The 288,358-nt window shown below is 41.5% G+C and overlaps 2 protein-coding genes and 1 non-coding gene across 4 annotated transcripts; 1 reads left to right on the top strand and 2 right to left on the bottom strand.

The window, feature by feature from the left end:
- Nucleotides 1–4,178: 4,178 nt before the first annotated feature.
- On the bottom strand, nucleotides 4,179–4,253 carry Trnal-caa (transfer RNA leucine (anticodon CAA)). Its single transcript has one exon. It is a non-coding gene; the product is annotated as a tRNA-Leu (tRNA).
- Nucleotides 4,254–5,771: 1,518 nt separating this feature from the next.
- On the top strand, nucleotides 5,772–141,196 carry LOC126470111 (cell cycle checkpoint protein RAD17). Of its 2 annotated transcripts, none has more exons than XM_050097715.1 (13): nucleotides 5,772–5,870; nucleotides 36,218–36,284; nucleotides 46,107–46,400; nucleotides 53,710–53,839; nucleotides 54,069–54,213; nucleotides 56,779–56,889; nucleotides 67,471–67,634; nucleotides 67,770–67,913; nucleotides 80,045–80,271; nucleotides 100,172–100,311; nucleotides 126,726–126,838; nucleotides 138,028–138,073; nucleotides 140,356–141,196. In XM_050097715.1, the coding sequence occupies exons 2-13, from the start codon at nucleotides 36,267–36,269 to the stop codon at nucleotides 140,558–140,560; spliced, it is 1,737 nt and encodes a 578-aa protein (XP_049953672.1). In that variant the 5' UTR covers nucleotides 5,772–5,870; nucleotides 36,218–36,266; the 3' UTR covers nucleotides 140,561–141,196. The 2 variants fall into 2 exon arrangements, with proteins under 2 accessions (XP_049953672.1, XP_049953673.1); XM_050097716.1 differs by lacking the exon at nucleotides 5,772–5,870 and adding an exon at nucleotides 5,910–6,094.
- A 12,328-nt stretch (nucleotides 141,197–153,524) lies between these two features.
- On the bottom strand, nucleotides 153,525–254,376 carry LOC126471596 (uncharacterized). Its single transcript, XM_050099832.1, has 4 exons — nucleotides 254,287–254,376; nucleotides 198,986–199,096; nucleotides 173,604–173,725; nucleotides 153,525–153,882 (listed from the first exon to the last, which is right to left on the bottom strand). The coding sequence occupies exons 1-3, from the start codon at nucleotides 254,369–254,371 to the stop codon at nucleotides 173,604–173,606; spliced, it is 318 nt and encodes a 105-aa protein (XP_049955789.1). The 5' UTR covers nucleotides 254,372–254,376; the 3' UTR covers nucleotides 153,525–153,882.
- Between the last annotated feature and the right edge of the window lie 33,982 nt (nucleotides 254,377–288,358).

Consider the following 288,358-nt stretch of genomic DNA (forward strand, 5'->3'; position numbering starts at 1 on the left):
GCTGGAGAATGAATGTGAGCATTATTTCATATTTCATCAGCTTTCATTCATTCAATTTCGGACTTCAACCGCTAAATCAATTACCTTTAATAATTTTCAGTATTCGATTATCACTTTAAGTTTCATTACAAATGCTCATACTTACTCACTGTCGTAATACTTGATGACGCTCAGGTCACTTTTTCCATAGGAAACTTTGAAATTAACAGTTGTTGTTGTGGTCTTCACTGCTGAGACTGGTTTGATGCAGCTCTCCATGCTACTCTATCCTGTGCAAGCTTCTTCATCTCCCAGTACCCACTGCAACCTACATCCTTCTGAATATGCTTAGTGTATTCATCTCTTGGTCTCCCTCTACGATTTTTACCCTCCACACTGCCCTCCAATGCTAAATTTGTGATCCCTTGATGCCTCAGAACATGTCCTACCAACCGGTCCCTTCTTCTCTTCAAGTTGTGTCACAAATTCCTCTTCTCCCCAATTCTATTCAATACCTCCTCATTAGTTATGTGATCTACCAATCTAATCTTCAGCATTCTTCTGTAGCACCACATTTCGAATGCTTCTATTCTCTTCTTGTCCAAACTATTTATCGTCCATGTTTCACTTCCATACATGGCTACACTCCATACAAATACTTTCAGAAACGACTTCCAGACACTTAAATCTATACTCGATGTTAAAAAATTTCTCTTCTTCAGAAACGCTTTCCTTGCCATTGCCAGTCTACATTTTATATCTTCTCTACATCGACCATCATCAGTTATTTTGCTCCCCAAATAGCAAAACTCCTTTACTACTTTAAGTGTCTTATTTCCTAATCTAATTCCCTCAGCATCACCCAATTTAATTCGACTACATTCCATTGCCCTCGTTTTGCTTTTGTTTATGGTCATCTTATATCCTCCTTTGAAGACACTGTCCATTCCATTCAACTGCCCTTCCAAGTCCTTTGCTGTCTCTGACAGAATTACAATGTCATCGGCGAACCTCAACATTTTTCTTTCTTCTCCATGGATTTTAATACCTACTCCGAATTTTTCTTTTGTTTCCTTTACTGCTTGCTCAATATACAGATTGAATAACATTGGGGAGAGGCTACAACCCTGTCTCACTCCCTTCCCAACCACTGCTTCCCTTTCATGCCCCTCGACTCTTATAACTGCCATCTGGTTTCTGTACAAATTGTAATTAGCCTTTCGCTCCCTGTATTTTAGCCCTACCACCTTCAGAATTTGAAAGAGAGTATTCCAGTCAACATTGTCAAAAGCTTTCTCTAAGTCTACAAATGCTAGAAACGTAGGTTGGCCTTTTCTTAATCTTTCTTCTAAGTTAAGTTGTAAGGTCAGTATTGCCTCACGTGTTCCAATATTTCTACAGAATCCAAACTGATCTTCCCCGATGTCGGATTCTAACAGTTTTTCCATTCGTCTGTAAAGAATTCGTGTTAGTATTTTGCTGTGACTTATTAAAAAACTGATAGTTCGGTAATTTTCACATCTGTCAACACCTGCTTTCTTTGGGATTGGAATTATTATATTCTTCTTGAAGTCTGAGGGTACTTCGCCTGTCTCATACATCTTCCTGACCAGATGGTAGAGTTTTGTCAGGACTGGCTCTCCCAAGGCCGTCAGTAGTTCTAATGGAATGTTGTCTACTCCCAGGGCCTTGTTTTGGCTCAGGTCTTTCAGTGCTCTGTCAAACCCTTCACGCAGTATCGTATCTCCCATTTCATCTTCATCTACATTCTCTTCCATTTCTATAATATTGTCCTCAAGTACATCGCCCTGGTATAGACCCTCTATATACTCCTTCCATTTTTCTGCTTTCCCTTCTTTGGTTAGAACTGGGTTTCCATCTGAGCTCATGATATTCATACAAGTGGTTCTCTTTTATCCAAAGGTCTCTTTAATTTTCCTGTAGGCAGTATCTATCTTACCCCTAGTGAGATAAGCCTCTACATCCTTACATTTGTCCTCTAGCCATCCCTGCTTAGCCATTTTGCACTTCCTGTCGATCTCATTTTATTCCTTTTTGCCTGCTGCATTTACTGCATTTTTATATTTTCTCCTTTCATCAATTAAATTCAATATATCTTCTGTTACCCAAGGATTTCTACTAGCCCTCGTCTTTTTACCTACTTGATCCTCTGCTGCCTTCACTACTCCATCCCTCAGAGCTATCCATTCTTCTTCTTCTACTGTACTTCTTTCCCCCACTGCTGTCAATTGTTCCCTTATGCTCTCCCTGAAACTCTGTACAACCTCTGGTTTAGCCAGTTTATCCAGGTCCCATCTCCTTAAATTCCAACCTTTTTGCAGTTTCTTTAATTTTAATCTGCAGTTCATAACCAATAGATTGTGGTCAGAGTCCACATCTGCCCCTGGAAATGTCTTAAATTTAAAACCCGGTTCCTAAATCTCTGTCTTACCATTATATAATCTGTCTGATACCTTTTAGTATCTCCGGGATTCTACCATGTATACAACCTTCTTTTATGATTCTTCAACCAAGTGATAGCTATGATTAAGTTATGCTCTGTGCAAAATTCTACCAGACGGCTTCCTCTTTCATTTCTTCCCCCCAATCCATATTCACCTACTATGTTTCCTTCTCTCCCTTTTCCTACACTCGAATTCCAGTCACCCATGACTATTAAATTTTCGTCTCCCTTCTCTACCTGAATAATTTCTTTTATCTCATCATACATTTGATCAATTTCTTCGTCATCTGCAGAGCTAGTTGGCATATAAACTTGTAATACTGTAGTAGGCGTGGGCTTCGTGTCTATCTTGGCCACAATAATGCGTTCACTATGCTGTTTGTAGTAGCTTACCAGCACGCCTATTTTTTTATTCATTATTAAACCTACTCCTGCATTACCTCTATTTGATTTTGTATTTATAACCCTGTATTCACCTGACCAAAAGTCTTGTTTCGCCTGCCACCGAACTTCACTGATTCCCACTATATCTAACTTTAACCTATCCATTTCCCTTTTTAAATTTTCTAACCTACCTGCCTGATTAAGGGATCTGACATTCCACGCTCCGATCTGTAGAACGGCAGTTTTCTTTCTCCTGATAACAACGTCCTCTTGAGTAGTCCCCACCCGGAGATCCAAATGGAGGACTATTTTACCTCCAGAATATTTTACCCAAGAGGACGCCATCATCATTTAACCGTACAGTAAAGCTGCATGCCCTCGGGAAAAATTACGGCTGTAGTTTCCCCTTGCTTTCAGCCGTTCGCAGTACCAGCACAGCAAGGCCGTTTTGGTTATTGTTACAAGGCCAGATCAGTCAATCATCCAGACTGCAACTACTGAAAAGGCTGCTGCCCCTCTTCAGGAACCACACGTTTGTCTGGCCTCTCAACAGATACCCCTCCATTGTGGTTGTACCTACGGTACGGCCATCTGTATCGCTGAGGCACGCAAGCCTCCCCACCAATGGCAAGGTCCATGGTTCATGGGGGGGGGAAATTAACAGGTAAAAGAAATTATAATCATAAATGCATTCTAACGCTTGCCAGGCCCAGTAGTAGCACCATGTTGCGATGGAGATGTGTAGAGCCCATGTTTCCTAATAATTGCTAAGCACTTGGTGAATGGGGGCCACGTGATACAGAGTTAAAGTGTATGGTACCTAGTGTAGAAACAGCTGGCCATGTGCTTCTGTGTTCATATGCAAAGCAAAGTGATGGGCAGTGAGTGCTACTCACGCTGTTTCATCATGCAGATGCAATGCTCTACTGTGTATATACAGTTGGAAAAACTGTTTCAAATGTATGTATGTACTCATGTTTTAATGAACAAATTTTGAGGAAACAAGTAAATAGCTGAAGGGCTTGATAGAATAACGGAACCTGGTATGAGACATCCACTGCAATAGCCGATTCCGGTCACTTTGCCTTTCAATTGTAGCACATATCTCAGCTGTTTTTCCGAAAATTTGCAATGCCTCCATTAACGAGAGGTATGTTGATGCGCTCATTCTTTCCAAAGCTTTCAAATGCCATTAAAAGTATATTGATCCATTAAAAAACGAATCTTCTTCAATATCTCACTTGATATCGGGGTGAAGAGGGTTCAACAAGCAACAAAACTATATGCTCCTGTATGCCTAAAACTTCGTGTCAGTATCTTAAACTGAAACTTCCTGGCAGATTAAAACTGTGTGCCGGACCGAGACTCGAACTCGGGACCTTTGCCTTTTGCGGGCAAGTGCTCTACCAACTGAGCTACCCAAGCATGACTCACGCCCCGTCGTCACAGCTTTACTTCGGCCAGTACCTCGTCTCCTACCTTCCAAACTTTACAGAAGCTCTCCTGGGAACCTTACAGAACTAGCACTCCTGAAAGAAAGGATATTGTGGAGACATGGCTTAGCCACAGCCTGGAGGGTGTTGCCAGAATGAGGATTCAGTATCTTAAACTGTTCATAAAATAAAATGTATGTTACTTATTATGTGGTTCACCACGTATATACGAATTTATGACTCATCTGAAAGTGCACAGGGCATTTTCAGCATTACATACCCAAGTTCATGATTATATCAGAGTGGAAGTGGGAATGATTTTCATAGAGAAGTACATAACTTAGTAAGGACCTATATCTGAAAGGTGTGTTGTATCGATCTAAAATAATCTTCAGTACATTACCTGGAGAAAGAAAGAACAACTTCAGGTTTCTTTCAGAAAGAGTTGAAAAAGCTGCTCCCAAGAAGTTAGTATGCTGTCCCCTGTGTACTGACTTCTGGTGATGTGCTATATTTATTGAAGGAATTAGATGTACTGTGTTTTTTCAAAGTTTAGAGCAAGCCCATTTTCAGAAAACCTATTATTGACTTTTCGAAAGACCTTATTTGTATCATTTTCACTTGGAGTTTCTTTTACTGGATTAATAATTACCCTTCTATCTTCAGCAAGCAGTGTCAGTTCAGCTTCCTGTCTCAGATAGGACGGGAGGTCGTACACATATATCAAGAACAGAAGGGGACCCATGATTGACCCTGTGGAACACCTAATGTAATTTCACCCCAGTTAGATGAAGTGGTAAACTTATTTAAATCACTTGACCCATATAAGGAAGCTTTTTACTTCTTGTTCTGTAGGTATAGCTTAAACCACTCATATGCTATTCCATTTATATCATAGAATTACAATTTACTTAACTTAATGCCATGGTTCACACAATCAAATGTTTTGGATAAGTCACAGAAAATTCCTATTGGTGACATTTTACTATTTAAAGACTCTATTATTTGGACAGTGAAATTGCATATCACTGTCTCAGTGTAACAGCATTTTTGAAATCCGGACTGTGATTTACTAAGTATCCCATTACTCTTGAGATGGCTAACCACTCTTGAGTACGTTACTTTCTCGAAGATTTTTGAAAGTGCTGTAAGCAAGGATACTGGCCGCTAATTATTGACATCTGTGGTGTCCTCCTTTTTGTAGAGAGGCCTGACAATGGCATTTTTAACCTTGCGTTGGTGATGCATTACATATGTGTCTCAGAACACCATCTGTAATTGCTCCACATTGCACCTCTATAAGGACTATGTGTCTTTCTTGTACCAATGTTAAAATAAAAATAACATTAGAAACCAATTAATAGAACAGTAGAAACAGCAAAGAAAAATATTTCATTTCTAATCAGAGTATAATGCTCTATGGGTATCCTTCTTATTGTTGTTCTGTGTTGCTATCTACGTACACACGTTGATATGACAAAGAGTAGCGATTTCTAGGTAGCGATGACTGTTGTTGTCCTGTATGTTAGAATACTTTGGTTATCAAGGATGTTTGTTGTTAGAAGTAGTGTGCGCGATGTTTGAATATCTTGGAAAGAATGTGAAAAAAAGTACGTAACAGCAATAGGTGTCGTTCGTAGTTAAGTAAGATTTCGTTTAGTAGTGTTTCGAAGTCTTTTGACGTTGATGTTTGACGATGTATACAATTTATTTGCGTCAATTGTATTAGTTTCTGTATATGTAGGAGACTGTCTGCTATTACGGGAAGAAGATATATACGCTTTTCATTCGTGGCTCAGAAGCTGTTGTGTGAATCCTCATTGTTGTCCTTTTGGTGAGGTAGAAGTGTCGCGTAGTAACTTAATATCTACTCAAAATATTTTGCATTTATTTGTTTTTACACCTTATTTGAATATCATTTCGTCTGTCATCTGACGTGTGTGGCCCTGTTTTTCTTTTGTCGTCCTTTTAACCTCAGTACCGCCTTGTATGGAAATAATGATATAATTTTGTGTATCCTGTACCTTACGATGCACAGACCGAATCAACTCAGAAGATAGTTCGAAGATTGTTTGATGCAGCTTTCCATGCTAGTTTGTTGTGTGCAAGGCTCTCATCTTCTTTCTCTCATTTAAAAAAAAAAAAAAAAAAAAAAAAAAAAAAAAAAAAAAAAAAAAAAAAAAAACTTGAAGCCCTTTCACACTAACTATCTAGCCAGCACATCAAGATATTAGTCGTAGATAACAGTGCTAACAGTCTGTATTCCATAGCTCAGTCTTTGCACCACAATAAAATTTTTGGCAGCCTTATTCACTTTATGTGCAGAATTATTTTGCTTTACTTAAGAACACTTTCTCACAAATTTTTAAGGTCATTCTATTTCATCTACTGCGAATGCCTTTAAAAACAGTAGGGCTCCATCAACATATTTTAGGTATACAATTTTGTCAAGTAATTACATTCATTTTGTTTAACTCACTGCGGATCATTCCTCTAGTGAATGTGTTGAATTTTTCACTGCTACAGTATATTTTGGAGTTTACATGTGAAATTGAATATCAGTGTAATTTATGCTGACACCTGGAGCTTCCAGATGTTATTCATGTGAATCAGAATCTTTCATTTATTTCTCCTATTTATAACTTACTTTGACTACAGCTAGGATGGAATGCTGTGAATGTGATAACCTCGTCATATTGTCAATTGGAAACATTTGTTCATTGCAGGCATTGTTTTCTGAGAGTTTAAGTTAGACTGCAGATCAGTCATAAATTATGCTGTATAAAAATTCTTTTTCTGTTAATTTCTATTGGTTTCAAAAATTGTTATGAATAGTACCCATTTAGTGGTTTTTTTATTTTTTCTTCCATAATAGTTCAGTTTGCACATTGCAGATTTCCTCCACTGCTTGATGATGGAACACTTTGTCCTCCCATCTTTTATATTTGATTTGGCTTTTTGCAGAGATATGGGATTTAAAGTAGGGTAACATGTTTTAAATCCCTATGAAAAGGAACAAATCCGAGACTTCACTGTAGAATCTTATAGTTGAGGAACAGTTAATTATGGCAGTATAAAACTACCTGACTTAGCAGTTGCTTAAGTTCGAGTAAACCATTTTGAAGTCTGATAATTGCTGTCACAACTCTATTCTTGAAACTTTGTTAGTAATTTGCTTATCAGTCTGCTTAAATACAGTACATTTGCCAATGTGTATGCTCATTTTGTTGGACAAATGTTGTTTAATCCTTATAATTTCATTGTAATTTATAAAATAGGTAAATACTCAGGATGATGTAGAACTGGTACCAGGATGTCATGTGGCCCAACACTGATTATGTAAGTTCAAAATGGTTCAAATGGCTCTGAGCACTGTGGGACTTAACTTCTGAGGTCATCAGTCCCCTAGAACTTAGAACTACTTAAACCTAACTAACCTAAGGACATCACACACATCCATGCCCGAGGCAGGATTCGAATCTGCGACCGTAATGGTCACGCGGTTCCAAACTGAAGCGCTTAGAACCGCACGGCCACACCGGCCAGCGATTATCTAAGTCACATGGTGTTGAAGGGATGTGTAGGTGCCAGTTACTACTATAGAATCGGCACAGCAAGACTGGTCGATGTGGAGTACTGATAGAATGACACAAGAGAGCCAGTGTTTGGACATTGCCATGACCACACCTTAAATGAAGTTGCCATACTTACTGATGTATCTATATGGACTGTCCAACGTGTCTTGAAGGAATGGTGCACCACATGAAAGCACGTAACACTGCGTAAGGACACTTTTTTTAAAGGTGCCTAACTGTCATGGAATGGAGACAAGTATCACACCTTGCAAATGATGATTGATTTCAAATCCAACACGAATTGCTGCTATCAGTGAATGCAGGTTGATTTCTACCAGTATCCGAGCAGACATTACTAAGGGAATTGCTTGCAATGGACATTTTTCATTTGGGTGCCTAGCAAAAGGTTGTTACTCACAGCAGCATATGAAGCTGCGGGATTACGGAGGTGTCCGATTCCACTCGTCTGCTTTGATGCATGATATCATCAGTATGGTGGAAATGGCTATTCTAAGCGTCTCCAATATGGTGCCTATGATGTCACTACATACACACGGCAACAAACACAAAAATACGTATAAATAAGACAATAACATCTTCCTCCTAAAATACATTCAAACTACTGGGACAACTGTGGGAAATTGGGTTTTTTTGGGAGGAGACAAGCTAAATATAACAGTAAAACAAAACACACAAAAAGACAAACAAAAAAATAATCACAAAATCTATAGGAATCTGACACTTCCCTTGACCTATATAGGTCAACCGCAGCTGACGATGCCAAAACACCAACGCCTACAGCAAAAATTACGGAAATTGCAATCAGACATTTCCCTTGACCACTGCTGAGGATACCAAAACACCAATACCTACATATAAAACTACGAAAATTGGAATCGGTCATTTTCCTTGACCTTTACAGGTCAACCACAACTATTGATACGAAAAAACCAACACCTACAACTATGAAAAACAAAACCACAACACCTCAAAAATTCAAAAGTCAAACAGTCCTACGCAAATTAAAAGACATTCAATACACAATAAATACACAGAACATTACAACAAACAGTCCCAAAAAAACAATTACTATCACCAACAGACACAAGACGACATCTACAAACACAACCAACGCAAACTCCGCGCCATAATGACGTAATACACAACACCCTTATGTCACATGTCAAAGCAGACGGGTGGAATCGGACGCTTCCGTTGACCTGAAGCTGCACGCCTTTAATATACTAAACAACACAGAAACTGGACAGGGGATAAATGGAGAGACGTAGTGTATCTGACGGTCCGTGATTTTCTCTGTTTACAAACAATACAAGGCTTTTAGTGCACAGGCAGCCCAATTAGGTCTTTTAACCTGCAGCATGTGGAGAGTGTATTTTAAGCTGGAGGTGATTTCTGTGATGTTTTGGGGTGTTCTTTGTACAATGATTTGGGCTCACTCATTCACATTACCATACCCAACAACCCGGATATTTATTTCAACGTTCTTTGTGACTTAGTGTTGTCCTTTCTTCTACATTTTCATGATCAGTATGCTGTGGACACTTTTGTCATCTTAGTTCACAACTGTGGTCACAGGGCTGCACATGTACATTTCTGGTCTGACTAACACTGGCTCATTAAATCATTTGATTTAATGCCATAGAAAATGTATGAGACTGTTTGGACCTGTGGGGTGAAACGTAGTAGTCAGCATCACCACAGTTTGATAGCTCTGTGGGATCCATCAAGTATGGCATACCGGAAGAAACTTGTGGGCTCTATTTTCACTGGACTTAGGCCATTGGCAAGGCTAGGGGTGGGGTTACATGGTAATGTTGTAAAGTCTTCTGGAATCGACTAATTTTTTGTCCATTGTGCATATTACTAAATATTTATTTTGTTGCTACAGCCACCAACACTTTTCCGTAAACTCGCATTTGGACTTTAGTGTCCGATGTTGTATACTTTTGTTTTACAGATTGTTTTCTGTTCTAACAAATCTTGCAATTAATTTTATATAGATTTTAATTTAAACAATTGGATGGTTTAGGATTCTACTTTTCCATTTCAGAATTGCTGCCTTTTATCATTTTAATGTTCCAGAGCTGGAATAATGGGACCACTTTACTAGAAACTGACACATATTATTAAAAGTCCATGTTAATTGTAAACTGTACTTTTCACCAGAAATGTGTCCCATTTTATGTTTCAGGCAAAGCAATGTTCTGGTTGAAGTATGTAGCCTTAAGGTTTAACAAAAAAGTACATCTGTAGGCGATGCATAACTTAAAGTGCTGTGTTTTAAGTGGAATGTGTCTATTCCTGCAGTCTACATAATACTATGGTAAACTCATTGAAATTGTATTCAGGAGGCATGGGATTCATGGGAAATGAGGAAATGGATGGGGTACAAAGTGGGAAGAGGGTTATGGAAGATTCTGCTGGATTTAAACAAATAACTGCATCAAGAGGGAAGAAGGGGATAGAGCACTAGGAGGGGAGGACACAGGGTAGAAGAAACAAGTAAGAGGTAGGGATATGTTTCAAGGAGGATGCTGGAATGCAGAAGAAGAGCAGAAATGTGAGTGTGAGCTTGGAGTGTAGGTAGAAGAGTACAGTGTGTGATGAGAACAGGGAAAAGGCAACAGGCGATGAACAGGGATTAAGGCAGACTGGTACCAGAGGAGCTGTGGAAATGGGTGCAATTTTGCAAAGGAGGTGGGAGCTCCTAACGTGTACAGTTAATAGAAGAGTGGGTGTTGATGATGAGACTTCTGTACTTAGTAGATTTGAGGCAGTCCTGGCTTGGCAGCAGCTCCTACATTTACTAAATGTAATTTTACATTCTGATTGCAGATTGTTTTGTACTCATTCTGATTCACTGCTGCTGGGATTTATAAAAAATATTAGTGAACCTCTGTAGCATTTTCTTTTTACTATAAAATCAATGGGCATCTATTATTCGAATGTTTGTCCCTCGTACAGATTAATGGGTAGTAGTCTAGATTGGGGCCAGTGCTGTACTTACATGTTTTGTGCAGCAATGTTGTACGTGATCGCCATGAAGTATGCTGAGAATGAAAGAAGGTGTGTCAACTGTTGATTCTATGCAGGTGATACGAGAACAATGAACAAACAGTGTTCCATAGAAAGAGACAAAGGAATATCCTGGCTTCACCAACTTGCAACCAGATTGTCAGTTTACAACCTAACCTAGACTTTGTACGATACTACATATCACACTGTCACCATAACCTTTATTCAAAGTAAATATTAAAACAATGTCAAATTTTCAAGTGAACTTAGAGAATGCTTTCAATTTCATCACTAGGAATGTGTGGCTTCTTTCCTTGCCTCTTACTGGTTTTATGAAACTGTCATCCCACTAACAACTCAAAACTGATGTGTTGCTGACTTGTGAGCAGTCGGGAGACACTTCCATGTCTTATGCTGCACCTGATCTCAACTTAAATTGGTTATTTGAATGCATTCAACACATCTACAGAGCTATTTTTGCTGTTGCTGTGACTGCCAACATTGAAGAGTGAAGATTTAATGTTGATTAGAGTATGAATTATGTTGGAGGTAATTGGCCAAACAGTTAATTTCATTCTTTTGGAAAAAGGGGCAGGGGTCGAGGAGGGAGGTGGATTGCAATGTTACATAGTGTTTTGATCAACTTACTGCACATAGAATAACAGTGGTTTACTTACAGAACCACAGTGCTCAAGTTACAGTATACAGTCGTAAATAGTCTGTTACTTGATGTAAAGAAAAACTTAACATACTCAGAACAAATACATTACAAATTACATTTCATAACATGTAACAAGGGACATAAATGAACCAAGGGTTGTAGTTCATAGTTATGATACTCCTTGGTTTCTGATTAAATGTCAAAAGTCAGGTGAACACTCCACTAAGGAGCTTTTTTTGTATGTTCTGCAGCTAAAATGGGGTACTTGAATCACACATCACTGGGGATAAATTGTTACAGAGAGAGGGAGGAGGGGGGGGGGAGGAGGGAGTGTCCTGTTGCTGTTCCCTGCCCCCCACTGACCACCTCACCTGTAAACATGGTTTATTGAGCATAACACCACCTGCTTTTTCAGCAGAGACTGAACATAGGTCATAGACAGAAGATAAGCAATCAAGAGCTCCCTTGCATTAGTCAGCACTTGGCATCCTCCTGTCGACTCTCCCATGCCACTACTCTTCTGGTGACATCCCTGTTGCTGTGGTGGGGGTATTAAATTTGGAAGCCAAATTGCTGCATTTTCTGCATGTAGAAAATCTAGGCACTGTAACATACACATTTCAGTGTCAGATTGTGTTCTGTTGCATTGCATCAGTTTTTGTGTGTGAGGATACACAGTCTATCAGAAGATTATCACTCAGTACATTTAACGTGTTTGTAGTAGCAATATTATATTCTGGGGTAGTCAAGTTTGCTGCAGAAGGCAAAATCAAAGCTAGGGAGCAGGTCAATGTGTTGTAGGCCAGTTACTGTCTTTGATACTTAATGTATTCTATAACAGATTGACATTCCAATGGGATATATATCAATTCCTCAAAACCAGTAAGAATGGTCAAAAAGTACATCAATAAATCTTTTCCATTCTGGTGCTGTTTTCTCCATACACTTACAGATGAATAGCTGTCAAACAGTATCTTCCACTGCCTAGTTTCATGTAGTGATTTGTAATGGCTGCTCGAGCACATGTTTTGATGTTAGTGTGAGAACCTGTGGCTGTGTCTTTAAAAATTAATTTGTAATTCACATTTAGGTATTTGAAATATGAGAGGCCTTATTGATTTAAAAAGTCTGAAATAGTAGTTGTGTCTGGAAAAATATGCTCTTTGACAATGCTGTATACTACAGTTTCTGTTCTGTTCAGTGAGGTACTGCCTGGAAAAAGTGTTTGTGAGAACCTCTTTTGATGCAGCCTTCTTCCCGATTTATAATCTGTCAATTTCAACAACTCCCTTTCCTTAGTGTTTAATGTTAGTGGAAACAACAATGCTGAGAAGTAGACAGGTATAAGCTTTTGTAAAATAATAAAATTGTTTTAGAAAGAAGAGTGGCACGTACTTGTTTAATATAATATCTGAAATGGCAGATATTGAGCTAAGTGATGGTGAAACTGAAACTCAACCAAAATTGGTCAACAGATGAAAGGCAATTGGGCCTGATGATGTATTTCTAAAATTTTCTGTGTGTGCAAAATAACACTCTCAGTCCCTGTTAGCAGTAGTTGACAATAGATCACTGGAATAATGAAGTGTTCCAAGTGATTGGAAAAATTTGTAGGTAATTATCATTTTCTAGAAGGATAGTCAGGCAGGTGCACATAACTACAGGCCCGTATCCTTGATATCAGTCTTTTATAGAATTATGCAACGTGTTTTATACGACTTTTTGTAAATTGAATATCATTGTTTGAATCAATATGGATTCTTCAAATGATCATGTGAAGCTCTGCTTACTTGGTTTGTACATGAGATTCAGAAGGCAGTTTATAATGGTATGTAGGTCGTTGTCATGTTTCTTGACTTCTGGGAAGTATTCAGTATAGTTTTGCTCTGCCTTTTGGTGAATAAAATAAGACTTCCATATTAGACAAGATTTTTGATCAGGTTTAGGACTTTATAACAGGTAGAACTCAACACCATGTTGTTAATAGAATGAAACAAACTTGACAACATCCTCCATACAGTCCCAATCTCTCTGCTTTCAACTTCCCTATTTTTGTAGCCCTGAGGAAAGGCGTTTGTGATCATCAATTTACTTCTCACAATGACATGCACGCCTCAATACAACCATGGTTCTAAAGGCAAATACAAACACTTTTCTAGGAAGGCATTGATAGCCTTGTCTCACATTTGGATAAATACATTAACAGTTATGGGGACTACTTTTGAAATAATGAACAGTTTACTTACTTTTTTTCCATCTGTCTCATTTTTATTTGGCTGTCATTTATTATTTAAGTACATCACATTTTAATTGATTTTGTATAGTCAGTCTCTCTCTCTCTCTCTCTCTCTCTCTCTCTCTCTCTCTCTCTCTCTCTCTCTCTCTCTCTCTCTCTCTCACACACACACACACACACACACAACAATAATTTGTATGCTCTAATGAGAAACTGAGCACAGGATAATTTTAATAAAGACTTAACAATGACTTTTGGCCATTTTAATCACATTTATTTTTGAGTTTTCAAATGTGGGTGCTGACAAGCTACTTACTGCAGTACATAAATTAGTTTATTTTTCACGTACTTCCAACATTTTAATTGGCTGTGGGGAAAGGACCCAAGAAAGTCCATTGTTTCCATTTTGTTAATCTACTGCACAGCCCTTTTTAATAGAAATTTAATTTTGTCTGTGAAATGCTTCACTCTCTTCAGAAATAGTTGAAACTGTTACTTAATTTGTGTAGTGTAACTAAGTATTGTTTTGTTGAAACATGTTGCAATATGTTGGCTTCCTTAGATACGTGTGTGAATATAAACAGAATGTCAGCTATTTATGTTTTTTTTACAATACTGGAAAACCTTCGGTCAAATGCAAGCAATGTTATTATTGAAGAACCTCACTATATAGCGGGCACATTGATTGGTAGAGAAGCAAATAAATAAGAACTGGAACACACTAACTCAGCTCAAGAGTTTTTATTTTAGGAATACTCTGTTGATGATATCAGACAGAAATGGCTTGTCTTGAGTGGTGAAACAATGTTTACCTGTGGCTGGGACGAAGAAGAAGTAAGATGTTGTAGGCAGATTTAATGGTCAAGTGTCTGTACACAGGAAAGGACAGAAAGTACGAGGTGCATTCAAGTTCTAAGGCCTCCGATTTTTTTTTTTCTCCAGACTGGAAAGAGATAGAAACATGCGCATTGTTTTAAAATGAGGCCGCATTCATTGTCAATACGTCCCAGAGATGGCAGCACCGTATGGCAGATGGAATTTTACCGCCAGCGGCGAGAATGAGAACTGTTTTAAATACTTACAATGGCGACGTTTTCCTTACTTGAACAGCGTGCAATCATTCGTTTTCTGAATTTGCGTGGTGTGAAACCAATTGAAATTCATCGACAGTTGAAGGAGACATGTGGTGATGGAGTTATGGATGTTTCGAAAGTGCGTTCATGGGTGCGACAGTTTAATGAAGGCAGAACATCGTGTGACAACAAACCGAAACAACCTCGGGCTCGCACAAGCCGGTCTGACGACATGATCGAGAAAGTAGAGAGAATTGTTCTGGGGGATCACCGAATGACCGTTGAACAGATCGCCTCCAGAGTTGGCATTTCTGTGGGTTCTGTGCACACAATCCTGCATGACGACCTGAAAATGTGAAAAGTGTCATCCAGGTGGGTGCCACAAATGCTGACAGACGACCACATGGCTGCCCGTGTGGCATGTTGCCAAGCAATGTTGACGTGCAACGACAGCATGAATGGGACTTTCTTTTCGTCGGTTGTGACAATGGATGAGACGTGGATGCCATTTTTCAATCCAGAAACAAAGCGCCAGTCAGCTCAATGGAAGCACACAGATTCACCGTCACCAAAAAAATTTCGGGTAACCGCCAGTGCTGAAAAAATGATGGTGTCCATGTTCTGGGACAGCGAGGGTGTAATCCTTACCCATTGCGTTCCAAAGGGCACTACGGTAACAGGTGCATCCTACGAAAATGTTTTGAAGAACAATTTCCTTCCTGCACTGCAACAAAAACATCCGGGAAGGGCTGCGCGTGTGCTGTTTCACCAAGACAACGCACCCGCACATCGAGCTAACGTTACACAACAGTTTCTTCGTGATAACAACTTTGAAGTGATTCCTCATGATCCCTACTCACCTGACCCGGCTCCTAGTGACTTTTGGCTTTTTCCAACAATGAAAGACACTCTCCGTGGCCCCACAGTCACCAGCTGTGCTGCTATTGCCTCAGCGATTTTCCAGTGGTCAAAACAGACTCCTAAAGAAGCCTTCGCCGCTGCCATGGAATCATGGTGTCAGCGTTGTGAAAAATGTGTACGTCTGCAGGGCGATTACGTCGAGAAGTAACGCCAGTTTCATCGATTTCGGGTGCGTAGTTAATCAGAAAAAAAATCGGAGGCCTTAGAACTTGAATGCACCTCGTAACATACAAACATGACTCTTTCCCCCATTCCAACCTGTGCTTCATGCCTAATGACCATAATCTTCGTTCCTTTAAAATTACCTAATTTACACCATGTGAATTGCCTATTTTTGATAGGCGTCTTATTTGAATTATGACCGAATGGCCTCCCAAATCAGCCATGTCATTTACAACATTATTATATTGTACGAGACTACTAACACTGTCAGGAGATATACAGTGGATGTACAAAAATATGGAAGTACCAAAAACATAACATATTACCATTCGTAATAAGGTGCAGGAAACCTCTTAGCATTCAAAACAATTTCCAGTCTCCTCAGAATGCATAAATACAGGTCCTGTGTGGTTTTCGAGGCACTCTTATACCATCATTTCTCCAAAGTAGTGGCAACTTCAGGTAATGATGATGGAGATGGTCAGTGGTTGCACACTTTTTTTTCCAAAGTAGACTGCAAAGGTTTAATAATATTCAGATCCGGTGACTGTTGTGGTGAGGGGAGATGATAGTTCATCCTCATGCTTGCAAAACCAGTCCTGGAAAATGCTGTCATCTTGAAACACAGCGTCAGGTTTGGTGAACATTGTACCATGGCATGGACTTGATCAGCCAAAATGGTCGCATAATCCTTGTCAGTAAAGTGACCTTGCAGAGTAACCATAGGGTCCATAGAATACACAATATGGTTTTCCAAATCATCACTGAAGGCCACAGATGCTCTTGGCCAGAAATTGGAAACAGTGTGAGTAAGACTCATATGACGAAATGACTTTTTTCCATTGCTCCATAGTCGTGGTTTTATGGCTTTCATGCCACATTTTCCTATTTGCAGCCATTTGCATCATTGATGACTGGTTTTGGAATTGCAGCTCGCTCTGCAGTTTCCTGCTTATGGAACTCCTTTCATGTTAGTTTGGTGCTGACAGGGTTCATGAGTGTGATATTCAGTTTTCCAGTGACTTTTGCAGCTGTCACACCCTTAGTTTTCATCACCATTCTCTTCAATCACCATATGTCACGATCGCTCAAAACACACTTTCATCCCCATTGTGATGTATCGGATGATGTTTTCTGCTTTCACTGTATGTGGTATATATATTCAGTACTGTGCCTTTTGAAATACCAAGCACTTTGGCTACAATGATTATGGAAACACCCACCATACGAAAACCAACAGTTTGCCCATGTTTGACTTCACTTGACGCTGACATAATGCTCTCACAGCTACATAGAACACTCTTCTGACCATGACTGACACATGCAATGTATTGAGCACTTCACACATGTGCCATTTGTGATTAAATACATCATGGTGTTTCCATATTTTTGTCCAACCCCTATATGTTTCAGTAGATATCCTTCAGTACAGGAGGGCTATTGGGTTTTCAAGACAGGTACTCCTTTACATGTTTCAGCACTCTTGTGTATCTTACTGCCAAAAATATTGGAAACATCCCTATAGGTTGCCTATTTTCAGAATTCTGAAACTGATAAATATTTTTGGTACATTCTGTATTTACAGTGTCATAGGCTCAATATAGTACTACACTCATATGCCTCAAATGTTATTTTTCTTCATTCACCTAAATTTCAGCATGTTCTCCCTCAGTATTTTTTCTTTGTCTTCTCATGACAATTTTGTCTGATAAGCATCCTATAGCAAAATAACTATCTGCCTTGCATTCTCTAGAGTAATATTCATAATGTCCTCATGTCCTTGAGCTAAAAAGCCTTAAAATAGCACCAGATGGTGATCATTATTTTATGGGTAAGTTTAATGAAATGGAATGACTTGTATGGGAGAAAGTATATGTAGGACACTGGCAGTGGCAATAATTCTTGGTTTGTTAACTGTTCCATGTAATAAGGATCCTGGTACTGTTGTATGGATTGAAAGGATATTTAAAGATCCTTATAAAATCCCTTCAGTTTCAAAATGAGACCACATTTTACACTAATACTGAGCAAGTGGAGCAGCAGTTAAGACATTGAAATTTGGGAGGGATGGGGTTCAGATTCGGTTCAGACATTTAGATTTAAGTTTTCCATGATTTCACTAAAGTGCATGTGACAAATGCAGGGATGTTTTGGGACCGATTTCCTTCCCCTCTTCGAGCTCCTACTCTGTCTCAAGTGTCCTCGTCATTGATGGAATCCCTGATCTTTCTGTCTACATTATTGTGCAATGTTATTAAGAATATCTGCTGTCGGAGGATGCTTGTATCATCAAAGTAAACGCAGTAATTTGGCATGTTGTGAGACTGTGATATCATCAGACCTGATGCTTGTCATCAAGTGCAGGATAATATGTCTAATAAGAGCACACTTCTTTGCAGCCAGATTTTGAGTGTGCAACTTGTGTTGTGCAGCAGCTAGACCTTTCAGATACTGCCCAGTCAAGGGTGAATCATCAGTACTATAATTTGGAGGAAACAAGTACTGTCTGAATCAACTGTTATGGGCAACAATATGTTGTTGATAGGACACAGTTAATTATCCCACATTATAGTAGTAGAGAGATGAGGCACAATGCAGCAAGTAACTCACCAGTTCAGTGTTGGTCAACAGTCTGAGAGCAAACATCCCATCCAGAAGCATTTTCTCAGACAAAAGAGACTGCTCAACACCAGTACATCTGCATAGACAAAACTAACATGAACCAAGGAATATTTTTTTTATGACAGTCATCAGACACATGATAAATTTAAGAGTAACAGCAAACTTTGGGCTAAGATAAACAGTATTCATCACTCCAATTTACCTGTTCTAACACCAGTAGAAAAAATGTGGCCTGTCCTTGTCTGGAACTCAAAAGAATGTGATCAACATCATAAGCACCATTGTGTGAAATTATTTTTTTGTGTGCATTCCACCAGTTCTGGTGGAATGAGTAATAACCTGTGAGTTCCTACACCTACCACCCACAACGGACATGCATTGGTTACTATATGTACCATCCACAGCAGACTTCCAGCGGACTTAAGTTGGGCCACAACAGCAAGCGTAGTGAGCACTGACATTCAAGCAACGTGCCCCAATTGTCCGAGGTGGCTACCAGGGGCAGCTTGGTCATCAACTGCTGTTACCAGGGACAGTCTGGTCACTGACTGCCATTATCAAATCTTCTGTGCGGATGCAACACTACGCAAGCTACACCTGCTGCAGATAATGTAGCTGTATAAGGGCTTGCAAGGGCCTCTGGGTCCTCAATTGTTACGTGTGTTAGAGATATGTAAACCGCTTTCATTGTATTCATGTTGATTTAATTCTTTGACCCAATAGATGGTATCTCTTTTATGGCCGTGTGTTTCCTTGTGTTCCTAGGTAGAACACAAGTGGCAATGTTGATACAGAGTTTCATGTGTTTTGGAGTCTGTGTTTTTTCTGCCATTTGGCTCTTCCTTGGAGGCTTTGCTCCAGTCACTTCTGCAACAACAGCAGGTGCATACAGCTGTGTTGTAACCTTTGTTGGCTATGTTGACCCAGGCTCAACTGCCAGTTGTTCACCCGTACCTGTAGCTCCCCTATGAAGAAACTGCAGAAGGCTGATGCTTATGAGAAATGGCTTTACTAACATTTTGTGACATTCTGGGTGGTTGATATGGAGGTCTCTAAGGCTCTTTTCTTATTGTGGGTACATGCTTGTATGTAACACTTATTGTGCCAATTGGCTTCTCTGCAAGAACCTGCATTACTTTCATTTGACAATATGTGTAGTTTGCTGCCCTCCTAGCACTACAAGTGTATGCATTGTGGATGCTGAATTCTGCCAGTGCCACAAATAGCTGCAGCACTGCTATCGAGCATGGAAGGCTGAGATCCATGGCCTCAGTCGTAAGTGTCAGTTCGTCACAGTGAAGTCGTAGAGTCTTATGCAGACACCGTAGTCAGATAAACAATCACTTGTTCAGCCCCAGATAAGAAGGTGTGTCAACATGCCCTTCAGTTTGAGGACTCTACGTTAGAAGAGGTTTTGAATATTGCACAATCGTTTGAGGCCTCCCTTGCCATGAGCCACCAAATAAAGTTTTGGAATAATGTCATCATTGTTGACAGCATGCAGCCCTGGTGTATGGAGTCTAGCACACTGGGGGAAGATGAAGTAGCTGCAGTACAAACAAGCCAACCAGGTTGATGTAGAAAGCAGATCATAAGCAGTGGATGCCGCTTTCTTCGTGTCCCTCTCCTTTTATACAGCATGACAAAAAGTAACATAGCAATGGTATGTTGTAAATCTCTACCCCACCAGCAGTCATGGCAGGAATCAATAGATGTCAATATTTGTTCTGTTTCATTGTTCTGTTCACCATTGTCTGCAGGCCAGAACAAACTTTTCGTTGAAATGTAGATAATGGATAAGCCATTAATCCTACAAGTCAGCATGGAGGCTACCATGTCCCTATTCAGCTAATAGATCACTAATGGATCGCTTCCCCATCACCAGTCCCCTTGTTATCTCTGCTGTTGTGGTGGATCCAGTGCTCTGGTAGATTGTACACATGATACAATATGGGTGGCCCAAACAGCCGCTGGGCCACGCATTGGATCCCCGTCAGAATTTGTATGTGTTGTGCCAGGCAAGGATCCCCAATGTTGGCACGCATTGAGTGTTGGTTGGTGAGCTGTAACAAACATCAGATTCCTGTTCTTGGCCAGTCCACAGCCGACACAGTTTACAAGTTAGTTGACCGTTTCATTATGTACTTGGTAGTTAATGATGTGAGTACTGAAAATTTGTTTGAGCTAGATGCAGTTGCTGCTTTTGGTTTTTCTATTGTGGATGCAGTGCATTTGGTGTCAGACCAAGTGCCTTATTGTGAATTCCTTGTGTTCTGAGTTTTTAGATCTCACTTTACGTTGAGCAAACTATTTCATTATACCCTCAAACACACCTACCGCCCTATCTTTTACTGGGTGCAGCCAGTTTCCAGTAGCTTTACGCAACAAGGTTGACAGAGCTGGATTGTTTGATGTCATTGAGAGGAGACATCAAAATTGTTGCTCGTGGTTACTATACCTCCTGGAATGTATCAGTATTAACGGCTAATGTTTGCAGTCACTAGTGCACCTGCCATCTTTCAAATATTTTTGGAACAGATTACGAAGGTTGTCCCTCAGTACATTAACTGTCTTGATGATATCATCATGACAGATGCTACCTCAGAGGGCCACCTACACAACCTCCTTTTTTCATTTACTGTTCTACAGGCTGTAGGCCTCAAATGTAATCTCACTAAGTCTCACTTTTTCCAGACTTCCATTATTTATTTGGGTCATGAAATTTCCCAGCAGGGCCTGTGCCCCAAGGAACAACATGTCGCCACTATTACGGCCTTTCCCCATCTGTCTGATCTGTGGGAACTTCAGGCATTCATTGGCAAAGTGGCATTCTGCCACAAGTTTCTCTTCCCAGAGCTGCTACTATCTCTCACCCCTTGCATCTGTTGCTTCAGAAAAGTGCTCTTTTTGTTTGGTCTGCAGCCTGGGAGTGTGCTTTTGTGCAGCTTAAGGATAGTCTTTGCTCTATGCCGGGGCCGGCCAGAAATTCTGCACGTGTGCGGTGCTCCTGCACATGTGCAACTTCCGGGTCACAGTGTGCACGCCACAGCCGTCAGCGTTCATGTAGTGCATGTTTCTACGCACAGATGTCGCTTTATCCACTTGCTGGGATACTCTGAACCGGCGCATTCTAGTGCTCTTTCCACAGCTTGCAATGGGAAGGTATTTTGCGTATTAAACATTTAAAATACTATCACAGTTTACTCATTGAGACATATACTTTTATGTTAACAGTTTAACCCAGTAAGACATGTAATACAATTAACAACCGTGGGCTTTTATTAAGAAAGCTTGACTGATGGCAGGTAAATACGCGTAATGTTTTTGAGCTAGTATTTAAGAAAGAGAGCACTTAGCGACTTCCAATGAACCTTATTCATGATTTCAAATAACATTAAACTAATGCAAGGTTTCCTATAACTAATTCTCGGCGCCCTCAGTTACATTCACATGATTTCTGTCTCACTGACCTCTGAACATAATGATAACCGCAGACCTCTCGATGATCACCTGTTATTTCAATACCATTATTGCTATATCTTCCATCAGTTCCGTCTGAAATCTGCATAATAACTGACAGTTAGATGAATGTTATGTTTTATCGACTTCAGCTGAGCGTAGCCCTTCACACATTTCAGAAAAACCCTAAATGTATGCATTGAAACAGTCGGTTTAATGACCAATTTTCCTCTTGCTTGTACCACATAAAAAGGGAAGTGGAGCCGCCGCCGTTCATTTAGGACACATGTCTAATAACAGATGTCACTGTCGCTCCCTGTCGCACATGTGCAGCACTTCCGCATGTCTGCACACTGTGCAGCGTTTGGCCGGCCCTGCTCTATGCCGTGTCTTGTAACATATCCACCCTTGGACCAGGAGTAATTCCTTTGTTTTCAACTGAATACGGAGACAAGCAACACAGTGGATCGCTTCCCCAACACCTGTCCCCTTGTTATCTCTGCTGTTGTGGTGGATCCAGTGCTCTGGCAGATTGTACGTGATACAATATGGGTGGCCCAAACATATGTCTTGTAACATATCCACCCTTGGACCAGGAGTAATTCCTTTGTTTTCAACTGAATACGGAGACAAGCAACACAGTGGATCGCTTCCCCAACACCTGTCCCCTTGTTATCTCTGCTGTTGTGGTGGATCCAGTGCTCTGGCAGATTGTACGTGATACAATATGGGTGGCCCAAACATATGTCTTGTAACATATCCACCCTTGGACCAGGAGTAATTCCTTTGTTTTCAACTGAATACGGAGACAAGCAACACAGTGGATCGCTTCCCCAACACCTGTCCCCTTGTTATCTCTGCTGTTGTGGTGGATCCAGTGCTCTGGCAGATTGTACGTGATACAATATGGGTGGCCCAAACAGCCGCTGGGCCAGGCATTGGATCCCCGTCAGAATTTGTATGTGTTGTGCCATCACCTCTCCCTCTTGCATGGTGTTATTCTCTTGCTGACAGAAGTATTTACTCCCTGCGCTGTGGTTCCAGCTGCTCTGTGGTGGGTGATACTCCACGTATAATATCGAGGTCACTGGGAGATCTCTTTCACAAAATTGTTAGTGCACTGCCATGCGTTTTGACGGGTTATTGATCGGGAGGTGGAACACTTTGGCATCACCTGCTGCAAATGTTCAGGTCAGCAGGTGGTGCCGCACACTTTTTTGCCGCGGTTGGTCCCTACCCAGCCTTGGGAAAGAGTGCACTTCGATTTCACTGGTCTTTTCTTTAGTCACTTTCTGGTTATTGGCAATTGACGTTTTTTCTCATTTTCCTTATGTTGTTTGTTGTCCATCTGCGACAGATGTAACTGTCAAGGCCCTGTCAGAGATATTCTCCACAGAAGGCTTGCCTTGCTCCCCAGTTTTGTACAGTGGTCCTTAGTTTGTGATCCATTCTACAAGGACTTCTGAGGCCCATGGGCAGCGGGGGTGCCCTCGTCCCAGTGACTCTCATCCGTACATTCTGGTTTGGGCAGATTCAGAACTTTTAGTGCATTTGGCTGCCACTCCCGGCACCACTACAAATGCCGTGGATCTCTCTTCAACTGTAGCATCATGGATGGCGATGCATGGGCATTCCCCCCCCCCCCCCCCCCCTTCCCCTCCCAAGGAAAGAGTTGTCTAGTATCCCCCTGGTTACTACACCTACCACCCAGAGTGAATGTAAGTCGGGCCACTACAGCAAGCTGTTGTCCACAAGTGGTGGAAGGAATTAGCTGTGTACATAATTAAGTGTATTTGGGAAAGCTTCCATCTCACCTTAATAAGGCAGCTAGCAAAGTGGCTAACATACTGGGTACCAGGTTGAGATTCATTGGGAGAGTGCTTAGAAAATGTAGTCCATCAACAAAGGAGGTGGCTTCCAAAACACTCGTTCGACCTATACTTGAGTATTGCTCATCAGTGTGGGATCTGTACCAGATCGGTTTGACGGAGGAGATAGAGAAGATCCAAAGAAGAGCGGCGCGTTTCGTCACAGGGTTATTTGGTAACCGTGATAGCGTTACGGAGATGTTTAATAAACTCAAATGGCAGACTCTGCAAGAGAGGCGCTCTGCATCGCAGTGTAGCTTGCTCGCCAGGTTTCGAGAGGGTGCGTTTCTGGATGAGGTATCGAATATATTGCTTCCCCCTACTTATACCTCCCGAGGAGATCACAAATGTAAAATTAGAGAGATTAGAGCGCGCACGGAGGCTTTCAGACAGTCGTTCTTCCCGCGAACCATACGCGACTGGAACAGGAAAGGGAGGTAATGACAGTGGCACGTAAAGTGCCCTCCGCCACACACCATTGGGTGGCTTGCGGAGTATAAATGTAGATGTAGATGTAGATTCTTAGTTACAAGGAATGGGGACTGAAATTCCCCTCTTGCTGTAATCATTTAATTTTTTCATGTGATCACCAAGATACTATTATCAGCAATTTCGTCTCCTATCCTTTGTGATATAGTGTGCTGTCAAAAACACAAGTTCTCAAATTAACGTATGAGGTCATGCACATATCCAGGGTATTATATACAAGGTGTGTGAGAAAAGTAATGAGGCTGACAGCACTGTGAGTAATCTGGCAATCCTGTGTTGTTCTACTTGTGTAGGCCAATGTGTTCATCCCTTTCAGATGCTCAGTCTGAGTTTCAGCTCCATACAGCCATTACATGATTTTTTTAGAGTGCCATAAGTGAAGTACATTTTATGTAACTGGAACAGTGGAATTCAGAGCAATGTTATGCCAAGTAGTTTTGTGTTAAACTTGGGAAATCCCCAAGTGTGATCTTTGAAAAGTTGAAACAGGCATATGGGGAACATTCCTTGTCAAGAGCACAAGTTTTTCATGGCACAAATCGTGTTTGGAAGGCCAAGAACACATTGAAGGTGAACCTTGCTCAGGGAGATCTTAAACTTCAAAAACCAAGAAAAACATTGAACGCGTGTATGTGCTTATGAGATCAGACTGACTTTTAACAATAAGGATCATGGATGACCTGTTAAATGTAAACACTTTCACTGTACATCAGATTTTGACTGGTTTTGCACATACGAAAAGTTTGTTCCAAAATGGCACTGAAAAATGCCACAAATAAGCAGAAGGACAATTGAAGAAATATGTGCATTGATCTTCTTGAGAGGACTGCCAGTGATCATGAATGGTTGAGCCACTTGATCACAGGTGATGAATCCTGAATTTTTGTGTACAGTCCTGGGACAAAGCAAGAAAGTGAGGAGTGGCACACTGAGACAACTCCTCAGACAGGAAAAAAACTTGAATGAGCAAATCAAAGATCAAAACAGTGCTTTTTTGACTGTAGGGGTTTTAAATAGTCTTTGAAAGGTTCAGCAAAAGGGTGAATCAAGCGAGCCTGGACATGGCAGACAAGTGGATGCTGCGTCATGACAGAGCACCGTGTCACACAGCCACTTCCATCACCGAATTTTTGACTTCAAAAGGCATTCCAGTTGTTCCACAGCCCCCTGTTCATGCGATCTAATTCCTTTTGACTTTAAGTTTCGCTGAAATTGAAAAATGTCTCCACAGGATGACTCTGGAGAATGTTCAAATGAAATGTGACCATCATATTGAAGGTCGTACCAGTTGAAGCCTTTCAGCACTGGTGCCAAGACTGGGAACAAAAACTCTGCTGGTGTGTAGTTTCAGAAGGGAACTACCTTGAAGAGGAAAATATTATTGTTTGAAAAAAATAAAAACTTTGGAAGATGAAAAATCGGTCTCATTAATTTTGTCACACACCCCTTATGCTTGAGGAGCAATAAGTCCCTCATTTTATCCCCTAATCCAATACTAGTTCTATATTTCAACACGAAGGAAAATATCTCAGTGTTTTTATGTACAACCATAGGGGTCTTAACCCTAGGACGCTAAGGGGGGGGGGGGTGTTTGTTGAACCCACCACTTTTTTATGTCCCCTGCTTTTGCCCAAGTAACTTTCATACTACATATTCCATTTGAGTTATTGTTTGTTGGCTATTTTGTGAAATGTTAGTGTCAATATATTTTATAGAAAATTCCTGCTTTGAAAGAAAAAATAAATAAACTTATTCTGGGTCCAACAACCCCCCCGCCCCCCTTAGGCTTCCATGCTATAGAAAATTTCCCTTAGTAAGATTTCATATTTCTCATTTCTACATCAATGCAAGTTAGTTTCTTGTTGGTTGGTATTCTTGATATTCACAACAATCGGTTTACTTTCAGAGGAAGTGATTGTTGATGTCTGTCAGCTGTTATTTATCTTGTAAACTTGCAGTGAGTTAGTGCAGTTCCCTACTGTTCACACCCAGACTTAGAAATGACTAAAAGAATACGTGACTTGTCTTTAGAAAGAGTTGTGAATGAAATTTTAGATGAAGATTCTGACTCAGGGAGTGAAAGTGAATATGAGGATGGTGTTATGTGGAGTATGATTCAGATTGGAAAGTGATGTGGATGTTAGAGAAGATGAAGATAGCACAGCTTCAGGCAGTGACCATCAGGATGTTATTGTGGCCAAGCCTGGAAGAAGGTACATAACCACACAGCCTAGAATTCCTCGGAGGCCTGTTGCTAATATAGTAAGAGAGTAGGCAGGAGTAACTTTAGCTGGTGTTTGCCATTCACCTGGAGAAGCCTTGAAGTTACTTCTTACACCTGACATCGTGGATGTTATAGTATAACATTCAAGTGAAGAGGCAGTTAGGCGAAATGTTACTTTGACTAATGAGAAAGAATTGTATGCCTTTATGGGAATCCTGATACTTATGGGGGCAAATAAGGACAATTCTGTCAGTGTACACAATCTTTGGTCAGACCTAATGGGTCAGCCAGTTTACAAGGGTATTATGGCAAGAGAATGTTTCAAGGAACTTATTGCAATCATAAGGTTTGATGACAAAAGTACCCGCCAGCTAAGAAGGGAAGCAGACAAGTTCACAGCAATCCGTGATGTTTTCAACAAATTGAATGATAGGTTTCCACTACCATATAAACCAGGGGTCCACCTCACCATTGATGAGATGCTCAGCTTGTTTAGAGGGCACTGCCCCTGCAAAGTATTTATGAAGGATAAACCGGGCAAGTATGGCATCCTTATACTCATGATGTGTGATACAGCTGACAGGTGCGTCTTGAATATAGAACCCAATGCAGGTAATTTTCAGAATTTGTCGAAAGAAGAACGGGGTTCAGCAGCTGCCGTCAAACGTCTGGTAGCACCTGTGAAAAATACTGGTCGAAATATTACTACAGGCCGATACTACACATCGGTGGATTTGGTGGAAGAGTTATACCAAGACTACAAAGTTACTACAGTAGGAACTCTCCAGTCAAACAGGAAGCATATTCCAGACATAATGAAGAACACGTCAAATCAAGAGCTATGTTCATCAATGTTCTTGTTCACAGACCCCTCAACAGGTAGGCCTCCAGTAACTTTGGTGTTCTACATAGCAAAAACTAAACCAATTAAAAACTTAGTGGTGATGTCAACAATGCACCAAGATAAAGGCACTGTTGGAGGAGAGAAGAATAAAACCGAGATAAACGCGTATTATAATTCCACTAAAGGTGGAATTGATACCATTGATCAAGTGGCGCATATGTACACCTGTAAGAGGGGCACAAAGAGATGGCCTCTATCTGTATTTTACTCTCTCATCGACGTTTGTGCCATCAACGCAACCACCATATTCATCCAGCAACATCCAAGATAGAATGAAAAGAAACACAACAAACGGAAACTTTATCTTCTGCAAGCTGGGATGGAACTAGTGAAATTGCAGGTAGAAGAAAGAAGTGTCAATGCAAGAGTGCTATCTAACCAAATTGTTCAATCAGTGGAGAATATTCTACAAAAGAAAATCAAAGAAGTGACAACAGAAGTACGTCAGCCTCCTGCAGGGAAAGGTCGGTGCCATATTTGAGCAAGAGAAGCTAAAACAAAGAAGCAGAAGTACAACAATCTAAGTAAACCAAGACAGTATTGTGGACAGTGTCATAAACATGTGTGTAACACACAATCAGAAAAAATTGTGAGGTGTCTCTCTTGCCTTGAAGTTGAGGACTCAGAGTAGTCTATTGTATATGAACACATCTGTATTTTGTATTGTAATATGTCAATTTTTTATTCACTCAATCCAATATTTATAACAATTAACAACATTTATAAACCGATGCCTTGGTTAAAATACATAAACCATTTTGAAAGTTGTAATTTTTCTTCAGTAAACTTATTTAATACCTGTGGGCTCACCGAACCCCCCCCCCCCCCCCCCCCTTTAGGCATCCAAGTTAGAAAAAAAAGGCTTGGGCATACTAGGGTTAAGAAGACACTTTTATGAACTGAAATTCTTGAGGTGGGAAATTCTTCTACATATCCATTTCTGAACAGAGCAAATTTAAATTCTTTGCTGTTGCATGTGTAGATATGTTGTGTGTCAATAAGCTGGTCTCAATGTGAAGAAAGTTAAGGGGATGTAGGTGCCATATTTGTTAACAACATCTATACTTCTCAAATTTTCCTTCATCAGCACTGTGTTTCTTGGTACATGCTTATTTCTGACACACAGTGCATGTTTTTCTAGTTAGTATGCCTAATGGCTGAGATATTCTCACCAACTCATTATGTCAATTCCCCTGCCATGTTTTGTTCCTTTTTCTAGGCACTGAAATACTCCGCACTTCAGTAGTTTTTATAGTGTCTCACTTACTACATACATAAAGAAAAACCTCACTGTGCATGCTCAGTGACTGCCTAGTATCAATCTCAAATTTCAGGGATCTCTTTACTTGTTTACAATATGGGTTCTGCAGATTTTAACACTTCATAACTCATCTCACGTTAGGCAATTTTATAGCAATCTTTACTACTTGGAAAACATCTTACAGGCATGTATTTCGAGTTTCATCAGACTTCTGGTACTGTAGAGAGGAAAAGGGTGAATTGGGCTCCACAGATGGTGACTTTAGATGCTTCGCCATCTTCATATAATCTTTCCTCTCTCAAATATTCATTAGATTTTAAGTCAGAAATCTTCAGTTAGATAATTTTCAACAAGAATGTGGAGGTTAACTAGATGCTTCGCCATCTTCCTATAATCTTTCCTCTCTCAAATATTCATTAGATTTTAAGTCAGAAATCTTCAGTTAGATAATTTTCAACAAGAATGCGGAGGTTAACGCAGTGAAGTTCAGTTTTTAATTTCCCTTTATAATATTCATTAGTTAACCAAGAAAAACACAAATGACACTCTGTTCATTGCCTGGTGCCTTGCAGGGAACTATAGATGTGTGGCAATTATTCTGTCATTGTTATTCTTGCATTTTATGTATGTATTACAAAGAAATATATTTCCTGTGTAAATATGGTCTATGAATTTTAAAGACAGTCTGTCACATGATGTTTTGGGCTTTTCGTTACTGCTTTCTGTTCAGACAGTTGGAGGAAGTGGGAAGGGGGATGTTTACCTAATACAGGGTGTGGCTTTTCATAAAAGGAACCTTGTCAGTATTATCATTCTAAATCTGTTTAATGTTCTAAACTATGTAACATTGAATGAGTAACTCTGTTTGTTATTCCATAAATTCAGTGAATTTTGGATACAGAAATCAAACCGATGAAGGATTGCTTATTGCTGTGAAAGATCGGAGTTAATAAAATGCCTTGCCATACTTGTGTGCCTTATAGGGGACTGACTACATGTGTCATGCAAGTGTGTTGAACTGAACACAAATGTTGCACTTGCCTTTTGCAACCTATTAACTCTGCTTTTGCCAAGCACTACATCAACTGTACATTCAATGAAACATGAGATAAAACAATTTTTGCCACATAACCATTATTTTGGGACTTCCTATTTTGGGTCTTCATTATTAAAGACTCAGTAGGGGTACGCATTGTGGATAACCTTATTAGCCATGATATGAGAGCTCTACCTCAGAAGAGTAACAATCCTCCATGCAAAGGGCCATGCTACGCAAGCTACGAGAAGATCCTGACACGGTGCTCCTTCCAACAGATAAGGGAAACACCACTGTGCTGTTGCTCTGTGAGATCTGTGACCAGAAGATGTATAGCTCGTTGAGTGAACCAATGTACCAGAAGATTGATAAAGACCCTAAGGGAGTGTAGAATGTATAACGTTGTCATTGTTGAATTCTTCGTCCCTTCCAGAAGAAGTTGCAAAAAGATTGAGACCTCACAGCTCTGTTCCACTAAGGTTGTATGGGCTTCCAAAGATTCACAAAGATCTTCAATTACATTCTGCTGTGAGCAATATAGGGTCTCTGAGTTAGGACTTAGACATTTTTCATGTTTACTGATACTTCATGTGGTGAAGTGTTCAAAACTCCAGTCACTTTATTAACAGACTGAAGTAACTTCAACTCACTGAGTCTGACTTATTAGTTAGCTAAGATGTCGTCTCTCTTCACTAGGGCCCCTCACATGGTGTCATTGTAACTCATAAGCAGTAAATTCAAAGCTGATATAACAGCACTATTTCATCATGCCCTTTCTTCAGCCTACTTTGTATTTATCAGTGAGTGTTTTGCACAAATTGCTGTTGTTTCCATGGGCAGTCCTCTCACCACTCTAATAGCAAACATTTTTATGGAAAACTTTGACGAGAGGGGCTAGATTTGATATAACTTAAAACTAAAAGTCTTCTGGCAATATTTAGATGATAATTTTGTAGTAAGGTCCCATGGTGAAGAAGAAATGTCAAGCTTTCTGTAGCACCTGAATTCAGTCCACGAGGACTTACAGCAGAAGTGGAGAATGGCGGCTGCCTGCCATTTCTGGATGTCTTGGTCAGTCGGAAAGTGGATGGATCATTGGGGCATTCTGTTTACCATAGGTCCACACGTACAGACATGTATTTGCAGGCATCTTGTCGCCACCACTTGTCACAAACTATAGGTATCCTTTGAATGTTGGTGCGCTGGGCCACGTTTTGTCTGATGGAGGCAGCCTAGCAAAGGCTATCTTAGCAGTAATCCAAGCACTTTCAAATTGAAACTGAATAGTTTCTTCGCGGGTCACTCCTTCTATTCTGTTGATGAGTTCCTTGAAAAATTAAGCTGATTCTTACTGTATTGTTGACTGTATTTACTTAAACTTATGGAGTGACTTTTTTCGGGTTCATTAACATTTATTTTTTATCTGTTATTACTTTTATGTTGTAATTTCATGTACTGACACATTCCATGACCTCGGGGATTTGCTCCTCAATTTGGTCCTACAGAACTTGATGTGTAAATAAAAAAAGAAAGAAAAATAAAAAAGCAGCTGGCACACCTACACTCTTTGTTAAAAACTAATGGATATTCTACAAACCAGACCAACACAGCTTTTAAGGATGAAGAAAACTGATAATTCAAAATCAAGATCAAGGGAAGAAGGAGCAGTTCAAGCCCAGGGGTTTCCTCCCATATCCCTCCAGTATTTCATCTAAATCAGGCAGAATCGTAAGGAAATATCATGTCAAAGTAATCTTCTGCCCACCTACAAGGACTTGAGCTCTTCTCAGTTTGGCAAAGGATGATCTGGTTTGTGGAATGATGGATTCTACTCAATACCTTGCCAAGTGACAAAGCCTACATTTATTGAACATGATCGCCAAACTCGCCTTTTGCAGCCCAGTAAGTCAGCCATAACTGAGTATCGTATTTCCATGGGACATTCCATGGGTTATTCAGCCAGAGAAATCTTGGCCACGATGCTATCCTTCTGGGGTTCAATTGTTAAGTCGGAGGAGTAGGAGGAAATACGTTTGTTGGAAGATCCGATTAATCATGATGGTGGCTTTCAACTGGATAAGGCATGGAACCTGGTGAGTCCTTCAGAAAGAAAATATTTTATGACTAATGGCACATAGAAGGATAGTTACTTTTATTAATTTGCCATCTGAATTTTAGCTCTGTGAACCCACATGTTGACGGAGAGCGCGCATGTAGTATCACCATTACACATGTGCCTGTGCACTATAGATGAAGATATATTCGAAGAGGACATGAAACTTGCCAGAATTCACTTGTTCAGCAGCTGCCTTCGTACATGAATTTCTGCACCTGATTTTGGAAAAGAGTTAGCGATGTGAACTAGCAATCTCCATTGCAAAATACTCACCTGAAGATGACTGAATGGTTGTCAACCGAAATGCTGTTGCAAGAAGTTGATATCATCCCGCTGCAATCCCAAAACTTCATGGAATATATATGGAGCAGCCCAAGCCACTTGGTGGTGTGGTTAGTCTTGTTATTATGATGATGACATGTGCAGCATGGTGTGCTAATTAATAGTCCAACATTCCCCCAGGGGCCTCACCATTCTTCAGTGAGTATGTGCTTGGCTACTACGGGGCCCCAGCCTTTGCAACACTACTTCCTCTTTTTGTGCTGCAAACCCATGCTTCGACTTTCTTTTACCTTCTTTGACTTTTTGTTGGATGGCCCTTTTGGTGCAGACCGTGCCTGGACTTGGTTCACAATTTTGGTCTTGATTTCTAGTTTCACTCCAAGCATTATCTTCATCTTCCATTAATGATTATATGGCCCCTGTTACTGGTTTTAGCCTGCCATCTTTTCAAAATTTTACAGAAATGCGTGTCATACAGGCAAGCTCTTCCACTGTTGTATATGCTACGCCTCTGTGTCCTTCCACCCTGGCACTGCACACTCCCCATGTTTGCCATGGTGTATGTGCCCATCGTGACTGGGGCACGGGGACTCCTGGCAATGGCCAGGTACCCATTGCTGTGGCTGGTTGGCACCTGTGGGGAGAGTCCCCATTCGAAGTGTGTGGCACCATGGTGGATAGTTCACATACAAAGTGACTTAAACTTTCTCTCACTGGTAGTCACATGGCCCAGCAGTTTCTTCAAATGAAAAGGCCTCATATGATGCAACAAAGTATGATCCCCTTGTCTTCCCTTCCCTGGCCACGCCGTGGGAGGAACACAAGACTAGATGACAAGTAATAAAATCCTCCCCCAATACAGGACCAATGGGGACACCATTTGGGCCACAAAACCTGTATTTTTCATGGAATACATTGAAAACAAATACGAGGAAGTTGAAGCCATCTCGAAGCTGAAGAGCAGTTCCCTCCTGATTAAAACATTATCTCCTGCCCAGTCACAGGTGCTTCTCTCTTGTGAAAAGTTGGCTGACATTACCATGACTGTCACTCCCCACAAGAGTCTCAATATGGTCCAGGGTGTCATCTTTCTCCATGATCTTCTTTTGCAATCTGACAATGAGCTGCAGGCCAACTTAGAGCAACAGAGGGTGCACTCCATCCATCGTGTCCATAGAGGACCAAGGGAAAATAGAGGTACTACCGGGGCCTTCATCGTGGCTGTCAAGGGTGATACGTTGCCTGATGAGGTCAAGGTGATGGTCTACCGGATTGACATGAAACCCTATGTTCCTTGTGTGAGATGTTTCAGGTGTATGAAGTTCAGAAATATGTCTTCCCGTTGCACCGCTACCCCTTTGAGTAGGGAATGTGAATGTTTGCTGCATGCGAACATTCTGTGTGCCCCTCCCCCCAGCTGTGTAAACTGCAGCGAGTTCTACTCTCCCTGCCCACAAGATTGGTCCAATTTTAAGCATTAGAAGAAAATCCAGGACTGTAAGACCCTTGACAAGCTCACATATCCAGAGGCCAGAAAAAAGTATGAGCATATTAATCCCTTGAAAATGACACAATCTGCAACATTGTTGCCTTCTCTGTTGACAGTGTTGTTTGGTATTGTTGTCCTTATATGACAGCAATTTTTTGCTGAGTGTCATCTACTGGGTACCGTACGAAATGTGCTGTCACGGGCTCTCACCCGTGACTTTCAGTTTTCACCCCCAAGACTCGTGTCATGCACTTCTGTTGCCATCGTACTGCCCACACACATGCAGAGCTTTGTCTGGACAATCAATTAATTTTTGTAGTTGAGACACTGCTTTTTGGGACTGGTCTTTGGTTCCTGGCTGACATGGCTTCCTCACCTTCGCTAACTTAAGTGAAAGTGCTGGTGACACCTCAGTACCCTTCACTGCCTCAGTAACACTAGCTTGGGTGCATATTGCTCTACCATTTTGAGGCTCTATGAAGCCCTGATTCTGTCCCATCTTGATTATGAGACTTTTGCATATGGTTCAGTGTCACCCTTAGCGTTGTGGATACGTAATCTCATTCATCATTGTTCAGTACGACTTGGACAGGACTCTTCTGAACTAGTCCTATGAAGAGCCTGCTAGTCAAGGCTGGAATCCTGCAATTACCTACAGGCAGGCTGCTGAATTATGCTATACACATTTGTAGCTTCCCTGAACGTCCCAACTACTGTGTCCTTTTCCGTGGGATGGAGCTCCACCTCCCACAACCGTGACACAGAACTGGGTTTACAATTGCTGCATGCCTCCAGTGTCTGTTTGGAACTGCAACTTGCTCCACTATCGCATCTGGTCAGGGAGACATCGCATCTGCCCTCATGGCTTGTGTCTTGACCTTGGATTTGTCTCGAAGTACCCTTTGATACAAAAGATTTCGTTGACCCCACAATTTTTCACCACCTGTTCTTGGCTATCCTTGAGAAGTATTAGGGTTTAGAAGTGTTATCCACTGATGGCTAACAGCCATTGGACAAACAGGCTTTGCACACACACATGCACGGTGCAGTGAACTCCACTCCTTGTCAAACAGCTGCAGTGCCTTAACAGCTGTATTGATGGCCATTAAACTTAACTTTTGCCATGTTCGTTCTTGCACTGGCAATAGTATCTTAATCTGCAGTGATTCCCTTAGAAGCCTTGAGGCTATAGACCAGTGCTACTGTCCTCATCCACTGGTTATGGCTATCCAGGATCACCGACCTCCATCAAATTGGACAGCCAGTAATTTTCATTTGGACCTCTGGTCATGTTGGGATTTCAGGAAATGAATGAGCTGATCGATTGGCCAAGCTGACCATGAGGATGCCAATTCTGGAAGAGGAGTCCCAGATCTGGACCTTCTGTCATTTGGACACCATCGATTGCTGGAAGTCTGGAACTCAGAATGGTGTGCCCTGATCTCCCAAAACAAACTGACAACAAGCATGTGACAGTCTTCACTGCATGATTCTCAGAGGGAACCCACCATCCTCTGTCAACTGTGCACTGGCCACACTTGGCTGACTCAGGGCTGCATTCTCTGATGTGAAGATCCCTCTCACTGCTGATGCAGAGCCCACCTTACTGTGGCCCAGTTACTCATGGACTGCCCTAATTTGACTGCTTAGAGGCAGCATCTTAATCTTCCTGACACGCTACCTCCGGTGCTAGCAAACAATGCCAAAGTGGCTGATCTGGTGCTATGTTTTGCTCTTGAACGTGGTTTCTATTGAACCCTGTAAGGTAGGGCTATTTGGCCTCATTGACTGACTGAGGGGTTGGTGAGGCACCCCTCTTTTCCCATCCTCCTCCTCCTCCTCCTCCTCCTCCTCCTCCTCACCCTCCTCACCCCCCCCCCCTCCCCCCTCCCCCGGGGTCCCTAGTTGGCCCTTGCTCGGTAGCCCAGATGGCCTCTACCCTTCCCACCTTTTTATTCTCTGTGTTCTTTTTCATTTCTTTGTTTTAATGCCTTGTATTGACTGATCTTTTGATTACTTGTCCGTGCTATTCTTTTTTCTGGGCTTTTATCTCTGTTTTTTTTTTTATTGTGTTAGTTACACTTGGGATTTACAGGATTTGCCTTTTGCTTCCTTGCTTTGACGGGTTTGCCACTTACCGGATGAAGGGACTGATGATCTTGCAGTTTAGTTGTTTTCATTCCAAACCAATCAATAGTGCAACCTGGAAAGCCCATTTCAATCTTCACCAACTCACCTGCTGAGAAGTGGCATGTGCCCAGTTGGAGTACAGTGCTCACAAATAAACAATGACCAGCTACAACCCCAAAATTTTACTGCATAATCTTCGTCATTTTGCGCTACGACTGTTGAGAATATGGTTATGTAGTCTATTGATACATGCTTCTATATTCTGTAATCTCTCCTTTTTTGTTGTGACTGGATATTTTTGGTGTATGTGGTTTACTCTCCCTCCCATCTGAGTAAAACAAATAGACCTATAAGTGAAATGTATAGATTGTGACTTTGATTTCTGCTGTTCTAATTGCATTTATTTCTTTCAGGTGTTTTGTGCATTCATGGAATATTCATAATGGGACCATCCTTTTAAACATGTGCGACAAACGAAAGGTACAGTGGAATAATTCAACAGTGACAGTGAGGTGTATTGAACAGTTTTGAGTACAAAACACAATAAAAATAAAAGAATGGTTATGTAGCTTCTTCACTGTTACTGAAATTCTGTTTTTATTTATTGTTGGTTGTGTTAAATATTCCATAGAAACTAAAATGAACAGATTTATGACTCTTAATGATGATCACAACAGAAATAAGTCAGTGTTATTGTACTAACTGATCATGTCCTCACATGGCTCACTTACTGCATAAATGCCAGACTGTACTCCAAGAATATAATTCAGTCTCATTTGTATAGACCATATTCAGTATAATTACCTCTGAAGTGAAAACAAAGATATCTCAAGTCATTACTGATAGTATGAAAGTCTTGATGTAGGCTACTGTTATATTTTTAGACATGATCAAATTACCACGTAGAGTACAGTTGTCCAATGTGAGAAGATGTTTAACTAACCTCACCAACAAGTGGTGTCTTGCTTGCCCATGTAATTGCTACGCCAACATTACTACTATTTAGTTTACAGCATTGGCAAATTCTTGCCAAATGAAATGTGAGATCTAATGGTCAAAAATGCAAAGTGCTATAATGTGCAACAGTAAATAGATTATTACTGGAAATCTTTCCTTCTAGTATCATTTAAGTGGTTGTCTTGTTGCTGGTGTTACCATAATTTTGTAGGACTTTCTTATTGGTTATTATGAAACTGATGATGACCTCTGTCAGTCACCAAGTAGGCAGTGTTTTCTTCCACCATTCGAAGTGTTTAAAAGCATTTTGACAGGACTTATTTCTACAGATTGCACTGCTTGTCTGTGACCTAACAGTCTTTGGATTAACACGATTTTGTTTACATCATTAGTACAGAGCACAATGTTATTCTTTTTGTATTTACATTATATGATTATTAATGGAGGCAGACTCCATTTGTGCTGTGAAGTGAGAGATGTTGCCAATGACTGAATATTTTGACAAAAAATACTTGTGATTCATATTTCCTTAAGACATTTCTTGGATTACACAGCTCCTGATGTTTGTTTGTGGTATCTGAAGGGCATTCCACCAACATGTGCCAAGGTGTGTATCTGTACTTGTTGCTCATGAGCAATTATGTGCTGGTTTGTGTAAACATACCTGGTTCATGTGTTTTTGCTAAGGTAATTTGGCTGGCTGAATGCCAGATAAGTTTAAGAAGCTGCATTTCTTTGCTCCATTATAGTGAAACCCATGTGAGCAAAAATGTTTTCCTGATTGGAGATTAGATAGTTTTTCTTGTATTTACCGGTCTTGTTGCTGAGCAACAAATGTGCTGTCAGCAGGATGATAAAATAGTTTATCTTCATATAAAATGTATCTAAAACAGATTCTTCAAAATGTTTTATAAAAATGTGTGCTGTACAATAGACTAAAAAATGACAGATTCGTGACTATGTTGTCATCAGTGACAATTAACAGACAATGTAAATGTGTTGAATCACAATTTGTTTAAATTTAATCATCGCTGAAGGTTATAGATGCTATTTCTCCTTATGATAATTGTGTGCTATACTATCTTTGTGGTTATGATACACTAGTGTAGCATTTTTGGGTAATGTACAAAAATGTAGAGAAATTTCCCACATCTTATCAGCTTGCTGCTATATCTTTCAGGCAGTCTTGGCTACTGAATAGACTGATTAATATTTATGTGCATTATATTAGCAAATGTTTGTTGCTCTCGTACAAAGTTGCAAAATTATTGTGCTCTGACGAACATTAGGTATGGTTGAATGAGGTTATCATGGGGTGGATTTCATGAAAGTTCAAATTTTTTTTTTTTAAACACATATTGGAAGTACGCTGCAGCAGAACAGAATTAACAGCTTAACATAGGGTGTTTGAAAATAATTAATCTGATTTAACAAGCGTATATTTTTTTACACGCATGCACCTACAACCTTAGGGTACTTTTTACAGTTAAGTTTAGGATACAAGTTTTCATTTATGTTTTAGGAGTGTTCGAGATACCCTCCACCACACACATGACAAACACCCAAATGATAGAGGGGGAGCCACATAGATGGAGTATTTCACAAGCCTCCACAAAATGGGGTCACATACCTGAGATCAGGTGGCCTGAAAGGCCAATGATACAATGTGAAATCCATATGCTCCTTATATCCAATTCATCTTTGAAGCAACTCATTATTATGAAATGCTGTTGCCAGTTTGGTGGTGGTCTGTCCTGTTGAAAAATTCATCCGAAAATGCAATTTGATGCTGTTTTATTGCCATTTAGTGTTGGCACACTTTGGACAATGGATGATTAAGGTAGGGATATAGTTGCACTGGTGAATTGCGCCCCCCCCCCCCTCCCGCCCCCACATGAACCGGTAACTTCACAAATTATGCCAAGGTAAACTTCTAGATTCAATGTGTAAGTTAATATTTACAAGTTTCTCTTCATTCATGTAGAAGATAGTCTTGTGAAATTGGATGAATCTTTTCGAAACACCAAGTGTACTGTTCTGCCTTCTCTGGTTCTATTGTGCATAAAAATTACATTTATCCTCCTGTATGTTTTTTGTAAACCTTTGTCAAGTAATGTCACAGAATAGATCTTATTGATATTCCCTTTGTTTGCAAGGGACATGCTTTCATACAGAAAATATTACCCGATTTGCATTCTTAGAATAGATTATGATAAAAACATCTTTAAAGTGCTGCCTACCTGTACTAAATAGCAAACTGTGTCACTTATACACTACACAAGGAACGCTTAATTGGCAGCACCTCTTATCTGTAAAGTATTAGCATTTTACTATGATGAGTAGTTTAACGATTCAAAATGAGTGTAAGAAAATGAATACTAACAACATTTTTGCTTCATATCACGAAATGAAGCATGAAAAACTAGAGAAAATTTACAAATGTATTTGGTGCTGATATTTTGAAATTTTGTAAAATTTATGTATCAGGATAGAGTTTGGGTATACGAAAATACAAGGCTATATGCAAATGTTCTAAAGAGAAGAAAAGTGCCTCCAAATTTGGCTCATGAGACACAAATGGTACAGGAAATGACAAGGAAGTAACAGTGTACTGTAGCTAGGCATGCCAAATGAGGGGACATTACCTAAGGAAATACAACTATTCAGTTATTTTCTCATAATGCAAACCACAAAATACTCTTGAAGGTAAGCATACTTTGTACATTATGTTTACATGTCATAGTTGTCATCATCAACATTATTTGAGCTAGTAGTGCTGAGGAAGACTGTGCGTAGCTGAGGCAAATGTCCAGGCAACCTTGGAGTCACCCAATCACTGTCCACTGGGGCCTACCCTGCCAAAGAGCCTCATTGGCTGCTCCACATAAGGCAATTATGCAATTGGACTAGGAAAATGAGAGGTCAACTCACACCAGCTGTGATTGATAAAGAGAAGAATGCAAATTTTATGACTGTAGTTTTAGATGCAGAATCCCACAGTCAATTGCTCCAAGAGACGTGTGCTGCTACATATTCTGACAATGAAATGTCACAAGAAGAATCACACACACGTTACTTCACTGATGTACCTGGAATGATGGCTGCCACATCTCACAGTATACGTGCAGTCTGGCACAGGGCACAATTGCAGCAAAGCTCTACTTCTGCATGCAGTTATAGTAGACACTTTTCCCACAAGAGCTGATTGAATGGGGGACTGGATCTTGCAAAAGGGTTAACATGGGCAGAGGATTGTGGGGGGAGGGGGGGGGGGAGAAAACTGCTCTCTTAAGAAATTGCACCTTGAAGCCCGACCCATCTGGCACCAACAAAATCTCACCATAATCTGCCACCGCCAACAGAAAGATACACAGTTCTGGCTGCGCAGTTGTCATGCTCGCTGCTCATGAGCATGCGTGCTAGTAACATGTTTACTCCACTTGCTGGCATTGTATGATGATTAAGATATGCTAGCAGCACCCAAAAGACAACGTATTCCACTGTCCATGGTGATGAAGTACAGAGATCAAAGGGAATGCAGCCACCTGAGGTCATCAGCAATAGCAAATATTTTGACAGGTGCACACCCTGTCATTTTCAAGGCAAAACTGCAAAAATTAAGTGATGTGCAAGGCAATCTAAAACCTCAGCGTGCAGAGAAATTAAGAAAACTCTCTCTCTCTCTCTCTCTCTCTCTCTCTCTCTCTCTCTCTCTCTCTCTCTCTTTCTAGCACACAACATTAATTAACAGTTGTCGATGACAGCTCCCGACTGCATTCCTGCAAGATGTTTAAACACTATATATGTTGGGAGAAACTCTAACAAGTACAAAGGTGATAATCAAACACTCTACTGACTATTCAGACACCAATGTGTAGAAGAGTTCAGTGAGCAAGGCAGGGGGAAAAAAAATCAACGTTAAGACTGAAGCTGACTCCAGGAAGGTGATAAAAGAGGCATCAGTACTTAAGTTGTCTTTTTACACAAGTGCCTCACAACAGGAGAAGCATTTGAAGGTAGTAATAAAGAAACTGCTGTTCATCATCCCCCTTGACTACATAAAAGAACAGCTTGAGAATATGGATTTTCCCATCCGGGCCATGGAGTGCATGAAATCGCCCCACACCAGCCAGTATACACCACTTACACTGGTCATTGCCATGAACACAATGGAGAACAGGAACATCTACCAACTTATGAGACTTGCTGCAGTGAAAATCACCAGAGGGCCAGGAGAGGGCCTGTAAGGTGTTTTCGTTGCCAGTGCCTCAACCACATCGCCAGAAACTACTCTGTGCCAGCTGTCTGCATTAAATGTGCTGAAAACCACCTTACCAAAGAGGGCTGACTCAGACTCGTGAAAAACCCACCAGCAAATACTGCAATGCTGCTGCGTCCAGCTACTGAACAACAATGAAAAAGAGCCACAAGGTGCCTTGACGTCTTCTATGCTGCCTGTGTCTCTTCTGGAGGGATGCAATCCCAAATGACAGAGCCCGAGTCTGCAACTGTCACTCAAGGGATGAGCAGTGAAATGCAGACCACTTCAATTACTGCATCATCACTGGCTATGCCTGCTGCAACATGGTGTCTGAGCAAACACCCAAGACATCTATCTATGGGAGTACTACCATGTATGTACATAGAAGCAAACCCCAGGCAGAACACTTACTGAAAAGTCTCTGCCATCAGAAGCAAATGTAGCAAGTATCCAAAACTGCATGTTGCCTCAACTGCCGAGACACACTGGACAGTGTGCCTCCCGCATAGATGCACCACACCACATTGCTCAACTCACCAGGCTGTTGTCACAACTGGAAAAACTTTACTCCAATGTCTTCTACTTGGTAGACCCCTTCCCGTAGCAGATACGTGTTGCAGTTCAGAGGGCTCCACCAGCATCCACCACTATGCCTTCTGCTTCCCAGTATGTCACACATTAATGGACTTACTGTGATTCTGTGGAACACCAATGGTCTCCACAGTGAAGCTGGTGAATCCTCCAGTTTTTCTAAGATGAATCATTTGGCATCTGCCTGGTGTGTGAAACTCGCCTTAAACCAAGTGTCTCTGTGTGTGCACCAAATTACACATGCAATCGAATGGTTAGACTAATGGGTGGTGTCATGGCAGTCGACATATACCATTCCATCACCACTATCAAATTACTGCACATGCCTTAACAACCCTGGAGGCAATTACAGTTGTTGGCCACATCAATGGTATGCATTTTTTCCATTGTGGTGTAAATGTTGCACAGAAGAACCCTTTATCCTGCTGACGTTACAACTCTCCTGTTGCACTGTAGCAATATTTTTCTTGCAAGAGATTTCAGTGAGAAATGGGCTATGTAAAACTCCCTAAACACCAGTGCCAGTGGATGCCACCTGGTAGTGTTGTTGAGCACCATGATGCCATCACTGTGGGGCCATACAAGCCTACTACCTACTTCTACAACAGAGGCCAGCCCTACATGCTGGACCTAGTCATCATGAGGGGCACTGGAAAACAGATCTCTGCATCCATGGGAAATGCAGTCCTCAGATCACCTGTGTGTGGTGTTTGGCTCTGATTCTGTCACTGCATGGCCACACAGTTGTGGAAACAGGTATAGAGGTTCAAACTACCTCTTCCAAACCACAGCTGCAGAAGTGACAAGAGCTGCAGTTTGTGAGGATGCAGTCGCTGAGGAGATCCCTGCAACATTTCATCACAACAATGTTACAAGTTGATCAGGTAGTGCCACTCTTTTACACCAGCACACAATGCAAATGCAACTACTCGTACAACAAACCGCTGCACAACTTCACTGCTATCATGAAAAAGTACTGTGTCTTTGGCGAGTGACAGTGCACTAGGCAGCCACACATCAAATGACTCTTCAACAGATTCCACCGTGATATTAAAGCTACAGTGAAGGAGTACTGCAACTGAGAATGGGCTAACAAATTTGGCATGCTTTGTGTAAGGCAATGAATCTGCTTGGCGAACTATGAAGATGTTCCTGCTGCATTCTTAATGGATTCCAATACTTCGGAATGGTCACTCTATCAGAAGTATGTCTGATGAAAAGGTGAATGTGTTGCCAGACAGCTTTGCTGTTAATTTCAACCCAGCTGAAGCTTCTGTGGACCTTGAACTCATCCATACAGTAACAACTAATCTCTTGTTGATAGGGAAGATGGACACAAGAATCAACATGTAACACCAGATGAGGATGAAGATTCTCTTTGCCAGGCCAGGAAGGTTTGTGGACCTGATGGAGTCACCTTCTCCTTATGCAGCTCTGGTAGATTGCTGCCATACACCTGGTGTCTGTCTTTAACCAGATTTTATGTACTGCTCACTTACAGCTGCCAAGAAACATGCTGCGATAATGGTGGTTCCTAATCTGGGCAGTAACTTCCAGGTGATTGGTAGTTACTGGCCCATCAGCTTCCTCCCAGTCCCCTCGAAAATCTTGCACAGGATTCACTTATGTAGACTATTGCAACATATTAAAGGAGAGATCTTAAAACCAAGAGAACATTCAACTGAGCAACAACTCCTTAGAGGCCCTTGATGCTCTGGAATATAAATATTTTGGAGCAGAGTTCTTGGACACCTCCAAGGCATTCAACAGCATGTTGCCCCAGTGGCCTCCTTTACAAACTCCTTGTGCAGAGGGTGTCAGTGCCACATGTCCACCTCTTCCAAAGCTACATGGCCAACTGGACAATCCATGTGTGGGCCCACGGCTTAGTCTCCGCAGCATGATGTGTCTATGCAGGGGTATCTCAAAGCTTGGTCCTTCGAGACCCTATACATGGCAGACGCCCTGGAAGCTGATTGCATACAGCTCGCACTGTATGCTGGTGACACAGTGTTCTTGCTCAGAATGTCTTCACACCATATGCAGTGTCACCTCCCAACATGCCTGTGATTACATTACTATCTGGATTGTCAAGCAGCAGCTTAGGCTCAGTGTTGTCAAGTTGTAGTGTAGTGCCTGACAATCATGCATTGTTCTATGCCCCTGGGCGTGGTGCCAGTCTACATGAGGAGCAACACTGTTCCTTAGAGCGACACACCGCGTTTTCCTGGTGTCACGCTTGACAAACATCTGATGTGGCACCAGCACATCACAGACTTGCACCATAAAGGTATCAAATTCCTCATTGCCTTGTACCTGGTGATGAACAACAGTTATACCCTACCATTGCACCTTGCCAGTACTTTGTACAAGTCTGCTGTGCTCCATGCTAGAGTATGCAGTGGTGGTCTGGGATAATGAAGGTTAAACTCACATTAAGAAGCTCCAGTGAGCCCAGAACAAGATGCTGTGCTTGGCACTGCGCACCGCACATGAATTCCCTTGGGATGTAGTGCACTAGATGGTTGGTGTCCCATGACTGAAAGAATACTTTGAGCACATTGCCTGCAACTTTTACATGAAGACATCGGTACCTATGAACAGGAAAAAATGGCGGAAAAATCCAGTGTCCAGCGTCCAACAGATGGCCATACCTTCTAAATGGTTGAGGTAGTGATCATTTGTGTGTTACAAGTTACTCTGTGGCAGCAGGCTCAGATATCATGTCCAGTTGGGTGTATGTTGGTCCTGAATGTGTGTTCGGCTTTCTGTTTACTGCAGAAACACTACATAAGGCAAGAGGAAAATACATCATTTCATTTGAGCTGTGTCATTAGACTAATGTGAATAGGATGAATTGGTACTGTAAATTACACCATTTTGCTAATCAGTTCCCCATTTCCTCCTCCCCCCCCCCCCCCCACACACACACACACACACACACACACACACACTGCACCACACCAAAAAAAAAAAAAAAAAAAAATAATAATAATAATAATAATAATGGACCATAGACTAAGTCAATAGAGCAATAGAGGAGTTTCATAACTTTGTTCCTTGGAAAATAATACATTTTTCTTTCTGAGGATAATCTAAAGGGTGCTCTGCTACATGCCATTATTTTCTATGAGTAAGCAGCTGTGTTCATATTAATGTAAATGTGAAGTCAAAGCACCTGTTTCATGCTTGTCATAGTGGAGCAATGGAAACTGTGATTGATTAAAACAACCATAATGATGAGCTTTGAAAGAGCAGTTTTCTAACAGTAAATATGTTGTGTTTTGCATATTCGCTCAAGATAGCCCATCAGTATTCACTTTCTCTTGAGATGCTTCATGAGTCATTAAAACTTGACTATTTGTTTCAGGCTTGAAAAATTCCCACCTTTACCAATAACCTCCACAAAATGACTTAGAACTTGAAACCTATGTTGTTTTCTACAGAAGTTTATGAAACATAAGAAAAACAGAATTTTATTTTGTAGTAATTATGTTTTACCTAGAACCTTCAGTACTTATTTTAAATAGCCATGTTTCTGATTCCAAATAAATCCTGGTAATAACGTGTAAATGGTTGGTATTTCAGTGATAAGAGTGAAATTTTGATGCAGGATTGGTTTTCCTTATGACCAAACCCTCCCCCCCCCCCCCCTCCCTTTCTCCTGCCCCACTCTCTCCCAGTTCATTTATACAGATTCGCTTCTACAAATGTCATCAGTTGAGGTAACAGTACAGTGCTGCCACTGTGGTTGATATCTGCCGGCTCAAATTCCAGTCTGATCACCTGACTCTAAGTTTTTTGTGATGTGCAGGAATAAGTCTATACGAGTCTCATGATGATTTTATTCATTGAGTGCCACAGTTTATTCTCTACTTTTTCTCATCAAATCTGTCTTTGCTTTTAATGAATCTTCAGTTAGGTGTCAGGTAATACTAATTTAAGAAAGAAAGGAAGAAGTGAAAAAGTTAAATTAATGGAATATATGGCTCTGATAACTGTCCTTACTGTAAAATCTAGAAACACTCTTCTGCCAATGAGCAGTTCCTGTAGTGTCCTCACCATTGGACCCTTGTCCACAACTACAGTAGTGTACTGGAAGCAAAACGAAAGTTCGTAGTTTTTATAAATTGTGAAACTGTTTACTTACACTCTATGGAAGTTTTCAATTTTATGCTAATGTGAACACTATGAAATACACTAAAATTATCATTTGGAAGTTTCCTGTATCCTGCGATATGGTGATTAGATGTTGCTGGTAAATGCCTCATTATCTAATACCTGAGCATTACTTGATTTGTTAATAAATATGACAGGCAAGGACAGTTAAATTTGTAAGGAAGACAAACCACTAATCTATATAACAGATAACACACTCATGAAAAGCTTCCAGAATATTAAGTTTAAGTGATTCTCATTCTGTTTCAGATTTATTTTCAGTTACAGAATTGTAGTGAATATTGATTTTTTTGTGAGTGAACCTTATCTTTCAGGTGAGATGGGCCACATCCGCATTTTCTGAAGATTGTGTAGACACACACCCGACGAAAAAGACTGATGAACAATCAAGTTACAGCAAGAATAATCCAGCAGAACAGTTAAAGTTACCTGAGCAGACTGGGAATAGTAGAAATTCAACCCAAAAACTGCCACTTCGAAATAAGAAAACTGAGTTTGTCACAGTTGAAAAAAGCTTTGATCCTGTATGCGAGAAAGATTTAGCATTATCAAAGAAAAGATTGGAACCTCTCCAACAATGGTTTTATGCAATAGAAATATCATCCAAGGTAATGTTATTAATAAATAAAGTGTGAGAATTGTTGGATGATAGGTATGTATGTACACTTCATTAAATGATTTTCTGTTTGCGTACTTACATGATGCCTTTTCACATTGCATTGTATCACTTATCATTGTTTTGCTGAAACGACTTTGTTACTGTATTGCCTTGTTTTATGTTCGGGGAAATATTGTGGCACTCATTTCTGTCTGCAGTTACTGTTTGCCATCAAGATATATAATTTTTCCAAAGTTTGGCTTTCATATGTAAAACTGTAATTTTCATAATAGTGCCATATCATTTAATGTTTGGGTAACCTGATAACCTTTTGTCTGTTCAGTTTCACTGTTCCACAGTATTTCTAACTTCTATGTTTACAGTTGTTGGCACCCAATTTTGGATACTTTGCTAAACTGAAGAAGACACAGTCCCTATTGATTCCTTTGGATTTTATGTGCTTCCATAGACATGAAAACTAATACAAAAAGGTCTTTAGTGCCATCAGATGTTCAATTTAGGTTAAACTGATATGCTAATAAGTTTTTATTGAGGTGGTGGTGATGGTGGTTTTTTACTCCTTGGACTATATATGGCTCACCTCACATAATAGAGCATTTCTCATGTCCATACCTCTTTCATTTATGTATAACACACATTATATTATTCTGCCAGTTTCTCTTTCACTGTGTTCCATCCATCTGGAGTTTGTTAATATTCAATTTGATTTGATTTGATTTTTTATTGATCCAGTTTTATCATATAGCACAAATTGTACAATTGATATTGGACAGGCCAAAGATAAGTTACAATAATACATAGTATTAGCAATTAAAATTAGGTACCTACTACAATTAATTTTGTTACGTATTCAGAAATTCTCTGACAGAGTAGAAACAGTGCTTTATTAGAAATGCCTTTAGTTTAGCTTTAAATATTGGATGAGTAGTATTTTTTATTTCCTCTGGTGTCTTATTGTGTAGCATTACACCAATGTTAACTATGCTCCTCTGATAGGTGGTTGTTCTGTGATATTTTTGATGTATATTTGATTCCCTTCTGGTACTATAGTTGTGTACACTTTTGTTCTGTAGCAGTTTGCCTGTTTTCAGGAGATAGTCCCTAGTGAACAAGATAGTTTCATAAATGAATAAACTTGGAACATTTAGAACACCAAGCTCAGTAAAATGGGATTTTTAAGACCACAAATTATTCTTAAAGCTCTTTTTTGCATTCTAAAAACCTTTACACTGTAAGTTGAGTATCCCCAGGAAATGATTCCATATCGGATTAGTGAGTGGAACTGTGCATAGTATGCCTGCAGTACTGTTGTTTTGCTTGTTGTAGCCTTTAAAATTCTTAGGTCATAGCACATAGATGATAGTTTTCTACACAAGTTATTTATATGTGTGTCCCATTTTAAGTCTTGCTGAATCCAAAGACCCAAGAATTTTGTGACACTTACATTTTCTAGGGGATCATTTTTTAATCGGGCTTGAATAGACATTTGATTAGTTGGAGGAATTAAATGAAAATCAACACACACACAGTTTTTTCAGTATTTATAATGAATTTGTTTTTTGTGAACCACTCAGAAAGTATTTTCATAGAACTTTCTGCTGTGGACCGCAAAGTTTCTGGACTGGATCCAGTGAGCAATATGCTGGTGTCATCGGCAAACAGTATAGTTTTTGTGTGGACTCATATATTCAACTAAGTCGTCCACATAAATCAAAAAGAGTAGTGAACCTAAGATTGAGCCCTGTGGTACACCATATTTTATTGGTAATTCCCTAGAAAGAAAGGAGTTGTTTCTTGTTTTATTCATTTTGTTGAATTCATACTGAAGTGATACTTTCTGCCTGCAGTTTTTTAGGTATGAACACAACCAGCTATGTGCTACACCTCTTACTCCTTGTCTTTCTAATTTTTCGAGCAGAATGTTATGGTCCAGAACGTCGATGGCTTTTGATAGATCTAGAAAAATATCTGCAGCTAATTTATGTTGATCAAGGGATTTTAAAATGCAGTCTAAGAATTCGAAAATTGCTGTCTGTGTAGATTTAGACTTTCTAAAACCATGTTGTTGTACTGTAAGAGGTGCATATTTATTTATGAAACTTAAAAGCCTGTCATAGAAGAGTTTTTCTAGAATTTTTGAGAAGGAACTTAACTGTGACACGGGTCGGTAGTTTGATATTTTTTCAGAAGAACCTTTTTTTAGCAGTGGTGAAACTTTTGCTATTTTAAAAATATCTGGGAATACACCAGTTTTTAAAGAGAGGTTGAAAATTTTTACCGAGGGGTTTGCTATGTGGTGAGCGCATGCTTTTAATATGAAATCAGGTACTTCATCAAGACCACTTGACATTTTATCGCTTAATGATTTAATTTTACTTATAATTTCATTGGGGTTTGTTTCATACACATACATTGAAGCAGTTGAGATCACTGACTTGCTGGAGAAACTTGGGACTGGTCCTTGACAGTGTACTTGAATGAGGTCTTCAGCTAGTGAGGTGAAGTATTCATTGAATTTTTCCACAACTGAATTTGGGTCTGTGACTTTTGAGCCTTCTAGTGTTAATGATATATTCTTTTTCTTTGGCACTGAACTACAAGTTTCTTTCTTTATAACTCTCCACGTGGATCTCATTTTGTTAGATGAGTTTCTTATCAAATTGTCATTCCACATAATTTTTGCCTCTTTGACCACTCTACCATAGATTCTTTTGTAGGCTTTTGAATAATCTGTGAATTCTTGGGTTACTCTATATTTCTTACAAGAGTACTGCAGAAATCTGTTTCTCTCACTGGAAATGTTTATGCCTTCAGTTACCCATTGCTTATTATTGTTAGGTTTTACTGTTTTTACTACTTTTGGAAATGCTACATTAAAATAGTGAAGAAAGATGCTCTGAAAACTCATGTACATGCTATCAACATTGTTCTGAGTGGCGATGCTTTCTCAGTTTTCCTTCGCCAGTAATAGATTAAAAATTCTAATGTTATCCTCAGAAAAGGTTCTTTTTTCAACTACTTTTCCGGAACTGCTACTCCTTGTTGGCATTTCTATACACAGCAGCTGTTTCTCATGATCATTATAACCCATGCTCAGTACTCTGCTTGTGAATCTGTAAGTTGTTTCTGAGATGAATATTTGGTCAATAATGGAATTTGTGCATTCTGTTAATCTTGTTGGACAGTGTATTGTGGGGATCATATTGAATGTGTTGGTCATATTTATCAAAGCATCTCTGCTGCTGCTGTCTTTTAAAAAATCAACATTGAAATCCCCACAAAGCACTATCTTCATATTTAGTGTACTGATCCTGTTCAGCAGAACCTCTAGTTTATTCATGAAGACTGACAGGTTTCCACTTGGTGCTCTATATATGTTAATAACTATGAAATTAAGCTCTGGCAGTTTGGTAATGGTAAGTTCAAAGTCTTTTTCAATTGAGTCAATATAACTTTTACTGACATCACAGAACTTTACTTGTTCTTTCACAAAGATAGCAAGCCAACATGTTTGGAAAACTCTCGGCTAAAATTACTTGCTAATGTATATCCTGAGATTGAGGTTAATTTTACTTTGTCATTTCGTAGCCAATGTTCAGTAATGCAAATTATGTCTATGTGCAGTGCATACTGGAGTAGTGCTTGCAACATGGAAATTTTATTTGTGCGTGACTGAACATTATGGTGTAGTATAGCAAAATCTGGGTACTTAGTAACTTTAGTTGAAACGGTTTCTGATTCTTTATCTAATGGCATTTCTAATACAGCACTTACTCTAAAAATTTTTCTGTATCTTTCTTGTGTGTGGGGTCTGTTCGCTGGTGGCAATCAGCAGGTGAGTTAGCTTCTGGAGCTTGTATAAGTTTTGCTTCATCCACATCTGTCCTCTTCGGTTTAAACCATTTCGTAATTTTCGTTTGGCTTACGACTTGATTGATTGTTTCTTGCCTAATCGGTGTAAACCACTTGGTAATTTGCGTCTGGCCAGTGGCACAGCTTGGAACTCATCTAAAGCACTTCTTAATCTCTATTTTTCTGTCACTTACACTTTTTTCTTCTCCCTTCTTTGAAATGCGAGTACATACTTTTTCGGCTAGTAATTTCTTTCCTGGCGTATTTAAATGAAGTCCATGGACTGTATGGAACCTTCGCTCCAATCTGTTTATGTCTACAATATTGACATTCTTAAAGTTAGTGCATATTTCAGTGATACACTCGTTTGCAACATTAATTTCACGGTTCACACATGACCAGGGTGGTAAATCATGACGATGCGGGATGTTCACAATGAGTACATTTGTGTGGGTTAAATTATTTAAACATTTCCTCATTTCTGTAATCACCTTGTGTGTCTCGTTTCTATAGACGTCGTTTGATCCTCCTATTAACATGGCGAAATCGTCTTTATTCAAACTAGCTACGTCAGTTGAGGTTGTTAGGTCCGTTATTTCACTCAATGGAGCCCCTGGCTTTATGAAACCAGATGCCTTGAAACTACATGTTCTCATCAACATTACGGAAATTTCATGGCCGTGACTATCACCTAACACACAGATTGTTTTGTGTTTCACACTTTTTGTAACTGGAGGATTTAAGATTCTTCTTCTCACCTGACTAGTGTTGTTTTTTTTCCGCACATATTCTAAATGTTCTTCAGTTTGCAGTTTCGCTGGAGATACATTTTTTAACGTAGTTTCCTTTGTTGCATTGAAGTCTGTGGTAGTGTAGGTGTGCGCACTTATTTTTGGAGTTTTTAGAATATCTCCTGACGCAGTATTTTCACTGTATGACCTACTTACAACGAGCAACGGTTTGCCTACTTTGTTTTCCAACTTTTCAACCCTTTCCGACGTGTTCACTAAATCCACGGCAGAAAGCACTTGTAAAGAGTTTTTTTGCACTAAATTTTCACTGTCTTTCACGTCTTTTACCTTCTGAGTACAACTTCCTTGAGTCATTCTCTTCCATTTTCCCGAGACCGAGTCTTCTTTCTTCATTTGCGTCTCACGTTTTTCAGATTGTAGTTTACTTATTTCCACCTTTTGAGCGTCTATTGTAAACTGTAGATGGGATATCCGTTCGTTAAGCTTCTGTATTTCAGTCTTACAACTTGCACACGTTTTCCTTTTACTACCAAAATTTACGTTTTCTTGTGGAGGCACATTGTACACTTTCAACTTGGCCGCCATCTTTGCAGTTCATCAACTTACTAAATGACTTCATGCCCAAACAAACTGCTCATCTTTATGAGATGTATGTCCTCCATTAGTGTAACTTTTAAATTAACCCAGACTTATAAGCACTACTAGAAAATGCCTTATGAAGATTTTATAGGCCACTTGCTTTATGGGTAAATTATAGTTCCTTCGGCCAATGAACCTGTATGGGTTCTGTCTTTCTGAAAACTGGTTTTGTGTGTCATTACTCAAGATGTATCCTTCTAGATATTTAACCATTGTTGCTGTTTCCAATTAGAGATTACCAAATATGTAATCAAATTGTAATGAGTGTTTTTTTAGTTATGGACAATGTATTACGTATGTTTTATGTATTGTGAAAGCAAACTAGGTGAAGTTCGTGGTCAGTGCCAAAACCGTGCTATGCTATGCAATGATAAATGTATACTACTGGCCATTAAAATAGTAACACCATGAAGATGGCATACAGCAATCATCAAATTGGCATGAAGTGTACTAAATGTGAGGATATTTACAAAGCAGATTTATTTATATACCTTGATGGTCCAGCCCCTAGATGACCAAATGGACTGTATGGATTAGGATGCAAATGATTTGCATTTGAACATAACTGTACAGTGTAGGCAGGAGAAATGCCATCAACATTATGTATATAAGGAAAGAAGACTTAGCTAGTTTATCATTCAGAAATCACACTTCATTGTTGTTCATTTGTTAAAAGATTGTGGTATGTCTTGTTTGAGAAACGTCTTCAAATACATGTCGGAATTCAGTAGTAGCAAGATTGTGGCCTTTCAAGACTGCAGTTTGCAATGTTGCTTCTCAGGTTGATGGGGTCTTGTGAATGCCGTACAGATACAGGTTTGGTGGGCTCCAAAGTTTCATTCTTGATACCATGCAGGATCACAGTAGCACCATGAGACTGTCATCTGAGAGGACACTCAGCTGTGCAGGATTGTTCAGTCATATCACATACCTTGAGTCACAGAATGAACTTGTTTGCAGCAAGACACTTATCCACGTGGACAGTGTGTTATCTGAAGCACCATGAACTGTTAGCAATACGATCACTGTTGCGCCTTCCCTTGATGTGGTAGCAGAGAGAAGTGCACAGACAGTACTTTGTCCAAGGACAAAGCTGAACACAGAAGTGCCACTATGTAATCCTTTCAGACTAGTTCTGGTTGTGCTTACAGCATTACAGTGGTCGTATTTGTGTGTGGAGTCTCAGAGGAAAACAAACACTGCCCCATTGTTTTTATCATCATATGGACCCAGCACCCAGAGTGATAGTATGGAGTGCCATTTGGACACAACACAGTTCACATAGCTGATAATTTGGACAGAATATTGTCCACACTGTCCTGACCTACCTCGATACTGAGTGTATTCAACTCTTGCCCTGCCCTGCATGTTCTGCAGACCTCCCACTCATTGGAAACTTCTAGTTTTGGGTTGCCAGGAGACTGACATGCCACCACTCTCTGACTGCTATGAGTGATGAACTCTTACATAGTGTTGAAGCAGCATCATGTACCCGTATCTGTCATCTCAGATCATTTCGACTTCATGCCCAGCTGGGTTAGAACAGTTTGTTTGTTAGAGAGGTCACAGCTCTGTGTACCGAAGTGTGCACCATGTATATCCCCAAATCACCTACAAATTTAATAGTGTATTCTTTTTACTATACTGAATACACACAATAAATAAAATTTCTGTATGTTTTCTCTCTTCCCTGGAGTTGCAGTTTTAATGGCTAGCAGTGTAGTTCTTGACTGCAGAATTTTTCAGACATGCTTCTTTTATACAATATGTCATACTTATTAAATAAAGCTTTTTCCTAAGGTCTTCCTGTGGTCACTTTTATGTTGTTAACTTTTTGCAGCAAGTTTATTTTGTGCAGATGCTCATTGATCAAGCTGATTGTCAAAATTTTGTACATGTTTCAATTTGAGAGTTAATACACAAATTTAGAACACAGTGTCAAACACACGTATTTGCTATTTCTTAGAAAACATAGCACGGTCATGTTTAAGTTTGTTTGTCTAAATGTGAAAGTCGGCAAAATAAATTTTTAGAACAATCATAATACATTTGCAGAAGAACCGAATATTGCTGCTCCTTGGGCCGGACGGTTGTGGCAAGACGGCAGCTGTGAAGGTTTTAGCAAAAGAAAAACAGATGGAAATAGTGGAATGGTCAGAACCAGACTTCATTCCAGGAGTAGATGGTAAAATTCTCTCTAGCTCTTTCTTTCTGTCTCTCACAAGTATTCTAAATGATATTTAGGGCATGTATAACATCATATTTCATCATTTGGGGGCCTTTTTTTTCTACAGTTTCTTACAAGGTGAAGAATACTGTGCTAATTAAAGTAAACATTTAGAATATAGTAGTAAGTCTCATTTTATCTTGTTCAATCATAGACTTTTGGAAAAATTATGTTGTTTCTTGTCTAGGATATACTCCACAGTTTGATGTGAATAACTTAAAGACCTTTCTTTGTCGTGCTGGAAGATATTCGAACTCAAAAAAATTGATTGTTGTTGAAGACCTTCCCCTTTCTGTGCTTAGTGCAAAGGGCGACTTAACTACTGTGATTCAGTAAGTAATATTTTCAACATACATATTAGCTTCAGTTTGGGTTTATGAAAATACACTGCTGGAAAAAAATGCAACGTCCACAAGAAGGACAAGGTCAGTTTATTGACAAGTGATGTGACAGGTAGATGGTTGTTGCGGGAGTATATAACAAATTCAGACCAAATGAAACTTGCATGTCACAGTATGGAGTGCCCAAACACTTGCATCAGTAAGCAGTGTACACCCCCTATGGTGACAATGCAGGTGTGTATTCTTGCATGTAAATGATCATAAAGGTCCCCAGGTCTTTCAGTGCTCTGTCACATCCTTCTTGCAGTATCATATCTCCCATCTCATCTTTATCTACATTATCTTCCCTTTCTATAATATTGTTTTCAAGTTCATCTCCCTTGTACAGACCCACTCTATACCCCCCTTCACCCCTCAGATTTCCCTTCTTTGTTTCATTCAGGTTTTCCATCATAACTCATGATATTCATACAGCTGCTTCTTTTTTCTCAAAAGGTCTCTTTTATTTCACTGTAGGCAGTATCTATCTTTCCCCTAGTGAAATATGCTTCTAAAACCTTACATTTGACCTCTAACCATTCCAAATTTGTTCAGTTTTAATCTACAGTTCATAACCAATTCTGTCCGTGGAAATGTCTTATAATTTAAAATCTGGTTCTGAAATACAGAGTGGCGCACATAAAACCGGCCTGAACCGGAATGCGAACACGCATGAGTAGCATTACTAGCTTGTCAGTTTCTGTGCCACCTTCCAACAGCAGTAGCATGTGAGTACTTCATACGGAAAGTAGTCGTTATAAACTGTGTACTTCATTGTCATGCCGTACTCCATTGAAGAACGTGTGTTCATTGTTGAAGAATATGTGCGGTCTGAATCCTTTAAAGTTGTTCATGACACTTTTCATGAAAAGTTTTCAGAAAGTAATATTCCTGCAAAATCAACTATTCAGGATCTAGTGAGAATGTGCTGTTCGACAGGCAGTGTTGTCAATTCAAAGAGAAATAAGGCACAGACTGTACATACACCTGAAGTTGTGGCAGACATGACGGCACACTTTGAAAGAAGTCCCTACAAGTCAAAATGACAATTATCACAGCAATGTGGAATATCTCACAGGTCATATCAACGCATCCTTCATGGCTTAAAAATGAAACCTTACTGTATGAGTGGCGTTCAGCTAATAAAAGAAGTGGATAAGGGTAAGCGTACACATTATTGTAATTGCTGGGAAATGTTGTTGTCAGACATCTTGATCCGTTCCTCCTTTTTTCGATGGATGAAGCGTGGTTTCATCTGTCGGGTTACGTTAATTCACAAAACACAAGACACTGGGCTACAGAAAATCCCCATGAAATACTGCAAAAGCTATTACACGATTTAAAAATAGGTGTATGGTGTACTGTATCTGGTAACAGAATTATCAGGCCATTGTTCTTCAACGAAACTGCCAGCACACATATTTACTTGCAACTCTACAATGAATTTTCGGCTCTGTTAACTCCAAACGGAAAATGTTGTGCATATTTCCAGCAAGATGGGGCAACTTCTCAAATGTCGGATTTGTCCTTAGCTCGTATACATACTGATTTTACAGAAGAGAGGGCCATTAGTAAGGGCTTGTGACCACCCCACTCTCCTGACTTGTCGCTATGTGACTTTTACCTCTGGGGATTTCTAAAGCCTAGAGTCTATCACAACAATCCCAGAGCACTTGACACATTAAAAAATAACATATGTGAAGAAATTTCGAACATTCCTCAAAGAGTACTGTTTTCCTTAACATGCTTCGATGTGCACAATTTTGCTTGGATGTTGGCAGAGAACATTTTGAACACAGACTTTAAATTCCTTATTAAACTAATAAAAGTAAATCTGTTACTTAAACTGTTAGTTACATAGTTATTAATGAAACTGTACAATAAAAATGTAAGAAAGCGATAATGTATGTTGATTTTCTTCATTCATATTCCTTTCAGCGCAGGGGCTGGCTTTATGTGCGCCACTCTGTATCTGTCTTACCATTATGTAATCAGTTTGAAACCTTCCGATGTAGATCAAGCATAGATGATCAGTACTCAGCACTTTGCTGCTTTGGTATCCTATAAGATAATTTCCTAGAGAAGTCGGTCTTAAAGTAAAGTTTAGTTTTTCTCATTATAAAATTCACATGGGTTGTCAGCATTGTATTTCTCTAACTGGTCTGGTTGACATTTATGAATTATATACCTAACACTCTTAACTTCATACTAATTTTCTCTCATCTTACAACTTTTGATTAAAAAAAAAAAGCCATATTTCATTGGTTTGTGCCTCATTCCTGTTGTTGATGTGTGTAATCCAATAGATGATTAAATGTGTAAAGTTATTTTGTTAATCTTGTATTTGTGTATACTGTATTTGCAGAGCTAGGTTGAGACTCATTACTGATACATTTTTCTATCAGTGTTAACATGATGACCTTCCTGTTTATGATTTTAAATAGTTTCAACTTAAGTTTAGAACAATATAGGGAAAACACACAGATGTATATGTCATCTTATTATTCTTCTTTCCAGCAATTATTCAACCACAGGAAAATGCCCACTTGTTATAATAATTTCACATACAGATCGATACTCGGTATTTAATGCCGAGGCTCAGAAGTTATTGGATATGGATGTAATAGTGTGAGTAAGCTAGAGTCTATATAAAAATTAAATAATGATACTAGTTACATTTAAAACAAATATATATTAGGGAATGCTGAGTGCTGGAAAACAAACGATATACGTCCCAGACACTGAAACAGTTTTCATATATAATGTCAAATTAGCTATTTTCTTTATATGTTTTAGTCTGTAACCATGCTTGTTGTAATTTTATAGTTCTGTAATGCTTAATACTAGTGACATAATCTTCTTTTACTGGCACTTAAAAATGAATTTTTTTTTTCATGATTGTGTTTCGTGGCTGAAAAAAAAAGTTAAGCAGGTAATTGGTTCTCAATAATGAAAAAAGATAGATGTCTTATACTGTATCTTTCGATAATACAGACTATTATGTATAGGAAAGCTATGCTATATGTTCTCTTTGAACAGATTATGAAATGAAAAAGGAACATTATTTGAAAAAAAAAAAAAAAAAGGTTAGTGTCCCACAGCACCAAAAAACATAAAATGGTTTAGGCCCTCCACAATGGTGTCAGTGTTGAGACAGGGATTATGATGTTGTCATTACAACTTTGGGTATGAAAGTTAAAAAGTCGGTCAAGAAGGCTAGGAGAGTATTCTTACTAGAAAGAGCAGATAAGCAGTTGTTAGCATGCCACGTAGTAAATGAATCGACTTCATTTACTTCCGGTATGATGTACGTGGAAGAATTGTGGGCAAATTTTAAACACATTGTAAATCACGCATTGGACAAGTATGTGCCGAAAAAGTGGGTTACGGACGGAAAAGATCCACCGTGGTTTAACAGCGCAATTCGGAGAATGCTCAGGAAGCAAAGACAGTTGCACTCGCGGTACGAGAAAGGTCGGGAAAATGAGGACAGCCAAAAGTTAGTAGAGATTCGTGCTGCTGTAAAAAGAGTGATGCGTGAAGCATACAACCACTACCACCATCATACCTTAGCAAAAGATCTTGCTGAAAGCCCAACGAAATTCTGGTCTTACATAAAATCGATAAGCGGGTCGAAGGCTTCCATCCAGTCACTCACTGATCAGTCTGACCTGCCAACGGAAGACAGCAAAATGAAAGCTGCAATTTTAAATTTAGCATTTGAGAAATCTTTCACGCAGGAGGATCGTACAAACATACCACCATTTGAGTCTTGTACAGATTCCCGTATGGAGGACATAGTGATAGACATCCCTGGGGTTGTGAAGCAGCTGAATGGGTTGAAAACAAATAATCGCCAGGTCCTGATGGGATTCCAATTTGGTTTTACAGAGAGTGCTCTACTGCATTGGCTCCTTACTTAGCTTGCATTTATCGCAAATCTCTTGCCCAATGTAAAGTCCCAAGCAACTGGAAAAAAGCGCAGGTGACGCCCGTATATAACAAGGGTAGAAGGACGGATCCTCAAAATTACAGACCAATATCCTTAACATAGGTTTGTTGCAGGATTTTCGAACATATTCTCAGTTCGAATATAATGAATTTCCTTGAGAAGGAGAAGTTGCTGTCGATGCATCAGCACGGCCTTAGAAAGCATCGCTCCTGCGAAACGCAACTCGCCCTTTTTTCACTTGATATCTTGCGAACCATGGATGAAGGGTATCAGATGGATGCTATATTCCTTGACTTCCAGAAAGCGTTTCACTCGGTGCCCCACTGCAGACTCCTAACTAAGGCATGAGCATATGGGATTGGTTCCCAAATATGTGAGTGGCTCGAAGACTTCTTAAGTAATAGAACCCAGTACGTTGTCCTTGATGGTGAGTGTTAATCAGAGGTGAGGGTATCATCTGGAGTGCCCCAGGGAAGTGTGGTAGGTCCACTGTTGTTTTCTATCTACATAAATCATCTTTTGGATAGGGTGGATAGCAATGTGCGGCTGATTGCCGATGATGCTGTGGTGTATGGGAAGGTGTTGTTGTTGAGTGACTGTAGGAGGATACAAGATGACTTGGACAGGATTTGTGATTGGTGTAAAGAATGGCAGCTAACTCTAAATATAGATAAATGTAAATTAATGCAGATGAATAGGAAAAAGAATCCTGTAATGTTTGAATACTCCATTAGTAGTGTAGCGCATGACACAGTCATGTCGATTAAATATTTGGGCGTAACATTGCAGAGCGATATGAAGTGGGACAAGCATGTAATGGCAGTTGTGGGGAAGGCAGATAGTAGTCTTCAGTTCATTGGTAGAATTTTGGGAAGACGTGGTTCATCTGTAAAGGAGACCGCTTATAAAATACTAATACGACCTATTCTTGAGTACTGCTTGAGCATTTGGGATCCCTATCAGGTCGGATTGGGGGAGGACATAGAAGCAATTTAGAGGCAGGCTGCTAGATTTGTTACTGGTAGGGTTGATCATCATGCAAGTGTTACGGAAATGCTTCAGGAACTCGGGTGGGAGTCTGTAGAGGAAAGGAGGCATTCTTTTCGTGAATCGCTACTGAGGAAATTTAGAGAACCAGCATTTGAGGCTGACTGCAGTACAATTTTACTGCCGCCAACTTACATTTCGCGGAAAGACCACAGAGATAAGATAAGAGAGATTAGGGCTCGTACAGAGGCATACAGGCAGTCATTTTCCCCTCGTTCTGTTTGGGAGTGGAACAGGGAGAGATACGAGGTACCCTCCGCCATGCACCGTATGGTGGATTGCGGAGTATGGATGTAGATGTAGATGTAGAACCCTCAGGCACTCTTGAGTGTGACGGGACATGTTCAGTGCCAACTCATTGCAGGCCTCGTGAGACATATTGTCCCACTCCTCAATGACAGCATTCCTGAGTGCTTCAGTCGTTAATGGAGGGTGCTTCTGTAGAAATCTCTTTTGAGCAAACTCCACACATGCTCTATACAATTTATATCCAGTGAGCATGTTGGCCAATCCATTCTTCAGATCCCATATCTTGTCAGTGCAGCTCGTGGTCTAGTGACTAGCGTTGCTACCTCTGGATCACAGGGTCCCGGGTTCGATTCCTGGCTGAGTTGGGGATTTTCTCTGCCCGAGGACTGGGTGTTTGTGCTGCCCTCATAATTTCATCAAAATTGGACTTTGTAAAAATTGGGACTTTGTATGGGTTCTGATGACTGTGCAGTTGAGCGCCCCACAAACCAAACATCATCATCACTGCGAGCAAGATGAGGTGGAGCATTGTTATCCTGTAGAGTGAATCCTTCCCGTACAGTCTCTGCAAAACCGCTGACTATGGGTCAGAAAATGTTGTTTTCATATACTGCACCAGTCATGTTGCCTTCAATTGGAACGAGTAGTGCATGGCAGCTATACATGATTCCTGCCCAGAATACGATTGAGCCACCGGATTGTCGGTGACACTCCACAGTCATTGAGGGATGATTGCGTTCCCCTGTTTGCCTCCATATCCGAACAGAGTTGTCGTCAGGTTGAAAGCCTATCTGCACTTCATCTGTGAACAGTGTTTTGGTTCATTGATCTCATGTCCAACGTTCATGTGCTCCAGTCCATCTTACATGAGCACCTCTGTGATGTGGATGGAGTGATGGGGTCCTGAGAGGTCTTTGGATGTACAACCCCCATCATGAAGTCTGTTGCACACAGTTTGGGTACTTATGGTAACACCTGTGGCTTCTCGAAGCTCATGGCGCAGATTAATCACTGTCTTTGTAGGGTGTCTCCATGCCGATATCATTACATACTAGCCCTGAGCTGCTGTAGTTTGGCGTGGATGGCCTTCGTGATGTCAGTCTCCTATTGAATGTGTTTGCTGGAACTTTTTCCACAGTCTGGAGACAACACTTTGATTAGTATGAACAATATTCGCAATGTCAAATTGTCTCATATTTTGTCCCATCAGTGTGATGATTTTGATATGGTCTGCTGTGGAGAGCCTGTTCAGAGGCATTGTGCTGCACTACTAGGCACACAGACAACTGTGCATTCTCAAGAACTCAGTTTTGGTGTACTGCGTTTGTTTACAAGCCATGATTGCACGGCCCCTGATGAGGCAGAATGGCAATGATGAACGTGTTTGCATTATGAACACAACCACCTTCCTACATAAACACAAAAGGAACGTCCATTGGTGGGTACTTTGGAAATATGCTTAACTTTTTTTTATGAGTGTAGGTCTGATAGCTTTACAAAACTCCGTGTCAGTTAAAGCAGGAAAGCTCTAGAGTGTATTTAACTTTTTTTTGTTGTTAAGAAAGGTGTGTATTATTTGGTTTTTCTCTTAGTTTTGTCAGTGGGTTGATGCGGAGACAGTTTTACAGAATAATATATTTCTATAATCATCAAGGAGCCATCTGTGGTATTATTACCCCTAATACCATTTTTTAAGTGACACTATAATCAATGTTTGACTGTACCAACCTTTCTCTACTAGCATATGTGTGAATTTCTTATTAACTGCCATACTGTGACATTGAGGATTCACTTGCCAGATGCTTGCTGCCCTGTGAGGCAACTTCAATTTGTTCTGCTTGCTGAAATAACAATGTAATACAGTCAAACCGCGATAGACCAAGAAAACGATATTGTTAGAGCACGGTTGTTGTTATATTGAGGTTTTGTTAATAGTGACTACTACAGTACCGTACCTTAAAAATCAGTACATACAGTGCTGTAGTACTTTTCTGATAACATTAAAAAATAATGAAATAAATTTTTTCTCTCCATTTGTGAATAGAGTATCTTACTCCTGTGTATGGAAGAATTCATTTATTTTCTTTTGTTTATTTTTTCTTAATGAATCTCTTGTAAATGTTGTGTTTATGTCCTGTAACGCAATCAATTGTTCCACTGAAATACTGGGGATTGAAGATGGTACTTGCTGAATAGTTTTCAAGTGACCTGTTAGCTCTGTCAGAGGAGGAGGACTCACATTTACCACATCGATGTTATTGTCAGAATCTTCAGCATGCGAACTACCCTTTAACTCTTCAATGATAGATTTCTCAGTGTATGCTTCAGACACCTCATCATCCACTGACACGTATTCAACTACTGATATGTGTATAGTTTTACCAGTTACTGCTGAATGCATCACAAAATCACACTGAAAATCATTCTGCATTTTTTCATTCAACATGGCGTCCTCACCAATGTCTTCACTTTTGGAAATCCTAGATTTTTTCCGGCAGTTCACACTCCTATTTGGCTCTACACTGTCCCAGGAACTAACAGTCATGTTATAAGCCTGCTTCACAGTGAAACTCTAGGGATTGTCCACCTTTCTGTCAGTGTTTGCGATCACATTTTGAACTAGACATGAACAGTATATTGCCTTGAAGTTCTCTGTTATCCCCATATCTAGTGACTGAAGGATCAAAGTACAGTTTGGGGGGAAGTAGCATAGTTATATATTCTTCAGTGCTGGCATGTTGTTATGCACACTAAAATTATCCACCAGCAATGCAATTTTCTTATTTTTCGTTGCCATCTCTTTACCAAGCGAAAGCAGCCACTCACTAAAGAGAGCAGACATCATCCGTGTTCTTCGGGTTTGCCATGTAAGTGACTAATAAAAAAAATCACATTTAGAATAATGAAAAAATACAAAATTAATCTGATAGAGTGCTGTACTGTATGTACTCAAAAGATTACAGCCGAAAGTACTGAATCAAATTATAAACTAAAGGAAGCTAAAATAAAATTTATGTATTCTTACCTGGAAAGCTTCTTTAAAAAATGTAAGCATTGGGGATTTGTTGGTTGTCTGACCACCAGTGGTGTCAAGTTGTGTGTCCCTGACACGTTGCTGCAGAGAAGGACCATTAGGCACACTTTAGATTGCTTCTATCCTTTACATGTTTCTCCTCTGAAAGCTATCATCTTCTCTGACGTCAGCTGGTAAAACCATCTTGACTCCTCTACATTGTATGTGTTTTCAGGATTTTGTTTTTCCACCAGTTTACACATGGTGCTATTTCATCAACATTCTGCATCATATAAAGAGGCAAATTTTCCTTCACCTGAAATCACTTCGAAGATGATCCCATATCCCTCTGTAAATCTCCGCAGCTATCCATTACCTGTCTTAAAATTAGAACTACCAATCATTTCATTAAAGCATCACAGTGTAGTATTGTCCACATCATCAGCATTACTTTTCACTGACCTTTTAATATAGTTGAATGTGGACTCAGAATGACAGTGTCACTTCACATTTTTCATCTGTGCAAGTTATTGACGGAGGTGACAGAAGTGACGAGTGAAAAAATTTTTTTTGTATCAAATGGGGATTGCACTATAGACCTACGTATTTTTAGTCTGTTACTTAATCCTTTCAGACCTGATTTTTTTCTGGTAGAAGGAAAATTTTTCTTTGTGTTTTAATTGTCTTAGGAATACTTTAAATGATTTGTGTGAAAGATTTAAACAAAAATATGTACTCATTTGCAGAACATACTTTGTACACCTGGCTTCATTATGTGGACTAAAATAATTAATTACAAAATATTTCTGTTGTAATAAACAGCAGAAAGCTCATTCAACAACTACCATGCAAAATAACAATATCAATATTCAATTATACTGTGGAATACAGTGAACCAATCACATTCATGTATTCTGGTTGTCACGAGCTACTGTGCACTGCTACATTGACTTGCTGATACATTCATAATGATGCCCAACAGTTGGCAGCACTTGCTCATGATGAAAGGGCTGAACATTCACAAATATGTGCCTCAGGTTTCCATTGGGAAAAATACTTCTGTTGCAGCTAAGATACAGTAAAAATTAATGTACACAATTGGAGGCAGAAAGTCTGAAGGGGTTAACCATTAGGCCACTGCATTACAACATTTCAGCTTATTTTGGCTTCATCTGCTCACAATTACACCAGGCACTTACTGTCAACTGGCCTTTGTAAATGAATGACTACTATATTCAACGTCAGTGACATAGTTTTCCTATTAAATGAAAACATGAAAACTCAAAAGACATTTTGATTATCAGTGAAGATAAAAGCTTGCATCTAGCACTGCGTAAATCGCTGTTTAGTCTACTTTTTTTTATGACTGTGATAACCTTGTTACACTACTGTGGTTTGTAAAGTTTATGCTACATTTTGCAGATATTTAGTTTTATGGCAAATCATAGCTTAAAATGTGGTCTGCCATCTTACATTGAATTAAATGATGCAGGAATTTTCCTGCCTCATTGTGTAAAAATGAGAATGATCTACACTAAGTTCCAATCATGTGGCCTTAACCACTGTTCTAGCATAGAGTTTCTGTAGGGGCTGTGAAGGAGGGCCAAGCAATAAGTTATTTGGCGTGTACCGTGGAGAAACTAATAGGAACATTGTCTATTATGGGTGACCAAATAGAGTTCCCTATTTATTGTTGCTGTGTTTCAATGTTACTAATGATTAGTTGTACGTATTTCATCAGTATTTGTTGTTTTGAGACATATCTTAGTATCACAGTCAGAATACGATATGGGTTTCTTAATGAATTTCGGAAACCTGTGTTCCAAACATTGTCATTCATTTTGTCAGCTTCCATTTTAATGCTATTTTGTTTCTTACCTAATTATATTCTATGACTTGGCCAGGGTTCTGATCATGTGAATCTTGCCTTTTGCCCTGTGTGCAATTTGTATCTGTGTCTGTCTGTTTTAGGATTTAATAAAATTCATTGGTCTGTCCTTAGTTTTGCATTCCAAGCGGGCTCTGTCCTCTGGGGAGTAGAATGAATTAGTTTCTGAAGCCCACTTTGGGTCCAGGTTTCAATGAGCTCACATTTAAAATGGAGCTGTGATTCTACATAATCCATGTCCTATGCCCTGTTTTAGAGCAAAGACAGTCCCAAAAAGTTGTCTCTCAAAATGAGGAGCTTATTGCCATTTCGTATGGTAACACTTCATCTTACATCTGTTCAGCACTAGTGGTTGCATGAGAATTGTGGACAGCTGGAGATGGAGCTGTCTCTTATATAAAGGGTGTCCACAGTTAAAGCTCCAGTTTCAAAACACTGTACAAAGAGAACCACTGCACAGATAATGTCAAAATTGAACAGCATAGCTGGCCGGGTGGGCCGAGCGGTTCTAGGCGCTACAGTCTGGAACTGCGCGACCGCTACGGTCGTAGGCTTGAATGCTTACTTGGGCATGGGTGTGTGATGTCCTTAGGTTATTTAGGTTTAAGTAGTTCTACGTTCTAGGCAACTGATGACCTCAGAAGTTAAGTCCCATGGTGCTCAGAACCATTTGAACCATTTTTGAACAGCATATTATTGACGTGGGAGAAACATTGGGGGGGGGGGGGGGGGGATGACACTGTATGTATCAGAATATGCACACCAACAGATATGCGGCACACAGCTGTTCCTCAGTTCAGACCGAGATGCCCAACATGACTCTCTTTATGAAGGTTCGCTCGCTGCTGGTAAAGCACTTTTACAAGAATGGTGATTGTTTGCCAGTAGTCCTGCAGAAGTTCCTGAAATTCGAGGTTATGAAAAAAGACATTGGTCCAATGTCTGATAAGGGTCTGGAAAAAATGATTACAGAATTCGAAAAGACAGGTTCTTTTGAAGTGCGATGTGGTAGAGGGAAGGAGGTAGATGATCTGACAGCTGCTGAAGATGTGGTCACAGCGTTGCAGGATGGGTCGAGCAGTGGTGTGCAAATGTGCAGTGTACAGGGAATTGCCCAAACATTGGACATACTTGCAAGCATGGAGCACAAACCCTATGAAACATCCTGCATTGCTGTCCGTACAAAATAACCCATGTTGAGGAGTTGCTTCCTGCTGACCTGCCAGCAAGAAAACGTTTGCTCTGGAATTTCTGCTCGCATGGAAGTGGGCAGTGAATAGCCATGGAAGATTCCATATGCAAATAAAGCCCATTTCCACTTCCAAGGATATGTCAATTTGCAGAATATGGGCAACAGAAAAATTCACACACATATCAACTGGTGTCACTTTGTTCTGCAAAAAGTGACTGTGTGGTGTGGGCTGACAGCATTGTTTATCATAGGGTCATATTTTTATATTTTTTCAAGCTCAGTTCTGTGGGTCTGTAACCTACAGTTGTCACACTTTGTCCTTCTTCCAGTTTCCCGGTGTAAAAGAGGAAGGGCAGAACAATAAAAAAATCCAACAATTGTGTTGACAGATGAAACCAAACAGGACCCATCTGTTGAGGTAATGGAGTATGAAGTCTGTTGGAGTAACCAATGAGTCCCTCCTCTGAACCCTCAGCTACCATGTACCCACAACCATAGCAGCAAGAAAAGTCAGCTATAGAAAAACTTCACTGATAAAATGGATTCCTTACTACAGTCAAACCTGAATGGATTCAGGATTCATGTGGAGGAACTGAGAGTTCTGCCATAAGGCCAACTCGTATGCCTGCGTGTGCAAGAGACTCATTTTCAACCATCTTATTGCATAGCTCCCCCATTCATACCTCCTTTTGGGGCCTAATTCAAGTAATGTAAGTAATGTGATGTTGAGATCGGTGACCCCCTACCAATGGGGTTGAACTGTTGAGATCTGTGACAACCTGCCCATGGGGTTCAGCTATTGAGAGCCTCATTTCTTCAGCAGTATTACGTCTTCTGAACACAGGACAGAGCAGAGCGCGCACACTTCAGCACTGCTACAGGGCTATTCTCTGCTGTAGGTCTCACAAATATGCTCTTCTGCCCTCGCCAGTACTGTTCAGTAGGAGGTGGTTGGCGATCTTCAATCCAGAGCTCTTAATGCTCAGAGTTACACTGCTGAGGTACTGCAATCACATGTACAACTTTTCAAAGGCATGGTTGCCTCAGACAACTACTTTACAAACGATGACTCACATTGAGCTGCTGCTGTTGATGAATTTGTTGCAAAAGATGATGTGCATCTGTGGACAGGCTAGAAATGTTTCTGAATATGAATCCTTTAGATCATAGATGGGGTACTACAAGGAGACAAACTACAACCCACCAGCCATCATCCAGGATTCTTCCTTACAAACATTGAACAGTCTTTCTTAGGAATGACATTGGCTGTCCATAGAGGTCTGGAATCATTTCATAGAGTATGTGCCACTTAGTTATGAAGTGTGCATTGCAATTAGAGATTAACGGTTTATTGCTGTGGAAGAGATTGTGTGGTTTTAACTTTTTTTAAGTTGTGTACTCTGGGAAGTTTTGTATACTAAATATCTTGTGCTTGTAAATTATTTTGTTTGCAAGGCTTTTGACATCCTGCTCAAGAGTAATGTTCTTTTATGCTGATTATGTTTAATATGTATTATGGGACTTTAGATCTTAATGAATATGATTTCTGTCTTCAATCCTCTGTATTTTCTGTGGTTCATGAACAGCCTTCCTTGAAAATTGTGCCTAGGTTCTTGTGTTCATAGATAAGTTTTTGGGACCATAGCTGGAGATGCCCAGTCTGCATTTTCATGGAAATAGCTGACAACTGCAGATGTATTAAAATTTGTTGTTAAAGGATCAATACTCTTTTTCTTTAATTATAAAATACATATGATCCTCGGTAATTTTTGGTACTAGTTAATTTCAAGACAAATAACTTGTAAGGTTTTTTTCAGTCATGTCAGTGATGAGCTAGAAGTAATTACTTGAAATTGATCAACTTACAGATTCAAAAGAATTACAGATGCATCTATAAAAAAGGCTCTGAATAGAGTAATAGGACTGAAAGGCTTACCATGTGAAAAGTATGCTTCTATTGTGTCTCACATAACAGAAATGTCTTGTGGAAATATTCGGAAAGCAATTTCTGAGCTCAAATTCTATGTACCTGGTGAGTGCACTTTTGTTGTGATTGTAACTATAAAAGTCTGTTGTTTACATGTTTGTAATGACATTGCTCACAGTGTTAATTAATTTTTTATTAAAATAATGAATAGCAAATAATGATATTCTTTATTTCATATAGAGTCAAAATTTGTTGCACCACGCAAAGGTCTGTGGAAATTTGAGAAACATTTGGGAAGAAAACCAAGTGACAGAAATGCTGATTTAGAGCTTAAAGAAGATTCAGGAATATTTCATGCTGTGGCTAGAGTACTGTATGCAAAACGTGAGTATTTTATGCAAAAAGTGTTCTAGGTGATTATGAATATTGCAGTGTACTTGGTTGATGATATCATTTAAATAATGATTAAAAACTGTGCATCAAAAACAAATCATTAGTGCGTACTTTGCTGAATTACTTCACCTTCTGTAAACCCCCAAAGACTTCCTCTATTGTCCATGAAACACACTGCTCCTGGACACTAATCCTATAAGACTGTTGTCAACCTTTCTGCCAAAACTTGAACCCTTGCAGAAGCTCCAGTACTTTCTGAAGGCCTCAACTGTAGCCCGAAACCTAAGGTCACATATGTTGGACTGGTAAAGGACTTTGTTTCCTTCACTTGTTTTCTGTAGTGGAAACATTTTTTGTCGTGCACCCCACTGACAACAGCCAACCAAAACCCCACGTAGAGCCTTGTTTAAAACTGTTCAAATTCCTTCCAACCACGATCCTCCTCCCCCTTTCCAGCCAGTCTAATCTGTCAAGAATTCCTTACTTTCAACTTGGCTTCACCTTCTTTCCCTGAATGTCTTCCCAGTGAGTATGTCACTCCTATGGAACATGCAACTATTCACAACCTGAAAACCAATCCAGACCTTATCATCCTTTCCATGGTCAAAGGCTCCATCGCTGTGGTTATGAACTGTAGTGACTTTGTTGCTGAGGGTTATCGCTAACTTTCCAACACTTCTGCATACAAACCTTATGACCAAGAACCTATCCCAGAAGTCCAATATCAGTTATAGCAGCTCCCCAAGGCCTTAGGTCCCTACAAAAACCTGACATCTGAAACCATTTCCCTCTTCACACCAGTGCCCTCCTTCCTGCCTCCCCCTACCCCAGATTCCCCCAGTTGCACTCTACCTTTCACCTACTCCCAAATTCTACAAATCCAACCCCATAGGTGCCCCTACTTGTCATCCTATTGTGGTTGCTTACTGTTCTCCCACAGAACAAACCTCTGCCTTTGTTGACAAACACTTCCAAGCAGTTGTCCATAACCTTTTAGTAACTATGGATGCATGGAACACTACCTTTCCCAGTGTGTTCCTGATACCACCTACTTTCAAATCATCCTGGTCAACCACATCCTGATCCACAATTATTTCACTTTTGAAGGCCAAATCTATAAACAAATCCGTGGTACTGCCATGGGTACTCACATGACAGCATCCTGTGCTAAGTTATTTATGGACTATCTGGAGGAATCCTTGCTATTTAGTAAGCACCTAAAACCCCTTGTCTGGTTCATATTCATTGATAACATTTTTGTGATTTGTACTCGTGGCAGGAGCAGCCTTTGTTCTTTCCTCAATAACCTGAACAGCTACTCACAAATCTGCTTCACTTTGTCCTTCCCAACTCAACAAGCCACCTTTCTAAATGTCAGTCTCCACATATAAGATGGCTCCGTAAATACATGTGTTCGTATCAGGCACACCAGCAAAAAATACCTGTACAGCTGTCACCGGTCCACGTCAAAAAGTCTCTTACTTACAGCATCACCATTTGTGGGCACCACATCTGCTGTGGAAAGCAGGAGTGTCGAAATATGCGGATAACTTTACCAGAGCCTTTACTGACAGACAATATCCCATCCAGCTCATCCATAAATAGCTCTCCCATGTCATCTCCTTCTCTGATATAAGTAAACATGTTAATCGCTCGCCAACCAGTACTCATCTGATCATCTATTATTGCTTAGTCTTGAAAGGCTCAACCACACCTTTCACCAGGGCTTCGTCTGCCTCATGTAATGCTGTGAGATGAGAGATTGCCTACCCGAAACCCTCCCAAATCACCCAAAGTAGTGTTCTGCTGCTCATCCAATCTACAGAATATCCTTATTCATCCCTATTCCTATTCTACTTCCAACCCTGCATTTCACGGGTCATTCTCTTGTGGACAACCCAGGTGCAAGACCTGCCCATACACCTGGCCACCACATTCTTCAGCAGTCCAATTACAGGTATGTCCAACCCACACCTGCCCACCACCTCCTTCAGCAGTCCAATTACAGGTATCTTCTACCCAATAAAAGGCAGGCCCACATGTAAAAGCAGAGATGTTATGTAGCAACTAGGTTGCAGTTACTGTGCAGCATCTGTGGTGTGCGTGACAGTTAACTGTCTACTTGTATGAATGACCACCACCGAACTGTGGCACACCATTAACTTGACCATCCACTTATTGAACGTGCTGTGCCCCACAACACAAATGACTTCAACGGCTGCATGACTATGTGTACGTATTGGACACTCCCTTGCAGCATGACTTTCTCTGAAGTACTCAGGTGGGAATTCTCTCCAGCATATCATGCAGTTTCATAATCTCCCTGATGTAAGCCTCCATTAACTTGTTTCCTACTGCCTCACCTTAACCTCTGCCCCCCCACCCCCACCCCTCTGCCCCCCCACCCCTCTGCCCCCCCCCACCCCTCTGTCCCCCCACCCCCCCCCCACCCCTCTGCCCACCCCACTCTGCAACGTCCATTTGAAAACATTGAATAGCAAAAAAAAGATAAGAGACACTATTAAAACATGTAAACACACCCCTGGAAAGAAAAGACAAGGTAGAATTAAGGCACCGGCAAAACAAAAAAGTCCATAACAAGAAAAAAACTGTGGCAGCTAGCGACTTTGGGTGTGAAACGTGTTGGTATTTGTTCAGCTCGTCACCAGTCTTTCGTCCAGCCTTGTCGCCAATCTTGTTGTGTCTAGGAATACTGCATACTCAGTTCGCTAGACAAACAATCAAGCAAGTCATATTAATGAGCTTTATTACAACTAATCAAATACAATACTTAACTTTGACAATTACACAGGTGAGTCACAAGCAAAGGGCGACACACGAAATAACCAGTCTTTGCAGTGACTGCTGATCTCTAACTGAAAAAAGTCTGTCCTGAACTGCTATCAAAGTTGCTATGGTTGACACTGCTATCCAAGTGGGTCACCACCAGTCAGGACTAGCACTCATGTCCAGTTCACATAGGGGCCCCTGCTGTTGCGTTGTCCTGGAAGGAGGTCAGTCAGCGTGCGATTGGCTGACTTCTTCTCACAACCTTTTCTTCTCTTTTGTTCCCGACTGGCGTGCCGGCTCTTGACTTTATGCCGTAACAAATCCAAACCTCCATATGTCATGATAATAACATTGGCCTGAATTCTTCGTCCTCATTCTCCATGGTACGGAAATCCAAATAATGTTGTAAGCATTAGCTGATGAATTTAATGGACTATGACAAAAGATGTAGACAATGTGACATGGAGGTTTGGGTCAATATGGACAGTGTGCGTGGATAGCCAAAGTAGTTAACGTGATGCATGCATTAAGCAGGAAATCTGGTATCAAATCCTGGTCCGGCACAAATTTTCACATGTCGCTATTGGGTAATAGATCTACGCCTAATACAGTAGATATCAAGGTCTTCGCAGTCAGGGAATTAATTTAGAAATATACTTGTAAGCTGAATTACCATGTTAAGTTCTAATTTATTTGCCTGTCCACTGCTTAAAACCTACCCAATTTGGTGAGTGATAGTCTTTACTCATCCATCATTTGTATTTAGTCCAGAAGTTTCCAGCATTGTATTAATTTCATGATGAAAAGTTCAGTTACTGCTTGCACTGTTTCAAAAAAATAGTTTCATTTAAGTGAGCAGAGCTGATGTTGCGTTATTATCAAAAGTCAGTTGTTTGATAAACGGTTAGCAATTATTTCCTATTGTTCCTTTTAATAAACTAGAAAAAATTTATCAATTTACCACTATTGCTAGAATAAGAAAATTTATTTTTGTTCATACAAACTCTAAAATAAGTATATAAAATAAGCACTGGTATTAAATTTCAGTGTATCAGAAAGATAATTCATGGAAGTATGCTATTATTAATCCATTAAGTTATTAGTCCTTTCCTGTACAACTTTCTTCCTCTGTACTTATTTAAATTGAACCAAAAGTGTATGAAGAAGCTTCACTTTTGGAAGCTCTCAACGTAAACGCCACATCATGATGACAGACTCATCTCCAGGATTCTAAGAAATTTGAAAATTTCTTTATCATTGAAGATTGAATTAGACAATGTATTACTCAGTTTGATAACACAGCGTAAGTGAAGAAATGTCCATGTGAAATTTTATTTAAAATAAAGATGATAAATAAACTAGATATCCTGATTTGCACAGAACAGTTGTCAGTGCACGCATAAGTGAAGTACTTCGCTAAACAAATTGTTTCTGGAAACTATTCTTTGATAAATTTTGCAGTATGGCTACTACATTAAAACTTGCTATTGTGAATCTCTTATTTATGTACCTTTAATAGGTAAATCAATAATGTTAGTGGCAGGTGACATGAAAAAATCTCAGAGCCAAATTCAATTATTTAAACTATATTAAATTGTTATTAAAGCTATCTTCATTAAGTTTTCCACCAACATATCCATCGCAAATAAATATCTAGTGTAGCCCACCTCCTCTTAATCATAAGCTGCACGTTGACCTAATATAAAAAAGACCACCACTTAAATATTATTCTCATACTCAACTGCATACTCCTCACACATTAAGATGGCCTGTATTGTGTTGACCTTTGGTACTGGAGGCATCTGCAGCGTTTGATTAACAGATGCTTGAAAGTACTGCCAGTAACTTAATGTTCAAGTCATTTGCCAATGATCTGACCTGACTGTAGATGTATAGGGGCCTCATGTTTTCATCTTAAGAGTGTGCTGACAGTTCAGCAAACTTTCTTCTTTGAAACGGGTGTTATACGGTATTAGTTAAATTTAAACAAATTCAAAAGCTATTTGTTATAAAATGTGTACTGTATGTTGCAGCCATTGATGTGACAGTACTTTGGTCAAACATTTACAATTTCATTTCTCTGCTTGCAAATGCATCTGATGCACCACTTAATTCTTATCTTGTCTGTTTTAAAGGTGCAATTGATTCAGTTCTATTAGGCCATTGCTTTGGCATTTTAGCTATACAGTTCCTAATTAATGAGGCCAGTTCTTTCCCCCATCGTGGCAGGGATTGTGGTTTCACACATCTACATCTACATACATACATACTCCGCAATCCACCATACGGTGCGTGGCGGAGGGTACCTCGTACCACAACTAGCATCTTCACTCCCTGTTCCACCCCCAAACAGAACGAGGGAAAAATGACTGCCTATATGCCTCTGTATTTGGGTAGATCACGTAACTAATGAGGAGGTATTGAATAGGATTGGGGAGAAGAGAAGTTTGTGGCACAACTTGACTAGAAGAAGGGATCGGTTGATAGGACATGTTTTGAGGCATCAAGGGATCACAAATTTAGCATTGGAGGGCAGCGTGGAGGGTAAAAATCGTAGAGGGAGACCAAGAGATGAATACACTAAGCAGATTCAGAAGGATGTAGGTTGCAGTAGGTACTGGGAGATGAAGAAGCTTGCGCAGGATAGAGTAGCATGGAGAGCTGCATCAAACCAGTCTCAGGACTGAAGACCACAACAACAACAACATATGCCTCTGTACAAGCCCTAACCTCTCTTATCTTATCTTTGTGGTCTTTCCGCGAAATGTAAGGTGGCGGCAGTAAAATCCTGGTTCTCTAAATTTCCTCAGTAGCGATTCACGAAAAGAACGCCTCCTTTCCTCCAGAGACTCCCACCCGAGTTCCTGAAGCATTTCCGTAACACTCGTGTTACGGAAATCTAGCAGCCTGCCTCTGAATTGCTTCTATGTCCTCCCTCAATCCGACCTGATAGGGATCCCAAACGCTCCAGCAGTACTCGAGAATAGGTCGTATTAGTGTTTTATAAGCAGTCTCCTTTACAGATGAACCACATCTTCCCAAAATTCTACCAATAAACCGAAGACGATTATCCGCCTTCCCCACAACTGCCATTACGTGCTTGTCCCACTTCATATCGCTCTGCAATGTTATGCCCAAATATTTAATCGACGTGACTGTGTCAAGCGCTACACTACTAATGGAGTATTCAAACATTACGAGATTCTTTTTCCTATTCATCTGCATTAATTTACATTTATCTATATTTAGAGTTAGCTGCTATTCTTTACACCAATCACAAATCCTGTCCAAGTCATCTTGTATCCTCCTACAGTCACTCAACGACGACACCTTCCTGTACACCACAGCATCATCAGCAAACAGCCACACATTGCTATCCACCCTATCCAAAAGATGATTTATGTAGATAGAAAACAACGGTGGACCTACCACGCTTCCCTGGGGCACTCCAGATGATACCCTCACCTCCGATGAACACTCACCATCGAGGACACCATACTGGGTTCTATTACTTGAGAAGTATGTTCGTAGAAAAACAAGACATTCTTAATACTTTCCACACCTAGTTTTCTGTTGTCTATGCAGATATCTTTTTTTCTGGGAGAACCTTTGGTCATGTGCTTCTTCCTGCCACTGTACTTTCATGTATGTATGTCTTACATCCTCTGTCAGTACTATCAGTTCACTGTTATCTGTAAGTCATTTCTTGCAGCAGTGTAATAGCTTTTGATATGAGTCTATCTAATATAACTCTTCTGTTGGCTCATTGAGTATGAGGATGAAAGGATTAATAAACATGCTGTTGAATCCTTTTGGAAGCCCATTCATTGTCAATCGCGAAGTCATTCTTATCTAAAATTGGCTGTCAGATATTTTACAGTCAAATAAATTGGACTTAGAGTACTGCATTGGTTAGTCCTTAAATTCTTAACCTATTTTACTGTGATGTACCCTGTGGTACACTTGTTCACTGCAGTGCACAGCCATTAATGTCACTTATTTGCCATTTTTTAACAGTCCTGAGGTTGCAAATGCATGCAGCCCACTCTAGTGGAGGCTCTCTACTGGTCCTGTACCCTGCATGCATCTGCAGCCTTGGGACTGATTGAAAATGCCAAAGAAGTGACCATTATCAGCTGTCCATTGCAGTGGACATGTGCACCACAGAAAAGAATTCTAGTTTGATCTAAGTAGCACTCAGATTAAACAGTAATGTATTGTTATTTGAGCTGGTGTAATTCCTTTAGTCCACATTGAAAATTAGTCATCAGGTCAAGGTTGATGAGAATCTGCATTACCACAGTTCTGTCAAAGATTTTTTAAAATAAAATGGGAAAGATATAAGCCTGATACGACAAGATTGGGAGACAGTTTGCAAACAGTCCTGGGTAGCTGCGTACATTATGGGAGTGTCATGTAAGCATGGATTCTTTTGTTGCACTAGTTGGGTGTTGACCTGTTGGCAGTTGATGTCAACAGTTATTTACATCCCAAGTCCTGAATAGCATATCCTGTGCCTGAACAGATATTTTTTTTATGAGCCATGTGATTTTTAAGTTATATTCAGTTATTTACATCCCAAGTGCTGAATAGTGTATCCTGTGCCTGAACAGATATTTTTTTGATGAGCCGTGTGATTTTTAAGTTATATTCTTCCTTTTTTATGTTGACACAAAGGAACCATTTTCCTTAGTAACTTCTGACACAAGGGGCCAGTGTGCTGCGCTAGTATTAGTCGCAGGAAAGGGGAATTGTGTTAAAAATTCAGTAAAGGCGCAGTTGGGCGATGAAGTCTGGGGCCGCTGGCAGTGTGTGGTAATAGTCAGCAGCCAGTAGGCCAGGCAGGGTAAACATAGCGTGGAGCTGCAGCGGCATATTGCACGTATGATTTGTTTGGAGTGGAGCAACAGCGTGGCAGGGAACTGCAGTGTTGCTTTAAGTTATTACGATGTATGAGGCGAGGCAGTAGGCCAGAGCCGGGAGTGGTGATGTGTAACTGGCTGACGTATGGGAATTTACCCCTGCCGTAGTTTCTGTCTCTCTCTGACTCTACGTCAGAAGTGAGGGGAAAAGCAGTATAAATAGTCAGATACTTTTAGCTTGAGGGCATGTGCCAGGTCAGTCGAGAGTGGGTCGGGCCTGTGCTGGTCTACACTTATAGGGAGCAGTCTGGCAGTAATGTTGTAAATATTCTGTGTAAACCTGTACTTTGTTTCTATGTACTTGTTCGGGCTGTATTCTGCCTCCGGGAACACAGCACAGGGGCGCGGCGGAATGGAAGCCGGGTACTTGGAGATTGCATGGTCTGTCTGAAGGAGGGCAGTGACAGCAGTCTGCAGCAGGTCCAGGACGGGCCACGTTCTCTTGCCACCTGGTGTACCAGGGTCCAAGCGAGGCGTACGCTGCAGGAGACGCAGCAGCACTGAAACAGCATTAGGGATGGCATCGGGTGTTGCCATATGGCAAGCACCACTAGCAACAAGTTGTGGTACGGGGTCCAGAAGGGTGCGGATTCGAGTCTGGTCCTGTCCTGGGAGCAGCAGCGGGCAGCGGCCGAGGGCCACTGGTGACCAGTACAACCACCTTTGCCCCATGGGCAGACAGAGCAGGCCAAATGGTGTGTAGGGCGGCGGGGACTGGGGACTGTAACAGTTTCCGGAATTGCGGGCAGTAGAGCGGCACAAGTCGGGTGAGCGTGGCTGACTTCCATCGTCGGGCGGCCTTGATGACCGCAACAGCAGTGTCGGCAGTCCAGGAGTGCTGAGACAGCCAGACTTGCGGTACACTGCGTGGGTGGTGTGCCTATATTACGCTTCTGTAAACTAGCTGAATAAAGGAATACTTCCGAATACTGCTGTATCACTCTGCATTGCCTCTTGACGCTATTGAACTTGCTCGGCCTCCTGACGAGAAATGGCACGGTGGGCCCCTGGCTTCAGCTCGGCCATCTGGAGTCCGAGGTTCGACCATCGATGGGCCGCAACAAATGGTATCCAAGAGCTAACTCTTGATATGCAAGTAACTATTGACAAATGATTATCTACTGATTTTTGTGGCTGTCAAACTGCCAAATTTTTGAATTTGGTCACCAAGTGCAGGTGTTGCACAGTAGCAGGTTATTACAGTCCACCTAATCTGCTGATTCTGAGTTTAACTGGCATAGATCATGGTGGATGAAAATGTTCAGAAAGACTTTCCCAAAACCCTATGGTATTTTGGAATACGGTGAATTGCTCACATTATATAGCTCTCTCTGAAGTAATTGGGCCAATTTCTTGTTTTCCCTGTGAAGTGGATTTTTCTCTATAGAAATTTTTAGGCTCTTGGATTTCTTTTACACCCTTATTAAACTCAAAAATAAGACAATCATGGAACTGTTCTTGCTTTTCCACTTCACATGTTGCCTGCTTTAGCTCATAAAGAGCTCCACCTTTCTTTAGATCTACTGAAGTAACAACTGCTAACAAGTATAATACTTAAAATAATGAATGGTAGATGAGAAAATGTAAACAATGTCTTTAAAAATGGGATGTTCTCATAATGAACAAGGTCACTAGAAGCCTAGCAATTACAACTGCCCCTATCTTTACCTGTGTGTACTGCTGTTAGTACTGTACACCTGATCTCTTCTCTCACTCCCCTCCTCCATCTCATTCCCTCCTTATCTCAGGTTATTCATACAATAGTAATACTAGAAGCAATGTGCTTACAGTGGTTCTGGAATATCTTTAACTCATTGTACAGCCAGAAGTATGGTATATGTATACATACAGGGTGTTCCACAATTCGTATTACAGGCTTTTAGGGGTTGCTGAGGGGACTTAGTAGGTGAAGTTTTGATAAGGAACTCTTGTCCAAAAATATACCAGTAGAATATGAAATAAGTTAGAACAACAGATCACTTTCATATCTCCTGATTCTTGGTATGCACACACACTATAAAGAGGGTGCCATGGTCAGTAACGGTTGTAATTATGTCAACATGTATAATTTTTGTCCAACTAAAACAACAGATGCGAGAAACTGGTACATCAACAGCTAGGATGATTGACTGGTGTTCCGTAGACACACCGCACTCTCAACTTTGATAGGACATTCTTCGTCCTTTAGGAGAGGGCATGATGACAAGTACTTGAAACAGTGTCCATTCCCTGGGCTCCTGTAAGGCACATAGTTTGGTATCCACTTTCTCCACTGTGTGTGTACCATGAAGTGGAAGATTCGAAAGTGATCACATCTTTAAGCTTATTTTACATTCAAATGGTATGTTTTCAAACATGGATTCCTTATCGAAACTTCATCTACTGAGTCCCCTCCACAAACCCTAGTAGCCTGTAATATAAAACTGTGTAACACTCTTTATACTTCATGAACTGTTTCTCGAGAACTTCTGTGTGATGCGTCATGCAGTTCAGCTCTAAGCGTGAACAGAGATGATGAGCACAAATCTTGTATTCAGTTCTCTGCTGTAAAACCAACCAAAGAGGCTTGGTCACATATAAGTTAAATGACTGAATGTATAGTATATGATGTGTGTGGTTACGACAAATACTCTTGTTCATAATTTATGCATTGTGCTTAACAAGAATACCAATGGACTTACCATGTAACCACATTATGTAAAAGCAGCTGCCTTGCTTAACTGCCACATAGAGATGCTGATTGAGTTTTGCTGTCACTTATCTCTCAGTAGCTTTGTGGTTCTTTCTGGCAATCCTCTACAGTGTTCAGCAATCCCGGTAGTTTAAAATTAATTGTCTTTTGTCTGCAATTAACTTATAATGTCTTGCCATGTTCAAGTATGCCACCATTGAATGGTGTTCCACCCTTCACTTGTGTTACAACCCGATCTGGGGCCACGTTGTTATTAGGAAGTTGAGCAAATAGCAGGGGTGAGTGATCTTGTAGAGCTCCCAGATGCTAGTGAAACATCATTCAATTTATGATTGTTTATTGATGAGAGTTTTACAGTCACCCCGTCTTCTTCCTGCTACTGCCTAGCAGTGACCATGCTGAGCCCGTGCTGCTCGGTAGTGAGAGGTCACACATCTGTGCCTGGCAAGGAATTTGCTGTGGAAGCCATCAGAGCTCAGCGCTCTGTGTGTGAAGCTGCGCTAGGCTCAGCCCCAGGAATCTGCATGCCCTGGATGTCAGTTATTGAGATGATGTGTAGGCGGAAGACCCAGCAGCAACATGAAGGACAACCCAGGTGGCAGTCCCAACATACAGATCGTAGGATGGTACTTGTACTGCCCCAGCAGCAGTGACACAGGTGCCCAGCACCTTAAGTTGAACAGGTCACAGAAGGACAGATCGATTTTTCCTGCATGGAAGACCAGCCCGGCCCCCATCCTCAGTCATGACCATTGTGACAGGCAGGGCAGTGGTTTGCAGTTTGCAGATCAGAAGTCCTCTCCATAGCTGGATGGCTATATATTTGCAGCCATGGACTCCCAAGTTGGCAGCAACTTGTAAACACTTGCTGAATTCATCAGAGAGTCCTGCAACTTAATAAAGCTAGTCTTCCATCAGTATCTATAATGCAGATGGATGGGCCTAACTCTCAGAATGAGCTTGAGAAGGGTGGAGTTTCTATAGCGCGCCCACACACACACACACACACACACACACACACACACACACACACACACACACACACACTGGTGACCGAATGTGCTCTCTTTTTCTGAGCCTGTCAATGCTCTCAGCTGCTGTAATGTTAATTTCAGGGTTTCAGAATGTTCCTTTATGTGAAGTTCACATCCTAAAAGGTATGCTTATGGTACCTCTAAGTGAAGTTACTGCATTGAGCCTTGTTACAGTAGCATGTTTGATCTGTTCTGCACTGTTGTCGAACTGCTGAATGGGGTATTCTTGGCTTCACTGTCACAGAGTCTAATGAAATCCCACAGCTTGTTAGTACTTCCACACATGTTGACACAGTTACTGCACAATTGGGTAACCAATGGATGTGCCCCACGTAGCTGTCTCCATTGGTTCTTAACAAAATTTTATACCTGAATTTAGTTACTATTCTACTGGGCAACACATGTAACACACACAATAATACATAGTTTAATACAACTTACTGTACTCGTACAATCTATCAACAATGAAAGTTAAGCCTCGCTGTTATGCTGACAAATATGCAGGACATTATGTAGTAGATTAACTTCCTTTATTGAAATAGTATATGATATTTGCCACTTATGAATGATCGATGTAACCAACCCAAAAATATTGAAATGTTTGCCCATTGTTTTGATATCTGTGTACTTTTATGAATGAGACTTTGAGGTTGACGATATTAAGTTTATTTTTCTTATTTGCAGGTGAAACCATTGGTGTTGCACAGGACAATAAAGTGAAGCATGGCTCTGAACTTCAGGGAGAACTTGAACACAAGCCTGTAGAAATATGTGACAAATACTTTCAGTTTCGCAGACAGTTTGTTAATTTAATGTTTTGCAATTATGCAAAAATATTTCACAGCATACATGATATTGCTAATGCCGCTGATTACATGAGTGAATCTGATATATTGTCATCATTGTGGTGGGTGAGTGAAAATGTATTTTTATGGATTTTATTTGTGACAATTTCATGAGTAATACAAGCATCCATTAGTTACTAGACGTAGTAAATTCTTTGGATTTTACTGATTAGAACTATCTGGAAACTCTTTTTTGGTTAAAATAATTTTTGATATTGGTCCACATCATTGTAACTACTAAAACAGCTAAATTGCTGACAGTTTGACAGACTTGCTGTGGTCATCTTCAAGGTGGTACACTGCTGTGTACTGATGAATGTCTTCCTTTATGTACTGTCATTTTCGGCTATCTGGTGGCTATCAACGTCACATATCTTGGATGTCACTGGACAGTTTGAAGAGAATTTTATGGAGGAGTGACTGTATGGTCCATGGTGTGGGTTCCTGTTGTCATGTCCTAGTTCATGAACCACGGGCAACGTATGAGTGACCAAGTAAGTGGTCCTGACAGTCAGGATACCAGTTACTTTGGAATAAGGCTGGGCATCTCGGACATATTCTGAGTCATGGTCACCTTTGTGCTCAGACGGCAAAGACTACCAAATCCACCGGTTAGTCCCTCAACCGTTAGGGGTGAAACCCAATGGGACCCGGGGCAAGTAAGGCTAGCAACCTGCTTCCTTGGTACTTTAAATATGATTCTGGCAACAGTCAGAGCAATATGCCTTGGACCGTTGGAGGTGACGGAGTCCCACCTCTAATTGACAAACCAGGGACTCCTAAGATACGACTCGGCAAATGAATGGTAACAAAATGGGGAGCTATTAATATCAATGGGGGCTACTCTGGGGAGAAGGTAGAGTTGGCAGAGGCTGCAAGTAAGATGGGGTTGGACGTTTTAGCTGTTAGTGACATTCGGGTAAGGGGTGAGAAAGAAGAGGAAGTGGGAGAATACAAGGTTTACCTGTCAGGAGTCAAAGCAGGAATAGCACAATGGGATGTAGGGCTTTACATCAGGAAAGAAATAGAATCCAGCATAGTTGCAATAAGGTACGTAAACGAACGACTGATGTGGATAGATTTGACAGTGTCTAACAAGAAAATTAGGATTGTGTCAGTATATTCACATTGTGAAGGGACAGATCAAGATAAGATGGATAGTTTTTATGACGCACTCAGTGACGTAGTTGTTAGAGTAAAGGACAAGGACAGTGTTTTGCTCATGGGTGATTTTAATGCCAGGATTGGAAATCGAACAGAAGGGTATGAAAAGGTTATGGGTAAATTTGGAGAGGATATGGAGGCCAACAGGAATGGGAAACAACTCTTGGATTTCTGTGCCAGTATGGGCTTAGTAATCACAAGTTCCTTTTTTAAACATAAGAACATTCACCAGTATACTTGGGAAGGCAGGGGAACCAGATCTGTCATTGACTATATAATAACAGATCAGGAATTTAGGAAGGCTGTGAGGGACACACGTGTATTCAGGGGATTCTTTAATGACACTGATCACTATTTAATCTGCAGTGAAATTGGTATTGTGAGGCCGAAAGTGCAGCAGGTCAGGTCCATATGTAGGAGGATAAGAGTGGAGAAACTTCAGGATAAGGAAGTACATAACAGTGATCTCAGAAAGGTGCCACTTAGTTGAATGTAGTCAATTACAGTCATTGGAAAAGGAATGGACAAGGTACAGGGACACAGTACTAGAAGTGGCTAAAGAATATCTTGAAACAGTAGTGTGTAAAGGTAGGATGAAGCAAACAGCTTGGTGGAATGACACAGTCAAGGCAGCCTGTAAAAGGAAAAAGAAGGCGTATCAAAAATGGCTACATACTAGAACTCAGGTAGACAGAGAAAGTTATGTTGAAGAAAGAAACAAAGCCAAACAGATAATTGCAGCATCCAAGAAGAAATCTTGGGAAGACTTTGGAAACAGGTTGGAGACTTTGGGTCAAGCTGCTGGAAAACCATTGTGGAGTGTAATTAGCAGTCTTCGAAAGGGAGGTAAGAAGGAAATGACAAGTATTATGGACAGGTCAGGAAAACTGCTGGTGAATCCTTTTGATACCTTGGGCAGATGGAAGGAATATTTTGAAGAGTTGCTCAATGTAGGTGAAAATACGATCAGTAATGTTTCAGATTTCGATGTACAATGGGATAGGAATGATGATGGAAATAGGATCACATTTCAGGAAGTGGAGAAAATGGTCAATATATTGCAGTGAAATAAAGCGGCTGGGGTGGATGAAATTAAGTCGGAACTTATCAAATACAGTGGAATGTCAGGCCTTAAATGGCTACACAGGATACTTAAATGGCGTAGGAGTCAGGACAGGTTCCATCAGACTGGACGAAACCAGTAATCACACCAATCTTTAAACATGGAAACAGAAAAGATTGTAACAACTACAAAGGTATCTCTTTAATCAGCGTTGTGGGTAAAATCTTCTCAGGTATTGTTGAAAGGAAAGTGCGAGTATTAGTTGAGGACAAATTGGATGAAAATCAGTGTGGGTTTAGGCCTCTTAGAGGTTGTCAGGACCAGATCTTTAGCTTACGGCAAATAATGGAAAAGTGTTATGAGTGGAACAGGGAATTGTATCTATGCTTTATAGATCTAGAAAAGGCATATGACCGGGTTCCTAGAAGGAAGTTATTGTCTGTTCTACGAGATTATGGAATAGGAGGCAAACTTTTGCAAGCAATTAAAGGTCTTTACATAGATAGTCAGGCAGCAGTTAGAGTTGACGGTAAATTGAGTTCATGGTTCAGAGTAGTCTCAGGCGTAAGACAAGGCTGCAACCTGTCTCCACTGTTGTTCATATTATTTATGGATCATATGTTGAAAACAATAAACTGGCTGGGTGAGATTAAGATATGTGAACACAAAATAAGCAGTCTCGCATATGCGGATGACTTAGTTGTGATGGCAGATTCGACTGAAAGTTTGCAAAGTAATATTTCAGAGCTAGATCAGAAATGTAAGGACTATGGTATGAAGATCAACATCTCTAAAATGAAAGTAATGGCAGTGGGAAAGAGATATAAATGGATTGAGTGCCAAATAGGAGGAACAAAGTTAGAACAGGTGGGCGGTTTCAAGTAGTTAGGATGCATATTCTCACAGGATGGCAACATAGTGAAAGAACTGGAAGTGAGGTGTAGCAAAGCTAATGCAGTGAGCGCTCGGCTATGATCTACTCTCTTCTGCAAGAAGGAAGTCAGTACTAAGACTAATTTATCTGTGCACCGTTCAATCTTTCGACAAACTTTGTTGTATGGGAGCGAAAGCTGGGTGGATTCAGGTTACCTTATCAATAAGGTTGAGGTTACGGATATGAAAGTAGCTAGGATGTTATTGCCTGTGCTAACCTGGACAACTCTAGTAGTTAATTGGTAGAATGTAGCATGTCGGCTGTCTGTTGCCTATGCCATTCTGGTAAGTGATTGGTGGGCATCTCTTATTGGTAATTGTAAGACAACAGCAAACAGGTAGCTTGTATCCAGGGGATATTGTTTTTCTACAGCAAGACATTAAGGCTGCTCAGCAGTCCTCTCACGGCCACCATCTCCCTGTCAAACCTGGGTCAGGTGGTGCAGCCAGCTGGTGAACACACGGTCCGTCAGGCTGAAATAACCAGCAGCCAGGCCAAATGTAACTTTTAGCCATTGTCCCTGTTCATGTTGTTAGGGCACTTAATTATTTCAATAGTCTCTCTTATTTTCTGTTGCTGCTACCACGGCTGCCGAACAAGCATGTGAGGTTCTTGAAAATGGATAGGATGGTCACATTTCTAGTGATGTTTTGCCACAACTGACTTTTTTTATGTCCCAGTTGTATGTAATTATCATGCTCCAAAAAGTCAGCACTAATGGGTCTCCCAGTTTCACCAATGTAGACTTCACTGCACTCACACGCACACACACACACACACACACACACACACACACACACACACACACACACACACACACACACGCACGCACGCACCTATACACCTCTCCACATGTTGTCAAGGTTGTTTAGACTACGCTGCAAAAGTTTCACGGGGAAGGCCTTGCACACCCTCCATACGCTCCCAACCTCTCCCCATGTGGTTTCCATTTTTGGAGTCCTGAAGAAAGGCATTCATGACCATAGATTTGCTTCGACAAAGAGGTGCATACCTGGGAATGATCGTGGTTTTGTAGGTAAACGAAAACATTTTTCCAGGAAGGCATTGATAATCTTGTCTCAGTGGGATAAATTTATAACATTTATGGTTATAACTTTCAAAATAAATATTTTAATTACTTTTTCCATCTGTTTCATTTTCATTCGGCTGCATGCAATAGATCTAGTTGTGTTAAACACAGGCCTTGGAACTATAACATAATTATCTAAAAAATTGTGTGCAGTGGTACACCTGATTAAAAATGTTAACTATATTTTTCCAATTTGGTAACATGAATATATTTATAGTTTTCAAACTCCTTCCATTGAAACATAACGGTTTTATCCAGAAGACACTTAAAAACAAACTAGCCTTCTTCACAGTGTGTTACCTGATTATATACCCTTCTAAAAGAATTGGCAGATCATTACACGCACCTTGATACAGAGATATGATTACCCCAGCCACTTTGAAAAGACAAACTTGTCATGTTTAAGAAGCTCCTAATGGACCATTGTTACCTGTCAAGTTCTGTAGTCCATTTCGTGGCAGTCATGACCTTTTCCTTTCATCAATGGCCCACGTGTGGGAATATTTTTGAGGATGTGTTTGATTCATTCCAAAAGATACTTTTCAACATTGGAAAATACAATTATCCACTTCTCTTACTGTTTCTATGTCATTCAAAACACTGAAACCTTACTGACTCTTTGTCTGTCATGATCTTTTAGGTGGTGGACTCGGGCAAACCAAATTGCTATAGAATCTCATTTGGATTCCTCACCTTCAAACATATGAAAGCACTTAATTTTTTACATCTTCAGCACCCAAAGTATTTATGCTATGCAAAGATAGAATATGTATGTTTCTGTGTCAGACCTTTCAGATATGATGAAGGCCTTATGATTGGAATGCTAAAACTTGCCCCAATACCTTTTCTCCATGCCCTTTGCAGACAATGTGCTGCCATATCTGAGGTGACAACAGGCCACAATTAGTGTTTAGAATGAGCTTCGTGCTCCCATACTCCCAAGAATACTTGCAAACTGCACCATACTGAACACCACTCATTCACCCACCCATCTTAAGTCTTGTAGACCTGTGTTGGAATGTGGTGTCCTATTGAAGTGTCAAGCCTCTCTTCTGAAGCGATTGTGGTGACATGCTACAGTGCATGCATGCTCACCACCTGGTTGCTTCAGTGGACAACAACAGCAGACGACACGAATCAGCCTCAAGAAAAGCAGACTGAAGTGGTGCAACCTCTCTCCACCATGCACTGCCTAAAGGCAGCCTCAGGATTTTTCTGAACAGGAACATGTGACAGAAAGAGCTCCATGATGACCACTTTCTGCGTCAATGCCAAACGACTGACATGCTCATTCCAAACGAGTTAATGTTACATAGCCGCCCTACACCTTGTGCCAAAGAAAGGTGGTATGTGATGCTGTGTGGGTACTTTCAGGCACTTAACTTCAGAACAGTGCCATATTGTTGTTGTTGTTGTTGTTATCCCCTTCTGCTTTTGCTCAATTATATCAATGATTTGTGTGGCGCAGCCATTTTCAGTGAAGTGGAATGTACAAAAGCGTGTACACAGATACCGGTTGCCACTGAAGACATAGAGAAGAAGGCTTCATTACACCGTTTGGCCTCTTTGAGAGTGCCTTAGTGGCCATTTAGCCTCCATACACTGCCCAGACATGGACATGTTTCCTTGACAATGTTCTACGTAGTATGTCGGGGTGTTTCATCTACTTGAACGTTATCCTGATTTTTTCACACAATCTTGTGGAGCACTGCCGGGCACCTCCAGGAGGTATTCTCTTGCTTCCAGGAGGCTGGTATCATTATCAACTTGGAGAAGTGTGTTTTTGATGTTCTGGAGATCAACTTCCTGGGCCACAGGCTATTGTCTGCATGCTCTCACCACCTTGACAAGAAGGTCTCGACTGGGTCCGAGCTCCCACATCCCATTACATGCAATGAACTCTGCAGGTTCCTTGGGATGGTGGATTTTTCCAGGCACCACCTAAAGGAGGCTGTGAGCATGCAAGTGTCACTCATGGCCGCACTCTAAGGCGACCACGAAAAACAGCAGTGGGACCATTCGCTTGATGGCACAAATGTTGAGCAGTTTTGAACAAACCAAGCACGATCTCTTGCAAGCTACTCTTCTAGCGCATCCCCACCTAACGGCTTCACTCGCAATTGTCGCTGACACCAGTCAGTCTGCCATAGGTGCAGTTCTGCAACTGTGCGTTGAAGGGACTTAGTAACGCTTGGCATTTTTTCAACGAAACTTATGGAGCTGCAACAGCATTGGGCCACATGTGATCATGAGCTCCTCACTGTTTATGAAACAAGTAGGTATTTCTGCCCCTCAGTGGAGGGGTGCCGTTGAACGATTTTTACTGACCACTGCTCCTTGACCATGGGTTTCTGGCACAAAGAGGGCATGCAGATCTTGCCATGCCAATTCCAGCAGCAGGCGTATATTGCGCATCTCACCACTGATGTCTGGAATATAGCTAGAATGGACAACAGTCACCCTTCATTAGCGACTGTACACCCTTACCACTCTCCCCGCTCCGCCCTTCGGAGCACATCTGTTGTACCTTCCCCCAGATTTCTGCAAAGCAGCCTTCAAACATTTGCATGGCGTAGCCTACTGTGATGTCCATGGGACTGCTGCAGTTGTGCAGGGTAGTTCTGTCTGTCGCAGAATCCAGCACTACTGCACCAATAGGGCTTGCGCTTACATCACATGCCAGTGCTCTAAAGTAGGCAGGCGTGTATGTGCCCCAATGCCCTCCTTCCACCTGTTGGACCAATCCTTCTCCCTTATACAAGGTGTTTCCATAAGAGCGTGAGAAACTGTAACAGGACATAGAGGCTGCTCCACTGTACAATTTAAGGTAGGAAACCCATGGTTCGAGAAGCCAGCTTAACGAGGTAATAGGAATAAAATCACATTCATGTGTAATTCTTTATTTACATTAGTTGCAGTTAAGTGCAGATGCCATCATTGACACAATGTACATACCATTTGTACTGTATCTTACAAAATGTTCAGAAAGTGACAGCCATCAACCTCAATGGTGGCATGACATTGGCGAACAAGATTCTGATGTACCCTGATAAATACCCCTGATGTGCCCCCCAGGGGGCTCATGGTCCTTTCATAAGGACATGCATGGCTAGCACGGGGCCCCGAGGTATTGCAGCCTTTCTTCTTTCCCGGATTACATTTCCTTTCCCCTCCCCTACTTTCCTGTCCTTGCTCCTTCCCCTACTTTCCTGTACTTGCTCCTTCCCCTACTTTCCTGTACTTGCTCCTTCCCCTACTTTCCTGTACTTGCTCCTTCCCCTCTGCCCTCTCCTCTCCCTCTCTTAGTGTCCTTGTTTGTGTTGGCCCCGCTATCCTCCTGGTTATGTTGGCTTTGCGGTTTGGTTTTTGTTGAGTAATTACCTCATCCTTTTTGGCATTCTCTGGTTTCTTTCTGGGTTTGACCTCCATTACTAAATTTCTATTCCGTAGTGTGAGCCATTTGGGGAATAGCACCTTATCTAGTGTCCCCAGCGTGTGCCCTCCTAGTTCCTTCCGTCTTTTCCTTCATATCATCGTCTGATGCTCGGGTACATAGCCAGTACAGTAGCCAACCCGTGTGGTGGGGTCGCTATGCACCCTTTTGGTTGAGCCCCCTGAAATTACAGGAACCACACTTCTGGTACCTGAGCTGTGACCTCCTCATGTAAGCCTAGGAGTGGTTGCTTGTCATCCTGGAGCATCGGAACTCCCAGCAATGGCCATCGTGCCAGACGGCCCTTGCTGTGGCTGGGTGCCACCCGTGGGGAGAGCACCTGATTGGAATGGGTGGTATCAGGGTGGATGTTATGCAAATGAAACACGTATGGGTCCAGAACTCTGGCCGTTCTTCTACGGCCGTCTCTTTGAATGTAAATGATTCTTTTAGTGCTGCTTCTTCTTCCCCTTTGGCCTTCCCTTCCATGGCTATCCCCTGGGAGGAGGGTCAGGCTCGTTGGCTCAAGGCGAAACCTTTCCCCCACTATCTGGTTTGCACCAGGACTGATGGGGATGCTTTCACCAATACCAAACCTTTATTTATTGTGGAACACATTCAAGACAAGTTTGGTAAAGTGGATTCTCTGAGCAAGATGTGGTCGGGTTCGTTGTTGGTCAGAACTGCTTCAGCTGCCCAGTCTGCGGCCCTTTGTGCCTGTGACCATCTTGGCACAATTCATGTGTCCATTACCCCCTCCCCCTCCCCTCCCCCACCACTCTTTGAATATGGTTCAAGGTGTAATTTTTCACAGGGACCTCATCCTTCAAACCGATGAAGAACTTAGGGACAATCTAGGACAGCATGGTGTTCACGTTGTTTGTCATGTTCAGAAGGGCCTGAAGGACAATCGCACTGATACTAGTGTCTTTATCCTGGCCTTTGAAGGGGATACCCTCCCTGAGAAGGTCAAGATCATGGTTTATTGATGTGACACGAATCCATACATCCCATCACCTATGAGATGTTTTAAGTGCTTGCGTTTTGGACACATGTCTTCCCGCTGTTTGCAGACCCCTATCTGTGGTGACTGTGGACATCCACTCCATGAGGGGAGTTCCTGTGCTCCCCCTCCTGTGTGTGTTAGTTGTTATGGCAATCATTCTCCACATTCACCGGATTGCCCGACTTATAAGTAGGAAAAGAAAATACAGGAGTATAAGTCCTTTGATTGTCTAACCTACACTGAGTCTCGAAAAAGTATACATGTCTTCATCCTGTGTCAATGACATCTAGCTATGCTTTAGTTACATCTTCACCCCTTCCTCCCCCTTCCTTACCCCAGTCTCGAACCCCTCTCCTCCCCCCCCCCCCCCCCTCCCCTGCTGTTCCCACACCCTCACCTCTGGGCGCCGCTCCCTCTCCCCATCCAGAGAAGTGTTCCCGGCACCTTCTGGTCTGCTGACACACAACGACCACGGAACCACAGTCTGTGGTCCCCCAGGTCACCTACTCTTTTTCTGTTACAGATTTTGCTGCAGCTGGCTCCTTTTTGCAGCATAGCCCTTCTCAATCTCAAACAGAAAAGAAGAAGAAACATAAGTCCCGGGACAAGGGGCCTCTGATGTCGCCAGTGGTCCCATCCCAACCTAGCTCTGACCTCCTCTTCATGGGTGTCACCCCCTCCTTGTCCTTGACAGATGGTGACCCAGCAGCATGACTGGCTTTAGCCTGATCACCTCCCACTTGAATCATCATTCTGTGGTTATCCAATGGAAATGTAATGGATATTACCGTCACCTTCTGGAGTTGAAATCCGTTATTTCGTTTTACTCTGCAGCTTGTGTGGTTCTACAGGAATCTCGTTTTACTGATGATCACTCACTGACCCTCCGTGCGTTCCAAGCGTTCTGTTGAAATCGGGTCAGCTCCCGGCGGGCCTCTGGTGGCATTTGTACGTTGGTCTGTATGGACGTTGTTAGCATGTGGATTCCTCTTCAAACTACATTGGAAGCGGTTGCTGTTAGGGTCCATCTGGACTCTGGGGTCACAGTTTGCAATCTTTATCTCCCTCCTGACAGGACTCTTACACCTGTCTTTCCAACGCCCCTGTATACTGCACAGGTTTTTTTTTTTCTCCCTCTTTGTCGGGTTGTATTGATGATGTCCTACGTGACATGTCTGATGCGATTGTTCGCACTGCTAGCTTTGCTATCCCATGCTCATCTGGACCATTTCACTGCTGGCAAGTCTCGCGGTGGAGTACAGCCATTGCCATTGCCATAGCCATTGCCATCTGTGATTGCCATCGAGATTTGCAACACCTTAACAGGCACCCATCCTCTGCCAATTTTATTACCTTTAAACACCTTTGCACCAAAGCCCGTTACTTAATCAAACGGAGCAAACGGGTGTGTTGGGAACGCTTTGTTTCTTCCCTTGGTTCTACTGTCCCTATGTCATGGGTATGGGTTACACTTCGCTCTTTTTAAGGTTGCCATCGGCAGTCTCCCCTCTTGGGCCTTGCTCTTCCGGATGGCCTTTGCACGGACCCTTTGATTCTCATGGGACATTTTGTGACCCATTTCGCAACAGCATCAGCATCAGCCTGCTATCCGGCTGCTTTCCTTCACCAGAAACAGCGAGCCGAAGCTTCCGCCTTATGTTTTACTACTTGTCTGTCGGAATCTTGCAACGAACATTTTACTGAATGGGAACTTCTTTTCACACTTTCTTCTTCTCATGATACAGCCCCTGGCCCAGACTCCATTCATAACCAATTGCTTCAACATCTCAGTGCTCCACAACGACATCTTCTTCTCTGTGTGCTTAACCGTATTTGGCTTCAGGGTGACTTCCCTTCTCAATGGAGGGATAGCATCATGGTTCCCATCCTTAAACCTGGTAAGAACCCCCTGTTTGTCTAAAGCTGTTGACCAATTAGTGTGGAAAACATTGTTTGCAAGTTACTTGAACGGATGGTTGCCCATTGGCTCAATTGGGTCCTCGAATCTGGGGATTTATTGTCCCCTTACCGGTGTGGCTTCCGAGAAGGACGGTCTCCGATCGATCATTTACTTCGGTTGGAATCCGCAGTTCGGCAGGCTTTTTCCCAGCGCCGCCATTTGGTTGCAGTATTTTTTGACGTTTGCAAGGCCTATGACACAGTTTGGCGCCATCGTATCTCACTTACACTTCATGGGCGGTGTCTTCAGGTCCCAATCCAGATTTTTATCTGCCAGTTCCAGTTCCATCGGTCGTTCAGGGTTCAGGGTGGTACAATTTTTAGTTCTCCACAGACCCAGGAGAATGGCATCCCACAGGGTTCCGTATTGAGTGTACTTCTTTTCCTCATTACTGGACTTGTGGCCTCCGTTGGTCCTTTGGTCACCCCTGCTGTATATGTGGATGATTTCTACATTTGGGTTGGTTCCTCTTCGATGGCCTCTGCAAAGCGGTAGCTTCAGGGTGCTATTTGGTGTGCCTCTGCATGGACGCTCTCACACGGATTTCAATTCTCTCCTTTAAAACTGTGGGTGGTCCACTTCTGTCGCCATACTACAGTCCACCCCGATCCAGAGCTCTAGGTTGATGCACATCGATTACCTGTGGTCCCACAGTTTCATTTCCTGGGTCTTCTTTTTAACAACAAGCCCACTTGGCTGCCTCATATCAGACTTCTGAAGATAGGATGTTTCTGTAAACTCTGTGTCCTTCGCTTTCTTGCTGACACCTCTTGGGGTGCGGATCATTCCACTCTTGTCCGCTTTTATCGGGTTTTAGTGCTGTCTCACTTGGACTATGGTTGTCAAGTTTATGGTTAGGCTGCTCCTTCCACAATGCACCTGCTGTATCCAGTCCACCATCGTGGTATCCATTTGGCCACCAGTTCCTTCCCTACTAGCCCTGATGATAGTCTCCTGGTTGAAGCTGGGATCTCCCATGCTCCCCCTCCCCCCTTTCTGTTCGGCAGTCCCAGCTTCTGGTTTCTTATGCAATCGCTGCTCATTCCTCTCCCAGTCATCCTTCCTATTATATCCTGTTCCCAGACCAAGGCCATCATCCACATGATTCCCGCCCTCAGACAAGTTACCGGCTGGGCTCCGCCTTGCGTCTCTTCACTGTGATTTTCAGGTTCCTTCTTTGTCCTGTCTCCCACGTTCCCTCCCCAACACCCCTCCCTTCCCCCCTCCTTGGTTAGTTCCTCGGCCCCGGATTCGGATGGACCTCCGCCGAGGTCTGAAAGATTCCGTTCCACTGATGGTGTTCCATTGTTTTTCCCGCCAAATTTTATGGGAGTTTCAGGATGCTGGTTTTTTTTTACACCGATGGTCTAAATCTGCTGATCGTGTAGTATATGCCTTCATATCCTCTGTTGGCATGGAAAATCATCTCCCGCCAACTGCATGTGGGGTGTTTACTGCAGAATTGATGGCAGTTTCCCAGGCCCTTACTTTTATTAAACAGTCCCAACTCAATTGCTTTTTGTTATGTACAGACTCAATAAGTGGCTTTCAGGCTATTGACTGGTGTTTTTCCCACCATCCTTTGGTCTCGGACATCTGTGACAGTCCTGCTGATCTTCACCATGCTGCTTGTTCCGTTGACTTCCTTTGGGTCCCTGGCCATGTGGGTATCCTAGGTAATGAGCTTGCTGATTGTGTGGCTGGAGGAGCAGTCACTAACCCCCCTTTTCTGCAACCCCCTCCTGTAGCAGATTTACGGCTTCATATCAAATCCCACTTTGCACAATCATGGGCCAACTCTCGGGAGGCTACCTCCCTGTCTAGTAAACTTCGTGCGATTAAGGTGACACCTGTCCTGTGGCGTTCTTCCTTCAGCCTCTCCTGAAAGGACTCGACCACACTGTGTCATCTCCGCATAGGCTATACCAGGCTGACCCATGGTTTTCTTTTGCTTAATGAGCCACCCCCACTTTATAGTAGTGGAGCCTTATAGTCAGTAGCCCACATTTTGGTGGAATGCACCCTTCTTTTGGCTCTGCGTAGTAAGTACAGACTTCCCTGCACTTTACCTTTAATATTGGCAGACGATTCCCGGATGGTTGAACTGGTTCTCAGTTTCCTCTGTGAAAGTGGTTTTTATTTTCGGTTCTAAGGTTTTTAATCTTCTTCTGGAATAGGGGCAGGGTAGTGAGGGTTGGGTTGTCTCCCATTGTAAGCTGTGTTTGGGGATTGATGCCTCCCGTCCCTGGCCAAGATCCTCTTTTTCTCTCCCTTTTACTCTGTTTTTATCGCATTTTAGTTTTGGTTAGTCTCCTTTTACAATATGCACTTTTACATTATAGGGGTTGAATGCTTTTGAATATCAGGTGGTCTTGCCTGTATTGCATCAGAGGTGGGATATTTCCTGCCTCTAGCATAGCCTTGGGGTTGCCCACTTGCTGACTTCTCTCCTTTTGTTTTCACCATTGACAACACGGCTGCACTTTTACATTTTATCGTTATACTCTTCTGAGACGTAACTCTGTCCGAATGGACCATCTTTGAAACAAGGGACTGATGACCTTGCTATTTGGTCTCTTCAACGCCGACCAACCCACCCCTGGTGTGTTTTGAATCATACCACAGGCAGCTAAAATTCTGGCAACTAATTCAATCTCCGTATCGACTTGGGTCTCATACACAAGTGACTTTATATACCCCAATAGGAAATAATTAAGGGGATTCAGTGAACAGCCAAGTGTGTGTTCTCCAACAACTGGTGTAGAAATACTTGCATGAACTTCACAAGTACAGGTGGCCACTCAGATGGCCAGGTAGAAGATATGACCCAGTGAGAATGTCCCAGATATTCACAACAAACCATACTTGGTGGTGTGACTCTGTTATAGCGTAAGGGTTTCCCTCATCCCACACATGGCTATTGGTGCTGTTTGAAAGACCATCATGGTCAAATAAGGGCTTGTCAATGAACAGCACGATTTGGAGCACTGACACAATGCGACTCTTGGTGCAAAGTCAGTCACAACCACTGCATGGACTCATTGAGAGTGATATGGCTGTAATTGTTGTCCCTGGAGTACTAGCAACATGCTAGTATGTGCAGCGCCCATTTCGCATGCAATACGACCAGTACTTGTAGTGGGGGTCTTCTGCAGCCCGTTCCAGCACATCCTCTTCTAAAGTGGGTGTCGTTTCTTCTTTCCAATGAACTAGTCTCTCGCATTCATCGAGCAAGAGAAATAAATGCTCATCATTACAGATGATGCCTGTTAGAAAATTGTTCCCTGTACAGCCTTTCAGCAGTGAGAGCGTTGCAATGTACTTCCACATACACAAGATGCTTGTCAGTGAGTTCAGCGAAACTGTGCAGGTACTGCTCCATTATATTGTACTGTATGTCTCTGAATAGCACTGAATGATGAATGGATATGTCATTGATCCGTACTACATTCTGTCATGGGACAATGTAAATACAACACAACAGAGCGACCTTAGGGGCAACTAAAGTAAACAAAACCTGCATCATAACTTCCTTGTAATCAGACTCATCATCCTTGTTTCTTGCAGGAAATAAAGAATGTACATGTAAATTAACAGCACAGTACATGTAAACTTCTATGCATGTTAGTTGTGAATAAGATGGAAAACAGTAATGCTAGACAATGCGGTAGACATGTTTACTTCCATATCTCCATATCCGACCTCGGGTTTCCTACCTCAAATTGTTCAGTGGAGCATTCTCTGTGTCCTGTTAAATTTTTGCACACTCTTATGGGAACGCCCTGTTTGTATGAATATCGTAGGCCCCTGCTGTCATCCAAAGGCCCGGTATCTTCTTACTATCATCGATAGGTTCACCTGGTGGCCTGAAGCAGTACCTCTGTCTGACACAACTGCAGGCAAAGTGGGGAAAGCCTTTATACACACATGGGTATCACGTTTCTGGTGCCCTGGCCACATCACCACTAACAGCAGGTGGCAGTTCACATCTTGTTTATTTAAGACTCTCGCTGCAACTTGCAGCAAGCTCATACATTTCACGACAAGCTACCACCCTGCTGCTAATGGCATGGTGGAGTGATTACACAAATCTCTAAAAGTTGTCGTCACATGCCACTCCGCATCTTGGTCTACCGCTCTGTGTACTAGGGTACCATAGGGACACATGTGCAAGGTTAGGATGTAAGGAAGTTCCCACAGGATCATGGAAAGATAAATGGAAGTGTAACAGTTTCTGTCCAGGACCTAACTATATTGTGCCAGGGTCTCCCACACAGCCAGGTTTGGCACTCCCTTAACATGATCCGAACAAACCGTACCAGAAATGGGGGCTGCTGTATACAGCTGGGGTTTTGTCAATAGCCCCGAATGAGACTGTAGAGCAACAGAGTAGACCATGGACTACATCATCCAACAGTGCTCCAAGAGAAGATACTCTAGGAAATGGACAGATGTCCAGGAAATTACAGCTGACACTGTTAACTGGATATCTGTTTTTGATGTAAAATAAAAGCTGATTGAGATGCTTCCATCTAAAACTATGTACAGTGTGAAATGGCAAAATATGTTTGAGATGCATTCTTTGAAATTGATATGCATTTTTAGCCCCGAGAGTGAAAGCTCTGGAAAATGTTTTATTTCAATGGTTACTCCAAGCTGCAGCTGTGTCATTTTCTCAAAGTGGGCCATTAATTCAAACAAAGGCTCTAGAAATTGCAAACAAGATGCAGTAATCATCTGTGTGTTCATGTTTAATTGGTTTAATCAACATGGCAGGCTGTTTACTGAATGTCTGTGGGAAGGCCAAATCTGTACATGATGATGATGATGATGATGATGATGATACTGCGTGGCAAAATAATGTTGTAGAATGCTCCATGGTACAGTATGAAGAACATGTCATATTTAATGCACCCAATTTGCCTATGCTTCAAATTTCTGGCTGACAATTCTTCTAATGTACAATTGCCATGGTGGTAAGTGACAGTACTCACTTGCACCAATGCTGAGAGGATGGAGAAACTGAAATTGTGTGTCATAGGTAAAGCTGCATTTCTATAATACAACCAATGAACATCAGCCCTTGGCTCAAGGAATAATAAAAGTGAAAAAACAAGTTTCTTCAGGTGCATTGTTCAGTTATACGTACAACACATTACTGCTTCAGATTCTGCAAAACCACTGAATTTCCTGCAGCAGCAAGTTTTATTTCAGTTGTGTGGGATGCTGTGGAATCTCAAGTCATCGAAACTGCTTTCAGAAGGGTGTCATTTTTATGTGAGTTTATTGGTCTTGTGAAATTGTTGCGGAAATGTTTTTCTAGTGTAACAAGTTTCAGTATGTGTACAGTCTCTTATGTGCGCATAAATCAATTAAAAATCCATTTGGCAAAATATTGGTAATTAGTCACCAACAGTTGTCTGCTATCAAGGAACAAAGGCCAACTATAGTTTTCAAATTGCAAGAAAAACCAATTGAAAGTTGAATAGGGTACCCCATCACATAATACAGTTACACAAGATATTTACAAAATACGTGTGGTGGGGTTCAAAATAACCATCATCTCTCAAAACTCTACAAGCCTACTTCCTAAGCGATAGTTGTTGTAGAAATGCTACTTGGGTGGAACAGAGTTCGAGTTGATAAATTGCTTTCTGTTTTAAATACAGTGAAACAACATTGTTCATTGAAACTTTTGTTTGTTATTTATTATATGGTGGATGATACTAAACATTTTTCTAACCTCACCATCTCACTCAGTGTGAAGGAATGCATATGCGGTTTTTCTAGCAAGATAATGTAAAGTGTAAGGAAAAAGCTGAATCTGTTCCTCTTTCATATTTGCACCCTATTTTCTTGTATGTAATAAAATGAAACTCCTGCAGTCATCATTATGATGTTATTTTATTATATTACAACCAGTTTAAGACTCAATTCACCACCTTCAGCCTGTACGCATAAACAGCAATGATAGCATCATCAACTTACCAACTTTACGAATACAAAAGACAGATTCAAAATGAAATAAGTATTAAAGACAATACTATATAAGTGAACTTACAGTAATTGTTTGATAAAAACCAACAGATGCATCAACTGTCAAATACCTATAATATAATTATATATAGTATACCATAGTGAATTTCTGTTCTATATGTTGTAGAAATGTATTATTTATTAATAAAATCATTAATTAAATATTCCATGATTAAAAATTGGTCAGTTAGATGACGCACTAAACTGCAAAATCCTAACGTAACCTATCGATCTACAAAAATAACTGTTGAAAATTGTAGGCATATGGAAGAAACTACACAACATGAAAAATAAGTAAACCAAAGAAATTTGCACCTATGTCCAAGTAGTCCTTCCAAAAAGATGGCATCAGCAATATCTAAGTGCCAATATAAGTAAAGCTATCAAAATGACAGTATAAAAATATCTATAGGTCATGTTGAAGTTATAAATTGCTAAAGTGAGGTGTCATATGCATAAAATGAATGCCCAAGAAAATTTCGAAAGACCAAATGTAGAAAGCCACCTATGTCATATCATACACAGAAGATACAAATCCCAAGGTGGTCATCCTCACAAACTAATACCACGGTTTTTGGTGTAGTATGATGTAAATGGTCTGGGTATGCTTTCTAGTGGGTATATTTAGTACAGGGTAACCACCTTAACATTCATCTGTCCATCCCCTAATTAGTCTTACAGCCTTAATGCCTGTGACATTTGCTGACATTATATTATACAAGTGGTTGTTTTATGCAGTTACACCTTTTTGTGACATTACTGAGTAGTATATATTGGGTCCATACATGTATTCCATGTTTTGTTTTATGGCATAAGTATTATCTTCACATATCCAGGCCATATTTGAGAGAGGATGTAGGGAGAGGTCTTTTTTGTGATTGTTGATTGCTTTGTTTGGATAGGATTAGTGGGTTACAGACACATTATTTGGTATAATATGATTTTTTGTTGGTATCAAATTTTTCATTAGAATGTTGGATACAGTAGACTTACAGGAAGCTTTTAACAGTGTTGACTGGAATACTCTCTTTCAAATTCTACTGGTTGCAGGGGTAAAATACAGGGAGCAAAAGGCTATTTACAATTTGTACAGAAACCAGATGGCAGTTGTAAGAGTCAAAGAGCACGAAAGGGAAGCAGTGGTTGAGATGTTATTCATTCTGTATATTGAGCAAGCAGTAAAGGAAACAAAAGAAAAATTTGGAGTAAGAATTACAGGGAGAAGAAATAAAAACTTTGAGGTTTGCCAATGACATTGTAATTCTGTCAGAGGCAGCAAAGGACTTAGAAGAGCAGTTGACCAGAATAGATTGTGTTTTGAAAGGAAGATATAAGATGAACATCAACAAAAGCAAAACAAGGATAATGGAATGTAGTCAAATTAAATCAGATGATGCTGAGGGCATTAGATAAGAATATGAGATGCTTAAAGTAGTAGATGAGTCTTGCTATTTGGGCAGCAAAATAACTGATAATTGTCAAAGTAGAGAGGACATAAAATGTAGACCGGTAATTGGGAGAGAAGCATTTATAAAGTAGAGAAATTTGTTAACATCAAGTATAGATTGAAATGTCAGGAAGTCCTTCCTGAAAGTATTTTTATGGAAATGAAACATGGATGATAAACAGTTTAGAACAAGAAGAGAATAGAAGCTTTTGAAATGTGGTGCTACAGAAGAATGCTGAAGATTAGATGGGTATATCACGTAACTAATGAGGTGGTACTGAATAGAATTGAGGAGAATAGAAATTTGTGTTACAACCTGGCTAGAAGAAGGGACTGGTTGGTGGGACACATTCTGGGGCGTCAGAGGATCACCAATTTAGTACTGGAGGGAAGTGTGGAGGGGTAAAACTCAAAAGGAAGACCAAGAGATGAATACATTAAGCAGATTCAGAAGGATGTAGATTGCAGTAGTTACTTGGAAGTGATGAGGCTTGCACAAGATAGAGTATCATGGAGAGCTGCAGCAAGCCAATTTTTGGACTGAAGACCATAGCAGCAGCAGCAACAACAACAACAACAACAACAACAACAACATATGATGTATGGATATTATGTGTTATGTGGATGTATATTATTAGTTAATGACATTTGTATGAGTTAGACAGTAGTTCTCATTTGATATTTGTTTTATGACACTAAACGATATATGGATACATTCAAACATGAATGTTGTTCAAACTGACTAACATCTTGTTGGGGTTTTTATATATTCAGTATATGTTATGACACTGGTGGTTTTCTATGTTTGGTCATATGATACATTCTGGACACTCACTTTATCCATATGAAATATGTGTGCTCCTCTACAGTTTGCACCTCAGCATTTTATAACTTTGACGTTATATATAAATATATTTATAGTGTCAGTTTGATAGCTTCACTTGTATTGATGCTTAGACACTGCTGATGCTGTCCTTTTTCAAGGGCCGGGATGGTTCCTTTCAAAGGGCACGGCCGACTTCCTTCCCCGTCCTTCCCTAATCCGATGAGACCGATGACCTCGCTGTCTGGTCTCCTTCCCCAAACCAACCAACCTTTTTCAAGGACTAATTGCACATAGATGCATATTTATTTGGTTTACTTATTCCTGGTGGCGTGTAGTTTCTTTCATACATCTGCCATTTTTTAGTAGAGATTGGTAAGTTACTTCAGGATTTTACAGTTCAGTGTATGATCTATCCGGTCAATTTTTAATTATAGAATATTTAATTAATGATTTTATTTTAAATAATACATTTGTACAATGTATAGAGTGAAAATTCGTTATGGCACACTATATATAATTCTATTTTAGGTACATGAAAATTGATATATCTGCTGGTAAATTCACTACCACAGTAGTGTCCTTGATTCTTATTCTGTTTTTAATCTCTCTCTGTATTTGCATATTTGGTAAGTCGAGGTGCTATAATTATCGCTTATAGATATAGGCCTGACGATGGCGTATTGAGTCGCTGAAACTGGTTGTAATTTGTACAAAAATAACATCATAACGACTGCTGCATGTGTTTCATTTTATTACATAAGTGAACGCGAAAGTCATACAGACCATCAGTCACAACAATGGACGTACCAGATTTTTTTTTTTTTGTGTTGATTTATGTGTCATGTGAATTATTATGCTGATAATAAGTGCAGAGTATTAGACAAAATTTTCACTTATATTTACTGAGTTACTCAATTGTAGACAAGAATAGGTTAGGTATCTGATAATTAGTTATAAAAAATACATCATTCAATTTTCTTGATTTAGTCATTTACTGTTTATTTCAGGAGAAACCTGTTTCGGAAGATGCTGGCTTTGTGTTGGCTGTTGGAGGAGTAATGACCTCATGTCACAATGTTGTAAAGAAATGGCAACCGTTAAAAGGTGAAGCTGGTCTGTCTGCAAAAAACATAATTTCATTGCCTGTGTAAGTTACATGAGATTTTTTTAACCTCTTTTATAATTTGTAATAAATTGTTTTGTAGTGCAGTTAAATATCACTTCTTTCTTTTGTTGTGGTGAAGCTTGACTACAGTAGTTCATGAATTATCATTTGGCCTTTGGTAGAGATACTTGTAATCTTTTTCATTAATATGGAAATGAAATTATTATTTTCCTCCCCACCACCCTCATCCAAGACAATGGAATTGTCTTACTTGTGATTATTAAATGGATAGTAGTCTATAAAGTCTTCTGTAATTATTTATTGTATTATTTTGTTTTCTGATATCCATATCATCAAGAATCTCATCACTGTCTAATCTACACTTATCACTTGACACAAGCAGGGCTGCCAACTTGTGTTGATGCTGTTATCTGAGCAGGTTTTATGATACGTTTTAACAAGGATGTCTGGAGAATATGGGAGGAAGCAGCCTGTGTGTCTCTGTCCTGTGCAAAATTAGCTCGGGAATTTTCATGGAGCAAAAACACTCCCTTGGACAGCTTCCAGAGATACTTTCTCTTGGCAGCCTCCTGTAACCTCATCAGGAGATTTAGGTAGTATGCTCCTGTAATGGTTTGCTCCTTCTCGGCATAACATTTTAGCACCACACTATGGTGTTCCTTCTCCTCCCCTCCCCCCCCCCCCCTTTTCCAAAAGAAAAAAGCCCTCAGCATCACGTTGCGTGAGGATTACCCTGACACAGCTGCACCGTTTTTGTTGCTGCCTTAGTTCGTTGGGTGTTTTGAATGAATGTGACTGGAACAAAGAGAGAAGTGACATCTGTTACTTTCAAAATGTTGTGCAAGATTTTGAAAAATGATCGATGACTGATTTTTCACTTTTTCCACTGTCACCTTGACTGCAACACACTAATCTTCAGTCACCAGGACCTCCACTTCTCTGGCGACCCCTGGTTCTTTACAGAGAGATGGTCTTCCACTTTATTAAATGTCATTCAGACTTGTTTGATCACCCTATAAGCATCTGCATCACCTAGAAACTGTATCATATAATGGTATATATATATTTTTTGTTGTAAGCTTCCACCTATTCGGCATCACTGTTTTAGTGTTCCCTTCAGATGCAGAACTATCACATGATATTCCAGTTTCTCAATGGGCTGCACCATTTTCTTTCAGCTCCTCTAGTGGCATGCTACAGCATTGTGGCACAAGGATTTCACTGTGTACAAGAACTGCAGACATGTACCTGAAAAAAAATTAATTAGACAATTTTATTTTTTTGATGTGATAATTAAATCTCCATGACTACCCTTCGTCATTTCATAATCCAAAACTTCCAAGTAAAATTACATTCTGCCAGCAGAATGTATAAATAGAGAGACCATACAAAAAGCTCTGAGGAAATCAAAGTAAATAAAACAATTAAATCAATGCTCTTGAAATAACTATAAACACAAATAAAAACAATGTGCAAATCCTATTTACAAAGATTACATTACTGCCATGAGATAATTCTCTATTGCTAGCATGCTCTCCTACTACTAGGAACTAATTCCTTGATGAACTTTGCAGTGGCTACCACCTGAACCCACTCAATTTATAAGAGTGACCAATTGTGATAATAAAACTGACAGTAAAGAAAATTGAATGGTGTTCAGTGAGATAGCTATGTGAATGTGAAGTTGCACATTAACTCAATTATAGAGTAGCTATGATTTTATTCTTAGGTGTTATTTTCTCATAACTGTGATATATATTTGAGAATAAAATTCAGTCATCAGTTTGCCATGTCCCGAGAGGGAGTGAGATTGACACGAATTGGATTTAGGGGTCTTACCTCGATCGATCTTCTTGAAGAGTAGAAGTAGGCGTGGGTAGCTTCTGCAACTCCGACAGCTAGAAGGAGCAAGTTAATGCTAAGGTGCAGGATACGGAACTCAGTGAGTAGTGATTACTGCTGCAGGGTAGAATTCATAAGATTACTTATAGTTTGATAACTGAGAATCCCTACTGGCACTATCTGGCACTACTTTCTGTCAGTTGAATCTCTTACTCTGGAATCTATCTCTCTGGTTGCTGCGGAGCCGAGGCTAGTGAATCGTACTAAGTTCCCACTTCTGCCGTAGAACGACATGGAGCTTGCGTCGTTACACTCAGCAGATCTCGACTGACAATAGGGTCCTCCTGGCCCATTATTTATACTACCTTCATGCGTCACATAAAGCTTCTAGCATGTTCTATACCTCCTCCCTGCAGGCTGACCATGTACTTGGTGTATTTCTATCATCATGTGATGTGAGAAAGCTACTGTGATCCCTGTTATGCATTCGGCTACAGCGTCCAGCTAGTCACATAACGCTATTTGTCTCTTGGCACTGCTTCGTCGCGCTGGCCCATATCGTCGACAAATACTGTCGCAATGCTTCCGTACTGGAGTGTATGCCTAGCTGCATCTCCCACTGAATAAGTCCTAATACATTTAATTTGTACTTGTCGCTGATTGAAATTCTCAACACCTCCCTCCTCCAGGGGAAATTTTATAAGCTCTGTCCTCGGAGGTTATAAAATTTCTGTTTTCTCTCTTTCAGTGCCAGCAGAACATTTCTCTTGTATTTATTAGTTCTAGACATTTGTACGATATATACGTCCTTCAAAATACATGGTGTCTTTTAACACACAAAATTCATATTACAACATTGGAAATTAGAATTTGTCTTTTACATTCATCACTCTTTATATAATACATGAATTACTCTTTTTAAATACATATCAATTAAATTTTTCTTCATACTGTTTTTGCTGATTTTTCTTTTTCATAGTACCTTTTATTTTTACAATCAACATTATCTTTTATCTGTTCGCATTCTTGGGGATTCCACCATGGGGGTGGGAGCCCTTGACATTATGGACAAGGTTGGTGACTGTCTTCTCTCCTTGCTTTAGGTGGTCTATGAAACTAATAGTGGTTAATTCATCTTCTGCATCCGGTTCAAGTTTTGATGCACGTGTGTTCTTACATTTTATAACCTCCTGTTTTGGGCTCCTACTATTAACAGTGTTCGTTATGCAAATATTTGCACAATACCTTCCACTCAGTGTGCACAGCTGTTGCCTACACTTATGACAGCGCTTACAGTATATGCATAAACAACAGGTAATACGAATTATAACTAGTGTTACAGGTCCTGTATACCCCCACAGGGAATACGTACTCATTGACCATCCTCGAAAGGTGGTTCGCTGTTGAGACTCAATTTCATCCTGCAGCTCGTCTATCTTATGTCCGGCTGCTTTTGACTCGTCTAAGTGACGTACCATATGCTCTAATGGTAACATTACTGGTATGTCTGATATTTTCTGCTTCTCCTCGTCTACTATACAACAATCAACATATATACTTGAAGGGGGGCTATATCCCTTTCACTAGTATTAGTACGAATTATTCTTTCTGACTGTAATGTTATCTGTGCACCATAGCCCTTACATTTACTCTTAAAACATAACTTTCCAGTTCCTTTGATTATAAGATCTGAGGGTGGCGAGTCATTACATAGGATCATCAACCCTTCTTCGTTTGTGACTACGAATAACCATTCGTTTCCCCGTATCTGCGTCCAGATACTTTCGTTCAATATGATATATTTTTGATTGCAATCTTTCGCTATCTTGTTGAAGGGTTGAAGCAGTCTGGCTCCACACCTCTCATGATTGTAAGTCGACATTAATACAAAGTTATGCTTACATATCTGGTGCTTTTTGGTTATTGTCTTACATATTAGTTGGTCTCCTCCCGTTTGTGCGTACTGTCTTTTTGCTTCGTCGATCACGAGAAACTCTTTCTCTGGGGTGATTTATGTAAATAACCTCTTACTATTATCATGTACTGCAGGTAAAGACCATATTTTATATAGAGAGTACTCACTGCTATCCACTAGTGGAACATTAAAGACGTAACTTAAAGTATTGCCGGCTAAGAATACATCTAGGTCTATTACGCATAATAACTGATACCCATGGTCTTCAGTGAGTTTGATTGGAAACTTCTTGTCTCTTAATTCATTTTTAATTAGCCCTAAATATTTTACTACTTGAATGGGATTTATCAAGTGTGGTTCCAACAAACCTTTCTGGGCATTTCCTATTGCCGATATAAACAGGTCGTATTCCCTTTCTAATTCATTAAATATGGTTGTCAACTGCACCAATTGTTCCATAATTGTTACCAAATTCAACGCTACTGTATTTTCCTATACGTGCTATTCTTGAACTCTTCTATATTTTTGCTCAATTTATGTATTCCATTCTAGATAATCTCTTTGTTTTTAGTTATCGCATTTATGGTTTGATTAAACCCCATAATTGATGCCCTTACTATGGTAACTTGTTCTTTGGATAGCCTTCACAATTCTCTCTGTTGTTCCTCTAGAACATCTATCTTGGCCCTGAAAAATGATACGTCCTCGTCTAATGTGCCAAATAACACTTTACGTGTTTCACCTCTGAAATTCATAATACCTCTTTTTGTATGTTTTGATTCATGTCAGGCTAATTGATCTATTAACTTCCTTACCACCTCTATCTTCCCGCTATGTCAGCTTATGGTTTGGTTTGCATGCTCACATTCTACTGTACTCAGTCTCGCCTTTTGTAATTTCGTTATGCAATTTGCCACTGCCCTGGTGAGTGCCTGATTCGTGCTTTCAAATTTAGCATGCCATGCCTTTAGGTTGAAGTAACTCACTATTCTCCATGTCGTGCCGTAAAGGTGTACAGTTCCTTGATTGTCGTAGTAGATACCAGGTGTTGAATGGAATTTCTGCACCCGCACTTCCTTTGTAAGTATCTCGTCTTCCGTTACTTCGGCCACTGCGATGCTTCCGATTATCAATACTCTCCACATTATGTGTGCAGCCATCATCTGTAATTAAAAGAATTCTTTTAGTCTGTTGGCATGTACTTTTATGCACTTCTTCTCTTTTATTCTTATTACCACATTTGGTGCTTTTACATCTATGACAGTGAATGGTCCTCTCCATTGACTATCGAGTTTCCTTGACGCTTTTGTCAAATAAGAGTACTTGATTGTGCTTTCTGAATACTTTTTGGTTTTGTGTCTTATCGTATTGTTCTTTGCTTTATTCTTTGCGTCGCTGTGTGTTAACCCTGGCCTCTTGATGCAATGCCTGCATCCTTTGCCACACTTCTGTTGCATAGTCAATGTAATTATACACTACATTTTCGGTTTTTTTCTGCAGTATTCCCGGAATGTTGCATTTTCTTCCAAAAAAAATTCAAACTGTGAGTATCCCATTCTACTGTGTGCTAACGCGTTGAATACAAAGGTCACAAATGGGTAGCTAAGTATCCCAATCTGCCTGATCCTTAGCTGTGAAATTTCTTAGTATTTCTGTTAGCGTACGAGGTGTACGTCCTAGAGCCCGATTCGTTTGAGGGTGGTAGCTTGTTGTTTGTACTCTCTCAGTCTTTAACAGTTTGCATACCCTTTTCATTGGCTCACTTAAAAAGTTACGTCCCATGTCGCTTAATAAGGATGTTGGTATACCAAATTTCAAAATTACACTTTCCACTAATTTGCATCTTGCCATTCTATTGGTTCTGCTTAGACAAACTTCATTAGGGAATCTTGAAATGCCAGGATGTATCGGTTTCCTGAATTTGATTGTGTCATTGGCCCTACTATGTCAGTGGCACAATTCTCGAAAATAAACTCTGGCGTCGGAGTTATTTCCAACGGTTGTTTAGTCTTTGCTTGTGTAATTTTATTTTTCTGATAACTTTTGCAGGAACATATGAATTTTTCAATATCGGCCTTCATCCCAGGCCACCTGCGGTATTGTTTCACTCATTCATATGTTCAACCCATTCCTTGATGTCCCCCTACTGGTGACTCGTGCATTTGTTTTAAGATATTTAATTTTTCTTCTTGGCTTAAAGTGATCTCCATGTCACTCGGTGGCAGTGCAGTTTGTGCTGTTTCTTCTATGCCTTGGGTGTCCTCTAACGTCTCTCTGGTCGTAATGTGTGCTTCTCCCGGGCTTTCGTCTTCTCTCTCTGTCTTTCCTTCTCGTACACTCCTAATTTGTGATAATGTGTCTGCCACCTTATTGTGTTTTCCCTCTTTGTACAATATTTGGTAATCATATTCTTCTAGTTTTAATCGGAACTTCATTAATCTGAACTTCATTAATCTGGATGATGGGTCTGATACACTGCCTAGCCATACAAGAGGCTTATGGTCAGTCACAATTTTAAATTGTCTACCAAATACATATGGCCTGAAATACTTTACAGCCCATACAATCGCAAGTAATTCTCTTTCTACTGTGCTGTAATTCTGTTCTGCTTTATTTAGCATTTGTGAGGTGAAAGCTACTGGTAGATCCTTCCCTATTTGTCCTTGACTTATACAAGCTACGACTGTATGATTGCTGGCGTCCGTAGTTATTATAAATTCTTTATCAAAATCCGGGTACTGTAATATCAGTGGGCGAATCAATTTCTCTTTTAACTTCTGGAATGCCTCCTCTTGGCTGGATCCCCACTTGAATGGAATTTCTTTCTTTAATAGATCATGTAGTGGTTTTGCCATTTTACTAAAATTCTTTATAAAACATCTGTAATACCCAATGAGTCCCAAAAAAGATTTTAACTGCTTTGTTGTTTTGGGTTGCTGACAATTCTTTATGGCTTTTATCTTTGTAGGATCTGGTTGTAGTCCAGATTCGGTTAGGACGTGCCCCAGAAAAGTTACCTCATTTCTTAGGAATTCACATTTGTCGACTTGGAACTTCAAATTTCCTTGTCTTAGCTGCTCAAATACTTTTTCTAGGTGTGCATTATGTTCTTCTAACAAGGCACCCACCACTACTATATCATCAAGATAGATGAAAACTTGGTTGCCTTGTACTCCACTGAGTAACATATTCATTAACCTCTGGAATGTTGATGGCGCGGTTTTTAGTCCCATGGCCATTTTATTGTATTCATAATGGCCTCTGGGTGTGCTAAAGGCGGTTTTCTCTCGATCTTCTTCATCTATCAGCACTTGATAGTATCCTTTTGCTAGATCTAGCGTGGAAAAATAGTTTGTTTTCCCAAGCTGTCTAGTATTTCGTCAATTCTGGGAAGGGGGTAGACCACATTTAACGAAATTTCATTCAATTTCATTCAATTTACAATTCGCCATTTCTGCCGACCACTGGCATCTGGCTTCTTAGGCAATAATAGTATTGGAAAATTCCAAGAACTAGTACTAGGGGATATTATTCCATCAGCTAACATTCTGTTTATTTCTTTTTGTAATGCTTCTTGCTGCGCCTGCGGTATTCTGTACAGTCTTTTGGTTTATCACCATTCCTTTTGCTTCCAATATTAATGGTATCTTATCTTTAACTACTGTCGTATGAGTTAACACATCTCCCGGTAAGTAAAATACATCCTTATAAGCCACACACATCCATTCGAGAGCCTGCTCTTCCTCACTTTTTAAATGTGTTATTCGCATGTTTTCCCTTAACATGCTGAGCCTTGACTGAGTTACGTTTTTTGTTCTTGCGGATGCTTGTCTAATTCTATAACTACTCGGAGGTGGCATTTCCCCTGCAGACACATCCGGCGTCTCGAAGTTTATCTCTTCTTCGCCAGTGTTTACCACACTGGTAATACAAGTTCCCTCATGGACCGTTACTATGGCTTCGGAGATAATCACGCCCTGCCTCACTTCCTATTGCGGAATTATTGCTTCCTTGACCACTTACTTTTGATGCTCGCACTTTTATGATTTATTCTTCTCTGGCACCGATCGTGATTTTGTTTGCTGCTAGCCCCTGCAGGCTTCATTCCTCGTATTTCGAATATGGTACTGGTTGCCCCTTTCTGGCTGTTAGTACCCATTTTTCTCGGGTAAACCTATGTTCTTCCAGATTAAAACTGTGTGCCGGACCGAGACTCGAACTCGGGACCTTTGCCTTTCGCGGGCAAGTGCTCTACCAACGGAGCTACCCAAGCACGACTCATGCCCTGTCCTCACGTCAGTATCTCGCCTCCTACGGGGCGTGAGTCATGCTTGGGTAGCTCAGTTGGTAGAGCACTTGCCCGCGAAAGGCAAAGGTCCCGAGTTAAAGTCTCGGTCCGGCACACAGTTTTAATCTGCCAGGAAGTTTCATATCAGCGCACACTCCGCTGCAGAGTGAAAATCTCATTCTATGTTCTTCCGTTTTTTCTTTCCCCTTTTGTCTTTTGATCCCTAAATCTCCAGCTGGTTTCTGCTGACTATCTACCTTCCATTGTAGTTCTTCCATCTGCTTGTTGGCAGCATCTAATTCATTCTCTACGCAATACACTTTCGTTTTCAAGTGACGGTTTTCCTCTTTTATTCTAGCATTTTCCCGTTTTGTATCCTCACACTTCTTGTGTTCCATATCTAATTGTACTTTCAACATGTGACATTTTTTCCAATGCAGTCTACTGCACATATTATGCCTGTTGCAATGTAATGGGACTGCTGCATTATGTTCGCGGTTCATTTCCCGGCTGTTGCCCAATGACTTTCGTTACAATCGCTGGCGTAATGCCCTGTACGATGGCATGTGAAGCAAGTTACCAGTTTCACTCTATTACATGGAGGAGAATGTCCAGTTTGGTTACATTTCAAGGACCTTACAGGCAATGGACATTTTCCACGTGACCCATTCCTGTGGAATTTGCTAACATCTATTCTTTCTATTGGTAACCTAACTCTCATTGGTAGCGATTGATCATGTTTTATTTGACTAAATTTACTTACTTGTACGCGGCATTCTCCCGCTACGTGTCCCAGTTTTCGACAGTTGTAACATCCTTTCTTCCCTGTCTGATTCGTATACCCTGTATGCCGGTATTTTGCCTTCTCGGATTGAATTGCGCTTTCCTCAGTTGATGCCAAATCTACTGCTTCAGACAGCATTATTTTCTCTCTCTGAGCCCGTACTATCGTTTTTATCCCATCATGAAATAAACCTTGTATAAAGACTGCTCCACCCAATTTCCTGATTGAGGCACAACTGCCTGGAATTTCTGCAGCCGTAATTACTCTTCACATGGCCTTGCTGAAATAGAATTGCATGGAGTCTACCCGGGCTCCCCATTGAACCGCACTCTCATTTTTATTTTGGCGGCTATTAAATGTTTTGCATGCAAAATAGTGTAGTGTCCGTTTGTTAGCACACTTTTCGGTGAGGGTCTCTTTCACTTCTTGCCAGGTTTCAGTATGGTCCCTTACAATAAGCTTATTACGGACTGATCCTGTTATTTGTCCTATAATGTACTTAACGAATAGTCTCTTAGAATTAGGTTCTACCAGTTCGTAGGCATTACCACAATTATCTAAAAATTCTGGGAGTTGTTCTCGGTCTCCGTCAAACTTCCATGGTACTAACGTAGTTGCTTCACTATAGCTCAAGTATAATAGATCACCATCACTGTTGATGGTTGTTTCGGCGGGTGCAGTCATTTTCACTAACATCTTATTTTATTATGCTGCATGCTGTGTTGTTGTGAACCTGTGGCTGTGCTGATGCCATGCTGGTGGTTTGCGAGCCTCCTTCTCGTGTCGACTGTTGCTGTCTGGAATGGTGGGCCTCTCACCCACAGTTGTAGTCGATGTTGCCTCGGGAACAGTGGGCCTCTGCCCACGGTCGCTGTCGCTGATACCTCGGGAACTGTGGGCGTCTGCCCATGGCTGCTGCTGCTGTCACGTCTCAAACTGTGGACCTGCTGGCCCACGTCTGTAACCGCTCTCCGTCCCAAGCCTCTCATTCTTTGTTACTCCTTTCCCTTGCACCTATTCCTGTACCCTGAGTTTCTATGTCCCTTTAGATGAGCACCTAGTTAAACCCCACACTTGGCACCAAATTTTCTTCTGCCCCTGTTGTGTCTCGAGAGGGAGTGAGATTGACATGAATTGGATTCAGGAGTCTTACCTCGATAGATCTTCTCGAAGAGTAGAAGTAGGTGCAGGCAGCTTCTGCAACTCCAACAGCTAGAAGGAGCAAGCTAATGCTAAGGTGCAGGATACGGAACTCGGTGAGGAGTGATTATTGCTGCAGGGTAGAATTCATAAGAGCCCTTATAGTTTGATAACTGAGAATCACTACTGGCACTATCTTGCACTACTTTCTGTCAGTTGAATCTCTTACTCTGGTATCTATCTCCCTGGTTGATGCAGAACCAAGGCTAGCAAATCGTACTAAGTTCCCACTTCTGCTGTAGAACGACACAGAGCTTGCGTCGTTATACTCAGCAGATCTTGATTGACTATAGGGTCCTCCTGACGCCTTATTTATACTACCTTCGTGCATCACGGAAAGCTTCTAGAATGTTCTATGCCTCCTCCCTGGAGTCTGACCACGTACTTCATATATTTCCATTGTCATGTGATGTGAGAAAGCTACTTTTATCCCTGTTATGCATTCGGCTACAGCATCCAGATAGTCATGTAATGCTATTTGTCTCCTGGCACCGCTTCATTGGCACTGGCCCGTATCATTGACAGATACTGTCACAATGCTTCCGTACCGGAGTGTACACCTAGCTGCCTCTCATGTTGAATAAGTCCTAATACATTTAATTTGTACTTGTCGCTGATTGAGATTCGCAACAAGTTGCACAAGGGAAAGGAAGTTGCTAATGACTGAATTTTGTTCTGAAATGTAGATTATCTTCCAGTTTTTCATGTTACAAAGTCAACACATCATGAGTTTTCAGAAAATAAGCTATAGCAAGTGTTCCTGAAAATATTCCTCTAATTTTACTAGAGTAGAAACTGGTCAGGTTGATTTCAAGGTTGTAGGATCTGCATCACCCACCTCATTACTAAGGCGTATGACACAACTGCTCGTGAGAAAAGCCACTACAGCATATTGCAACACCTTGCATGGCATGTCGAGGAAACTAGAAGAATGTTGCTAGATTGTTACTGTTATGTCAGTTTACCCTTTTTTGAAGAAGTTAGTTTGAACCTGCTTACACAGACTAGAGTAAGACTGTGTCTCCACCAGTTGTTGATTTCTCCCAGTGACTGCACAGATAAGACCTTGAAACTGCTGGTCAGTCACCTCTTTGATTTTAGAAATGGTTCAGTCCCCCTCCCCACTCAATGATGATAGTAATGATGGAAATAACCAAATGAAAACAATGGATTCAGTCAGTTCTAGTTTTAAGTATCACTCACATTATTATTAGCAACAGGAAAATTTTACAAAAATTGTAAAATGAAATTGGCATTTTTTAGTGAAATAACATGAAATCAGCAGTTTTGTGAAATATTACAAAATTTGGCGTTTTTCTGTATAAAAGAAATTTATAAATGGGTAGATGACAGTTTGTTAAATTTTGTAACTGACAGTTATTGAATATTGAAATTTGTTTTTGACTTCGTTTTTTCCCCAAGGCAAAGGTTTGTGTATAATCATAAAATGACAGTTAATTTCCCATGTAACAAAGTGCGGTGTTGATGTGAAACAAAAATATCCCACTTCTGCCTCACCCCATTCCAGTAACCGTTTTAATCATTGACATCACATTTCCTGAAACTTTTGCACAACAAACAGTACGAAATACGATGTGTTTTGTAGAGATCTTTAATCCTGTGCATCAGTTATGCTCTATGCTGTCATAGTACGCAAGTATAAATAAGAAAACTGCCAATTCGGCACTTTAGTTTTGGTTGTAAACATCACAGTATTTAGAATGAGATTTTCACTCTGCAGCGGAGTGTGCGCTGATATGAAACTTCCTGGCAGATTAAAACTGTGTGCCCGACCGAGACTCGAACTCGGGACCTTTGCCTTTCGCGGGCAAGTGCTCTACCATCTGAGCTACCGAAGCACGACTCATGCCCGGTACTCACAGCTTTACTTCTGCCAGTATCCGTCTCCTACCTTCCAAACTTTACAGAAGCTCTCCTGCGAACCTGGAGAACTAGCACTCCTGAAAGAAAGGATACTGCGGAGACATGGCTTAGCCACAGCCTGGGAAATGTTTCCAGAATGAGATTTTCACTCTGCAGCGGAGTGTGCGCTGATATGAAACTTCCTGGCAGATTAAAACTGTGTGCCCGACGGAGACTCGAACTCGGGACCTTTGCCTTTCGCGGGCAAGTGCTCTACCATCTGAGCTACCGAAGCATGACTCACACCCGGTACTCACAGCTTTACTTCTGCCAGTATCCGTCTCCTACCATCCAAACTTTACAGAAGCTCTCCTGCGAACCTGGAGAACTAGCACTCCTGAAAGAAAGGATACTGCGGAGACATGGCTTAGCCACAGCCTGGGGGATGTTTCCAGAATGAGATTTTCACTCTGCAGCGGAGTGTGCGCTGATATGAAACTTCCTGGCAGATTAAACCTGTGTGCTCGACCGAGACTCGAACTCGGGACCTTTGCCTTTCGCGGGCAAGTGCTCTACCATCTGAGCTACCGAAGCACGACTCACGCGCGGTACTCACAGCTTTACTTCTGCCAGTATCCGTCTCCTACCTTCCAAACTTTACAGAAGCTCTCCTGCGAACCTGGAGAACTAGCACTCCTGAAAGAAAGGATACTGCGGAGACATGGCTTAGCCACAGCCTGGGGGATGTTTCTAGAATGAGATTTTCACTCTGCAGCGGAGTGTGCGCTGATATGAAACTTCCTGGCAGATTAAAACTGTGTGCTCGACCGAGACTCGAACTCGGGACCTTTGCCTTTCGCGGGCAAGTGCTCTACCATCTGAGCTACTGAAGCACAACTCATGCCCGGTACTCACAGCTTTACTTCTGCCAGTATCCGTCTCCTACCTTCCAAACTTTACAGAAGCTCTCCTGCGAACCTGGAGAACTAGCACTCCTGAAAGAAAGGCTACTGCGGAGACATGGCTTAGCCACAGCCTGGGGGATGTTTCCAGAATGAGATTTTCACTCTGCAGCGGAGTGTGCGCTGATATGAAACTTCCTGGCAGATTAAAACTGTGTGCTCGACCGAGACTCGAACTCGGGACCTTTGCCTTTCGCGGGCAAGTGCTCTACCATCTGAGCTACTGAAGCACAACTCATGCCCAGTACTCACAGCTTTACTTCTGCCAGTATCCGTTGTGATCCAAATTACAGATTTAAATGCTGCTAGAAACAATCAGTTTTAAATTGAACAAAGCACATATTACGGATATGTTCTGCCATAAATTATTCTCCTATTCTACTTACTAGCTTATGTAACATTGTCATTTGGAAATGAGAGTGGTCAGTGAAGTACCATATCACTGCCATGTCTCACACTGAACTCTTGTGCTAAAAGAGCTGTCTCTGACCACCATATAGCTGTCCAGGTGTAAGTTTTCTGTGGTTTTCTTGAATCAATCAAGGCAAATGCTGGAGAGAATTTGATGACCAGTATTATATGTGAAAGCTTAGCTTTTATTGCTGAAAAATATCATAGTAGTCGTATTTCACAAAGCAAGAATACATATTGTCGCACCATATTCTTCCGAATTTGAAGTCCACTGCCAGGCCACTCAGAGCGCTACTACAGACTCTGTTTCCATATTGTAGCATGGGCATCGCACTGAAGATAATTTGGCATTCTGTGTTCACAAACTACCATACTTTATTTGGCGGATTTCGTGTTTATACTTTCATAATACCAAAATATGCACTGAACACATTGCCACACATGAAAGATCTTTCCAAAAAATTTTTGGCTGGCAGTTCCTCTAAGTTCTATGCCAGTGTAGGAAACCTTTTTAGGACCAAAGGATTGATAAATTTTAGAGCTCCAAACAAATGTATATTGTCACCTAACACAGAAAAAAATGCACTTTCACCTGGGGTGTAGTGGATTATCACCCAGAAAATAGTGTACTTTCACCCAAAAAAAGTGTAGTTATAACTGGGAAATGTCCACATATACACCCTGTCAGAAATGTAATGGCTGCATTACAAATTACTGGGTATACTAACCAGAAGTCGTAGTTTTGTGTGCCCAGTAACACTCCATACCATAATACCAGGTGCTGGCCTGTATCACAATGATCAGTGCAGTCTGGCAATGTTAGTTCTTCTCGAAGCCTCTGTAAATGGGTTGTCCGTCATGATGCTACACAGAAAACTGGGCCTTGTGTGGAAAGGTTTGGTGCCACTCCTGTGTTCAATATCATCTTTGGGTGCCCCGAAGTTGGCGCACCCATATTCTGCCAGATCAAGGGAAGTCGCAATGATGGTTGCCATGCTGACAATCCGTTGTGCTCCAGATTTGATCACACACTCTCATCTTGTTACAAATGAGCCCATTTTCTGATTTGAGGTATGTGATGTGATGGTATGATCCTGCATGTCTGAGTGAACAATGTGTGGTTCTCCCATGTACTAGTAACACACATCCACTGAGAAAATGCATGTCACTGAGTGTGGTGGTCCTGAACCCATTGATTCCATATTTGCAGGACAGTCCTGAGATTCTGACTAGTGCAAGCAGCTTTATGATATAACAATAAACCACAATCTTTATGATCCTTCTGCTGTCAAATTATGACCTTTTGATATCGAAGTATGTAGGACAGTTCATGCCATTTTGACATTTGTTGCATGCCACCCTTCAGGTGTAGCAATTTCAATGACCAGCACTGGATTTGTAACATTGCTCTCTCAAAGAACAAAGCTTGTGCCATGTTGTTACACCAACTTGGTGTATAAAAAAGTTATTGTTTGTTTGAAGCTTGTTGTGGTCTTCGGATTTTTCATAGAATGCAGGCTTTCATGGCCAGTATTTGCATTATTGCTGATGTTTGTTTTAAGGGATTTAGGTCATGGTCCGAGGCACAATTCTCCACCTAACATTCATCTTCCAGTGCTCTAGACATCAACAGAGGCTTTAAAAGCTTAAGAAAAATTAGTCACTATCAAGCTCAGCAAACTGAACTTGTCACGAACCGGCTCTACTGTGCAGGAAAAGTTAACTCCATAAGGACACCGTTACGGTGTGGCTAATGGCTGTAAAGTAATTTAGTAGAGCTGGCCATGATGTCTCCTTTGTTGATGCTGCTGTGTCTGCGTTGTCCTTGTGGCTTCTTGTTGTCTAGGCGATGATTCCTTGGCTGCTTTGGGTCCAAGAAAAAGGTGCGGGTTTTTTAATTATTACTGGACTATCGAAAAATGACGCAGTATTCCACGGTTTCTTTGTATCAAACACATTTATTGCAAGAACTATATGCACAACTACACTCAACCGCGGCCAACACACAAGTGGCCGAAAGCCCGTAGTAGACCAAAGATCACGGTCATAAGCTACAAAGAACATACAATTCCAATATCGATTATTGATCGCAACACCTAACATAGTATTATCTTAAGCAAAAGCTTTTATAACACGACTTTAGTGAATAATAAAATAAAGTGACGTCTATTAGTGTATCATAAAATAAAATGACGTCTATTCGTCAGTTCCATTACAATAGCCCCCCAAGAATTTTGTAAGTATGAACATGCGAACAAAATTCTGACAACAGAATAATGGAACTGCCAAGAATATGTTTTTAAATAAATTAAAATTTTTAATAGGACTGTTTCCTTTGAGTTATGCTAACACTGAAATTGTTATACTTAGTAAAGGAAAACATACAATTTTTTAACTTTAGGGTAAATGAAATACGAAAGAAGATTCACAATTTTCACTTAGAAGAGTCCATAGTGTTTTAGCACTTCACATGAGACCATTGAAAAACTGTAACTTTTAACTGCAGGCTTGTTTTATTTTCTTTAAGTGCCCACTTTTCACACTACTCACAGTCTGTCCCACATTGACCATCTGCACATTGGTGACGTCTGTTAAAAGGTCTGATTCCTGCTTGTCCTGCAGTGCGTCTGTTTTCAAAGCTTAGCTCTTTGTATTGCTTTGTTGTCTATAATGCCATGTTATCTAAAAATCACATACAGAGATTACCTTTTGGTTACATAATGTTTATATGTAAGTACGTGGTTAGGATACATAGTTAACCTTCTGGTAATGTTTATCTAGTGGGAGAAGTTTACAGTATCTGTCTGAGTAATACTACACAGATATGAACTGGTCAAAAAAGATTCTTTAAATACTAATAAATTCTATAAACATGTAATACAAATGCATTAACATATTGGGTGTAAAATATCCAATCACAGAGACATTACTCCAAGGATAAAAAAGTTCAATTGTTTGTTCCGAGGGTTCATATTCACAGTAAAAGTGCAAAGGTAGAATCATGGATGAAAGTTTTGGAATGGTATGTATATATCAAAATTAAAAAATATTACTGCCTTTGCATTTGCAGTGGTTGAGAGAGAAATATACAGTAATTCATGTGGTTTACTGAAAATGATTATCTCCTTGTAGAGGTGGACATTTCAAGCACTTAAGTGTGTAGTAATTAGGACTCTGCCTTTAAGAGTAACAAATTTAAAAAACTTAATTGTTGCAAGACAGATTTAGTGCAGATTAGTGGCTTGCATTTTAAATGGCATCTCAACAAGTGTGGTGTGAGAGTTACACAAACTAAAAGTACACAAATTATTAAACTTCAATCAAATTGCATAAACATACAGAAATATCAAAAACTAACGTGGCTAGCATATTACACAGAAAATTCATTGCAAACACTTCATACAGTGAATACATATTAGACAAATAATAAACATTTTCAAGGGCACAAAACTGTGTCAAACTCAGACAATTTTTTTATATACAAAATTTCTAGTGAAAAACTTTTGTTTGTGTCACCTTTTAACTTTCTCAGACTAGTCTTATCCCTTTTTGACACAACTACCAGTGGGTTATTATAAGCACTGATACTCCTTTCAATAATGCCACACACTTCCATCTTATGTAATTCTTTCTCAACTGCTGTACGTTTTGCTATGGGCACACCATATGGTTTTATGAAAAATGGGTCATGTGGTCTTACTAGCAAAGTACATTCGTAACCCCTAACTTTCCCTGGAATATTGCTAAAGACATCACTGTATTCCCATAACAAAGACTCTAGTTCCTGTTTTTGCTCATCATTTAGACCGCTAGCTTCTGAAATCTTAGTGTTTACCAGAGTGTTGAAATCTACTTCACTTAAATCTAGCTCCGTTATGTGTTTGTCAACATATCTTTTCTCCTTTACAAGATTTATAGTGTTAAATTTATCATTACACAAAACTGTATTTGATCTGACAAATTTGGTGGAGATACACCCCCCATTTGGTGTTGTTATGATAAGTTTTTGTCTTCCCCAGTCAAATCTTGCATCTACACTCCGAATCCATGACATCCCGAGAATACAGTCCTCACCGAGGCCTGGTATAACTAGGCATCCATGTGTAAATGTGACTCCCTCAATTGTAAAAGATAACAAAGTTTGTCTTTTCACAGTTTTACTATGTTTTCCTGTAGCCCCTCTTATTTTCACCCCAATGACTGGCATTTCAATGTAATCTTTCTCGCACTTCAGCTTTTTGCTTAGAATTTCAGATATTCCTGACACCTGACTCCCTGTGTCTATAAGGCACTTGCCTTCCCAGGTACCAACTTTTGCTCTAATGAACGGACTACCTATGTCACCACCTTTTTCAGGCTGAACGTATTCATACAATAAATCATTTTGAATTTCACTGAAACAATGACTTTCTGACTTACAAGTACCTATATTACTGTCACCTTTATTATCTACGGTCATTACATTAACACACACATCATTAGCACTGTCACTTGCATTTATAATTTCCTCAATCCAAATATTTTCACCCATATAACATTGTTCACCACTAAGGTATTTATCCTTCAGTTGCTCAACAATAATATGTTTAGTGTTTTTCCACCAATCAGGATATAAAATTTGAGACATATTAAGAATCATTTTTCTAAAATTGCTATCATTTTTAATTGCATCACTATTTAGCCACATATTATAAAGAAATAATTCACCTTTGTTCATTGTACATGGTAGCCTACTTGCACAGTCAGTTTCACTGTTCAGGGAATCTTTATCAACTGCCCAGGTTCCTTCATAAGATGTTGGATTACAGAGGCTATTGGTTGTGACACTGGCATTAACACCACTTAAACTGTTAATAACACTTTTGGGTACATCTACAACATGCATATCAGTATCTCCCACAACACCTAATGCTTCCATTTCCTCTTTCAAGCAAACAAAATATTTTTCACCATCATCATGTATCATTAAATCTTCATTTCCCCACATACTACAATCATCAACCTCTCTCTCCCGAAAACTTAAAACGTTGCTTTCACACCCAGGTGTTTTTAATTCTTTGCCCGTTAAATCAGTGTCGACAATTTGCTTACGTGGTTCCCTCATCAGTGCATCAATTCCTAGATTATTTAAATTGTTAATCTGCAGGTCCTCTGACAAACTATAAGCTTCTGCCCATTCATAAAATTCAACTAAGTTAAATATCTTCTCTGGCTCTTTATTACAATCAATGTGTTCATTCTTAACAGGTACTGTGTTTAGAGGGTAGTACACATTCATAAGATAACTACTTATTACTTGAGACGTATCTCTTGGTGCAATGTAGTCACTGTTATTGGTCCTTCTATTATCTATGCTTTTTGCCCCTACCTTGTGGACCGACAATGGAGCGTACACTAGTTTTTTGCTTCAGGACTTCCCATAGCATTGTGACCCCTGGTGTCACTATGTTCACGCCAATTCCTGTTTTCAGAATTCCTGTAATTACTTCTGTTCCAATTGTTCCCAGATTGTCCTCTCGAATGGAAATTATAGTTTTCCCTTGCATGGAAATTGTTATTAATATTGTGACTATTTTGTTCCCTATGATGAACACTATGGTTGTTGGGCCTACTGTTTTCCCTCCTGTTAAAATTAGTGTTTCCCCAACTATGATCCCCACCTCTTTGTGCGTGATTGAAATAGTTTTTTGGTTTCCCCACTTTGTCTATAATCCTGTCAAGCTTGTCTACATAGTTAAGAAATTGTTCAGTGTTGTCATCTGGTCCATACACTAGGTCTCATTGCACATCTGTTGGCAACCTTCTCTTCAAAGGATCTATCTGTGTGAGCTCATTGAAGGGTTTACTCAAATGTACAAGTTTCTTCAGTTGATTCTTACAAAACTGTTTCATAGTCCCCTGTGTTTCTCTATAATTTGGCCCATTTAGGAACTCGCTCTTTATCCTGGCTTGTTCAGTTTCAGACCAGAACCGTTTTAAGAACTCAATTTCAAATTCTGCAAAAGACATGTCCATAGAAAAATTTTGATTGGCCCATGACAAAGATTCTCCCTCCAAAAATTTTTTAACAAACTTAATTTTGAAACTTTCACTCATATTGGGCAAAAAGTTGTCTCTACAACTCTGCAGAAAGTCAACAGGATGCAAACTACACTCATTAGAAAAGTTTTTAACTGGAATATTGGATAATAAGGTACATGTGTTCGTAGAAAAATTTTTGTTAGCTACATCATTGCTAAATATTTCAAACTTTTGGTTTAACTCTGATACTGTACTTTTTAATTCACTAACATCTGTCTTAGTTTCAATCTCATGGAGTTTTACTGTGTTACTGACTGTTTTCACTTTATCATTCACAACATTTAGTTTAGAGTCTACTCTACTTTCAAGATCTACTGCCATAGCTTTTACATTTACACAAACTGTATCTATTTGATTATTAACATTAACAAAACATTTTGCATTTTCCTCTCTGTCTGTGACCAGTTCATTTTTTACAGACTGAATTTTGTTACTCAGACTAGAATTTACTTCTCCCACTTTAGATTCTACCACTAAAATCTTTGTTTCTGCCTTGCTAAGTTTCTTGTATATCTTTAAAATATCGTTGCGAAGTTTATTACCCCAAACTAAGACATTATCAAATTTTTTGTTCATAGTTCCCTCTAGACGCAACACTTTCTGATTTATAACCCGAAAATTGTCCGCGACCGACTGATTCATGCTTTGCAATTGTTCTTCATTAGCTTGTAAGCGGGCTGCAACAGTCTGATTCATGCTTTGCAATTGTTCTTCATTAGCTTGTAAGCGGGCTGCAACAGTCTGATTCATGCTTTGCAATTGTTCTTCATTAGCTTGTAAGCGGGCTGCAACAGTCTGATTCATGCTTTGCAATTGTTCTTCATTAGCTTGTAAGCGGGCTGCAACAGTCTGATTCATGCTTTGCAATTGTTCTTCATTAGCTTGTAAGCGGGCTGCAACAGTCTGATTCATGCTTTGCAATTGTTCTTCATTAGCTTGTAAGCGGGCTGCAACAGTCTGATTAAAAACTAACGATTGATTCATCATTTGTAACAGTAATTTAATGTCCGACATCTCACGTTCTGAGGAATTAAGGCTCTGATCCGTTTCATTGACTGACTCGTCTCCCGTTTTTATCGGTATGTCTACGTCCCCAAAGACTAACAAATTTTCACACTCCTGTTCAGATTCCGCACCACTTTTCTCTTTCACAATGGTCATCTTCGTGAAATTTCACACACACAAAATAATAAAAGGAAGAAAAAAAAACAGCACTAAACAAATGTACTTATCTTTTCAGTCTTGGTCCTCACGCGTGTGGTCAGTCCACTTTACTGCTTCGTACCACGTGGTCATTAGACTTCTGCACAACAGATTTCGTCAATCCAGTACATATAAATGTCTAGATCCCAGCAACGAGCCCCCAGTTGTCACGAACCAGCTCTACTGTGCAGGAAAAGTTAACTCCATAAGGACACCGTTACGGTGTGGCTAATGGCTGTAAAGTAATTTAGTAGAGCTGGCCATGATGTCTCCTTTGTTGATGCTGCTGTGTCTGCGTTGTCCTTGTGGCTTCTTGTTGTCTAGGCGATGATTCCTTGGCTGCTTTGGGTCCAAGAAAAAGGTGCGGGTTTTTTAATTATTACTGGACTATCGAAAAATGACGCAGTATTCCACGGTTTCTTTGTATCAAACACATTTATTGCAAGAACTATATGCACAACTACACTCAACCGCGGCCAACACACAAGTGGCCGAAAGCCCGTAGTAAACCAAAGATCACGGTCATAAGCTACAAAGAACATACAATTCCAATATCGATTATTGATCGCAACACCTAACTTAGTATTATCTTAAGCAAAAGCTTTTATAACACGACTTTAGTGAATAATAAAATAAAGTGACATCTATTAGTGTATCATAAAATAAAATGACGTCTATTCGTCAGTTCCATTACAAACTGTTTACATATATATCCACACAACTGCCATTCGCAACATCATCAGACCCCTGCCTAAGAGTGCGGAGTTGTGCCAATGTAATGGAGCTTATAGTGGGGAGGATCTGGTACCACTTGTTTCGTTTAGCACTAAGGTCCACAATTTGTCCAATTTCAATCCTTCTTATTTTCTGGTAAAATTGTTTCTGTGCATTAGAATTTCTATGACCACTGTGTACGTCTTAGTGTTGTAAAGATTAAATGTTGCTAACACCATAGTGTCAGATAAATGAATTCGGTGGTTCCTTGGTCCCAGTGCATGATATGCTACTGCTGATATATCCATCTTGCCCAGGCAACAGTTGCTTTCATGTTCCTTAGGGTGGGTGTTAATGTTCTTTTTGTGGTTCCTATGTACACTTGACTGCAAGTGCAAGGGATTTTATATACCGCTGCTGTGGCAAGTGGCAGACGTAGGTCCTTTACAGTGTTCAAATATTCTTGCACCCTTCCTGTTGGTTTAAGGTGTGTGAATATTTGGACGCTGCAGTGGACCTACAGCTGCCATGTGCCACAGTGTAGTATTTAAAATCCCATGCACTTTTGGTCAAATGTACATAGGAGCCACAAAAAGAACATTAACACCCACCCTAAGGAACACGAAAGCAACTGTTGCCTGGGCAAGATGTATAAATCAGCAGTAGCATATCGTGCAGTGGGACCAGAGAACCACCAAATTCTTTTCTCTGACACCATGGTGTTAGCAACATTTGGTGCTTACTACACTAAGATGTACAGGGAGTCCATAGAAATTCAGAGGCAAGGAAACAATTTTAACAGGAAAGGATGAGGATTGATATTAGGTAATTTGTGGGTTTCAATGCTAAGTACGACAAACAGCACCAATTCTTCCACACTATAAGCTCCACAGTATACGTTGACATAACCTCGCAATCTTAGGCAATGGTCTGCTGATGTCACAAATGGACTGTTGTGTGAATTCATATAAACAGTTTGGATTGTTAAGCTTGTATGAGACTGTAACTGCTTTATGAATTGTTAGTCTTTTTAGATGTGTTGCTGGTAATCACTTCAGTTCTGTACTTAGTATTATCAGCAAGCTGGGGTACAGCATGTGTTCTGATATTATATGGAACCCCAGAGTTACTGTAAGGATTTGTATAAAATACATTTAGTGCCATTGACCTTTCATCTCATAATGGAGGGAAAATCATATTACTGTAATAAGAGTAAGAGTTTCTCCACCATAACAACCTTGAGCAATGTTGTACCCATCTCTGCTTCATGTATGCGTGATAAGAAATATGTAGATCATGTAGTATCTTGTTGGACAGTATGCAGATAAACATAACAGATGGTGACACAGAACATCATTTACTGTGTTTAGTCCCAGTCTACATGAACTACCTGTCCATTATTCTTCCATAAATTTATTTGCTTGAGAGTGATAGGTGTTCAGCAGAAAAGTGTTTTTTTTTTTTAAATTATCTCTGTTTCTGCAAATGGTACTACAAATGTAGGTACTACAAATGTAAAGTCTTAATCCTACAGTAAAATGTTCTCCCCATTATGTCTGACTACATTCGAAGCCACTAGTTAGACATGCCTTTTATGGTGCAATATTGGGTTTAATCAACTATTTTCTCATTGTAGAATCATTAGAAAAAGTATATTCCAATGTGTAGAATATACAGTCCATTTACTGGAATTGCTATGAGTTGTCAAGTGGTCATTTGAATGTGGCCTTAATTTTTTGGTACACGTTGCCTAATGTTGAACACTTAGTAATTATCCTAATATGTAAACTCTATTCATTGAAAGCAACATCTATCAGTCATGTATTATAATTGTGCAGTAACAAGTGTCATTCTTTCATGAGAAGCTTCAACTACCCCTTTCTTACTTGCAGTGGAGAGTCTATCTTGTGCATGTTGTAATATGCAAAGTGGCAAATGAAAGTCTCAATTTGTCCTAAAAATTTATCAGTGGTTTATCGTTTCACATAGGTTTAAAGGATTTTATCTAATTACATCACTAAAGAGCTTTGGTATCTTAAAATGGTTTACTGGATACATACGAGGGCTATCCACAAAGTACATTACGTTTTGGAATTAAAAATAAATAAAGTATTGGAAAATTTTTTAATTATATACAGATGAAAACCACGCTTAAATATTACTTTTCTACATAGTTGCCATTTAAATTAAGGCACTTATCGTAGCGATGGACGAGCTTGGAAATTCCTTCATCGTAAAATTCGGCCACCTGCGCCTTCAACCACGTGGTTACCTCTTCTTGAAGCTGTGCGTTGTCATCAAAACGCTGCATAGCCAACCACTTCTTCATTGCTGGGAATAAGTGGAAGTCGCTCGGTGCCACGTTGGGACTGTACGGCGGATGAGGAAACAACTCCCACTTAAAAGATTCGAGAACTTCACGAGTGGCATTTGCCATGTGGGCCCGGGCGTTGTCGTGAATCAGCAAGATCTTTGAGCCCAACTTTCCCCTGCGCTTGTTTTGTATTGCTCTTCTGAGGTTGTGCAGAGTTTGGCAATACCTTTGAGAGTTTATTGTAGTGCCTCTTTCCAGGAAATCCACAACAATCACACCTTTTCTGTCCCAAAAGAGGTAACCACGTGGTTGAAGGCGCAGGCGGCCGAATTTTACGACGAAGGAGTTTCCAAGCTCGTCCATCGCTACAATAAGTGCCTTAATTTAAATGGCTACTATGTAGAAAAGTAATATTTAAGTGTGGTTTTCATCTTTATATAATAAAAAAATTTTCCAATAATTTATTTATTTTTAATTCCAAAATGTAATGTACTTTGTGGATAGCCCTCGTATTATTTATAAACATGTTGCCTATAATATATTAGCCTGGTTTTCTTTCTAGATTTGTATCACTGCAAATGTATGTCACAGTTTTGACTGTCACTGTAAATGAATGAAAGTGCATATAGATGGTAGGTGACGAAAACCTCATAGCTCTATTTTGTTAAATTTTGCAGGCAAAGTAAAAACAGTTTACTAAAAAAAATATAAAGTGATACAGAAAGTTGCTACATTTGTAACTGTATAGTAGAAACCTAGTTATTGACAAATTAGAGAAATCCATGCACTTTCAAATCTCTCTTTGAATATAGAATTGCTGGTTACTGGAATATGAAACTTCGCAGACAAATGGAGTTACGAGGTTTCCATTGCCTACCATCAATGTGCTGAAAGAGGAAACTGCATTAGTTTTGCAAACAAATTTTTTCTCTCATTGTGTTTATCTGTTGCAATGATTCTGTTTGCAACCGGGCAATATGATGACTGTGACATACTTTATATAGTCTGACAAGGAGACCATCAGAGTTTTTAATCACGAACTTTGATGAGTCTTAGGTATGTCCTAGAGGGACCTGTTCTGGGTACCTGGCTAACAGCTTTTCGTGTGACAGCTCTGGTTACTCAGGAAATTGATGCTGAAGTTTTAAATGTACCTCCTGTACCTGTAACTTCAGTAATGTTTCAAGCAAGTGATCATAGTGCAGCAGTTAAAGTTTATGACCACCATGCTGGTGACGTGGCTTCAAATCCTGCCTGTGTACTTTATTTATTTATTTATATATTCATTCAATTTTTTTTATTAATTTTATTTCATCATGCAGATTGTCATTAAATGGTATTTTTCATCCAAAGTTATTAAAAAGTAGTCATTTTCACCATAATAGTTTCGTTAATAAATCAGTCATTACAGCAGACATTCTTTGAATGTGTGTTCTGTTTGTTATAGAATAGAGTACAGAGTTGTCTTACTCACTATCGCTTTCATCGCTTGCTGTGCTAGAACAGAATTCTGGATGGTATTTGTCACAGAAGCAACTTGCAGGCCCATGGATTTTTCAGAAGCAATACTAGAAGACACAGTTTGTTTAAACTCAAAAATAGTACCTCTCCGATCAGCTGTGATGCGAACCATGCCTATCTGACCATTCCTATGAAAGCAGGTGCACTAAATTGATGCAGAATTTAAGAACATATTTGTATTCTATGATGCTTTAGTAAGTCAGGAGCATTTTGAATTTCTTTCTTTTTTCCATTTTTTTTGTGAAAATTTTAATCTGTCTGTAAAAATAAACATCACAGTGTTGACAAAGTGGAGTACATTTGGGTGGGATAATATTTATGGTACAGGTGCATACATACAATTCATCTATAAAAATTTGATCACAAACTGTCTGATCACTCTGCACTCTCCACATGTCAATGATGTAAGGAAATTTCTCATGTCACATGTACGGAAGAATGACGGATGTTAAAAACTCTTCATGGAAAGCTCTTTCATGAACTTCCCTGATTTGTTACAGGTCACAATAACTGTTTTAGTTAATTTTTGAGTCAACTAGTCAACTCATTTTTGAACAATCTGAATAAATTTTCCTGGTGGTTCTTGCCTACATAAGAAAATGTAAGGAAATATATTTCCTGATGCAGTTATATTATACTGTGAAGGGATCATTAATTTTGTTCAAATCAGTGTTCACTTCATGTTCCACAAGGTATCTATTGTACGTGAATTGCTACTAGCAACTGATATTATCAGTATTAATTGCGTAAGAAAGATAAAAATTAGGGGTTAGTACTTTCGTCTGTATCTGGAATCCTTCCATGGTTGCTAATACATTGTCCATCATTGAGATATCTTTGGAGCTTTCTAAATATATGGAGTTTTACTAGGAATCACAAATGGAACACACATTTGAAGAAAGTGTGCTGTAATTATTGATTTATTAATGAAATTACTACAGTGAAAATGACCAATTTTTAATAAATTTTAATGACGTACCATTAAATGATACTCTGTATGATGATGAAATTGAAATAAATAAATAAATAAGTAAAGGGTTTGAATCCTTACTGACAATGTGGTAGTCATGAGCCTTAGCCCATGAACTGCACTCACTTGTTGGGAACATAATTAACATTATTGATATAAGATGTTCACTTAAAACTTTAACATGGATTTTCTCGGAAACTGGGGGTCTAGAGTGGCCTTGTGATTAATTGAATGTTGAACTATAAACTTGTTTTCTTACATTATTTCTCGGAAAGTAATTACCATATGTAGTAAAAAAATCCATTGATTTTCGCATAGAAATAAAGTTTCTCTTAATATTTTTTGTGATCATTTGTACTTTTTTCAGGCTTTGGAATATAAGGAAAACTCAACTCTTGTTTGCAAATCTGTCTGAGGTGATACTGTGTACTGAAATTATCCCGTACATGATGAAATTTTTTCAGTATTGTTCTATGAAAGGTAAGTTTACAGTTAAAGATAATGTGTGTGTGTGTGTGTGTGTGTGTGTGTGTGTGTGTGTGTGTGTGTGTGTGTGTGTGTGTGTGTGTGTAAAAAATGTTATTAGATAGTAACATAATGATGATTTTTACCCGCACACCCACCTTCTCCATGCTCTCCAAAATCCACAAACCCGACAATCATGGACATGCCATTGTAGCTGGCTCTTGTGTTCCCACTGAAGTAATTTCGCTACTATTGACCAACACATCTAACCAATTGCGTGAAACCTAGCATCCCACATAAAAAATACTAACCACTTCCTTCACCGGCTTTCCATCATCCTCACCCTTTTACCTCCTGGATCCCTACATGTCACTGTTGATGCGCTCTACACTAACATCCCTAGTGCCCATGGCCTTGCCGCTATCAAACACTACCTCTCCTGACGTCCTGTAGATTCGAAACCTACCACCTCATTCCTTATACACCCCATAACTACTCCTTTGACAGGAAGGTTTAGAAATGAGCCTGCAGCACCGCAATGGACACTCACATGGCACCCTCATTGCCAACCTGTTTATGGACTATCTAGACAAGACCTTCCTGTTCTCCCAAAACTCCTAACCTGTTGTCTGGTTTCCTTCACAACCTCAACACCTGTTCTCCCATCCACTTCACCTTGTCCTCCCCAACCCAATGCACCACCTTCCTGGGTGTTGACCTCCACCTCTCTGATGACTCCATCCATAACTCTGTCCACATTAAACCTACTATAGTCCATGACAGCATTGATGGCCTTTGGGCCAGGGATGCACAGTAGGCAGCTGCGCAGCTAGGCAATGAGCACTCAGTCAGTTTCCTCATTCCATACTGTATGAACTCCTGTCATATTTGAGTGATATGTCACATTTTACAAATGCAAATTTCAATTGAAAGATTTCTGTGGTATTCTGTGTGTTTTATCATAATGATTGAAACACCTGGAAGGTGGCAAATGTTTCACCAACAGCCAAGGCACCTTATTTTTTAGATGTACTGATTCTTTGTATGTGATGCAGTTTTCAGATGATCATTTCGTGAGGTATATGTGGGGAAAGTAGTATGTTGTCCGACTCTTCCCAGAAAGTGCCCTCTCGAAGTTTCAGTAATAAAGCTCTCCTTGTAGTGTCCTCTCTTGTAGTGTCTGCTGCTGAAGTTTGTTGGACTCTCTGTAATATTCTTGCACTGACTAAATGATCCCGTGATGAAACGTGTTGCTATCTGCTGCATCTTCTGTTGTGTTGGCAGAAGAGCCAACACCGTGTTACTAGTGGAGGCCGAAATACATGCGTTTTAGCTCGTGCAGGCTGGCGTGAGGAGGGAAGGACTATACTGACGTGAGGTCTGGAACATGACAAGGAATTAGAATTCAGAAAGCGGGCGTAATTAGTTTGATACTTAACCTTAATCCATTAATGATGAATGTCGCTCTTGACGGTACATGATTCACAATATTATCTGTCCAGAATACATTCGTAGTAACTGAATATGGCGCCTTGCTAGGTCGTAGCAAATGACGTAGCTGAAGGCTATGCTAAACTGTCGTCTCTGCAAATGAGAGCGTATGTAGACAGTGACCCATCGCTAGCAAAGTCGGCTGTACCACTGGGGCGAGTGCTTGGGAATCTCTGTAGACTAGACCTACCATGTGGCGGCACTCGGTCTGCAATCACTGATAGTGACGACACGCGGGTCCGACGTATACTAACGGACCGCGGCCGATTTAAAGGCTACCACCTAGCAAGTGTGGTGTCTGGCGGTGACACCACATCTTCTTATCTCTTCTAGCAGTATTACCTGGCAAAGGTCCCAGATTGATGAACAATGCCCAAGAATTAGACAAACAAGTGCCTTGTAATCCACTTCTGTAGTCAATGAATTAAATTTCCTTAAGATTCTTCCTACAAATCTGTGTGGCATTTGCTTTTATTATTTGTTTTATGTATTCATTCCACTTAAGGTCCTAGATATTTTACGGTAATTACTGTTTCCAGCAATTTCTCATCAATAATGTAGTTGTGTAGAAGTGGATTTCTTTTCCTGTATATGTGCAATATCGTACATTTATTTACATTCAGGATCAACTGCCAGTCCCTGCACCATTTATCAAACCTCTGTAGGTCCTGCAAATCATTACTGTTTTTTGGCATTGCTACCTTCTCACAGACAACTGCATTATCTGTGAACAGCCTTAAAGAGTGGTCAGTGCAACAGAATGTCAATCCTAAGGGCCCAGGCTTGATTCACGGCTGCGTCGGAGATTTTCTCCGCTCAGGGACTGGGTGTTGTGTTGTTCTAATCATCATCGTTTCATCCCCATCGACGCGCAAGTCGCTGAAGTGGCGTCAAATCGAAAGATTTGCACCTGGCGAACGATCTACACCGTCAGATGGCCCTAGTCACACGACATCATCATTATCATCAGCCTTAAAGAGCTTCTGACGCATTGTACTCTATGATTTACATATGTTGTGAACAGCAATGGTACCATCAAACTTTGTTGGGGTACTTGCAAAGTTACCCTTACATCTGTTGATTTTGTTCCTTTAAGAGCAACATGTTGAGTTCTGTCTACAAGTAAGTCTTGAATCCAGTCGCAAATCTGGAGCAGACTTGGTAAGCTCGAATCTTTCCTTCTTCTTCTTCTTCTTCTTCTTCTTCTTCTTCTTCTTCTTCTTTCATAACTGTATTAAATGCCTTCCTGAAGTCAAGGAACAGGGCATCAACCTGAGTGCTGATGTCTACTGTGCCATGGTTTTGATGGATGAATAGAGCAGTCTGAGTTTTGCAGGATCTCCATTTGCTGACTCCATGCTGATTTTTATAGAGGTGATTTTTGTTCTCCAAAATGCCACAGTGCCTGAGCATAACACATGATGTCAACAATATAAGCCTGTAATTATGCCAGACTATTTTGTAGTTAGGCAACATTAGATTAGATTTTATGTTTTTAACTGTAAAGAAATTTTGAAAAATTCTTTAAAATTTTTTTGAAAATGAATGAAAATTCTTCAAGGCCACTTTAGGTGTATACAGGTTTCTTTATTGTGCAGCACAACCGGTTTCACAGTTTGTAGGTGCGTCTTTAGTTGATAATCACTTTTCACTTCATAAGGCTAGAGAGAGTGTATGACATCCCAACGTTCAAGTTGTAAACCAATTCATGAGTTCGTGTTAGTACTTCTCAATGATCTATTCTACCTTGTGACTGTCACAGCTGCCCATTGTAATGGATACAGTACAAGATGGACTTTCAATAGCCTGGTACAAGAACCTGTCACCTGATGACCACATTAAACTTTCATAGCTCAGTTACCACAGTCTTAGCACAGTTTTATTATTGATCTATATTAACTATGGCTTTATCTACCTGGCAGAGACTTTGTATGTGCTTACTGCACTCCTGTTTTAATAGGACTAAATTTAATGAGGAGTCAGCTTATTAGGCAATGAGTCTGTTATAACACTGCTTTGGTACTTGTTGGAGCATGAGTTTTGACTCTCTTGACGTTCATCAGACAGTGTATAAGTTTCACGTTCAGCCATTTCATGATCATGCAGTTAATTGGTTTACAACTTGAACATTGGCACATTGTAAATTCTCTGTAGCGTTATGAAGTGAAAAGCAATTATTATCTGAAGATGCTCCTATAATAGTGTGGAACCAAGTGTGTTGCCTAATAAAGGACTCTGTATACAGCTAATGTGTCCTTAAAGAATTTTCATTCATTTTCAAATTTTTAAAGAGTTTTAAGATTATTTTGGAGAATTTTTGGAAATTTCTTCACAGTAACAGTCTATAAATTGTCCATGTGTCGCGCAACCCTTCTTGAAGACAGGAATGACATGCACACACACACACACACACAAAGAATTGCCATTAGAAAACCTAAATCTTGGAGCAGATCAGGAGAATGCCCGAAACTTTCAAATTGATGCACACTCTGGTGCAGATTGAAAATTCATTCTGGAATCAATCGCCTAGGCTCTGGTGAAGTCGTGTCTCCACAAGATCCATCCTTCCAGTAGTGCAGTCTTGCATGGTATGCAGGGCAACTTCTGTGAAGTTTGGAAAGTAGGAAATAATGTACTGGTGGAAGTAAAGCTGTGATAGCAGGTTGAGTCTTGCTTGGATAGCTCGATAGGTGGAGCACTTACCTGCGAAAGACAAAGGCCACAGGTTTAACTCTCTATCTGGCACACAGTTTTAATTTGCCAAGGAGTTTGAAATATGAACACACTGTGGTGCAGAGTGAAAAATCCATTCTGGAAACAATTTCCCTTAATTTTTAGCCGTACTCGTCTCAACCTATTGTACTAAGAACGCTCAATACTAAGATATTGAGCATCCAAGACAAATCCTATCATGATACTTACTTCATTATTAAAAACAAGTACAAGTTACTACAGATATCTATTTTGCTAGTCCACGTCATGTGACACGTCATAAGTAGTGTAAAAATCACATAATTTGATTGACACACTGTGGAAACTTATGTACTTACATGCACACATAACAAATATATTCATATTTGACCTAGAAACAGATATAATTACATCACTGTCATAACATTGTTAACATGGATCTGTTGCATAGTTTTCTAAGATCTTGGCATGGAAAATGTGTTTAACTAAGCCTTTGACGTTGCAAGGAAGCCTGGTACTGGAAGGAGAATAATGTCTATTCTGTTTCAGTATTTTAGTGTGGAAGGATAATAAGCTCAGAAAAAGAATATTTGGTTTGTCAATTCAAGGAAGTTTTAATAAAATATTAACTGAATTTTCCATCAGTGCTTGTCAGAACGTGACAGCAATATCAAAAATGAAATCCTGTCATGATCTGTAAAATATTATTTCTGCATAACCTAAAAATTCAATACTTTAATGTGTAAATACTGTCTCATTGTATGCATTTCTGTATCCATATAATTAATAACTCCATATCATTAATAACTGTGCAAGGCTCATTTCACACTAGAAATGCTGATACTTGCATGTACCTAGGATTGCAGCTGGACCATTAACAACTGTGTATCTTTCCCTTTGATTATCCTGTGTCAGCAATTTGTTGTTACTACTACTGTACCTATTCTTTGAAGTGCTGGAAATTTTATAATGGATCGACAAAAATAAAATAGCTTTCCACAATTTATCATTTATAATTTTAAAAAGTCTACATTTGTTGGTTGCCTTTACTGGCTACCATCACATAATGAGCACAAATATTATTATTTTTATGTACATTTGTTGCAGACAGTTTTCTTACATGCAGGACACTTTACAAATGATTTGTTTCCTTCAGTTAGACTTGACAATGCAATTTGTTCGCTTTTCTTGCCTCTCAAGAACGTCTTTGGCTGTGACAGAGGTTGCTGCATACTTCTCAGCAAGCTCCTCCACCTGCTGCAGTATGAAATCACTGTGCTTCAACTTTTTCTCATTTAAAGCATTGTACAATACCCAGGCATTTATCCCAGCCAAATTCAGCAAGTTTTAAAATGTGTGAACAGGCCTATGTCTCGAGGGTGCTTTGATGGAGTATTTGTGAGTTGTTTGGTCGACCATGTCCCCTCCATATTTAGAGCTGTTAGAAAACATAACTGTATCTGGCTTCTTTTTCAAACCATCTTCAATTTTAATGTAAGGATGCATAGTGCTGAGAATCAGGACATTTTTGTTGCTCTTTCCCTGGTAAACGGTCAGTGTGGTAGCATTCTTCTTCAACAATACTGTGCTGTATAATACTTCTTTTGCCTTCTTGATACAGACTGGAATTTTCCTGCAAGATCGATTTATGATGCTTACTAGACTTGTAGCATTTGCCGAGAGAGAGCCAAGTAGGTGAAAAAATTGTCACATGGGACATTTCTTCCTTTATTGAGTTAAGGTTGCATCAACATTTTCAGAACATTATCGCCAAGATGCTAATCACTCGACCTAGTGTCATCCTTTCCTAGATAAGGGAAAGCATTCACAATATATTTGGAGTCTTTATCTACTGCTGTCCAATGCTTTTGCCCATATTTGTCTGGTTTTGAGGCCATGAACTGTGTGAATCTGCAGTGGAACTTTGAAGGAAACCGACGTTTGTCGATTGTTATATATGGATTCGGTAAGTAGCTACATTGTGTGTTCACAATGAAGTCTTAGCATATTTCTGATACCACAGCAAACGTATGTTCTTCTGTTGTTCTGATATTATGGATCAAATGTCAAATATGAAATAACGCATAATCTCTCTGGATCTGTCAAAAGCCATTGTTGACTTCACAAAATTAATTCCCAACTTCATTGACCACAATGTGTCTAGTTCAAAGCTCTTCACTTCTGTAGCACCATGGATGTACAATACAGCTATAAAAGCTTTCAGTTCTTCAGTGTTCATAGTCCAATCATCTGAACCCATTACAATGTGTCTCAGAATTTTGTCATCGGGCAATGAGATAGAATGGAGTATTGTGATTGTTAACCAAACTCAATGTACCATTAAGCATGAAGCTACATGAAAACTGCGATTGTTATAGAGGCTGCAGCAGAGGGGTCAGAACTGACCCATCCGCGGTTCTAGGTGAATCTTCATATTCCCTTTTTAATGTTTACCACAAATTTAAAATTAAGTATAACCGGTAATTACCTTATTTCATAAAAAGTCATAGACTTTCAGCACTGAAGGCAATAATGCAATAGAGCAACAAACAAAAGAATTAAGAAGTGCTGTGGTTCTAGTATTAATCTTTGGTTGCAAAATTCAGTTGTCACCTTGTAAGCTGACAGACCTGTGAACAGTCATTCACAAATTGAAAAATAATTTGAAGTATTTGTTAAATGAACGCCATACATCATCATGGGAGTGGATTTCCAGATTTATATAGTCTGTTGTCGTTGTCAGAATCACCATCATCATCTGCAACAGCATGAGCATCAGACTAGCTGTTCTTTAGTTTTCATGTTTCATTTTGTAGATCAGGAAACTTACATCACTCAGTAATCGATAATTACCTAGCAAGAGATTGCAATCAAATATGCTGACTTACACAGAACTGTACAGACTTAAATCTGGGTGCTAACTGACCAGATGAGCAAACTGATTAACAGTTACTATGTTGGGTGACAGAGAAAAATGGGGATTTTGAGACAAGCAATAAAAATAGAAAAAAATCATCTAAAAATTGGTAGTAATTGAACCACTAAAACTTGTCTTTTAAGAGACAGTAATGAAAATTTTCAGTGTTTGAGAATTATGTTTTGTAGATGGCATCTTCCTGTGTGTATACATTCTTCCAATCAGCTCTTGAGTTCCTCATTGAGTGCTGAAATATTGCAGCTGGGATACCATGAGTTTCATCTTGAATTCTTTGTTTCAATCCATCCAGTGTTCTTGGCTGAGTCACATAGACCCTATTCTTAAGGTAGCCCACAAGAAAAAATCACAACTAGACAATTTTAATAATCTTGTGGGCCAGATAATGCCAACAAATCTTGAAATTACATGGTTACCGGACCATTCCCACACAGCTGAAATTCAATACCTTGCAGTGTGCGATGTCACACCGTCTCGTTGAAATCAAGTTATGTGAAGTTGTGGAATATTTTTCACTGTAGGTTCATCAAAAAGTTGCAACATCTGATCTTACCAAACCAAAGTGACCGTCACTGTGATCCACTCATTATTTTCGAAAAAGTAAGGTCTGATGACTTTGTGTGATAAAACTACTCTCCATACTGTTACCTTACTGACTTGTAAAGAGCATTCATGAACTTCATTAGGGTTGCTGTCTGCCCACTAACTGTAGTTCTGCTTATTCACGTAACCTGTGAAATGAAAATGGCCCTCATCCGACATCCAGAATTATTGTACTGCTGCCAATGTACATTTTGCGTAAGAATCAAGAAGCTTCCTTACTTATCTTGCATTTATTGCAAGTGACTGGAAAAAAGCACAGGTGACCCCTGTATGTAAGAAGGGTAAAAGAACAGACCTTCACAATTACAGACCAATAGCTTTACCGTCAGTTTGCTGCAGAATTCTTGAGCATATTATAAGATAAAATATAGTAAATTTCCTTGAGAGGGAAAAGCTTCTGTCCAATAACCAGCACAGTTTTAGAATGCATTGCTCATGTAAAACTCAGCTTACCATCTCCTTACATGATGACCTATGAACTGTGGACAAAGGGCAACAGGCAGATTCCATATTCCTAGATTTCCAGAAAGCATTTGATGCACTGCCCCATTGCAGACTGTGAACAAAGGTTTTAGCTTATGGAATAGGTTGTAGGAAAAACAGTGATGTAATGTTTGAATACAACGTTAGCAGTGTACTGCATGACACAGTCATGTCAATTAAATATCCAGGTATAACATTGTACTGAGCGTGTAAGGAGGGTAGTGGGAAAGGTGAATGGTCGACTTCAGTTTATTGGGAGAATTTTAGGAGAGTGTGGTCAATATGTAAACAAGATCGTGTATAGGACACTACTTTGCCTCATTCTAGAGCACTGCTCGATTGTTTGGGATCCCCACGAGGCTGGATTAAAAGACGACATCGAAACAATTCAAAGGCAGACTGCCTTGGTACGTTCAATCAACATGTGAGTATCAGAAAGATGCTTCATGAACTCAAGTGGGAATCCCTTGAGGAAGATGATGTTCTTTTCATGGAAAAGTATTGAGAAAATTTAGAGACCCGGCATTTGAAACTGACTGCAGAATTAGTCTACTGCCACCAACATACTTTTACATAAGGACAACAAAGATCAGAAAAATTAGGGCTCATACAGAGGCATATAGATAACCGTTTTTCTCTCACTCTTTTTGCTAGTGGAAAAGGAAAGGAAGTGACCAGTAACACTACAAGGTGCCTGCCACCCACCATACTTATTATGGTGGCTTGTGGTGTATGTATGTAGATGTAGATTTAGATGTAGATGTAGATGTAGGAGGAGCTCCACAGCTTGTCCAAAAATACGTTGTCTTTATTTATGTTTGTCATAATTTCTGACAGAATGCTAATCACAACAGTGAATCATTTTTGGCCAGTTGTTTCATGATCTCCAGTTTGTACGGATGCAATTTTAAATCAAAATGGAGAATTTGGCAAATGCTATCTTGGGGCATTCCACTCGTAGCTACTTGCTTACAAACTGAATATTGTGGGCTCTGTAAGACTGAAACACATACAACTTTGATGTTGTGTGCAGTGCAAGCACTTCTTGGTCATCCTATCAGTTTCTTTTTTCTCTTCACAATTTTTAATCAAAGCTTTTTTTGCATTTTCAAGAGAACTCGACTGTGACACACAAGTTGGAAAAATGTCGGGAGTCCCTCTACGCACTTTTCATGGTATCATTGTTTTTGTTAAACATTTTATGGCAAAAGTGTATTCTTGACCATTCCACAAATTGATGATTCTGAATGGTGAGATTGTTTACAGCTCAAGGTCCCTGTGCACCAGTGCTGCCAACTGTATATGGCTGCCACCATGGCTGTTTTTCTACATCATCCTACATGTGTAATCATTGAAGGCTCATCTCTGGCTGCCTTGGAAATAATACTGATTGGGACAAAACATTTTGTATTCGTGGATTGGTAGCTATGGACTACCTGTGGCCCGGTGCATGACATCCGTCTGTATGCAACAGACATTACTACACGTTAAAATATAAACCTGTTACAGTTTAGATATTAACATAAAAGATAGTAAAAGTAGATAATACATGAACACATTAGATAGAGAAGTTTTTGATTAACAGTTAGTGTGATCTCCTTAAAGGGTATAAACTGTGGTTTTATTTTATGGGCCAGATTTTTAACTAGAAAAATTTCACATTTATGGAAACAGAAAAATTAAGACTATGTTGTTGATGATACTGTGGCAACTCCTTTCCTTGCCTCCATGGTAGCAGCAGATGACGGGCTCATAGACTGGAAACCAGCCCTCCAGCACACTCGGTGGTCACTTCCACCAGAGGGAGAACTTAGATGGCCACACTTTCTGGATGCTAGGCACACTGAACTGTTGCTCCACCAGTCTCTTGTTTCACTCCGACAAGGCAACATCCCCGGTCGTGCTCTTAGCAGCTTGCCCGCGCAATGTCATGTGGCCCGCATTGCCGTCTGCCGCATTTTGCTGGGGTGTGCGTGAACTGCAGAATTATTATGCCACGCTCATCATAGTCATCGTCCTGTCGTGGTCCATTCAATAAGAGGAGTGCTACCACGTTTTTTCCACACTGCCTTCCAGAGCTGCATCTTCTCGAGGTGATGCTACTGACTACAGGAGTACAAAGCCCAATTCTGGCTGCCTGGTCCCCCAATTGGAATACTGTGTGCAGTGCAGTGCAAATAGTGCTGTGAAGTGCAGTGCACACCGAGACTACCAGGCTGATTTATTACTATGCTATCCGTGACCATTTTGGCACCTCTTTTCCGCCAAGCACACCATTGAAGCGGTCTTCCCATGCCACTGTATGGTGCCGAGCAAAGGTTGTGAGCCACTCGTGGTCCTCCCAGTCCAGATGTCCTCAATTAAGAGGTATTAGATAATTTCAAATTTACTGTAGTCGTTAGCTTTTGGGTTAATATGTTAAACCAACCAGCGGCTCTTCCAGCACACCCCATCATGATTAGTTTTTTTAACTAGCACACTGCTTAGGAATGTGTGCCCCTCAGGTGTGTGGAAAGGTACATAAACAGTCCCTTCAACACAATGGGATGGCAACCTGTTTTTGAGCACCTTTCAGAACCAGTTTCATAAGGTATCATTTTGTGATAACTTATCGGCTCGTAAGATGAATATTGATATGTCCTCTGAGAGTGTGAAAGCAAATTCCTTGGTCATTTCATGTGGTAAAGCTCAACAGTGTTGATAACGTGAGCCTTAGGCAAGTTTATCAGTGTAGGCATAAAATCCTAATCTTTCTGCAGCACTGAGACCATCATTGATCTGACGGGACACCATCCAGCGATTTGGGTATGGAATACACTGGGGAAGCCATAGATCACATAACTTTTTATATGCTTGGCACCTTTCTGTGAATTGTGCACACTATGATATTAGTAAATGACTTCTGGATGTTCAGTGTAAAGCAATTTGAATTGCAGCAGTATATGTTCATTCATGATGTCTTTGTTTTTATTTTATTTTATTATTATTTTTTTTTTTTCAGTGCCAAAATGTAGCCATGGATTCTACACACATGATCACCATCATTTGTAAGTAATCTTATCAAATGTGTGAAAAATTGTTTGTCCAGTTAGTGTTTGTTGTGTGCTGCTGTATTTTTAAAGAAAGTCTCTTTTAAAAGTCAGTATTGTGAAAAGGATAGATTGCTATTCACCATATAGTGGAGCTGTTGAGTTGCAGACAGGCACAACAAAAAGACTGCTAAACAGGTAAGCTTTCAGCCAAAATGTCTTCTTCTGAATTAGACAATGTACACACATACATTCACACAAATGCAACTCACAAACATATCACCACTGTCTCTGGATGCCAAGGTCAAAGTGGTCATGTGTGTGAGTTGTGTTTGCATGAATGCCTGTGTGTATGTTGTCTAATTTAAGACGAGGCTTTGGCTGAAAGCTTACTTGTTTAGCAGTCTTTTTGCTGTGCCTGTCTGGAAGTCATCTCCATCATATGGCGAGTAGCAATCTATCCTTTTCATAATATTGTCATTATTCCAACCTGGATTTTCCATGGTTCATTTTCTTTTTTTAAAAGATGATTTGTAGACCTGCAGCTGATGTATCATTTGTGTGTTTTCTGCTATAGTTTGTGATGATGTTCACCTTCTTTATTTCTTCGTTGATCGTCCTTGGTGTCAATGTACTGGCTGAAACAATATGGCATGGAAGTGCAGTAATGTCTACTGTAAATGATGTAGCCAACAGGTGCACATTTGCATTTCTCAGTTGCTTATTTTCATTTTTCACAACCCCCCATATAAACATTTATATGGCCAGTGCACTATTGTTTAACTTTCGATAAGCCTCATTAATAGGTTGCAGGCAAACATCCACCTACTGCTACCATAGTTTACTACTGAACATCTACGAGCAGTAAAAACCTAACCAGAAAGTTCACAGTTCTTGAAAAATAGAAAGGTACTGGACTGACTGTCTCTTGACCAAAATCCGTGCCCTTATATATCCTCACAATAATAGGTACTGGACTTACACATTGTTTGAAGTTAAATTTACTGAAATTACAATTAAAACTCAACTCATTAAATTAACAGAATACACCGAAAATTGGTTCTTTTTAACAGTTTCTCCTACTGCAAGGATTAACCCGAATTATTTGTTTAAATCATGAAATTAACATATATAGTTATGCAAACAATACTTTTGATGAAACTTTTAATTTCTTTGGAATTAATTAAGGGCTGGCTTTGCTAACATTTTTGAATAGAGCCAAATAGATCCTTTAAGAATACAATAAGTTGTGCCCCCAAATGTTTATAATTAGTACAGAATTTATATTTGTTTATACATAACAGTAGAATTTAAGTTATGAAACAATTACTGATTTCACCCTGCAGTGAAAGATACTAACTAGGAATAGTCAAAATAAATTAGAAAATCAATTACATACATAAAACTAAGCACAAAATTAGATCTGGTGTTATATTCTTCAAAAGTGAGAGCCAACCTTTCTCTTTTATGCAAATGCAGATTATACTCACGTATGTTAATGGTAAGTAGTTAAAATTGAAAAAACGAATTTAAGTGGGCAGATGGCAGAAAAAGAGGAGAAATAAAAATATCCCAGCTTGCTTCATCACGAGTTCTAATTACCATTGCCTTTAAATGACATTAATGTATTTTCTTTGTGAGCTTTACTATATGCATTCTTGTAGCAATGTCTCTTAGGCTACGGCCACAGTGTACGTGCCTCGCTTGACGCCTAATATGTCGGGACTCACCACGTGAATCACTTTGCTAAACTTAGGAGACCAACTGCACTGAGCACTAGGAGACAAAGCTAGTCACTTCCATGTCAGTAGATGAAAAGTCATGTTGGTTTGCTGGGATGCCACATTGTGGCTTCAAAGATTATAATACCTGAATGAGATTTTCACTCTGCAGCGGAGTGTGCACTGATATGAAATTTCCTGGGCAGTTAAAACTGTGTGCCGGACTGAGACTCAAACTCTGGACCTTTGCGAGCACTTGCCTGCAAAAGGCAAAGGTCCCAAGTTCGAGTCTCGGTCCGGCACACAGTTTTAATCTGCCAGGAAGTTTCATATCAGTGCACACTCCGCTGCAGAGTGAAAATCTCATTCTGGAAACATCCCCCAGACTGTCGCTAAGCCATGTCTCCGCAATATCCTTTATTTCAGGAGTGCTAGTTCTGCAAGGTTTGCAGAAGAGCTTCTGTGATAGATTTTGTCGGTAACATTCTATTAGTGGCCTAACTGTAGCAGTATATAGAGTTATTTGTATGCTGTAAAATTATATCAATTGTGTATAACATATTTTTCATTCATTTTTAGTGTTCTACAAATGGAGCAATGGAAGAATGAGTATGAATTGCAACATACTTACAAGAGTGTTCAGAGGATGGACAGTGCAGGTCACAAAATACAGAATGCAAGAAATTTTTCTCTGGTAACCAATACAGAAGCAGAAAGGAAACAGTCGGAAGAACCAGAGGCAGAGGAAGATGAAGTCATAATTGAAGAAGTTCATTCAGACTGAGTTGCAGCATTTCAGTGGCTCCTTCCTTTCATTTCAGTGGCTCGCTCCTTTTAGTGCAGAACTGTATTACTAAGTATGAAAGAAGTGTAATAATGTAAAATGCTCGATAAAGATAGCATAGTCACACGTACAGGAACCACTAATATATTCCATGGTTAACTGATAAACTGCATCATGTTGTGGAGACGGATCGTTAAAACAAATGCTATTAAATTCTCAGCATTGAAACAACTCTATATATGACATCTGAATCAAGAATAAGCTACAGTTCAGTATCAGATTAGAACTAGTATTTGCTATTAAAAAACCTGAATCAGCATGTACTTTCTATTCGTATGTTATTATTTTTCATCATTTTGATGCTATCGTTACATAAAAATAATTTTTACTTCTGTCTGCCCACAATTAAAAGAGGCAGGCTGAGCATTGCACAGGTGTCTATCTAGTATTCCTCTTTATTTTTATTCAAGTTGATCAGTATAACTTATGTTTCCATTTAAAAATCATGATATTAACATTGTCAGTCTATCTTGGTGTATGTGATATGATCTTGCTGTCAGTCTGTCGTGATATGTGTATATGATATGTAAAGTAGGATTTTTGACATCCAGTTTATATTCTGTTCATTAAACAATACTTTATTTATTTAAAAACTGGCCTTTCATTACGCAGAGTTCTTAAAAATATGCCGATATAACATACAGAAAAAAATTTGTAGTTTTTTGTTTTAAACAGAGACTGCAGTTATGAAGTGTGTATCTTGTAAAACTAATTATATATTACACCTTACAGCATATATCTGAATTTGTTTATGTACAGTATTACCAATATTTTCATCATAGATATCAATGGTAATCTTTACTAAGAAGACACAAAACTAACAGAAAAATATATCGTGTAGAATTATGTTGAAATGTCGCCAAAACTGGCAATTATTTGCAATGGTTACTCTAAACTGCTTAAACATACAAACTTCCAAAAAGATTTGTGTGTGTGTGTGTGTGTCATGTTCTTGTTTATGTGCCTTTCTGTGACTCAAAACCTCTACTTTTCAGTGATTTGCTACTTTTACTCCTTGAATTATGTGCATTCCAGCAAGACCTTCCACACCTGACCTATTTTTATCCCAATGGATTTGTGTTATGCAATGATTGATTCACCTTACAAAAAGTCACAAATAAGACGATTAAACAGTACTTAATGGAAATTCATGGTCGTTGAATTAAGTCTTCAGTTGTTTGTCATGGCTCAAGAGTATGGCACAGTGGTTAAGAAATAAAAAATAAAAAAAAAATAAAACTGAACCCTGATTTCTGACATACTATGGAACACTATTATCAGGGTTGCCACAAGTTCTGGAAATGAGGGAATTTCAAACATGTCAAGGAAATCAGGGAAATTTGAAGGGGGAAAAAAACTGGAAAAATCTTGTTTTTTAATCTTTACGATGAGTTGCTGCCTATCCTCATTAGTGTTGAGTCTCAGAGTATTCGTGCAAGTTATCTGTTGCATGGATTGATCATGACAGCTTAGGTTAGATTAGATTAAGTTTTTGTTCCATAGACCCAAAAAATGATATGATTCTCATGTGTGTGGAACATGTCGCAAAGTATAACATAAACAACATAAAACATTTGAATATAGTACTTACTACCTTATCATTTGTCAGGAGATTGTCAAAATAGGTGAATACATTACAGTAAACTGGAACTGCTAATACTTACAGAATTAGTACAATTAATGAAACATTGTTATGCACTTTTAATACCCTTATCATACACAAAATATTCAACCTTGACTGCTGTGACTAAGTGTTGTCAACACTGAAATCTAACAGACATTTTTACTTAAGCTGGTCTAACAGTCCCTGTTAAGATATTCATCTATAGAGTAGGAAGAGTTGCCTATCCAAAAATCTTTCAAACTCTGTTTAAACTGTTCTTTATCTGAAACCAAGTTTTTAATGGTTGCTGGCAGTTTATTGAAAACATGTATTCCTGAATATTGAATCTCTTTTTGGACCAAGGCAAGTGATTTTAGGTCTTCATGTAGATTGTTCCTATTCCTGGTATCAGTACTATGTATTGAACTATTGGTTGGCAACAGAGATACAGTATATTACTTGCAACAAATTTCATTAAGGAATAAATGTTCTGATAAGCAGTGGTTGGAATACAAAGTTCATTGAACTGGTTTCTACATGATGGTCTTGAATTTACACCACAAACAATTTTTGTTACATGCTTTTTCATGCAAAAACTTTTGCTCGGTTTGTTTAGTTACTGCAGAATATGATCCCATATGAAATAATAGAATGAAAGTAAGCAAAGTATGCAAGTTTTTTTATACCTCCTACACCTGACATCATTCTCACTGCAAAGGCAGACTTTTTTAGGCACTTCAGCAATTCTGTGGTATGCTGTTCCCAACTGAATTCACTATAGAGTTGTAATCCCAGAAATTTAATGCTGTAAACTGTCTACCTCTTCGATCTGCATGTCTTCATATGCTATACAAATGCTGGAAAGATATTTCTTACCGGTTCTGAACTGCACGTTGTGGGTCTTTTCAAACTTTAATGGCAGTGAATTAGCTTTAAACCATTTATTAATGTCGGTGAAAATTTAATTGTCAGCTATTTCTAAATCTGTACTTGACTTGCTACTTATTTCAGTGTTTGTATCATCTGCAAACAAAACAAACTTAGCCTTTAATTTATTATCTAATGAATTAAGTACATTCTCACTGTAAGTGTAAATGGCTTTCTCTATATCAGAACCATTAAGAAATCCAAACTGTGACGTGGACAAGGTATTATTTGCAGTCAGATGCTTAAGGAGACACTTGAACACAACATTTCCAAATATTTTTGAAAAAGCCGGCAAAGGTGAAATTGGTCAGTAGTTTCATGGTATCTCTTTATCCCCTTTCTTGTAGAAAGGCTTAACTTCAGCATATTTTAGCCAGTCTGGAAATGTTCCGCTGATAAGAGACTGAGTGCACAAATAACTTAAGATAAACAACTGGCATGAGCACTCTTTGATTAACTTTGTTGATGTGTTATCATAGCCACAAGAATACTTAGATTTTAAGGATTTTATGATGGATACTACTTGTTTGGCACACATGAGTGTAGTTTCCATTTTACTGAAGTTCTTTTGAAGGACTGGTCTCAGATACTCCATTGCACCGTTCACTGAATGTGATAATCCCAAGCTGTCAGTAATAGAAATAAAGTACTTGTTTAAGAGGTTTGCAACACTACATGCACTTGTTACCAATGTCTCATTTATTTTTAGAGCACTCTGTCCCTCTTCTCTTTTGGCTCCACCTGTCTCAGACTTCACTATAACCCATACAGTTTTTATTTATTTATTTATTTTTTTGTTGCCTGCTGTGATTATCTTTTTTTCATAATAAAGTTACTTCAATTTCTGGGTTACTTGCTTCAATACTTTGCAGTATTCTTTGTAATGTATTACAAAGCTAACATCAGAGCTGTTCCTAGATAGTAGATACAGTCCCCTTCTCATCCCACATGATATCCTTATTCCTTGTGTAGTCCATGGTGTTATTTTTTGACTTCTGTGTGATTTGTTTTTTTATGTTTAGGGGAAAACAGTTTTCAAAAGTAGAACTAACTTTATTAATGAATGCTTTGTATTTTCCATTTCGCTCCGCAGTATTGTAAACATCTTTGCAGTTAATGTCTTTGAACAATTTTCTGATTTCTCAATTTTTAAATGATTTATTACCGTCCTATACTCAGATTTAATAGATTGTTTTATCCTGACAAGTTCCAACATTTAACACAAGATGCTGTATGTCATGAACATATAGCCCATTTACTATTGGTTTTGTGATATGACTTTTTTCCCTCTACAAAGATATTATCAATAGTAATCTCAGAGCATTTACATGTCCTGGTTGCAAAGTTCACAGTAGGAACTAAATTGAATGACAATGTTACTGCTTGCAAAAATTTTTCACTGACAGAGCTTTTCAGTAAATCCTCGTTAAAATCACCAGCAACACTATTTCCTTGTTTTTTACTGTGAGATGGGACAATAGAGCTTCCAGGTTAAAATTTCCCGAAGGTGATCTTTATGTACTTACTGTTATAAAGGACTTATTATGAAATACTACTTCTGTTGCACAAGCTTCTAAGTCCAGCTGTGAGCAAAATTTATTAATATCAGTGTTATTGAAAACAACACAGTTTCTGACAAATGTGGCAACTCCTCCGTTCTCCATATTTTCTGTACAGAAGTAAGAAGCTAACTTGAATTCGGTGACATTTAACATATATTTACCAGAGGCTGTCTGCATGAATTGTGTACATTAAAATTTGCTTTATGACTGTCTGTTTTATCAATGTGAATGTCATTTTCAGCCTGTCTTTAAACATCTTTTCTTTCTGCCCTCCCTACCCCCAAAAAACTGCTGTTCTGTCACGTGTAACAACTGGTACTTTACCACATGTGATTGTGCCCCCATTAAGTTATTTGCTATTAGCCCAGACAGTTTTCCCTTCCCTTCGTGTTGAGGTGAAGGCCATGCCTAGTATAGTCCCACCTACTGATAGTCAACAGGAACCACACTGATATGGGATCCCATACCTGATCCAAGCAGCCTTTCAGCATCTAAATTAACTCACCTAAAAGGAGAGTTTAAATGAGGCCAATCATGATGCCTCATGACAGACAAAAGTCCACACCAGTATGTCTCATTGCTGAAGCTACCTTTACCAGGTCACTCTAAACTGAATAATTAGGGTTCCTCTCTGTGTTGTTGCCCGCCCCACCCACCATTACCACGGTGTCTTCCTTTGTGAAATCTTTGTAAAGTGAACCTACATCCTCTATCATCTGACCCAGACTTGCTCTAGGTTTAAAAAAAAAAAAAAAAAAAAAGAAAAGAAAAAAGCTTGTGGTGTGCTAATCTGACCCTAGTTCATGCCGTAACAGTTGGCCAACACCTCTACCTAACAACAAAAATTTTTTCTTCTTCACAACTTTTTCTGACTTCTTACTTCTCAAACACTGTGAAAGTTTATTGTGTCCTGTCTATTCCTACATCTGCCTGTGTCTCATCAATTTCCAACTGTAACAACGGATCAAATCTGTTTTCCACATTCACAACAACACTTTCTGAGAAGTCCTATTCCTACTTCTTCTATGACCTGTTGTCACTTCCCACCTCTTTTTTCCCTTTTCCCCTCTCAACCAATCTCGTTTCATCAACACGGTGTCTGTGACATGTGAATAGCTGGTCACATGAGTAGACTTCCATGACAGGCCAAAACAGCTGGCCATTTCTGTGGGTATCTAATGGATCGGGCTTGCCAATCTGAAGCCCATCGTTTCCCACTAATGGACAGGCCTTGCACATCAGATCTAGTCTCACAGATCTGCCTGAAAACCAAGTCTGTCTGTGTGTGGCAATGCGGCTGATTTTTGGGGTTTATCCATGAAACCGTGACTCTGGTGCTCTTCGGCAGGCCAGAGGCCGTGGGCGGTGGATTTCAGGAATTGTGACTGTCTCACCGTAAGTACATTGTACAGTGTGACATTTTATAGACAGTTTATTTATTCCTTTACATTTTGGCACTTTGAAAGTTGTTTATATATTAAAAAGTATGGGTGAAAAGAAGAAGAAAATTGTGGCAGTCACAGTCAGTCTGTACACTATGCTCTTGTGTATTTCTTGAAAGAAAAACCGCTCAAAACCTGTAAAATAAGACATAACACAGTAGCTAATACCTGACAATAACAAACATAGTATAACCAACGTTTTATTGGGGGTCACCTACTGTGTTTGTTTACACAACTCTTCCCTGCTTTATACACTTCTTTCAAGAGGCCTGCTTTTTTCTGAAATCAGTGAAGGTATTACAAATATGTCCTGCGACTCCAACAAAATGCGTATTTTTGTCACCAAATGTGTGGTTTTTTTTTTAATTGAAATAAAATTACGTCAGTGATTTTAACGAAACATATATACCATCTGGCTTGCTTTTTCCGCAAACAGTTCATTAGGAAAGATGTGGATTTTAGTACTGAAGAATTTTGCTCACACGTTTAGAAATACAGAAGTCCTTACATTTTTTGTCAACTTACGTTTTTACTTACCTTTGAGATCTCAAAATTTGTCAGGAAAAAAATGGTAAAACTTGTCTGGAAATCATGGACATATCAGGGAATTTCACTCAGGGCAACTTGTGACAACTCTGACTATGAAAGTTTTGTCTACTGGATGTGGGGAAACAGCACCATGGGTAGAATGGAGTCTGTGGAGAACTGTAGCTTGTTCTGCCACCAGGGATATGTACGAAATAAATTAAATGCGCTAAAATGAAAGTAATGGATCAGTGGGTATGAAATCCATGAAGATACAATGACCTGGAATTATATGAGTGCTAACCATTCAGACTGTTTGTGCTAATCAGGAAATCTGGGTTTGAATCCCAGTCTGGCACAAGTTACCAAGTGTCACCACTTGTTCATTACATTGCACATTTATTGATTTTTCTCTGCATTAATCCATTCATTTCATTTCAGTACACTTAGTTCATTTCATGGTAGTTGATTGTTGATCTCTATTCAAATGAAGTGAGGTTCAAATCTCTTTGTGCCCATTTTTATTCATGGTATCTTTTCTTTCCTTTGTTAAGTTCAGAGAAATGCCAGATGTTTTCATCCAGTGATTACCTGCTTTGCTTTTGTCCATCTTTGTTTGTAATGGCCGTAATGTTCACAATGTGTTAAACTCATAACTTTGTTACTTCTTTCAGTACTCAGCACTGAATCTCACTTGCAAAAATGACATATTTGAAAGTATCACTGTATGAAGAAGCAAAACATCAATTTGGTGTATCACCAATATTGAATTTGAGAAAAGTGGCAATGTATTCAATTTAGGAAATGGTGAACTGAAGTTTCTTTGGTGTGAAAGACATAAAAGATTGCTTTCACCCCTTTGTGTGTGTCAACAATATGGACATGTTTTTGTTTGATACAGTGACTGGACAAGTGCCACTTGTAAGACAAAAGTATAACTCCTTGGTTTTGGCAATGTTCTTTATATGGAACCCAGCATATGCATTGTTTATGTTGTGGTTTTCAGTCCGAAGACTGGTTTGATGCAGCTCTTCAAGCTATTGTATCCCGTGTAAGCATGATCATCTCTGAACAACTACTGCAACTTACATCATGATCTACCCATCTAATCTTCCATACAAGACTGCTCTCCAGGCAAATACTATCTATATTGCATGTCAACAAATTTATCTTGTTAAGAAAGGCTCTTAGATATATATATATATATATATATATATATATATATATATATATATATATATATATATATATATATATATATATATATATATATTATATCCCCTCTAACTGAACCATCATCAGTTATTTTACTATCCAAATAGCAAAACTCATCTGCTACTTCTAGTGTCTCGTTTCCTAATATAATTCCCTCAGCATCACTGGATTTAATTTGACTATGTTGAATTGCCCATATTTCAATGTTATTGGTGTTCATCTTATATCCTCCTTTGTAGTGTCTGTCCATTCCGTTCAAATGCTCTTACAAGTCCGTTGCTGTCTCTAAAAAAAATTAGAACCAACTTCAAAGTTTTTATTTCTTCTCCCTTTACTTTAATTCCTTCTCCAGATTGTTGTGTGGTTTCCTGTACTTCCTGCTCAGTGTACAAATTGGAAAACATCATGGATAGGCTACAACCCTGTTTCATTACCTTCTCAACAACTACTGCCTTTTCATACCCCGCGGCTCTTGTAACTGCTGTCCGGTTTTAGTACAAGTTGGAAATAGCCTTTCAGTCCCTGTATTTTAGCCCTGCTACCTTCATAATTACAAAGAGAGTACTCCAGTCAGCATTGTCAAAAGTTTTCCGTAAGTCTACAAATGCCATAACCATGGATTTCTCTGTCCTTAACCTATCCTCTAAAGTAAATCGAAGAGTCAGTATTGCCTTGCATTTTCGTATTCTTCTCCAGAATACAGATTGAGCTCGTAGGGGTCGGCTTCTAACAGTTTTTCCATTCTTCTGTAAGAAATTTGTGTTAGTATTTTGCAACCACGACTTATTAAACTTTATAGTTCAGTAGTACTCACTCCTGTCAGCACCTGATTTCTTTGAAGTTGGAATTATTATGTTGTTCTTGTAGTCTGAGGGTATTTCACCTGTCACATACATCTTGAACACCAGATGGAAGAGTTTTGTCATGGCTGGCTCTTCCAAGGCTATCAGTAGTTCTGACGGAATGCTGTGTACTCCTGGGGCTTCGTTTTGCCTTAAGTCTTCCAGTGCTCTGTCACATTCTTCTCACAGTATCATATCTTGCTTCTCAACTTCATCTGCATCATCTTCTCTTTCTATAATACTGTCTTCAAGTTTACCTCCCTTGTACAGACCCACTCTATACTCCTTTCGCCTTTCTCTTCTTTGTTTAGTTCTGGTTTTCCTTGATATTCATACAGCTGCTTCTCTTTTCTCTAAAGGTCTCTTTTATTTCCCTTTAGGCAATATCTGTCTTTCCTCTGGTGAAATATGCTTCTAAATCCTTACATTGACCTCTAGCCATTCCTGCTTGGTCATTTTGTACTTCTTGTCAATCTCATTTTTGGGCATTTGTATTCCCTTCTGCCCACTTCAGTCGCTGCCTTTATGTTTTCTCCTTTCATTAGTTAAATTCAATGTCACATGTGTTAGCGAAGGATTTCTGCTAGGCCTAGTCCTTTTACCTATTTGATCATCTACTGCCTTCACTATTTCCATCTCTTTAAGCTACCCATTCATCTTCATTCCTTTTGCCTGCCCTAGTCACCCATTGCTTAATGCTTCCTCAGAAACTCTCAACAACCTCTGGTTCTTTCAGCTTATCCAGGTCCCATCTCCGTAACTGCCCTCCTTTTTTTGCAATTTCTTCAGTTTTAATGTACAGTTCATAAACAATAAACTTTGACCAGAGTCCACATCTGCCTCTGGAAATGTTCTACAGTTTAAAATCTGGTTCCAAAATATCTGTCTCACCATTATATAATCAACCTGAAACCTTCTGGTGACTCCAGGCCCCTTCCATGTATACAACCTCCTTCAATGATTCGAGAATGAAATTTTTACTCTGCAACGGAGTGTGCACTGGTATGAAACTTCCTGGCAGATCAAAACTGTGTGCTGGACCAAGACTCGAACTCGGGACCTTTGCCTTTCGTGGGCAGGTGCTTTACCAACTGAGCTACCCAAGCACAACTCACAACCCGTCCTCACAATTCTAATTCTGCCAGTACCTCATCTCATACCTTCCAAACTTCACAGAAGCTCTCCTGCCTTTCAGAATTTCATTCTGGAAACATCCCCCAGGCTGTGGCAAAGACATGTCTGCACAATATCCTTTCTTCCAGGAGGACTAGTTCTGCAAGGTTCGCAGGAGAGCTTCTGTGACGTTGGGAAGGTAGGAGATGAGGTACTGGCAGAATTAGAGTTGTGAAGACGGGTTGTGAGTCGTGCTTGGGTAGCTCAGTTGGTAGTGCACTTGCCCGCGAAAGGCAAAGGTCCCAATTTGAGTCTCAGTCTGGCACACAGTTTTGATGTGCCAGGAAGTTTCTTTAATGATTCTTAAACCAAATGTTAGTGATGATTAAATTATTCTCTGTGCAAAATTCTACCAGGCACCTTCATCTTTCATTCCTTTCACTCAGTCCATATTCACCTACTATTTTTCCTTCTCTTCTTTTTCCTACTATGGAATTCCAGTCCTCCATCACAATCAAATTTTTGTCTCCCTTAACTATATGAATAATTTCTTTTATCTTGTCATACATTTCTTCGATCTCTTCATCATCCACAAAGCTAGTTGGCATATAAACATGTACTACTGTGGTGGGTGTGAACTTTGGCTACAATAATGTGTTGACTATGCTGTTTGCAGCAGCGTATCCTCATTCCTATTTTCTTATTTACTATTAGACCCACTCCTGTATTACCCCTACTTGATTTCATATTTATAACCCTGTACTCACCTGTCCAGCAGTCCTGTTCGTCCTGCCGCTGAACTTCGCTAATCTCCACTATATCTAACTGCAACCTATCCCTTTCCTTTCTTAAATTTTGTAACCTACCTGCCCAATCAAGGGATATGACATTCCAATCTTCTCAACCGGTAGATTTCCAATTGTGTTCTTCCTGACGAAATCCTTCTGCGTAGTCCCCGACAGGAGATCCGCATGTAGGACTATTTTACCTCTGGAAAATTTTAGTAAATAGGATGCCATCATCATTTAACCACACAGTAGAGCTGCATGCCATCAGAAAAAATGCTGACTGTAATTTCCCCTTGCTTTCAGCCATTCGCTGTACGAGCCTAGCAAGGGCATTTTGGTACATGTTTATCTTGCCTTTCAGCAGATGCCTCTCCATTGTGGTTGCACTTACGGTACAGCTAGCTGTGTGTGTAGACACACACAAGCCATCCCACCATGACAAGGCCTATGTTTCATTGGGGGAGGGATAGGGGAGGGGGCAAGTAATGTATGAATCCCAATTTGTTTCAAAAAGGTAGTGACGTCCCATCTTCTTAGACTTACTCCAGCTTTTTCTTCCAGAACACAATCTGTTTGGAAACTGCAGTAACTATCTCTTGAATATGTTTGGGAATTTTTGCTTTCCACAGCTATAGTTTGTAGTTTTAGCCGATCTAGTTGGACTGTTAATAGGAAGCTACTGCTGGGCTCTTTAGCTTCTGTTCACAGCTACTGTCCTCCAGAAGCTGATTGGTACAGACACTGCAAACAGATAGAACCTGTTAACAAGGGTGGGCTTCGGGCAACTGGTCACCTATCTAAAAGCCTCAGTGCTGTTAACAACAACCTTTTAAGGAGGGGTAAAGAACATCTAACTAGACAAGCATACATTTCCTTTCGTGTGGTATCAAAGATTCGGTGCTGGCGTGGTGATAATCTGAGATTGATTATCATGCCATGATGCAATAGTTCAGTTATATGTACATTCCATGGGTCATAATTGTGATACCCTGCTGTGATGTGGAATGAGTCACTTTAATGATTTAGTACAATTGCCATTGAAAATTATATCAACTAGCTGACCATTCACATGATTGTCTTAATCTACTTTGCTACTTTTATCACCTTTACCTCCACTTAACTATGCCAAGCAGATATGATTTCACTTTATGCTTGAAGTTAATTTTATCTTTTAAATTCTGTACGTCCTGGAATAAGCGCTCAGATTTTTATGGCTGAACGTCTCGCTATTTTCAATGCCACATGCAGACTGAATGAATGATGGTGTAAATCATTTCTCCTTTTAGTTTAACATGCAAGAATGTTACTGTTTTTGAATTTTGCTTGATTGTTGTCAACAAACTTTGTGAGTGACTAAATATGGTGTGACCTGGAACCCCGGGTGAGGGGACACTTACTGGACGTCTGGTAAGTCCCCCCTGACCCGGGGTTCTGGGTGGCTTTTCTGAATTGTACTCCTTTCCCTAAACCTCTCCAGTCCTTTTCCTTCATCCCTCTTCTTTCTGCTTCAGCTCTTCTACCAGAAGAAGAATCCACGGGCTCTGAAAGCTTGTAAAAGTTAAACCTTTGTGTGTGTGTGTGTGTGTGTGTGTGTGTGTGTGTGTGAAGTTTTAGAGTGGAACCTCATGTTAGCCTATTTACACATTTCGGAACACAAAACACTTTTTTTCTCAATGATGAGTTAGTGAAGAATATGGTACTACTGACATCAGTCAGTGAAAATATGAAAAACTCACTTTGATATTTTCATCTCCAAAATCTGTTACCTGTAGTGCAAAGTTGCAGATAAGATAATCTGTAATATGTGACTTCCAGTTCAAATTCTTATCCATATAAACACGTAAGGATTTAGAATATTGTGTTCATTTATTGATTGAATCTCATGCATTATTTCTAATGGTGTGCTCATGTCTTGTGCAGTACAGAGTTGCATGTGTTGTTTCATCTGAATTCAGTGACAGTCCGTTTGCAGATAAGTACTGAATAATTTTCATGGATTTATTTTTTTTTTTATGTTTTCAAGTGGTTAATTTTTCCATTAGGGCTGATTATAACACTTACTTCATCAGCAAGAGAGCCATTTCTGCTTCTTGGATATATGACAGCAGATCATTTATTTATAAGAAGAACAAGAGAAGACTCCATACCAATTCCTGTGGTATATTTGCAGTCATTATTTCTCATTGTAAAGATGCCGTCTGTTTTATGAGCTCCTTGATTGTCTTAATGCAACTCTCTTCCCCCTTTTAGTTGTGATGGAAACCAGTCCTCAGTATGTTTAATATAGCACATCTTCCAGCTGGGTGGCATTGAATTTGTAATTCATATGGTTATTCTTTGTAACATGGATGTCGTGTTTATGGTACACAAAAGGTCCTACACAAAGACTGTTTTTTGTTTTCCCATTGTCTCTGATAACCATGCTAGAAATCCTCTGGTGGTGCTATTGTTCTGCTTAATGAATGCCACTTTTTATGTGGCGAAAAGTTTCATTAGTTTCAATTTTTGAGTAATGAAAACACTTGTTAAGTATGTATGCGAGTTTTAGTTGACTGTTTAATAATGACGGTCAGTGTGGAAGAACCAGAAGATGTTTTACATAATTCAATTTTGAATTGAATTTTATTTATGTTTCTGACTATATTGGCATAATACCAATTTAATAAAGTCTCAGGTCAGCACTATAGTTTGTGATGTTATGCAATACCTGTTCTATTAAGGTGCCTCCTATGATCTTTAAAGATCAATAACTGAGTTGCTTTGCACTGCTATAGGCAAATTCATAAAGGATATATCCTGTTGGTTCTACACATAAAACACAACATGGAAAGAATGAAATAGCATTATAGAGTATAAATAAATCTATTTATTAAATTTACATAGCTTCTCTAGCAACAAAATCTTGCCAGGTTTTTCAGTTACATTATGGTACACACACATCTAAACATAGCTGACCATGTTCGTAGATTAAACATGCTGTGTAATAACCATAAAATGGAAAGAAATGTTCAAATTTTTAGTGTTCATTTTTTTTATAAAGTGAGAGAGAAAGAAAAGGACCAATATAGCTGTTAGAGATTTGGAATTATTGAAATCTTCTTTTGGAAAAGAAATTCATTTCTGGTTCTCTGTCTCAGACTGAGTTTATTTGTATTAAGTAGAACAGCTGTCTGTTTATTCCCTGTATTATCTTCCATTTATGTCTTGGAAGGTGTGGTTGCACCAATCCTTGAACAGCTGACAACCTGTGGAAGAAAATATAGTTTGAGATGGGCACTCTTCAACGTACATACTAATGCTTATTCTAGAATTGTGTGGTTTTTCGTAATGAGCTTTGCTTTTATTTTCTGTCCTTTTTCCTGCAGGGAAAAAAATTCAACCGCATAAACATCAAGGTCAGTTTATCACAAGTGATGTGGCAAGTAGTTTATCGTTTTAGGAATATGTGATAAAAAATTCAGACCAGATGAAACACATGTCACATTAAAGGATGCACAAAAAGTCACATCAATACAAAGTTCAATACAGGTGAGTTTGCTTGCATGCAAACAATCATAAAGGTGCTGCGTGGCATCCTGCGAGAGAATGTCCCAAGCATCTTGCACCTTATGTTGCAATTTGACAATGGTTCTTGCAGATCCTTGACAATGAGTACATTCGTGCTTCATCATGACCCACAGGTATTCAGTTGCCGAGAGATACGGTGACCTCACTGGCCAGGGCAGTTGTTGTACATCATGAAGACCATGTTGCATCACAGCATCTGTGTGTGGATATGCAATGTCCTGCTAAAAAAGCACATCACCTTCCTGTCGAATAAATGGCAGCAGCAATGGTATAATAGCCTGAGCAATGTAATGGGCACTGGTTACTTTAACCTACAGAAACACCAAATGCAACCACAAGTTGTAACTGTTACCCCCCCCCCTTCCACCAGTCCATGAATCCTAGAATTCGACCTATATGTTGTGGGTGAATGCACTCTGGAACAGACAGCTTACCAGGTCTACACCGTCCACGTGTATGTCCATCACTCACTGACAGAGAGAACCTGCTCTCATCGCTGAAGACAAGAGGTTGCTACTCCACTCTCTAGTCAACTCTTTCACGACATCAGAGAAGCCGTGATTGGTGGTGTCTTGGTGTTGGTGATTAGCTGGTCTGAGGCATTTGTGATTGTAATCCTGTTGCAAGCGGACAGTTCCCAATGGTCCCAAATAACACAAGAAGTGCTACGTATGCCCTTATTTTGTCCCTGGATGATCTGTCAACCATCACGCTCACACAATGTGTCAATATTGATGTGCGTCTGTACTATGCCAACATCCAGAACCTCTTCTACAGATGTGGGCATGTTTCACAGATCACTGTTGAAACTAGCGGTACACAACCAATAGGTTGTGCTCAACATGTGAAGCCAACTGTCAACATGTCCCTCCAGCATCTGGCAGATCCACATTGTGGCACTATTCAAATGGCTGAAGCTGTTCAACAGGAGTACATACTTGGTGGGACAGGGTTGTACCGCAGAATGAGTGTTGCTCACATTGCTCAATTCTAAACTCTGCACAGTTATTGCTTGCAGAATCGAAACAGAGGACGCACAGACAGGCCTCCTCAGCTATTTCTGATTACCAAAGTCCATAAAAAATCAATCACTAACACTAAAACTCCTCAATATGCTCATATTATACCCTGGTGCCACTGAAACAGTATTTGAGTATGATGCCTTTTTTCCAGCAGTGAATACTGCATGAACAAAAAATGGCACACAGCAGTCATAGTTGCACTTACATAATTTAATTATATGCTTGTATGTTCCACAAGTATTTTATTTATTTCCTGACACATTTCAGCCACTGGCCATCTTCAAATGAACATGGAATAGATCGATACAAACTAGCTCTTCTGATGACATACTTTGTTGTCATTCTGTAATTTTGAAGTAGGGTGGTGGCTGAAATATGTCAGAAAACTAATAAAATATTCATGGTCCAGAGAACCACATATACTGCGGTGACAAAAGCCATGGGATAGCTTAATTCACATATACAGATGGTGGTAGTATTGCATATACAAGGTATAAAAGGGCAATGAATTGGGAGAACTGTAATTTGTACTCACCTGATTCATGCGAAAAGGTTTCTGATGTGGTTATGGCAACACAGTGAGGATTAACAGACTTTGAATGTGGAGTGGTACATGGAGCTAGATGCATGAGACATTCCATTTTGGAAATCGGTGGGGAATTCAGTATTCCCATATTCACAGTGTCAAGAGAGTGCTGAGAATACCACATTTCAGGCATCACCTCTTATCACGGACAATGCTGTGGCCAATGGCCTTTACTCAACAACCGAGAGCAGTGGCACTTGTCTAGAGTTGTCAGTGCTAACAGACAAGCAACACTGCGTGAAATAAGCATGGAAATTAATGTGGGAGGTATGATGAACATATCTGTTATGACAGTGTGGTAAAATTTGATGTTAATTGGCTATGGCAGCAGATGACTGATACGAGTGCCTTTGCTAACAGGACAACATTACCTGCAGGGCTTTTCCTGGGCTCATGAATATATCGGTTGGACCCAAGCCCACTGGAAAACTGTGCTCTGGTCAGATTAGTCCCAGTTTCAATTGGTAAGAACTGATCACCCAACGTTAATCCCATTGAACATTTGTGGGACATAATCGAGAGGTCAGTTTGTGTATGAAATCCTGCACCAGTGACTCGTGAAGTCCGTGCCATGTCAAGTTGCTGCATACGCTGGGCAAAAGGAGGCCCAGTATGATATTAGGATTTATCCAATGACTTTTGTAACTTCAGTGTAATTAAATTACACACATCTGCCTGGTGTACTTTCATAGAAATATTTGTATATGGCCGGCCGGTGTGGCCGTGCGGTTAAAGGCGCTTCAGTCTGGAACCGCGTGACCGCTACGGTCGCAGGTTCGAATCCTGCCTCGGGCATGGATGTGTGTGATGTCCTTAGGTTAGTTAGGTTTAATTAGTTCTAAGTTCTAGGCGACTGATGACCTCAGAAGTTAAGTCGCATAGTGCTCAGAGCCATTTGTATATGAAATGTTTACAGTGAAGGTAGAGCTCTCATTCTATAACAGAAAGCAAAATAAAAACAAGACATATGGGAAAAAAAAGTAAATTGTTTGTTATTTCAACAGTAATTGACATAACTGTTAATACATTCATCCCACTCAGAGACAAGATAGTCATTGCCTTCATGCAATAATGTTTATAGTTACCTACATAATTGTGACTTATCCAGGAGTGCACCTCTTCATCTGAAACAAATCAATGGCCACGAATGTCTTACATATTTTTGGAGCCCTGAAGAAAGACATTGATAATCATCAATGTTCTGCGGGTGAGTAGGTGCGCGCATGCCTAAGTTGCTGTACGCAACTGCAAACATTTTCCTGTGAAGACATTGACCATTTTGTCTCCCATTGGGATCAATGTGTTAACATTTATGGCGATTACTTTTGAAATAATAAACAGTTTATGTACTTTTTCCCATTTGTCTCATTTCCATTTGACTGCCCCTTATAACTTCCTGTTAAGAGAGAGTTATGTCAGAATGATTCTGTAAATTAAAAGACAAGATGAAAACATTTTTAATACAGTAAATTATTTTGTTGGGTAGAGTAGGATGGCATATTTAATGTCTCAAATTTGTGTAGAGTATATGCACTAATGTTTATGAAAACAGAGAAGAATACATATGGCTGACACAAACAGGAATTACAGAACTGTTCATGATCCTCAACTTTGTAAATGCAGTACTGCGTGAATGTCCTGCCTGCCACAATCAGATTGTCTGAAAGACATAGGGAGGGAACGAAAATTCGCCATAAACAATATGTGGTTCAGATACTGTAAGTTCCTTTTTCCCAGTTGGATAACTGATTAGGGACAAGCAAGCTACCAAAGTTAAATCTAATTTAAACACTTTCTCGAGACCACTGAACCACACAAGATTATCATTATCATTATACCAGAGAAAACGGAAGAGAACACGAGGTAGCAAACATAACCTATGGTCGCTGTGTTATTAGTTTTTGGAGCTAATATTCACCATACAACATACAACTCTATCTTGTTAGAGCCACAATGCAAAATTCTGCACTGCGCGGGGTAGCTGTGCGTTCTGAGGCGTCCTGTCATGGTTCGTGCAGCTACCCCCCGTCGGAGGTTCGAGTCCTCCCTCGGGCATGGGTGTGTATGTTGTCCTTAGCATAAGTTAGTTTAAGTCAGATTAAGTAGTGTGTAAGCTTAGGGACCAATGATCTCAGCAGTTTGGTCCCATAAGATCTTACCACAAATTACCCGAAACGTTGCTATCCAGTGAGGATTATTTTGCATGGCCAGTGCACTGTTGTTGAAGGAGTATGCAAAATGGCGCAGGGAAGGAAGAATTTAAGTGTCTCAACTGTATGGAACCGTGACATGCATGGCGATCATGGACTTTACATGGAATTGCATCTCCATCTCTCCTTAGCACTGGTCCAAAATTTTCCTTGTATGTCAGCTGCCAGTTTTCAGTGGCTTCTCATCACCATTAAGGGGGAAATTTATAAGCAGAGCACTAATTACCGACATAGAGCATCATCTCAAGAGGTGACACAGCTAGCATTTCCACTACGCGTTTAAGACCTAATGGTTATTTTCTTTTTTCCTTCCAAAAACAAAAATAGTCTAGTGGCAAAGCGTGAGCTTTGTGGTACAGAGAGCATGGGATAAAATCATGTTCACTCCACAACTTTTTCACTATAATTTTTAACTGAGCATTCACTTCTCACAGATGTTGGAGTGGTCACGACAGACATGTTTTTCGGATTCCACATTAAACTGCAGATCTCCTTTTTCTGATTAGGTAACTGGAGAAGGTTTAGCATTTGCAGTGGTGTCCTACAAGAGGCCTACTGGGTACACCAGAGTAGTGGGACAAGCTATGTTCTGGTGCATTTTGTTAGTGTGAGTTGCCTACATCATGTGCAGATATGCACTCAGGGGCAAACCTATTGTTCTCTTTTGATTAACAGGTACTTAACCTATTGTTCTCCTTGATTGACAGGTCCTTAATCTATTGTTCTGTTAAGTGGTTTTCCATGTCACTGCACTTAACCTATTGCTCCCAACCCCTCACACACCCCTCCCCTCTCAGGAAACCTCCCCTTGCTGCTACAGGTACACTTTCAGGTCTGAGTTATTGGAATACCCCCTGTCACTACTATCAGTTTGACTGACTGCTTAATTAAATTGATCAATTAATTTACCTCTCTGGTGGGAAAGTACCACACCCCCCTCCCACACCCCTCTGGCGGGAAATTCAAATTCCTTCAGGACAATGCAACATACCAAGACTACCTCCACTAACCTAAGAAAATCATGGGAAGATAAGTCACTTGCGCTACCTCCACTAACCTAAGTCATCCGACCGTCACCTTCTCCTAGGAACTGGCGCCAAGTTTGAATTTTGGCAGTAAAGAAAGGTCACTTGGGCTATCTCTACTTACCTAAGAAAATGGCAGTGGGTTACCCCCACTAAACTAGGTCACCTGGCTGCCACCTCTTCATAGGGATAGGTGGGGAGAGTACTCGACATGCACTTGACATATGTCTGTATTATTTTGCATGCACTATTTTATTTAAACAATTACAGGCACCACCACCATCCAGTGTGGTCAACATGGGGTCCAGACTCCAACTGACCTAGTACACAGTACTGCCACCAGACAGTGCTGTCATCCCTCCAGTGATGTAACCTAAGGTGGTGGTCTGGAGGGGGAAAATGGCGCGAAAATGACTCAGCCTGCGCTAGGCTGCTGGAGAGAGTAAGGAAAGAGTGTACTTTATTTATTTTGAAACAATGTATTTAGGGATGAAGTATATTTATCTCACTGACACAAAACACATGCTCCGACATGCTTGGGGTCACATCACACAGCCCACAGGCCTGTAAATTACTCCTAAATAACGCTCTGGAGACACGCAAACAACTCCTAAATTACCCAAATAATTTCAGTACAGACATACAAACTCCTAAATAATGCAGTACACAGATATGCAGACACGAAATCAACTCGTAAACTATCCAAATAGTGCATAGCGCAGCTGACAGACCTGCTCGCAAAATAATGCAACAGACACCGCCCACCACACCCTGTCCACTGGACCTCAGACACTCCCAGAAGTCAAGATGCACCGACAGCCCCTGCGAAGTGGCGCAGTTGCCAGCTGCCAAGCCATGCACAGGTGTCCATTTGAATCTATCAAGCATTAGATGGTGACATACCTTTCATACTTGGTACTTGAGAAATTCTTCTCGAAATAATGTGTTCACCTCAGCACCACTGCTGATGCAACTGGACGGTAGTGAAGACCTATTTGCGATCCATAAATCTCATGTCGCTGCTGACGGCATGTGAAAGTTTACCATTCCTGGCATGATGATCCATAGCTACAGTGCAGGTCCAGTGGGAGCACCATTTGCAATTGTTTTCTGCAGATGAGACTTTCAGTGGTAAAATTATTTTGCACAGATCGCTACATTGCGCTGACAGTTAAACCCACAAAAGTTGCCTATGGATTGTCAAATACATACAAGACTCACAAGAATATTGGAAGTCAGGAACATATTTACCAGTGTAACTACAATTAAATATTACGATTGCTGCTACAGTCTGACACCGATCGATGTACAGGTACTGTCTCCTCTTGACGGCTGTGGTTCTGGAACTAATCTCAGTATCTATAGCGAACATGATTTTCCATGTAAAAAATCTCTCTCATACCCTCGCGGTTATCAATGTGCTGAATGTATATGTCCCTCACAATAGGACACACACTCATCTTCTCCATTCATGCCACAACATAAGCCACAGTAACTTTACAGTGCAATATATACACATTTTACACAAACAGTGAGTTACCATTTATATCTGTACAGCACCCAAAAAAATTATGGTATGCATACACTGACACTGGCTATATGTCTCGATTCTCCTCAGTCCTAGGAAATTATCTGACAAAGTCCTACAATCAGCGCTTCTGGAAAGTACTGTATCCAGCCAAGATTCTCTCAAACGTGTTATGAAGGACAGGCATCAGGCACTGTGTGTGACAATGAATACCGCACCCACAGACGTAATACTTGAAAAGACATCACCGATGCTGGTTGGTGTACTGTAATCATCATCACTATCGATAGAACAACAAGGAAAACTGTGAATTCGTTCTTCCTCATGCTCCTAATGCGGCACCCTGTCTTTCATGTGTTACCCTTCCTGCTTTCAACATACACAAACGTTCTCACCGCTATGTATAGACTCCTATATCTCAGCACAAAGGACGTCTTGTGAATGAATGGGGGATTATGATTGGCTTCTATCGAATTTACCCACCGAATTACTGATTCCAATGGTGTGGAAGCAGAGTCTGCCTTTTATTTTTCTTTCCAGAGATGAGACTTGCAGTGTCAAAAACTAGTTTACACTTATCGCCATATTGCACCAACAACTAAACCTCGCAAGGTGCCCTACATATTGTCAAATACGGAAGGACTTTTACTCAGTTACACTGCTCTCCTACTGAGGACAGGAGCTTGAATATTAGAGCCTGAAACCGATCTCCAACCCAGCAATATATCGCCGCATACCTTGTTGATGTAGTAAACATACAATTCATATCCTATGCCATACAAAAATCCCCCCTTTTACATCATTTGTACATATACCGAGAAGACAGACAGCACTGTAGTTATACTCGCGACACAAGATATCTCCTTGTGAGGTTTGTGGTATCCACTCCCAACAGGTTACGAGAGAGCCGTCAGCGGGCTGAAGTCACTCTCAGAAATGTTCTACAAATTCGAGCTCTTTCCCCCTCAACACAAACACGTTACTGTTTATGGTCCGGACCTGCTTCCCTGCTTGCTTTTTTCTACACCCATCCCCAGACTCTGGGATTACAAGAACAAATATATTTTCACATGATTTGGACACAGCAGTATCCTACCAATCACTCGCGCAACATAATTTCAAAGATGCAGACTGGGAATTATTTCTCAACAAACCACAAACTTTAGCTAGGTGGAGCGTGCTCTAGACCATTGAGTAACTAGAAACTTATCCCGTCTGCGAAGACCTTTATGTGAGAACACGAAACAAATAGAGGAAATAGACATTTCCATTCATGAATACCGTTGTCGGCGATGTAACAGATTCCAAATCATCCCTATAATTTACAAAGTCAACTAAGGTGTTTCGCATATCTAGAGAAGCAGCAAACGTGTTATGTTACAGGAGGGATGACAGCACCCTCTGGTGGCAGTACTGTGTACTAGGTTAGTTTGACTCTAGATCTCGTGGTGGGTATGGCTCATGAGATAAACATTTCTGATTTCCGGGCTGCTTCAACCTGTTTAAATACAATCAGGGAATTGCACGGAAAAGGACGGAAAAGGAAATTTTACTTTAAACGTGAAGAGGAGAAGTCAATAATAGGCAATACTACAGAAAAACTCATAGCTGACGTGAAGGCAAAGCTTCTTGTTAATTATCTCCAAAAATGCTGCATATAAAGCCAGCAAGTGAGGTTTCATGCAAGAACTGCATGCCTACCGCACTTTTATCATTTCAAGCGAAATAAGTTGTCACTTGTGGAGTGGATGAATGCTATGACACATTCCTACACAACATTGCCACTGGTAAGTGTTAGTCGATTACTGCTTCCGCAGTGTTATATTTGTCTTCAGGAACCTCAAGGCAAATTAGGACCGAAAATTTAAAGAAAAGGACTGTTTACTTGCACAAAATCCTATAAATAACATGGCAATACCTGGAAAAATGGGAGAGAATAATTATCTATATTACATCCGAAATGTCGTCCAAGTTGCAGAAAGTACATTGACAGAAAAAAAAACGCAACACCAAAAACTGTATAGTAATGAAATTTGGGGAATACAATCGTATAGGTAACATATTTAAGTGATTAACACAGGTTAAGATAAGCCATTGGAAATGTGAAATGCTCGTACATTAATAACCGGTGCAACCTCCAAAAAGTTGAACAAAAGCATGCAAACGCACATGCATTGTGTTGTATAGGTGCTGGATGTGGGTCGGAGTTCAATGCCTGTTGCACTTGGTTGGCATTACCGAGAGGGAAGACCATCGTATTGGGCATATGGCTCTGGCACATCGTACTGCACCTGCAATAGTAATCTGAGCACCAGTTGACACCACAGTGACACAACGGGACTGTTACAAATCGGTTACTTTCAGGACAGCTTCGAGACTGACGTCCTGTAACGTGCATTCCACTGATCCCAAACCACCGCCATTTGCGACTTCAGTAGTATGAAGTGAGAGCTGATGGGTGGAGGTCTGTTGTGTTTTCTGATGAAAGCTGGATCTGCCTAAGTCGCAGTGACGGCCGTGTTGGTTAGAATGAGGCCAGTTGAGGGCCTACAACCAACCTGTCAGCATGCTAGAAACACTGGACCTGCACCTGAAGTTACGGTCTGAGGTGCGATTTTGTACGACAGCAGGAGCACTTTCGTGGTTATCCCATGCATCCTGACTGCAAGTCTGTACATAAGTCTGGCGATTCGATCTGTTGTGCTGCCATTCATGAACAGCATTCCAGGGGGTGTTTTCCGGCGGTATAACGATGGCCCACATATCCCTGTTGTAATCCAACACGCTCTACAGTGTGTGACATGTTGCCTTGGCCTTCTCGATCACCAGATATGTCTCCAATCGAGCACATATGTGATATCATTGGACGACAACTCAAGCGTTATCCACAAATAGAATTAACCGTCGCTGTAAAACCACGTCCAATCTCAAAGGTAACTAACGCTCACAACCGGTACAGCGTGTATTTGTAGCAAACCTGATTTGCATCCTCATAGTGGCGTTACTAGCACCACTCTTATGCAACTGTGGCGAAACTTGAATAGACATCATATTTTAGATGAAGAAACGTGCCTACCAGGTTTCGTTTATGTCACACAACTCCTTTTTGATATTGCGATTTTTCCCTCAGTGTAATTTATTGATTTTGCTGGACGCTTGCCCTGGACGTAACGCCTCACACTTTAGGAGGAGGACGAAAAGACAGTTAATATAATTTGGATTCCACATGTTCCTAATATGGTAGTTTCTCAATAAATAAATTTTCCGGCAGTTTAAAGCATTAATCAAAAAAATGTCGGACAATACAATTTCCGATAGACTTTTGTCATTTCAGGTTTATCAATGGAACAGTATTGTTAAAAGTTCAGTCACAGCCACTGATCTACGGTATTTCCGAAGCGGAGCAAAAACTTGATAGTGGCACCCCCGCCGGCCGGAGAGGCCGTGCGGTTCTAGGCGCTACAGTCTGGAGCCGAGCGACCGCTACGGTCGCAGGTTCGAATTCTTCCTCGGGCATGGATGTGTGTGATGTCCTTAGGTTAGTTAGGTTTAATTAGTTCTAAGTTCTAGGCGACTGATGACCTCAGCAGTTAACTCGCATAGTGCTCAGAGCCATTTTTTTTGGCATCCCCCTCCCCCCCCCCCCCCTCCCCCACAAACCCACTAGCTTTTGATATAGGAGGCCAAAAATAAAAACAAAAGCGATTTTTCAAAAAATATGTTCATTTTGTAGCAAACATCTTTCTGAAGAGTTTGGTATATAAAAAATACATGTTCGAGGAAATATAAGACATGTTATTTGGTCTTGAGTGTGCCAAAGTGCAGTGCCATGCCTCTTCACACAGCATTCTTTTATCGCACGTCACTGTATTTTGCTCTGCGTAATTCAAACATGACTGTTTTGTAGTGGAATCCATCAAACTTATATTCAGGACAGTGGAAATTAAAATGTCCTGTCGTGCCTCTCCTGCTCCCAGTCGGCTTGTTTGACGTCCTACCCCCCCTTAAAAAACTCTCAATTAATACTGTGTGGGATTATTTGTGACTGGAAAAATAAGAACTCATCAGAAAATTTGGGCTCTTTCTTGCCTATTAGCTAATAACTTCCTCTTTCGTGTGACATAAAATTAAATATAGGAAACTTGAAACCAGTAAAGACAAGCAAGACACTACATGTTTCTTCAATCCTTAGGTCCTGGCATTTTTTCTCTCTAATCTTGCTACAGCTTTACATGGCGTGCTTTCCTTTCCGCGAAAGAATCTATTACCCTATCCAAGTTCGTCAAACGTTTTGCTGCATAAAAATCGAAATGTTGCCTAATACAGAAAAAGCTGTTAATGCGAATGGTACTCAGCCTGGCGTGGTTTCTCGATTTGATTACGTCTATTTTGTCATTCCCTTTAATGTCGTAACAATTGTAACGCCCCAAATAAGCGAAACTATTTTGGCACAAATGGTCATTTTCATGAGTCACATTTACATAAATAGCACGATAGAATATAATTCACAAAGTACCATTATCAAATACCTAGTAGGCCTACTACGAGCAAAAGGTTTTATGTTAGGAAATAGTTTCATATTTCATTCACATGCTCCAGTTTCTCTAGCATGAGATCGAAAAGTAATACTTAGAAATTTTTATATAAATTTCGAATCGTCATATCCTTCCATATGATTTGTGTGATGTTCCCGTCTCTTCTCTTTCCTCGTTCTAACAAACAATCTTGTTATCGTTAATTCTGTATCCCTGCCATTGTGAAAGCTTTATCCCCTGTTAACTTCACTAATCCTACCAGATCCATCGGTTCAGTTATGCCGCGTTTATTCTCCGGTTAGGCGTTATTATGTGTTCGTACAACGCGTTTTCCGCGCTATTTCGAGCAAAGAGCTTCAAGCGGCTGCTAACCAGGGGACTGTACAACTGGCCTTTAGTAATGTAGCGATCTGGCAAAAGTTTTCTGTCAGTTTCATTTACTTTCATACAAGTATTCTTACTTGTATTTGTTGTATTCTTGCAAGTGTTTCTTACTTGTTATTTCTGTTAGTAGCTTATTTCCACTCTGGTAGTCTGAATCTACGGATTTCGATAGTAATTATAAAAATGCTGATCATTTCCTCAACCAGTCAACCACATAAACAAACAGCGATTGGTATTCACACGTTCGGCTCAGGTCCTATAGCCCCATCTCCTTTTGTCTGCGGGTTTCCCCTGGCAGAGGCATCATTTACACTATGCACGCATTCAAAAGTCAACCTATGATTCGTTCAGAAATCAATTTAGAATGTCTTCAAAAGCCAACTGGGATGCGTTTCAAAATCATATGAATAATCGTTAGATCAACGTGCGCTGGATGCTAGGCGCTTTTTCAAACAAGTTTTTTTCTTCAAGAATATGAATATGGCGCCCCCTGAAATTGCCGCCCGGGGCAGATACCCTGCCCCCCCCCCAATCCCCCCTACATCCGGGCCTGTTCAATCATTTGTCAGTTTTCATCACCATATTTTACGAATTTGATCAAGTATGCCCGGAACGCAGCACAATAGACAGAACAACAGCCACGACCATTTCTTACTACATCCCAGTTCTCTCTAAATAAAACAAGTGCACATTGCAAACTGCCTGAATGCATTATTTTTTCTTTTATCAGGTGTGCCTGGTCTAAGGGAAATGTTTGTTTTTGTCATTCAGTAGGCACTTCGCATTCAAAAATTATCGTAAGAACTGTGCTACAGGAATTGTTATAAAATATTTCATGTCAACAAATTACAGTCCCGATTGATGAAAGTTATGTGTAGTGTAACATCATACACTCCCTTGGTTTGCTATCTTCTGCTACTCAACTGTGTAAAAATTACATCTGCAACAATTCAGCTGCTGATATGAACTACAAGTTATTAAAAAAATTATTTAGGACATTTTTGTTATGGTTTACATGCCTAAAACTCGCGTGTGTGCACTTTGGACATCTTTCTACGTTCTCTCGTCACAGCTGCTAGGAAGGCTGTACAAACCGCTGTTATAAGCATTTCTTCCTGCTGCAAAAATTAGTAACTTATACAGTTTTTTATAAAAAGAATAGTTGCAGTCCACCTTAGCAGCTAAAATTTTGACAGAGCAGTTCTTTTGGTGTATTCCTCCTGAGTGAACAATTTCAGGGTAGGTTACGACATGTCGGATTTTACCATTCTCTGGTCAGTTGTCAATTAGTTGCATAACTTCATAGCAGCTCGATGTTGAAAGGTAGGTAGTGTGATCACTTGCATAGTCACTTTGTTTTTTATTTGATAGCTTAAAAAGACCTCCAACATACATACCATGACCACCCAAGGACATAAATCAACCTATATCAACAAATTGGAAATTTGGATGCGACAGTGGAAGATAAAACCGACAATGGGCAAGACCTAAGATACCGACACCTGACCAAAAGCGATTGCTCAAAGATAAGACATGGGCCAAATGTGAAATTAAAGGCTTGTAACTCGAAATACACTCTCTGATAAGAAGTATCCATACACCTATTAGTGGACATTAACATGGGACGTGTCCACACTTCGCCTTGATGATGGTTTGAACTCTATGGGCACACTTTCAAGGAGATGTCTTGATATCTTTGGAGGAATGTCAGAACATTCTTCCTCAAAAGCCAACACCAGGGAAGGTAATCATCTTGGACCCTGGGGCCTGAAGAGTAGACTTTCTGATTCATCCCAAATGTGTGCTATTACGTTCAGGTTGGGTATGTGTGTGACCAGTCCATTTCAGGAATGTTCTTGTCCACAAAACATTACCTCACAAATGCTGCTTTATGACAGGGTTCGTTTTCACGTTGATAAAATTAATCGTCTCCATACTTTTTTTACTGTATGTAGCGCATAGTGTTTTTAAAATGTGCCCATATCCTTATGGGTTTATCATTAAGTTCAATAAGAAGACCACACCCTAACCACCAAAAAAACACCCCCATACCATAACATGACTTTCTCCATACTTTGCTGTTGACTACACACATGATGGCAGATAATGTTCTCCATGCATTTGTCGAACCCAGACCTGATTGATCAGTGTATAGCATTGGGGACAATGCATCTTGGACACTGGGGTCTGAAGAGTAGACTTTCCGCCGCGCAGGACTAGCCGAGCGGTCTCAGGCGCTGCAGTCATGGACAGTGCAACTGGTCCTGGCGGAGGTTCGAGTCCTCCCTCGGACATGGGTGTGTGTGTTTGTCCTTAGGATAATTTAGGTTAAGTAGTGTGTAAGCTTAGGGACTGATGACCTTACCAGTTAAATCCCATAAGATTTCACACACATTTGAGCAGTAGACTTTCTGACTCATCCCAAATGTGTGCTATTACGTTCAGGTTGGGACGGTGGGTAGATTAGTCCATTTCAGGAATGTTCTTGTCCACAAAACATTGCTTCAGAAATGTTGCTTTATGACAGGGTACGTTTTCATGTTGATAAAATTAATCGTCTCCAAACTTTGTTTTTTACTGTATGTAGTGCACAGTGTTTGTAAAATGTGCCCATATCCTTATGGGTTTAGCATTTTCTTAAGTTAAATAAGGAGACCACATCCTAACCACGAAAAAACACCCCCATACCATAACATGACTTCCTCCATACTTCGATGTTGACTACACACGTGATGGCAGATAATGTTCTCCATCCATTTGTCGAACCCAGACCCGGTTTGCCACAGTGTATAACATGATTGATCACTCCAAATCACTCATTTCCAGTCATCCACTGTCCAGTAGCATCGCTCTTTACACCAGCTCAAGTGTCGCTTAGAAATGACACCAAAAATGTGACATATAGCTGCTCCACCACTGTACCCCATTCCTATTTAACTCTGCACACACAGTCATTTTACTATCTGGATTGCTGGTGGCGCTTTGGAATTCTAAGTGATTTCTTCTGCTGATTTCGTGCGACTTTTCACAACCACCCTCCACAATGCTCAATGACCACTGTTTATCAGTAGGTGAGGTTTGCTTGGCCTTGGTTTAGCTGTGATGGTTCCTCCACATTTCCACTTCACAATTACATCATCAGCAGTCGACCCGGGCAGTTTTATAAGGGTTGAAATATCCCTGATGGATTGGTTACTAAGATGATACCACATCTGATGTCACTAAGCTCTCCTGTTCGACCCAGTCCATACAGAATACTGTGGCCGGTGGTTGCGCAGACTGCAGGGCATGCATGGACGGCGGTAGTGGTGGGGGCTGCCGGCAGGCGCTGTTGAGGAAATGCTGAGCGCTCGAGGGGAAATGCCATTCTAAACGGAAGCCTACACTTACATTCTTTGTAAATGTTAATCGGGGCTCCCCCACGGCCATATTTGCATGGTGACCATTCAAAAAGATCTGTCGCCTTTGCTTTGGTTACTATCTAAAAATAATTCCATCGAAAATGCAGTGATTTATTCTCGCCTGTCTTGTTAACCATTTGTAACTTTCAGAGAAATGTCACAACTGGCGAATTTTGAGTAAAACCTACAGATTTCTTTCGTTGCCATGTCAAAATTTGCTTCTTTTGCCAAAATACAGCGGAGCTTACACAATCTCACTTCATTAATACGTTGTGCAGACACAATTGGGAACGAATTCTGAAACAGTGATTTATTAAGTTTATTGAGTGACGAACTAACGAAAAGTAAGATCACTACCTTATGAAAAAGCACAGCCGCACTAAAACGTGCAATGTCTTCACTTATATTGTCTCAAAATCCATAGCATTTCTCGTTTCACCAGCTATTAATGGCCCATAGAAATTACATTATTTTATCGAAAAAGTTTGTAGAATAACACGGTAGATAATGAAGTTTCACATAATAACCATACAGCAAAATATTCTCCTTCGTGTGTGCTATCATTTGCTAAAATTTCATTTCGATATCTCAAACCATTTATGAAATATGAGGACTGTAGTGGATATTTCACTCTGTTTTGTCGCTGGCGCGGCGCGCTCGCAAATGTGTGTGTTACGTCAGATCAATTTTCTCGAGACTGGTGACAGATAGAGACCTCCACCCAATCATAAAGAAAAATTCAATATGCTACCCAACTTTTGTATGCAGCAACAGATGATGAAATATGCACCGAACGGCAAGTCATAGCGACCCCTATTTTTCATTGCAAACTATTTCGAATTTCACGCAGTGTCTCACTTCCATGTAAATATCACAAATACTATAACCATTAACGAAATGATGGGCCAACATAATGACCCTGACATATAAAGCTACAAAATAAAGCAAAAATAAATTTTTTTACTGCATTGTTTCTGTGAATTCGTTTGAAAAAGTTTGCAGGACGTGCGCCTCGATTCTGTCATTGATAGGTCCAAAGGAAGCCGACAGTGTTGGCCTCCCCTTCTGAACAAACGAATGAACTCGTCCAGCGCTCTAGACGAAAATTGGTCACTGCACAATGGCCACCATATCTAGTGCGGACTCTGCTGCTTTTCTGCACTGAAGAGGCAAAGAAACTAGTACACCCGCCTAATATCTTGTAGCCCCCCCCCCCCCCCCCCCCCACGAGCACACAGAAGTGCCACAACATGACGTGGTATAGACTCGACTAATGTCTGAAGTAATGCTGGAGGGAATTGATACCATGAATCCTGCAGGGCTGTCCGTAAATCCGTAAGGGTACCTGGGGGTATATATCTCTTCTGAGCGCGCCGGCCGGTGTGGCCGAGCGGTTCTAGGCGCTTCAGTCTGGAACCGCGCGACCGCTACGGTCGCAGGTTCGAATCCTGCCTCGGGCATGGATGTGTGTGATGTCCTTAGGTTAGTTAGGTTTAGGTAGTTCTCAGTTCTAGGGGACTGATGACATCAGATGTTAAGTCCCATAGTGCTCAGAGCCGTTAGAACCATTTTTTCTCTTTTGAACAGCACTTTGCAAGGCTCCCAAATATGCTCAATAATGTTCATGCCTGTGGAGTTTGGTGGCCAGCGGACGTGTTTAAACTCAGAAGAGTGTTCTCGGAACCACTCTGTAGCAATTATAGACGTGTGGGGTGTCGCATTGTCCTGCTGGAATTGCCCAAGTCCGTCGGAAGGCACAATGGACATGAATGGATGCAGTTTATCAAACAGGATGCTTACGTACGTGTCACCTGTCAGAGTCGTGTCTAGACGTATCAGGGGTCCCATATCACTCCAACTCCACACGCCGTATACCATTACAAAGCCTCCACCAGCAAGAACAGTCCCCTGCTGACATGTAGGGTCCATGCATTCATGAGGTTGTCTCCATACCCGTACACGTCCATCCTCTCGACACAATTTGAAACGAGACTCGTCTGACTTGTGACAAGTTTACAGTCATGAATAGTCCAATGTCGGTGATGGCGGGCCCAGGCGAGGCGTCAAGCTTTGTGTCGTGCAGTCATCGAGGGTACACGAGTGGGCCTTCGGCTCTGAAAGCCCATATCGATGACGTTTCGTTGAATGCTTCGCGCGCTGACACTTGTTGATAGCCCGGCATTGAAATTTGCAGCAATTTGCGAAAGGGTTGCACTTCTGTCACGTTGAATGATTCTCTTCAGTTGTCGTTGGTCCCGTACTTGCAGGCTCTTTTTCCAGCTGCAGCGATGTCGGAGGTTTGATGTTTTACCGTATTCCTGATATTCACGGTATACTCGTGAAATGGTCGTACGGGAAAATCCCCACTTCATCGCTACCTCGGAGATGCCGTGTCCCATCGCTCGTGCGCCGACTATGACTCCGCGTTCAAACTCACTTAAATCTTGATAAGCTGTCATTGTAGCAGCGGTAACTGATCTAACAACTGCGCCAGACACTCGTCTTATATAGGGCGTTGCCAAGCGCAGCTCCATATTTTGCCTGTTTACATATCTGTGCGTTTGAATACGCACGCCTGTACCAGTTTCTTTGGCGCTTCAGTGCGTTTATAACGCAATATTCTCCGCCTTCTTTTATACTGTCGAGTTCGCTTTTCGTGACATCTAGTTGTCACTTCCGCATTACGTAGGTGTGTCTGGATACTGTTGATCAGATAGTGTACAGCAAAATACCTCTATACATTGACCGAACCTTAAACTAGATGAGGTATGTAAGTGAGACACTAAGCAAAACATATACAAGAACTGATAATGATGTTCCAAGGCAGATTTTGAGGGTGCCAATGGAAAAACGTTCTACGCACGTAAGATATTCCTCAGTCTCGTACCAGAATACACTACTGAACCACTCGCCTCCATGATCAGAACCACCAAAGAACGACGAATACTCCTTTACGTCATCAGAAATCCCGCACAATACATCAGAGTTGATTAACCTACTGCCGGCCTCAGTGGCCGTGCGGTTCTAGGCGACCGCTACCGTCGCAGGTTCGAATTCTGCCTCGGGCATGGATGTGTGTGATGTCCTTAGGTTAGTTAGGTTCAAGTAGTTCTAAGTTCTAGGGGACTGATGACCTCAGCAGTTAAGTCCCATAATGCTCAGAATCAGAACCATTTGATTAACCTACTACAACAGTAACATAAACAAGTACAAGCACTTTAATTTGAATTTACTATGTATATGTGCCTATTGAACTTAAAAGTTTGTTAACTCCAAAGTTCCAAGGGTGGCTGGATGTTTATAATTTCATTATTCTTATCGTTTTCTCTTTCGCAATCTATCATTTAGCAGTTCCGCTTGTACATCCTCCTTTCTTTTTATGACTGTTGATTTGTTTTTTATGGCAGTGGATAAGAGACTACGCGAGAAAATATAAAAAAGTCTTATTACAGTGATAGCTTTACTTTGCTGTTACATTGATTTTAATCGCTTACTACGACGCCATGCAGTTCTGTGTATTGCGGTGTATGGAAGGTCCTAATGCTGTTAACATCGAGTATAGATTTAAGTGTCAGGAAGCCGTTTCTGAAAGTATTTGTATGGAGTGTAGCCATGTATGGAAGTGAAACATGGACGATAAATAGTTTGGACAAGAAGAGAATAGAAGCTTTCGAAATGTGGTGCTACAGAAGAATGCTGAAGATTAGATGGGTAGATCACATAACGAATGCGGAGGTATTGAAGAGAATTGGGGAGAAGAGGAGTTTGTGGCACAACTTAACAAGAAGGAGGGACCGGTTGGTAGGACATGTTCTGAGGCATCAAGGGATCACAAATTTAGCATTGGAGGGCAGCGTGGAGAGTAAAAATCGTAGAGGGAGACCAAGAGATGAATACACTAAGCAGATTCAGAAGGATGTAGGTTGCAGTAAGTACTGGGAGATGAAGAAGCTTGCACAGGATAGGGTAGCATGGAGAGCTGCATCAAACCAGTCTCATGACTGAAGACCACAACAGCAATGCTGTAATAGGGATGCTGAAAATTTTTTTAGTGTTTACGGACGTTCGCGATCTCTGCATCCAGATAAGAATTTTGCAGTAGATGCTAATAGTCACAATAGTATCTTTTGACTTAATATTTGTTGTGCGAACACTTAATGGTATTTGGTATGCATGCTAGTGGAATGGTAATCCATTGTTGTATGTAGTGATAAAAGCTAAACAATAAACTTGTATTGTAACCAGTTAATTTCACTACACTGACTATGAGGCGGCACCCGTTTTATCTTGTAGCTTTCTTTCATTGGATTAAATGTGCATAACAGCTTGGGTATGAATAACAATTTACACAAATACTCGTCCTTTAAGCCTTGCAATTTAGTTGTGGTACCTGCACGACATATCTGCCAGAGGCAATGGCATGATAACTTGACTTGGTTGCTGAGAATCCCAGACACTGAGTCTCAGTGCACTGATTGACTAGACTAGATCTTGACATGCTGAACGACTAGCAGCAGCTAAAAACATGCGATATTCTTAAACTAAATGCTTTGTTTCTGTACTGGAAAAAATCTTAGTATCTCGTCTGCTTTAAGAATAAAATGCAGAAATGAAATATTGTGTAATAATTTGACATTATGCAAGTTTCCCTTAGTTCATAGTGCTCACACTGGGCAACTTCATTGGGTCACATTTGCCATGTACGTACCTAGCGCGTGTGGAAGAGAACAGAGGTGCAGCAACAGGCGGTGATGAGGCGGTGGTCGCGGCACGACTTGGCGTGAAGGAAGCTGCAGTCGGCGAACTGGCACTGGTACGGCAGCGGCTCCCCTGTACAACACACAACACCTCCTCATTTACAGACCCATTCGCATTAATCTGTCTTATAACCAACTTTCCCAAACGAGTCCCTACAAACTGCAAAGTCTTGAGCAACTGTAACTGAAAATGGCTCCCGGAACAGAATTCCGGCTCTAGCAAAGCTGCGACATCTCTCTCTCTCTCTCTCTCTCTCTTTTCCACTAGCAGTAGTACGACATGCCTAGCACATTGCGATTATTAAGAATTCTAATTCAAGCTCTCAGCTCCATATACTGCATACAAATCACAGCTCTATGTGATATCCATAATATTACAAATGTGGTTATTTCTTTAATACTTCACTGTGTATATAAGAGGGTAATTCAGGAGCCAACGACCGTCTGGCTTTAATAAATTCAAGAAAAAACATTTTAATAAAAAAGGCCACAAAATTCAAACTTACTATATTTACAAAATTGTTAAGGCTTTCGTGGTCAGTTGTTGACAAACTGCTTATTTGCTTCTGTCTCGGGTTCTTCGGCCGACGTTCGTCTGGTGATTTTACTGACGTTTCACCAGCACAAGTGGCTGGCATTGTCAAAGCTTCACCCTCCATTGCCGGTGGTGAACTGGAGCCGAGCTCGCGGCCGCAGACTGTGTGTACCTGGCGCACCAACGTCCGAGGGCTTCTCCGCGGTCATTTCCGGTGCGGTTCTCCTCTTGCTGCCTGCGACGGTCGTTCGGTGCAGTACGGGAAGCCAGGATCCGTTTACTTTAAGGCTTTCTTCTTTCTTGTTGAAGCTGTTCCCGTGTTTGTGTATTTCTACAGTTTCTCTAAACAAGCGGGTGTGGTAGTGCTTCTCTACAGCCAGAACTTCCGTGTCGGAGAATTTTATTATATGGTCGGTCTCACTCAGCGCGTGCTCTGCCACGGCCGGTTTCTCCGCCTGCCCCAACCTGCAATGTCGCTTATGTTCTTTGATCCTGGTGTTGATCGAACGTCCAGTCATTCCGACACAAACTTTTCCGCATGTGCATGGTAAGCGGTACATTTCCGACATTGCAAGTGGGTCTCTTTTATCCTTTGCCGATCTAAGACATTCTTTGGTCTTCCTTGTCGGTTTGAAAATTGTCTTTACGCCGTGTTTGTGCAATATACGGCCGTTTCTGTCCGTCACTCTGGGAATCTATGGCAGAAAGGCCGTACCCGACATTTCTTTTCCTGATTTCTTATTTCGCCGAGTGTTTGGCTCTGTTACACTTCTAATATAATTTGTGGAGTACCCATTGCTCCTCAGAACACTTTCCAGATGTTGAATTTCGCGTTTGAGGTGCTGCGGCTCACATATTCGTCCTGCTCGCGTTACGAGCGTATGAATCATGGCTCTTCTCTGGCTCGGGTGGTCGTTTGATAGTTTGTGCAGGTATCGGTCCGTGTATGTCGGTTTTCGGTACACGCTATGTCCTAGGTTTTCGTCGTCCATTGTGACCAGCACGTCTAGAAATGGTAGTTTTGTGTCCTTTTCTACTACCATGGTAAATTTTATATTGGTGTGGAGGCTGTTCAAGTGTCTTAGGAAGTCACCGAGCTGTTCTTCATCATGGCTCCACACAACGAAAGTATCATCGACGTACCTGTACCACACCTTAGGTTTACAAGTCGCCGAGTCCAGTGCCTGTGCTTCGAAATGTTCCATGAAGAAGTTAGCCACCACTGGACTAAGAGGACTACCCATGGCAACTATATTTACATAATCCCCACTTTCATCCAAGCATTTGTTGTATTTGTCCACCAGCCTTAGAAATCCCTTCTCATAGTTGTCTGCTTCTGGTCGAGTAAGCAAGCTGTTCACTGTATTCAGTGCCTTGGCATCTCTTCTAAAATGTTTCCCATCCAGGAACTCTTTGAACTTCCTGAAGAGGTGAAAATCACTAAGAGAAAGGGTCAGGCTGTTGATAGGAGATGAAAAATTTCCTGTCCTAATTGATCCGGCACGCCTCCGGTTGTAGCAGCAGCAACAAGAGAGCAGGCGTTGTCGTGAAGAACCACTATACTGCGAGAAAGCTTTTCACATCTACGATCTTCGACTGTCCGCCGGAGTTCTCTTAGGATGTCAAATTGTATCGATCGTAGTGCCTTTTGCCATCAAATCCACTAAGAGAACACGCCTGCGATTTCAAAAAATCGTCACCATGAATTTTCATTCTTGTTGACAGATTTTGTCTGAATTTTTGCCGTTTCAACGATTGAGGATACCACCCGAGTGGTTGGCGCTTGCTCTTGGGGGTGAAGCGAGTTACCCGGATCCCGTCTACAGTTACAATGTGATTAAGAAAAGTATTTCCATCTTCGTGATACCGCGTCAAAAATGTCAGTGGTGCAACCATTCTCTGTGTTTTTTGTCGGCCACTCAGTTGCTGGGGGAACCTACAGAGCAAAAATTTTGCTGTGGCCAAGGTGTTCGGATACAAATTTTACCAAGTAAATAACGAGAAATATTTAGGGAAGAATATACGGCTATCTTGCATGATTTAGTTCCTTACTTGATTCTTGTCCTCAGCTCGTGGTCTCGCGGTAACGTTCTCGCTTCTCGAGCACGGGTCCCGGCTTCGATTCCCGGCGGGGTCAGGGATTTTCACCTGCCTCGTGATGACTGGGTGTTATTGTGTCGTCCTCATCATCATCATTCATCCCCATTACGGTCGGAGGAAGGCAATGGTAAACTACCTCCACAAGGACCTTGCGTAGTATGGCGGTGCGGGTCTCCTGCATCGTTCCCCTACGCTCTGTCAAGGAGTATGGGACTTCATCATCATCACTTGATTCTTAAGATTATCTGTGGCGACTGGTGCACGTTGGGGTCGAGTTCCGCCGTGCACATTTCTTCACATCACTTTCTCACATTTATTTCGTTCCTTAATATATCACCATATACTTCCTTCACTTGCCAGTAAGTTTTCGCAGATTTCAACTTTCAGACGTTCAAAAATTGCGTAACATTATAACAAGATGTTAGGAAAATCATTTATCCTGGGACAGAAACCTGATATAAGTTTACGCTGTGCGAATGCACAATATGTCGTTATTTCCTTGATTACCTTCGTAACCGAGTTCAGTATAAATGGAACTCCCAGACTCATGTAGTGTAACGTGTAGAGCACTAGTTGGCAGAACAGGAGTGCCGCATCCAGATTGAGTCAATCCACTTCATTAACAAGTGTTGGTCTGGTTCACCAGCCAGTCCCCACATACTAGCTTTGAACACACACACAGACACACACACACACACACACACACACAAACAACAGAGTTTAAACGTTCACACCCAGACAGTACATACAACATTCCATTATTTGGCGTCATAAGGAACATCAGGCCACAAAAACCAATTCAGCAGCCACAACGATCAAAACATCATCTTTGGTGTCTGAACAGCGCTTGTGCTTCTATTGTAGTTTCTGACCGGTCTCACAAACCTTTATCAATACCGAAAGGGAAGCAATTTGCACAGATACCATCTTGTCCATTATTAAAAATGAACTATACCAAACTTATATCCTGTTCAACTTTTTACAATAAACCCTAAGATTTATTTTTACAGTCCAACTAATCAGCTAAGCTCTTTGTCGGTAGGGTATTGGTACTCGTTGAAAATCCACCCTTCTCATTGGTATTTTCAGGAGTATAAATTGGTTTCCCATGAAGAATGTGGGGAATAGTTGGTCGATCCAGACAGATCCCCGTATATTTGGACAACCCAAATACATCTGGAGCACTACAGATTCCCTAGAGGTTACCCAATAATGTGTATTTTGCTCCAGAGTCATCTAGCCTATCAACACATAATACACGTTGATGTTGGGGGCTTTCTTTGTAAGAGGTTTGTGCTATCCATGTGATCTCGGCGCTTGAAACAAGACTTCCGCTCTTCGAGACACAAAACGTTCGATCGTCATGAACAGTGGTAGTCACTGAGGCCTCAGCCGTTGGATGCTCACATTTTACAGTAGCGGTGAACTGGCGACACTGATAAGCCACAGTTCGAGAACCCTGGGTTTGCCCTGCCAATACCTAGCCATTGCTAACTGAGCCCCCTAAGCGGAAACCCTTAGAGACACTGTTATCTATGGTTTGTGATACCCTTCGTTTGGCTTCTCTGCTCAGTCACGTCCTGCAGGAGAGACCCTGCCAGTAGTCACCAACAGTAAAGCCTCCGACTTAGGGTGGCTACAATAAAGCGGAGTTACCTGATAGGACTGAGACAGATGCACTTACCAAGCAATGCAGGGGAAACTCCTGTTTCAGAGCACAGTAAAACTACTTCGTTTCGTTTAAGTGACAAGGAGGAGGTTTCCCTGGATGAATCGTTGCGTTCATCGACAGCAGTCTTATCGGTCTCACTTGCAGCCACTATTCCTCTAAATGATACTTCATCCTATGGTTCAGTGATCCACAGTGGTTCCTGACCAATAAGGGCATTCTTAGATAATGCCTTCGTGAGTTCATTTCCTGAATTCCCTTTTACTTTAGCATGTAGAAGAATGGATACGCTTCTACTTTTACAATTAAGAAAGACATGTTTCGAAATTCTCTGCTATATTCTCTGAGTATATTGTTTTAAAAAAACCTTGGGTTGAGAAGGGCAGGTTTGCTAACCCCACTAAATCCAAAATTTTCAGTCGTTTCTTATGAAATGGGGAGGGTGGAGAGAGGGCAGAAATACTCCATTCACTGTTGAAGACCATGATACCGTTCACACCAAATGTCGCTATGTTATGTGTGAATTTCGAATGGTTGATTACTCCTGAATTTGTTAATGAAAATTAGCTCCGTGATGAGTGTGCTACCTTATGTTAACCTGTAGCAGTAGGGGCAGATATCGAGCTGAATCCATGGCCCCCTATGAGAAGTCGCTGCTATATGCCAAGTGACGCTTCATCAGTTACGATACAGCTGCCGGATAAGGTTTTAAGAGCACCTAATTCCTTCATAATGCATTGAGTCTACGAATAAGTTGGGGCTAAAAGGTTTGATAACACTGTTATTTCACATTACTTTCCCATAATACCGTAAAAGTAACTGGAGATGCAAATAGAATACGCTTTCATTAAACATCTACATTACTGGCCATTAAACTTACTACACCAAGAAGAAATGCAGATGATAAACGGGTATTCATTGGACAAATATATTATACGAGAACTGACATGTGATTACATTTTCACGAAATTTGGGTGCATAGATCCTGGGGCATCAGTACCCAGAACAACCACCTCTGACCGTAATAACGGGCTTGATACGCCTGGGCATTGAGTCAAACAGAGCTTGGATGGCGTGTACAGGTACAGCTGCCCATGCAGCTTCAACACGATACCACAGTTCATCAAGAGTAGTGACTGGCGTATTGTGACGAGCCAGTTGGTCGGCCACCATTGACCAGACGTTTTCAATTGGTGAGAGATCTGGAGAATATGCTGGCCAGGCAGCAGTCGAACATTTTCTGTATCCAGAAAGGCCCGTACAGGACATGCAACATGCGGTCGTGCATTATCCTGCTGAAATGTAGGGTTTCGCAGGGATCGAATGAAGGGTAGAGACACGGGTCGTAACACATCTGAAATGTAACGTCCACTATTCAAAGTGCCGTCAATGCGAACAAGAGGTGACCGAGACGTGTAACCAATGGCACACCATACCATGACGCCGGGTGATACGCCAGTATGGCGATGACGAATACACGCCTCCAATGTGCGTTCACCGCAGTGTCTCCAAACATGGATGCTGCCATCATGATGCTGTAAACAGAACCTGGATTCATCCGAAAAAATGACGTTTTGCCATTCGTGCACCCAGGTTCGTCGTTGAGTACACCATCGCAGGCGCTCCTGTCTGTGATGCAGCGTCAACGGTAACCGCAGCCATGGTCTCCGAGCTGCTAGTCCATGCTGCTGCAAACGTCGTCGAACTGTTCGTGCAGATGGTTGTTGTCTTGCAAACGTCCCCATCTGTTGACTCAGGGATCGAGACGTGGCTGCACGATCCGTTACAGCCATGCGGATGACTGTCACCTCGACTGCTAGTGATACGAGGCCATTGGGATCCAGCACGGCGTTCCGTATTACCCTCCTGAACCCACCGATTCTATATTCTGCTAACAGTCATTGGATCTCGACCAACACGAGCAGCAATGTCGCGATACGATAAACCGCAATCGCGATAGCCTACAATCCGACCTTTATCAAAGTCGGAAACGTGATGTTACGCTTTTCTCCTCCTTACACGAGGCATCACAACGTTTCACCAGGCAACGCCGGTCAACTGCTGTTTGTATATGAGAAATCGGTTGGAAACTTTCCTCATGTCAGCACGTTGTAGGTGTAGCCACCGGCGCCAACCTTGTGTGAATGCTCTGAAAAGCTAATCATTTGCATATTACAGCATCTTCTTCCTGTCGGTTAAATTTCGTGTCTGTAGCACGTCATCTTCGTGGTGTAGCAATTTTAATGCCCAGTCGTGTATTTCCCCCAATGATCTTTTCCAACTTTTTATAAAAGTGGCAGAAACTGTCAGCGATGGCGTTCTTTGGTATCAGTCGGAAAACTGATGTCATATTTCGTTAGATATTTAAATAAATGTAATGTAGACAGTTTGGCTACTACCACCGTCATGGCTGCCTATCTTATGTGGCTCAAGCACATCTCATACAGTTTGGTGATAGTTTGTAGAAAAGATGGATGTGAACATACGTTTAGATTAAATCTGCACAGTTTCCAGTTGCGTTGTTCCTCTACAGCATTTTGCAGGTGAATCATGTCTTCAACGAGACTGCACGCAGTATTTGTCTCACCATCGTTTCGATATTTGCAGCACTGTTTAACGAACACTTCAAGAATACACAGGTGTTTGTGTGTCCCCCAGCGTCATCTGCCCTCACTCTTATGAAACACATATTGTAAGCTATTGAGTTTGATGTGCGGACTTTAAATGGCAGGGTTGAACGACGGCTGGGGAGATGTGTACGGACGAATAGACGTGCAGCTGTTGAGTAGATGACCACCCAGATGAATGAAGCAAGGGGCTACCAACAGTGTCTCCTCAACGACCGTTCAGCGAGCGCCGGCCGCTGTGGCCGAGCGGTACTAGCAGCTTCAGTCCGGAACCGCGCTGCTGCTACGGTCGCTGCTGCCTCGGGCATGGACGTGTGTGATGTCCTTAGGTTACTTAGGTTTAAGTAGTTCTAAGTCTAGGGGACTGATGACCTCAGATGCTAAGTGCCATAGAGCTTAGAGCCATTTGAACCATTCAGCGAGCGTTGCTGCACAACATGCGCCTTGTTCATACAACCGCGCTGACTGCTGTTCATCGGCGACGAGGACTGGACTTTGCACGCCAGTACCACAAGTGGACGTCCACTGAGTCGTAAATGTTGTAGGTTGCATCCCCACTTAGGCTAAAGATTTTAAATAGTTAATGAGCATTATTTGTTTATGGCAAGCTGTATGTATGCTAAAAAGTACCGTGCAGTTCGCAACCTGCGTTTAATTAACGTTCCTCTACCTGCCTAACTAGCTGAGAGAATCGATTCTCATGCCTCTGGAAGCCTAAGACATATCACCTTCAATTGAAATACGGCTAGTAAATCACTGTAGTGTACAAAATGGCTCTGAGCACTATGGGACTCAACATCTTAGGTCATAAGTCCCCTAGAACTTAGAACTACTTAAACCTAACTAACCTAAGGACATCACACAAACCCATGCCCGAGGCAGGATTCGAACCTGCGACCGTAGCAGTCCCGCGGTTCCGGACTGCAGCGCCAGAACCGCACGGCCACCGCGGCCGGCTGTAGTGTACAACTCAACCATTAGGTTAATGAATGTTTTCCTTTTTTCTACATCTACATCTACATGGATAGTCTGCAAATCTCATTTAAGTGCCTGGCAGAGAGTTCATCGAACCACCTTCAGCCGGCCGAAGTTGCCAAGCGGTTATAGGCGCTACAGCCTGGAACCGCGCGACCGCTACGGTCGCAGGTTCGAATCCTGCCTCGGGCATGGATGTGTGTGATGTCCTTAGGTTAGTTAGGTTTAAGTAGTTCTAAGTTCTAGGGGACTGATGACCTCAGAAGTTAAGTCCCATAGTGCTCAGAGCCATCTGAACCATTTTTTTAACCACCTTTACAATTCTCTATTATTCCAATTTCGTATAGCGCGCGGAAAGAATGAACACCTGTATCTTTCCGTACGAGCTGTGATTTCCCTTATTTTATCCTGGTGATCGTTCCTCCCTATGTATGTCGGCGTCAACAAAATATTTTCGCATTCGGAGGAGAAAGTTGGTGATTGGAATTTCGTGAGAAGATTCCGTCGCAACGAAAAACGCCTTTCTTTTAATGATGTCCAGCCCAAATCCTGTATAATTTCTGTGACACTCTCTCCCATATTTCACGATAATACAAAACGTGCTGCCTTTCTTTGAACTTTTTCGATGTACTCCGTCAGTCCTATCCGGTAAGGATCCCACACCGCGCAGCAGTATTCTAAAAGAGGACGGACAAGCGTAGTGTAGGCCGTCTCCTTAGTAGGTCTGTTACATTTTCTCAGTGTCCTGCCAATAAAACGCAGTCTTTGGTCAGCCTTCCCCACAACATTTTCTATGTGTTCCTTCTAATTTAAGTTGTTCGTTATTGTAATACCTAGGTATTTAGTTGAATTTATGGTTTTTATATTAGACTGATTTATCGTGTAACCGAAGTTTAACGAGTTCCTTTTAGCACTCATGTGGATGATTCATACTTTTCGTTATTTAGGGTTAACTGCCATTTTTCGCACCATTCAGATATCTTTTCTAAATTGTTTTGCAGTTTGTTTTGGTCTTCTGATGACCTTATTAGTCGATAAACGACAGCGTCATCTGCAAACAACCGAAGACGGCTGCTCAGATGTCTCCAAAATCGTTTATATAGATAAGGAACAGCAAACGGCCTGTAACACTACCTTGGGGAACGCCAGAAATCACTTCTGTTTGTAAGTAGGCTGTTTATGTTTTCTCTATGTAAGTAGGCTGTTTATGTTTTCTCTATGTAAGTAGGCTGTTTATGTTTTCTCTATGTAAGTAGGCTGTTTAGGTTTTTTATTGGTAACGCCACCTCTGTATGAAAATCACTGGCTGTGCTGTGTGCAGTCTGTGGCTGCTTTGCATTGTTGTAATACTCGCCATTGTAGTGTTAGGCAGCTGGCTGTGAACAGCACGTAGCGTTGCGCAGTTGGAGGTGAGCCGCCAGCAGTGGTGGATGTGGGGAGAGAGATGGCGGAGATTTGTAATTTGTCATGAACTGATATATATATTATGACTTGTGATGATATTAAGGTAAATACATTGTTTGTTCTCTATTAATATCTTTCATTTGCTAACTATCCCTATCAGTAGTTAGTGCCTTCAGTAGTTTGAATCTTTTATTTAGCTGGCAGTAGTGGCGTTCGCTGTATTGCAGTAGCTTGAGCAGCGAAGATTTTTGTGAGGTAAGTGATTTGTGAAAGGTATAGTTTAATGTTAGTCAGGGCCATTCTTTTGTAGGGAATTTTGAAAGTCAGATTGCGTTGCGCTAACAAAATATTGTGTGTCAGTTTAAGCACAGTCTTGTATAAATTGTTCAAAGGGGACGTTTCATGTTTTACTCGATGAGTTTCCGTCAATTACTACGAACTGTGACCTCTCTGAAAGGAAATCACAAATCCAGTCATATAACTGAGACGATATTCCATAAGCACGCATTGTCTACTAAATGTGTGAGACAGAGTAGCCTGCTGAACATTGTGAGTAATTCTGATCCTTAGCGGTAGGTATCAGTGAAGCCAAACATTTAATGTGATGATGACTGTTGTTTGAGAAACAGGACTTAGTGCTGCAATTCCTCAGATAATCAAGTTACTGTCAACCTGTTGTTAGTGTCCGTAACTGTTTGAATAAACTGTTCAGAAAGAGTTTTGCGCCAGTTGCATATCTGCAGTCATGTATTGGCCTATATTCTAGGGGAGAAGAGAGTGGAACAAAACGCCTTATAAAAGAAAGAAGAACATTCTTTTTGTGAAAGTAAGTAAATAACCAAAATCAAGGCAGTCTGAAAGTGCGTATTTTTGCAGATATGTGAAGTCGAAATTTACTGCTGGGTAACATTCAGGATTGAAAGGAGGATATAAGATGAACATCGACAAAAGCAGAACGAGGATAATGGAATGTAGTCGAATTAAATCGGGTGATGCTGAGGGAATTAGATTAGGAAATGAGACACTTAAAGTAGTAAATGAGTTTTGCTATTAGGGAACAAAATAACTGATGATGGTCGAAGTAGAGAGGATATAAAATGTAGACTGGCAATGGGAAGGAAAGCGTTTCTGAAGAAGAGAAATTTGTTAACATCGAGTATAGATTTGAATGTCAGGAAGTCGTTTGCAGTGACTGTAGCCATGTATGGAAGTGAAACGTGGACGATAAATAGTTTAGACAAGAAGAGAATAGAAGCTTTCGAAATGTGGTGCTACAGAAGAATGCTGAAGATTAGATGGGTAAATCATGTAACTCATGAGGAGGTATTGAATAGAACTGGGGAGAAGAGAAATTTGTGGCACAACTTGACTAGAAAAAGGGATCGGTTGATAGGACATATTCTGAGGCATCCAGGGATCACCAATTTAGTATTGGAGGGCAGCGTGGAGGGTAAAAATCGTGGAGATAGACCAAGAGATGAATACACTAAGCAGATTCAGAAGGATGTAGGCTGCAGTAGGTACTGGGAGATGAAGAAGCTTGCACAGGATAGAGTACCATTGACAGCTGCATCAAACCAGTCTCTGGACTGAAAACCATAACAATAACAACAACAACAACATTCAGAACCATGTTGCCCCACCCCCACACTGTAACATGCTTGGCCGGCCGCGGTGGTCTCGCGGTTAAGGCGCTCAGTCCGGAACCGCGCGAATGCTACGGTCGCAGGCTCGAATCCTGCCTCGTGCATGGATGTGTGTGATGTCCTTAGGTTAGTTAGGTTTAAGTAGTTCTGAGTTCTAGGGGACTGATGACCACAGATGTTAAGTCCCATAGTGCTCGGAGCCATTTGAACCATTTTTTTGTAACATGCTTGATTCCTCCTCGGTACGCTGCTCAGTCCTTCCCGGCTGTTCGTCAGTGACGCTACTGAGATCATCCAGTACGCAAGGACTGTTTCTGCGATGACGCACAGCAAGTTTCCACCCATACCAAGCATACTTAGTCAGTGTTTATGTTAGGAGATACCGCACGCCATTCCATTCGTGTTGTATACCATGCAAGAGGTAGTCAGCGAATACCGCGAGAGGTCGCCACCACACACACACACAACACGCCTGGTACCACTCAGTGCCGTCCAGCAGCCTCCAGATGGCGCTCACAAACCCGGACCTAGTCCTGCTTGCATGTCCCTTCCCTCAGTGTATCGTATACGCCTGCCGATAGTGTGGTCAGCCACCCTGGGGAGCTCTGTCAATCACGGACTACATTGCTTCCTACTCATACTGGCGGTCATGCAAATCCTTTTGCCGATTGGCACGAAACACCGTGCGCCATAGACACTCAGTTCCGAACCAGCAGTTAGTTCAGTTCAGTGCCTGCAGCCAGCTCGATTACAGTACCCTAAAGTCTACATTTCTGATTTAGCAGTCGCTAATTACAGAGAATTAGGATATTAACAGAGTGTCTGCAATATTACTATATCATAGACTGCCGAGAGAGAGAAAAGTTATTTAGATATCTCTGTATAAGGTTTAGGTCACCAAGTGTCGTACATCACTCTTTTACAAAGTTAAATACTATTTTCTAACATACTCTTAATAAATGTTAGTGTTTATTTCTTATCGAGTTGCCACATTTCTGTTAGAGCCACACTGTGAAACAAGTATTTAATTAAGAGGCGTACAATCAGCCACACCGGCCGTATGGCCGAGCGGTTCTAGGCGCTTCAGTCCGGAACCGCGCTGCTGCTACGGTCGCAGGTTCGAATCCACGAACAATACGAGACTGGAATAGAAGGGAGAACCGATAGAAGTACTCAAAGTACCCCCCGTCACACACCGTCAGGTGGCTTGCGGAGTATGGATGTAGATGTGATGTCCATAGGTTAGTTAGGTTTAAGTAGTTCTAAGTCTATGGGACTGATGACCTCAGATGTTAAGTTCCATACTGCTTAAAGCCATTTGAATCAGCCACCACTAAGGAACTACAACAGAGAAACACTTTTCTGCTACAGTGTATGTTTGGGCTAAATGAATAATAGTATTCAGTTACTACAATCACAACAACTAGGTTGATTCCTGCCACTTGGAGGAACGTGTACACGAAATGTGTGCTGTGTGCTCGTGGACCATCGTCTTGAAAGATGAGCCTTTCGCCAAAATGCTTAACTGTGGATCTGCAAAATACGTTAGAGCATCCTGTCACTTTACTGCATGGCGCTTAAATTACCCTGTAAACTGAGGAGAGGCGTTAGATGTCCGTACATGGTACTGGCTCAAAACATGACCCCCAGTTCCCTGCTAAACACGGGGGACTGCATGTCTGAGATATGCACGGAAAACTGGCTGCCTCCACATCCTTCTCCGATCATCAGGGGTCAGAAAATTCCTGCACTAAACGATGAAGAGAGCCCGATATCACGGTTTCAGGTCCATTCCACGTCTTCCCTAGCCCACTTTCTTGCCGCACCACACTGCTAGTGGCTTCCTGATATTCGCAATGACGGTAGCATATTGTCTAGGTTGACACAACCCTCTCAGTTGCCTCCAAAAAGGTAGCTCGTAGCTCTGTTGCACCGCAGGTGTCCACTACGAGACAGTTCATCACTATTTTGTGTCTCAGGATAGCAGGTGAATGTTCAAAACACGTCGCTGGCTAGAAACTTTGATTGTTAACTACCCTTATTGCTATAAAAAGACAATGCACGTTTTTGAAATAACCATTGGAGGCATGTTGACAGTCTGAACAGTATACACAAGCCTCATTTCTATACTCAGTGCACTGTACTGAAGAACAATGAGTGTGGGTTTACTTTAGCCTCTGTTACACAGGTGACTGTACGTAGCGGTTTCCTGTGGTCAAAAGAGTATCGACAAAGACGTTTCTGGTATAAAAAAACCACGAACTATGAAAGTCGTGAGGTTGGCGTAAAACTATTTTTTGACGGTTTAGATGTCTGCATGATGTACAAGCATCAAAATGGCACGTAGTTATTGTTACAAAAACAGAAGCACCCAGAAAACATGGGCAGATGCCACTGTAACTCTGTAGACGTGAACATCATCGGTGGGTATGTAAATGATTAGTGCTGCAATTCACTTTGACAGGAAAAACGGTCACCAGAGTGCGTTAATGTTGTTCATGTAAGGGGCCTGAGCATCAGACGTTGAGTGGTTACTGTGAATGACACGGAGATGCCACACGCTCCTGTCAGACAGGTTGATGAACACCTGACAGAGTCTGAAGTGGGCCTCATTGGGAGTCTTCATTTGGCCAGTTGGTCGAATTGTGCGATATCCATTTGTGTGGTTTTTTTTTCAGACATGTCCGGAAGAACAGACGCCACACACATAAATTTACGCGACTTGGCGGCAATTAAAGATCATTCAATGCAGATGCAATCTTCGTCCAACCTCGTGTAGGAATCGGCGTGAGACTGCAAGCAATGAGGTTATACTTCTGTGGACAACAAGATCCCCAGGTCTGTCCCCGATAGAACTTGTGTGGGATTTCTCGGATATGAATTCCATCCCAGTGCCAGTATCCAGGATATAAAGGAACAGTTGCTTGCTTCAGGAGATGATACAACAGCTTTACGACACCCTTCCCAACCGAATCAGTGCAAGTATCCAGGCCAGAGGGGGTCCAATGTCATACCGATAAGTGGCCTCATACTGCCAACTTCTTTGTAAATTTGAATTTGACTCAACGTTGTAATCACTAAAATGACATCACATACCCTCTGTACCGTCCCCAGTAGAAATATTACAAAAACTTGAAAGTGGTATTTGAAAAAACATTTAATATTGGATTATACGTGAACATTAACCGCTCAGGCGATGTGTAATTTTCTCTCATGTGTATTATTATTATTATTATTATTATTATTATTTCTTTCCTTTCTCAGACGTTATGTCTGGTTAAAAATGGAAAGTGACGCGGACCTTGATCAAGCGTGAATTCCTTTTAACCGTACGGTATATGTTACATTGCATTTAGGAACTCTCAGGTAATTGAACATGTATCAATAATTACAGATTTCTGTAGTTGTACATATACGTTTGGATGTACCTGTATTGCGTTGATGTACTGGTGGATATTGTGTGGTATGACTCCTGTAGTTGATAGTGTAGTTGGTATAATGTCAACTTTATCCTGATGCCACATGTCCTTGACTTCCTCAGCCAGTTGGATGTATTTTTCAATTTTTTCTCCTGTTTTCTTCTGTATATTTGTTGTATTGGATATAGATATTTCGATTAGTTATGTTAATTTCTTCTTTTTATTGGTGAGTATGATGTCAGGTTTGTTATGTGTTGTTGTTTTATCTGTTATAATGGTTCTGTTCCAGTATAATTTGTATTCATCACTCTCCAGTACATTTTGTGGTGCATACTTGTATGTGGGAACGTGTTGTTTTATTAGTTTATATTGTATGGCAAGTTGTTGATGTGTTATTTTTGCTACATTGTAATGTCTTCTGGTGTATTATGTATTTCCTAGTATTGTACATCCGCTTGTAATGTGATCTACTGTTTCTATTTGTTGTTTGCAAAGTCTGCATTTATCTGTTGTGGTATTGGGATCTTTAATAATATGCTTGCTGTAATATCTGGTGTTTATTGTTTGATCCTGTATTGCAATCATGAATTCTTCCGTCTCACTCTATATATTGCCTTTTCCTAGCCATGTGTTGGATGCGTCTTGGTCGATGTGTGGCTGTGTTAGATGATACGCGTGCTTGCCATGTATTGTTTTCTTTTTCGAATTTGCTTTCATCGTATCTGTTGATGTTATGTGATCTAGAGGATTGTAGAAGTTGTTATGAAATTGCAATGGTGTAGCCGATGTATTTATATAAGTGATTAGTTTGTGTATTTTGCTAGTTTCTGCTCGTTCTACAAAGAATTTTCTTAAATTGTCTACCTGTCCATAATGTAGGTTTTTTATGTCGATAAATCCCCTTCCTCCTTCCTTTCTGCTTAATGTGACTCTTTCTGTTGCTGAATGTGTGTGATGTAGTCTATATTTGTGGCATTGTGATCGTGTAAGTGTACTGAGTGCTTCTAGGTCTGTGTTACTCCATTTCACTACTCCAAATGAGTAGGTCAATATTGGTATAGCATAAGTATTTATAGCTTTTTGTCTTGTTTCTTGCTGTCAATTCTGTTTTCAGTATTTTTGTTAGTCTCTGTCTATATTTTTCTTTTAGTTCTTCTTTAATATTTGTATTATCTATTCCTATTTTTTGTCTGTATCCTAGAAATTTATAGGCATCTGTTTTTTCCATCGCTTCTATGCAGTCGCTGTGGTTATCCAATATGTAATCTTGTTGTTTAGTGTGTTTTCCCTTGACTATGGTATTTTTCTTACATTTGTCTGTTCCAAAAGCCATATTTATATCATTGCTGAATACTTCTGTTATCTTTAATAATTCGTTGAGTTGTTGCTGCCAGTAGTTTTAGATCATCCATGTATAGCAAATGTGTGATTTTGTGTTGGTATATTCCAGTAATATTGTATCCATAATTTGTATTATTTAGCATGTTGGATAGTGGGTTCAGAGCAAGGCAGAACCAGAAAGGACTTAATGAGTCTCCTTGGTATATTCCACGCTTAATCTGTATTGGCTGTGATGTGATATTATTTGAATTTGTTTGGATATTAAGTGTGGTTTTCCAATTTTTCATTACTATGTTTAGGAACTGTATCAATTTAGGATCTACTTTGTACATTTCCAATATTTGTAGTCACCATGAGTGGGGTACACTATCAAAAGCTTTTTGGTAATTAATGTATGCGCAGTGTAGCGACCTTTTTTTAGTTTTAGCTTGATATGTCACCTCTGCATCTATTATCAGTTGCTCTTTACATCCTCGTGCTCCTTTGCAGCAGCCTTTCTGTTCTTCATTTATAATTTTGTTCTGTGTTGTATGTGCCATTAATTTCTGTGTAATGACTGAAGTTAATATTTTGTATATTGTTGGTAGGCATGTTATGGGGCGATATTTAGCTGGGTTTGCTGTGTCTGCTTGATCTTTAGGTTTCAGATAAGTTATTCCTGGTGTAAGTGTATCAGGGACTGTGTCTCGGTCTGCAATGTAACTGTTAAATAATTTAGTTAGATGTGAATGTGTTGAGGTGAACTTCTTTAGCCAGAAATTTGCTATTTTATCTTTTCCAGGGGCTTTCCAATTGTGCGTAGAATTAATTGCTCGGGTGACTTCATGTTGCAAAATTATCACTTCAGGCATTTGTGATATCATCTTGTATGTGTCTGTTTCTGCTTGTATCCATCGCGCATGTCTGTTATGTTGTACCGGGTTTGACCATATGTTGCTCCAGAAGTGTTCCATGTCTGTTATGTTTGGTGGATTGACTATTTTAATGTGTGTGTTATCTATTGTCTGGTAAAATTTATTTTGGTTTGTGTTGAATGTTTGGTTTTGTTTCCTTCTATTTTCACTTTTTTTGTATCTTCTAAGTCGTTTGGCCAATGCTTGTAATATTTGCTTCTTGTCATCTAATTGCTCTATCGCTTCTTTTTGTGAGATTTTACCTAACCTTTTTCGTTTTTTGTCTGATATTTCATTTCTTATAAATTGTGTTAGCTGTCCGATGTCTTTTCTCAGTTTTTCTATTCTGATCTGTAGCCTGAGTTGCCATGCTGGTTTTGTGGGTTTCTTCTGTGTGTTGGTTGGTTCTGATCTCTGCCTAGTGTGTATATTTAGTGTTGTGAGTGCTCCTATATAAACCAGTAGTTGTAACTCTCCCATAGTTGTATTTTCTTTTATTTTGTTGTGTAGGATTGTGTTGATAGTTGTTATTGTTGTTTCGACTTGTGGGTTATTTGTTGGTCTATGCAAGAATGGTCTAATGTCTGTATTTGTGTCTATGTATTCTATATATGTCAGCTGAAATTTTTCTTCTATATCTAACATGTGTGTCACTTCGTGTTCTATTTGTGCTTGTTCTGGTGGCTGTCTTAAGATTTCGTTTTCCTCTGATTGTTTAATTGATGCGTGTTTTCTTTGTTTGTTTACTCTGGAATGTTTGAGTCCATTACTGTATTTTCTTCTCCTTCTGGTTGCACATTATTTTGTTCCAGTATTCGTTATACTTGTTGTTTGATGTTTTCTAATTCTGACTGGGGTATCCTGTTATTTTTGATTATTACACGGATCTGATCAGCTAGTCGTTGTTCTGTTAAAAATTTTAATTCTGGGTATGTGGTAATAAATATTGCATATACTTGTGATCTGTATCCAGTTGTGTTGGTTCCTAAGTTTGCTGCTTGGTAATAACAGAACATGAGCTGTAGGTTAACTTCATCTGACCATCTCATCCTCTGTCTTTGTTTTCCTTCTAGGGTGGTTGCAGAAAGCATATCCTGCAAAACACCTCTATTTAGATTTAAATCATTTTCCGTGTGGTTAGCAGTGTCGTTACCATTGTGGACGGGCATAGGGTTCAAGCGTCGTCCCCGAACATGACAGCACTTGTCCGAGGCTTCATTAGTTCTGTCCTGAACCAACTAATCACATTAAAATGGGGGTTAGCCCTATTAGTGGTTTGTTCTTTTCGTCGCCTTTTACGACTGGCAGAACATACCGGAGGCCTATTCTTTTCCCGGTCCTCCACGGGGTTTATTATTATTATTATTCTCCTAAGCAAAGAAGGGAAAGGAGAAAGGTGGAAGGAGTATGCAGAGAGTCTATACAAGGGCGATGTTCTTGAGGACAATATTATAAAAATGGAAGAGAACGTAGATGAAGATGAGATAGGAGATATGATACAGCGTGAAGACTTTGACAGAGCACTGGAAGACCTAAGTCGAAACAAGGCCCCGGGAGTAGACAACATTCCATTAGAGCTACTGACAGCCTTGGGAGAGCTAGGCCTAACAAAAATCTACCATCTAGTGACCAAGATGTGTGAGACAGGCGAAATACCCTCAGACTTCAAGAAGAATATAATAATTCCAATCCCAAAGAAAGCAGGTGTTGACAGATGTGAAAATTACCGAACTATCAGTTTAATAAGCAACGGCTGCAAAATACTAACACGAATTCTGTACAGACGAATGGAAAAACTGGTAGAAGCCGACCTCGGGGAAGATCAGTTTGGATTCCGCAGAAATGTGGGAACACGTGAGGCAACACTGACCCTACGACTTATCTTAGAAAATAGATTAAGGAAAGGCAAACCTACGTTTCTAGCATTTGTAGACTTAGAGAAAGCTTTTGAAAATGTTGACCGGAATACTCTCTTTCAAATTCTAAAGGTGGCAGGGGTAAAATACAGGGAGCGAAAGGCTATTTACAATTTATACAGAAACCAGATGGCAGTTATGAGAGTTGAGGGACATGAAAGGGAAGCAGTGGTTGGGAACGGAGTGAGACGGGGTTGTAGCCACTCCCCCAATGTTATTCAATCTGTATATTGACCAAGCAGTGAAGGAAACAAAAGAAAAATTCGGAGTAGGAATTATAATCCATGGAGAAGAAATAAAAACTTTGAGGTTCGCCGGTGACTGTGTATTTCTGTCAGAGACAGCAAAGGACCTGGAAGAGCAGCTGAATGGAATGGACAGGGTCTTGAAAGGAGGATATAAGATGAGCATCAACAAAAGCAAAACGAGGATAATGGAATGTAGTCAAATTAAATCGGGTGATGCTGGGGGAAGTAGATTAGGAAATGAGAGGCTTAAAGTAGTAAAGGAGTTTTGCTATTTGGGGAGCAAAATAACTGATGATGGTCGAAGTAGAGAGGATATAAAATGTAGACTGGCAATTTGAAGGAAAGTGTTTCTGAAGAAGAGAAATTTATTAACATCGAGTATAGATTTAAGCGTCAGGAAGTCGTTTCTGAAAGTATTTGTATGGAAGTGAAACGTGGACGATAAATAGTTTAGACAAAAAGCGAATAGAAGCTTTCGAAATGTGGTGCTACAGAAGAATGCTGAAGATTAGATGGGTACATCACATAACTAATGAGGAGGTATTGAATAGAATTGGAGAGAAGAGAAATTTGTGGCACAACTTGACTAGGAGAAGGGATCGGTTGGTGGGGCATATTCTGAGGCATCAAGGGATCACCAATTTAGTATTGGAGGGCAGCGTGGAGGGTAAAAATCGTAGAGGGAGACCAAGAGATGAATATACTAAACAGATTCAGAAGATTTAGGTTGCAGTAGGTATTGAATGAAGAAGCTTGCACAGGATAGAGTAGCATGGAGAGCTGCATCAAACCAGTCTCAGGACTGAAGACCACAACAACAACAACAACATTATCATTATCATATAAAATTCTGTGTGTGGCATCAATAGTAAAGATGCCACATAGTTTCAAAAGTTGGCTCCACTACGAGAGACACCGACGACAGCGCCCTCTAGCCGGTGCTGTCGAGGTCTACGAGCATGGCGACTGCTTCAGCCATTTCATCAGGTGCAGCCAGCCAGGACACGTCGCTTTAGCTTCGCACTTGATTCCACGTTATGTATCTTATTGCTTGAGTAAAAGTGATTTAAATTTATACAGCAGTACCGACGTGTTTCACCTTTTCCTGATCCAACCCACGCGCCGCCTTCCAGGCGGGATACAAAACTGTGGATCATTTTCTAGTGCAAAGAATAAAAAAGATGCACTCTGACAATAATGGACCATGTAGATGGAAAAGAAACCATCTTTTTTCATATTTTATCCGTTGTCACTCTCTCTCGTCTTCGATTCGAGTAGTCGGACATCTTGGCGAGTGCTGTTGAATGTAAGCATTATTATACTTGTAATCAAATAATATATTAGTTTCATGCTATTATTAACTTTTACTTGTAAGAGGTAAGCCCTATCTCATGTCCATTTCCTTTGAATATCAGTAATTCAAGTTATTTTCAGCGCAACAATTGCAGCCGCCGTTGCAGCCACAGCCGCCATTACGTGGCAATTTTAATTTATGAAATTAGCGGAAGCGGATTATTCGCACGCTTCAACTATAATACATATTTTTTCCACAGCCGCCAGCCGCTGCAACGGAAGACATAGCTTTAAGATTTTTATTTTCAGTTTAACAGCCGAGATTCAGAGCCACGACTCAGGCTACAATGCATCACGAAAGAAAACGGTAAGAAATTATTCTCTCGCGCGTGTGTGGGCAAACGCAAATAATAATCAGAGATCTCATATTTGATCAAAAACGTTTAGCCGAGGCAAGAACCTAAAAAAGTTTATTTCAGTTTTCAACTTATATGTAGCTTACAATTATTAACGTGATTAATGATTTTGCTAAGGAATAAGTTTCATTGAACAAACCGCCTTACAAAAAGCAATTTAATTCAAATCAAAGAAAAAATCAAAATTAAACTAATAACCAGATTAACAATTAATTTTGAGAAAAGCCCACCACGTAATAACGACATTTATATAAAAAGAACGAGAAAAATATATTATATTATCATAAATCACGCGAGACCTCTCAACCTGTGAAGTTTTATTACGTTTCCTTCTCCCTTTCTGGGCGCTTCATTTCCATTTCACTGATTACAGCTCAGTAGTAATATCCTTGTCCGACGGCTGCTAGTCTTCGAGTAGTGGTGCAAGACGACGCAGAAGGGATTCCATTACTTGTTCACGGAGGGCAGGTGCAGATGTGAAGGGATTACAATGTGTTCTCGAGCGGTTCTAGGCACTTCAGTCCGGACCCACGCGGCTGCTACGTCGCAGGTTCGAATCCTGCCACGGGCATGGATGTGTGTGCTGTCCTTAGGTTAGTTACGTTTACGTAGTTAGTCTAGGGGACTGACGACCTCAGATGTTAAGTCCCATAGTGCTTAGAGCCATTTGAGCCATTTTTACAATGTGTTCGGCGCACTACACGGCGCTGCTCCCTTGTGGTGGTAAGACGTGGTCAACGGGAACCTTCATGAGTATCCCTGCCACCCTAATATCTCGTCTATGTTAAAGTTACTTGAACTTCTTTAAAGTTGTACATTTTTTCAGTTGTATAGGTATGTGGAAGGAATCATCGTGGCAGCCGGCCGAACTGTTTTAGGGTAGCACAGGTCACTGACGACTTTTCCCTAACGGAAAATGACAAAGAACCCCTCGAGTGCGAGGTCGCAAAAGGCCAATGATGTTTACAGCATTCGACGCCTCACGTGTACTCTACGATACAACCACAATGTTGGCTGCTAATGGCAACAGGGGACGAGACTGGAGGTATCCAGTGGTGAGCACAGCTTGAGGCTGTGGAGCGATATTGAACTGCTTAGACGACGAGTAATTCACAAGAGTGCTACACTGCTATTGGTGTTGATACGAAGCAGAGGAATGGCAGCGAGAAACGAGGCAAACATTGCGTTATATCTACAACAACAGTTGCCGAAGTTGACATTTCGTCAGAAAGGAACCCAAGGAATTTCGGAAAGGGAGAAAGAAGTGGCAGATGAAATATTAGCGTTTCTGCAAAATGAGTCAGTGGAATGTGTGGTGTCGTATACCCTCGACTATTCTGTCTCTATTGAAACGTAGTAACGGTAAATCGTTGTCCATGGAGCGGGTACTGAACATAATTACGTACACGGAATATCGTCCGTAGCATAGTACAGAAAAAATCATGAACAGATTTTGAATAAGTCCGTGTCAATGTGACCTTGTAGTGCACAAGAAAAACTACCGATATTCAAGGGAGGACAAGGCGCACTTGTTACAAAAACTGTTGTTTGGGCGTTTCAAGGATACTCGATACAATTTACAGGTTGTGCATGGTGGTGACCTGGTATGTTATGCACATAAAATGGCGCGCGACATAGATTACAGTGATTTCAAGGGAATCAGTGGATGGTTCCATAACTTCAAACAGCGCTACAGAATTGCACGACGTAAGATAACGAAAGTTCAAACAAAGCGTCAAACTGACGATGCACAGCAAACTGCGGAAACAGAACAAAATTTGTGGATGAGGTAAACAAGTTTCTCCTAACGTCCCGTAAGGAATTTGTTTTCAACTCCGACTAATCGGGATTTGAAGAGAAAATGCATGTGAAAGAAACTCTGGAAATTAGAGGTACCAAGTGAGTTGCATCAAAATCAACTAACATCAATGCCTTAACGAATTCGTATACAATTATGCCGACTGTTAATCTGGATGGTAAATTGGCTGGAAAGTTGTTTATTGTGCTGCGAGAAGCTGGAGGTGCTCTGTCCCCCTACGATTCTTTCTCGTGTGCGTGATCTCGCAAGGGAAGAAGAGAATATTTACAATCGCACCAAAAAGTATTGGCAACGTGCGTATTTATCGTTTCTGGTTACAAACGTCGCACCTTCCGGTACACAGCACATGTACGTGCTACCTCACATACCAGACATTACAATTCTGCCCACAGTGCCTACAATTAACAAAGAAATGCAGTGTTAAGGGCAAACATGTATCTCCTCTGCACACTAAAAGTACTGGCACAGAGCGTGGCTTCTCGGTATATTGCTGGGTTTTCAGGTACCGGAACGCCATCTGCTGACGCAGTACACTCTGCGTATTGTTGACGGCCCAGTCGCTAGTATGTTGCTGTATTGCGCGATAGTGGTCAGCATGGGGCCGAAGAAGAACGAACATTCAGTGGCGTTGCGTGAGAGAGTGGTATTGCTCCATTCACAAGGGAGAAGCTATCGACAAATCGGAGAAGAGATGTTTGTTACCTACACCACGGTACGAGCCATCATTCATAAATATAAAGAGACTGGAACAACAGTGAATATTGTCGTCCTGGACGTCCAAAAGTGCTTACAACCCGAGAGCGTCGCCGTATCATCGCACTTGCTCGGAAGGAACCTGCTACAAGTGCAACAACTATTGCTGAGGTTGTTCAGACAACGTCCGACAAGACGGTTAGTGCTCAAACTATACGAAATGTGTTGAATGAGGCTGACATGCATGGACGTTCTCCCAGGAAAAAGCCATACATATCGGAAATTAACCGGCAGAAAAGCCTGCAGTTTGCCAAGGACTACATCAGCAAGCCGATGGAGTTTTGGAACACTGTGATATTTAGCGACGAATCGAAGTTCAATGTGTTCGGATTTGATGCAAGAAAAAAGTTTGGCGCCGTGGGGGCGGTATCATGGTCTGGGGCTGTATGGCGGCGTCCGGCGTTCGAAATCTAGCTGTAATTCCACGGTTCAATGGATCATGTAAGATACATCGACGTGTTGCGAGGTAATTTACACACTAGTGCACAGACATTGGGCCTTACTGGGGTGTTTCATTTCCAGCAAGACAACTACCCAAAACATACCGCCATGAAAAACCGGAAGTGGTTACTGTACAATGCCCCCAGTAGGGTTCTAACACCACCTCAGAGCCCTGAGTTGAACCCCTTTGAGAACCTGTGGGCTCATCTTAACACACAAGTCAGAAAAAGGCGTCTGTTCGGTAAAAACGACTTGGAGAAAGTGCTCCTGGAGGAATGGTCGAAAATTACCCCTGATATCGCCCGGAATTTAATGCAAAGCATTCCTAGGTGTTTACGTGCTGTTATAGATGCTAAAGGGATCCACACTAGCTATTAGAAGGTAATCATCAATGAAGAAAACGAACGAACACACTGGCCGATTCATACGCGTGTGCAAATACTTTTTTGGATGCAGAAGAGCGATGTTTATTTTCATAGCACTGTATGTTACTTTACGGACAGGTAACCTATGTAATGAAAGGTGGCACGTGTCTGGGTTCTGTTCTGAAATATATGTTTTGTTTAACCTACAACCACTAAAATGTAACTGTGCCAATATTTTTTCGTGCGACTGTACGTCACAGTAAGCAAGAGGAGGAAAATGGGTGTAAGACAACTACAACTGTGGTATGAGCACTGCTTTTGGCCAATAGTTGGTCAAAATAACTTGCTGTTGTTTGATTCTTGATCTGCGAATAAAAATCATGCTCCTTTAGAGCAAACTGTCCCTCGTGAAAAGTGAGTGACATTGCAGTTCATACCACCCGGAACCACTGGACAAATTCAGCCTCTGGATGTTTGTATTTTTCCGTGCCTATAAAATATGTTATCGCACTGTCTGTAGCTACGCCTATTTCGCGATAAGCTCCACGACAGACTGTTTTACGTTCGGTTACATGCCATCACATTCCATCAGTTCTCATCAGCCCTCTACACCAATATGATTCTATGTTCATTCTTTGAGAGTGGAAACCTGGTTGAACGGCCTGCACGGTTTGCAATTCCTAAGGAGTTCGCCTTCGATCTTCATGGTGCGAAGGGGTTCGCGATGCAACTTAATGGTTTATTTTGAACATTTCTTGAATACCGACGACGTCCACTTTGTGAAGTGTAATACGTACCTCCCATAGAAGGTTGATCGCGGTACCTCTTGGACACTCATTTTCTGTCGCCCTGATGCACACGACAAGTCATTAGCAGCTACCACTTTTCCTGTCATAATTGTTATCACATCACCTAGAAACGACGGAGAGACTCCGTCCCCGCCGCAGCCGCAGTGGTCCACAACCCCACGACGACCACCGCAGTCCACTTCACCCCTCCGCCGCCCCACGCCGAACCTAGGGTTATTGCGCGGTTTGGCCTCCGGTGGACCCCCCCCCCCCCCCCCCCCCAGGGAACGTCTCACACCAGACGAGTGTAACCCCTATGTTTGCGTGATAGAGTAATGGTGGTGTACGCGTACGTGGAGAACTTGTTTGCGCAGCAATCGCCGACATAGTGTAGCTGAGGCGGAATAAGGGCAACCAGCCCGCATTCGCCGAGGCAGATGGAAAACCGCCTAAAAACCATCCACAGACTGGCCTGCTCACCGGACCTCTACGCAAGTCCACCGGGCAGATTCGTGCCGGGGACCAGGCGCTCCTTCCCACTCCGGAAAGCCGTGCATTAGACCGCTCGGTAACCGGGCGGGCAAATGATCCTTACTAAAGATTGAAGTTGCGTCCTCGCACTCAAGAGGTTGCTTGTGAGCGCTGCGGGCCGTGGCACACTCGAGAGGAGAGAGGGAGTGCTTACCGAGCGGCGCGCTGCAGCAGCAGGCGTCGTGCAGCAGCTTCTCGCTGCAGTAGCTGTACACGGAGGAGTCGCACAGCGGGCACCGCCGCCTGCCCTCCGCGCCGACAGGGCCTGAAACCAACATGTCAGCAACATTACCTCCAGCTCCGTACCAGATAACAACTATAGTGTCACAAAATTGAAATTTGGTATAGATAAAGAATTTTCAACCAGTCTAAGGCCAATACCAATCTTTCGACATGAAGATGATCAGTATCGTCATGATCACAGATCGACAACTAAAGGGCTTATTTCAATAGTGGTACAAGTCCATTACCTCCACTTTTCTGCCTATAATGCTTCTGAAATTAATGATCCAAACAAACGGAAAGAAAAGTTCATCTCTAGCAAGAAGCCATATGCTTGAATATTTCTGGTATCTCAACTGCAGATTTTTCAGTGCTCATTTAACTTTAGGACTCGGTATCTCAAAATCAACAAAAATGGACTTGCACCACTATTGAAATAAGCCCTACAATTGGTCTAAAGCGCGTTCATTTCAAAATAAGTCTTTATCACTGTGAGTATCCGCATGTTGCAATCCACATCCCTGAATCTCTAAGAGATAAACGGTTCAAATGGCTCTGAGCACTATGTGACTTAACATCGGAGGTCATCAGTCCCCTAGACTTAGAACTACTTAAACCTAACTAACCTAAGGACATCACACACATCCAAGCCCGAGGCAGGATTCGAACATGCGACCGTAGAAGTCGCGCGGTTCCGGACTGAAGCGCCTAGAACCTCTCGGCCACCGCGGCCGGCTCTAAGAGATACAGCTCGCATGTTAACTTCGGATGGTCGACGATCACTACGGAGGTTTTGGTGGCATAGTGTTCAAGCTGTCAATTTGACTAAATACGTAGGAATTACAACTATCAGCAACTTTAATTGGAAAGGCCACATAGATAACATTGTGGGGAAGGCGAAACAAAGACTGTGCTTTGTTGGTAGAACACTTAAAAGATACGACAAACCCACTAAAAAGACAGCCTACATTACACTTCTCCGTCCTCTGCTGGAATATTGCTGCGTGGTGTGGGATCCTCACCAGGTAGGATTGACGGAAGACATCGAAAAAGTGCAAAGAAGGGCAGTTCGTTTCGTGTTATCGCCCAATTGGGGTGAGAGTGTCACTGATATGATACGCGAGTTGGGGTGGCAGTCACTGAAACAAAGGCGGTTTTCTTTGCGGCGAGATCTATTTACGAAATTTCAGTCAACAACTTTCTCTTCCGAATGCAAAAATATTTTGTTGACACCCACCTACGTAGGGAGAAATGATCATCATAATAAAATAAGAGAAATAAGAGCTCGAACGGAAAGATTTAGGTGTTCCTTTTTCCCACGCGCCATTCAAGAGTGGAAGTAGTATCAAAATGGTTCGATGAACCCTCTGCCAGGCACTTAAGTGTGAATTGCAGAGTAACGATGTAGATGTAGAAGTAGAAGTTTATCGTGAGTCTGTCCAATGCAAAGTCCCAAGCTACTGTAAAAAAGCGCAGGTGACTTCTATGAATAAGAAGAGCAACAGAACGGACCCGAAAAATTACAGACCAATGTATGTAATATTGGTTTGCTGCAGAATCCGTCCACGAATCTGTTCGGTTTTAGAAAGCATCGCTCGTGTGAAACACAGCTTGCCTTTTCTCACTTGATATACTACGAACTATGGATGAAGGGCAATAGGCAGATTCCATATTTCTAGATTTATGGAAAGCGTTGCAGGCTGTTATCGAAGGCACGAGCATATGGAATAGTTTCACAGATATGTGAATGGCGTGAAGACTTCTTAAGCAATAGAACCCAGTATGTTGTCTTCGACGGCGAGTGTTCATCAGAGACTAAGGTGTCGTCGGGAGTGCCCCAGCGACGTGTGATACGATCGCTGTTATGCTCTATATACTTCAATGATTTGGCGGACGGGTTGGGCAGTTATCAGCGATTGTTTCCTGATAATACTGTGCTGTAGGGTAAGGTGTCGAAGTTGAGTGACTGTAGGAGGAGACAAGATGATTTAGATAAGATCTCTGGTTGGTATGACCAATGGCAGCTAGATCTAAATGTAGAAAAATATAAGCTTATGCTGATGAGTAGAAAAAACAAACACGTAGTATTCATATACAGCATTAACAGTGTCCTGCTTGACAGAGTCACGTCGTTTAACTGCAATAAGCTGTATGAAATGGAACGAGCATCTGAGGAATGTGGTAGGAAAGGCGAATGGTCGGCTTCGGTTTATTGGGAGAATTCTAGTAACGTGTGATTCTTTTGTAAAGGAGACCGCATATAAAACGCTGGTGCGACCTTTCTTGCGTATTGTTCGAGTGTTTGGGATGCGTACCAGGTCGCATTAAAGGAATACATCGAAACATTTCAAAGGCGGACTGCTAGATTTGTTACTGGTAGATTTCAACAACACACAAGTGTTACGGAGATGCTTCGAGAGCTCAAATGGGAATACCTGGAGGGAAGGCGACGTTCTTTACTAGGAACATTATTGAGAAAATTTAGAGAATTGGCATCTGAAGCTGACTGCCGAACCATCCTGTTAACTCCAACGTGCATTGCGCGTAAGGGCCACGAAGATAAGATACGAGAAATTAGGGCTCATACGGAGGCATATGGCAGTCGTTTTTCCCTCGTTCTATTTGCGAGTGGAACGGGAAAGGAGATGACTAGTAGTGGTACGGGTACCCTCCGCCACGCGCCATTAAGGTGGACTGCGCAGTTTCGATGTAGGTATAGTTGGTGTGTCTGTTTCACCACTGCTCTTTTTTTTTCCAGGAGTCTAGTCCGCTTGCAGTCGTGTCAGGTGTTGGATGTAGATCGTTGCGGATTGTACACAGATGGAAACAGAATACACTGCGAAACGCAATTAAAGGGTCACCTTTTCGAAACACCGTAGCTGTCTCCCTCTGCGACACATAAGTTTGAAATTTGGTCAAAGCTGCCAACGACCTTCCCCTGCAGTGGTGTGAAAGTAGCACATATGAGGTATAAGCCATCGAATTGCACCCCTATACTGCCCAACGCCACAATAGGCGTGCCCAAGATGGAGAGGTCGTCACAACCCCTATTGGCTACAACGTCGACTACGCTCAAGATCCTAGAGTCTAGCATCACAACTTCCTCTGGTTTCGGCTCTTGAGGAAGAATGGGCTATTTCTTCGCAGACATTCATACACGTCACCGGAGGTGTCCCCATCAGAGTGCAAGCCATTTTGAAGGAGAAATGTCGACACACCATGTATTAATGTCAACCAACAGGTGTCTGGATACTTTTGAACAGAAAGTGTACTATAGGAGTGAGCTTGCTTGGTACGAGATGAAACTGTTGGCAGGAACGCTGCTCACACAATGGAGTACTACAGGAGGGCCGCCGTCCAAGACTTGAACAGCAACTTACCATCACGCTGTGGGCAGCGTGCCAAGAAACGTCCAAGCATAAAACAATGTATGGGACTGAATTGGATGTTACCTAGCGGCAGATTTTGGTTTCCAAAAAATCTGCATGTGTGAACAGGCTGCCTCTATATTTGTTGTTGCCATATAATTTTGTTTTTATTTCACAGTAAAGTTATTTTTATAATTTTTATAAGGCTTATTCTTTCATTACGTGCTTCCTTTGTATTAACACTCACATACGTTCGCAAATATGCAGCTGATTCAAAACTATTTTCAACTGCTTATTTTTCCAAGATGTTAAATCATCTGCATCTGCATCTACATGGATACTTTGCAAATCACATTTAAGTGCCTGGCAGAGGGTTCACCGAACCACCTTCGCAATTCTCTATTATTCCAATCTCGTATAGCGCGCGGAAAGAATGAACACCTATATCTTTCCGTACGAGCTCTGATTTCCGTTATTTTATCTTGGTGATAGTTCCTCCCTATGTAAGTAGGTGTCAACAAAATATTTTCGCGTTCGGAGGAGAAAGTTAGTGATTGGAATTTCGTGAGAAGATTCCGTCGCATCGAAAAACTCCTTTCTTTTAATTATTTCCATCCCAAATCCTGTATCATTTCTGTGACACTCTCTCCCACATTTCGCGATAATACAAAACGTTCTGTCTTTCTTTGAACTTTTTCGATGTACTCCGTCAGTCCTGTCTGGTAAGGATCCCACACCGCGCAGCAGTATTCTAAAAGAGGACGGACAAGCGTAGTGTAGGCCGTCTCCTTAGTAGGTCTGTTACATTTTCTCAGTGTCCTGCCAATAAAACGCAGTCTTTAGTTAGCCTTCCCCACAACATTTTCTATGTGTTCCTTCCAATTTAAGTTGTTCGTTATCGTAATACATAGGTATTAAGTTGAATTTACGGCTTTTAGATTAGATTGATTTATCATGTAACCGAAGTTTAACAAGTTCCTTTTAGCACTCATGTGGATGACCTCACACTTTGTTATTTAAGGTCAACTGCCACTTTTCGTACCATTCCGATATTTCTTCTAAATCATTTTGCAGTTTGTTTTGATCTTCTGATGACTTTATTAGTTGATAAACGACAGCGTCATCTGCAAACAACCGAAAAAGGCTGCTCAGATTGTCTCCCAAATCGTTGATATAGATGAGGAACAGCAAAGTGCCTATAACACTACCTTGTGGAACGCCAGAAATCACTTCTGTTTTTACTCGATGACTTTCCATCAGTTACTACGAACTGTGACCTCTCTGACAGGAAATTACAAATCCAGTCACATAACTGAGACGATATCCCATAAGCACGCAATTTCACTACGAGCCGCTTGTGTGGTACAGTGTCAAAAGCCTTCCGGAAATCCATAAATGCGGAATCGATCTGAAATCCCTTGTCAATAGCACTCAGCACAAAATGTGAATAAAGAGCTAGTTGTGTTTCACAAGAGCGATGTTTTCTAAACCAATGTTGGCTGTGTGTCAATAGACCGTTTTCTTCGAGGTAATTCATAATGTTCGAACACAATATGTGTTATAAAATCCTGCTGCGTATCGACCTTAACGATATGGGCCTGTCATTTAGTGTATTACTCCTACTACCTTTCTTGAATATCGGTGTGATCTGTGCAACTTTCCAGTCTTTGGGTACGGATCTTTCGTCGAGCGAACGGTTATATATGAATGTTAAGTATGGAGCTAATGCATCAGCATACTCCGAAAGGAACCTAATTGCTCTACAGTCTGGACAAGAAGACTTACTTTTATGAAGTGATTTAAGTTGCTTCACTACTCCGAGGATATTTACTTCTACGTTACTGATGTTGGCAGCTGTTCTCTATTCGAATTCTGGAATATTTACCTCGTCTTCGTCTGCGAAGGCATTTCGGAAGGCTGTGTTTAGTAACTCTGCGTTGGCAGCACTGTCTTCGATAGTATCTCCATTGCTATCGCGCAGAGAAGGCACTGATTGTTTCTTGCCGTTGACATACTTCACATCCGACCACAATCTCTTTGGATTTTCTGCCAGGTTTCGAGACAAAGTTTTGTTGTTGAAACTGTTACATTGAAGTCCGCGCTAAATTTCGAGCTTCTGTAAAAGATCTCCAATCTTGGGGATTTTGCGTCTGATTAAATTCGGCATGTTTGTTTCGTTGTTACTGCAACAGTGCTCTAACCCGTTTTGTGTACCAAGGAGGATCAGCTCCGTCGTTTGTTAATTTATTTGGTATTAATCTCTCAACTGCTGCCGATACTATTTCTCTGAATTTAAGCCACATCTAGTCTACACCTATTTTATTAATTTGGAATGAGTGGTGATTGTCTCTCGGGAAGGCGTCAAGTGAATTTTTATCTGCTTTTTTGAATAGGTATATTTTTCGCTTATTTTTCGAGCATTTGGTAATTACAATATTCAATCCCGCTACGACAACCCTGTGTTAACTTGTCCCTGAAATCGGTTTTGATGCTCGTTAATAGCTCACGATTATTTGTTGCTAAGAAGTCGAGTGTGTTTTCACAACCGTTTACTATTCGCGTGGGCTCATGAAATAACTGCTCGAAATAATTTTCATAGAATGCGTTTAGCACAATTTCGGATGATATTTTATGTCTGCCTCCGGAATTAAACATGTATTTTCGCCAACATAGCGAGGGTAAATTAAAGTCACCACCAACTTTTATCAAACTGAACAAACGAAGAAAAATAATGAAAAAATCACAGTTCGTGATTTCCTTTTCTGTGTTCGTGACTCGACGTCTGTTTAAAAACCGCTGGTAGCAATATTCCGATTTTTACGAAACGCCACTCGAGGACTGCGCCTTAGTCCTGTTCCGACCGTCGCCTTCTGCGGCCTACGAGGCAGTATGAGGAGCGATCTATGATCATGGAACGTCTGATCAGTATGCCACCACTCCCTCCAGCCATTATTGCCAGTAAGTGAATCTTGATGGACCTGCTGCTTCTTCATTCAAACAGCTCTTCATCTGGCCTCACAAGACTGAGACCTCTCTACGTCTGAAAAAATGTGTGAAGTATCGGAAATCGAACCCGGGTTCTTCCACGCTGACGGCAGAGACGCTAACGATTCGGCTCCGGAGGCAATCAACCCGACTTTTATTTAGATGTAAATCAGTTCGAACACGTCGAAAATTCCGTACGAACATTTCCAACCTTTAATTGACGTTCTGCACATTTAAGTGTTATGCAAAGTGATTTTACTTCTACCAAGGAAAACGAAAATTTTCCCGGTGCATAAGAGCGGTAGGCCACCCACAGTGCGGATCCTGCGGCTTGCAGCTTATCTGATGTGTGGGGACTGTTATGACATTCTTTTAATAGATAATTTTCCAAGGTGTCTTGTAAGCAGACTGAACTAGCCAGATGCCTCGCATGATATACAATTGCGGAGGATGTTCTCTGAAACCTTGACAAGCAAGAAACCTGTGTGAGCTGTTGCATCAACCTACTTAGATGAGCTACTTCGTGCATCACAATCGGCAAATTTTTCCAGTGTAAAAATACTATACACCTTTCGCAGTTTTTAACTAACTTGAAGAGCCACCGACAAATAAATACAAAATACTTCAGAATTTCTAGGGGCGTAGACTTTTCTACCAGCTTTCTTGGCAGCCGTACCCCTTAGAAGAAACTTTCATTAAATACATCACGTTCTACAAGGAGAGGTTAAAACTTGGTGCCAGCGAATATCGTACTTCTTTCGACCATCACGAAGCGAGACGTCAAGCTTAACGGTCTTTCAGTGGATCACCATCAGTAGTGAGCGCTCGTCCACCGAGAGACATTTAAGAGAAATCCATGACGTAATTCAGGACAGGGATGGACATTGTGCTCTTCACCACATCAGAGGAAAAATTACTGGTTGAACACAATGCGAAACTAAAAATGACCATCGTACAAGTGATCTGCGAAGGCAGTACTTTATTCGCCAGGGAGTGCAATAGTTACGATTTAATGTGAATCTGAATAAGTGATATTTCTCGTAGCGATCGTCGGTGAACACTTTGTGTTGCCTCTGATGCATTTTGCTTACCTTTTTTTAAGATCGTCATTATTTCACAAATCATTCATGAAACTCGAAAATGGGTATTTTCAGTGAAAGGGGTAAGTGAAACTTCATACCTTGATTTGTTGCATTCGTATAGCTTAACGTGTGCTACTCCGTTCCCCGTGCTCGTCTAATGGAGACCGTCAGAGCAGAATTGCATTTGCTCACCTTTCCGTCAAGGCAACAATGGAGCACGAGTACCGTACGATCGGCATCAGGACATCGCAGACTGAAGTTAGGTATAAATCTTTTAACGAACAGAGAATTTCTTTGACTGCCGGTTGCAGAAGACGCACAGAAAACGGTAAGTCGCTGTAATGTCCTACTCAGTAGTGAAGACAGAAATAAGTGAAAATGGGCTTTGATAGGTCCGTCGTTTGGTCATACCCATTTGAAATTTCGGAATGGGTTTTCGGAATGGTGAAATTCATAGGAGAGTACATCTATTGAACTCAGCTAGTTCATTTCAGAATCGCATCTTTATGAAAACGAGCTGCCCACAGTATTATGACAAAATCACCTATTACATTCTATCATACTGATGATTCTCCAAATGAAGTGATCGTAAAGAATAAAGGCATTGGAAATAATACCATATGAATTTTGAAAATCCATGTAGAAGTTATGGATGAATCATTTCAGACGTCCCTGTAACCTTTCAGTCCAATAATTGATATCGAACGTGAAAAATGGGCTGGGAATATCACCAACAAAAGAACAGTATACAGGGTGATCAGAAACAGGCTGAAAAGCTTGTGATGGTGTTGCAGGGGAGGATGTGCTGAGAAATAATTTTTAAGAAAAAATTCGATACGTTGCTCCGTTTCCTAGTTATTTAACATTGAAGTTAGGCGATCGAGTCGTCGTGTGCGCAAATTCAAGCAGCCTGCCAGAAGCAGTGTCGCCAAACGTGTTCTTCGTTTGGTTTCCTCAAACCGAACAAACGTACTTTGGCTCACCTAGCTTAAATTTATCACTTTCAAAAAGCGCACATTTTAATGGTAAGAACACTTCATAAGTGGTAACTCACGGACCCATAGAAGTCCGAGCATTACCGCATTTCAGCGCTTTCAAGTGCTTTAATTTGCTCTTGCAACTACCTGATCGAATAAGTTAAACGGTAAATAACTCGAAAACCAGACGTACGTACACCCTAAAGAGATGTCCACAACAAATAAACTTGTCAGTTCCAACGTGGATAAAAAATTCCCCTCTGTAGCCATTATTCACAATGTCACATTGAAAAAACCAGAAGAACGGTGAAGAAGACAGCACTCAGCAATAAGAATAACGTCAGGGATATTAGACGTAGATCGGCACAGAGACAGAGAAAGATAAGGAAAATACTTTGAGGAAGAGCACAAATCCTTAGAAAAGCGCAGACACCGCTAATAGAACAGTAGGAGCTGTAACGTGAATATCGCAAGAGAAAGAGTGTAAACGCATCACACAGTTTCGCAGAACTCCCAAAGTTAACCGAGTGAGATGGCACACTGCTAAATGTCTGAACTCGTATTCTGGAGAAGTCCGTCCAGCTATCCATATTTAAGTTTTCCGTGCTTTCCCTAACTCAAATGTTTAAATGGCTCTGAGCGTTATGGGACTTAACATCTGAGGTCATCAGTCCCCTAGACTCAGAACTACTTAAACGTAACTAACCTAAGGACATCACACACATCCATGCCCGAGGCAGGATTCGAACCTGCGACCGTAGCGTTCGCGCGGTTCCGGACTGAAGCGCCTAGAACCGCTCGGCTACAACGGCCGGCTTCCCTAAATCACTTAAGGTGATTTCCTGGATGGTTCATTTCAAAGTACATGGTACCGATTTCTTCTCCGGTCAATGCTTGTGCTCCGTTTCTAATGACCTCGTGGTCGACATGATGATAATTCCAAACCTTTCTTTCTTCTTCCTTCCTTCCTTCGAGCTTTCCTTCCTTCCATCCTTCCCAGAGACATTAACACAAACACCACTAAGATTTCCAAACAATTCGATACTAAACGAAAATAAGAATGAGATAATGTGGGAAAAACGATCTTAGAGGGGGCGGACACTGAACACAGAACAGAGATGAATAACAATACCTTTTACATGGAGAAAAGGTAACGCAAACTCACATGTAGAAAGAAGGGAACTAGAAGAATGACACAAACAAAAGAGAAGAAGAATAAGGAGCAATCAGATTTGACATTTACGCTGGAGTCGTTACAGGACAGCTAACTAAGCGAAGAAATGGGGAATGGACAGCTTGCAACGAGACCGGCAGTAGACTTTGCTCAGAAGAAAGAGAAATTCTTGAACATAAAAAGAAGAAACTATTAAAGTTCACAAGTGTAGTTATAAAGAAGAACAGACCTCGAACAGGAAAAGAAAATAGAAGAAAGAGGACTGCACGAGCCATATGTAAACGTGAGAGTGTGTCCACAGACCGCAGGTGATCAAAATGTTCAAATGTTAACTGCTAAGGTGATCAGTCCCTAAGCTTACACACTACTTAACCTAAATTATCCTAAGGACAAACACACACACTCATGCCCGAGGGAGGACTCGAACCTCCGCCGGGACCAGCCGCACAGTCCATGACTACAGGTGTTATATACATAGTTCCACGTATTCAGCGCGTACACAAATTTCCCACTAGAGCGCGCCCCGCTAAGCACAACAGCGCAGGCGCAGCGCTCGTTCGTCTCCGCACTACGAGATGGCGCTGCCTTAGAGACAGATCAAATTCTGCTTCCGCCGATCCGCGTATTAATATGTAATGCAGCCAATGAGATTGCTGCTAACGTAGAACCTTTTCTCCTCGCGGATCACACTCGCACAGTGATACCTGAACGTGCGAGGTATTATAATGAGTGTACAGACCTCCGATTACTCAGTCTGCATTTGACTGCACCAGTCTGTACCAGTCTACACTAGCCTGTACCAGTCTGTAGTCAAGTTTCAGCCTGCACCTAATAAGAGTACCATATTCCTGTACATAGCCACGAAGATAAATGTATAGGCACTTTCGTCAAGTATCAGAGATATGTGAGAATAAGATTAACGTACCAAGACCGAAGGAACTTCAGATTGTCAATTGTAAACAGCATCCAGAATCAAGTTATGTAATGTCTATGCTTTTTATTATTTTAATAAATGTGTGTGAAAATTAATCAAGTTCTGTTTAAAGTTGGTCACCGTCAATCTGCTACTCTAAGCGCGCAAGTGGCATTTCTATCGTCTGACCTAACGGCAGAAGATAAACACGCCACGATAGGACCACGAGACATATTGCTGACACTCGCCTACTTCGTTAGAGCGACAAGTCAAATAATCTGATGGTGTGTGTACCGAAGGTCTTACAGTACGCACACCACAGCAGGTGATCAGGCCGACGGCAGACCGCAAAGTAATATTTTTTTTTCCTTTGTTGAATTTCAATGGTCCATCCGGGGCGGGCTGGCAGCAGCATAGGCGCCGCTCTTCAGCCTAAATTAAACTATGTACCTCATTATCACTATGAAAGCAGCAAAAAACTGTCAACATGATGGGCTCACCCGGCAGAAGGCCCTGTGCCCGAACACAAGGACGAAACCCTCAGTTGAGATTCTGCTCAGCTAGGTTAAACACATGCAGGATTCGCAGTGGAGTCAAAATGATTTGTGTAGATGAATATTTGTACGCAGTATCGGTCGCGGTTTCTTTGCTACAGCAAGCATTCCGTGGAATACCAAACGACATACAGAAACCACAGCGAGATAAAATATCGCTTGGTGGCTCTGCGCGCACGTCACGCGGTACCGTGTGATTATAATTAAAGTGCAACTATTCACAGAGGTCCAGTGTGCCCTATCATTGTTGTATGGCAGTGAAACTTGGACGATATTCTAATGCGTTAATGCGTTTACGCTGGAAAAAAATTGGTTCCAATTTGGCCATCAGATGCAAATCTAGCACTGTGAATGGAATAAAGATGTATGGAATGTTTCCATATTATGTAACGGATTAGGAACGGGGCATGGGCAGAAAAGGTCAAACAAGTAAGAAAGGTATCTTGTTGATTCTACTATTAACCGCCCCTTGCACAGTTTATTCAATATGAGCATCAAAGACGTCGAGAAAATGCTATACAGCGCCAGATTTGCACTGGTAGCCAAAGTTAGAAGTAATTTTTTCGCAGTAACACATTAGCTTATATACCAAGCTTCGGTGGCATACTATGATTATAACCCAAACTGGATCTCCGTGAGTAGCTGCAATTCATCTACAACCACCCAGTATATAATAGCGTTCAAGCTGATGTCTTGACACCGAATTCGCCTGATCTGGACCCGGTGGAACACATCTGGGACGTTATCGAGCGCCATCTCCGCGCCCACTAGACCCTCTGCCCGTAGTAATTTACGAGATGAAACTGTTGGCAGGAACGCTACATCTGGAAACCTATCAAGGACCTGTCGAATCCTTGCCACGCAGAGTCACTGCTGCATTGAGTTCCAAAGGTGGTTCATTCTGTTAAACAGGTGGTCATATTTTTTTCGTTCATCATTGCATATGGGTAGGAAGTAATAGAAGACTATGGTAATGAATGCAGTACTCACACAGCTGTTTTGGCAAGCGATGACGAAGGCCGAAATGATAGAAAACGGGCTCGGAATAGCTTATGGGATGGACTGAATTCGAACCATCAACATTTACACCTCATCATGGAACCAAATGAGCGAAAATCGAATTATATTATATAGAATCGGACGACGTAGTCAACATGTTGGGGAAAAACTGACAGGAGGGGATCTCAACATTGTATTATCACCTAGAGATCAAACAACTAATTACAATAAAGTACTAGATTATCCCATATGGACCTACATTTAGAGAGTATATGAAATGTAAGCCAGCACAGCAGGACCAGAGTATACCTTTGTAACAGACAAGTAAGCAGGATATATAGGATATAAGAAGCTGGTAAACCAAGGGAAGAACTGATAAGATGCCTCTAAAGCTTCTCGGACCGCAACACTTACCATTTTAAAGTCAATCCGTAATGCGAACAAGTCTACAGGGGGTGGAGATATCGGAAACAATGAACAGCAGTTTTAAAATAAATGAGGAAACAGCATCAGAAGCATGTGTATCTCACTCTGAACACAATTAAAAATCAAATGAATAGCCACTGAAAATTTGCCAAATGGTGGTTACAATGCGCGAACCATATAATTTGAAGCATATGATCAACGTGATAGTTGAAGTGTGGCAAAACATAACGATCTAATTCAGATCACTGAGAAATATGTATAGCATAATAATGTACTCCAATATTCTAACAATACAAAGAAAATGAAACCTGAATTCTTAAAAGTGGGGAGGAAGTTTTTTCTACGCGAGAGAGAAAGCAAATTTTATATGCACAAAAGAAACCACATCCACCTTCTATCTGTTCAAAGAAATTAGTAATGCAAAGAAGAAATCCGTTACGAACTAGATACTAAGGACAGGATAACAATTCAAATACAAGAGGATGTACTGCAAACCATTCTAAATACGAAGTTTGACTGAAAAGTAATGCCTCTACCTTCGTAATTCTTCAACAGTTGGTAGCACTGGTATGCGGCAGGTACTGGCTTGTTCCGTAGCCTCTTCAGTTCCAGCTGGCGGGAAGCCTTAGCACTGAATGATTGTGTTGTTACAGGGTAAAGTATGGAACGCTGCGCAGACGGTTGGTCAATGCGATTTAAGCAACGTGCAGTCATTGAATTCTTGACAGCAGAAGGTGTCATCCCAAAGGAGACTCTTCAGAGAATGAAAGCAGTTTATGGTGATTGTGTTGATGTGAGTACTGTGCGTCGTTGGGCTAGTAGGTTTAAAGATGTTGAGGCGGGAACATCTGACTGCGTGACGAACAAAGAGTTCGACTTCCTGTGACAGCAACTACCGAGTTTCACAAGCAAAATGTTGACAGATTGATTCAGGACGATCGTCGTATCACTCAGAGAGAAAATGCAAGCACAATCGGCATTTCACGTGAACGTGTGGGTTACATTATTGCTTTGCTTGGCTGTTGGAAGATCTGTCCGCCCCTGGTAGCTGAGTAGTCAGCGCGAAGGAATTTCATACCTAACGGTCTGGGTTCGATACCAGGCTGGGTTGAAGATTTTCTCCGCTCAGGGACTGGGTGTTGTGTTGTCCTTATAATCATCATTTCATCCCCATCGACACGCAGGTCGCCGAAGTGGCGTCAACTCGAAAGGCTTGCACCAGGCGAACGGTCTACCCGACATGGGGCCCTAGCCACACGGCATTTCCATTTCATCAGAAGATCTGTGCTCAATCAGTACCCCGGATGCTGACTCCTGAAATGAAAGCACACAGACTTGAAATTTGACAGGAACTGCTATCGCGTCACGAGAATGAAGGTGACGCCTTTCTCCATGCAATTGTGACAGGAGATGATGAAGACATTGACAGAAGTGTGAGACTGTGGTTGTGGATTCAGAGTGTTGACTGCTTCCGTGACGGCTTCAGAAAACTTGTTCATCGTTGGCAGACATGTATACAGTTGGCTGGTGATTGTGTGAAAAAGTGAATATTGGTAATTAAAGATCTCATTCTAAAGATTATTTCTGCGTTTGATTTGTTAAAATATTCCCATCCAAACACAATTAACGAAGGTGGAGGCATTACTTACTTATCAAACTCATACACAAGAGAATGGAATGACGAACAGGAAGATGAGAAGTTGCTGAATACGTACATACAAACTTAAGCGAAGAATAAAACGTCACACTGATGGAACCAGTAACAGAACAAGAGACTTTAGGCACAATTAATAAAAGATTCAAAAAGAAGTTTCTTGCCCCTGATACCCTATCTACAGAATCCTGTATAATGCATTCTGAGAATCTGGAATCGCCACTGATAATATGTGAAACGAGATGTTGCATATGGTCTCAGTCCCACAAAAATTGGAAGAAGGGATAGTAGTGATGACCCCAAAAGTAAAATCAGGAAAATTCAAATGGCTCTGAGCACTATGGGACTTAACATCTGAGGTTGGCTGGTTCAAATGGCTCTGAGCACTATGGGACTTAACATCTGTGGTCATCAGTCCCCTAGAACTTAGAACTACTTAAATCTAACTAACCTAAGGACATCACACACATCGATGCCCGAGGCAGGATTCGAACCTGCGACCGTAGCGGTCACGCGGTTCCAGATTGTAGCGCCTAGAACCGCACGGCCACACCGGTCGGCAAAATCAGGAAACATACTGAAAAATATTGAAGAGTATAGATCAACAACTTTGCTGAATTATCACTTCAGGTTACTTATATATCACTACAGGTTATCGTATAGTACCACGTAGACTGAAAACAATTGCCGTTAAATCTTTTGGCACATACCAAACTTGAGTAGGCACTGCACTTACCACAATAAGAAACATAAGCGACGGCTTAGTAGTCTCAAACGCAGCAAGAATAAAGTATGACATTATTTCGCTAAATATTTGACAGGTCTTCGATTATTACAACCACTAACACTTAAACAGAACATTAAAAATAATGGGAACGTGTGACATTCCTTAATAAAAGCCACGTGACGACATAAAGTGTGATATCTGTTATATTAATCAATGGTACCAAAAGCAGGCCAATAACAAGAAGTAGATCCCTACGACGAGGGCACCCCTCGTGTGCAATCTTCTGAAGCTGTGCAGTCAAACGCTTGACTGTCTGCGATCCACCAGGAATCCAGTGGGGTAAATTTGCACGATGAATTACTGGCAATAGGGTCTTACGCCTATGACGTACCTATTATGATCGGCAAAGTTAATTACACAGAAAAGATCAAAGAACTGGTAATTTGTTATTTAAAAGCTTCAAACGCAAATTTAAAACCTCAGATATCCAACCTCATGAATGTCGGTCAAGACGCAAAACCCATTATTAACGGAATTCAGTGCTGCGAAAAAATGCAAATATTAGGGATTTGAATTCAACAAGATTCGGTTAAAAGCTACCGCCAAAAGCTAGGAAAACTAGGAGCAATAAGAGTTTGACTGAAAAGCTACTCAGAGAAAGAACTGAAAACGCTACAGAGGGCAAAGTACAAACAATGTCGCACTGTCTAAAATGCGGTACTTGACATACGTTTTCCTAGCACCAACTTTAATATTGTGAAAAATGGAAGCAACTTTAAAATGATTCGCGCAGAGATGTGTATATTTCAGATTCGACATAGGTCGTTTCAAACGGTTATGAAAAAGGGTTGTAAGATTATTAGGCTTCAGGGCGAAATTCATGGCCATTTTGCTTCGCAATAAGCTCTTTCATTGCAACATGGGTAAACCAAGTCTCCCTAAATACGTAATAAGCGAACTCCAACTACGAACTAGAGATGCTCCAGTTAGCGTCGGCAACCTTAGCAACAAATTTCAACACTTCTGGACTGTGTCTGTTAACGGAATATGCATGTGATACCCAAAGAATTACGAGGTGAAAGCCACTACAAAAACTAAAACGATCACAAACGTGTAAATTGGAATCTTATCTCCGCGTAACCCTGACTATAGTTTCGAATACACAGTAGACCAAAGGCCTGTAAGTAGTGAAAAATGAAGTGTGTCGGTGAACTAAGGGAAGTGTGCCTATCATAACTAGAAAAATAGTGAATAAATGTACCCAAGAGGGTACATTACTCGCAGACAAGACATTTATTCCAAAAATCAAATGCAGTGCTTGCCATTTGCTACTAGCCAATTAGACGTACTCATCAGGGGGAAAAAAAAAGAAATAACCACAGAGGATTATTGGGAGTATTTAATAACAGAGGAAAATAACTTAGTCCACCTCTGAGGTACAAAACCCATTACAGGTTCAACTCCAACTTACTGCAGTTAGATAAGACTATATTTCACGGTAGAATGAGGCCCATATACAAAGACTTTAAACAGACAAGATGAGAAATGTTTCTTCACAAAAATAGTACAATAAAGAAATATGTTCATTTATTTATCAAAATTCACTTCATTAATGAACTCGAAATAAATATTTGAAAAAACAGAAATGATTTTCCCTTATGTTAACACGATGCTGGCAAAACACGGCAGCATAACCAAGAATACTGTTATTTCCATTAAGAGCGCTTCTTTTTATCGTCAGTAGTTACGGCATAGAGCTGCAAAAGAGGACGCACTTGGTGAGTGCAAAGTTGAGCTAGAGGGGGAGGATGGAGGCCAACCTTCCAGTTTGTGAATAGTAAATGTTCAAAATGTTCAAATGTGTGTGAAATCTTATGGGACTGCTAAGGTCATCAGTCCCTAAGCTTACACACTACTTAATCTAAATTATCCTAAGGACGAACACACACACCCATGCCCGAGGGAGGACTCGAACCTCCGCCGGGACCAGCCGCACAGTCCATGACTGCAGGGCCTGAGACCGCTCGGCTAATCCCGCGCGGCTTATCGCATTTCACAGGCTTTTTTCTTCCCTTAGGTTAACTGAGAATTGTGATGGCAGGAAGAGTATTTGACAACAAAAATGAAAACTAAATAGATGCGAAATCATCAAATCAAGCGAACCACTGGGCAACAGTAGGAGGAATAGGAAGTTTCGACGCAGTCATCATACTGTTGGTCAAATTCTAGTGATAAATGTATCCCCAACGTCAAGAATCGAACTGGCTACCATTGTAAGGACTCTAGGATACCTCTGGATCCTCGCCTTTGGAGGTGGAAAAATGTTAGCCTCCAGGAGCTATTATCGTTATAACTTTATTAGTTACTAATAAAATAATGTTTTTATACGCTAAGGCATATAGCAAAATTTTTAATTTTTATCGCTAACATTAAGCACGGCTCAAGTGTGGAAGATGCTATGCAGAAGATATCTTGTCCTTCACTTCTCGTGATGTCAACGATAACGTACGATGCCGCAACACTTGTTTGCTGTCAAGACACAGTCACTCAACGGCGTGTTCCACAACTCTTTGTTTTGTTTAATGTTAATCTGAAGAATTTCAGAGCCCTAAACGCTCTCCAAAGACGATGACGAATTGTCAAGGGCGAAGCTGCTTCCGCCATCAGCCCCTTATATTGTTCACTCAGGATGTTACAAATGGAAGGCCTCCGTGGCTCGTTAGAGCTGACTGCGAGTGGCCGTGGGACTGGAGGCACGCAAATCGCGCACCCATCTACAGGCAGCTACATTAATAACAGTCATTACAACAAAAGTTTATCGCTCAGGAGTTTTATCTCGCGCGTAACCTCTAAATGTAATATCGCTGCTGAAACAACCTTACCGCTGACCACCAGGAAGTCTGTTGCAAAATCCACACTGCGAGTTTAATGAGTGTTAAGATTAATGTTGAAAAAGGAAAACAACTGGAGGTTAATTGAAGCTGTGAACGAGTAACCACTTGCCACCTTGCCGAGGTCGCAAAATCGTAATACACAATGTTGCATCGACGGAGGAGGCTTGAGAATGTCCCGACAGTGAAAGGAAATTCGTCCGCAGGAATTAATGAAGCAAACTAAAAAATGGTTCAAATGGCTCTGAGCACTATGGGACTTAACATCTGAGGTCATCAGTTCCCTAGAACTTAGAACTACTTAAACCCAACCAACCTAAGGACATCACATACATCCATGCCCGAGGCAGGATTCGAACCTGCGACCGTAGCGGTCGCGGGGTTCCAGACTGAAGCGCCTAGATCCGCTCGGCCAAAGCGGCCGGCTAAGCAAAGTAAGAGACTGGCGTCCGTCCACCGACATTCTGGTCATTAGAGGCCGAGTATCAGCTCGTATGAAGGGTAGTCAGCAAGTCTTAACTAACACACCGAAAAAATAAAGTTATGTAATTAATTTTTTTTTAGTTTCCAGGTAAATTTGAGCAGTTCAATACTCCGTTGACCATAAGAATAAACCCGATGTAAACAGTACACTATGTATTCTTCCACGTTTGCTGGAACTTCATTGGATTTCATTTCACATGGAGCAGAAGCCAATCTGTCTCGAGTACAGTCAAGTACGATAATGAGGATATGTTTTATGCTGTGCGTTACGAGTACGCCGACTCAGCGATAATGCGGGACTACAGCTTTACCGGCGCATTTAACTTCGAAAGCATTGGCCAGCCACCTAGTCCAACGAACATGCAGTGATGGCAACAGTTGCAGTAAAGACGTAAAAAGAGGCGAGTAGAGAACAATACAGCCTCGAATGTCATTTAATTTTGGAACAGAAGGAAATAATGGTAAAACTCCGGCGATACGCTTCTTAGGTGATCTGAAGGAAAACATGCTCTCGATCTTAGCTGACATAGTATTATAATTAAAAACGAGAGTGATGAAAATTACTGACTTTGACAAGGGTAATTTTTCTGCATGAGCTATGTGCGGTGTAAAAGCGCACTGTTGAGATTTCACCATGTAGTTAAATATTGAAGCCACCAAAGTGTCTCAGTCGTCTGGCAATCTCTGAACTTCTTCCATATCGGACTTTGAGGAAAGCGGTACATTTCAGTACTGCTAAGCTGACAACGAGGCGATCAACAACAGAATCTCAAGCCACCAAAAAGACCATTTTTCCTCCTCTTCCTCTTTTATGGGGAGCTGTTCTGCATTTCACCATCGTTCGGTAGTGACGTGTCACAAAGCTTCCTGCATTAGTTCCAGTAAGTTTGGCAGCATAAATGTCTTGTTATTTCTCGCTAAAATCCCTTAACTTGGCTCCAGACCAATTCCACTGGATTCAGATAGCAGTGGTACGGTGACAACTGTAAAAATGCAGCCGGCCTGAGTGGCCGAGCGGTTCTAGGCGCTACAGTCTGGAAGCGCGCGACCGCTACGGTCGCAGGTTCGAATACTGCCTCGGGCATGGATGTGTGTGATGTCCTTAGGTTAGTTAGGTTTAAGTAGTTCTAAGTTCTAGAGGACTGATGACCACAGCAGTTAAGTCCAATAGTTCATAGAGCCATTTGAACGATTTGTAAAAATGCAGCATTTGTACAGTGTGCTCCACGCCGTGAAAATTATTTTTCGTCCTTCTACGACGCTTATCACACTGTCTCGTGTGAGACCACATCTGTCCTATAAAACAGTGGGCATATTCACACGAAGAGTAATTCATTTTTCATTTTTCTCCAAAAAATTTAAATGTGTAATGTTTTCTTAACTTCAAAAACTGTAACAATCTTTTATGATATATATAGATAATTAAGAGTTCTGGGAGAATCTGATATGTAATTAGAAACCAGAAGACGTGCATTGTGATTAAGTATGAGTTAATTAGCACGTATTGATAAATTTCATATTTAAATGATTTGGGTATTCAAACGGAACAAAATATCTGTTAATCGCCACGGATTTCGAACCAGTGCCCACCAACCAGCTCAATTATCAAACAACGACGTTACCGATTGCGCCACGATTACAAATATAGCTGCGTTTCTTCCATTTAGCACATCGTTTCTCAACAAACGTCAAAGCTCATTTTTCTCTGTAATGTTATCAAAATATTAAGAACAACTTGTTTCTAGCCATTAACGGTGTTCCGCGCGCCTGTTTCACTACGAAGCAGGAAGCAGTGTCATCCATTTTCGCGGTACGTATGAACAGTCAGACAGAGCACAAGTAGCGGGTAAATAGACTGTGACTGTACACGATTTTTTAAATAAAAATTACGTAGCTGAAGTATGATTAAGAAAAATGTTGATGGCTGTTAATATATTAGAATGTCTTAAAGTTTCATTTACGGTGACATAGTACTAAAATATCTAATACATAAGTTGGACCTACTTCCAAGAGCGGAACAACACCAGTGTACGAGAGCTACGGCTGCTGACCAGTCATCGCGTTTGTGTTTGTTTACATCAGGTTTATTCTTATGATGAACGGAGTATATTACACAATCAAATGTCCGTTCCATAGTACCGTAGCACGCCGATAAAGGAGCAAACAAACACAAAAAAAAAACAAAAAAACAATGGGACAACCCATTGATAATGTGTAGCTTCGTGCAGGAATTGGTTTGCTGTATTTGACAGGGAACAACGCTGCAACAATCCATGCTGTGTTGATGAAAGTGTAGAGCAACAATACACGATCTTACGACACAGTGTTTAACTGGCACAAGCGCCTCCAGAGTGGTCAAGTCTGAGTGGCGAAGAACGAAGTGGCAGACTACATCTGAGTGAAGAAGCAAGAAGCGCAACAGAAGTGGAGACCCTGGTGCTCGAAGACCGGCGTGTCACAATCGATGCGATATTGGAAAAAGTGAAAATTAGTCACGCATTAGTTTGCATTATCTTACATGTAGTGCAGAACGAAAATGCTCCCAGCATATCGGTGGGTTCTTTGAATGTTAAAGTATCATTTAATGCAGAAAGTTTACAACATATATATACAGGGTGTTTAAAAAATGACCGGTATATTTGAAACGGCAATAAAAACTAAACGAGCAGCGATAGAAATACACCATTTGTTGCAATATGCTTGGGACAACAGTACATTTTCAGGCGGACAAACTTTCGAAATTACAGTAGTTACAATTTTCAACAACAGATGACGCTGCAAGTGATGTGAAAGATATAGAAGACAATGCAGTCTGTGGGTGCGCCATTCTGTATCTCGTCTTTCTGCTGTAAGCGTGTGCTGTTCACAACGTGCAAGTGTGCTGTAGACAACATGGTTTATTCCTTAGAACAGAGGATTTTTCTGGTGTTGGAATTCCACCGCCTAGAACACAGTGTTGTTGCAACAAGACGAAGTTTTCAACGGAGGTTTAATGTAACCAAAGGACCGAAAAGCGATACAATAAAGGATCTGTTTGGAAAATTTTAACGGACTGGGAACGTGACGGATGAACGTGCTGGAAAGGTATGGCGACCGCGTACGGCAACCACAGAGGGCAACGCGCAGCTAGTGCAGCAGGTGATCTAACAGCGGCCTCGGGTTTCCGTTCGCCGTGTTGCAGCTGCGGTCCAAATGACGCCAACGTCCACGTATCGTCTCATGCGCCAGAATTTACACCTCCATCCATACAAAATTCAAACGCGGCAACCCCTCAGCGCCGCTACCATTGCTGCACGAGAGACATTCGCTAACGATATAGTGCACAGGATTGATGACGGCGATATGCATGTGGGCAGCATTTGGTTTACTGACGAAGCTTATTTTTACCTGGACGGCTTCGTCAATAAACAGAACTGGCGCATACGGGGAACCGAAAAGCCCCATGTTGCAGTCCCATCGTCCCTGCATCCTCAAAAAGTATTGGTCTGGGCCGCCATTTCTTCCAAAGGAATCATTGGCCCATTTTTCAGATCCGAAACGATTACTGCATCACGCTATCTGGACATTCTTCGTGAATTTGTGGCGGTACAAACTGCCTTAGACGACACTGCGAACACCTCGTGGTTTATGCAAGATGGTGCCCGGCCACATCGCACGGCCGACGTCTTTAATTTCCTGAATGAATATTTCGATGATCGTGTGATTGCTTTGGGCTATCCGAAACATACAGGAGGCGGCGTGGATTGGCCTCCCTATTCGCCAGACATGAACCCCTGTGACTTCTTTCTGTGGGGACGCTTGAAAGACCAGGTGTACCGCCAGAATCCAGAAACAATTGAACAGCTGAAGCAGTACATCTCATCTGCATGTGAAGCCATTCCGCCAGACATGTTGTCAAAGGTTTCGGGTAATTTCATTCAGAGACTACGCCATATTATTGCTACGCATGGTGGATATGTGGAAAATATCGTACTATAGAGTATCCCAGACCGCAGCGCCATCTGTTGTTGAAAATTGTAACTACTGTAATTTCGAAAGTTTGTCTGCCTGAAAATGTACTATTGTCCCAAGCATATTGCAACAAACGGTGTATTTCTATCGCTGCTCGTTTGGTTTTTATTGCCGTTTCAAATATACCGGTCATTTTTGAAACACCCTGTATATGCCTGGTGTGCATCTGCACTGCAGATACCATCGGCCGCCTCAGCTTAATTACATATATATGTCCGAAAGAACAGACACCATTTTTGATCCAGCAACCATTATGAATTAAGACACAAAGGAATTAACGGGAATCGGCGAAATGCCGCGAGTAATGATGAAAATGGTCAAGTGACACTACATTAGTACTGTGCGGATAAGTTGAGAATTTGGGTGTGACGGGAGGCGTGCTAGGGTAGCCCGTGCAGTTTCAATGATCACTGTGCCGGGACGGCTTAGTGGTCAGAACAACTGCCTAGTCAGCAGGAGACCCGGGTTCGAATCCCGGTCCGGCACAAATTCTCAACTTTCCCCATTGATTTCCATCAGTGTCCAATCGTAGCCAATGTATTTAATTCCTTCGTGTCTTAACTTTACAAGACTCTTCATTTGAAGAATAACTGACACGTTGTTCACGTAATGTTAACCATAAGACATTTAATACGCTGGTGGCCCATCTAAGACTTACGACGATCAGTGACTGCGAACTGGATGAGCGTTCCTCTACTCAGCCGTAAGTAGACCACTTATTGCTGTGGCGTAGCAAAGCTCTAGGGCGGGTGGATACTCTGGCGTTGCTCATGCGTCGGTGCGACATGTTTCTGTAGTTTCTTTGCGAGGTGCCAATCTTGCTTTGGCACACCGCTATTGGGACGATCTCACATTACACGAAACTATGTACACGATAAAGGTTCACACCCGCTGAGTTCCACGACCAAGGCCGTACCGAGGGGGTGACCAAGTGCGCAGGCATAGAAGGGGAGCTAAAACTGCCAAAAAAGAAAAGAAAAGCAAGTTTCGGTTGCTATGATCTGCCGTGTAAATGTGTCTGATTAACAATACTACAGAGTGGTCGTGCTTATAGACAGCTATACTCTGTTCACGTGCGTTCCATCCTCGTATAAAAACTGTGTGGCTGTATTGATCAAGCATCAGGTGTCTTAAGACGACTGAAAGTAGAGATTACTTAATTATTAGGTATTTGTTGCTAATTTAGCGCGAGCGAAATTCTGATAAATGCTAAAGGATCGAGCGTCTTAAGTTTCTTTGTTAGTCACTATGCTAAATGTGTAGCTCACGTAGTTCTTGTGTCGATTCTCACTGGACAGGCGGTTTCACTGTGCTTCATTTTTATTAAACCTGCTTACAAAATGTAACTACAGGAAACCAAAGAAAAATCTGGAGAAGAAATTAAAGTTCAGGGAGACGAAATAAAAACATAGAGGTTGGCAGATGACTTTGTAATTCTGTCAGAGAAAGCAAAGGACTTTGAAGAGCAATTGAATGGAATGTACAGTGTCTTGAAAGGAGGATATACGATTGATATAAACAAGAGAAAAACAAGGATAATGGAATGTAGTAGAATTAAATCAGGTGATTCTGAGGGAATTAGATTAAGAAACGAGACACTTAAAGTGGGAGATGAGTTTTGCTATTTAGACAGCAAAATAACTGATGATGGCCGAAGTAGAGAGGATATAAAATGTAGACTGGCAACGGCAGGAAAAGCGTTTCTGAAAAAGATAACTTTGTTAACATAGAATATAGATGTAAGTGTTGTAAACTTTCTATAAAATTGTTTATATGCAAGATAACTGAATATACTGATTTCAAAATCTTTCTCCTCACGTAACGTGCACTTTAGGTATCATGTTCAGTTGCTGAGCAAAACTTGCTGTTGGTTGGCTCTGCGTTGTGCATGTGGACAGTGTCGTGAAATACAACTCTTAACTTCATGAAACGCAAAATTTCAAATAAAGAAAACGAATCTAATTAAATACCAAAATAAACTAATTGTGTGCCTATTGAAAACTATGTAACTAAAACTCAGTTCCGAAGTACATTGTGAACGTCGCTTGATATGAAGTACTACATTTGGCTTGGGATATCCACAAAAATAAATTACTACACTGCTCGCAAGAAAATAACTGTTGAAGTAATCGATGCTGTTTACTGAAAATTAATCTGCTAGCAAGCACGACATCTGACAATTCTGACTATATACTGTTTGCTCAAGAATGCAGGGTGAGATCTGCCCTGAAATAAAAGTGACTTACCTCTTGGTCAATATGCTTTTTCGTGTCTGATGTATTAACATTCTCGAAAGCAATCAGCAGATGCATCAGCTAAAGGAAAATAAACTACTCACTACTAATTTATTTCTTTTTGCTTTTCAGAAGCAATTTGTGACTTCATGTGGCGTAATGTGCAATGCACACTTGGCAAAATATTCACAACTTTACTGTGAATCATGGAGGTGGGCGCAGCCCCTCCCGCCGGAGGTTCGAGTCCTCCCTCGGGCATAAGTGTGTGTGTAGTTCTTGGCATAAGTTAGTTTAAGTACTGTGTAAATCTAGGGACCGATGACCTCAGCAGTTTGATCCCTTAGAAATTCACACACATTTGAACATGGAGGTGGTTTTTACTTTAAGGAAAATCGTTCTTGAGAAATCGAACACTGATATTGACAAAAAGGCTGCACAGCATAAGAAGACTCTTAACAATTACAAAATTCTCTCATTACAAAGAAAATACAAACATTTCAACCAAATGAGTTATCTGTGGCATAATGAAAAACAAAGAGATCAAATTAACAATAATCATGAAAGTTATTAGTTATCTTAGGAACAAAGATTTCCTTCAATTAATAGCTATGACAAATATTTCGCCGGCCGGAGTGGCCGAGCGGTTCTAGGCGCTACAGTCTGGAACTGCGCAACCGCTACGGTCGCAGGTTCGAATCCTGCCTCGGGCATGGATGTGTGTGATGTCCTTAGGTTAGTTAGGTTTAAGTAGTTCTAAGTTCTAGGGCAGTGGTGACCTCAGAAGTTAAGTCCCATAGTGCTCAGAGCCATATGAACCATTTTTGAACAAACATTTCATTTTTGCGCGTGCCTTTGTTACCTTTAAAATTCCTCCAAAAATCTTCTCCATCAACATGTTGTTGTTGTGGTCTTTAGTCCTGAGACTGGTTTGATGCAGCTCTCCATGCTACTCTATCCTGTGCAAGCTTCTTCATCTCCCAGTACCTGCTGCAACCTACATCCTTCTGAATCTGCTTGGTATATTCATCTCTTGGTCTCCCTCTGCGATTTTTACCCTCCACGCTGCCATCCAATGCTAAATTTGTGATCCCTTGATGCCTTAGAACATGTCCTACCAACCGGTCCCTTCTTCTAGTCAAGTTGTGCCACAAACTTCTCTTCTCCCCAATCCTGTTCAACACCTCCTCATTAGTTATGTGATCTACCCATCTGATCTTCAGCATTCTTCTGTAGCACCACATTTCGAAAGCTTCTATTCTCTTCTTGTCTAAACTATTTATCGTCCATGTTTCACTTCCATACATGGCTACACTCCATACAAATACTTTCAGAAACGACTTCCTGACACTTAAATCTATACTCGATGTTAACAAATTTCTCTTCTTCAGAAACGCTTTCCTTCACATTGCCAGTCTACATTTTATTTCCTCTCTACTTCGACCATCATCAGTTATTTTGCTCCCCAAATAGCAAAACTCCCTTACTACTTTAAGCCTCTCATTTCCTAATCTACTTCCCCCAGCATCACCCGATTTAATTCGAGTACATTCCATTATCCTCGTTTTGCTTTTGTTGATGTTCCATCTTATATCCTCCTTTAAAGACACTATCCATTCCATTCAACTGCTCTTCCAAGTCCTTTGCTGTCTCTGGCAGAATTACAATGTCATCGGCGAACCTCAAAGTTTTTATTTCTTCTCCATGGATTTTAATACCTACTCCGAATTTTTCTTTTGTTTCCTTCACTGCTTGCTCAATATACAGATTGAATAACATCGGGGAGAGGCTACAACCCTATCTCACTCCGTTCCCAACCACTGCTTCCCTTTCATGTCCCTCAACTCTTATAACTGCCATCTGGTTTCTGTACAAATTGTAAATAGCCTTTCGCTCCTGGTATTTTACCCCTGCCACCTTCAGAATTTGAAAGAGAGTATTCCAGTCAACATTGTCAAAAGCTTTCTCTAAGTCTACAAGTGCTAGAAACGTAGATTTCCCTTTCCTTAATCTAGCTCCTAAGATAAGTCGTAGGGTCAGTATTGCCTCACGTATTGCTTCCATCAACATAAAGAACAAGAAAGTATTATAAATGAGTTTTCATCTCCATAATAAAGTATTCTAGATAGATTCTGGCAGATTTGCAAATAATAGATCTCATTCTCTGAAAAACTCCATTGCTCGTTACTAAGCCTCCAATAAGAATGCTCCAGCGCTGCACATCTGACACATTAGCTATCAACTACATATAAAACTAAACACAGAGTCAGGGATCTTACTCACAACTCACGCCATGCGGTCATTCATCTTTGTGCCAGTGCAGCAAAGGAGAATTATTTAAAACAGCAGAAAACATATGAGAACCTTATAGTGTAAGGAAGTCTTTTCGGGAGGTATTTGTCTGAAGTGTAGCTGGTTCAAATGGCTCTGAGCACTATGGGACTTAACATCTGTGGTCATCAGTCCCCTAGAACTTAGAACTACTTAAACCTAACTAGCCTAAGGACATCACACACATCCATGCCCGAGGCAGGATTCGAACCTGCGACCGTAGCAGTCGCGCGGTTCCGGACTGAGCGCCTTAACCGCGAGACCACCGCAGCCGGCGAAGTGTAGCCATGTATGGGTGTGAAATATGGACATGAATAAATAGAGGTTTTTTAAATTTGGTGCTACATAAGAATGCTGAACATAAGATCGGTGGATAGCGTAACTAATGAGGAGTACTGAATTAAATTGGGGAGACAAGAAATTTTTGGCACATGTTGACTAAAAGAAGGGATTGGTTCGTAGGACACATTCTGAGACATCAATGGATCGCTAATTTAGTATTAGAGAGAGGTATGGGAGATGAAAATCGTAGAGAGAGAGCAAGAGATGAATACAGTAAGCAGGTTCAGAAGGCTGTAGGTCGCAGTAGTTATTCGAAGATGAAGAGGTTTGCACAGAAGGAGGGGATTAGTGTTTAACGTCCAGTAGACGACGAGGTCATTAGAGACGGAGCACAGGCTTGGGTTAGGGAAGGATGGAGGACAGTGGCCTTTCGAAGGAACCATCCCGGCATTTGCCTTAAGCGATTTAGCGTTTAGGGATATCACGGAAAAATTAAAATCAGGATGGCCGCACACGAGTTTGACCGTCGTCCTCCCAAAGGCGAGTCCAGTGTGCTAACCACTGCGCTATCCCCGTCCGTGGCTTGCACTGGATAGAGTAGCATGGAGAGCTGCAACAAAACAGGTCTGAATACCACCACTACCACCACCACAACAACAACAACTTACAAAACGATAAAATTTGTTAAATATACTTAGAAACAATTTCAGAAAGGTCTTTTTTTTTGGGGGGGGGGGAGGGGGCAACTTTGGCAGTTCTGCCAGAAACGCAGAATCTCCTCGATACGGTTCTACCCGCGACTGCTCAATCAAATGCGGCAGCGGAAATGTTGCACCTGTTTCAGGAGTCCTTTCCAGATCACTTGTTTAGCCGCTTGATCAGCATGCACGAATACTGTTTGTTTTACTATGACCCCGAGAAAAGGTTAGAAAGTAAGCATTGGAAACATGTGTATTCACTACCACCGAAAAAGGAGACCATATCATCATCGGACAAGGTGATGTCGAGTACTTCTTTAGACTCCCACGGTGTGGTGGTAACAGATTATGCTTGTACGAGGCAAACTGTGTTAGGTGCATATCACCCAAACCTCCTCTTGAGGTTATGGTAGGCTGTCAAGACAAAGTGTCACGGTAAACTGTCCAAGAAAGCGTTTCTGCTTCATGACAAGGCCGCAGCTCATTCTGCACAAGACACAGTTATGCGAAACTGCCGCTCTTTTGGGCTATCAACTTTTGCGCATTCTTCCGTATTCGCTTGAAAACTGGTAACTTCTTCGTCATTCCTTGGATGAAGAAATCATTGCATGGCAGGCATTTTAGGAGTGAGGAAAAGCTGATTTTCGAGATGAAACGTTTCCTGAACAGCCAAAATGCAGACTTCTTCAAGCAAGGTTCCCGCCCTGTCTTCATCGTTAGGAAGATGTCACATGAGCGAATATACAGGGGGCTCAGAAATATTTTGAAAAGTTTGTAAGGGTGTTTCAGGATAGACTGTGCTCAGAAATAATTTTTAAGAAAAATATCGATACGTTGCGTCGTTTCCGAGTTAATTATCATTGAAGTTAGCCAATCAGGCCTCTGCGTGCACAATTTCAAGTGGCTCACCGGATAGAGTTTGGGTCAGTTTTTCTCATAGCGTAGATGATATCGCACGTGACTACACAGCCTATGGGCCGTGTTCGATCCTTACTACCGTCCTGTGTTCAATTTTTATATTGCTCCCTTGTTCGGTTTCAGGAAATAAAACGAAGAACACGTTTGGCATCACCGTTCATGGTGGGCCACTTGAATTTGCGCACGCAACGCGTGATTGCCTAACTTCAATGCTAATGAACTCGGGAAAGGCGCAAGGTATTGATTTTTTCTTAACAATTATTTCTCAGCACAACCTGCCCTGCAAAACCCTTGCAAGCTTATCAGACTGTTTCTGATCACCCAGTGTAGAGAAGGATAAACGCCGTCATCAAGTTTCGTGGTGGCAATTTGATTGTTTCGAGGTAATAATTAAACTTTATGATTACCGTTGTTAGGAGAATGACAGGAGAAGACCTCCAATTTGGCCTCACAGACGTAGTCAACCAGACATTCACGGGAGCTGATTTAGGAAAATTTCAGCAAACCTGTATCACGTGTTTGAAGGGGAATTCCAAGCCATCTCTTCTCGAATAGGAATCCACTCTCTTAACCACTCCATAACATCGTCAGATTTCACCCGCATTAGGCCGCCGTGATTAGAAACGATGACAAACCAGACTCTGTATAAATATTTCGGCTTCAATCTTCAAGCTCTCTGCAATATATTATGGTACGATGGTGGAGGACGTTGTTTGACTACAATTTATTTATCAGATTCAGGCGTGGTGTTTTAATAAGAGAATTACTAAACGGTAAAACACTTGTTTAAGTCGCCAAAATAATTTTATTTTATCATCAGATGACGCGTTTCGGGAGAACCGTATCATCAGATCTGTGACATGAAATTGCCACTTGTTGTTTTAATAAGAGAATTGCTAAACGGTAAAACACTTGTTTAGGTCGCCAAAATAATTTTATTTTATCATCAGATGACACGTTTCAGGAGAACCGTATCATCAGATCTGTGACATGAAACTTAGGATATAAAACAGGGTGTTGAAAGCAGCCTCTTTCAATAATATAGCAACAAGGGAGAAAGTAAGTACCAAAATCAGTACATAATATCTTGTCACTTAACGCTCCATAACACCAGCAGAACCCAACTGACATAAGCAATTCGACACTGCAAAAGGAAAACAATTTTACCAGTAGGTGAGTGTTAGCAACAGTTATGCCTATGGCATTACTGCATCTATTAGGCAATCTTGTATTTTAATAACCGTTTAAATTTTGTGTCGAATTGTTTGTGCTCTCTGTAGATTGGTTCAGGCTTTCTTTGCACAACAGTTTTTAGCATGGATAGGGACTGCAACTGCTGTGTTCGGATGCAGGCTGAGTTGGCATCCCTTCGCTCCCAGCTTCCGGCAGTGTTGGCTTCGGTCACACAGCTTGAGGCTGTTGCCAATGGGCATCACTGTGAGGGTCCGGATGGGGGTTTGTCGGGGACGGCCAGCTCGTCCCACGCATCCCCCGATCGGACTACGACTGTGGCTGCCCGGGATACTCCCCACATTGAGGCTGATCCCTCACATGTGGTAGAGTGGGAGGTCGTCTCGAGGTGTGGCAGGGGCGAAAGACATTCCGGAGGGCTGAACGGAAAGCCTCTCCAGTTTGTCTGACGAACCCGTTTCAGGCTCTGTCTCAGGCTGATACTGATCTTCGGCCGGACATGGCTGCATGTCCTGTTCCAGAGGTTGCCCCTCAGTCTGCAAGATCCGGGCGGTCGCAGAGGGTGGGCTTACTGGTAGTTGGGAACTCCAACGTCAGGCGCGTAATGGGGCCCCTTAGGGATATGGCAGCAAGAGAGGGGAAGAAAACCAATGTGCACTCCGTGTGCATACCGGGGGGAGTCATTCCAGATGTGGAAAGGGTCCTTCCGGATGCCATGAAGGGTACTGGGTGCACCCATCTGCAGGTGGTCGCTCATGTCGGCACCAATGATATGTGTCGCTATGGATCGGAGGAAATCCTCTCTGGCTTCCGGCGGCTATCTGATTTGGTGAAGACCGCCAGTCTCGCTAGCGGGATGAAAGCAGAGCTCACCATCTGCAGCATCGTCGACAGGACTGACTGCGGACCTTTGGTACAGAGCCGAGTGGAGGGTCTGAATCAGAGGCTGAGATGATTCTGCGACCGTGTGGGCTGCAGATTCCTGGACCTGCGCCATAGGGTGCTGGGGTTTCGGGTTCCGCTGTATAGGTCAGGAGTCCACTACACGCAGCAAGCGGCTACACGGGTAGCAGGGGTTGTGTGGCGTGGACTGGGCGGTTTTTTAGGTTACATGGCCTCGGGCAAGTACAGAAAGGGCAACGGCCTCAAAGGGTGCGGGGCAAAGTCAGGACATGCGGGGAACAAGCAGCAATCGGTATTGTAATTGTAAACTGTCGAAGCTGCATTGGTAAAGTACCGGAACTTCAAGCGCTGATAGAAAGCACCGAAGCTGAAATCGTAATAGGTACAGAAAGCTGGCTGAAGCCAGAGATAAATTCTGCCGAAATTTTTACAAAGGCACAGACGGTGTTTAGAAAGGATAGATTGCATGCAACCGGTGGTGGCGTGTTTGTCGCTGTTAGTAGTAGTTTATCCTGTAGTGAGGTAGAAGTGGATAGTTACTGTGAATTATTATGGGTGGAGGTTACACTCAACAACCGAGCTAGGTTAATAGTTAGCTCCTTTTACCGACCTCCCGACTCAGCAGCATTAGTGGCAGAACAACTGAGAGAAAATTTGGAATACATTTCACATAAATTTTCTCAGCATGTTATAGTCTTAGGTGGAGATTTCAATTCACCAGATATAGACTGGGACACTCAGATGTTTAGGACGGGTGGTAGGGACAGAGCATCGAGTGACATTATACTGAGTGCACTATCTGAAAATTACCTCGAGCAATTAAACAGAGAACTGACTCATGGAGATAACATCTTGGACCTACTGATAACAAACAGACCCGAACTTTTAGACTCTGTAAGTGTAGAACAGGGAATCAGTGATCATAAGGCCGTTGCAGCATCCCTGAATATGGAAGTTAATAGGAATATAAAAAAGGGAGGAAGGTTTATCTGTTTAGCAAGAGTAATAGAAGGCAGATTTCAGACTACCTAACAGATCACAACGAAAATTTCTGTTCCGACACTGACAATGTTGAGTGTTTATGGAAAAAGCTCAAGGCAATCGTAAAATGCGTTTTAGACAGGTACGTGCCGAGTAAAACTGTGAGGAACGGGAAAAACCCACCGTGGTTCAACAACAAAGTTACGAAACTACTGCGAAAGCAAAGAGAGCTACACTCCAAGTTTAAACGCAGCCAAAACCTCTCAGACAAACAGAAGTTAAACGATGTGAAAGTTAGCGTAAGGAGGGCTATGTGTGAAGCGTTCAGTGAATTCGAAAGTAAAATTGTATGTACCGACTTGACAGAAAATCCTAGGAAGTTCTGGTCTTACGTTAAATCAGTAAGTGGCTCGAAACAGCATATCCAGACACTCCGGGATAATGATGGCATTGAAACAGAGGATGACGTGCGTAAAGCTGAAATTCTAAACACCTTTTTCCAAAGCTGTTTCACAGAGGAAGACCGCACGGCAGTTCCTTCTTTAAATCCTAGCACAAACGAAAAAAATGACTGACATCGAAATAAGTGTCCAAGGAATAGAAAAGCAACTGGAATCACTCAACAGAGGAAAGTCCACTGGACCTGACGGGATACCAATTCGATTCTACACAGAGTACGCAAAAGAACTTGCCCCCCCTTCTAACAGCCGTGTACCGCAAGTCTCTAGAGGAACGGAAGGTTCCAAATGATTGGAAAATAGCACAGGTAGTCCCAGTCTTCAAGAAGGGTCGTCGAGCAGATGCACAAAACTATAGACCTATATCTCTGACGTCGATCTGTTGTAGAATTTTAGAACATGTTGTTTGCTCGCGTATCATGCCGTTTTTGGAAACCCAGAATCTACTCTGTAGGAATCAACATGGATTCCGGAAACAGCGATCGTGTGAGACCCAACTCGCTTTATTTGTTTATGAGATCCAGAAAATATTAGACACAGGCTCCCAGGTAGATGCTGTTTTCCTTGACTTCCGGAAGGCATTCGATACAGTTCCGCACTGCCGCCTGATAAACAAAGTAAGAGCCTACGGAATATCAGACCAGCTGTGTGGCTGGATTGAAGAGTTTTTAACAAACAGAACATAGCATGTTGTTATCAATGGAGATACGTCTACAGACGTTAAGGTATCCTCTGGCGTGCTACAGGGGAGTGTTATGGGACCATTGCTTTTCACAGTATATATAAATGACCTAGTAGATAGTGTCGGAAGTTCCATGCGGCTGACGACTTTTCAATCCCGCGTCCGGCCATCCTGATTTAGGTTTTCCGTGATTTCCCTAAATCGCTCCAGGCAAATGCCGGGATGGTTCCTTTGAAAGGGCACGGCCGACTTCCTTCACCGTCCTTCCCTAATCCGATGAGACCGATGACCTCGCTGTCTGGTCTCCTTCCCCAAACCAACCAACCAACCATCCATGCGGCTTTTCGCGGATGATGCTGTAGTATACAGAGAAGTTGCAGCATTAGAAAATTGTAGCGAAATGCAGGAAGATCTGCAGCGGATAGGCACTTGGTGCAGGGAGTGGCAACTGACCCTTAACAAAGATAAATGTAATGTATTGCGAATACATAGAAAGAAGGATCCTTTATTGTATGATTATATGATAGCGGAACAAACACTGGTAGCAGTTACTTCTGTAAAATATTTGGGAGTATGCGTGCGGAACGATTTGAAGTGGAATGATCACATAAAATTAATTGTTGGTAAGGCGGGTACCAGGTTGAGATTCATTGGGAGAGTCCTTAGAAAATGTAGTCCATGAACAAAGGAGGTGGCTTACAAAACACTCGTTCGACCTATACTTGAGTATTGCTCATCAGTGTGGGATCCGTACCAGATCGGGTTGACGGAGGAGATAGAGAAGATCCAAAGAAGAGCGGCGCGTTTCGTCACTTATTTAGTAACCGTGATAGCGTTACGGAGATGTTTAGCAAACTCAAGTGGCAGACTCTGCAAGAGAGGCGCTCTGCATCGCGGTGTAGCTTGCTCGCCAGGTTTAGAGAGGGTGCGTTTCTGGATGAGGTATCGAATATATTGCTTCCCCCTACTTATACCTCCCGAGGAGATCACGAATGTAAAACTGGAGAGATTCGAGCGCGCACGGAAGCTTTCAGACAGTCGTTCTTCCCGCGAACCATACGCGACTGGAACAGAAAAGGGAGGTAATGACAGTGGCACGTAAAGTGCCCTCCGCCACACACCGTTGGGTGGCTTACGGAGTATAAATGTAGATGTAGATGTAGAATCGTTATATGACAAATGCTTTTAAAAACTAGCTATGTTATATACACTCCTGGAAATGGAAAAAAGAACACATTGACACCGGTGTGTCAGACCCACCATACTTGCTCCGGACACTGCGAGAGGGCTGTACAAGCAATGATCACACGCACGGCACAGCGGACACACCAGGAACCGCGGTGTTGGCCGTCGAATGGCGCTAGCTGCGCAGCATTTGTGCACCGCCGCCGTCAGTGTCAGCCAGTTTGCCGTGGCATACGGAGCTCCGTCGCAGTCTTTAACACTGGTAGCATGCCGCGACAGCGTGGACGTGAACCGTATGTGCAGTTGACGGACTTTGAGCGAGGGCGTATAGTGGGCATGCGGGAGGCCGGGTGGACGTACCGCCGAATTGCTCAACACGTGGGGCGTGAGGTCTCCACAGTACATCGATGTTGTCGCCAGTGGTCGGCGGAAGGTGCACGTGCCCGTCGACCTGGGACCGGACCGCAGCGACGCACGGATGCACGCCAAGACCGTAGGATCCTACGCAGTGCCGTAGGGGACCACACCGCCACTTCCCAGCAAATTAGGGACACTGTTACTCCTGGGGTATCGGCGAGGACCATTCGCAACCGTCTCCATGAAGCTGGGCTACGGTCCCGCACACCGTTAGGCCGTCTTCCGCTCACGCCCCAACATCGTGCAGCCCGCCTCCAGTGGTGTCGCGACAGGCGTGAATGGAGGGACGAATGGAGACGTGTCGTCTTCAGCGATGAGAGTCGTTTCTGCCTTGGTGCCAATGATGGTCGTATGCGTGTTTGGCGCCGTGCAGGTGAGCGCCACAATCAGGACTCCATACGACCGAGGCACACAGGGCCAACACCCGGCATCATGGTGTGGGGAGCGATCTCCTACACTGGCCGTACACCACTGGTGATGGTCGAGGGGACACTGAATAGTGCACGGTACATCCAAACCGTCATCGAACCCATCGTTCTACCATTCCTAGACCGGCAAGGGAACGTGCTGTTCCAACAGGACAATGCACGTCCGCATGTATCCCGTGCCACCCAACGTGCTCTAGAAGGTGTAAGTCAACTACCCTGGCCAGCAAGATCTCCGGATCTGTCCCCCATTGAGCATGTTTGGGACTGGATGAAGCGTCGTCTCACGCGGTCTGCACGTCCAGCACGAACGCTGGTCCAACTGAGGCGCCAGGTGGAAATGGCATGGCAAGCCGTTCCACAGGACTACATCCAGCATCTCTACGATCGTCTCCATGGGAGAATAGCAGCCTGCATTGCTGCGAAAGGTGGATATACACTGTACTAGAGCCGACATTGTGCATGCTCTGTTGCCTGTGTCTATGTGCCTGTGGTTCTGTCAGTGTGATCATGTGATGTATCTGACCCCAGGAATGTGTCAATAAAGTTTCCCCTTCCTGGGACAATGAATTCACGGTGTTCTTATTTCAATTTCCAGGAGTGTAGATTCTACATATAAGAAAAAATTGTTGACGTAGGTATCTAATGTGCACCAACAAGGCCGTAGCTACAGCACTTCAAAGCTTCTGAAATTGGAACATAGAAAAGCGATTCATATCGAAATAGCTCAGTGTATCATTTTCAATCAAAATATTAAAAGAATAGTACTTGACAAATTAAAAATTATAAATACATCAATTAATATTTAAAAATATGGAAGGAAAAAGAATAAAATTTTTAAAAAATTTGTTGCCGTAATTGCTACTGAGTGCGTGTAACTCTCTTAGCATTTTATTGCTCATTTTATTCAATTTATAGTTTAGGATGGGGCTATTTTTGACGATCGGTGTAATCGGCTTAACAAGTTTATGTAGCGTAATTGCAGTGATTAATTACCTTAATGTTACATGTGTAATCCGCTGTTAGGCTATAAACGTAAGTGGTTCATCTTAATTGAAATAATGTTCCTGATTTCTTCCATCCATATTTCTATAGTGTTTGTCATCTGTATATAATTTTAATTTTTCCGGGTGCTACTGTTATTAAATAGTTTTAAACGGAAAAAAGCATTGAGTGTTTTCATATGGGTCTCTTCCGGCAGCTTGAAGCGCTGCAGCCACGACCGTCTTGTAGCACAGGTGTAATGACTGATGATGTCGACGTGCAAGTGTAACTTGCTACTGCTCAGTGGTTCCTCCAAGTCATAATATATGTTCCTGACTCCGTTCCTTCGACATTTTTAAATTACTATTGCTCTCTTTATAATTTTTATTTTTCCTTGTAGTATTTTTAAATATTTTGGTTGTAGTTTAAGCACTGAGCTATTTCGGTATGTGCCGCTTTTCTATGTTAGAACTCCAGAAGCTTTGGAGGGCTGCAGCTATGGCCTTGTTGGTAAAAATTTTACCTCTAGATCAGTAATTTTTCTTATATTCGAAATCTACACTGCAGCTCCAAAGAAACTGGTAAAGGCATGCTTATTCAAATACAGAGACACGTAAACAGGCAGAATACGGCGCTGCGCTCGGTAACGCCTCCATAAGACAACAAGTGCCTGGCACAGTCCTTAGATCGGTTACTGCTGCTGCAATGGTAGGTTATCATGATTTAGGTAAGCTTGAACATGATGTTGTAGTCGGCGCACGAGTGATTGGACACAGCATCTCCGAGGTAGTGATTAAGTGGGGATTTTCCCGTACGACCATTTCACGAGTGTACTGTGAATATCAGGAATCCAGTAAAACATTAAATCTCTGACATCGCTGCGGCCGGAGAAAGATCCTGCAAGAAAGGACCAACGACCACTGAAGAGAATCATTCAACGTGACAGAAGTGCAGCCCTTCCGCAAATTGCTCGAGATTTCAAAGCTGGGCCATCAATAAGTGTCAGCGTGTGAACCATTCAACGAAACATCATCGATATGGGCTTTCGGAACCGAAGGCCCACTCGTGTACCCTTGATGACTGCAGGACACTAAGTTTTACGCCCCGCCTGGGCCAGTCAACACCGACATTGGACTGTTGATGACTGGAAAAAGGTTCCCTGCTCGGACGAGTCTCGTTTCAAATTGCATCGAGCGGATGGACGTGTACGGATATGGAGACAACCTCAGGAATCCATGAACCCTGCATGTCAGCAGGGGACTGTTCAAGCTGGTGGAGGCTCTGTAATTGTGTGGGGCGTGTGGAGTTGGAGTGATATGGGACCCCTGATACGTCTAGATACGACTCTTGACAGGTGACACGTACGTAAGTATCCTGTCTGACACCTGCGTCCATTAATGTCCACTGTACATTCCGACGGACGCGGGCAATTCCAACAGGACAATTCGACACCCCACACGTCCAGAATTGCTACAGAGTGGCTCCAGGAACACTTTTCTGAGTTTAAACACTTCCGCTGGTCTCGAAACTCCCTAGACGTGAACATTATTGAGCTTATATGGGATGCCTTGCAACGTGCTGTTGAGAAGAGATCTCCACCGCCTCGTACTCTTACGGATTTATGGACAGCCCTGCAGGATTGATGGTGTTAGTTCCCTCCAGCACTAGTTCAGACGTTAGTCGAGCCCATGCCATGTCGTGCTGCGGCACTTGAGCGTGCTCGGTTGGCCCTACATGATATTAGGCAGGTGTACCAGTTTCTGTGGCTCTTCAGTGTAAATAATATATGGAATTTTTAATAATCATTTTTTAACATAACGGGTATACCTGATGCCCTAGGCATTACTTTCACTAACGTCACCTACAGCTGAAATTGTTTTCTTTGTATAACATCGAACTGCCTATGTCAGTTGGAGACTAATAGTATTACAGAGTAGTAAGTGACAAGATACTGTGTGTTGATTTTAGTAGATATATTCTCCGGTGTTATCATGTTGTTGAAATGTACTCCTCTTAGTATCCTGTCTTATACCTTATGTGGCCATGGCACTCTGCTGCGTAGGGCACTAGACATCAGTCCTGGAGGTCCCGCGGTCAAATCCAGATAGGTGTGGTGGAGTGGAGATTTTTTTCTCGTGCCAGGTCCACTCAGTCTGCTATCAAATGAATACCGGGGATCTTTCCCGAGGTAATAGGCTGAGCTCGCCACCCGCCTCCTAGTACTGCGGCTGTACTCTTTCCACAGCCACGGCCTTTTCGAAGGTACCATCCCGGCATTTGCTTTCAGCGTTTTAGGTAAACTGTGGAAAGCATAAGTCTGGATGATGACACCTGTCTCAGAAAACCATTTCTCCTGTGCCTCTCAGCATATCTAGTCTACTCTAGTGATAGAATGAAAGGGTACCAGAGATGATGAGCACTCATAGAGAACAGGTACAGTCAGGATATTTACACTGTTTATACTTCATCACTTGTGACCCACCAGTTTAGCTGACAGCGCTAATGCTCTGCTTCCTGGAATCGGATAGGCGCGCCGGCCCCGCATCGAATTCGCCCGGCAGATTAACGATGAGGCCAGCCTGGACGTGGTTTTTAGGCGGTTTTCCACACCCCCTAGGTGAATACTGGGCTGGTCCCCATTTACCGCCTCAGTTATACGATTCATCCTTTTTTACAAACTCAGCCCAGGGTCCTTATATCTACACATGCTCCATATCCTGTCTGAACGCAACTTCAACCTACTCCCTCTCCCGGCAAATGAGATCCTCCCCGGTATTAATGAGATCCACCCCGATATTTATCCTTCCTATAGACTACAGCTCTTTCCCGTCAGTCCCACTCCACATCAGGGCTGCCCTCTCCGTTTCCCTCTCCATCAATCCCCCATTCCTCTTGATACCAATTCCCAACCCGCCCCGGCTGCGGTGGTCTAGCGGTTCTAGGCGCTCAGTCCGGAACCGCGCGACTGCTACGGTCGCAGGTTCGAATCCTGCCTCGGGCATGGATGTGTGTGATGTCCTTAGGTTAGTTGGGTTTAAGTAGTTCTAAGTTCTAGGGGACTGATGACCTCAGAAGTTAAGTCCCATAGTGCTCAGAGCCATTTTTAATCCATGTTGTGTGTGTATTTTATCATGATAGCAGCGAAGAAATGCCTTTAAAATATTAAACTGTTCAACTCTGCACTGGCAGACATCTCCACATTTTCCTAAATTTGGGAAACTACTTGATTCAGTGGATTTTTTGAGAGTGTAAATAGTACGAGGGCAGTTCAATAAGTAATGCAACACATTTTTTTTCTGAAACAGGAATTGTTTTATTCAGCATTGAAATACACCAGGTTATTCCCCAATCTTTTAGCTACACAACACTATTTTTCAACGTAATCTCCATTCAATGCTACGGCCTTACGCCACCTTGAAATGAGAGCCTGTATGCCTGCACGGTACCATTCCACTGGTCGATGTCGGAGCCAACGTCGTACTGAATCAATAACTTCTTCATCATCCGCGTAGTGCCTCCCACGGATTGCGTCCTTCATTGGGCCAAACATATGGAAATCCGACGGTGCGAGATCGGGGCTGTAGGGTGCATGAGGAAGAACAGTCCACTGAAGTTTTGTGAGCTCCTCTCGGGTGCGAAGACTTGTGTGAGGTCTTGCGTTGTCATGAAGAAGGAGAAGTTCGTTCAGATTTTTGTGCCTACGAACACGCTGAAGTCGTTTCTTCAATTTCTGAAGAGTAGCACAATACACTTCAGAGTTGATAGTTTGACCATGGGGAAGGACATCGAACAGAATAACCCCTTCAGCGTCCCAGAAGACTGTAACCATGACTTTACCGGCTGAGGGTATGGCTTTAAACTTTTTCTTGGTAGGGGAGTGGGTGTGGCGCCACTCCATTGATTGCCGTTTTGTTTCAGGTTCGAAGTGATGAACCCATGTTTCATCGCCTGTAACAATCTTTGACAAGAAATTGTCACCCTCAGCCACATGACGAGCAAGCAATTCCGCACAGATGGTTCTCCTTTGCTCTTTATGGTGTTCGGTTAGACAACGAGGGACCCAGTGGGAACAAACCTTTGAATATCCCAACTGGTGAACAATTGTGACAGCACTACCAACAGAGATGTGAAGTTGAGCACTGAGTTGTTTGATGGTGATCCGTCGATCATCTCGAATGAGTGTGTTAGCACGCTCCGCCATTGCAGGAGTCACAGCTGAGCACGGCCGGCCCGCACGCGGGAGATCAGACAGTCTTGCTTGACCTTGCGGCGATGATGACACACGCTTTGCCCAACGACTCACCGTGCTTTTGTCCACTGCCAGATCACCGTAGACATTCTGCAAGCGCCTATGAATATCTGAGATGCCCTGGTCTTCCGCCAAAAGAAACTCGATCACTGCCCGTTGTTTGCAACGCACATCCGTTACAGGCGCCATTTTAACAGCTCCGTACAGCGCTGCCACCTGTCGGAAGTCAATGAAACTATACGAGACGAAGCGGGAATGTTTGAAAATATTCCACAAGAAATTTCCGGTTTTTTCAACCAAAATTGGCCGAGAAAAAAAATGTGTTGCATTACTTATTGAACTGCCCTCGTATTTTCCTTCGATATTTGTGGCTGACATCTATATCTTTGGCTGGTATCCATATGTTTGGCTGACAAGTTTCATGCTTGAGGATGGAAAGCCACTAGGAGGAAAAGACAGCCTTACCCTGAAAGAAATTGGTTCTCCTCAGTTATTTCATGGGAGAGCTATCAGGAAAAACACAAACAATTTCGAGGCAATGAGGCGTGCTGAGTGGGATAATTTTTTTCCACAAAATATCCGCTGCATAATGCACCAATGCATAATCTGTGTCCGAAAGTCGATTGGTGGAAGTACAACAGAAGAAATGAGACATATTCACATTACCAGAATCTGTTATGAACACAATAAAGCCCACAGTCAGGTTTCTTGCAAACCAGGATTAACCGAGGAAGTGTCTTAATGGGAAGACACAGAATGCAATTGAAAGCCTCAATAGCTTAATTTGGATTAGCTGCTCAAAGAGGACATTCTGTGGACTTGAATCACTCGAAATAGGTGTCTGTGATGCAGTTTTCTGTTTTAATGACGGAAATAATGACAGAATTGAAGTGCTGAAGAGACTTTGTATAGATCCAGGTGTGTTTACAACGAAAGCATTTTACACCATCGATGAGAGCAGCGTCAAAAAAGCTGAGTGATCACTGTCTTACCTACATGTATAGACTAGCCGAATTCGAAGGAGAAGGAGGGAGAAGAGAAATCTTGAGGATGAAAAGTATCGGTATGGAGGATTTTAAAATTGAGGTAAGTTTATTACATGTAGAAGTATGAGAAGAAATCTTTCAAACCCATTTTCTCGGTTTTACATTTTTTGTATTGTTAGCAGCCTTTCCTCAAGAAGTATAGCGCTAAAGCTATATAATTTTCAGGATCTGTTTGAAACATGTTTCTGTTTCACTGAAACTAAAAAATGCAAGATCCTGCGCTGAAATTCTCATTTTTATAGAACTGTATGTAGAAAAAGAAGCTTAATTGTGGATGTGCAAAATTCAAAACTCTGTCAATAATACGATTTGAACCAAAAATTAACGGCTATAGTTCAGTGATCTTGTAACCGTCTTCGGATACTACAAGAACATTTTCAAATTCATTGCATGATTAGAATGTGAGTTATGGATATTTATAAAAAAAGTCAATAAATAAATTAAAAATTCAAATTTCTGGCAAAATAGTAATACTGCTTGTTTTATTATATTATTCTGTTAAAATAAAGCTCTTTTTCTTTACACGCCCAAAATTTTGGCTCTGGATATTAATAACTATGGCTGTAATGATTTTTAAATAAATGTTTATAGTTCCGGTTGTTTCCCTCCTTACGTGAAAATGCAGTGCTTTTTCGCAGAAGAATGTCACGTTTGTGCAATGTGTTTTTAAAACGTATATATTTTTGTTTTTTAGCTTTTGGTTATTTGATTCTAACTAAAAAAGGAACAAACAGTATTAATGATTTTTATGCAGACGTCAATAAAATTCATCGTTTTTTATCCTTTTTAAACCATCTGTAAACATTGCACGTTTAATTATGTTTGGTTGGTTGGTAGGTCGATTGGGGGAAGGGACCAAACAGCGAAGTCATCGGTCCCATCGGATTAGGGAAGGACGGAAAAGGAAGTCGGCCATGTCATTTCAAAGGAACCATCACGGCATTTGCCCGTAGCGATTTAGGAAAATCACGGTAAACCGAAATCAGGATGGCCGGACGCAGGCTTGAACCGTCGTCCTCCAGAATCTGAACGCAGTATGCTAACCACTGAGCCACGTCCCTGGGTAATTATGTTTGTTTTTCGTCTTTTTTATTTTAAAAAAGAATAAGCTTTTGACTGAAGAGCTGAATGTTGCACCGCTGACGGTCCACCCTGCCCATATGGGGCGAGGGGAATGAAAGGAAATGACGAAAGAAAAAAAACATTAGGGTAAAATGATAAACAATACAACTACACGTGACACTATTTTCGTGACACTGTCAAATACAGTTATAATGTTTATCGTTAGGAACTCTTTCAAACACCTTCGAATCATATCGTAACTCTTGATAACGTAGAGTTATAATGTTTATCGTTAGGAATGCTTTGAAGCACCTTCGAATCACATCGTAAATTCTGTTACAGTGTTTATCATTAGGAATTCTTTCAAACCTCTTCGAATCATATCGTGGATCTGGATAAGACTATGCACATTGTTTCCAGTTCTTCAAGCATATCAACGGGCGTGCTGTACATTTCACTTTTGAGATGATCACAGAGAGAAAATTCCAAAGGATTGCGGTCAGGTGGTCTCGGAGGGCACTGTGCAGGTTCTGCTCGGGCTGTCCATGTTGGAGGATACTACCGCGTTAGATGCAGTCTCGCGTCAGCAGCAGAATGTGCCGATGCCCCATCACGCATTTACCATATTCCCCAGACACGGGCCGTGGCTAAAACTGAAACCCATTCATATGAAGATTTAATCGAGAAGTTAGCATTTTAAACCCACTATTTTGGGCTAACTGGTGGAATTTTCAAATCAAGTCAGTGGCGGCCCCTAACTACAAATTCGCAAATGCACTCCTGGAAAATGAAAAAAGAACACCTTGACGTAAGTGACTGAGGCATGCTATAATTGCCGGCCACTGTGACCTAGTGGTTCTAGGTGCTTCAGTCCGGAACCGAGCTGCTGCTACGGTCGCAGGTTCGAATCCTGCTTCGGGCATGGATGTGTGTGATGACCTTAGGTTAGTTAGGTTTAAGTAGTTCTAAGTCTAGGGCACTGATGAACTCAGATTTTAAGTCCTACAGTGCTTAGAGCCATTTGAACCATGCTATACTTGCATAGGATACTACAAGAGAGCAGCTAAGGTGATGATAAAATATGCAGCACTGTGAAAAAACCAGGAAGTGCGCTATCAGCCGTGTAGTGTAGTAAGTTTCGGCATCAATTGTTCACCTCCAGAGCTCATAGCAGCTAGTTTGCTGTGGTATATGTGGTATACACCACTTCTAACAAGCACCGAACAACGCGCTCCAGTACGCGGCCGCCAAATACATCGCTGGCCGCACTTCTCTGGGCGGCCCGCTGCTTCCATCGCTGGCCGTCTTCACACGCACGCTCCCTTACGTGGCCGAGAAATACATCGCTGGCCGCACTTCTGCGGGCGGCTCGCGGCTACCATCGCTGGCCGCCTTCGCGCGCGCGTTTGTCAACACACAGCAATTGACTACGCCAGGAAACATTGCGATTGGTTTTCCCTGGAAAACAGCGACCCCAGCCTACGGCTCCATTAACTAGCAAGCCTTATATAAGCCCGGCCGCCGCCGCAAACGACAGTTCTCATCGGGAAGTGCATTACGCCGTGTTCCAGCTGCTTGTGGATGACTCGCCGCACCACTCGAGGTTACCTGGCTGCTCGGCGGAAATCTAGCGACTTCACTTGGAGATACTGAACTTCACTGGACTTGGGAATAATTACGGGACGTGCACCCCACTAAGCACATTTGGACATTGGTATAACCAAACTTTAATTATGCATTACTTCTGAGTGTGAGCCTGGGTAGACGCTTTGCTAACATAATTGTTAAAAAGTGATTTGTGATTTAATAAACCAGACTGACGAGGTTATTGTGTTATTCCTGGTTATAAGAGTATACAGAGTCCCATGTGAGTCTGCAACATCGCTACCATGCCGTGACAATGTAGGCGTGAACGATTTTTGCAATTGATGGAGTTTGAGTGAGGTTTTATAGTAGGTTTTTTGCAAGCTGGCCGGCCTGTGTGACCGAGCGGTTCTAGGCGCTTCAGTCCGTAACCGCGCGACCGCTACGGCTGCAGGTTCGAATCCTGCCTCGGGCATGGATGTGTGTGATGTCCTTAGATTCGTTAGATTTAAGTAGTACTAAGTTCTAGGGAACTGATCACCTCAGATGTTAAGTCTCATGGTGCTGAGAGCTATTTGAACCATTTGATCTACCTCACGGACACAGTGAGCAGCAGTCTGCGACTGTTTGTTGATGACGTTGTAGTCTCCCGGACAGTGTCGTTGTCGAGTGACTGCAGGACGACACAGGATGTGTGTGTGTATGTGTGTATTGAACCGGGGAGCTAGAAACGACGGAGAGGCTTCGTCCCGCCGTAGCCCTCAGTGGTTCACAACAGGCCACAGCAGTCCACCCACCCCACCGCCGCCCCACACCGAACCCAGGGCGGTTCGGCCCCCAGTGGCCCTCCCGGGAACGTCTTATACCAGACGAGTGTACCCCAAATGTTTGCGTGGTAGAATAATTATGGTGTACGCGTACGTGGAGACAGTGTTTGCGCAGCAATCGCCGATATAGTGTAACTGAGGCGGAATAAGGGGAACCAGCCCGCATTCGCCGGTGGAGATGGAAAACCGCCTTAAAAACCATCCACAGACTGGCCGGCACACCAGACCTCGACACTAATACGCTCGGGAAGTAGCGCGTTAGACCGCGCGGCTAGCCGGCCGGGCTACACATGATGACTTAGATGGATCTTCCAGTTGGTGTGATGAATGGTAGCTTGCTCTAAATACAGAAAATGTGAGTTAACGCAGATGAGTAGGAAAAACACTCCTGTAATGTTCGAATACTGTATTAGTTGTATCACGTCGATTAAATATCTAGGCGCAACAGTGCAGTGCGATATGAATGGAATAAGTACGTAATGTCGGTAGCAGAGCAGGCTAATTGTCGACTTCGGTTTATTGGGAGAATTCTAGGAAAATGTAGCTGATTTATAAAGGAGACCATGAGTAGAGCATTAGTGCAACCCACGCAACCCACTATTTGAGTACTGCTTCAGTGTTTGGGTTTCCTGCCACTGCCCCCCCCCCCCCCCCCCCGCCTCACAGGTCGAATTAAAGCAAGATATTGAAACAATTCAGAGGCGTGCTGCTAGACTTCTTATCGGTAGATTCTATCAAATCGTGAGTATTTCGGGGATGCTTCGTGAACTCAAATGGGAATCCCTGGAGGGGAGACGAATTTCTTTTCGTGAAACACTATTGAGAAAATTTAGAGAACCAGCATTTCCCGGCCGGTGTGGCCGAGCGGCTCTAGGTGCTCCAGTCTGGAACCGCGCTACCGCTACGGTCGCAGGTTCGAATCCTGCCTCGGGCATGGATGTGTGTGATGTCCTTAGGTTAGTTAGGTTTGAGTAGTTCTAAGTTCTAGGTGACTGATGACCTCAGATGTTGAGTCCCATAGTGCTCAGAGCCATTTGAACCATTTTGAACCAGCATTTCCGGCTGACTACAGAAAGATTCTACCACTGCCAAAGTACATGTTATGTAAGGACATGTCCGAAAGAACAGATACCATCTTAGTATATATATATATATATATAGTTAAGGCTCACCGGCCACTTGACCATCTTCTTCTTCTGTGCGGATGCACAAAAAGTGCCCGAACTCTTACGGGAATCGGCAACGCGCCGCGAGAAATGAGTATAATGGGCGGGGGCACTTCGAATGTAGTGCGGGACAATACGTTGTCGCGGGAGGCATGACAGAGATAAGTCCCTGCAGTCGCACTATCCTCTGTGTCCTCGGAGGCTCAGATGGATAGCCAGCACGGTAGCTCAGCGTGCTCGGTCAGAGGGTTAGAAACCCTCTGCAATAAAAAAACTGAGTGAACAGATCAACGAAGAACCTGAATGGGTGTCATCGGACGTCCGCCCCGAACAAATTCAACGAGCAATACAGAACAAAATGAGGTCAAAAAAAAAAAGATGGATAGAGCGTCTGCCATGTAAGCAGGAGATCCCGGGTTCGAGTTCCGGTCGGGGTACACATTTTCATCTGGCCCCGTTGACGTATGTCAACGCCTGTAAGCAGCTAATGGTTGTCATTTCATTGTAATTTCAAAGTAATGTAAATTCACACAAAAATATTTAGTAGTTAAATCTAGCTGAAAGCATCTTTGTACAGAAAAAGGAGGAAAAGATACAATATTGAGATTCCATATTTTTTACTGTTACTTTGGTGATCTGTCATTGGAATCCTTCAAAAATGTTTGATGTCTAGGGATACCCATCCACAAAGATTTAAGTACACTGGTGTCAAAAATTAAAGCAACAAACCGCTGTTCCTCCGTCCTGTATGAACGATATAATCATACAAACTGTCAACAGGTGTCCGTGCGATCGTGTTCTGCACGGAATACGACACTCCGGTCAACGGACAACCACGCCAACGATGACGGCTGTGCACCTATCAAACGGGGTAGTTTTTGCCGGGTAGTCCCACATCCACAATCACTGTGTACAGAGTCACTGACGGTGCAGTACGGTACAGAGAAAACGCCTACCAGTCTCTCTCCGGTGGAGGGCCAAAGGAAGGATGGAAGCAGGACATTCGCAAACTGATGTGTCCCGATGGCTTAATGTGAATCGTTCTGTTGCTATTCGGATGTGGCTACAGTTTATAGAGACCGAAACTGTATCCCAAAGACCAGGGCGGCCCGACCACGTGTGACATCAGAAAGAAAGGACCGTTATTTGGCTGTAAGCTCACGACGGTACCGCCTTAGTGCTGCACGGCAAGCGGCATCTGACCTCGCAGCGTCCATTGGACGTATCGTATCGAGGCAAACGGTAAGAAGGTTTTGGTAGAGTGGCTTTATTGTCGGAGACATGCCGTATGTGTAGCTCTGACGCGTCTTCACAGAAGGGAACGTCTAGAGTGGAGTCGTCAACATGCTACCTGGACGGTCGATTTTCTTTTGACAGATGAGTCCCGGTTTGCTCTGGAGAGTGATTATCGACGGAGTCGTATTTGGAGTGAACGCAGAACACGATTTCGTGATGCAAACATTGCGGAAAGAGACCGATATCGAGGATGATCCCTAATGGTGTGGGCTGGGATTATGTTGACCATTGGAACATCTCTTCAAGAAATTGCACAGTTAAATAATCAAGGTTTAACTGCTGTCAGGCACTGTGGCGGTTTAACTGCTGTCAGCTACTGTTACGAGATCTTGGGACCTCATGTGCAGTTGTTGCGAGGTGCTGTGGGCACAGATTCCGTACTGATGGACGATAATGCTCGACCTCATAGAGCACAGGGGGCTGATGATTTCTTGGAAACTGAAGATATTGCACACATGGCGTGACCTGTTCGCTCTGTCGATTTGAATTCCGTGGAGCATGTCTGGGATGCACTAGGGAGACGGATTACATCACGCCAGCATCGACGAACTATTCTCCAAGACTTGCGAGCAGCTCTACAGGAAGAATGGGCGTTATTGCCTCAACATGAGACTGATGACATCATTCTCAGCATGCACCGTCGTTGTCAGGCCTGTACTGCTGCCAGAGGTGGTCACACCCCATAAAAATGGTTCAAATGGCTCTGAGCACTATGGGACTCAACTGCTGAGGTCATTAGTCCCCTAGAACTTAGAACTAGTTAAACCTAACTAACCTAAGGACATCACAAACATCCATGCCCGAGGCAGGATTCGAACCTGCGACCGTAGCGGTCTTGCGGTTCCAGACTGCAGCGCCTTTAACCGCACGGTCACTTCTGCCGGCTCACACCCCATAGCACATTAACCAGTTGTCGGAATGTGTGTGCAAATCCGTTAAGTTGAAAAAAAACGAAGCACGTTTTTGTCTACAGGTATGCATGTAGCAGTTGTTTGCGTTCTGTATTCTTTAGATTGTTTCTACTTAAAGTATCACCTGTTTATAGTGTTTTGTGGCAAAATAAACGCAAACTTGCAAAATTTTTTATTGTTGCTTTAATTTTGGACACCAGTGTAGATACTAGAGACTAGACTGGTATTTACTGGAACAATCCTATGGAAGGAAAATCATCCGCGGAGGTCGGTGACAAAACATTCGTCCTAAGTATTCATGAGCATTGTTCGCCAGTCTCGGAGACTTGCTAAGACGAATTATTGGAAAGCCTAGAGAAGAGATGAGTAAGCGTTACAAGTCAGGTAGGTCAGCGCGAGAGCCTTGCAGAAATGCTTAACAAACCCCTGCGGGAGTCTCTACTAGACTGCGTCACGCAGCTGTTGAATCTCAAAATTGAGAGAGGGGAGCTCCGGTATCAGACAAAACCTATAAATTCCTCACACATACATTTCACATAGCAATAAAAGTAGAGAAATCGAGCTTATTCGAAGTGAAATCGACAATCCTCCTTCCCCTGCGTCATCTGAGAGTGGACACACCGTTCGGTGAATAGCGAAATAATAATGTAGATGAACCCAATGGTAGCTCTGAAAGTTAAAAATGCTTTTCGAAAATAACTAACAAATCTGCTAATTTCATAAGTGAAAATGTTGTTTATGCACGTGTCGTATTTGCAGCACTACTTGTCTGAGATGTAGTATTTGTACTTGTGAGTGTACTTTCGTGAGACCTAGGACGCTATACATACTTATATTCCACTTAGATCGGATTATTTTGTCGAATATATACATGTGCCACCGAGAAATCTACGACGCCTAATACAAAACAGATATTACTACTATTACCAAAAAAGTAACGGAAATTTAATAAAACAAAATTCTATCTTTCCTCGATTGTATTTGAACCAAAAGGTAGGGATGTGTTATGTATCCACAATTTGAGTCAGAAGATCGGAATTATGTGGCTGAAGAGGCCTCCAGAATGACTGATGGAATCTGTACAAGCGATGATTAGCCTAAGTAAAACACATGCATGCGTGTACCCTTGTACCCAAGTATCTGCTTCATGTCACTAGTTAATTCCTGCCCTACTTTTCAGTGGCCTCCTTCCTTTTTCTGGACTTACCCAGTGTCTTCAAGTGGTCGGTATTCTAGTTTCGATTTAGCAATGTTACTGGTGGAGGATGAACGTATGTCCTTCCCGTTGCCACGCCTTCCCCCGGTCTGTGAACCCCATATGTTTGCAGCCTAGCATTATCCCCTGTGAAAGTGTGAGAAAGTTTTCAAAATGTTTGTGAATCATATATCTGAGGCGGGACGTGGGTAGCAGCCCGCTATCCACCTAGTCGGATGTGAAAATCTGCCTAAAAACCACACCGACGCTGGCGGTAGACAGACCCTCGTCAGTCATCCTTAATTCGAGCTTGTGCTGGGTCCCTAATAATGTCTTTGACGACTGGACGTAAAATACTAATCTTCCTTCCTTTCAAGCGGGTTTTACTTTTCAATAATGAGGTTTCAAAAATCAGTAGTCAAGGCTTTCGCAGATGAGACGGAACCTCTGGTTGATGCCTCCCAAGTGGATCGAGCACATGAGTTTTGATAGGAAGTAGGGTTAGGGTTTAATGTTCTGTTGGCAATGATGCCATTAGAGACTGAGCACAAGCTCAGATATAGGAAAGGAAATCGGCTTTGTTGTTTTGAAAGGCGCTGTCCTGGAATTCTCCTTCAGCGATTTAGGAAAACCACAAAAAAATCAAAATCTGGATGGTCAGATGGGGATTTGAACAGCGTTCTCCCGCATATGAGTCCAGTGTTCCAAACAGTGTACCGCCTCGCACGGTGTATAAGTATTGGATACGATGTTGCAAATACTAAACTCATTGATGCGGACTCTGTTTTGAGGCGACTGCCACCTATACCCGGGATAGTTGTCACCCATCTCGCATGCCATACCCTTGTAGATTTTCCAAGTGCAAACTATTTATTGCAAAGTGTTTGACAGGAGCGAAGACAAGATTCCCTAGAAATCATACAATGGATTTTTGTTCGAATTTTCGTAGCCAAAAGAAGGGTGGGAAATGGAGAAAATGGATATCGAACTGAGGAGGGTGAGGTCTAGTTTCGTAAAACAGTATTTGATTGCTTGAAAGTAATAAGGGTGATTGAAAAGAAAATTACACAATGGATTTTTGCCCGAATTTCCGTAACCAATGAGTGGGAAATGGACAAATCTGATGTCAAGCTGACCACCGTGAAGTCTAGTTTTGCAGAAAAGGGTTTAATTTGCTGAAAGTAATCAGAGTAATTAAGAAAAACTTAATTTTTGTGTGGAGGAAAATTGAAATATTTCGCAAAGAAGTGCTGCTAGCTATGTAAACGAAGTGTCAAAAAGTTCACTTCTTCAAAGCTTAACTATGTTGCGCATAAAAAGTTACATTGGTGTGATATTTAACTATGAAAAAAATGGCTATAATGATATTTTCAAAAAAGGGGGGTTCATGTCTTGTGAAATGATTTGTGTAAAAGTAAGATATAAAACACATTAGCGAAACGTTTGACTCGCGTTTGAATGATGCTCGAAATCATGCAAAAAACATGAGACTGCACAGTCTACACAACCCACCAAACAAATGTCTTCCACTACTCTTTAAAATTCTAAGATGGTGGTTAATCTGTTTTATTTCTTATTTTTAGACAAATCATTTGTGAGTATGTGTATATACAAAGTACACTCTAACTTCTGCACCCTTTAAGTGCAGTAATATGTTCATTGTAAATAAGTATTGTAGTACAGTTGAAAGAAAATCAGCCCTCGGTCACTATTTTTAACAAATTAACCTGGATTCGACGCTGCTAGGAGTGTCTTCCTCAGAATTTAAATCAAGAGTCCGTTTTGCAACCTGCACCACGCAAGTAACGAGCAGCCCTTAGTGGCCCGCCATCACAGTTTTCTTTATCTTTAATATTTTTGTGACTAATGCCCTTTTGGCATACTTATTATTTTATAAATGACATATAAGTACTGCCAGTCTTTCACGACATTTCCGTACTTATACTCTATCATACGTTTTTAGTCAAAATTCTGTGACCATGTTATAGAATATAGACCATTATTTGATTTAAATTCTGAGGAAGACACTCCTAGCAGTGTCGAAACCAGGTTAATTTGTTAAAAATAGTGACCGAGGGCTGATTTTCTTTCAATTGTAACTATTCACGGTCTCTGAACGTGCAGCCAGGTACAAGATTTTGAGTATTGGAGTAGTTCTATTATATGATCATTACCTTATAAATAAAAGAAAACATTTTTTTAAGTTTTAAACTCAGTGCGTTAGCACGATCTTGGTAAATGAGTGTTGTAAAATGATCCTGTCATAAAGTGTTCATTAAAAAAAGAGGTACACTAGCTTATTTGATTTAGTTGTAAATATTTGTCATGCATTATTGTTTTTCTGACATGTTCTACATCCTGCAGGATCTCATCACTACGGATCAATTGGAATGAAAGTAAATCTAATCTAAACAAAAGATTTGAGCGGCTTTTCTTTCAACATATTTCTTTAAATATTTCTGTTTCTAAGTGACGTTTTCATAAGAGCACCATCTTCTGAGTAACAATGGGGCTCTCGACAGTTACAAAATAACTTAGCGAATGAGCATTATCATGCTGAAAGGTGGCCACATTTGGAACAGGAGAGAACTGTCGTGCTGGCTCAGTTGCTCTATCAGCGTCCGACAATGCCTCATCCCTGTTTTTCAGGCGAATTGGCGAGGCCAGGTGATCAGCTTTCACAATGGCCCTTTGCCTCGAAGGGCCATCGCCCTCGAGTGCGCGGGTCGCTGGAAGGCACTTAGCGCCCACGGAAAACAGAACCTGCCCCACCGGAGGTTCCGCGTGGGATGCACCGGTTTCTCTGTAACTGATACATCCCGAAAGAGGAGTTCCAATGCGGCTGGCTGCCATCTACATTTCAGTGTCTGCATCCTCACACAGCAACCATGTACCGTGTCAGATTGTATCAGATGCATAATTCTGTCAAATCCATGAGTTAGAGAATGGTCAGTAATAATCGCTTAGCATTTCCATCCAATACATCCTGAGCTGTTCTTGTACATTCGTTCTCATAAGGGAGCTGATCGTTGTTGTTCGTTTCTGCAGCTCACTCTCATTCAGTGCTTCCTCTTCTCCGCCAACCATTTCGTTTATGGAGTATGTTGAATTTTCCATATTATGTTGAATTACGACACAACAGTTTATCGGTGAGGAAGCGCATGTAGTTTTTTAAGATGGTCTACTTGCGGAGTTCAGTTAGCTGTCCGCCAAGCTAGGTTTACGCTTTTACGCATTCCCTAAAATATTTCTGACGAAGCTTGAACTTCATTTTTTATTTTATTTATTTTTTTCTTTTTTCAGTTGCTGCCCAGCACAGGCACTGCATACTTCATGGCTAAGCGTACTGTTGGATTGTAAGGACGAAAATTTCAAGAAAAGAATAAAGAAAAGTAGAGCCTAGTAGTTGAAACTGGAGACCATTCTAATAACTGCAACTGTTCCCAATAGTTACGCTGCCACCACACATCCTGACACGTATTGTATTGGATATAACATGGAAGCCCAAAGTGCGAAAATGGCGAGATAGCTTACACTTTCTGCTTTCCGCTTGTAAATTCTCTCTCTCTCTCTCTCTCTCTCTCTCTCTCTCTCTCTCTCTCTCTCACACACACACACACACACACACACACACACACACACACACACAAAATCACACTGGCATCTATAGCATTCACTACTGGGTAAAGGCCTCTTCTAGATATTTATACCCATTACGGTCTTCAATAGCATGTATCATTCCTCCTCCTACATCTTTTCTATATGGCTCCCATTAGGTCGTATCTCGATCTTTTAACAGCTCTGGAGCCGAGTAAAGGACTTCCTTGGTCCATCTATAACCTATTCGTCTGTCTACATGTTTCACATGCACTCATTTCATGTTCTTCCCTTCAGTTTGTTTATTAATGTATATGTATGATTTCGTGCCTCCACTGGTAATCTTAGACAAAGAGCTCTCCAATATACATTCACTGTGTACTAACACTAACACAGGAGAGTCAAAGTCACTTTTGTACTACGTTTTTAATAACGTCATCTTTACGTGAATGGTACACTATGGCATGTTTCCCAACAGGCCTTGAGAAAGAAACAGTGAATTAGCAATTAAAAAAATATCGGATGCAATTTAAAAAAGACGTACTGGTGTTCGGACCTTCGCAATGAACGAAGTTGCAAGCATGCCAGTTGCGCTGGCTAATGTCACCTTGATAGCTAAACGACATTTGCTTGAAACATGATTTATTTTCCTTCTATACAAAAAGTTATTTGGGGTGATCAACATAAATGAGACACCCTAAGGTATTGTATACAGAGTGTCCCAGGAGGAATGATCATATTTAGGGATGTGACGAACACGATCAATCGAAGCAAGAAATTCTAGTAAAGATGTGATCTAAAATGCATACCTTAAGAATTATGGACACTTCTTCATCGACGATACTACGAAACAAATCTCTTGTAGCCAATAAAATTCTTCTGGGCTGTTGTCCGCATTGTCAGCTCAGCACAGCCCTGAGGAAGGTCACTTGCAATTGTGGCCGAAACATCGGAATATTTTATATACTGACAGTGCGGTCAACAACCCAGAAGAATATTATTGACAATGGCAACGGCCGGAGAAGTCTACGCTTACAAATTTCTCCTACTGCAAGCTCTTCGCTTTACGTATTTTGAGATGTGGTAGCCTGGACGAAACAAGAAAAAACGTCCAGTAAACATGGACTCGAAAGTGCATACTTTAAGCGCTATGGGCAGTTGCTCTTCTTCGCTATTGTGAAACTTAATTCTACTGAACATGTGCTCATATCTCTTAAGGTACACATTTTAGAGCCCATATTTACTACACAATTCTTCGAGACAAGTGTAGATGGTTTTAGGACAGCAACCAGCCACAAATTTACTTTCAGTTCCTTTATTCAAAGGGTACCGTTACCGGTTTCGAATCGTTGTGATTCATCCTCAGACGGTTTACATGCTTTCTTTATGACATGTGGTGTGTTTTTTACAGATTAATTGTCCTAAAATATAAATAATACATAATTATAAACACGCCACACACAGATGGTTGCGTTACAGATTTTCGTTCCGTGTGACTTACGTGAAATTGGACGAATTTTATGAAAACAAACACTCGAAACCGACGTTTCACGTAAGTCACATGCAACGAAAATCCATAACGCAACCATCTGTGTGTGGCGTGTTTAAAATTATGTATTATTTATATTTTAGGAAATTAATCTGTAAAAAACACACCACATGTCATAAAGAAAGCATGTAAACCGTCTGAGGATGAATCACAACGATTCGAAACCGGTAACGGTACCCTTTGAATAAAGGAACTGAAAGTAAATTTGTGGCTGGTTGCTGTCCCAACATCATCAACATTTGTCTTCAAACAACAGCCACGGTCTCCATCATGTCATCATATGACAAAATTGCAGACAATTTTTTATTTTTACCTTTCTGTACATACTATCTCCTCACAGAATATGGAAAACAAAGAGCTTGCAGTAGAAGAGATTTGTTTCACAGTATGGAAGATGAAGTTCTGATGGCTCTTAAGGTATGAATTTTAGAGCCCATGTTTTCTGGACTTTTTTGCTTCCAATTATCGTTCGTGTCATATCCCGGAAAATTGACCATGCCTCCTGGGACACCCTGTAGAGGCTTTTAAAACAAAAACTATTAAAACCCCGAGAATTGCGTACCCAAGAATACGAGGAAGCAAATGTCATAGAACTACTAGGAGAGACAAAGAAATCATATACACGGATCAGGGAACAAATGATTGAACCCAGCCGACTGAGGGCAAGGTGGAACCATTAGTTATTTTTTTCAAGCTAATGGTCCTACCTTTCCACCAACTGGCTAAATTCACTGGTTTTACGTCCGACGAAACCAAAAGCTTGACACACGCAATACGACGTTAGCCAGTAAAGAAAAGTGATGTAGGCAGTGTGCACTTACCGGAGGCTGCTGCGGCGAGGTGTGCGCCCACCGCGAGCACCAGGAGCAGCAGCAGCGGCAGCGGCAGCGGCGCGGTCACGGCCATGGTTGGGCAGCCTCTGGCTCGCGCGGTCACTGCTCCTCGCGGCCAGCCGCCAGCACCCAGCCCCACCACGCGCCCGCAAAAACCGACGCGCCCGCGTATAGCGGGACTTTCGGGAAACCGACAGCAACAATTACCCGACGCTCCTACTCTGAAACCGGAACCTCCGGATCGTCGACATCAGAAATGTGGCTTCCACTTCGAGAACACTACTGCACTATCGTACGAACAGAGAGCTTCGCAATCAACAGAGAAAAGTGTCAACGAGGAACTGAGCGAGAGAGAAAGACAGAAAGATTTTGAGTAATGTCTTAGGCTAAGTCCAAGAAAATGATAAATATACCGGGTGATCAAAAGGTCAGTACAAAATTTCAAAACTTAATAAACCACGGAATAATGTAGATAGACAGGCAAAAATTGACAAACATGCTTAGAATGACGTGGGGTTTTATTAGAACTAAAAATAAAAGTTAACAAAATGTCCGACAGATGGCGCTGGACAGCAAAACGTCAGTGTCTGCGCATGACAATCAGCGCTTTTAGTGAAGCTGTATTATCAGAATGGGGAATGTGGTAGTTCAGCGTTACGATCCTATCGCCGTAGGAAGGGGATTCGAACGGGTGAAGGTCCGTTGACCAATGCAGCTGTGGCGAGAATGATTTCGAAGTTTGAAGCCACGGGTCTGTCGTTTGGACGATAGACCCCGTAGTGGCCGACCGAGCACAAGGCGTAATGCTGCTGAGACAGTTCAGGAAGAAAAATGGAGACTGTAGCGGGTTCGTCTGTGCACGGGGAAGTCAGCGCTCGCGCAGTCGCACGTCGCACCGGCATTCCATACACTACTGTTTGGTTGGCACTTAGGCGTACCCTCCGATGCTATCCGTATAAAATCCATCAGCATCGTGAACTGTTACCTGGCGCTTTAGTGAAGTGGAGGGCATTTGCGTTGTGGGCGTTTCAAAAGACGGCAGAAGATGACGATTGGTTGAGTAACGTGTTGTGGACCGACGAAGCTCATTTCACGCTCCGAGGGTCTGTCAACGCCCACAACTGCAGAATTTGGGCTACCGAAAATCCTAGAACTGTCGTGGAAACTTCATTGCACGACGAGAAAGTCACGGTATGGGTTGGATTTACATCTACCGTTATCGGGCCTTTTTTCTTCGAGGGAATGCGTGATTCTTGTTTTGTAACTGCTACCGTGACGGGTGATAGGTACGCCGATATGTTACAGAATCGCATCATCCCCAGCCTGGCTGATAAACACCTGCTGGAACATTCGATGTTTATGCAGGATGGCGCTCCACCCCATATTGCTAGACGCGTGAAAGACCTTTGGTGATGATTGTGTGCTCAGCCGCCACTTTCGTCATGCTTGGCCTCCCAGGTCCCCAGACCTCAGTCCGTGCGACTATTGGCTTTGGGGTTACCTAAAGTCGCAAGAGTAACGTGATCGACCGACATCTCTAGGGATGCTGAAAGACAACATCCGACGCCAATGCCTCACCATAACTCCGGACATGCTTTACAGTGCTGTTCACAACATTATTCCTCGAGCGAGGTGGCGCAGTGGTTAGACACTGGACTCGCATTCGGGAGGACCACGGTTCAATCCCGCGTCCGGCCATCCTGATTTAGGTTTTCCGTGATTTCCCTAAATCGCTCCAGGCAAATTCCGGGATGGTTCCTTTCAAAGGGCACGGCCGACTTCCTTCCCCGTCCTTCCTTAATCTGATGAGACCGATGACCTCGCTGTCTGGTCTCCCTCCCCAAAACAACCAACCAACCAACCAACATTATTCCTCGACTACAGCTATTGTTGAGGAATGGTGGTGGACATATTGAGCGTTTCCTGTAAAGAACATCATCTTTGCTTTGTCTTACTTTGTTATGCTAATTATTGCTATTCTGATCAGATGAAGCGCCATCTGTCGGACATTTTTTGAACTTTTGTATTTTTTTTTTCTAATAAAATCCCATGTCATCCCCATGCATCACCAATGCATGTGTGTCAATTTGTATCTCTCTATCTACATTATTCTGTGATTTATTCAGTTTTCAAATTTATGCTGACTTTTTGATCACCCGGTAGACAGTGACAAAATCCTTGTCTCTGACGAACAGTCGCCGTCGAGGAGAACATACCGGGTTCTATAACTTATGAAGTCTTCGAGCCACTTACATATCTGTGAACCTATCTTGTATGCTCGTACCTTCTTTAACTGCCTGCAATGGGGAACCGCGTCAAATGCTTTCCGGAAATCTAGAAATATGTAATCTGCCTGTTGAACTTCATCCATAATTCGCAGTACACAATCGTTTTAATAGCAAGGTAGTGATAATACACCGTGTTTAAGAGGTAGAATTCTGATAGTAGTAGTAGTAGTAGTAGTAGTGTTATTCGTCCGTGGCTCGTTTTTTCAAGGCTTCTGCATATGCCATAGTATTACAGATTACCAACGAAAAACATAATAAATATATACAGGTATTTACGTAATTATTGGGTGGGCTAGGCAGTAAGAAACACCCCGACCTTTTCCTTAAGTAATTTAGGAAAACTACTCAAAACTAAATTAAGATTGCCGCTTAAGGATTAGCGTCATCATCTTTCCGAATAAAAGGCCAGTCTGTTAACAACAGCGCTTTATATTTGCTGTTCGGTACTACTTTTTTATACATTCTATCAAAGAAGTAATTACATACCGTAAAAAGCCTAGTGACGTAATGCTCATTTATTTCATAACAACAGTCGTTGGCACATATTACACATACTATATTCGCGCTTTTCTCAGACATCGGGACTAAAACGACGACTTTAGCATTCGATGTCGTGTACTGGAACTTCCAGCATTTATGCTCTTTGAGGTATCACAATATGACAGCAGAAGACATTTGAGAAGATTTGTCAAGAAAGACACGAATTACTCATTCTTAACTTTACGCGAGTCAGAGAAGTGCTTCGAATCTACAAAGAAGCTGACGAAAGTGATGTGTTAAACACTTAAAAAGAATATCAGAGTTATCCGGACGGTGGGTTTTCTATTTGACATGGTTCTCAAGTATTCCATAAAACTGGTTTTTAGTGATCATCTTCCGCGGCATTCTGGTCTTCCTACGTCACTGCTTGGTTCCCACGTAATTGGCAAGAACAGGTCCACAAATCTTCCTACTCGGGAAGTTCGCCACGTTCCAAGACCGGTATCCGCTCTTGCCATCCTTCTGGCGCACAGCACCTTTGTGTTTTTACTATTCGACGTTATTCCGTGGTTGTCCTTCACCTTCCGTCTCTCCGAAACGTGTCGACTTTTTCCTGCCACGGTAGTTTAACAGACATGCGATAACATGTTCAAGTTATTTTAGCCTTAGTTTCGGATGGAAATATAACATCCATGTAGCCGTCTGAAATCCCTCTGGTTTTGTGTGAGATTGAATGCAACCGTTGAAACATTCTCTGGCGGGACTAAGATTCGAGTATTAAGTTTTACAGAACGTTGAAGCGATCTTGAAGCAGTATGCAGTAAGCCAAGATGAATAAATGCGGCGGCTCTGGCGGCAATCGGGTCAAAAGTCTGGTATAGACCTACGGTCTCCCATTTAGGAACAAACAGATATAGCCGGCCGGTGTGGCCGTGCGGTTCTAGGCGCTTCAGTCTGGAACCGCGTGACCGCTATGGTCGCAGGTTCTAATCCTGCCTCGGGCATGGATGTGTGTGATGTCCTTAGGTTAGTTAGGTTTAAGTAGTTCTAAGTTCTAGGGGACTGATGACCACAGATGTTAAGTCCCATAGTGCTCAGAGCCATTTGAACAAACAGATGAACCGCCGCAAGAAGCCATTTTCATCTCAGAACTGAAGCTGACCACCCGCTTAAATTAACCAAAATGGCTACGAATTAGCCTGGCTTGATAAACAATGCCTTTCGCTGCAACGGCTCGGAGCTGTACGTAACATTGCTTCCTTCTCTTCATACAACATAGGCCTATCGAATCCATAGGAAATGCATCACTGAAACCGACAAATTTTTTTCGAAATTTAACTGAAAGTAATTGTGTCAGGAACCTTTTTTTTCACCAGCTTAGGCAGAAGCTCAGTTAACGGTGTCTTTCCCTTCTCTTTGGCTTTAATTTCCCGTATGTTTCCACGTACTTGACACGGTCAGTCAGAACAATCATTAGCGACATTGACAGATCAGTTCTCCGTGGCTGTGTTATAATAAAGGCTACATAATTACGTGCTTTTTGCAACCAGTCACAACGTTTAACGAATAATCTTGTGACATTAACTTACTAGCTACGCGTTTCAAGGCACTAGTGTTCATCTTAAGACTACAAGGTCTACAAGTCACTTAAACATTATTTGTGCTAATAATACTATTAAATAGATTTTCACTAATTTGTTGATTTACCTGGGTCTTAATTAGGTCCAGCACGTATGCCTTCCTACATAAAATTTGAAACAAAAGGTATGCTATATTTATTGACAAGAAGTGCTGTCGTGCAAATGTTTTTGTGACACTCTTGTTGTAGTGGTCTTCAGTCCAGAGACTGGTTTGATGCAGCTCTCCATGCTACTCTATCCTGTGCAAGGTTCTTCATCTCCCAGTACCTACTGCAACTTACATCCTTCTGAATCTGTTTAGTGTATTCATCTCTTGGTCTCCTTCTGCGATTTTTACCCTACACGCTACCCTCCAATACTAAATTGGTGACTCCTTGATGCCTCAGAATATGCCCTACCAACCGATCCCTTCTTCTAGTCAAGTTGTGTCACAAATTTCTTTTCTCTCCAATTCTATTCAGTACCTCCTCATTAGTTATGTGATCTACCCATCTAATCTTCAGCATTCTTCTGTAGCACCACATTTCGAAAGCTTCTAGTCTCTTCTTGTCTAAACTATTTATCGTCCACGTTTCACTTCCATACATGGCTACACTCCGTACAAATACTTTCAGAAACGACTTCCTGACACTTAAATCTATACTCGATGTTAACAAATTTCTCTTCTTCAGACATGCTTTCCTTGCCATTGCCAGTCTACATTTTATATCCTCTCTGCTTCGACCATCATCAGTTATTTTGCTCCCCAAATAGCAATACTCATTTACTACTTTAAGCGTCTCATTTTCTAATCTAATTGCCCGCAGCACCACCCGATTTAATTCGAGTACATTCCATTATCCTCGTTTTGTTTTTGTTGATGTTCATCTTATATCCTCCTTTCAAGACACTGTCCATTCCGTTCAACTGCTCATCCAAGTCCTTTGCTGTCCCTGACAGAATTACAATGTCATCGGCGAACCTCAAAGTTTTTATTTCTTCTCCATGGATTTTAATACCTACTCCGAATTTTTCTTTTGTTTCCTTCACTGCTTGCTCAATATACAGATTGAATAACATCGGGGAGAGGCTACAACCCTGTCTCACTCCGTTCCCAACCACTGCTTCCCTTTCATGTCCCTCAACTCTTATAACTGCCATCTGGTTTCTGTACAAATTGTAAATAGCCTTTCGCTCCTGGTATTTTACCCCTGCCACCTTCAGAATTTGAAAGAGAGTATTCCAGTCAACATTGTCAAAAGCTTTCTCTAAGTCTACAAATGCTATAAACGTAGGTTTGCCTTTCCTTAATCTACTTTCTAACATAAGTCGTAGGGTCAGTACTGCCTCACGTGTTCCAACATTTCTACGGAATCTTCCCCGAGGTCGGCTTCTACAGTTTTTCCAATCGTCTGTAAAGAATTCGTGTTAGTATTTTGCAGCAGTGGCTTATTAAACTGATAGTTCGGTAATTTTCACATCTGTCAACACCTGCTTTCTTTGGTATTGGAATTACTGTATTCTTCTAGAAGTCTGAGGGTATTTCGCTGTCTCATACATCTTGCTCACCAGATGGTAGAGTTTTGTCAGGAATGGCTCTCCCAAGGCTATCAGTAGTTCTAATTGAATGTTGTCTACTCCTGGGGCCTTGTTTCGACTTAGGTCTTTTAGTGCTCTGTCAACCTCTTCACGCAGTATCGTATCTACCATTACATCTTCATCTACATTCTCTTACATTTCTATAATATTGTCCTTAAGAACATAGCCCTTGTATAGACCCTCTATATACTTCTTCCACCTTTCTGCTTTCCCTTCTTTGCTTAGAACTGGGTTTCCATCTGAGTTCCTGAAATTCATGCAAGTGGTTCTCTGTTCTCCAAAGGTCTCTTTTACTTTCCTGTAGGCAGTATCTATCTTACCCCTAGTGCGATAAGCCTCTACATCCTTACATTTATCCTCTAGCCATCCCTGCTTAGCCATTTTGCACTTCCTGTCGATCTCATTTTTGAGACGTTTGTATTCCTTTTTGGCCTGCTTCATTTACTGCATTTTTATATTTTCTGCTTTCATCAATTAATTTCAATATCTCTTCTGTTACCCAAGGATTTCTATTAGCCCTCGTCTTTTTACCTACTTGATCCTCTGCTACCTTCACTATTTCGTCTCTCAAAGCTACTCATTCTTCTTCTGCTATATTTCTTTCCGCCATTCCTCTCAATCGTTCCCTAATGCTCTCCCTGAAGCTCTCTACAACCTCTGGTTCTTTCAGTTTATCCAGGTCCCATCTCCTCAAATTCTCACCTTTTTGCAGTTTCTTCAGTTTTAATCTACAGTTCATAGCCAATAGATTGTGGTCAGAGTCCACACTGCTCCTGGAAATGTCTTACAATTTAAAACCTGGTTCCTAAATCTCTGTCTTACCATTATATAATCTATGTGAAGCCTGTCAGTATCTCCAGACTTCTTCCATGTATACAACCTTCTTTTATGATTCTTGACCCAAATGTTATGCTCTGTGCAAAATTCTACCAGGCGGCTTCCTCTTTCATTTCTCCCCCCCCCCCCCCCAATCCATATTCACCTACTACGTTTCCTTTTCTCCCTTTTTCTACTATCGACTTCCAGTCACCCATGACTATTAAATTTTCGTCTCCCTTCACTATCTCATCATACATTTCATCAATCTCTTCGTCATCTGCGGAGCTAGTTGGCATATAAACTTGTACTAATGTGGTAGGCGTGGGCTTCGTATCTATCTTGGCCACAATAATGCGTTCACAATGCTGTTTGTAGTAGCTTACTCGCATTCCTATTTTCCTATTCGTTATTAAACCTACTCCTGCATTACCCCTATTTTATTTTGCGTTTATAACCCTGTATTCACCTGACCAGAAGTCTTGTTTCTCCTGCCACCGAACTTCACTAAGTCCCACTATATATAACTTTAACCTACCCATTTCCTTTTTAAATTTTCCAACCTACCTGCCCGATTAAAGGATCTGACATTCCACGCTCCGATCCGTAGAACGCCAGTTTTCTTTTTCCTGATAACAACGTCCTCCTGAGTAGTGCCCGCCCGGAGATCCGAATGGGGGATTATTTTATCTCCGGAATATTTTACCCAAGAGGACGCCATCATCATTTAACCATACAGTGAAGCTGCATGCCCTGGGGAAAAATTACGGCTGTAGTTTCCCCTTGCTTTCAGCCGTTCGCAGTACCAGCACAGCAAGGCCGTTTTGGTTAGTGTTACAAGGCCAGATCAATCAATCATCCAGACTGTTGCCCGTGAAACTACTGAAAAGGCTGCTGCCCCTCTTTAGGAACCACACGTTTGTCTGGCCTCTCAACAGATATCCCTCCGTTTCTGTATTCTGTATCTCTGATGAGGCACACGAGACTCCCCACCAGCGGCAAGGTCTACGGTTAATGTGTGGCGGGGGGGGGGGGGGGGGGGGGGGGCGGGGGGGGCGGGAGGGCTGAGACACGATACGATGCTAGTGATTTGTTGCATGTACGTTCACTTTTGCACTCTTTTAAGTCACATTTCACTTAACACAATGTCTTGAAAGTGATGTTAATATAGAATAATGTACTAATACGTGATATAAGTACATTGAGTGTTAGTATTGACGTGTGCCAAGGAATTTGCGTTTCGTGTACTGGCGCCAGACGGAAAAAGAGTGAGGAAATGATGCAAATGTCTATGCTACATGTGATGTGCCAGCTGTTATGAGACCCGACTATCGAACAGCATACGAGCTGATTATCGAAGCAATTCAGTACGATCCATTTCGTTTGCATTTAACATGTATTCCGCAATCTACTCGGTTGCTCAAATGAAACCCCGACTGACTGAAGAAGCACAGCGGAAACGTCCGACACCCGTAACTGGAAAGAGCCAGCAATAAAACCTGATCCAGCCATGATACTTCAGGTTTTCCTAAATCACCCTCGGTTAATGGTGGCTGGTTCCTTTATAAGACCACGACAAAAGTTTTCCTACAGCATTTTCAAAATGAAAGGGAGACTCAGCAACAGCGTCTCATCTTAAGGCAACGTGAGTATTATGTTTACATCTACATCTACATCTATACTCCGCGAGCCACCTTACGGTGTGTGGCGGAGGGTACTTATTGTACCACTATCTGATCCCCCCTTCCCTGTTCCATTCACGAATTGTGCGTGGGAAGAACGACTGCTTGTAAGTCTCCGTATTTGCTCTAATTTCTCGGATCTTTTCGTTGTGATCATTACACGAGATATATGTGGGCGGTAGTAATATGTTGCCCATCTCTTCCCGGAATGTGCTCTCTCGTAATTTCGATAATAAACCTCTCCGTATTGCGTAACGCCTTTCTTGAAGTGTCCGCCACTGGAGCTTGTTCAGCATCTCCGTAACGCTCTCGCGCTGACTAAATGTCCCCATGACGAATCGCGCTGCTTTTCGCTGGATCATGTCTATCTCTTCTATTAATCCAACCTGGTAAGGGTCCCATACTGATGAGCAATACTCAAGAATCGGACGAACAAGCGTTTTGTAAGCTACTTCTTTCGTCGATGAGTCACATTTTCTTAGAATTCTTCCTATGAATCTCAACCTGGCGCCTGCTTTTCCCACTATTTGTTTTATGTGATCATTCCACTTCAGATCGCTCCGGATAGTAACTCCTAAGTATTTTACGGTCGTTACCGCTTCCAATGATTTACCACCTATGGCATAATCGTACTGGAATGGATTTCTGCCCCTATGTATGCGCATTATATTACATTTATCTACGTTTAGGGAAAGCTGCCAGCTGTCGCACCATGCATTAATCCTCTGCAGGTCCTCCTGGAGTACGTACGAGTCTTCTGATGTTGCTACTTTCTTGTAGACAACCGTGTCATCTGCAAATAGCCTCACGGAGCTACCGATGTTGTCAACTAAGTCATTTATGTATATTGTAAACAATAAAGGTCCTATCACGCTTCCCTGCGGTACTCCCGAAATTACCTCTACATCTGCAGATTTTGAACCGTTAAGGATGACATGTTGTGTTCTTTCTTCTAGGAAATCCTGAATCCAATCACAAACCTGGTCCGATATTCCGTAAGCTCGTATTTTTTCACTAAACGTAAGTGCGGAACCGTATCAAATGCCTTCCTGAAGTCCAGGAATACAGCATCAATCTGCTCGCCAGTGTCTACGGCACTGTGAATTTCTTGGGCAAATAGGGCGAGCTGAGTTTCACATGATCTCTGTTTGCGGAATCCATGTTGGTTATGATGAAGGAGATTTGTATTACCTAAGAACGTCATAATACGAGAACACAAAACATGTTCCATTATTCTACAACAGATTGACGTAAGCGAAATAGGCCTATAATTATTCGCATCTGATTTATGACCCTTCTTGAAAATGGGAACGACCTGCGCTTTCTTCCAGTCGCTAGGTACTTTACGTTCTTCCAGCGATCTACGATAAATTGCTGATAGAAAGGGGGCAAGTTCTTTAGCATAATCACTGTAGAATCTTAAGGGTATCTCGTCTGGTCCGGATGCTTTTCCGCTACTAAGTGATAGCAGTTGTTTTTCAATTCCGATATCGTTTATTTCAATATTTTCCATTTTGGCGTCCGTGCGACGGCTGAAGTCAGGGACCGTGTTACGATTTTCCGCAGTGAAACAGTTTCGGAACACTGAATTCAGTATTTCTGCCTTTCTTCGGTCGTCCTCTGTTTCGGTGCCATCGTGGTCAACGAGTGACTGAATAGGGGATTTAGATCCGCTTACCGATTTTACATATGACCAAAACTTTTTAGGGTTCTTGTTTAGATTGTTTGCCAATGTTTTATGTTCGAATTCGTTGAATGCTTCTCTCATTGCTCTCTTTACGCTCTTTTTCGTGTCTCATTCCCTAATCTGCTCCCTCAGCATCGCCTGACTTACTTTGACTACATTCCATTATCCTTCTTTTAGTTTTATTGATGTTGGCCTTATAATCTATTTTCAAGACAATATCCATTCCGTTCAACTTCTCCCCCAAGTCCCTAGTTGTCTGTGTCAGAATGACGAGTACACTGCCATCGCAGACAGCAAATTTTGTATTTCTTTTCCCTGAATTTTTATTACCTATTCAAAATTCTCCTTGGTTTCCTTCACAGAGTATTCAATCTACAGATTGAATAACATCTGGGATTGGCTACAACCCGGTCTCACTCCCTTCTCAGCTGTGGTTTCACTTTCATGTCCTTCGCAGCTTACAACTGCAGTCTGTTTTCTGTTCAGGTTGTATACAACCTTAGGGTCTCTGTACTTTATCCCTCTCACCTTCAAAAATTTGAAGAGTGTAGTCCATTCTACATTGTCAAAAGATTTCTCTAAATCTCCAAATGCTATAAATGTAGATTTTCCTTTCTTCAGCGTTTCTTCTAAGATAAGTCGTTGGGCTAGTATTGCTTCGTGTGTTCCTACATTTTTCCGGAACGCAAACTGAGCCTCTCCAGGATCGGCCTCTAACAGTTTTTCCAATTTTTTAAAATAGTTCGTGTCAATATTTTGCAACCATTACTCATGTTGCCGAGAATCACTCTTATAGTATCTCTTACTTCTGTAGTCTGGACTTCTTTAGTAAATTACTTCCTTAGTAATATACTCTTTTAGTAACTGTTGGAGAGTTCAAATTCTGTTTACTTATTTAGTTCTAACTAAAATAATAACGCATGTTTAATAAAGAAGTAAGCCATTTCTGCGCACTGCAGACATGTGAATTTCGTTTCTCATTAGTTGCCGAGGGAATTACTGGAGTTAACGACAATGCACAACTTAAGATAATTTGGGTCTTTCATGCAAACTCGATGATAATAATTACTCTTTCACTGTTGAAGGTGAAATTTTATCCCATGCTCACAGATCTCGGCTGGCATTCTCTGGTGGGAGTTTACCGGAAGATGCGCCCGTGAATAAAAGCAGTGAACATGCGGTTGCAGTGAAGGACAGTGGGGTTGTTAGAAAAAGCAGACGATTTTAATTCGTCAAAAATGTGTTTAATGCGAGATGAATACAATACAAAAATGTTATTAACTGAAAGACAAAGAGAAGTCATGGAATAAGAGCATAACCCTAAAATGGAAGTTATGAATAAGTTCAAGAACGAATGAGTATATAGCGAAGGATAAAACAGCCAACCGATTGCACAAATTTGTGCAACAGGTTGGCTGTTCCTATCCTTCATTGAATCTTAAATATGGTTGCTGAACGTCAAGCATGTTCAGGATTGTGGTTTATGATTATATTTTATACGTATAAAACACACTTTACTTGCTTGCTGTTTTTTCCAGTGATTAATATGGCCTTGTTTTTCACAAGACGTAATATCTGTGTTTATTATTCCAGCGTCAGTAAATTTAATTTTTTAACTAACAACCACTTTCTAATATGTATTTGTGTTATTGTTATTATAGAAGTAGACGTCTTGCTTTTCTTAGAACTCTACAAAACATCTTTATTGTATAACTTTGTGTAATGCTGTGAGAAATAAAATTAAAATGTTATTCCCCTAATTGCAAAGAGAAATAAAGAAAAGAGAGAGAAAAAAACACAACTGTAAAATTATGGATCACACGTCACCGCAGTAGTGACGAGCCGGTGGCTTATTTATTCATTTAAGAAGGAAAAGTCTTTACATTAACTTGTTATTTTACTAGCAAATCAGGTACAATTTTCATTAAAATAGTTACCTAGAACAGATCTTCTGACAGCACGACTTGCAGCATTTGCTTCTGGCTGAAATGCATGTTGGTCGATGTCATTCACTTCCATAGCATCAGGATGAAACACATCTCCAGCTTCTATTCCAAAGTTGTGCAGAACTGCAGCAACCACAATAACATTCCCACACATTTTTTTTTTTTGTATCACATTGGTTTAATGAGAATCTGGAAACGTTTCCTCTAAACACGAGAATGTACGCTTTGTTAACCTGCTAGAATTATGCTACAGCAACGGCTCCAGCATATCAAGTAACGACTCAAAAGATTCCTTATGAAATACAAACCGCTCTTTGAAATCACTGTCGCTATACATTACAAATGGGTATCTTCTCTCCATTAAAACCTTCTTTCTTGGGATGTCTACCTCTTCCTCCATATCGCTACATTCTTCGAAGCCCAGGTAATTCATGGAATTCGATAACTAACACACAGAGACCAAAGAACACACATTACTCTCTAACTTCACTGCTTAGGAGTAAATTTCGGCCCTATTTCTTCCTTAAGCTGCTAACGTAGTCGCGTACTCTTTGTTGGTGCTCTCCACCAGTTACGGAGTAAATAAACTTACTTCGGCAATAAATGAAAAATTTACTCTTGTAATAATTTATTCTTTTAACTCAGTACTTTCGCCTGGAATTCGCCGATTTCCTTCTCTCTTGGTAACTAACTACCTTAGTTTAATTTACTCTTGGTTGGTGCTCGCCACCCTTATTATACTGATGTATTTTCCCTACCACATGTATCTTTCTTTTTTTTTGGGAATCAGGGTTCTTTATTTACGATAATATACAGCCAAATCACCAACGAGTTTTACATTTTCACATTCACCAGATCCTTTACACCAAACATAAATACCTTCGTGTTGATCCACCTTGTGACGTCCACGGGTCCTCAACATAAAAGGCATTGTAGAGTAATAATACGACTTACCAATGTCCTTACTAAAAACTTCACCAACATGAAAAGTACGGTAAGTTATGACGTCACGATTATTAAAACTTTCAAGACCACCATATTCTGAATACATCCACAATCAGCAATAACATCGGTAAGCACCCATTACCATGACTGAATTTGTCATTGTTATAAAATGTAATTCAAGGTACCACATTTATATACACATGGACCACCAAGTACAGGATGGGCACCAATACTTTTAACCTTCCCTAAAACGACGTATCTCGTGAGCCGTTCAAAAAAGCAGTTCTGAGAGAATGTCGTCTACTCCAGGCGCATTTTTTCCACTTAGGTCTATCAGTTTATTAACATCCACTGAAAAAAATAAAAAAACACTCAATGTTCACGAACAAAAAGAATTTGTTATTAAAAATCAAAAGGTCCGTTCGTTTTCGGTAGCGATAATTTATTTGTAAAAGAGCAGCTCTGTTTATTCGCGTTATTTATAACTCCCATACTCTACACAAGATGAGATACCGTATGAAGGAATAGGTTGGAAGGTTCTGGCTTTCATGGGGTCCATGATGGTCGGTTCTTAGCTTATGCGTAGAACTGCCAATTTATGTGAGCACCCGTTACCGTGAAACAGCGGTGGAACCGCGTCCAAAAATGGTACATACCGTTTCATTATTTTTCAGAATATTAGCTTTTAAAATTTATACACTTTACCATGCGTTATATCCTATTCTAGAAACATTTTTTCCACGTTGATGTTGATGTCTCATGAAAGTGGTTTCGGATGGGACAAGAGAACACTTCTCTTAAGGGCAGTCAGTCCACATGTAAACCAATACCATCATACAATGAATGTCACAAAACACGTTATTATAGATGAAACAGTCCTATACCTTGTAAATTAAACTTCATTAAAATAAATGAAATTGCAGAAGTTTTATTTCACTCATTAAATGACAAGTTGTTGTTAGTGATCCGCATTTGAAGCCCCACTTAGCCAAACATAGCTTGTGTGTCTGATCGAGAATCGACAAGGCATAAAGGGACATAAGACATCTAACTGTTCACCGGAATCAGTTTACAAGGCCGAATGTCCAAACCTGGAAGTAAATGACGATACGTTTAGCACTACACCAGGAACCCCACATCGATTACAAGACCGAATGTCCAAACCTGGAAGTAAATGACGATACGTTTAGCATCATACCAGGAACCTTACGTAGCTTACAAGGCCCAAATGTCCAAACCTGGAAGTAAATGACGATACGTTTAGCACTACACCAGGAACCCCACGTAGCTTACAAGGCAGAATACCCAAACTTGGAAGTAAACGACGATACGTTTAGCACTACACCAGGAACACCACGTAGCTTACAAGGCCGAGTGTCCAAAGCTGGAAGTAAATGACGATACGTTTAGCACTACATAAGGAACCAAACGTAGTTTACAAGGCCGAATGTCCAAACCTGGAAGTAAACGACGATACGTTTAGCACTACACCAGGAACCGCACGTACCTTATTAGGCCGCATGTCCAAACCTGGAAGTAAATAATGCTACATTTGGCACTACACCAGAAATGCCACATAGCTTACAAGGCCGAATGTCCAAACAAGAAAGTAATTGACGATACGTTTAACACTACACCAGTAGCCCGACGTAGCTTACAGGGCCGAATATCTAAACCTGCAAGTAAATGATGATACAATTAGCACTACACCAGGAACCCCACGTAGCTTACAACGCCGAATGTCCAAACCTGGAAGTAAATGACGATACATTTAGCACTACATCAGGAACCCTACGCAGCTTACAATGCCGAATGTTCAAACCTGGAAGTAAATGACGAGACGATTAGCACTTCACCAGGAACCCCCCGTAGCTTACAAGGCCAAATGTCCAAACCTGGAAGTAAATTATCGTACGTTTAGCACTACACCAGGAACCCCACGTAGCTTACAAGGCCCAATGTCCAAAACGGGAAGTAAATTACAGTACGTTCAGCACTACAAAAGGAACTCCACATAGCTCACAATGCCGAATGACCAAACCTGGAAGTAAATTACGACACATTTAGCATTACACCAGGAACACCACGTAGCTTACAAGGCCAAATGCCCAAACCTGGAAGTAAATGACGATACGTTTAGCACTACACCAGGATCCCCAAGAAGCTTTCAAGGTAGAATGTCCCAACCTGGAAGTAAATGACGAAACGTTTAGCGCTACACCAGGAACCCCACGTAGCTTACACGGTCGAATGAAAGACCTGGAAGTAAATTACGATACGTTTAGCACTTCACCAGGAGCCCCACGTAGCTTACCAGGCCGAATGTCCAAACCTCGGCTAGCCGGTGTGGCCATGTGGTTTTAGGCGCTTCAGTTTGGAACCGCGTGACCGCTACGGTCGCAGGTTCGAATCCTGCCTCGGGCATGGATGTGTGTGATGTCCTTAGGTTAGTTAGGTTTAAGTAGTTCTAAGTTCTAGGGGACTGATGACCATAGATGTTAAGTCCCATAGTGCTCAGAGAGACCCATCCAAAACTGGAAATAAACGACGATACGTTTAGCACTACACCAGGAACCCCACGTGGCTTACAAGGCCGAATGTCCAAACTTGCAATTAAATTACGGTACATTTAGCACTAAACCAGGAACCCCACCTGGCTTACAAGGCCGAATGTCCAAACCTGGAAGTAAATTACGGTACGTTTAGCACTACCCCAGGAACCCCACGTAGCTTACAAGGAAGTAAATTATGATACGTTTAGCACCACACCAAGAACCCCACGTAGCTTGCAAGGCCGAATGTCCAAGCCTGGAAGTAAATGACGATAGAATCAGGACTACACTAGGAATCCCACATAGCTTACAAGGCCGAATGTCCAAACCTGGAAGTAAATTACGATACGTTTAGCACTGCCCCAGGAACCCCACGCAGCTTACAAGGCCGAATGTCCAAACCTGGAAGTAAGTGACGATACGTTTCGCAGTACACCAGGAACCACACGTAGCTTACAAGGCCGAATGTCCAACATGGAAGTAATTTACGATACGTTGAGCACTACACCAGGAACGAAACGTAGCTTACAAAACGTAATGGCCAAACTTGGACGTAAATGACTATATGTTTAGCACGACACCAGGAACCCCACGTAGCTTACAAGGCCGAAGTCCCAACCTGGAAGTAAATGACTATATGTTTAGCACGACACCAGGAACCCCACGTAGCTTACAAGGCCGAAGTCCCAACCTGGAAGTAAATGACGATACGTTTAGCACCACACCAGGAACCCCACATAGCTTACAAGGCCGAATGTCCAACTTAAAAGTAAATGATGATACGTTTAGCACTACACCAAGAACCCCACGTAGCTTACAAGTCCAAATGTCCAAATCTGGAAGTAAATGACGATATGTTTAGCACTACACCAGGCATCCCACGTTGCTTACAAGGCCGAATGTCCAAATCTGGAAGTAAATGTCGATACGTTTCGCACTACACCAGGAACCCCACTTAGATTACTAGGGCGAATGTCCAAACCTTAAAATATATGACGATATGTTTAGCACTATCCCAGGAACCCCACGTAGCTACGATACATTTAGCACTACACCATGAACACCATGTAGCTTACCAGGCCGAATATCCAAACCTGGAAGTAAATGACGATACTTTTAGCACTACACCAGGAACCCCACCTAGTTTACAAAGCCGAATGTCCAAACCTGGAAGTAAATGACGATACTTTTAGCAGTACACCTGAACCCCACCTACCTTACAGGGCCGAAGGTCCAAACCTGGAAGCAGATGACGATACATTTACCACTATACCAGGAACCCCACCTAGCTTACAAGGCCGAATGTCTGAACCTGGAAGTAAATGACGATATGTTTAGCACTACACCAGGAACCCCACGTAGCTTGCAAGGCCGAATGTCCAAACCTGGAAGTAAATGACGATACGTTTAGCACTACACCAGGAACCCCACCCAGCTTACAAAGCCGAATGTCCAAACCTGGAAGTAAATGACGATACTTTTAGCAGTACACCTGAACCCCACCTACCTTACAGGGCCGAAGGTCCAAACCTGGAAGCAAATGACGATACATTTAGCACTATATCAGGAACCCCACCTAGCTTACAAGGCCGAATGACTGAACCTGGAAGTAAATGACGATATGTTTAGCACTACACCAGGAACCCCACGTAGCTTGCGAGGCCGAATGTCCAAACCTGGAAGTAAATGACGATACGTTTAGCACTACACGAGGAACCCCACGTAGCTTACAAGCCGAATGTCCAAACCTGGAGTTAAATGACGATACGTTTAGCACTACAAAAGCAACCCTACGTAGCTCACAAGGCCGAATGTCCAAACCTGGAAGTAAATGACGATACGTTTAGCACTATACCAGGAACCCCACCTAGCTTACAAGGCTGAATGTCCAAACCTGGAAGTAAATGAAGGTACGTTTAGCGCTACACCAGGAACCCCACGTAGCTTACAAGGGCGAATGTCCAAACCTGGAAGTAAATGAAGATACGTTTAGCGCTACACCAGGAACCCCACGTAGCTTACAAAGCCGAATGTCCAAACCTGGCAGTAAATGACGATACGTTTAGCACTACACCAGGAACCCCACCTACCTTAAAAGGCCAAATGTCCAAACCTGGAAGTATATGACGATACCTTAGGCACTACACCAGGTACCCCACGTGCTTACAAGGCCGAATGTCCAAACTTAAAAGTAAATGAAGATACGTTTAGCACTACACCAAGAACCCCACGTAGCTTACAAGTCCAAATGTCCAAACCTGGAAGTAAATGACGATATGTTTAGCACTACACCAGGCACCCCACGTTGCTTACAAGGCCGAATGTCCAAACCTGGAAGTAAATGTCGATACGTTTCGCACTACACCAGGAACCCCACTTAGATTACTAGGGCGAATGTCCAAACCTTAAAATATATGACGATATGTTTAGCACTCTCCCAGGAACCCCACGTAGCTACGATACATTTAGCACTACACCATGAGCACCATGTAGCTTACCAGGCCGAATATCCAAACCTGGAAGTAAATGACGATACGTTTAGCACTCTACCAGGAACCACACGTAGCTTACAAGGCCGAATGTCCAAAGCTGGATGTAAATGACGATACGTTTAGCACTACACCACTAACCCCACGTAGCTTACAAGGCCGAATGTCCAAACTTGGAAGTAAAATACGGTACGTTTAGCACTACACCAGGAACCCCACGTAGCTTACAATCCCGAATGTCCAAACCTGGAAGTAAATGACGATGCGTTTAGCACTACACCAGGAAGCCCACGTAGCTTAGAAGGCTGAAAGTACAAACCTGGAAGTAAACGATACGTTTAGCACTACACCGGGAACCTCTCATAGCTTGTAAGGCCGAATGTCCAAACCTGGAAGTAAATGACGATACGTTTAGCACTACACCAGGAACCCCACCTAGCATACAAAGCCGAATGTCCAAACCTGGAAGTAAATGACGATACTTTTAGCAGTACACCTGAACCCCACCTACCTTACAGGGCCGAAGGTCCAAACCTGGAAGCAAATGACGATACATTTAGCACTATATCAGGAACCCCACCTAGCTTACAAGGCCGAATGTCTGAACCTGGAAGTAAATGACGATATGTTTAGCACTACACCAGGAACCCCACGTGGCTTGCGAGGCCGAATGTCCAAACCTGGAAGTAAATGACGATACGTTTAGCACTACACGAGGAACCCCACGTAGCTTACAAGCCGAATGTCCAAACCTGGAGTTAAATGACGATACGTTTAGCACTACAAAAGCAACCCTACATAGCTCACAAGGCCGAATGTCCAAACCTGGAAGTAAATGACAATACGTTTAGCACTACACCAGGAACCGCACGTAGCCTACAATGCCGAATGTCCAAACGTGGAAGTAAATGACGTTACGTTTAGCACCACACCAGGAACCCCACGTAGCTTACAAAGCCGAATATCCAAACCTGGAGTTAAATGACGATACGTTTAGCACTACAAAAGCAACCCTACGTAGCTCACAAGGCTGAATGTCCAAACCTGGAAGTAAATGACGATACGTTTAGCACTACACCAGGAACCCCACGTAGCCTACAAGGCCGAATGTCCAAACCTGGAAGTAAATGACGATACGTTTAGCACTATACCAGGAACGCCAAGTAGCTAACAAAGCTGAATGTCCAAACCTGGAAGTAAATGACGATACGTTTAGCACTACACCAGGAACCCCACCTAGCTTACAAAGCCGAATGTCCAAACCTGGAAGTAAATGACGATACTTTTAGCAGTACACCTGAACCCCACCTACCTTACAGGGCCGAAGGTCCAAACCTGGAAGCAAATGACGATACATTTAGCACTATACCAGGAACCCCACCTAGCTTACAAGGCCGAATGTCTGAACCTGTAAGTAAATGACGATATGTTTAGCACTACACCAGGAACCCCACGTAGCTTGCAAGGCCGAATGTCCAAACCTGGAAGTAAATGACGATACGTTTAGCACTACACGAGGAACCCCACGTAGCGTACAAGCCGAATGTCCAAACCTGGAGTTAAATGACGATACGTTTAGCACTACAAAAGCAACCCTACGTAGCTCACAAGGCCGAATGTCCAAACCTGGAAGTAAATGACGATACGTTTAGCACTACACCAGGAACCCCACGTAGACTACAATGCCGAATGTCCAAACGTGGAAGTAAATGACGTTACGTTTAGCACGACACCAGGAATCCCACGTAGCTTACAAAGCCGAATATCCAAACCTGGAGTTAAATGACGATACGTTTAGCACTACAAAAGCAACCCTACGTAGCTCACAAGGCTAAATGTCCAAACCTGGAAGTAAATGACGATACGTTTAGCACTACACCAGGAACCCCACGTAGCCTACAAGGCCGAATGTCCAAACCTGGAAGTAAATGACGATACGTTTATCACTATACCAGGAACGCCACGTAGCTAACAAAGCTGAATGTCCAAACCTGGAAGTAAATGACGATACGTTTAGCACTACACCAGGAACCCCACCTAGCTTACAAAGCCGAATGTCCAAACCTGGAAGTAAATGACGATACTTTTAGCAGTACACCTGAACCCCACCTACCTTACAGGGCCGAAGGTCCAAACCTGGAAGCAAATGACGATACATTTAGCACTATACCAGGAACCCCACCTAGCTTACAAGGCCGAATGTCTGAACCTGGAAGTAAATGACGATATGTTTAGCACTACACCAGGAACCCCACGTAGCTTGCAAGGCCGAATGTCCAAACCTGGAAGTAAATGACGATACGTTTAGCACTACACGAGGAACCCCACGTAGCGTACAAGCCGAATGTCCAAACCTGGAGTTAAATGACGATACGTTTAGCACTACAAAAGCAACCCTACGTAGCTCACAAGGCCGAATGTCCAAACCTGGAAGTAAATGACGATACGTTTAGCACTACACCAGGAACCCCACGTAGCCTACAATGCCGAATGTCCAAACGTGGAAGTAAATGACGTTACGTTTAGCACGACACCAGAAATCCCACGTAGCTTACAAAGCCGAATATCCAAACCTGGAGTTAAATGACGATACGTTTAGCACTACAAAAGCAACCCTACGTAGCTCACAAGGCTAAATGTCCAAACCTGGAAGTAAATGACGATACGTTTAGCACTACACCAGGAACCCCACGTAGCCTACAAGGCCGAATGTCCAAACCTGGAAGTAAATGACGATACGTTTAGCACTATACCAGGAACGCCACGTAGCTAACAAAGCTGAATGTCCAAACCTGGAAGTAAATGACGATACGTTTAGCACTTCACCAGGAACCCCACGTAGCTTACAAGGCGGAATGTTTAAAACCTGTAAGTATATGCGATATGTTTAGCGCTACACCAGGACCCCTACGTAGCTTACAAGGCCGAATGTCCAAACCTGGTAGTAAATGGCGATACGTTTAGCACTACACCAGGAACCCCACATAGCTTACAAGGCCGAATGTCCACACCTGGAAGTAAATGACGATACGTTGAGCACTACACCAGGAATCCCACGTAGTTTACAACGTAGCTTACAAGGCCGAATGTCCAAACCTGGAAGTAAATTACGATACGTTTAGCACTACACCAGGAACTCCACGTCCCTGAGAAATAACTAGGAAAGGTATGTAATAATATGCAACACGTAAATGTGAAACCCCATGAAGTAAAGTTGTGGTGATGAACGGGGATTAGAACCCAGTACGTACATGAATTGTTAATTAAACACATTCAAATGTCAGATATTAAGTGTGTTGGAGTCTTAAACTTAGATACAAATGATTTTTTCCTGACAGGGATCTTAGCCCGGCATCATTTGGTATTGCCTTACACTTACGAATGGGCATGAAATATTTATTATTTCTTTACCAATACCGAGACGTGCTCATCGTCGGCTACAGGTAACGCAACAAATAGTTCTGTGCTGCCTGGGACTCCAACCTCGCGCTTATAGTTCGATGTTACCCCACATGAAGAGGTATCAAATACCAAATTCTCTTTTATGATCAAAACAGTCGTAGAGACGTCGAGGGGTTAGGCATTGTGAGGAAACAACGAAATAACGGGACAACATCATCTCAAAGGATATAAATCCAGAGAAAAACTGGAATTGGAGCTCGAATCCCAGTCCGGTGCCAATAATTCCAAAATTACAAGGTCATTTAAATTAAGAAAGGAAGGTCCTATTACCTTATATGACGATTAGTTCGTGAAGTAAAATAACATTACTAGTGTAGGAAAACTTATTAGAGACAGAGTTCCTGCAAGGAAGGACTTCCGTCTCCGACAGCCACAAGTAATCCAATTCTGTTCCAGTCAGCAGGGAATGGACTTCTGTTTAATGTTGATTTGGAACCAGTCACAGTCCTGTGTTCCTTACTTGACGTTAATGGAGGAGAAGAGGGAATGATTTTGTCATAATGGGGTAGGTAGCACATGGTACAAGAAGTGCTGACTTCCATTCGAACTGTTGTGAATAACCTGTTCGTGGTCTTGCAGTCAACGTCACGCAGTACGAATGCAAAGGCGTGATATCAACCGTATTCTTCTCCTTTAATTCTAAAGCCATATTCCGACTGTCTACGAAGAGCATCAGTCTGAGAGAAGGTCAGAGACAGTTTCTTTCATTTTCTAACCAGCCCATAATAGAAAAATCTTGCGGAAACATGCCTGTGAAATGGCTTTTGTTTGTCTGTCATGGTAAGACCAATTTCAGCGCCGTGTTACATTTCGTATGATATAACACTGTGTTTCAGCATGCTCTGTGGTGATTTTACATGGCATGTTGCTGTAAGGGTATTTAGCTATGATGTTATTCTGTCCAAGTTTTTAGTATAGCTCGTGCCATGACGACTTGAATATATCTCATTTTTGATATTATGAGGAGAGTCATTTATGCGTTAAAAACGGAGTCTAAAACAGAGTTAAGTCTAACATTTGTGACATTGTGTTCTGTTTGTGTTTAATAAAAGGGTGAAAGCAGTGGAGGCAATTCAAAACACCTGTCTCTGTGATCTATTAGAGTGAGTGCTCTCGAGAAAGTCAAGTTGTATAGTTTCAAGTACGATCGTTTTGAGATAAATTAATCAGCACATTCAGGAGGAGGAGGAGGATATTAGTGTTTAACGTCCCGTCGACAACGAGGTCATTAGAGACGGAGCGCAAGCTCGGGTGAGGGAAGGATGGGGAAGGAAATCGGCCGTGCCCTTTCAAAGGAACCATCCCGGCATTTGCCTGAAGCGATTTAGGGAAATCACGGAAAACCTAAATCAGGATGGCCGGAGACGGGATTGAACCGTCGTCCTCCCGAATGCGAGTCCAGTGTGCTAACCACTGCGCCACCTCGCTCGGTCATTCAGGAGGACAAACAGGTCTTGTTGAAGGACATTTGTGCGGCTTACTACTATCGTCAATGACAGTGTATCCGGTTACTGGCAAGTGTGACGACCAGTTAACCGTCGTGTGGCAGTTGCCTTCAGTAGTCATACTGAGGTTAAAAGAAAGGAAGGAGGATTACAGTGCAACGTCTCGTCGAAAACAAGATTAGGCGTGAAGCAGAATCTTGAACTGGCAAGGATGGTGAAGGAAGTCATCCGTGCCCTTCCAAAGGATTGATTCTCGCATCTGAGACAATAGATTTAAAGAGGTCACCGTAAACCTGAATAAGTGCGGACGGATGGCGATGTGAAGTACCGTATGGTAACTTCATAAGGAAAAAATAGTGGTTAAACTATAACAAAAGTTATCCCAAACAGTAACCTGTATATGTCCACAAAATGTACTGTTATTGATATACATCTGGTGCCACAAGAAAGGGGACTTGTGTTTAGATCTGTTTCCCATGGATAAGTCCTTCGCAGTTAACATTTGTTGCCAACAAATGAGATGCCTTACAGTCGCAGAGTAATAAATGCGGCCTGGAGTCAGTACCAGGGAGCTTGGTGGCAAGTACGCACACTGCAAGTCTTCTAATTGTCACGCGCGGATGTTTACCTTCCTCGCCCCTTATCGAGCAAACACCAATAAAATTAGTTTCGTTTTCTTTTGTTTGATTTTGTTTATTTTGTTTTGGTGACTGCGCTTTAATAGTGGCTTAACTCAGAATCAGCAGGTCGCGACATACGTGGGATCGAAAAACTACCTGTGGTTCATCAATTGACAATTTCTATGATATTTGTGTACGTTTTGTTCCATAATGTGATAGGAAACGCTACTAATATGCATTACACTAATACGACTGGTGTCTCATCATAATTAGTTTTAGTCTTTTACAAAAGTGAAATTTTTTGTCATACTCAAATAGCTTTACTGGACTACAATGTAAATACGACACTGTGGGTATGTGTCTAGTTCCTGAATGAAGCACAGTTAACAGAGTATTCAGCAGTACGATTTCATTAACAGATTTTTGTATTTTCAATATTAGTTGCGCAGTATTTTATGTTTCTTACCTCTAGATCGACTGGTTACTGAACTCAGCGAGACGTCTTATGATGGCAAAATTTCTAAAATTGTAATTCTGAGTTCGATATAGCTGTTTGTAGCTCGGTCACAGAGGAGGTAGGATATTACACTCAGCCAGTTTGGAACTGAGAGCTACTGCCTCTTACTCTTTACAGTGCGTCGACATATTCAAGAGCAAGAGACCAACTGCAGGGTTCTTGACCCCCTCCTTGCCCTTGTGATGGCTGAGACAGATAATTCGCAATGTAGACAACGAGATTAGTTTTAGTCCCCTCTCCGGAAACATGTATTTGATAAGGCGATGACATACCGAAATTGATTTCATTCAGAATCTTTGACTGGAATGTCAAGTGAAACTTGCAAGATAATTCTTTGTCATTACAGGAAGTAGCAAAACTATCACAGCGTTGCCAAACACGTTCCGCTGCGTTGTCATGACACTATCGTAGTCGCAGTAGGACGATTATGTTTCTACAGGCAACGTCTTTCTTCAGCGGGCTAATAATTTAAGATTGCTTGTTGTGCAGCAACGATGAAACGGTTAAATTACTTTTTCTACGAAGTTGGTTTCGTCAAGCTTCAAGAAATGTGTAAGTAAAACAAATTTGAGGATTATAGATCTAATGAAAGTCCTAGAGTGTATAAATATAAACAACGTAACTAGGAAACATTACATGTTGTGGCGAAGATGAAACAAATGTTGGGTTATTGAAATGGTTCAAATGGCTCTGAGCACTATGGGACTTAACTTCTGAGGTCATCAGTCCCCTAGAACTTAGAACTACTTAAACCTAACTAACCTAAGGACATCACACACATCCATGCCCGAGGTAGGATTCGAACCTACGACCGTAGCGGTCACGCTGTTCCAGACTGTAGCGCCTAGAACCGCTCGGCCACCCCGGCCGGCTTGGGTTATTGATACAAACCTTAGAACAGCCAAAAAGTCTGCTAAGGAGACCGCCAGCACTACCGTTGTTCGACCTCTTGTAGAATATTGCAGAGCACTGTGCAATCATTACCTAACGGGTTTGACGGAGAACATCAAAAACGGAAGAAGTCACCTGGTTTTGAGGTATAGCGAATTAGGGGAGAGAGTGTCGTGGATGTTGTTCTGTTTTTTCCTTGAGGTTATAGGGGGAAGGTTGCAGGGGGACGAGTTGGGGACGCAATATAAAAACAAACGCTTTTTCATAGCGGCAAGTTATTTCCACGACATTTAAACCACCACCTTTCTCCTCCGAATGCAAGCAAGTTTTGTTGCGACCGACGTACAAAAGATGGTGTTGCAACTGTAATAATATAAGAGAAATTAGAACTCGGACGTAAAGATTTTGCTATTCGTGTTTGCCGAGCTTCGTATGTGAGTGGAACGGTTGAGAAATTGAACCGATTTATGAACCGTTTACGTAACACTTAACTGTGGATTACAGAGCAATTGTGTATCATGGCAATGTAAATGAAGTGCCTCAGCAGAACGTATTTCTGTTGTGCGGCACTTATTGTTTTAGAGGCACTTAGTACACTTTATAACTGCTCAAAATGTTAATTGTATACTACATATACAGAATTATTTGGCAAGGTTGCCACCAAAACTGTTTACTTTTACAATCATGTTAGTTATTTTGGTAGAATACATAATTTCTTAAGGCAAGATCTAATGCAGAGCACTTACGAGGAAGAATAGTTTCCAGCATCATGCGATTGCTATCTTGTTGAAATATTTTGTGGTCGCTACGTTTATCATGAGTGAATTCTTTAACTTATTTTTCATTGCATATTTGAATGAAACGTCAAAGATAGATGTGCCTGCTCATTTTATAGCAAAATAGCTCTAGTATTTTGTAGTTTATTGTACATAATAGGGTACGACAGATGAAACATTTGATCGTTCGAGGGGTGAGCGTGGCTTTGTGACATGGACCTGTACTAGCTGCGCCTCGTGAGCTAAGGGTATGGGCCATCTAGGGTGGACGGCTGATGGGCTGACCAGCCAGATACAGCCCGGTGCAGTGGCGAGACGAGCGAACCAGCGCAGCGGTGGCAGGCCAACAGCCCCCTCGCCCGGGGCGGGCTAGCGCGACCTCAGAACATTGCTCTGCCTCTGCCACTCCTTTTGACGTAAATATATTTACTTCCTCTTTTGGCATCAGTATAAAAGTGGCAGGCAGAACATCAGGCCGTCTCTTGCAGTGGTTCACTGGGAGATATCAACTCGAGATAGAGTCGTCGCTCATATTGAAGAAGGTGGATGTTCCATTACAGAAGCTGGCAGAAGGTATGGCGTGCCACTGCAACGAGATGGTGGAGGAACTGCCTTGAAACAGGCACTGCCAGGAGAGCTCCCGGCTCGGGCAGGAAGAGAATGGGATCACAGAAGGAGGACAGGGAGCTAATGTCTAAGACCAGAGAAAATCCTTTTCTGAACGAGCGGTCGGAGACCAACTTCCTCGGCTCCAGTAACGCGATTCGCCGAAGGCTGAGGGACGCTGGACTGCATTCACAACGATCCACCATGAATCAAAAGCTGAACGAAAACAATGTTTTATACTGGCTGGCATTTGTGGAGCTCCATCTGAGTGCATCGTGCGAAAACGTTATTTTCACCGACGAGAAGATGTTTTCCCCCAGTAACGATGGTCCAAGAGTCGTTTACAGACCCCAAGGGCCTCGCTATCGACGCGAATATGTAACCACGGTGAGAAGAAGTGGGCGTCTATCTGTGTCCTACTGGGGATGGATTTCTGTGAGAGGAACAGGAACTTTTGACGGCGAGCAATATGCCCACATATTGGACAACGGGCAATATGCCCACATATTGGACAACATGATGCTACAGCCAGTGTGAATGCTGTACGGAGAAGGGGACTTCACATTGTAAAAGGACCATTCTCCAGCTCACAAGTCTGCCTTCGTTCAGCAGTAGATTTCCACGATTGGCGTCAACATCACGGATTGGCCCCCACGGGCTGCTGCTTTGGACCCTATGGAAGACATGTGGGCTGAGGTCGTCAGAACATTAACAGAGAACTGGCCACGAAACAAACCAACTGCAGCTGGCACTCGTTGGAACTGCGTTCTTGAAGCCTGGGAGGAAGTTGCTTCTTCAGGTTGTTACGTCGACAGCTTACAGATTTTATGCCAAGACGCTTGATAGAAGTGCAAAATAATTTGGTATTCTGAATAAAATATTTAAGTCTTTAAAACGTTTTGTTATGTCGTTTTTTTCTTCATTTTTCTTCGTTGAGAGCCAGTGGAAGATTATTCGGCAACAGATAAAATAAAATTTGAGTTAGTTTTCCTTTGAGCTACGTTTTTAACTGAAGTAATTTTCTTTTGAATATACAGTTTGTTAAATTTTCTATTTTTATTTTATTTCTACAATGTCTAGATACTTACAAAGTAATCAGTTTAGATGGACGCTTTAAAAGTGTTTTGTGTTACTTCAAATACACTTCTCTCTTTCCCTCCATCCGTTAATACCACCTCCGTCCTTCAAAAATTATGAAAACAATTTCGTCTTACATTTATTCATTGTTAACTTCTCCTCCATTCTATTTCTCAATCTTTCTCTCCTCTCTTACATTATCACCTTAATTGCCCTTCTACTCCATAGTCCCAAAACGTTATAAACAAATCTAGCGGTTTCCATTGAAACTATACGTTCTCGTTTAATTTTTGTCTTCTACCATTTCTCTCCAAACCTACTAAATCGTATTCTTCGTTCTGAAAACACTCCTTTCATCTTCGACGTTTCAGCAACGTGACTGATGACATTGCCGTAAGGTTTAAAGGCGGCCACCACAACGTCCGACGGTACATCAAACGGTAGCTCGAAAAACCCTCAACGTTCGGAGGCCAAAAGAGCGTGGTCAATCACGATAGCCCCTATATGGCCGTCAGGGAATCGGAAGTTGAGTCCGGGATCATGGCGCCGCACAACGTCGGCGCATAGCTCTCCATTCGCCAGTTGTATGTACACTGTGTTGCTGACAAGGGAACCTCCCCATCGCACCCCCCTCAGATTTAGTTATAAGTTGGCACAGTGGATAGGCCTTGAAAAACTGAACACAGATCAATCGAGAAAACAGGAAGAAATTGTGTGGAACTACGAAAAACATAAGCAAAATATACAAACTGAGTAGTGATGCGAAAGATATGGAACATCAAGGACAGTGTAAGGTCAGGAGCGCCGTGGTCCCGTGGTTGTCGTGAGCAGCTGCAGAACGACAGGGTCCTTGGTTCAAGTCTTCCCTCGAGTGAAAAGTTTACTTTTTTTTATTTTCTCAAAGTTATGATCTGTCCGGTCGTTCATTGACGTCTCTGTACACTGTAATAAGTTTAGTGTCTGTGTTTTGCGAGCGCACCGTAAAACCGTGCAAATAGTAGACGAAAGGACGTGCCTCTCCAATGGTAACCGAAAACATTTGATCGCAAGGTCATAGGTCAACCGATTCTTCCACAGGAAAACACGTCTGATATATTCTATACGACACTGGTGACGGCATGTGCGTCACATGACAGGAATATGTTGTCGACCCACCTAATTTGTACACTTGGCGAATGGGTAAAATGATTCTTCTACCCTGCCCAACTTAGGTTTTCTTGTGGATGTGACAATCACTCCCAAAAAAGTGATGAAAACATAAGAGTTTGTCACATAAACTGCAACAAATGAATGCAACAGTTTCACAGTCGCACAGTTTTCCCTATGCTCTGTCAAAACAAATGTTTTTAACGTTTTCAAATTCTTCCGTGTGTAGACCGTCAAATCCTGCATATGTCCAAGCAAATCTGAACATGTCCTGGAACTTTGGAGAGCGAAGTTGATTATGTGTGAGTGCCTGAACTTTGAAAATTGTCTGAAAATAAAAAATTAAACTTTTCACTCGAGGGAAGACTTGAACCAAGGACCTCTCGTTCCGCAGCTGCTCACGCTAACCACGGGACCACGGCGCTCCTGAGCGTACACTCTACTTGATGGAGCCTATCTTGCATATGGACTACTCAGTTTGTATATTTTGCTTATTTTTTTTCATAGTTCCACACAACTTCTTCCTGTTTTCTCGATTGATCTGTGTTCAATTTTTAAGGCCTATCCACTGTGCCACCTTATAACTAAATCTAAGGGGGGGGTGCGATGGGGAGGTTCCCTTGTAAGGACTATTTTGCAAGCTTTTCACTCTTATGTTGCACTTCTGCACTCCTATCCATTCCTAGATTCCTCCCCTCTTCCTGCTACACCTCCCTTGATATCTGCATCCACATCTACACGAATACTCCACAATTCACAATTAAGTGCCTGGTAGTTCTTCGAATCATTCTCACATGATTTCTCTACCGTTCCACTCTCAAAAAACGTGTGGAAATAATGAACAGTTAAACGTTACCGTGCAAGCACAGATGTCTCTTTTCACAATGGTCATCGCTCCTATGTATGTGGGGGTAAACAAAATATCATGGAGGAGGTAGGTGATTCGAATTTTGTGAAAACACCTCGCCGCAGTGTAAAATGCCTGTTTCAGTGATTTCCATCCGGTATTTTGGTTTCTTTCCCCACAATATCTTCCATATGACGGTTCCAATTTAAGTTGTTCGCGATCATAGATCCTGGATATTTTGTTGATTAGATAACTTTTCAATGTGACTGATTTATCGTGTAAGCGAACTTTAAATGAATTGTTTCGGTATTCATGTGGAGAATCTCACACATTTTATTGTTTAGTGTCAATTGTCACGTTTTGCACCGTAAAGATATATTTTCAACATCATTTTGCAATTCGGTTTGCTCTTCTGCGGAGTTCACTAGTCGGCAGCAGTACCTGCCACAGTTCTAAGAGAAATGTTCTGATTGTCTGCTAAGTAGTTAATATATATATTAGAAATAGCAAAACGTTTACATCACTTTACTTGCGGAATCAGACTCATCATTTCCGGCTGACTAGGTGACGTCCCGTCACTTACAGCGAACTGTGGCTTTTCAGACAGGAAACCACGAATCAAGTCGCACAACTAAGACGATAGTCCATGCGGAAGCAATGTGGTTGAACACCGCTTATGAAGATTGATATCAAAAGTCTTTTTGGAATTCTATAAATAAAGAATCAATTTGAGAGCCTCTGTATGCAGTATGTTGTACTAATAAAGTGGCAGCTTTGTCTCACAAGAGCTATGCTTTCCAAATCCATGCTGGTATGGTGTCAATAGGTAACATATTCGGGGTATTTCATGACGTTGAAACAAAATATTTGTTTACACCGCATGCTACATGTCGATACCAACGAAATGGATTTGTACTGAGTGGATTACAGTTATTTTCTTTCGTATATATTGCAATGGTCTGTGCAACTTCCCTTCTTCTCCCTCACCGTCAATACTAGAATACTCCACATGACGTTGTAGGAAAAGTAATTAAGCCTCTGCATCGTTCTTGCACAAGATGCACACTTAAATTGTTAGCCCACTGAAGGAAGGCATTGCCTGTAGAAACATAATCGTCCTGCTACGACTATGCTAGCGTCATGATAACATAGTGGAAAATGCTTGGTGACGCTGTCATAGTTTTACTACTTCTGTATCAACCATCACAAGGCTAATGAGGAGACGAAGAACGCTGCAGTTGGTCGCTTGCTCCTTGAAAATGTCCACGCACTGTAAAGAGTAAGAAGCAGTAGGTCTCAGTTCCAAACTGGCCCGAGAGTAACATTTTACCTCCTTTGTTACATAGCTACAAAGGGTTATATCGAACTCAGGACTACAATTTTATACATTTCAGTCAGCATCTACTCTAACAGCCACAGTGTCGTATTTACATTGTAGTCAGGTAAAGCTACTTGAGTATCACAAAAGACTTCACATTTAATTAAGATAGCCATTCGCTGTATAGTATTACGGTGAGACATCAGTTGTATTAGTGTAGTGCATATTAATAGGGTTCCCAGTCAGATTATTGAACAAAATACACACAAATATCAGTGAAATTGTCAACAATATATTTCGCCTCGTTATCGAAAAGCACAGGTCTATCCCACGCATATGGCGACTTGCTGATTCTGAGTTAAGCCACGATTAAGGCGCAGTCATCAAAATTAAATCAAACAAAAGAAAACGAAACTAATTTTCTTGGTGTTTGATCGATAAAGGGCGAGGAAGGTAAACACTCGCGAGTGACAATTAGAAGACGTGCAGTATGCGTACTTCTACATCTACATCTACATCCACACTCCGCAAGCCACCTGACGGTGTGTGGCGGAGGGTACCCTGAGTACCTCTATCGGTTCTCCCTTCTATTCCAGTCTCGTATTGTTCGTGAAAAGAAGGATTGTCGGTATGCTTCTGTGTGGGCTCTAATCTCTCTGATTTTATCCTCATGGTCTCTTCGCGAGATATACGTAGGAAGGAGCAATATACTGCTTGACTCTTCGGTGAAGGTATGTTCTCGAAACTTTAACAAAAGCCCGTACCGACCTACTGAGCGTCTCTCCTGCAGAGTCTTCCACTGGAGTTTATCTATCATCTCCGTAACGCTTTCGCGATTACTAAATGATCCTGTAACGAAACGCGCTGCTCTCCGTTGGATCTTCTCTGTGTCTTCTATCAACCCTATCTGGTACGGATCCCACACCGGTGAGTAGTATTCAAGCAGTGGGCGAACAATCGTACTGTAACCTACTTCCTTTGTTTTCGGATTGCATTTCCTTAGGATACTTCCAATGAATCTCAGTCTGGCATCTGCTTTACCGACGATCAACTTTATATGATCCTTCCATTTTAAATCACTCCTAATGCGTACTCCCAGATAATTTATGGAATTAACTGCTTCCAGTTGCTGACCTGCTATTTTGTAGCTAAATGATAATGGATCTATCTTTCTATGTATTCGCAGCACATGACACTTGTCTACATTGAGATTCAATTGCCATTCCCTTCACCATGCGTCAATTCGCTGCAGATCCTCCTGCATTTCAGTACAATTTTCCAGTGTTACAACCTCTCGATACACCACAGCATCATCTGCAAAAAGCCTCAGTGAACTTCCGATGTCATCCACAAGGTCATTTATGTATATTTTGAATAGCAACGGTCCTATGGCACTCCCCTGCGGCACACCTGAAATCACTCTTACTTCGGAAGACCTCTCTCCATTGAGAATGACATGCTGCGTTCTGTTATCTAGGAACTCTTCAATCCAATCACACAACTGTTCTGATAGTCCATATGCTCTTACTTTGTTCATTAAACGACTGTGGGGAACTGTATCGAACGCCTTGCGGAAGTCAAGAAACACGGCATCTACCTGTGAACCCGTATCTATGGCCCTCTGAGTCTCGTGGACGAATAGCGCGAGCTGGGTTTCACACGACCGTCTTTTTCGAAACCCATGCTGATTCCTACAGAGTAGATTTCTAGTCTCCAGAAAAGTCATTATACTCTAACATAATACGTGTTCCAAAATTCTCAAACTGATCGACGTTAGAGATATAGGTCTATAGTTCTGCACATGTGTTCGACGTCCCTTCTTGAAAACGGGGATGACCTGTGCCCTTTTCCAGTCCTTTGGAACGCTATGCTCTTCTAGAGATCTATGGTACACCGCTGCAAGAAGGGGGGGGGGCAAGTTCCTTCGCGTACTCTGTGTAAAATCGAACTGGTATCCCATCAGGTCCAGCGGCCTTTCCTCTTTTGAGCGATTTTAATTGTTGCCAACCAAGGTCCTTGGTGCTGTCTTACAGGCCGCATTTATTACTCCGCGACTGTAAGGCATCTCATCTGTTGGCAACAAATGTCAACTGCGAAGGACATATCCATGGGAAACAGATCGTAACATAAAACCCCTTCCTTGTGCCACCAGATGTGTATCAGTAACAGTACATTTTGTGGACATATACAGGTTATTGGTTCAAATGGCTCTGAGCACTCAAAAAAAATGGTTCAAATGGCTCTGAGCACTATGGGACTCAACTGCTGTGGTCATAAGTCCCCTAGAACTTAGAACTACTTAAACCTAACTAACCTAAGGACATCACACACATCCATGCCCGAGGCAGGATTCGAACCTGCGACCGTAGCGGTCGTACGGTTCCAGACTGTAGCGCCTTTAACCGCTCGGCCACTCCGGCCGGCTCTGAGCACTATGGGACTTAACATCTATGGTCATCAGTCCCCTAGAACTTAGAACTACTTAAACCTAACTAACCTAAGGAAATTACACAGCACTCAGTCATCACGAGGCAGAGAAAATCCTTGACCCCGCCGGGAATCGAACCCGGGAACCCGTATACAAGTTATTGTTTGGCATAACTTTTGTTATGGTCTACCCACTGTTTTACCTTTATGAAGTTACCATATGGTACTTCAAATCGCCATCAGTCCGCATTTATTTAGTTTACGGTGACCTCCTTAAATGGGTCATGGCAGACGCCAGGAACAATCCTTTGCACTTCTGTTCTGGCGTAACCACAAGCGCCAGAACGAAGATGCGGTACGTAAGAGCAGAGGAGGCGGTGAGGAAACGAGGGCCAATGGTGCGCGGAATTGGACCGCACCGGGCCACGAGCGACATTTGGGAGAAGGGAATATAAGGGACACTCCTGCTAACCTCGGCGTACCATCTAGAAGCCGCCACCGACGACGCCCTGGCCGGATTTCAAGCAGCCTTTGCGACCGTAAGGGCCGCACTCAAGGACGAACTTGTAGCTGTCCATCGCCAGCTCTAGCAGCTGCACGAGGAGCTGCGGGTATCTGAAGAAGAAAACGCTTGTCACCGCCCCCGCCTCCCCTGTGAGGCGGCCAATGTGTTTTGGACGCCTCCGCCCCGCCCCTGCAGAAATGCAGGAGGCGGTGCACGTGGAGATGGACGTGGAGTTCCCGGCAGACACACGAGCCCTGGACGAGATGCCATCCGCTTCCTCACTCGACGAGGAAGATTCGGAGGAGGAAGAGCTGCCCCTG

The sequence above is a fragment of the Schistocerca serialis genome, chromosome 3 (assembly GCF_023864345.2).
Source record: "Schistocerca serialis cubense isolate TAMUIC-IGC-003099 chromosome 3, iqSchSeri2.2, whole genome shotgun sequence".
Taxonomy (NCBI): Eukaryota; Metazoa; Arthropoda; class Insecta; order Orthoptera; family Acrididae; genus Schistocerca; species Schistocerca serialis.

Coding starts and splice junctions, on each gene's coding strand:
- LOC126471596 (XM_050099832.1), bottom strand. CDS start 254,371: ATGGCCGTGACCGCGCCGCTGCCGCTGCCGCTGCTGCTGCTCCTGGTG. Junction 199,097..254,286: donor CCTCGCCGCAGCAGCCTCCG/GTAAGTGCACAC, acceptor TGTTGGTTTCAG/GCCCTGTCGGCGCGGAGGGC. Junction 173,726..198,985: donor CTGCTGCAGCGCGCCGCTCG/GTAAGCACTCCC, acceptor TGTGTTGTACAG/GGGAGCCGCTGCCGTACCAG.
- LOC126470111 (XM_050097715.1), top strand. Junction 54,214..56,778: donor GACTTAACTACTGTGATTCA/GTAAGTAATATT, acceptor TCTTCTTTCCAG/CAATTATTCAACCACAGGAA. Junction 126,839..138,027: donor TCAGTATTGTTCTATGAAAG/GTAAGTTTACAG, acceptor TTTTTTTTTCAG/TGCCAAAATGTAGCCATGGA.